This window comes from Xenia sp. Carnegie-2017, unplaced genomic scaffold (assembly GCF_021976095.1).
Source record: "Xenia sp. Carnegie-2017 unplaced genomic scaffold, XeniaSp_v1 HiC_scaffold_1, whole genome shotgun sequence".
Classification (NCBI taxonomy): Eukaryota; Metazoa; Cnidaria; class Anthozoa; order Malacalcyonacea; family Xeniidae; genus Xenia; species Xenia sp. Carnegie-2017.
Window position 1 is genome coordinate 9,279,117 of NW_025813402.1, and position 228,378 is coordinate 9,507,494.

The 228,378-nt window shown below is 37.0% G+C and overlaps 24 protein-coding genes and 3 long non-coding RNA genes across 35 annotated transcripts; 8 read left to right on the top strand and 19 right to left on the bottom strand.

The window, feature by feature from the left end:
- Window positions 1-11,655: 11,655 nt before the first annotated feature.
- Window positions 11,656-13,061, bottom strand: LOC124437295. The gene is made up of 2 exons (XR_006945639.1): window positions 12,338-13,061; window positions 11,656-11,779 (listed from the first exon to the last, which is right to left on the bottom strand). It is a non-coding gene; the product is annotated as an uncharacterized LOC124437295 (long non-coding RNA).
- Window positions 13,062-13,839: 778 nt separating this feature from the next.
- Window positions 13,840-35,832, bottom strand: LOC124435283 (F-box/LRR-repeat protein 20-like). The gene is made up of 16 exons (XM_046985223.1): window positions 35,651-35,832; window positions 33,214-33,290; window positions 30,188-30,242; window positions 29,702-29,776; window positions 29,149-29,243; window positions 26,952-27,020; window positions 25,850-25,945; window positions 24,754-24,880; window positions 21,015-21,089; window positions 20,122-20,252; window positions 18,838-18,898; window positions 18,684-18,728; window positions 17,478-17,534; window positions 16,361-16,497; window positions 14,793-14,868; window positions 13,840-14,070 (listed from the first exon to the last, which is right to left on the bottom strand). The coding sequence occupies exons 1-16, from the start codon at window positions 35,717-35,719 to the stop codon at window positions 13,963-13,965; spliced, it is 1,353 nt and encodes a 450-aa protein (XP_046841179.1). The 5' UTR covers window positions 35,720-35,832; the 3' UTR covers window positions 13,840-13,962.
- A 1,348-nt stretch (window positions 35,833-37,180) lies between these two features.
- Window positions 37,181-51,077, bottom strand: LOC124435272 (tetratricopeptide repeat protein 38-like). The gene is made up of 16 exons (XM_046985212.1): window positions 50,948-51,077; window positions 50,696-50,773; window positions 47,403-47,484; window positions 46,988-47,165; window positions 45,548-45,721; window positions 44,715-44,790; window positions 43,826-43,945; window positions 43,683-43,742; window positions 42,652-42,690; window positions 42,464-42,542; window positions 40,634-40,707; window positions 38,796-38,890; window positions 38,646-38,724; window positions 37,992-38,069; window positions 37,833-37,906; window positions 37,181-37,349 (listed from the first exon to the last, which is right to left on the bottom strand). The coding sequence occupies exons 1-16, from the start codon at window positions 50,984-50,986 to the stop codon at window positions 37,265-37,267; spliced, it is 1,410 nt and encodes a 469-aa protein (XP_046841168.1). The 5' UTR covers window positions 50,987-51,077; the 3' UTR covers window positions 37,181-37,264.
- Window positions 51,078-52,154: 1,077 nt separating this feature from the next.
- Window positions 52,155-72,539, top strand: LOC124438350 (cullin-2-like). Of its 2 annotated transcripts, XM_046988419.1 has the most exons (26): window positions 52,155-52,570; window positions 53,074-53,176; window positions 53,702-53,793; window positions 55,593-55,695; window positions 56,934-57,016; window positions 57,885-57,943; window positions 58,451-58,488; window positions 59,950-60,060; window positions 60,545-60,707; window positions 61,657-61,746; window positions 62,523-62,557; window positions 63,027-63,134; window positions 63,639-63,701; window positions 63,800-63,883; window positions 64,358-64,402; window positions 64,631-64,717; window positions 65,726-65,872; window positions 66,721-66,798; window positions 67,121-67,187; window positions 67,754-67,859; window positions 68,636-68,726; window positions 69,352-69,447; window positions 69,890-69,943; window positions 70,082-70,144; window positions 71,208-71,258; window positions 72,301-72,539. In XM_046988419.1, the coding sequence occupies exons 1-26, from the start codon at window positions 52,452-52,454 to the stop codon at window positions 72,379-72,381; spliced, it is 2,217 nt and encodes a 738-aa protein (XP_046844375.1). In that variant the 5' UTR covers window positions 52,155-52,451; the 3' UTR covers window positions 72,382-72,539. The 2 variants fall into 2 exon arrangements, with proteins under 2 accessions (XP_046844375.1, XP_046844381.1); XM_046988425.1 differs by lacking the exon at window positions 61,657-61,746.
- Window positions 72,540-72,805: 266 nt separating this feature from the next.
- Window positions 72,806-74,951, top strand: LOC124437755 (acyl-CoA-binding protein-like). The gene is made up of 4 exons (XM_046987688.1): window positions 72,806-72,964; window positions 73,601-73,715; window positions 73,869-73,931; window positions 74,742-74,951. The coding sequence occupies exons 1-4, from the start codon at window positions 72,947-72,949 to the stop codon at window positions 74,810-74,812; spliced, it is 267 nt and encodes an 88-aa protein (XP_046843644.1). The 5' UTR covers window positions 72,806-72,946; the 3' UTR covers window positions 74,813-74,951.
- A 633-nt stretch (window positions 74,952-75,584) lies between these two features.
- On the bottom strand, window positions 75,585-80,555 carry LOC124437742 (glycerol-3-phosphate dehydrogenase 1-like protein). Its single transcript, XM_046987677.1, has 10 exons — window positions 80,322-80,555; window positions 79,738-79,918; window positions 79,435-79,503; window positions 79,207-79,278; window positions 78,865-79,003; window positions 78,316-78,428; window positions 77,860-77,900; window positions 76,402-76,591; window positions 75,834-75,940; window positions 75,585-75,756 (listed from the first exon to the last, which is right to left on the bottom strand). The coding sequence occupies exons 1-10, from the start codon at window positions 80,474-80,476 to the stop codon at window positions 75,669-75,671; spliced, it is 1,155 nt and encodes a 384-aa protein (XP_046843633.1). The 5' UTR covers window positions 80,477-80,555; the 3' UTR covers window positions 75,585-75,668.
- Window positions 76,598-77,496, top strand: LOC124437765. Its single transcript, XR_006945838.1, has 3 exons — window positions 76,598-76,676; window positions 77,196-77,232; window positions 77,263-77,496. It is a non-coding gene; the product is annotated as an uncharacterized LOC124437765 (long non-coding RNA).
- A 1,656-nt stretch (window positions 80,556-82,211) lies between the features above and the next one.
- LOC124439827 (26S proteasome non-ATPase regulatory subunit 11A-like) lies at window positions 82,212-90,014 on the bottom strand. The gene is made up of 17 exons (XM_046990088.1): window positions 89,930-90,014; window positions 89,523-89,624; window positions 89,239-89,363; window positions 88,785-88,856; window positions 88,573-88,630; window positions 87,987-88,098; window positions 87,740-87,800; window positions 86,854-86,875; window positions 86,666-86,730; window positions 85,895-85,971; window positions 85,665-85,725; window positions 85,386-85,448; window positions 84,597-84,644; window positions 84,148-84,225; window positions 83,975-84,010; window positions 83,150-83,201; window positions 82,212-82,443 (listed from the first exon to the last, which is right to left on the bottom strand). The coding sequence occupies exons 1-17, from the start codon at window positions 90,006-90,008 to the stop codon at window positions 82,301-82,303; spliced, it is 1,254 nt and encodes a 417-aa protein (XP_046846044.1). The 5' UTR covers window positions 90,009-90,014; the 3' UTR covers window positions 82,212-82,300.
- A 2,889-nt stretch (window positions 90,015-92,903) lies between these two features.
- On the top strand, window positions 92,904-97,252 carry LOC124438664 (phospholipid scramblase 2-like). Its single transcript, XM_046988859.1, has 8 exons — window positions 92,904-93,112; window positions 93,788-93,865; window positions 94,059-94,112; window positions 94,969-95,137; window positions 95,448-95,556; window positions 96,115-96,187; window positions 96,948-97,006; window positions 97,175-97,252. The coding sequence occupies exons 1-8, from the start codon at window positions 92,986-92,988 to the stop codon at window positions 97,250-97,252; spliced, it is 747 nt and encodes a 248-aa protein (XP_046844815.1). The 5' UTR covers window positions 92,904-92,985.
- A 1,304-nt stretch (window positions 97,253-98,556) lies between these two features.
- LOC124440053 (acetylcholinesterase-like) lies at window positions 98,557-105,421 on the bottom strand. Its single transcript, XM_046990381.1, has 8 exons — window positions 105,321-105,421; window positions 104,132-104,220; window positions 102,555-102,707; window positions 101,734-101,867; window positions 101,040-101,190; window positions 100,002-100,858; window positions 99,528-99,628; window positions 98,557-98,888 (listed from the first exon to the last, which is right to left on the bottom strand). Exons 2-8 carry the CDS (start codon window positions 104,208-104,210, stop codon window positions 98,687-98,689), a joined length of 1,677 nt encoding a protein of 558 aa, XP_046846337.1. The 5' UTR covers window positions 104,211-104,220; window positions 105,321-105,421; the 3' UTR covers window positions 98,557-98,686.
- Window positions 105,422-106,130: 709 nt separating this feature from the next.
- On the top strand, window positions 106,131-107,942 carry LOC124435568. The gene is made up of 2 exons (XR_006945054.1): window positions 106,131-107,285; window positions 107,355-107,942. It is a non-coding gene; the product is annotated as an uncharacterized LOC124435568 (long non-coding RNA).
- A 754-nt stretch (window positions 107,943-108,696) lies between these two features.
- Window positions 108,697-115,517, bottom strand: LOC124435553 (cholinesterase-like). Of its 3 annotated transcripts, XM_046985555.1 has the most exons (9): window positions 115,449-115,510; window positions 114,926-115,348; window positions 114,654-114,742; window positions 112,880-113,032; window positions 112,563-112,696; window positions 111,748-111,898; window positions 110,460-111,307; window positions 109,981-110,081; window positions 108,697-109,139 (listed from the first exon to the last, which is right to left on the bottom strand). In XM_046985555.1, exons 3-9 carry the CDS (start codon window positions 114,730-114,732, stop codon window positions 108,869-108,871), a joined length of 1,737 nt encoding a protein of 578 aa, XP_046841511.1. In that variant the 5' UTR covers window positions 114,733-114,742; window positions 114,926-115,348; window positions 115,449-115,510; the 3' UTR covers window positions 108,697-108,868. The 3 variants fall into 3 exon arrangements, with proteins under 3 accessions (XP_046841511.1, XP_046841502.1, XP_046841520.1); XM_046985546.1 differs by lacking the exon at window positions 114,926-115,348 and having other exon boundaries at window positions 115,449-115,517; XM_046985564.1 differs by lacking the exons at window positions 114,654-114,742; window positions 114,926-115,348; window positions 115,449-115,510 and adding an exon at window positions 114,390-114,550.
- A 2,338-nt stretch (window positions 115,518-117,855) lies between these two features.
- LOC124433810 (cytochrome c oxidase subunit 7A-related protein, mitochondrial-like) lies at window positions 117,856-119,894 on the top strand. The gene is made up of 3 exons (XM_046983604.1): window positions 117,856-118,011; window positions 118,955-119,010; window positions 119,649-119,894. The coding sequence occupies exons 1-3, from the start codon at window positions 117,901-117,903 to the stop codon at window positions 119,731-119,733; spliced, it is 252 nt and encodes an 83-aa protein (XP_046839560.1). The 5' UTR covers window positions 117,856-117,900; the 3' UTR covers window positions 119,734-119,894.
- On the bottom strand, window positions 119,741-127,077 carry LOC124433784. Of its 2 annotated transcripts, XM_046983575.1 has the most exons (8): window positions 126,907-127,077; window positions 126,403-126,584; window positions 126,209-126,321; window positions 125,619-125,694; window positions 125,368-125,510; window positions 124,081-124,128; window positions 121,136-121,250; window positions 119,741-120,039 (listed from the first exon to the last, which is right to left on the bottom strand). In XM_046983575.1, exons 1-8 carry the CDS (start codon window positions 126,978-126,980, stop codon window positions 119,903-119,905), a joined length of 888 nt encoding a protein of 295 aa, XP_046839531.1. In that variant the 5' UTR covers window positions 126,981-127,077; the 3' UTR covers window positions 119,741-119,902. The 2 variants fall into 2 exon arrangements, with proteins under 2 accessions (XP_046839531.1, XP_046839538.1); XM_046983582.1 differs by lacking the exon at window positions 126,403-126,584 and having other exon boundaries at window positions 126,907-127,064.
- On the bottom strand, window positions 120,046-121,125 carry LOC124433800. The gene is made up of 2 exons (XM_046983592.1): window positions 120,758-121,125; window positions 120,046-120,676 (listed from the first exon to the last, which is right to left on the bottom strand). The coding sequence occupies exons 1-2, from the start codon at window positions 120,987-120,989 to the stop codon at window positions 120,120-120,122; spliced, it is 789 nt and encodes a 262-aa protein (XP_046839548.1). The 5' UTR covers window positions 120,990-121,125; the 3' UTR covers window positions 120,046-120,119.
- LOC124433767 lies at window positions 126,945-141,688 on the top strand. 3 transcript variants are annotated; one of them, XM_046983549.1, is made up of 12 exons: window positions 126,945-127,034; window positions 127,751-127,867; window positions 128,198-128,277; window positions 128,378-128,432; window positions 129,623-129,732; window positions 133,344-133,447; window positions 133,523-133,619; window positions 134,518-135,299; window positions 136,889-136,977; window positions 138,223-138,995; window positions 139,513-139,785; window positions 140,550-141,688. In XM_046983549.1, exons 1-12 carry the CDS (start codon window positions 127,031-127,033, stop codon window positions 140,610-140,612), a joined length of 2,547 nt encoding a protein of 848 aa, XP_046839505.1. In that variant the 5' UTR covers window positions 126,945-127,030; the 3' UTR covers window positions 140,613-141,688. The 3 variants fall into 3 exon arrangements, with proteins under 3 accessions (XP_046839505.1, XP_046839513.1, XP_046839522.1); XM_046983557.1 differs by lacking the exons at window positions 126,945-127,034; window positions 127,751-127,867 and having other exon boundaries at window positions 128,221-128,277; window positions 128,363-128,432; XM_046983566.1 differs by lacking the exons at window positions 126,945-127,034; window positions 127,751-127,867; window positions 128,198-128,277; window positions 128,378-128,432; window positions 129,623-129,732 and adding an exon at window positions 131,699-131,837.
- A 4,542-nt stretch (window positions 141,689-146,230) lies between these two features.
- LOC124439528 (insulin-like growth factor 2 mRNA-binding protein 2) lies at window positions 146,231-166,154 on the bottom strand. Of its 3 annotated transcripts, XM_046989778.1 has the most exons (20): window positions 166,023-166,154; window positions 165,859-165,894; window positions 165,271-165,316; window positions 164,269-164,314; window positions 163,874-163,937; window positions 158,908-158,965; window positions 158,757-158,805; window positions 157,390-157,514; window positions 156,474-156,560; window positions 155,852-155,891; window positions 154,771-154,877; window positions 154,421-154,488; window positions 152,279-152,342; window positions 151,423-151,594; window positions 151,274-151,354; window positions 151,111-151,197; window positions 149,454-149,633; window positions 148,584-148,718; window positions 147,233-147,343; window positions 146,231-146,562 (listed from the first exon to the last, which is right to left on the bottom strand). In XM_046989778.1, exons 2-20 carry the CDS (start codon window positions 165,872-165,874, stop codon window positions 146,503-146,505), a joined length of 1,596 nt encoding a protein of 531 aa, XP_046845734.1. In that variant the 5' UTR covers window positions 165,875-165,894; window positions 166,023-166,154; the 3' UTR covers window positions 146,231-146,502. The 3 variants fall into 3 exon arrangements, with proteins under 3 accessions (XP_046845734.1, XP_046845726.1, XP_046845743.1); XM_046989770.1 differs by having other exon boundaries at window positions 165,859-166,154; XM_046989787.1 differs by lacking the exons at window positions 165,859-165,894; window positions 166,023-166,154 and adding an exon at window positions 165,636-165,654.
- Window positions 166,155-168,032: 1,878 nt separating this feature from the next.
- On the bottom strand, window positions 168,033-172,813 carry LOC124441805 (protein CDV3 homolog). Its single transcript, XM_046992276.1, has 6 exons — window positions 172,467-172,813; window positions 171,454-171,533; window positions 170,707-170,765; window positions 170,188-170,253; window positions 168,966-169,179; window positions 168,033-168,522 (listed from the first exon to the last, which is right to left on the bottom strand). The coding sequence occupies exons 1-6, from the start codon at window positions 172,656-172,658 to the stop codon at window positions 168,402-168,404; spliced, it is 732 nt and encodes a 243-aa protein (XP_046848232.1). The 5' UTR covers window positions 172,659-172,813; the 3' UTR covers window positions 168,033-168,401.
- An 879-nt stretch (window positions 172,814-173,692) lies between these two features.
- Window positions 173,693-177,795, bottom strand: LOC124435868 (alpha-protein kinase vwkA-like). Its single transcript, XM_046985812.1, has 3 exons — window positions 177,637-177,795; window positions 174,644-176,084; window positions 173,693-174,400 (listed from the first exon to the last, which is right to left on the bottom strand). The coding sequence occupies exons 1-3, from the start codon at window positions 177,641-177,643 to the stop codon at window positions 174,199-174,201; spliced, it is 1,650 nt and encodes a 549-aa protein (XP_046841768.1). The 5' UTR covers window positions 177,644-177,795; the 3' UTR covers window positions 173,693-174,198.
- Window positions 177,796-179,294: 1,499 nt separating this feature from the next.
- LOC124438690 (alpha-protein kinase vwkA-like) lies at window positions 179,295-180,249 on the bottom strand. The gene is made up of 2 exons (XM_046988888.1): window positions 179,876-180,249; window positions 179,295-179,772 (listed from the first exon to the last, which is right to left on the bottom strand). Exons 1-2 carry the CDS (start codon window positions 180,247-180,249, stop codon window positions 179,295-179,297), a joined length of 852 nt encoding a protein of 283 aa, XP_046844844.1.
- A 4,165-nt stretch (window positions 180,250-184,414) lies between these two features.
- Window positions 184,415-186,581, bottom strand: LOC124436169 (leucine-rich repeat-containing protein 45-like). Its single transcript, XM_046986092.1, is given in 4 exon segments — window positions 184,415-184,765; window positions 185,138-185,285; window positions 185,806-185,896; window positions 185,898-186,581. Coding segments are annotated over 4 exon segments (861 nt in total). The 5' UTR covers window positions 186,441-186,581; the 3' UTR covers window positions 184,415-184,686.
- Window positions 186,582-190,231: 3,650 nt separating this feature from the next.
- LOC124438701 (dermonecrotic toxin LiSicTox-betaID1-like) lies at window positions 190,232-191,035 on the bottom strand. Its single transcript, XM_046988898.1, has one exon. It carries the CDS (start codon window positions 191,033-191,035, stop codon window positions 190,232-190,234), a length of 804 nt encoding a protein of 267 aa, XP_046844854.1.
- Window positions 191,036-200,845: 9,810 nt separating this feature from the next.
- On the bottom strand, window positions 200,846-202,146 carry LOC124435666 (dermonecrotic toxin-like). Its single transcript, XM_046985634.1, has one exon. The coding sequence runs from the start codon at window positions 202,031-202,033 to the stop codon at window positions 201,134-201,136; it is 900 nt and encodes a 299-aa protein (XP_046841590.1). The 5' UTR covers window positions 202,034-202,146; the 3' UTR covers window positions 200,846-201,133.
- Window positions 202,147-205,066: 2,920 nt separating this feature from the next.
- Window positions 205,067-205,618, top strand: LOC124438710. Its single transcript, XM_046988911.1, has one exon. The coding sequence runs from the start codon at window positions 205,067-205,069 to the stop codon at window positions 205,616-205,618; it is 552 nt and encodes a 183-aa protein (XP_046844867.1).
- A 4,376-nt stretch (window positions 205,619-209,994) lies between these two features.
- Window positions 209,995-211,234, bottom strand: LOC124439385 (alpha-protein kinase vwkA-like). Its single transcript, XM_046989612.1, has 2 exons — window positions 210,942-211,234; window positions 209,995-210,452 (listed from the first exon to the last, which is right to left on the bottom strand). Exons 1-2 carry the CDS (start codon window positions 211,196-211,198, stop codon window positions 210,197-210,199), a joined length of 513 nt encoding a protein of 170 aa, XP_046845568.1. The 5' UTR covers window positions 211,199-211,234; the 3' UTR covers window positions 209,995-210,196.
- On the bottom strand, window positions 211,204-214,792 carry LOC124438719 (alpha-protein kinase vwkA-like). Its single transcript, XM_046988922.1, has 3 exons — window positions 214,638-214,792; window positions 211,291-212,448; window positions 211,204-211,211 (listed from the first exon to the last, which is right to left on the bottom strand). Exons 1-3 carry the CDS (start codon window positions 214,642-214,644, stop codon window positions 211,204-211,206), a joined length of 1,173 nt encoding a protein of 390 aa, XP_046844878.1. The 5' UTR covers window positions 214,645-214,792.
- Window positions 214,793-215,516: 724 nt separating this feature from the next.
- On the bottom strand, window positions 215,517-217,371 carry LOC124438101. The gene is made up of 2 exons (XM_046988093.1): window positions 217,226-217,371; window positions 215,517-216,782 (listed from the first exon to the last, which is right to left on the bottom strand). The coding sequence occupies exon 2, from the start codon at window positions 216,755-216,757 to the stop codon at window positions 215,807-215,809; it is 951 nt and encodes a 316-aa protein (XP_046844049.1). The 5' UTR covers window positions 216,758-216,782; window positions 217,226-217,371; the 3' UTR covers window positions 215,517-215,806.
- Window positions 217,372-228,378: the final 11,007 nt, after the last annotated feature.

Sequence of the window (228,378 nt, forward strand, 5' to 3'; positions counted from 1 at the left end):
TTTTGAAGATCTAAACTTAAATCAATTCTCATACACTTACCTTTTCTGCTGCTTAACTTCCTCATGAAAATTTCCTTCACGATTGTGTTGAGTTTCTATTTTTTCTTCTTCAATTAAGTTCTGATCCTATGATACATCACCCAACTCCACCCTACCCCACACCCTGTATAATCTACATGCGACATATTTTTGACACGTTCACTGAAAGGCACTCGATCCATTTTTCTAAATATTCTCAAAATCACTTACAGCGTTTGAAAATTTTCTCTTCATTTAATCTTTGCTCACAACTTCATGTTCATCACTGCTTTTCCCCCAAATATTTTTTCTGGTAGTTTTTACATGTTAAGACGCCCTCCCACTTTCACCGACTCTTCTTAAAGTAATTTAAGTTTAGTAGTTTGAGCTTTATTAAACTTTCACACATAATACACTCGTCACTTTCCTTCCTTAAACGTTCTTTCTAGACTTCAGTCATCATTATCAAATTTTCTGAGTTTTATTTTAGCTCCTTCAGTTCTTTCTGCGTTACTCTAACGGTTTTCCACCTACTGTTGTTCTCATTTTCCAACTGCTTTAAAACACGATCTTAACATCTTGGCACTTTTGTTCGTTGTTTTTCCATCTTAGATTCATTAATTCTCTTAAACATTGCTCAAATTTATGACGACTTATCCATTCAAATCTGTTTCCTTGAGTCCGAAGACTTTTTCTATTCATTTTGAATATTTTTTTATTTGGGTTCCTTTTTCTTTGAAAATTCCGAACTCTTCATTTCCTCTTTCATAAACGCCATTATCGTATTGATCCCATGAAGTAAATCAAAATACTTGATTAACTATCGCACAATTATTTGCTTTTTGAACGTTGTTTTTTTCATAGGAAATGTTTTTAGCACGCTTCATTGAAAAATCTCAGTTCGCGACGGTAAAATCGTAGTATAGCTCCTGCCGGACAAGTAGAAGCCTTTGTAAACTCTACGAGAGTTGTGGTAACCAAGGCTCGTGAAGTAGCTACCACTGGCGACAGCTATTCCATTAGAAGTACGAACGTATTTTTTCACCATAAAGTTGATGAGACAATGAATACTACGGTTAATACGATATAGGATAATATAACATAAGAAAGTGGACAAATCTACAGCCATGTGCTTATGTGCAAGAAACTTTTAAACATTTTTCATCACGCGGCGATATAATTGTATCGTTATTTTGTGTTCGAAGATTGAGTATGTATTATTTTATCTTGTCATAGTTTAAATGTTCCACGTTAACGTTTTTGGAATAGTTTGGACATTTTTATTCTTTGCCATCACACTGCCAGACCCCAAAAGTTACTGCCCAGAAGCATATCGAAACGTATTTATGTTCTAGGTTAATGAAGAAAAATATTTGTACGAGAGACGAATATCCAAAACGATAGGTAAATTTATTGCCAAGTTTACAAACACCCTTTTTTACTTTGCCCATACTGAAGCCTTCGCTCACGCTGCTGTGTCGCACACCATTGTGGTACGGATGTACTACCGACTGGCCCCACCCCTAGACGCCACGCCACCCCCACCCCAAGATTTCACCTCTACATCCCACCCCGGACCCCATCCCAACCCAATAACTGTGGTTTTAACCTCACCCTATCTCTTGGACACTGATTTTTTACAGCATAAGCTTGTGCTGGCTCTTGAAATGTCACAAAGTTGTTATTTGTTAAACATATGAACAGGTTATTTGAAGTATCATCATACCTGCACACAGTGATTTGGAATCGATAAAAAAACATGGTGCTTTTGCCCATTTCATGAATGCCAAGATAAACTTCAGAAGATAATACAAAGACCTAGCAAATAGTTTTTGCCCCCTTATGCCTATCATGGCGCTTGCCCGCTATTTCGTGTATGTTTGCATTACCTGTCACGGGAGTCTAACATCACGTATCGTATTCGTCAATGTCGCTGAGTTTATTTTAGTTGTCGAGAAGAGAAAAAGACGAAGTATTCATAGCATATCAAGCTGTGGCAAGAAATTTCTCACTCAACGACAATCATTGGCTGTGATGCAAGCTCGACTTTCTCCGAGTTATCTTTCAAGCAGGTCTGGAAGGATTGTTGCAACACAATCGGAAGGTCAATGTTGTGCAAGAAACTATTGAACATGTATGTAGATGTAGATCGTCCAGGTTAGTAGAGTCCTGAGAAGGACTGTTGGTGTTGATGTTGACTGACGTTGCGACAACCTTAGCGGTTGTCATCTTCAAGAGTCAAACTATTGAACATCGTGTAATTTACGAAATAGAAGACAAGGAATGCAACGCCTAAAATAGGCCAAAAGTGCACCAACACAAACGAAGTGATGTCATAGTAAGTGGAAGTGCATTTTCTAAACACACCAAAATACTGAAGTGATTGCTTAAGAGGACCCTCTCCCTCTTAAATTCCCCCAATTCACCTTTGTTTGGACTCAAATTGAATTTTGAATTTATTGGTGTCGTGGCTTGTGTATATGAGATGTGACATTTCAACCTCATGTACAGGGTGTAACAAGAAAGTGCAAACATGTAATAGCAGCCACTGCAATTGGCATATCATTGTCTGTGCAACGTTATGTATTGTAGAATAAGAATAATCAACGCGTGTGCTGATTAGTCTACAGTTGAGTTTCTCCGTTACCCTGTGCAAGCCAATGTGACCTCAATCAGTTCAATCAAACAGAAAGAACTTGCAAATCAATCATGAGTACATGTTGTAGGAAGAAATTTTAAAAGTTTGTTTTAAATTTATCTCTTTTGTATAATTGTTATTTTATAAAAGAAATAAAAGATGTTTTTCGTGTTTGCACTCGCTTATTATACAAACCAAACCTCTGAGACGTTTGTGAGAACTCTCTACCTTCGTTATCGGGCTTGCACAGATCTGCCCTCGGTTTGCAATAGCCTGTGCAAACGCAGTAAACATATTTTATTTCTTAACTCTTGGGACTTGGGACTACGTTTCAACTCCGTGCTTTGTTTAAGTCATAATAATGAGATGAATATTCCATTACGTAATGTTAACTCAGTGGCGAAGCCCGTCCGAATGTTTTACTACTACAATGCAAATTTTTCATCAAAATTATCATTCATGTCTTGGAAAATTAATTCCATTAATTTTGCTTTACCAGTGAATGAGAAAAAAAATTTGCCCTATGGAAGTGAAAAACGGGCTGGCTTCGCTCTGTATCTGTAACCAGTTCGACTGGTAATAATCTGTTCAATGACCCAACTAACCGCCAAACAATGAATAGTCAAAGTGCTCAATAACGCCAAGTCCTACGGAAGTGAAGAAAAACAGATTGCAGGAAAATATGAATCCCAAGCATGAAATTCTTTTCAAAGGCGTTTACGCCCACTTGAATGTAAATTACTGCTGAATCATGCTAATTCTAAACGTCGCCTAATTTCAAAGGGTTACTGTCTTTTTGATACAACCTCGTGGTAAGCCTTGTCTAAGCATGTACTATGTAGTCATTCTCTCGCTCTGCGACTCCTTGCATGCTATGCATTAACATTACTTCAGTTCAAAGTTTAAGTGTAGCTGTAGCACCCAATAGCGATACAGTCTTCTTCAACAAAAACACGAGCAATTTTAATATAAACTGTGTAATGGATTAATGTGTGAATTTTAACTTTCTTTGAAATGAAACATTTATAGAACTTCTATCATTCCTGTGTGGAAAACTCGCGTACGGACAATCAAACCCGAAAAAGAAAACGCCAGAATGCATCTGCTCGGATTGAAACGTCTCCTTAAACTCTTCCTCGTTGTTCTATTAGCAGTCGCCTGCGCAAGTGTCACACGTATTTGCCGACCACCCGCTTGTCAGGGTAAAAAGATCGTTTCAAGGCACCAAAGAAGTATCCGATTTTTTTCTCGTCTGTACAAGTGACGAAGTTCAAGAATTATGTTACTAATAGTTATTTATGAACTTGTATAGAGCAACCATATGGTAGCAGCTACTTTAGTGTAGATAAACAAAAAGTTTTATGTGTAGAATATGAGCACTGACTTCTGTTATTATTTTCTGTTGCTTGTCAATAAATACAAATAGAGACCATTAGATTTGTTAAAACGCTACATATGTACATATATATCATATAATACGGAATAAAGATTTAAAGCCCATTCTGTGTTTTGATCGGAGAAGCTTGTAAATATATTTTGCTATTAGATGTGCTCTGCAACAAATGTTTGAAAAATTGTTTTAGAATATACCGCTTTTTAAGTTACAGCATGTAATAGCTATCATTGACATGTTGGTGGTCTGACACACAAAGAAATAGTTTGACAATAATATTATCACAGTATAGTGAATATACAGTAGAGCCACTCTATTAAAATTTTTCGTGCCACACATATCTTATTACGCATGTGATTAACATAGTGGCAGCCAGTCAATTGCTTTTTTGACCAATAGGAATGATGAAATGGCTAACAGCAGCCAGTAATCTAATTAAATATACAGTAGCCAAATGCACACGAAGAGGATCTACTGTATATTCACTATACTGTGGTTGTTATGGGCATCAGAAGCCGACACGGGCGAGGGACATTGTTAGGCATATCTCAAGAGATTTATTGCAAGTCAATGATAAAGTAAAAACACAAGCAAGAGCATATGTTTTAAGCTTTTAAACGCGTTTTTATTTGATTTTCACGGTATATAGCTTTCCCAAAGCGTATGATTTCTTTTTATAGTATTTATTAAAACTCCTATCAGAAGAAAAATAAAAAGGTGCCCCAGGAAAAGTGTTCTGTTGTTTTCCTCGATCTCAGGAAGTTTTTATTTTATTTTAGTATCTACCACGTTATATCTTGGGGAGTGGCACTAGTCGTTGCTTGTATTCCGTTTATTGGAAATCATTATGGACCTGCGGGAGTAAGCGAGCGAGCCACATTGCTTGATAATTTGGAGAAGGTTGGTTGCAATCAAACAATACTTTTCATATAAGTAGCTATGAATGAAAATGGAGTAAATCTGGAGGTCTTTGGTACGCCAATGCTTGATGCAACATACTTGATGACTGATGAGCAAGGTGGTGGAAGAACATTAACTTTAACTTTCATCATTCAGAATCGAGAAGAATGCATTCCTTTACAACAAAGCGGTATGTCATGCCTTCAGTAATCTTAATAGTTGACATGTAGTTATAGGAAACTGCAAAGTATATTAAGGCCTTTAATGAAAATAGTCTGTGCTTACCATATAAAAATATTCAACGATATTTACTTATCCTAAACCACCTTTCCACACAGACATGTTGGCCAAGGACGAGACAAATAGATCTTGTTGTTGGCCATATTAACAATGTTTTATTTGCTATGTAGTCAATAAAGATATGCTCAACTCATGATACATGCATTATAATTAAACGGGAGTTAACGGAGATGTGAAAAATTTATGAAATTATGGTTGATTCATATTATAAGTCCAAAAGGCAATGTTTTATGCTTTGCTTTATCCCAGTGGCATAGGCAGCACGTGAGGTTTGGTTCCGCTTTAATAATTTAATTCAGAAATCTATAATTTCTTCTAAAATCTGTTGTCATCACACTGAGTGAACAGAGATCAGAAAAATTTACATAGAAAGGAATAAACCGAGCTTGCTGCCTACGCTAGTGTTCTATCCTTGCAATTATAGTTAAAGATTCTCAGTTATTCTAAAGAACAATTTTGAGACTTCAATAAACATGAAAAGAAATGAAGGGGAGCATGCAGTGAATCCACTTTCAAACATCAAAAAAAATAGTTGCTTGGTGTAAACGGTCAAATAGCAAAGTGTAAGATTGCCTTGAATACAATTGTCGACACATCTGACTCAAACCTTCCCTTTTAAAAACGTGTGGCTTTTAGATTATTATAAAACCTATCTGCCTGAAAGAAATAACGTACTAGAGAACACACAATCAAACATTTTTCAAGGGAACATTCCTTCGAGCCCCAATTTAAGTGTCCCACCTTTGTCTGATGCATTATTGCCCCCCTCAGTTTGAACAACCTGGCAATACCACTGAAGCTTCCATGATTTTATGGAGGAACAGCATATTTGTCTGCAAACACGTGTCTGCTCGTGCTAAAGAAATGCCCAAAACACAGTGCTGCTGTCTATTCTTTGGCAAGATGTCGCTCACTTAAGTAGGGGAGGGGTCGCTTAATTATGGCTTTCAAAGAATCGATATAAAATCATTCATGATTGCTAAAAATATTGGCCAGTATTACCGTTTTATTTTACAAATTATAATAGGGATAATGAATGAATCCATAATAGAATATACAGCCAAAATACTCCCTTCATAAGCGGAAAATGGTTTTGTGTAAATGCCATTTCCTTCTATCGCCATTGTTATCCTAATTGTCACATCTTGCCCTGTGGTAATTGGGGTCTTAGTTTGTTGGTTTGTGATGGCGTGAGTATTTTAATGCATATGGAGCGTTTTATCTTTAATAGTGTTTAAATTGTAGGTGATGGAACAAAGAGAAAATGTTTAATGTCTTCATCAGTCAAGTGTCACGTGATCACTTACACATTATATACAAGTTTCGACGTGTTCAGTCATGCTTGTTTTTTCTATCGTGGTGCGTTCAACGAAACAAAACACCACGTTTTGCAGCTGCTGATATTGCGACATTAATAGTGAATGAACGGTCATTAGGAGGTATGTTAAGATTCTTGTTTGAAATACCTACAGAAGTTACTTTTTCCAATAATTTCTTGAACATATAAAACTCGCACTTTCTCGTCAAACTAAACATGTTTCAATATTCTACACGAGAAATTGCTATTGAGGAACTCTAGATTAGAAATTTTGTTTGATGATCATTCTCCATTGACTCACCCAGAAAGGCTCGCGCCTTTGCTGTTCAAAAGTTTGTCCCCGAAAGTTCATGTATGGCTACGCCACGGGTTCTCTGATAAGAAATGTTATAAAAAATTTTTTATTTTAAAACTATATGCTTGTTGTATATGCAGTTATTCGTTTGCCCACGTGCACCCAGCATTGTTTGTCAGATAAAGCTCGCGTTACTTGACAAATTTTGCTTAGATTTTCATAAGTTTTGTGATGGCTACTGTCAGTTTGTTTATTTTTAAATGTTTTTCTTTAGTAGCGTTGCCAGATTTGAACCAAAATCACAAAATGTGAATTTTGAAAAAATATTAATTTTCGTTTCGCTATTGACTTGGATATGAGTAAATGCAGAAATATTTACACTGCAGTACCCAATATTAATGTAAAATTTAATTGAAATTTCTGTTTACGGTCACACAATAAGCAAGTTGAACATTAATGGGGAGCAGGAAACGGGCAGGCTTACAACTCATTTGAATTTATGAGTTTCTGTGCTTCTACGCCTTCAAACAAATGGATGAATAAAACTAAATTCAAATTTGCTAAGCTGTTTTTATCACTTAACCATTTTAACAAGCAACAATTTTTGTTTCTTTTTTGTACTTAAGTTTTTTCACTGAAACACAGTCGAAATATTATCTATTAATGTCTTCATGTGTCTTACTATAATACCTCTAATTTGATATCTTTTTGTGTTGGAAAAAGTTTCTTCCACATATAACATATATAAAACTTTATGAAACTTTGAAGCTTACAAAGGATTGGCTATGTGTATGAAAATATTGTACTTATGAAAGTTGCTAGCTTTAAAATAGCCCTGCAAGGTTGGGACATTTCAAGTAATAAATCACGTTAACCGTGGATTATAAATAACGAAATAATTTCGGCAGTATATAGAATCACTTTTCTTCCTGTTTTCTCAAATTTTACGCTATATTTCAAACAAAAGCATTTAATTCATCATTACTCAAGTGTTCATTAATATGCTCGACTGCTGATCCTAACTTGAAAACACAGCAAACGTTCTCACAGCAACGCTGTTGAGGCTCAATCATGTCACATGAACGACATAACGAAAGATGACATAAACGACATTTAACAAAGTTGTTATTTCATAAGAGACAACATCAGATTAGGTCGTCATCTACCTTTGTTTCTATCTTTTTGTCTACCTTTTTGTCTACCTTTTTGTTTATCTTTGTGTCTACCTTCAAGTCTACCTCTGTGTGTACCTTTTTGTCCACCTTTTTGTCTACCTTTTTGTCTATCTTCAAGTCTACCTCTGTGTCTACCTTTATGTCTACTTTTATAGATACCTCTATGTTTACCTTTGTGTCTACCTTTCTGCCATTTAATGGTCTAAGTTACGAACATTTAACTAGTCCGGAATGGCAAAAACTATAAACTAATTATGTCTAGATACAACGGCCCTCTTGAAACCCGGGCCTTTTGACTTCAGCATATTTAGCCTAGTGAGTAATCCGCCATTGAGTGAGCGTTTTTTTCTCCAATTTTCCGGAAATTGTCGTACATTTCCGTGCTATTTCACACGAAACCTGACAAACAAAACTTTTGCTCGAAACCTTTTATTGTAAGTCATTTCGTTAAATGATTACAACAGATAAACATGTACGGGACTGATTAATTTACCAAGATGATAGCTTGAACTGACTGAATCTTCCGGTTTGTATGAGAAAGTGGAATGTTTTAGACAAACACTTATCGTACTGGAAAACTATGTTTACAATGAGGTCATTTATATTTTATAGAGCAACAACGATGGGAAAAAACATATCCACTACAAATGAACGATGACAACAACCAAATCCGGCGATCACATTTCAAGCACATCGCTTTTTCCACTTGCCTCTAATGATCACCACCACTTAGTTCTCTTCAATGTGATTATTACAACTATCATTATCCCATGTATCCACCACGTCCATTCTACCTATTTCCAATGCCTTCAAATTGTGGTTTTCCTATCCGTAACTCTCCTAGCACCGAACTAGTTACGCGTGCAAGCGTACTAAAATTCAATAATCAAAGCAGTTACGACATCCATTGAATTGACTAAACCATCACAGGACCGTTCATCCCAAGACAATGGTATATTATGTATACAATACAATCTGGGCAGACTATTTCGATAAATTGAGATATGCCAAACTTTCGTTTGGATTTACGAAATATCTCTGTTAAGGTGTCTTTTTTCAAAATGCTTGTAACTTTTAGGAGTTTCTGTAGTTACAGCCAGAACCATTTGCGATGACGGAAGACAAGATGATAAATGGAAATGAAGGAAAACGACACAAACCTACCTCAAGATTACAAACTTTGCTGCAGGCAAATGACAAAGAGCTAAATAGAAGTAAGATTGACTGTTTTTAAACAAAAGGTAGCCAAAAAAATTGACGCCATGATGACGACCTTTGACCTTCATGTCATATCAAGAAATTACGTGACCAACGAAGATCATCGTAGCCAATAAAGCACGTGACAATTTGGAAATTATAAAGTTTTTTTCACTTTGTGTATTTATCATTATCCAATCATGTACTTCAATTCTCGAGAACTATTATATTCATGAGCATGTTTTCTCTTTTCTCATTGCCTTTATTGTAACATGAAGATTATCTATTGCAAGAATATTCACAAAGAATATTCATATACTCGTCTCTTTCATGAAGAGGTGGAAGACAAGAAAGCTTGGAATGACGATTTTAAGCTATAACATGCATAGGAGTGAAAGGACAACGCTCTTTTTGTCTCGAGATCTTCTAAATGTCTGTAAGGACTAAATGAATAGATCCAATCTTCTCAACTTTTCATAAATTTTAAAGTATATTCTCGTCCATAAAACGCTGGTGATATAAGGCTACTGCTGTATTAATAATCAGAAATACGAATCATTTCTCATCTGGTATATTTCTTTAAAAGCCAACACCCAACCTTTGTTAGAAGTCAGAAAAAACCAAAGACAAAATGTTCATTTTCTTTTGAAGCTAAACACCACATTACACTTTAGTGTTGTGTGGCCAATTGTTATAATTTCAATGCCTAATCATTATGCCTATCCCACGGGTATACTACGGTGCATATTTTGCTGTTACGGCAAGAAATGCATGCAGTGTATAAAAATAGCTGACATTTGCAAAGTGAAAATCATTGTGACGAAAGAAAATTTCAATTACATCAACTAATAAAACATTCATGATTTGCTAAGAACAATAGTGATTGATCAAAAATAAAAACTCAGTCACAAAAAAGAGCCTGTGAGGGATTCATCTGTGTTCGATGCATACATATAAAATGCATGAAAGCTCTTGTCATCTAAACAACCCAACACAAATGTGAGCAGAAAGCAACAACAGCAAGTGAAATGGCAGAGCAACGATGAAATCGAATTCGACAAAATGAGCAATCTTCGACAACAACTTGGCTACATAAATCAATCAACTGCGAAAAGTTTGAATAAAAGACCAAGTGCAATGTTAATCCACGTCAACGGTGATGTTGGAAAGAATTTGCTGATCAATGAAAGGGATTCTCAGCGAGGATTGCACGCAAATTATTAACTAACAAAACAGAATTACAAGAAAGTGAACCACGTCTACCAGGCAAACCATATGTCAGTGGATATACCGGATATTTAAAGTCTAAGCTTTTGATAAGCATACATGCAGTTGCATTGAAGCTATCTGATTGTGTGCCAACGTAACAAAACAGATAAGAGCGCCATCAAGACTATACAGAGTGCTTTTTCACGATATCCAATCCATCCACGCAATATTTAGAGATAATGAGGCTGCTTTCTCAAATGTGCAATGAAGAACCATGTTATCGAAATGCAGGATATGACTCGTGAAATATATACGACATTCGAAAAGACTACATCTCAAAATCTAAACGATGGGAAAATTCATCTCCTACATATATTATAAAAAATATTCTGCTAGAACCATAAGCTTTTGTATAGAAACCATGAAAATATTATGTATGATGATAAAAAGTATGTTGTCTAAGTCTAAACCGAAAAGTTAGAAACTTCCAGCGCTACTAAATTGACTACGAACATGCGCCTTATTGTTCTCATTCACCACATGGCAATGTCTGACATTGTACATATTTTATTGGTCTTCCTCATTTCTTTCAGATTATTTATTGTCCAACAACGATAAAGTTCCACGTCTGCAATGCTCAGTAAGACCCTTTCTTCACCCTGACAATGATGGTGAAGAAAAACAAGTCAAACCACAATATATGTGAGCCTTGCGGTAATGGAAGGAAGTTAATGTTCTTCTCTCAGAAGCCCTTGACAAGATTTAATCCGCTGTCTATGTCTCTCGTCTGGTCGAGTGGTAAAGTTGTTGGTGCCGTGATCACACCAGCCTCGAAAGGTTGTGTCTTGCACTAGACCAGAGAGTTCGTTGGTAGCCATTGAGCAATTTGAGTATCATTCCTACTTCGTAGTTTTTATTGCAAAAAACTTACTTTTAAGGTATCGCAAACTATTATTGCTGAATTTCAAGCAAAAGAATGTAACAAAAGCAAGTAATCACAGTTGTAAAAATATAAAGCATACAAAAAAGTAGTTAGAAAGAATGAAAGCATAGTATGATTATATTTACATACATTTATAATGTCAGTTTGATCATAAATCAGCAATACTTTTATAATTACTTATGTCTTCTTTTGAGATAGAGAGAGAGACAAATATGTCTGAACAATTCTTTGATGAACAGCACGTGAGAGAGAGACTGTCTGAACAATTCTTTGACGAACAGCATTGCTTATGATCAAGCAATGAAGATTTCTTTCAGCGGATATTGTCAAGAATGACACATTTCTACTTTGACGTTGGTCGATCAGGATTTGAAGAGAACGACTTGTTTTCTTCTATAAAATACATATAGGAAATGAATTTTTCTTATCACTAAGATTTTGAGATGCATTCTATTGTATTGTCGTATATATTGCACGAGTCATATCCTGCATTTCAATACCATGGTTTATCATCGCATATTTGACAACGCAGCCACATTATCTCTAAATATTATTGGATATCGTGAGAATCGATTGCTCACTTTGTCGAATTCGATTTCATCGTTCCTCTGCCATTTCACTTGTTGTTTTTGCTTCCTGTTCACAATTAGGTTGGGTTGTTTAAATGACAAGTAGCTACTTTTACGAGCTTTCGTGCTTTTTATGTATGCATCGAACAGAGATGAATCCCCCACAGGTTCTTTCTTTTGACTGAGTGTGTATTTTTAACCAATCACTATTGTTCTAAGGAAATTGTGAATGGCGTATTAAGTGTCGTAGTTGAAATTTTCTTTCGTCACAGTGATTTTCACTTTACAAATGTCAGCTACTTATATACACTACATGCATTTCTCGGCGTAAAAGCAAAATATGCACCATAGTATACCCGTGGGATAGGCATGATTCACTTACATATTGTTTGCCTGATAGACGTCGTTCACTCCCTGTAATTCCGTTATTTTAGTTAATAATTTCCGTACAATATCCGTTAAAAATCCATTCCAGTGACCAGCCTATTCCTCGTTAACATCAATGATTTCTTGATTTTGCTCTCCACGTGATCTTTTATATAAACTTCTTGCTGTTCATCATTTCATAACCTAGTTGTCGACAATCACTTCTTTTGTCAAATAATAAAATTTACCCATTGCTCTGCAATTGCACTCGTTTCCACTTCATACATTTTGATTAGAATTTGAATATTTATACACATTAACCACTATTATATAATGTCTTCAGAAGCGTTCAGAGAAGAGGGCAATGTCTCCTGAAGAAAGCATAACAAAAAAGTTTAGGACTTAAAATGGACGTTATGCTCAACTTTGGTCTATATTTATTTGCCCGCATTTATCTGCAACTTCAAGTAAATCGCTAGGAAATAATCAACATATATAATAATTTCGTATATTAATCCTTAGGATTATATGACTGACGTCAATAACTCAGGTAATGTCTAAAATTCTTGGAAGTTGTACAAAAGCAACTCTGTTCCTTCACGGAAGGCAACCAACTATTATCACAATTGGTTTTAGAAAGAAAAGATCAACGAACTCCCGACTATATGATGAAATTTGTTTATCAGGATCGGTCTAAAACATTTTGAGATGATCATCCAAAATGTCTCAATCAATTGTGACTGTACGGTGTCAAGGGATCTGAACCAGCTTGGTTCAGGGAGTACTCGATTCATAGATCACAATCGATAAAAGTACGGAACATTCGGTCTTTTCAAAGTGATATTTTCATCGGAGTAAGACAGGGATCCATTTCGCATGTGTTCAATTATAATACTAGTTCTTTTAATGAAATGAAGAATTTTGTTGTAAATAGTGATAAAGTGCTGACATGCTGTTCTCCTGCTTTGTCATGAGGATTTTGAAAAAAATTTCTTAAAGGATTGAATGAAGACACGGATCAAAATGCTCGTGGTTAAATCTGAAGAAAGATGAAACAGAAGAAGCAAGGATCTTTAGTACAACCCAACGGCTGAGACGCAAACGAGAAATTCTGTAACACTGCAAAAAACGTTGCTACAGGACATTTTAATGAAGAAGAATTTAAACCTCCTCGTTTCACGTGCAAGAATCCTTGTTGAAGCACAATTATTTTTCTTTCGTTGGATTGCTTGCATTTCTACTTTGATATCTACTTCGAGGACAAAAATAATTAAAAGCAAACAAGGAAAAACAACTCATCCACAAGGAAGAGAAGGGAGAAGAAGGCAGAAGAAGGGAGAAAGGAAAGGGAAGAAGAAGGGGGAGAAGGATAGAAGGAGGGAAGAAGGAAGAAGAAGGGAAGAAAGAAGGAGGGCGAAGGTTGCAGCAGCGGAACGCAATTCTAAATCCGCTTGACAGACGACAAGATTTGAACGAGATCATGTTACCTCAAATTTGTTTTCAACTTCTTGAACCCGATGCCACGTATAATCATGTCGTTATAATTTGACTAAAAATTGAATAAAATTACTTTCTAACTCCATATAGTACAATATTAAAACCATTTGAAAATATACATATACTTGGTGTGAGTACAAACTATCAAACTAACGTACAACAACGGCACACACGACGACGACCACCACCGACACTTGGCGGAGGCGTGACAGGAGCAAAGTAGGCGTGCACTCTTAAATTTGGTAAATGTGTCTGGAATGGAAGAAGAAAGAAAAAGTTTAAGGCATCTGTGCTCTGTGTGAAACGTTTTGTTTATAAGTGCAACTGTGAAGGCAACAGTAAAAAATCTCGAGGCTTGTACAGTCTGGGTATTAAAAGTCGTTCGGCAAGAACATACAATGGGTAGACAAAAAAAAATAGCACCGCTACAAATGTTACAAGATTAAGATTACACGATCGTGAAGAAACTGTTTTGTTATAGCTTGCTCTGCTTATAAGCTTTAGAAATGAAATTTTATACAACGTATTTTATTCTGTGCGTCCCAACATGACAATGAACTCATACACACAAGTGAAATTGTTTCAAAATATCGTAAAAGTAAGAAGGTTCGTGTGACGCAATGGCGAACCAAGTCGCGAGATTTGAACATTACGAAAAACTTATAGGTAGAATTAAATGGCATGAAAAACCATGAAATAATAATGAACTGTTTCAAATGATTGGAAATAGATGGAATGAACAACTAACAAAGCTGGTTGAAAACATATCTAGAAGCATGGCTACATCCTGCTAAATTTTGTTAAGATCCGATTGACTTTCAACTGACGATTTTTTTGTTTAGTTTATTCTTCAACAGCAAATCTACGTTTATTTCTACACATTTCTCCAAATGTGACAAACTGCAAACCACAAATTACGACAATTTTTAAAAGGGGTGGGCTATTTTTTATCCACCCATGGCAAATCCACTCACTTTAAGTCTACGAATGCCAACACGGGTGACCAGCTGACAGTCATATAGCTCGATACGTTTCAGCGACCTACAGTCTCTGCAAAATTAATAGAACTATACGTAAACTCGTAATTCATTAGCTACTCTGTTCACTTTATAAACAAACAACGCATGGTTTTTATTTGACATCGAACTCGATGAAACATTTTCACTGAGGACAGGATAGCTCGAGTTGCGAGACAATGATTGACTCGGTCGCTCTCCTTCAACGGAACTACCTTCCGATAATCTTCATCTCGTTCATGTAATTGTTAAATAATTTCAACATTTCCTCAACAGAAATGACGTTCATCCTTACTTTCATGCAGGGATGAATTTACTAGAGGGGGTGGGGTGGTTTGAGGTGGGGTGCGGAAATGTTTGCAGGAAGGATGTCGATTTCCCTGAGAAACAATAGTACTCCAAAAAATTAAGGCAAAGCATTTGTGATTTTTGTCTAATGGAGCACTCTTGTAAAAAATATCGTCACACCACGACGTGAAAGAAACACAATTTGCAAAAAATGACAGAAATGGCACGGTGACATCCGCAAAGAAACCTATGCAATCACGTACAAACTAAAGCCACCCCCCCACCCCATACAAATCATGCAATTTAATCGATCTCTTATTGCTCGTTCTCAATTTTCTTGACAATGGCTTTCTAGACTATAGCTGTTTATAGAAAACTCTACGATACACGTTTCGGGCAATCTGATTGGCTACGGATTAGCAAGTTTTAATTGTGAGGTACTTCGACGTTGGCTAATTGCACTCACAGAACACAACGTCGGCTCAATAACATTTTCCTGTTCCGCATTCTCATGAGACGACGTAATTAAACTCCCCTTCATACCTCAAATAATTGTACAACGTATTTTTTCTCAACGACAGAGTAGATTCTTTCTAAAAACCCTGTCACAACATGACCATATTTAGATTACCTATCCCTCGGCACAAAGCCTCAGCAATCTGAAGACAAATTCATTTGAGATAAACCAAAATTAGATTCGTTATGCGACACGACCAATTTTATAATTGGTCCTAACCCTAACCCTAACCCTAACCCTAACCCTAACCCTAACCACAACCCTAACCTTATCCAATAGCAAATATGGCCAATATCACGACAAATTGAAGATTGGCTATACCAAACAAAATTATAATGGGCTAATGACATGATCAATTTTATCATTGGTCAAAGCATCGAATTGGTCAACTGGACAGTTAGGACTACAGTGTATGTGTGTGTATACACCGGCATAAGCGGGATATTTACCACACGCTGTTTTCCGGATGGATGTTAAACTAAGAAAAAATGTGACAGGTTGTCTTAGCCTGATTGGTTGGTACATTAATATTTCGTAGGTGAATTCGCACCTCCCTGCACCCCTTCTAGCCAAAGCTTGGGGGCTGCGCATCTCCGCATCGCTCCCCTAAATCCATCCCTGTGCAAACGCTAGTGCTACACGCACCAGTGTGTGACAGGAACTTAAAGCGACGTCTCATTTTCATTACCGTAATCGGAGACAGATAAAAGAAGATACGTACCTTAGATGATGCAATGCGGCGTCCGTAATTGCCGGACAGTTATCTAACTCTAGAACCTCGAGGTATTCCTCAACATTATGACCTCCACTCAATCTGTGGATACCATCGTCGCTGATTAGCTCGCAATGGGACAAACTCTGAACGGTATGAAAATACATTAAGACATGTCACAGTGTTTAGGTCGTGTTTAGTGATGCACCGATATAGGATTTTACCGATGTACCTATGTTAAAATGCCGATATCGTGCCGATACAGATATTTTATGCTATTTTACGAAACTTAAACATTATAAACTATGCCACTTTATGTTCACCAGTGACCGTTCGTTTGACAAAAAAATATAATATTCCAAGTGGTCATTTACACTGCAGGAAAAATACCGATAATTCTATTTTAGAGCCGATATGCCTTAAACCATTAAACTATGGTTCATTTCAATCGTATTTCTATATCAATGAAATGTCTAAATATCGGTATTATGAGCAAAAAAATACCGATAATTCTATTTTAGAGCCGATACGCCGATATCGGGGCATCTGTAGACATGTCACATCATCGTAGATAAGAGCATAGAAAAAAGATGTGAATTAACGCTATCATACTAGCCTACATCACGGACCATAATGCGTAGGGTCTGTGCAATATCCACGGGAACTTTCCCCTTAGTTAAATGAACTACACTACACAAATTTATTCACTTCGCAGTTTCAGAACGGCTGACACAAGGAGTGTGATGTTGAATAAAACGAAATATGAAGTCAGTAATGAGGCTTGCTTGCCGATTTCCGCAAGTTGAAAGGTTGTATGTCTTTTTCATCTCGTTGATAAAATGATCGGGACAACTGTTTGCACTGCTTATTTTGTGGATGAAAACAAAAATTGCAAAATATTGAAGACGGTGTGCACTCGATTGTGTATATACCCGACAAGCAGTTGTCGCAACCAATTTTTCAGAAAGATGAGAAAGCCTTTCGATAGGCAGAAATTAGAAAGCGATCCTCATTTTCGAATAAATTTTGTAAGACGCAGCTAACTAATGCGAAAGCCTACAATAGTGCCAATATTGCATTGAGTCAACGCAGTATGACGTATATATAACGTATGCCACTACCATACCAATTGACGAAGATTTGAACACCAAGTGGAAAGATTCGCAAGTGTTGCATCTGTAATCTGAAAAAAAAAACGAAATCGAAATCACAAATGAAAACCAATAGTCCGTTCCTTCATTAATTTCGTCACTAGAATCGGTTTGCCATCAAACAAAAGCTTCTCGCAAAAGTCGAAATTTGAAAGTACGAATTGAATTTTGATTAAATATGATTGCCTATAAAAAAGCGCAATTGCCATGGTGAAAAGCCAAAAATTATAGGGTCCCCAAGAGTTTTGAAACCTAAGAAAGCAAAGACAAAACCAAGAGTTCTGGAAAGAACTGTTTAATACTGTTCTAATTATAAAACTCTATAACTATTGTCCATTTGCCAAGGCAATTACGCTTTTGAAGGCAATATTTAGATTTGTGATTAAGACAAAGTCTTTGTTTCATAATTAAAAAACTTCATGCTCTATTATCCATCTGAATACCCAACTATCCGTCAGAATGCCCTACTAGCCATCTAAATGCTAGACTATAAATCTGAATACCCCATGCTGATTTTCTCATTCGTGTAGATGTGGACCGTTTTGATAGTACATGGTGTATTAAAAATAAGAGGACGATTTTGAAATGTTGAGTAGACCACGAACTTAGCCAAATATCTAATGTATTAGTACCTAGAATGGGTACTTTAGTATCGTCAGAGTCTAAAATCAACAAAAAAATGAAGCTCGAAAACCGCATTTTAAAAGGCTTGCCCAAGCAGAAATGAGGAGTTAAAGATCAAATTTGATTTTAAGGAATGAAAGTTTTGGTCTCGCTTTACAAACAATGATTTAGAGCCCAATCCTCCAGATGTCAGGTGAGGCCTAAAAGTGAGAACTACCGTAACAAGGTGAGGCCAACAAGGACGCCAACTTGAAAGGTGGCAAAATACAAAACTAAAGATGAAAAGTAAGCTAAAAGTAGATTTGAAAACCCAATCCTATCAAACATTTCAAAAACTAAACCTAGACTATCGACTTACAACTGTATATCAACTCAGAAAAAGCAAATATTAATCGTAAATATCGTCAGTTTTGCCACCTTTCAAGATGGCGGCTTAACTCACTCGTAACCATAGATTTTCGGCGGAGTCAGATATCAAGTAGATTAGGTTCTAGGTCATTGCAACTTTCACATAATGTTAAAAAATCACAAGCACATAACTCTCGACAAGTACACACCAATGAACATTCTTCCAAATCCATTTTCTCTAAATTATGACAGCCCTAAACAAAAGTACAGAAATGATTATTCTCAATTCTCAACAAAGCACTACGCGGCCAAAATGAAGACTGCAAAATCATAAATAAAATCCAACTTTCATTATGTTTATACCTTAGCCAGTTTACTGAATCCAACATCGGTCAACTGAGAACATTGCGCTACTTCTATAGTCCTGCAAAAATGAGGCAAAAATTGAGAACAAACAATCCTACAGAATTCACGAGTTTCGTCTTGGATGTATCAAGTCCCCAGTCACAGAACAGAAGATAATAGGTCGCCGCTCGGGAATGAAAAGTGTTGAAGGAGTATAAGGAGATGGCCGCGTGTTATTGTTGATCAGTTTCTTCGATTCAACATTTCTAAGTGGGGTGCTTCATCGTCCTAGCAAATGTGCCGGGGCCTCGAGCCGGTGTAGATTTATAGGCTTAGTAATCAAAGTGTTATAGCTTTTTAAAAAATTTCTATAAAGTTAATTATGAATCCCAGTTGTGTATCTGTACAGTACTTTACGTTAAATAATCAACAAAGCTTCATAAATTATATATCCAAATATTGCCAACGACGAGTGAAAGAGGAGTACGTACAACAGTTCAAAGCAACAGGCTACTTCACATTTAGTAATTTATTTTGGTTTTGCTAATTCAACGAAAATGCGCAAAGTGATGAATATTAACACAATTGCAAATGGTGATAGTTTAATTATTTAAATGCCTTTCAAATGATAAGTTGCACTTTTTTCTCAGAATTACTGAACAATTTCCCAGCCGCTAATACTATTATAATAGTCTACAGTGCGTAATAACATTTGAGAAGTTTCTTGGGGGTGCTAGAGAATTTAGGGGGCCTGTGTGCGCCCCAGAAAATTCGCCCCAGCGTTGCTAAGGGAAAACTATTTTTGACTAGATTGCAAATATGGACAACACAAGTAATGTAAGAGGAAGTATGTTTTTCGATGTGAAGTCTGGCACATGCAATCAATTAAAAGGATTATAGTGAATCGCAATCAAAGACGTTTTAAATATTGGTCATGCAAGTATAGATAAACCTATGAATTACTATCCTCCCTGGTCATGCTGGTGGACTCCCATAGTCATGCTGGTAAAAAAACCTACGAATTACCATCTCCCATGTCATGCTAGAAGATTATGCTATGTCTGGCCATGGTAGTAAATAAACTAATAAATTGCCATCGGCCTTAGTCACGCGAGTGAATAAAAATATCAGTTACTATCTCCTTGGTCATGCTCGAAGATTAACCTATATCTCTCTTGGTTAAGCTGGTAAAGAAACCAATGAATTACTATCTCTCTAATTCATGCTAGTACACCAACCAATGAATTACGTACTATCTGCCATGGTCATGCTCGTATGATATATGAAAAACGTTGTGCGTACCTAAGATCTGGACAGCCTTCGCCAAGCGCTTGCAGTGAAGCATCGGTGAGATGAATGCAACCGGAAACACACAGAAACTGTAAACTTGAACAGTTTTTACCGACGGCTCTTATTGCCGCGTCCGTAAGAAGCTGCAAAAAAAAATATTCAGTCGCACCATAATTTTGCAAGATAAACGTTCATAAGACGTTAACGTGTGTCATATTTTATTTATATAACCGTTCTTCAAGATACCGGCAAGGCATCGACGTCATCCAATTCAAAAATACGACTAAATTCACAATTAGATTCACAATAGAATTAGCAATTTACAAAGTGTTGTACACTTTTCATCGAAGCACCGACATCCGGGTCAGGAACAGGACTTCTTCGGATGGTAAAATCGATTCTAAGAGCATTTGCAATATATTTGATAAGACAAAACTCTTATTTTTTTTGGCCCAGAAGTAGATGACTTCGCACCGGATGTGACGTTAAAGGGAGAACGTAAGCATTGAAGCTTTCGTTATTCTGAATACAGCTGTTATAGCAAATCTTCTTGAAAGACCGCACTTCCAATTTAGAAGCCGCAGAGTTGTATCGTTCTACGACATCGTTTGAGCGAAAAATCAAAGAAAACGTTGAAAAGTAGAACTGCCCAACTAGGCCCTAAAGATGAAATTTTCGACCTATCAGATATTTAAGAAAAACATCTTATATATATTCATTACATACATAATATTCCTTATACTACTGAAGATGGCATCATAAGATGTTGAAACATGTTTATTTTAAAAAAACTTGTCGTTTTTTTTAAATGCGCAATATCAATAGTGCTTTTACGCAGTTACGGTAATATATATGGGAGTTGAGCATATTTCAGAGGCTTTCTATACACAAGGAAAACCACATACCTCGCAGCTATTGAAATTAAGCGCTTGCAAGCCAATACAGTTCCGTGCCAAATGTTGGACTCCCTCGTCTTGTATCTTAACCACGGAAAAGAAAATATACCATCAGAAAATAAACACTCTGATGCAAAACAATCTTAAATGTATGCCACTTTCACTAAATCCTATGGTACCTCGAGCGTGTGCTATACTTCATAATCCCTATTGTACGTTGGAGATACTATAATATCCACATATGAAAAACACGAAAATGAGCTACTTCCACCTGGGACTTAGGGGCTGATTACATGAGCCCGGGTAGCCGGGATTCAGCGAAGCGATAAACGACTTTGGCAAATGGAAAAAATTCAATACTTATCATCAGATCAATCTTCTTGAGCATTTTCACAATATTCTGACTTTATAAATACGCCAAGCATTTAAAATGAAAACAACTAATTTGGCCTGATTTGAGAATTATAACAGGAAGGACTTGTAGCGCTTAACGAACAGTTGTAATTTTTTCACTTGAAGTTTCGATTCTTTTTAATGCCTCGAAATCCTTTCACGCCTCACTGAATCTCGGTTAGCCGGGGTCATTTAAATACTAGGACGCAGTATTCAAAATTCTTAAAGGGGAACTCCACCCTCACATAATGTTTGTCTTAAAACTTTGTCTGTCCCGTGAAAATATATATGCGGCAATTTTTCTGTTTGTTTGATTCAATATTTTCACAAAAAATGAGTTGAAATGCTGCAGCTAGGGCATCCGGTGCTTAGGAGCAGGAATATGTCAGCGGCTTGTATTTGACATCATATCGTCAATTGCTACTCAAAGCTCTATGTAAAGTCATTGCACAGTCATAACAAACTTGACTCAAAATGCTTCTCCTAATCACAAAATGTTTCTTTTCGAAACGTCAGAATTTTTAATTCTTAGGTATATACACAAGTAACTTTTATAGCCTACATGCAAGTATTGAGCTGGTTATTTGTATTCTGTTTTAATAGAACGGTTTCACATCCATAAAGGCCATCATCGCACAGTTTCCGCACTACATATAGAATTTAAATATCGATTAATATTATTTTTTAAAAAATACGAAGGTTTATTTGTGTGGAAACTGTGCTGTAATGCCGTTTGCTTCGTTTGCTTGTCCTGCGAATTCAACCTTAACAACAGTTTCTACTGATGTGAAACCAGTCTATTGCCACGAATAACATTGAACAATAATAAAACATGGTTGTGTGATTTGGATTCATTATGGTTAAAAAATAATCCTACATAAAACCATTGTAAGATTAGCCTTTCGTGCATAGAATTTAGGTGTAGTTTCCTTGACGTAAAGTATGAACTTATAGTTTCCCAATTATTTGTACATAATTTCCCTTTTTTAAGTCACATTTGAGACAAAAATTGCCAGTGCTATGAAAAACAAACACCCTCATATTGATCACCAATATGATGTGTGGCATTTGTCTAAATCTGTAACAAAAAAACTAACAAAGGCTAACATTAAGGGAAATGATGACTTGACCCATTGGATTAAATCCATTTCTAATCATCTTTGTGGTGCTCTGCAAGTTGTAACAAGAATGCAGAAGAATTGGTGGGAAAATGGAAGTGTATCCTTAACCAACAACAAGCATTTCTGGAGAGGGAACACATATTTTCATCAATGTTGCCACCAACAACAGAAAGAGAAACAAGCAGAAGAAGTGGTTATCTCCTACTTCACAAGCATATATTGCTGCAGAGAAGGTGAATTGTGACAAGAGGCTTCTAAAAGACCTGCAGAAGCTATCTGAGTTTTGTCACACAGAAGAGTTACAGGTTTACAATTCCCTTTTACTGAAATACTGAAATATAGCAACCTTTGCATAAAAATAGAACTTTTAAGACCAATATTATGTGAGGGTGGAGTTCCCCTTTAAAACAAAATAATCTAAATGCAAGGAACATAGCATTGAAACAGTAGCCCACCTTTTAAATGCCAGAGAATTAATAATCAGCATTTGTTCAAAAATATAGTTGGCGAAAAACGTCAGTACAGTGGTGTAGATAGGGTGTAGAGATACAAAAAGTAAACAAATTTCAACGACCATGGATTTAGCCAAATATCTCACAGGTATGTGTACTTTAACATCCGCAGTTCAATCTGACACTAAAAATAAAAAGATAGTTCCACCTCAGAAAATGAGAGAGTGATTTGCAGAAATTGAATTTGGTAGAGCTGGTGCAAGCATGAATGAGGTGTTAAAAATCGATTTTGATTTCATTCTTGCTTGCACAAGCCCTTTAAATGCGGTTTTTGCAAACCGCTCTCCCATTTTTCGCGTTTGAATTGTGTGTTTATTTTTAGTGTCAGAACCGAGGATGCTTAAGTATTCATACTAGAACAAATATATGACATGTTTGGCTAAATTCAGTATACCGAGCCTTTCAACATTGTCTACCTTTTATACCCCTGTAGTACAGCATAGTACAGTATAGTACAGTTTAGTACAGTTAGCACTGTTAAGAGGTTGATCTATTCAGAAAGAACACATTGGCATTTCCTTTTACGCCAACAAAAAATTTGGTACATTTGTTAATCTCAACATAGACAGCCCAATGTCTATGTAATGGACTAAAACATTAAAAAATTAAACAATACTATCATTGCATTGATAAAAAGAATTGGAAGTACTTGTCAAATGCGACAACATTTGAGCATATGATCAAGCAAAAAAATGATATTTTGGTCAAATTCACGAAGGCAATTATCATTTGCTTAATCATCAATAATTTAGTTCCTCACAAGGCCATTAGGCTGTTTACGATTTCCTCCAGTTCGTTGATATGTTGATAACATTTAAAGCCATAAACAGCAAATAAATGACAAAGCACCGTATCTAAGCACTGACGCACTGAACTTTAGAACTACTTATATGGAGAAAATATGCTGTAGCGTATCCAATGTAGGTCAGAATACATTACTACGAATACATTTCCAATTTAATGAAAATACTTTAAAGCTTATCTTATTGGCAATATTTTTGTCCTCACATAAATTTCCAAGCAATGTTTGTTGTACAGAAAGACGAATTTCAAATGAATATCTAGAAGGTATATTTTGACCTACACTGGACAGGGGACAAAATTGGAGACGTTTCTACAGCAGCATAGCACAACTAAAACCTGAGCCAAAACCCCCAACGTTTAAGTTTTAGTCCTTCTACGCAAATTTCACAACACATGCATTATTCATTTCTTTAAAAATCTTTTGTTTTTTGTAGTTGGTGAACAGAGTACGATTTATAGAGTATAGGTCTAAATACAGTTAGGGGCCACGGGCTACGACGCTGCTTTTCTATGCAAGTGCACACTTAACATTTGTATGCTGTTGCTTCCTCCAAAAACGCTACATAGAGGTTGATCGCCATAAATACCGGTCAACATTTTGTTACATTTGACAGAAATACGTAAATGCAGAATTAATAAAATGAACTAAACGCTATGACAATCGAAAACATTCATCCGCACTTCCACTTTCAGCAAGAAATTTCCCTTTCAAGTGAACGAATATCATACAAATGATATCCAAAAATCAAAATCAGAAAAATTTACGCATGAAAAACACGCATATGGCACTTATAATCATGACAAAATGGCGCTTATAATCATGACAAATCTATATTTGTCAGGATTCATAAAAAAAACCCTATGACGGCTAGCAGAACTTAGCTACAGTATCATACGCACGATCGAATTGCTACGTACCAAGGTACATCCTTTTGCGATAAATGTTTTTAAATGCGAACAATTTTCAGATATGGACCTCACACCATTTCTAGAGATTTGTCCGCACCAGGATAGATTGATGTATTCCAGTTTGTTGCATCCGTTACTGCAAAGACAATAGCACGATCTTCAGTCAAAACCCATTCAACGCAACGTGACTGGAATGCTACCACCTGACAAAAATTTGAAGCCAGCATTCCAACTACTGTATTTGCTCTATTAAGCGCCCCCCGGAGGGGTTTATACGACGGGGGAGCTAAAAAGAGGCTGGAGGATGAATAAATTTTCATGCAAAATCGCTAGCACCAAACAGCAACTCGCAACGAATTTCGTTGCACGTGAACGACACTGCGGCCCCAATGACTTAGAACCCAATCTACTAGATAGCTGACTCTGCCAAAAGTCTATAGTAAAGAGTGAGGTAAGCCGCCTTCTTGAAAGGTTTTGAGTTTTTCTATTTGTTACCTTTCAAAATGGCGTCATTGCCTCGGTAGTTAGACATCTAAGGGACTGGGTTCTAGTGCAGCCCACGCTCAATTCATCCAACAAGTACTTCAATATCAATATGGAGTCATTACCCAATCCAGTAAGTGCATAAGTGCATTTTGAAAAAAACCCCTGAACGTATGAACATGAGTTTGTGAACGAGTATACGAATATGAGAAGACTGATCTTTGGCTTCCTACACAACACTCTTCAAGAAAGATCGGGCGTTTTGTAGCAAGATCCTTTGCGCAACCGACGATGAAATGTTACAAATTTACAACAAAGACATCGATTTCTTAAAATTTTTGTGATTTCGGCATAATACTTGACGGATTTTTAAATAGGACAGCTAAAACTGCCTAAATAACCTTCGATGCAATGACTAACTACATTAAAACACAACGAACATATATTGCATTTACTCGACCTCCCCGGAAAATTTAACATCACGTTTGAACGAGACGCCACTCATCACAATACCGCAAAGTTCACATGGAAACTTAGCGCAAAAAGCACGTGGATGACTGATCAATCTTTTACACGGTAACTGGTAACTAGATCGTTATTTCGTCTGATGAGACCGACAAACCTGAACGCAGTACATCCAGTATCCGTTATTTGAGGGCAAGACGATAGGTCCAACACTCTCAGATTTCTGCTGTAGTTTCTTAGATTAGTGCACGTCCTAGAAACAAAACAAAACAAAAAGAAAGCAAAAATGATTTTGCTCACAACGGTATCACTTCGTTGCTGATGTTGTTTTACAAAAACTGATTTGAAAGAGGTAGAAGGAGAAAAGTTCCAGGTGGGCGGGCAGGGGTGGATTAAGGGTAGTGGAATTTTATTCACCTTGCAGGCAGACCAACAGCTTAATCATGTATATTTACTCATCAACAGGAACATGTCAAATAAAAGACGCACGCTTTTCTATCACATAAGAACACTTCAAGTCGGTCCGAAAACTTCAACCCCCCAGTCTTATTTTTTATTTCTTTGCTGTGGGGTGGAGTGGCGTTGTGCACTGTCGGGGTTATTCAAAAAACACAAGGCCGAGCCTTAACAATTAAAATCAGTTTTGACACGTTGCGGTGTTGCGCTTGATCTACATCGCGGTCACTAGCGGATCTAGGGTAGGTCAAAATAAATCATAGGGTCGTGTTAAACTCAAATTACTTCTGTAACAACGTTATGGAGTAGAAATTTCTAAAGTATATTTAAGGCTAAAATATTCCCCAAAGAGGATTAGCTGTGGTAAAAGCTTCAAAAAATTTTGATATACGATAATATATATAAATAGCACTGGAAGTGGAGAACATCCTCAAATCAACAATTAACCATATTTCTGCCAGGGTTGAGATTCATCAACCGACATGAAAAGAACGACTTTTTTACTTCAAAAAATCTTATTTTTGCGCAGCTATGCTGCTATATTGCTCGCTAGAGCAAGGCAAAAGTGCGGTTTGCACAAGTGTCGCACTCTGCGTACGGAATTCACGTCTGAAATATGTTAGTTTATTGCAACAGCCACAATGAGAGATTTTGCGCTGATTTTACTCTTGTAGATGTAGATACAGCAGAAAAGTAAGCTGAATAACAAAAACCTCGCCAAACTGAGCGAAACTTGCACAAGTTATTTGAAACTGTCGTCGCACTGCCTTTCACATTATCAAAAGATTTCTAGGCCTACTTACTTATCTGATATCTTTTTACATCCCTCAAGAATCAACTCTTCGATGTTTCTACATTCATATGAAAATGTCCTATAAAGAAATACAAGGATAAAACACATCGAAGAAATCGCAATTTCACGAAACAAGAAGATGAATACTTGATGAAAGTGATGGAAAAGTGCTTAAGAGACATTGATGGACAATATGCTTAAGAGAGTGTGATAGAAAGTGGTTAAGAAAAAGAAGTGGAAAAAGCAGTTATGTAAAGTAATGCAAGAAGTAATTAAAAGAGCATGATGAAAGAAGTGGTTAAATTTGTCTAGCGCAAATCGTTTAATTTAGAACACCTTCCGGTATGCTAAATGCAACAACATAAACGCACGTAGCACTAATTACTAGTCTTGACTACTTCTTAGGTAGTAAAACTTAATTTTCAAGGACCATTTAAATCAGTACATCAGTAAAATTAGAGGGCTAATACACACGAGTAATATAAGCATGAACGTCAAAACTTTCGTTTTTTTTTGCTCTAAAGCTTTAAAAAGATATAGACATTAGAATTTTGTTCGAATCTTGTTTTGGTCTTCTTTCAGCTTATGCTTGACTTTTTCCCCTATGTGTATGTGCAATCATGAGCCTTATCATATCATATGTTTAGAGGACAATATTCATAAAGAAATATATGCTAATACATCTAAATATGCGGATGATTGCACTCAGGACCAGATTGTTGAAAGAGGTGAATGCAGTTCCATCCAAAATGTAATCCACGAATTACGGAAATGGGCTGATAAAAACAGAATGGTTCTGAATCCGAAAAAAAACAAAGGATAAGTGGATATGATTTAAGGATTCAATACAAGAACCACCCCCCATATTTATTGGTGACGAAGAAATAGAAAGAGTTAATAATTTCAAACTTCTCGGCGTAACATGTCAAAATGATCTTAAATGGAATAAACATGTACACCAAATTACATGCAAGGCAAATATAAGACTATATCATGTTCGACCTTGTAGGAAGTCTCAATTACCTTCAGATGTTGGATCATTAACATATACATCAAAAATAAGACCAGTATTAGAGTATGCATCGGCTGTCTGGGCAGGACTTCCACATTTTTTACAGCAAGTCAATTCAAATACAAACAAGAAGTCTACGAATTTTACAACTAGATAAAAACTACTTGCCATCTTTGAAAAGCAGGCGTGAACTAGCAAATACCCAAGAGATCAAAAGGATTATAGTGGAACCTGATAATCCATACAAATTTTTAGTACCTTATCCCAAAGAAAATTCGCACGAGCTGCGTAATAGTAAAACTTTAGTATTTTATCTCGGATCAAACGCCATAAACAATCTTTTACTGCTAGATCTTGTAAACATATGTAATAAATTTAACATGTAATTCTTAGTATGGTATGATAAATATGAATGTTTTATGCAGTGCGGTGTTTGAAATTAAATGAAGATATGATCTTCGCACTTTCATACATTCATACGACATTCCTTTCACGAGAAAACATCAGCCCAACAATATTGACCTGCTCACCACTGTGTGACTTCATAGCTCAGTTGGTCAGAGCACTGCACCGGCACCGCAGAGGTCATGGGTTCAAATCCCGTTGAGTCACCTGATTTTTTCAGGTCCTGAGACGATTGCTTAAATTGTGCAACAAAGTGCGAAGATCATATCTTCATTTAATTAGTATGATAAATATATAGAAAATCAATGTAAATTCATCGTACTTTTTAATCTGAAGATGGATAATAAACACCTTTCATATTCATAAAAAATATTCATATTCATATGCTTCTTTCATTGTATTGGTTTAACGTGTTGTGTTCGGTTGTGATTATGCCGATTTTACTCGTGTGAACCGGGCTCAAGACAAATGTTATCAAAATGACAATTTAAAGATCGTCCAAAATGTCGCATTAGGTAAAACGCTGCAACGAAGCAACATGCCTCACCCCTTTTTTCAAGGAAGACAACATATCCTACGTCATCACACAAGCAAGGCATTATGCTATACGTCATCACACAAACAAAGGAAACATGTATTACGTCAACACAAAAAGGCAACAAATCAAACGACAAAACACAAACAAGCAACATGCGTTACGTCATCACACAAACAAGGCAACATGTATTACGTCAACACAAATAAGGAAACAAGTCTTATTTCACCACACAAACAAAGCGACATGTCGTACCTCAACGCTCCATCTCCAACGCTTTTGCATCCCTTCAGCGATAACCTCCTCAAAAAACCGCCACAACGCCGAGAGAGATTTTGTACGACAGGTTCCTATGATCGTAATAACGATAAATCACAGATGAACGTCCAACTTAACATGTAACAACTTACATGCATCGTGCATAATCACAATAACTTATTAAAAACCATAAGTGCGCATGCGCATGAAGAGTGCAACGACACACAAAGAAGCTGTATTTGAATTCGAGCAACTTCATGTAAGTTTCACGAATACTTTTGCACGATTTCGAATCGGCATCTCAGTCTTGTTTTTGGCTGGATGAGATTTATTGCTGAAACAGTACATGGATGCATTGAATGCTTGTTCACCGGAAACTCGTTGACCAGATTACATCATCAAATAGCATCGGTCAATGAACGTGTAAACGTTCTCAGTTAAAAAGACAATTGCATTCAGTAGCTACAGAGCTACATCCTCAAGACAATGATCTCAACAGAAAAAAGCTCGGAGAGAGAAGTTAAGGAACTGAGGAGAAATAGACCCTTACGCTTATATCTGTCTGGAATTCTAACAGATCAACTCTCTGCCAATTGCTTCCATCCAAAGCCAAGACGTTCCATAGCTAAAATACAAATGATACGCATTTACAAATTACACATCAAAAACCAAGAGGGCCGACTCATGAATGAAATAGTTACAAGATTTGGAGCTATTTAAAAGGTTTTAAACATGCTTGGTGTAAACTTAACATTATTACGTCAATTTACTTGATATCAAGGGAAAAGATATGGCCTGTTTGGGTATCTGGCATAACACATAAGGCAGCAGCTAGGAAACACCTCTTAAAATAAAGTTATTTAAACAATTGATAAGAGCTCAAATGTAGCTACAGGAATGCTTCGCAATATCCGCGAGTGAAAAAATGAGAAACTGTGAAAGATAATCCACACACACCATCACATGTACTTGGAATTATATAAGCAAAGATGCCATTGTAAGACGGATTCAAAATAATCTAACAAGTCCTACACACCTTTGAAACTTGTGCACAGCGACAAAGGGAAACTACGTCAAGGAACGACAACACTCTACATCAACGAAAAAAACAAAAAAACGAATGAAACTTGCCATCTAAAAAACAAAGACCGCTTTCGACGGATAGCACATTATCGATGTTTTTGAAAACGTTTCCTCCTTAAATTGATTGCAGGATGTAAGCAAGAAAGAGTCTAATGGCGAAGACAGCAAAAGAAATTTTAAATGTAATTGCATATAGCAGTTACAATTATCAAAAAATAAAGTTAAGACCAATGAATTCTTAAAAATGAATGCTCGAGTAAAAATACGCACTTCGCAAGCTTTCACAAAACTGACACGCTCGTCACATAAAAGAGGCTCGAGATCAAATAAAAGATGCACAGAATCGAATTCGATGAATTTTCGAAATTAGCTAGTTACAAAAAGGTAAGTTCTTGTAAACCTCCCTTACTGGTTTTGACAATTCTCGATAAAAACAAGCAAGAGGTTGATTAAAACCTTATTAAAATGCATTTTAGACGTTCACGATCACACTTTTTGTTTGTTTCAGCGGAAAAGACGCTAGCCATGGAAATATTGTCGACCGTTATAGAAAAGTAAATCGTTTTGTTTACGTTGAATTCGGATGAAGGAAATAACGTTTGCATTAAATATCGAACTAAGCAGATCAGCCTTAAGTAGTTACGGCTAAAATTAAAGAAAGCTTGCCGTCAGCTTTTTTTCCTACCTCGTAACTTGATGAATTACAGAAAAGAATATGGAGAATTAAAAATCAAAAATTGAGGTGCACAGTCCTCAATAAATTTATAAATGATTGCAAACCGTTTCCTGTTGTTCTTATAGCTTTTATGCGAGGTAAAATTCCCTATCAAATTACGAGACAGCAAGGAAAGACCATTGGCAACTTTGTCATGTTTCAAGCCGATCTCCTAAATCCGATTTGTGATGCAAACATCAACTCTTTAATCCGAATGAAATGCGATTGTTAGTCGTACTTCATGCATATTCAACGAATACTCGAAATTGATCCCTTATCCGACCTCCAACCAATATCACGAACATAGCCTAATCCAATGAGATTAAGAATTCTAAAGTAAATGGTTTGAACCCGGGAGTATTGTTACATGCTTGTAAATGTAGATCGTCCAGGTTGGACGATCAGGTTGGACAACAAAAACAGACACTACTAACCTGGGCGATCTACATTTACAAACATGTAAGAATTCTAAATTGAATGGTTTGAACGAGGGAGTAATGTTGGATGTTTGTCGATGTAGATCGTCCAGGTTAGTAGTGTCGTGAGAAGGACTGTTGTTGATGTTGGCGTTGACAGACGTTTCGACAACCTTGGCGATAAGTCAACATCAAAACCAACGATCCACATGTATAAACATGTAATTAATAGTGACGGTTAGCGTTAGAAATCAATTTGGCGAAATTGTAGAGCACGGAAATATTACCATGCACACCTCTAAGACGGACATTTTCTGTCAGACTATTTTTCTAGTCAATGAATACAAAAATGTTTGAATGGTATAGGAGTGAAAAACAAACTGGCTTCGCAACTTAATGTCGCTAGAAACATGAACAACAAACAGACAAAGAAGACATTGGTTGAAACAAATTGTTACAACTTGCAATACGTTGTCTGTATTACAAAAAAGCTTCCGACCTTCAGCGATCCAAGTTTTTCGCGAAAAACACAATCTCATAATCTCTTGGGGAACCCCACGACCTATGCCGAAGTTCGTAGTTAAGAGGCACCGACAAAACGCGTGCTGCTCGCTTCACCACGCGATCGTCGCAGGTGGTGAACAATTGATAGATCAATTACCAACGGGAAATTGCGCATTTTAAGACTTTTCTTTGGCACTAATGGGCGCTTGATACTTGAATGATAAGCGAATGCCTATTTTTTCATTAATTTTTTTCGAAATATCAAAAAAAAAACAAACGAGAAGACGACGCGTATGTTGATTGCAGATGTCCCAACATGAACACCGACTTAAGTCATAAGTTTTTTCCACGACAGCTGTTCGTATTTCATTCTGCTATTCGAGCGGCTGTTTTCTGAAAACGTAAACGATACGGCAAAAACGCAAACTTTTGAACGATGTAGAGTTGCTTTAGAACTGCCTTCCCAATGAAGTTACATAGAGCAAAACTCTTTCTTCCTTTTAAGCAAAAATCGCTGCTCACATTGATTGTTAAAGTAACTTAGTGGTATAAAAGGAATATTACAAAGCTGTATAAGACTTAATTTCAAATAGCTACATTGAGTAAACAACTTAAATGAACTTTTTATTTTTTATTGTTGTACATTTCTATTCCACGCGTCACTCGTGGAAATCAGCATAAGTTGACGAGATTGGCGTGTTTGAATAAAATTCATCCATCTTTCCGGCAAAAAAGTCAACATTTAGTGTATAGGTCATAAATTTCACAAAACATTCACGAACTACTTTTCAGTTGAAACAATCTCTTTAAAATATAACAATGCTCTTCAATAATGCCTTTTGTCTATGACTTTTGTGGTCTCGTGGAAGTTAGATTTAGTCAGAGGACCGCACACGCGTGAAACGCTAAGTGACGTGACGGATAACACAAATTCTGGGTATATGTTAATGAGGGGCGCACATTAGGGAACGAACACAACTCATTTTCTTTAAAATGCGTCTAAAAACACCAGAAACTGATAGAGGACCAAAGTGCTATCGAAGATATACACTAAAAAGTCGATCCCAGGTCCCACAACATAGAACACCGCCCAATTTTTTGCAATATTATACCCTCGACTGTTTCCTATCTATATTTATCGTCAACACTTTGAGTGTATTCTATTTTTGGACAAGACAGGTGTCTCAAATTCACATCTGAGCTTCCGTCTTCCAGTTTGACGTAATTTTCATTTGACAGGCATTGTTTATTTTTTGGAAAATTATTGCTCAAATTGCCGCAAATAAACGTATAAAATGTTTGTATAGCATGGGTAGAAGGTGAGTAGCCACTTTTAAATTGTACCTTAGCACCAACTCTCCCGGAAGCTTTCTGTTGATCAGTCCTGTTGAATCATCATCAGGGTTTCGATTTACTTGCAACTAAAAAAAAGATTTCAACAACTTCAATCTTGGCAAAGAGAAGCCTAAATCGATGCCGAATTTGGGAGCTGTAAAAAATACATCTTTATCTGTTTATCAAGTATGCGCAGCTTTTGCAATGATAGTCAAACGTATTTGGAGCATACAATTTCACACAAGAAACACATTTTATAAAAAATCCAATTTGCGTAAAAACCTACATTTTTAACAACTGCTGCGTCTGTATTTATTGCTGATTGTCGATTGATCGACAAAAACGACTCAAAAAAGTTCATAGATGATGTTTGATGAAAAAAAAGCTTGATCGTTTTTGAAATTATCTTAATGGAAACACTTAGTGATATATAGAGTTAAATTTTTGCACGTTGAGTTGAAAATTCAAAAGTTTGACCAAAATTTATTTTAGTGAGATCGGCATGAAATACACCTCACAAGCGATTTTATTCTGTTACAAAACTATCATGAAATGGCGATTTATATTAAAGGCAATTTAAGTACTAATAAATTCTACCCAAATTGTAATTTTTGATGCACCACAATGCCATCTCTTCAGTCTTCACCAAAACATTTATGCTAAACCTTACCCCGAAAGTCCCTAGTACCCCTTAGCATGCTTGCACCTTTGGTGCTTGGCTCAGGTCTTTGGCCCTCGTTTTTAATACTTGATATGTTCATGATGCATTTTTATTAATGACATCCTCAGATAAAATGTTCCCGGCACATCAGTGGTTGTGCCTCCTAACGATTTCTTTTGAAAGCAAATCACTGGAAGAATTAGGCAAATTACTGTCAAAAGAAATCAGTATGGAACAACTGAATATATGAATGAACACACCCCCTCCCCAATTTTTGAGATGGTTCAGCAAGTGTTAGGCTATCTATGACTTTCTCCATCCCTCTCCTTAGCCACGAGCAGTCATGTGCAGTTCGGAGTAAAGAACTACATGAATGAAGGCTTTCCTGACTACCTAAACAGAGCTTTGTCAAACACAAGTTGTTGTCAGTGTGTTATGGGACGACAAATTTGTGAATTTAAATGCAAGCATGGATAATTTTAACAAACCAAAACAAAGCGTAAAGATTGACTAAAGGAACTCATCATGTATTTTACATTATTTATCCTAATGATGTATAGTGACAATAACTCCACTGCAACAAAAACCTGATAACATGAATATCTTGAGTGACTGAAAAACAATTAAATTAGATAGAGGGCAAATACTAAACACCCAAATAATCAATCCATGGGGAACATACACCAGCATTATTAAAAACAATTACAAATTCAGCGTCCATATACTATCCATTGTTCCATCTCCAGCACATGTCACGAAGTGTTATGAAGCACAAACACCTCGACGAAAAATATAATTCGGAAAAAAAACAACTAAAACGCTAGTCACACAAACATAGGATGCTCGGTAAAGAAAGATAAGATTTTACAATCACGATAGGTTTGAAAATCTCTCACTTATTTACAGCAAAGAAATATGTTAATTCAAGTAAACATTATAGTTTCATTATTCGGCATTGCAGCTGTCTGTCTCATGTAACTTTGAATCGTATCGAGAAATACTTAAAACAAACTATAAGTATCACGCAATAACTGCACTTTTCCTAAGGCAACAATGTGCAGCCAAAAATTTTTCAAAAAGCAAACGACACATTAAAAAATATATGAAAAACTGACTGCCAATGTGCTCGGCAGCTGTGAAGTTGTCCTATGTTTTCCACATATAGCGTCGAATACCTGTATTCTTATATGGTCAAATGAATACGTTTTCGTAAGATTCTATTCACTTTTTCTATCACATGGAAGAGAATGTGTTTCCACAAGCGGCATGCATTAAAAAAACAACAAAAGCGATAACGGGCAGACCATAAGTATACAAGTCGACCGTTTAGATATCGCAAAACACAACAAACTGGTAAGCAGACATCTGATAGGAGTATTTGCTATGTAGTATAAAGAACCTTCAGCCTTTAGCGTGTGAATTTCATAACACCCACAGTCAGCAAGTTGTCGCAATTCGTTCGGCATTGCTGAGCATTCGATGAGAAACAATTCTCCCATCAAGCAGGAAACAACTTACACACAATTTAAAAGACACAAGCTTGTTGTTACGGCAATAATCCAGTGCAATATTCGTCATGGTCCAGAGATATCGAGAAATTCTTTATTGGCAAAACTGATCGTCATTTTTACATAGTTGACACGTCTTACGAACGGAGTCGTCGTGTTGTGTGTGTATTGAAATTTAACGATTGTGAAAATGACCAGAGAACACTATTGTATTGACAATAATAGACCATTCGTATTATAGGCACGCACATTCAAGGCAAATCAAAACAATTCTCACCTCGAATCGGCTCCTTGAACTGTTACGACTGTGATTGCTATGTGGCACGCTATTGTGATTCGAAAACATCAATTCCTTTTTGGCCAAATTTTAGAGAACGGGAGTATTTTTCGGACGTTTCCCTGAAGTCATTATCAAAACGCAATATTTTGTTTAGATTCCTCGTACCACGTGATGACCCTCGGTTTTCTCCGGCGTAATCGGCAAACATCGACATGGAAACAAGAATAGAACATCGCCGGTGAGTGGTGCAAGTCAAGCTTTATCGATGCCATTGATCCAGCTTTTAAAACTGTTTGCAGTCCCACAAAAATTCATGTTATCAACAACTACGAGAGATTTCAGTTACTAAATTGAATTACTAAAACGCACCAAAGCATCAAAGCATAAAAGAAATCAAACTTATATAGGTGTCACGGTTTCACCTTTCCAGTCTATAGCAGATGACATAATTTCTTGCGCCAAACTTTGCACGAAAGCGCAATCCAACATCTCATCCAACATCACATACTGCTGGTGTACTTGTTTCATTTCCCGTTTCGCTCTTTTCATAAGAATTAAGTTAATATCTATCGTTACCATACTTACCACATGATTGTTAGGTGCAAGTACGAGCACCCTCGCATACTTTTGGGTTGCTTAGAGTCATGGTGTCGAATAGAATATCTCGCATTCTGGACTGACCACCGCACACTTACATCTTATCACATAGAATACTTTGACGAAAATGTCGAGAAAAAAACTTTTAACGCTCTGCTTTCGAATGTTTTGGACAACGACAAGCTACTTACACATTCTTACCTTACTAGGTTCCAGGCCGCAACTGGTTCCTCTGATACAAACCTTGGTCCTTGGTTACTATGTAACCTCATTTGACAAGAACATTGCAGCGGAATTTTGCCAAAAAATTTTGAACAAAAAAAGAACAAATTGATGCTGACGAAGCAAAGGTTATCTTGATCTAAAGTTAATTAATCTGACCAAAACTTTCATAGAGCAACGTTCGTAAAGCCATAAAAAGCACATGTCGTTGGACTTCTTTTGAAAGCTGTACGTACAGCTAGAGCCCAAAATTCAACAGCTCAGAATTTTACACTAATGCTATTGTTATCCAAAAATTAATCTTAAACTAATCCTAAGCCTAATTTTGCGTAATGTTTTATGGGTAAAATATGGTGATTATGGTGATTGAGCCTGAAAACGGGGAGAGTACGAATATTGACTTGAGAAAATTTTTGCTGGTTCTTAAATAGAGTGTCCGGAGGCTTCGTGACCTATAGCTTTCCTCTAATTCTTTTAAACCAAACTGATATGGACATGGAATTTTTCAATTTGGGGTTTACGGTCAAACATGAACAGACGTTCAAAAAGTAAAACCGTAGCGATAGCTCTGGAAAAAGTTTAATTGCATCAAATTGTAAAGAAAATACGTGTAAAATCCTGCTGTATTGCAAACCTTTCAGCGATGATCAATCAACTACTAGCTACGTTGACCACTGGTCTTTAATAAACAGAAAAAATGACACTACGTTTCAGCGTGAAATTTATTTTATTCGGCTGTTTGTAGCCAGTTAAAAGCTTACATAATTTTTATTAGGCGATGCTTTGAGCAAATCAATGCACTGCAATAGCTTTTGAGATTAGTCGGTCGGTCAAAGGAGAATTACTCTTTAAAGCTTTTCGTTCCGCGAGCAAAGCTCTGAAATAGACATAAAAACTGTCAGTGTCAATATTTTGATAAAAACAATGCAAAACAACAAATTCCATACAGGAAACGGCATCGTGCCAACAGAACTATAAATGATCACCGAAAACTTGTAGTTTCTAACACATTGCAAATTTTTAGATAAAATAACCCGTGTGAAACTATACTTTTATCGAAGTGAATGATTTGAGCATGGGAGTATTGTCACAGGTTTGTAGATGCAGATCGCCCGGACGTGGTCAGCAGTAGTCATCTTCAGAGTGAGAAGATGACAACACACATTTTGGTGAGCTACCCTCCAAGCCCCTAGAAAGTCTTGCGCCTTTGGTGCACACATCGCCACCCCCCACCCCCCAACCCGGGCTAAATCAGAAGAACTTGGAGAAAGCACTGCACGGATCACACGAAATGACGGTTATGATCACCGGTAATGGTTTTTCATTACGTATTTTTAAAGATGTTTGGTCAATAACGTACCTTGCAAAGCACTGGTGAGATTTTCGCGGCGATCGCAAAGCCGAATGAATCAAAAACTGGTTAAAAATGTCTCTCTATACATAACAATTGAAAGCATCGAATGAAAATGAGATCGTCCACGATATACTTCATGGTAATTTTAGAAAGAATTTAACAAACCTGAGCATTACTTCCACCAATTTTCACGATCTTATATCGAAGTGGAGCAAGCAGGTCAGTGGACTTCTCATAATCTTCCTAAGAAAAGAGTTTGGTCAAGATATCACTCAAAGTTACTCGAACGTCATCAGTCAATAATAATAAGGATTGACATGACAGCGCACACCAAGCAAAAATAAAACATAGCTACAAGTCCCTACAACGACGACGGCGCGTTTAGGTAGGTAATCTAAACACGCTCGGCTTTATTGGCAAAATTGAATTCTGTCACTGTCATTTGTACGTGAAATACACGTGGTTCAGACGACCTTTGAACTCGTACTAATCTAACACTCTCTCTACTGTCGAGCTACCAAGCTCACAGGGACTGGAGACGAGTCAAATTTCTTACACGCACATAGACGAGAAATTGTTGTTATCGTCACGACAGCAGCCTTTTGATGGCACCGTTTTGCGACCATACTCCAAAACCAGCATCAGAGAATCAGAAGGAGAATTCATGTTTTTCATGAGCGTAAAACCGTGTCAGAATTCAAATTCTGATGCTGTCATATGATGGCTTTGGAACAAAGTCGAATCTTTATGGTCAAACAAATGTTCATTCCATTTTACCATTAATGCACATTCAACACGACAGCCGTGCAAGAAATTTACCTTATCAAAGTACTCAAAAGCCTCGCACATTTTTAAGCCAACTTCGTCACACACATCGCGATTATTTCCTTCGCGTTCCCTCGAAGAGAAATCGAACAAACATGTTATTTCTTCAACGCAGCGTTGAAAATGATATATTCGTGTTCTTACTGCATGTAGTCTTTCAACGACTGCATAATTTTCTTCGTTTCTTCTTCGTCCTTCGACCTCAACGTGCACATCAGTAAATGCAAGTCATTAAAGACCTGTATATTCAAGCAGTAAAAGAAAAATCAAAATGAAATTCTCTACGAGGTAATTCAATGGATGTGATTTAATGGACGTAATTCGTACTATATTGGTGAAACCACACGATATGTAGCCACAAAGATAAAAGAACACCCTCCTTGTTTCACGATCCTAGACACTGCCAACACTCCATTTAATATCAAACTCAAAGAAGCCATTTATATAAAGAACTTACACCCAACCTTAACAAACAAGCCCAACTACAACTTCCTTCTGTTCCCACTTTCCTACTGCACACATCCCGGGTTCTGTCATTCACTCATTACAATTTGTAAATGATTTATCTATATTCACTAAGTTGTACATCACTTGTGCATCATGCTTTTTTATATTATATATTCCACACTGCAAATAACGTATTCATTCGCAGTGAAGATGTCTTACAGTTGAGTCGAAACACGTAAGCAATTAAAAACTTCAAATATATTGTCATTTATTTCTGTGTAACCTTTACAAAACGTCATCAAGTTCAGAAGCCACATCCACCTTACAGCCGAATGTAACATTCGAAACTATATAATACATACACTGCTTCAGTCTGCATTTTAACGAGAATAACGCTTAATGAACGGCCCACAGACAGACAAATTAAAACAAAGCCAGAACTTCACCAAGATAGATACATAGCCTATAGACTAGCTATAGCTACTCATACACAGCCTGCATCACAACAGGTTCCACACAGCTAGTTGCACTGGAGCTAGTTGCTAAAGGTTCAATGTAAATTGACACACCATTCACCAATGCTAGGATTGGCTTATGTGTCTTTGCGTCATGCCACGTGGTCTATCCTATTAGGAAATTAAAAAGGGCCACTTATTGCATACACACATGTGTAATATCAAATGAAACTAAACTTTAAAAAAATTTTTAAATTCACCTACTTGTGTCACAATTAAAGAATGGTTAAAAGAAACATAATGGTTAAAAGAAACAAGGCTCGGGAATGGGCAAATACTTTTGAACAAAGTCAAAGTAATCAGAAACGGAATAACTTCTCTTTCTTATAACACTTAACTATTTTACTCAGCTAGCAACGGTTCTAAAATCTGAATTTGTTGTGACATGTATAAAGTACTGTTTACGACGATAGAAATCCGTTAATGTTTCATAATACAACAATACAATAAAATCTTTATTAAAAATGCGGGAAATGCATTCAGAGACTAAGAAGACTAAATTTCTAAATTTGGCGAGGATGGTTTTCATGGGCCCCGTGACAGTTGAAATGGCAATTAAAGCCCCTTAATTGGCGCCGCTCTGAGCCTCGCAACTAGCACACCAACAAGCAAGAAATACAGTTAACCATCTATACAGTAGCAGAGAAAGAGGAAAGTCTATCCTATCACGATATGCAAGAGAAAAAAGCAGATGTACAATCTTTACTTTGATAAGCTTTACATACGTACAACCTTCCAATCAACGCTCCTCACCCACATTCAGGTTGTTTATACAGGCTAACATTCACATTCAGGCAATAGTCCAACAATTTTGACTGACATTCAACAAGCTGCACACATATCTGGAGATTACAATCCAGCAAACTGGGCTTGTTACAAACGGGAAAACTGTCGCAACAGAATGACAATAATTGAAAGCATCGTGCCTTGTTCCCATCACGAATTACGCCATTTCTATAAACTATTCATGTCACATCACTGGCTAAAGTTCACATGGATCTTTGAAAGACATACACCTACCAATACATGATCGTCAGCATGCTTGTCACCCCAAAGCTCGCGCATTTCCCGCCACCTGTCCTTAACATTGACACCTGCAAAGAAGAAAGGTATTGCGTACAATGCGCAGCCATATTGAACAGTCCCACTCATAAGATTAATCCGATCGCAATGAATTTTGGAGCGCATTGTATTAATAAACCCTATAAAATATTTCAACGTGAAGATAGAAGCATTCTCTTGCGATAGTATCTCTCAAATGGTGTCACGCAAATTTTGCAATACATCCTTTCTAAATAGTACAACTGCTTCCTACATTTAAGCTAATAAATAGCAGATTTGTCATCGCACCATAAGAAACGCTTCTCGCAATATTTCAAAGCAGAAATTAATATACTTCGTATGTCAACATCGTGAAGTGAAACTGTTCACTAAAGCAGCCTTGCGGCTTCAAATTCAATTTGTGATGCGCGATCCATGTAATATACATATCACTGGGGTAGGTTTCGTTTGGAATAATCAAAGACTGCTATGGGGGTGTCCGGTAGCGGATCCAGGGTAGTTCAAAATACACAACTCAAAACATTTTAAAATACTTTACATCAAATCATATTGGGATGATTTTAGCTCAAAATATTCTTTGAGAATTTCTAACAAACAGCGTTGTAATAAAAGTACTTTCAATTTACAACGAGCTTTTTTAATTTATTTTGACCGACTATAGATCCGCCACTGGATGTGTCAATTTGGAAAACATAAAAGTATTAAATAAAAATATTTGGTTCATCCCATGCCACTTTAAGGAAGTTGGAGATATACACTACATTCAAGCAATGTAAACTACTGATATCAAAAGCTACACGATAAAAACAGCCCGTCGGTATAACAGTCAAGCAAAATGTTTCGTCGCAGGATCTTTCATTTTTTTGGGGGGTGGGAAGCACAAGTCTACTTGCCCAAACTTCTAACATACTCAAAAGTCGGTGAAGTAATTGATAATCACATGCAGGTTTTGAATTTTGAATCAATTTGCCGAGTGAAATAACATCCTTTTATGGCCGTAGCTACCAACTTGGGAGTGGTAAATTTTCTATATTGCAAACGGACAAGGCACGATGTTGCGGATCCTCTACTCTAAGGGATCCGAGGGAAAGGGGCCCGAAAGGGCACTTTTGACATCCTGAACCCGCAAATCACCATTAACCATATCATGAGGACACATTTAAACAAAAAATATGGTAAAAAAAAACCAACCAGTAAAACAGTGAAAATAACCAGTAAAAGACTTTTTCTACGAATTTGAAACAGCCGCGAAAACAAGCTTCCGAATCTCTGTCACTAGCTGAGCAAAAAATAGCCTCTTCGTAAATTTGGAGGGGTGCCCCTCGTGCTTAATCATGCATGGTGGCCTCATCAATCAATCATCACGACGTCAAGAACAACGCACTGTTTGCATGATGTCTTCGCTAAACTTCGGTGTACCAATACAGTTAGAGACTCACATCGTACTTGTATGTCATTTTACAAAAATTTTTGCCTGATTTCCGTGACTATTTCCCGAATTTTTCAAAGTTTTTAAAATTTCGGGAGGCAGTTGCCCTACCGCCCCCCCAGCTCGTACGCGAATGAGCTTGGTGCATAAATGTAAAGTTAGAAGTAAATTATGTTACAGCATATTCGAGTGAAATTATTTTGCAATGTTGCAACTGGAGCTCCTGCTTTTCTTGGTCTACCACCTTATTGTGCAAGGGATGTTTGACGACACAAAATCACGCGAACCATGCAGAAGTCAAGAAAAGCCAACGTGATATCTATATTTGTTCAAGCAGTCACGTGGATACATGAACGTACCTTCGAGTTCCAGTCTGTACAACAACGATGATCCATCGACGAGATCGAGCATTGCTCCTGATTTGCATCGCTTTGATACCTATACAGAAATAAAATTCACTATCTAGTGGACAGCACCATACATGCTTCGGAAAAATGTCCCAGGCTACGTTTTGCATCTTCGTGAGGAAAGGAACAAAAACACTAACCTGCTGGTCGTAAATGTCAATGGCTGTTTCATACTCCTCCTAAATAACAAGCACAAACTTATCCGTTAAAAGACATTCAAAAATTACATGGGCACATGCGACACAGGCACTTGTTTTTGAAGTTTATTTTCGAAAAGAAGCGTGTGATTATTGAAGTGAACGAAGAGTAAGTCGATTGTCCAAAATCAAACCGGTTTGATTAGGGGTGAACCGTATATAGCGCGCTGGAGGCCAGCATAGCTCAAGTTTTCCGAGAAATCGTTCGAGCAACGATCGGCATGATTTTTTTTGGAATACTTCACTCGATTTATTCATTGAAAAATCAGGCGGATTTTGTGACTACGCCTAGCAAGGTTACACTGTTACAAGGTTATACCGTTGCCAACATATCCTGACAAATCCCTTGGTAAAATAGTCTCTATAAATCTTTCAAAATACACCCCACTTCAACCAAGTTGAGCATAATACTGCTGCCAGCCTCCTCTAACAAAACTCCTGATTTGCAAAATGATAATCGTCACTAAATTATTCAAAATACACTCCCACTTCAACCAAGTTTAACAGAATACTGCTGCCTGCCATGCAACCTCTCTTAAAAACCTTGATAAAATAGTGACTAATCTTTCAAAATATGTATTTATGAAATAATAATAACAAAAACGCTTTCGCTGATTGGTCTATAGTCATGTTTTCATTAGCCTTTGCAAACTGCAAAGCGATCTGAGCTCAAGAAATCGAATCAATCAATCAATCAAAGAGAATTTGCCAATCAATTAAGGAGGCATGGTAGAGGTAAAATTAAAACGTTTGCTCTAAATTTGTTTGTTTGAATTATAGTTATTTTATAAAAGAAGCAAATAGAAGATGTTTTTCGTGTTTGCACTGGCTTAGTGCAATGATCAACCTTCGAGTTCTCCCCAAGGTCTCCCCGATTTGGATAAGCAAGTGCAAACAGGGTAAACATCTTAAGTATTATAATATATTTTGATACATTCAATATGTTCAATCATAATGAATCAAAACCTATATACCTTTTCAATGTGGTAAAGAGCCCAATGCCAGTAGTTATGACAGGCGAGCATTTCACCTCTCTAGAAAATACGTAAAAATTCAGGCGGTCGCGACGTCTCCGACGAGCGCACGAAGGTAAAAAGAATGAAAAAGCTTCACTAACTGTCCAATATTCTTCTGTATCGTCCAAAAACTTAATTCCTTCGTCGTTTCTTCCCTCCATCTCTATCACATGGCATAGCGCATGCGTCGACCAGCAGTCGTAAGGATTTATTTGAAGACCCTGTAATTATCACGAGTGAAAAGTTTTCATAATTCTTCGGGCGATGAGTCGCACCCGTTAGGCCGTTATAGTGTTGAGTTCAGGCGATGAGTTACGTGTGTACATCATAGTTTTATTCGACTGACATATGATTCAAGTTGCATTACATGACAATGTGCGGATGGATGCATTTACAGTCTAACCTCTACATAAGGACACCTCCAGTAAGCGGACACTGCCTGCAGGTACTTGCTAACACGTTATTATCTTTTATAACCACACATGAGCAGACACCAGGTCGTGGTCTCGAGGCTGTCCGCTTACGAGAGGTTGGACTGTATAGCTGTTTCTTTCTTAATAAATTACAACATAAAGAAATCAATCATAGCGCAGATTGATTTTTTGAACGAACTCAAACGAATTCTTCAAAAATTATTGTGCAGCCGAAATTCTACTTTATTTCCGCAATGCTTGCTGGGATAGGCACTGTTGACTACTCGATTGAAGATTTGGGTTATTGGTAAACAGTGGCAGATTCGACGTTAGTCAAAACAAATAACAATAGTCAATTTGAATTCAAAGCTTTCAATGATGTTTGAAAGAACATTGGTGTTTGTCGTAAATTTCCAAAGAGTAAAATTTCATCAAAGAATTCATAAATGTAGATATAAAGTCTTAATGTAGATTAATATATCAATTTATATTTTTATCGCTGGATCCGCCGCTGTTCATAAACATCGCTTGCTATTCACAAGCTCTCCATTCCCTCCATTCAATAAAAAAGTCTTACCTTCTTCGCATAAGTTTCCGCCTTGTTGTAAAAATTCGTCTCCACCAATCCGAACGCATACATTCCATTTAAAAATCTACACGGGCATAAACAACACCAATGTTATGATGCACTTAAAATTTTGATTACTCACTTAGATATAAGCCATGAAAATACTATAACTAAACCACGTAAGGATTCTTCTGGGTTTAACGCAAGAAAAAATCATAAACCGTATGTCCTGAAGCGCCTATTTCCTTCTGAAAATTTACAAATGACAACCGACTTTTCCAAAAAAGCGACTTCACCCATACAAAAGTTCTTCAAAAAAGCGCTTCACCAGAAAAACATGTATTACACACCACAAAAAATCAACTTGAATGGCAACCCGTTGTCTTATATATGTTGAAGACAAGTGTCTTAATAAAACAGAAAGATAAAACGCATGCGCCGATTAGCTTATAACTGTGTTTGAATTGGTCTGAGTTAAGCCAATTAAATCAATTCACAAATTAATCATGAATACATGCTAGAGGAATTATTAAAACGTTTGCCTTGTATTTGTCTTTTTCGTATTATTGCTATTTTAAAAAAGAAATAAAAGATGTTTTTTGCGATTGCACTTTGCTAATGCAAACCTCGGAGACGTTTGTGAGAACTCTCGAGCAGGTGCAACCCTCGACCTTCGGTCTCAGGCCTTGCATTGATCTGCTCTCGAGTTCTTCCAAAGATTTGCTCTGTCTGCAAATACAGTAAACATATTTTATTTCATGAATGTGTACCACATTCTCTTGCCTCACCAAAAAAACGAACATGTCGGAAATGATGGGACCAAAAAGAAAAACTTGCTTTACCCGTAAAGGGGCATCGTTTCATTCCAATGGGGCATTACTTTTGCGATAGAATCACGTAATTGTTCCTGATATCCAAGATAAAAGTAAGAATCGTGAGCAAACTTCAAGGCAGTCACGTCAGTCGGATATTCATTCAAGATATCTTCCCAAATATTGCCAGCTTTTTCGACAAAACTGTGTAAGGAAAGCGATAAAACGTTTCACAAAACATCACATTGCTTGTCAATTGTCTATTGACATTTTTTTTCAAATTTGTCAAGTTTTGAGATGTCCTTATTCGTATTTCAAAGAACATACAAAATGACTTTACATTCCTTTCCGTTAATGTGTTATATTTTATTTTTTTCTCGAGATAGCTAATTAAATTTATTCATAATTCAAATAACATGTTATGACATCGCAGTGCATAACATTTCAAACACCATCAACTTTCCACATCGTTAGAACATGCACAAATACAATAGTTAAAATCAATAAATATATGTGCCAAAATTAGATAGCTATTTTAATGCTGACTGTCGAAAAAAAGCTTTCTATTTCCCAATACTAATTATGCAATGTGATGTCATAACGACGTTATTTGCATCGTGAAAAATGTTGAGTGTATCCAAAAAGAAATAAAATAACACAGTTCTATTGAAGAGTTTATCAAGTCATGTTAACTTGCCTTTACGACGCAATCAGAAAACTCTATGGTAAAATTTGGTGTCATAAACACCGAAACGTTTTACCAAATTTCAATTCCAACATAAAGAACGATTCGCTGCTCAAGAGAAAAGCAACAATGTTGATTTTTCATTCGTTGAAATGGGTTACCTGAGCTTTCGAGTCGAATGCTGCGAGGCTGCGCAGACTTCCCACACCTAAAATTACGACTGCTGAAAGTCCAAATTACAAGCAGAGTAACACACAAATTGGAGAAATTTAGCAAACACAAAGAGTGCCGATGTTTGACTCAGTTGTCGAGATTTTAGGTATCAGAAGTTGCGACGGCCTCGCAGCACCCAACTGCAAAACTGCAAATTGTGTCGATGCATTTCTCTGAATTGGAACAAAACACCACTCGACTGCATATCAGATGCCAGTCATTGTTCTTCACTATCAAGAACTAAGCTCTCGTGAGCGCAGCAGAAATGGAGAGATTAAAATGAGTTTGTGGCAAAGCAAATTTGTGCACACTTACTCCCCTATTTTCATGTTGAAACAACGCCCAAGAAGACAAAATAAGAATTTTATATAGTGTACAATGTATAGCGTGATTTGAATTTGGCCTAGCAGGCAAACTTTAATTTTGGATTTGACCAGATAAAAATTGTTGATTGCCTCTGTAATTCATTCCCTCCCGAGCAATACCGTATTTTATAGTAGAACATGTTACATAGCTATTTTGGCAAACAAGCTAACTATTTGAAGAACAAAATTTCAAAAATAGTTACGTACCCTTGCGACCAATTTTGTATGGCAGTCACGTGCTTTCTCTCGCGATCGGTCAAAATCGTTTCTGGCTTTTCCACCAACTTTACCATACGGTCAATGGACTGCCTCAGACCATCGTTCTTCCAAATGTTCGTCCCAGTTCCAATGAGTTCCAGGCCGCTCGACAAAACCTGTCCCATAACTACCAACAAAATAAAACGAGTCAAATGTTATTCAAGCATCACAAATATAAAAACACTTCGATATCTCGTGAATGAAAAATATTTTCCATTCATTTTTCAAGAGAGTCCAGCGTGAATTTAAAAGTTCCATACACGAGTATGAAATCTTAAACAGCCTATTCAAAGATGCATATTCATTTTTCTAACCCATTGAGCCACCCCACGCCTCGTGCATTTTCAGTGTTGAGATGGCTTACCGAAATCGGGATCCCCTTCCATCATCTCTTTAAGCGAAGATTCGAGTCCACCGACATTGGGGTCGTCATACCAGCCGAGATACTGAAATAAAGACAGGTAAGTTTGATTTGCAGCTACGCATCAGACAGCTAAATTGCTAAGTTCGTAACTTGAAAAGTTGCAATTGGAAAAGTTTGAAAACATTTACAGATCATGATGTAGAATATACATTTATACACTAATTCGTGTAAAACCATTTTTAAAACGGTAAGTATAAAACACGGCAAACTTGCGTGTAATCGGCCATGTTTCTAAATAAAATTGCTATTACGCTTCTCAAGAAGAAGAAAATGCAATTTATGGTTTTATCATTCACAATTTTCCAAAAATTGGACCGACAAAGATTATGGCATCTTTGTTTCGGACGTGGGAGTAACTTTTACTGAATAAAATTGTGAAACTCTAAATCTTTAGGGCGCGCTCTTGAATATTGGTTCATCAAACAAAAATCGAGCAACGCCAAAGTTCAAACTTGCCAGCCATATACTTCGAGACAGATCTTATACAAGTGGTATAAAGAGCAGGGTCGTAACCCCAATTGAGGAAATCGGACTTGTTCTGGTGGCTTTATTTTCATCCACGTTAATGCTTCGTACGCTAGCCACATTCGTACGTTAGCTACATTCGTACGCTAGCTACATTCGTACGCTAGCTACATTCGTACGCTAGCTACATTCGTACGCTAGCTACATTCGTACGCTAGCTACATTCGTACGCTAGCTACATTCGTACGCTAGCTACATTCGTACGCTAGCTACATTCGTACGCTAGCTACATTCGTACGCTAGCTACATTCGTACGCTAGCCACATTCGTAGCTACATTCGTACGCTAGCTACATTCGTACGCTAGCTACATTCGTACGCTAGCCACATTCGTACGCTAGCTACATTCGTACGTTAGCTACATTCGTACGCTAGCTACATTCGTATACATTCGTACGTTAGCTACATTCGTACGCTAGCTACATTCGTACGCTAGCTACATTCGTACGCTAGCTACATTCGTACGCTAGCTACATTCGTACGCTAGCTACATTCATTCGCTACATTCATTATTCTTCATTACATTCGTTATAGCTACATTCGTACTTCGTATTCGTTCATTCATTACATTCGCTACATTCGTACGCTAGCTACATTCGTACGCTAGCTACATTCGTACGCTAGCTACATTCGTACGCTAGCTACATTCGTACGCTAGCTACATTCGTACGCTAGCTACATTCGTACGTTAGCTACATTCGTACACTAGCTACATTCGTACGCTAGCCTCTGTTTAACTTGGTAACTACATGCACTTTAAATGAGACTGCAGAGAAACAAACAAGTGGTCGGAGTTCAGTAACATAGGAACCGTTTTTATTTTTCCAAATTCAACCAGACCATTTCAATTATTTTTATAACTTTCTATGTTGAATTTCCAAAAAACGAACTCGTGGTTACACGGGAGAGAGAGAGAGAGGGGGGGGGGTTGCAAGTGCCCCCAGTTCACATTCCCAAGGTTACAGGCCTGAAAAGCGAGAAATGATGCATAATAAAGACAAGCACATCTTAGAAATCGTATGAAGTAAAGACGACGGAAGACTTTTTATACTATGAACATTATGTGAGTATTAGCTACATTTCAGTACTAGGTACTTGATACCGGACGATGATACCATTGTCTTCTTTATTTGAAATTTGGGTGTTAAAAATTGTCATGGCGAACAAATATTTCACTGTGCTTATGTGCAGCACTGTGGAGATAAGATGACTCTTCAACCATCGATAAAAATTTTCCTTCAAATTCCGCAATCAGACTTGTGCAATCAAGACTGCTTCTGAAAAACCTGGGTTGAAGGCAAGTAAGTTGAAAGCGGAATGATAAATGTACCGTGATTTTGGAAAACGGGAAAGTTAGCTACATTCAAAAACTTGTGAAAAACCACTGGACATGAAGATTTCCTGCAACATGAAACAGCAGCAGAGTCATGCCGCGAGTTATAGTCCTTTTATGAAAATTTCAGAGCATTATCATCGTTTATTTTTCAGAAATCTATCGTTTTTGCAGTGAGTGAAAATTCAAGTCCAAAAAGCAGGACAGAAGTTGCGGGCTGGCCTCGCCACCGTCCACCATCGGCCAACCTTCACGAGATGAGTCAAATTTTTTAATTGTAGCTCAACATTGACGGTCACAGAAACTCCATGGATGGAACTACTAAAAGGCTTAAATGTATACAGAGGCGTAACTAGAACGTTAATGGGGTGTGCATGTTCATATATTCCGTTGTGCTCTACTGATTTCTTTTGAAAGTGATTTGAATTTCAAAAGAAATCAGTAGGGCAACTGAATATATGAATATACACACCCCAATTAACGTTCTAGTTTCGCCTCTGCATGTATAAGAGCATGCACTGCCTCGATTCCTTGAACATCACAGGGAACGAATTGGTGCTGCCAGCTGGTACAGTGTGACGATAGCACGTGCTCACGTGCAAAAACAACGAGGATGACACGGCTTGTTCACCTAAGTAATATTGCGTCAACCCGATGGCTGATGCGTTTCTAAGCGTGTAAATCGCGTGTTCCATGACTTCCTTCGAAAAGACCTCTGCATTTGCTCATTTCTCTTATGTAGATCGATGATTTCGATAGATCACGAGCGTGATAGCCACGCATGAAAGGCCAGAGGTCGACTGTCGACAATAATAGTGAAATTACACATTCTATCATCACATAATACTAACATAGTTGAGTTTTTTCCAGTGATTTTTGTGTAAGCGGTACACACAATGGACACACCGTTCGCCAGCACAGGAAATAGAACTGGATGTATGACATTCTATCGCTTATATTACTGGTTCTACAACACGCGAAATTAATTACTAATTCAATCCTTTAGCCCACATCAAATATCGGCCATAGACAAGTGCTATAAGATAAAGGATCAGGGGTAGGGATGAATTTTGTGTACTTGTAGCTAACGAAAATTTAACCAGGGGGAGAGGGATACCTCTGTTTCTTGAACTGGAAATGTGAGAGGCGAACGAATGACGCATGTCGCTTACACCAAAATTATAACACATTTCAAATTTTCAAAAGATAAAGAAATTTTACACAATTTTTAAAGAAGCGAAGCCATAACGACATCGTTTACGTCTAATTTCGATTTTTCCAAGGTGAACATCTGAAACGCCCCAAGTTCGTTGGGTTTGCAGTTTGCCTTGGACATATAATAGTAAATACATAACAGTTTCGACATGACAACGCACCTGAGTCACAGCAGCATCAAAAAGCTTTGCAGATCTATCGCTCGTTGTTGATAACGACAAACCTTCACTTTTCCATGCCTTTGAAAGAAAGAAAGAATAGATGATGAACTTTCGAGTTAGCCGTGAATTGTTACCCTTATTTGTATCATATCCAACGAGAATAGAAATTCAGTGAACATGGCCATTCATTTGCTCTGTAGATGAACTTCATCCCTTCAATACGCAGCTATTGCCTAATAAATCAATACTTGCCGCAAGATCCCGCCATTCTCGATGTTTCGCAGAAGACATTTGCTCCGTTGTTGCACCTCAACACGAAAATTACAAGTTGCATGTACCCGTGTATATTGTGTGACACATTGCGTATTCGGAGAATGCTCAGAGCAAGTCAGAGAGGCCAGGGCCAGAGGTCAACCTTCCGGAAATGAATACTTAATCACGTGTGACGAATGAAATGTTATTCAAATCCAACGCGGACAGAATTTGGAAGGCTGAAGGCCTGAAGCAGCATTAAGCCACGTTGGTCTTTGCGTACTTTTAAATATGAATGCTGATATGGTCACTCGTATGAACACAAAGTTTGCCAACCAGGTAATAATGACGGAAGAGGAGTTGGACGTTTTTATTTCAAGATGAATATTTAATTTGGCTTACACCTCTTAGGGTATACAAAGCACTTAGGAAGCGAGGTAGGGGACAAAAAAGCAAAAGCTGCATGTTTATAATCAGTGGAGACATGGCTGTGGACAATTGGGGGTATGGGGGTTTATGGGGAAGGGCTCATATTCATGATATGCATGTTACAGTAAATGGTTACAGTTCGTCAGAGCAATGGGAAGAATCGTATTCCGAAGAAAATAGATACAAACTTAATTTTTCAGACATACGTCGTTTTTCTTGCAGTTTGTGAAAAATTTTGCGGCAAGCAGAGCCTTTTCTTGACGTCGCAATGATATTTTATACTGCATGGAAAGCTTATGGATACGAGCAATGCAAAAGAGCATCAGTTTTTCCAAGATTAATCCAGCCCAAACAAGTCCAAAACGACGTCTCACCGACAATTTTGAATAATATAGGAAGTAACAAAAAATGGGGAGAAATGGGGTTTTTTTCTTTCAGAAGAAGCTACAATGAGAAAATTTTCGACTGGACATGGTTTTTCGGTACGAAATATCATCTGTAAATGAATACTAGCTCCCATAATTATCGATCTTCACGGCTTGTAAACTAAAATTAAATAACAAAACAAATAAACAATGATCCACCTTGCAGCTTCCGAAACACGTAGTGATGTTGATTCAATATTCTTGTATCGTCGGCGTCTCGCTGTCATACTTTGTTTCTAAAAATTATTTTTACCTTTGTCTTTTGAAAAATACTTTTTGGTGTTTGTTTTTAGTGCTTGGCACACTATAGGCACACTGGTCCGCTGTCAGAAACTGTCTTGGTCAGTGGTCATGCTACATCATTACCTTTTTGGGCGCATGCGCGAAATGATGGGAATGAGTGTTAGTGAACGAAACTAGTCTATTTACAAAATACAATTATAAACACTGTTAAATCATGGATCAACGGTAAAATGTACGGCAGAAGATACGTCAACTTTTTTTGATTTTTTGCCAATATTCAAAAAAAAAATGTGTAAATATCACTTGAGGACGATGAAAGTTTCGGAAAGAGCATTTCGTGTTCGTAATAATTGTCTTGGTAAGGTGAAAGTTACACTATATTAAAGATAAGCTGTGGAAACACGACGATGCCATTCATGAATAGACGTTTGCGTTTCGACGAAACATGGCAAGGGATATCGTCAACGGTCGATGCTGTCCTGGGATTGCGAAAAGTCACGAGAAAAGATTGGAATGAAAGATTTACATATCCTTTTTTCCCCTAAACGGTCATCTGGTAGAGTTCATACTGTCCAAAGTGCAAAGTTATGCCATCAAATATTGCGTTGCATGGAGATAAAATGTTAATACACGCTACAAATGACTTGCTGCTGTATAAATTGATTGAATCAATTTGCATGAGTTGATATATGTATGTATATAAACATTTGTGTTTTTTTATTCCTGGCCTTTTCCTACAAAAAAATGTCATCATTTTATTCGTCCTCTCTTTATTTTGAATTTTTATGTTGATGTTGAAATGTGAGCAATCCTTACTTTCAACAAACTTGATAATGGTACAACATATTTTGTCAAACAATCAATCAGATTTATCCATATTTCAGTCATCGTTGATGTTTGTTTGTTTTGCTATTAAGTATTAATAGGTCAAAGAAATCAAATTCATTATGCAGTATCAATTTCAAAAAATCCATAAAAATGTTTCGTATACAATTTATGCTGTGACAAATTTCTTTGACCGTATCTTAAAGATGTGTACTCTTTGTGTGTTGCCTATCCCGAGCCTATGGTGGAAAAATTGTATGAAGAGATCAAAGCTTTGCTAAAGGCGCATGTCAACAGAATCTATTGTGTAAGTTATATGTATCAAAGCAAAGTTCTAAACAACACTAGAGGTGGTTTCATGCTGGTGTTCTTTGGGGGAGGGAGGCACTCCAGTTCGAGTTCAATGTTGGTGGCCACTTGTTGCAACACCATGTCAGACTTTTTTTCTTAAATTCTTTTACCTTTTTTATTATGATTGACTGAGGGATTTTTGAAAGTGTGCTCCATTAAGCACAAGTCAAAGAATTTTGCTAAAATTTTTTGGTACATAAATTAGTTTTTGAACACACATCCCTCCATGTACCAACGCAAGATTCATCCCTGTACCAGACTGGTATAAGGATGGAACAATATCTGTTGTTATATCCTTAGAACAAGAACAGTTTACAACTATGAACAAATATGCAGCCAGCATTGCTCATGCAACATCGCTCCATTCTCTCACAGTTTGTTGGATGATATCATATTCATAATGCATTATCCCATCTATCAACTTTAATCATCTTATCCTCACATCTGTTTTTTATACTTAATTTCTAATTCATTGAAATAGGAATTATCATCTGGCACATACTATCTTGAATTGTACCACAGTCATTGGTCCCAATATAACCGAAGTTGTGAATACTTGGATTTGCTGTTTCGGTGAGTTTTATAATCAACTTATTACATGCAGGCACTGTATTTATACTGTAACACATTGCATTCATTGTGACCAATGCATTATTTAATTTTCTGGTCAAAATTCGCTTGCCATCTTTTGACTTACTTAATTTATTTTGAACTTACCTTTCTTAATTTCCTAGTGTCTGGATTTGTGCAGGTTTCAATGTCATAATGAACTATTAATTTTAAAGTGTATAGTGTGAACTCATGAGTATCATTAGGTGTTTGTGGTCGTAGATTGTGCAGGTTTGTGCAGTCCAAAGAATGAATGTTGGTGTTGGTACTGGTTTTGGTGTTGATGTTGGTTTTGGTACTGGTGTTGTTGATGTTGGTTTTGGTACTGGTGTTGGCATTGGTGTTGGTGTTGATGATGGTGATGGTGTTGGTGATGGTGGTGGTGTTGACGGATGTTTTGACAAACCTAGTGGTAGTCATCGCTAAATGTCAGCGTCACCGTATTTGTTGCCTTGTTGGTATCTACGCCATAGTATTGTGTATGGAGGAAATATATGTCTATGTTATTATCTTTTTTGTATTGTTGTTGTGGATTAGTTAAAAGTGATATTATCATCATTTTTTTTGTTTCTTTGAGGCTGCGAATTGTTGTGATCGTCTTAGCGGGTTTTGTTGCACAGGGGTGTGTAAGAAAACTGTTTCTCTTTGAAATCACCCATAATTTAGAACTCGCATAATTCAGAATTAAGTGATCCCTTAGAAGGCGTAAACGCAGTTGAATTGAGGTATTGCAGTCTGCTGTAGCCTCAATACACATGCGTATTATTGTATTCAGTTGGGTTTATGGCTGTTTTGGGATCAACTGCTACTGAATCATGCAAATTCTTACTATTGGGCAATTTCAGAGGGAAGCAGTTTTATGTTGGTACTCCAATTTTCTTACGAGTCCCAGTCAATTTTATATCCTGTCGGTGGTGTTCGAAATTGACTGGTTTTGTCTTATGTCTTTGTGGCTTGTATTCGGTGAGTCGTATGTTTGAGTCCCATGCGAGTCTCGTCGATATTGTAGACGTGGCAGTTAGAGAAGTTTTAATTTGTAAACTGCATCCTTCCGCTCGTCTGGTCTCTATCTTTGACGTTCGTCAGTGCTTGTTTTCGTAAGGTGACTCTGAAGATGATTACCTCCAAGTTTATCGAAACGTCGTGCAACACCATCACCAACAGTCCTTTTCCCACCACCAGCAGTTTGTTAGTATCATCTAGGAGCAGTGACCGGCGCTTACTTTGAGGCTTTCACCCGTACAGACAAATATTCCATGCACTGATTCATCTGCATGCAACTTGTGTCGATGTTTTAATTGTGCATGCAAAGGCCACAATTTTCTTCGCTGTGCTGTTTTTATATAGAAAGGATGATTTTGTAGGATGGAGGGGTGCACTTGTTTGGATTAGATTTTCATGTCTACTTTATGGATATCGCCGTGCCAAATCAGCACTTACTTTGTTGGATTCTGTTACCTAGGCCGATATTTTGACTCGTGTCTAAAAAAACACAAATCACCATTGCTTTTGCTGAATTGCTTGGTGTGCTAATATTGTGTAGAGAAATTGCCACCCCTCCTGCAACCTTCTATCCAAAGATAGGAGAAGTGCGCTACCCTCTGCCACTCATCCCCCCGTAAATCCACCCCTGAATAAATCAAGAACGGACGCTGCTCTGTGTAAATTGTTTGATTCCTAGAATGTTATGTTGTAACTCGTGATTTTTTTGTCAATGTTTCACAGCAATGCTCATCAATCCCTCTTCATGTTTTTTTATATAGCCACCTGAATATACACATCAAAAAGGGAGAAGGAAATGGCAATGATATGACAACTTATTCCAGTGTTCTGTCCGATAACGAATGCAAGATTGAAGTGGGCCAGGTACGTATGCATTTACGGCATTTTGTTCATTTTTCTATGCGCTGTATCTACTTCAGCACGCTATTAATAATTGACCATAAGTTTTACATTACTGATTTATGTGTTTGAAAAACAAAAAATCGGTCGATATTTTGCGGAAACTTTTGTTAACAAACAACCAATCTTTCTTTTGATTATCGTCTGCAGTCAAGTCCGTGGGTCAGCGGCTGCTACGTACCCTTAAAGAAAGAACCTCTGCTGACGTCAGCATTTGCTGGACACTTTGATGGCGTGATAAGCGTGTATCCGATATTTTTACCTCGTGTCTTGCCACCACGCCATGCGCACAGTGGGTGAGATCGAGATCCAATCTTTGCCTACAGCAAGTTTATGAATTCTCTTCTTTTTACTGCACTGATTTTTACTGCTGCTAGCACAGCGTGCTTCCCATCATGTCAACATAATACGAAAACTCGCATTGTTGCATCTACACGTAGCCCGCAAGTTTCGGTCCACCCGTGGTTAATTTCAGTACATTACCATCAAACGATTCTTTTGTGGCTGTGGGTGCGCATGGAAATACTTAAAAAACACGACCAAACATGCGGGCTGGCCACCACCCTCCCAGGAAAACCATTCGGAGTATCAAATACTAAGTGATGTGATGTATTATATCATACATCAATTGACGGAAACTTATAGAAGATTAGCTTACACGGCTTCATTACCAGAACGTGCGGATCATCAACGTGATTTCTTTTGAGGTTGCTATTCTCTTGAGTTTCGCGAGCTTCTTTGCTTATCTGTGTGAGATCTGGACATCGTGCAACCATTTACTTTTTCGCTAATTTTCATACAAAGAAATACAAATGGAAATTATTGCTGAAAAAGAAAGAGCTATGGTTTCTTTGCAAGCTTGTCCGATGTCTTTGGCGCTCAGCAGAGGTTCTCACATGATCGCCATTGTGGCTACCTAAGCTACTATAGTGGGGATATGTGCATTAATCTGCCATATGGCTGTTGCAAGTTTGGCGGAAAAAAATTTAACATGTAATACTTTTTCGCTGAAATGTCCTAACTAGAAATTACTGCAACCAACGAAAAGGATTTATAGGCTGCGTTCTATAGTAAATGTCTGAATATAAGTCTCGAGAGTTGCTGCACTCTGTTACCATGTTGCACTTAAAATCTCACCGGAATATTTCTTGAAAATTCAAGACTAACTGACTCAAATTCGAGTGGATCATTTACGTTTGCAGCTAGCCTTACGAATTTGGAAGGAGATTGTTATTCAACGGATAAAAGAAAAACTAATTCCGGAAATTTTGGCTGAAGTGAAAAGGTATTTTGCAAAGTTTTTTTCCCATAGTTTTCTACGACAATACTTCATATATGATACTTCTAAGCCCTGGTCTTGTATAAGCTTGTAAGGGGGGTTGCTATATAAGGGGGGGCTTATACGCGTGTGAGGTTTTTCGTGGAATGAGTTGAGTGTTACGATGGTGATATATTTATTCAGGAGAGGGCTCACACGGGGGGGAGGGGCTTCTAGGTGGAGGTTTACACTATTCTACTATTACGCGAATGAGTCTATTAAGCTATTTTCTTCGACGGGAGAGGCAAATCAATCATGCTTTAGTTTGATGTTTCTTTGGATGTTATAAAATATTCATACTCATGCTGATATACACAAGACTTAAGTTTCTGCGGTCACGAATAACTGCAACCATTTCCTTGTGCCTTTCCCCTTACAGACTCACAAGGAGAATTTGTCCAAGACCTTGGATGGTTGTTTAAAAAGACGGAAAGATTGCACGTTGTCAACAATGCTTTCAGTTCACTCCGCGTGCGTTAAACTTTTCTAGGATTGCTATAAACTAGAGGAAATGCGCAAGGAGGGCGATTGAATTTATTCGCGATTGCGTTAAGTTTTGTCTCGTCACAGGCTTATCTATATAATATTATCTGCTTTATTATTAGTTACAAAATCAACCTGAATCCATCCCTGATTTAATCGCTTCTCCTGTCAAAGAAATAGCTCAACATTCTCATTCGCGTAACAATAGAATACAGTAAACTCCCCCCCCTATATTGTAATAAATACATCGTACAAAATTGACGATGTTCTACAATGGCGTTTGAACAAATAACAACTTCCTGCTGGCTGTGCAATATTTTAATATTCCCTATAAAATATTTTTTCGAAATAGGGACAGAGAGGGTGGAAATGCACAACGAGACGTAATTCAAGGAGCTATCGAGTCTTTGGGTAAGTTGTTGGATTGCTGTTGTGTGAATTATTTTTCATATGTGAAAGTTCTGTGTAAAAAGAGCTGTGACATTGCGTCACATCTTTTTCTCCGCAAGTAAGCCCTGTGTTAGGCAAACTGCCATCAAAAACTGACGAGTAAATTGTGCTCCTTCTACAATTAGACCGCTAGGCATCAAGGGTATTGGGTTATGAAGTATTGATACATGTACTAATTGTCTTCACTTTTCTCATCCGAATATCTTGATTGCGAGATTGTTAACATGAATGATGGTTTGTGGAGAGTACAGCTGATAAGCGAAATAGATGAATTTCCAACGTTGTCTTCATTAACAGAATAACAATTCACGTTTTCTAATCATTCCCTCTGACATCTTATCTTGTCGAACGTATCTTTTACGAAGATTTAGCTAAGTTTATGGATGTTGATGGTCTGGGGTAATGAAATCCCGGAAAGACGTCTAATTGATAACGTTTTCTCTTAGTTGCTGAAATTCGTTTTTTTAGTTATAGTACAGCAATATTTTGAACGTGGAAAACTAGAGGTATTTATCATTTCATGACAATTACATACCTTCAAATATATTGTAGCAAATTTATTGTTTATCTCTTGAGAATGTGGATGAGTTGGCAAGGTAGCAAAGCCAGGAATATTTTTCACTCGTGCTACATGTATATTCATTTGATTTTATAAATGATTTTTATTGAGCTTTCGACTCGGTGCTTCGAGCCTTCTTCAGAATAAGGAAGTTATCTATTTACAGTTGTTTTTAGCTTATAGACGTTTAGAGCGTCTAATTGGATTAGCGGGTGTGAAATGTGTTGCCATGTGTTTTGGTGTATTGTGAATGTAATTGGTGTTAATGTTATTGGAGTGTGTTGTTGTGGTCTTGGTGTTGTTTGTAGTTTTTATGTCCTTTTTCTTTAGTTGTGAGTATATGATGGGTATGTCGATATGTCTGTTTATTGTGTCGTTGTCTTTACTTTACCAAGCCTCTTTTGATTCGCGTGCGTGTTTAGTCTGTGCGCGTCCGAGTACTTCAGTTTCTGTCCAGTCGAATGTGTGATTAGAAAGGCCTTTTCATCTGCCATTGAGTGTGGTTTATTTTTAGTGAAAAATAAAGTTGGACAAATCTCAAAAGTTTCGACTGTGTAAACTTACTACAAACTGCTATATCAACTTATCTTTTAACGTTCGTGGTCACGTCAAACATTTTGTAAATTTAATGGACGTGCGAAAACATGCAAAACATTTTTCGTTTCTTAAATAACATTCCTCGTTTACCGATCAAAAATATATTGTAGAAAACATTGCTCGACTCTGATTGGTTTCCCGCTTTGTCGTTAAGAAGTAACATTTTAAGAAATAATTCTATACTGCGTTTGGCTGGTTTTTGTTTATTTTGCAAACAGCATTGCATCTGTTTCGAAAGAAGTTTTAATAAGAATGGAAATTTCTCTTACAATTTATTTCGCCAGTTGTTGTATGTCGTCTTTTTCATGGCCGTCATAATGAAGATATGACGATAAATGTGCGATCAATATAAATGTGATAAATATCACATTCATATTGATGTGATATTCAGTTTCATGTTTGCACCAGTTTCCTCCAGTGTACTCTTTCAGAAATTTAATTAGTACGTGCTCATAGAAGTGTTCGAGGTTGTGTGATGAATGCGTACATTTGCGTACAGTAGGGAGAGAGGGCTGCTAAACTGCCCTTTCGTGCAATTGACATTTTAGAATCTAATTTTGGTTAACTTTATCTAAGCGCAGCATCAATTGAACGTTTGTTTCAACTTTAAAAACTATCTTATGCCTGAGATCAAAGACTGCAAGATAAGCTATGTAATTTGAAGTACGAAGGAAAAATTTGTGTGCGTATCAAATGGGCGACCCCGTGCATACTTGAGAAAATTTTCTTCCCAAAGTATTTGAAAACATACTTGTTACCTCATAATCATGATGCAATTGTATGTGTCTCTAACTGCTTTGATCTTGTTTAGCTTTACGAAGGTGAATTTGAGAAAAAACTCTTGGTTGAAACAACAGAGTTCTACAAGACCGTGTCTTCCAATCTCGTGTCAGAACTCACGTGCTCAGCTTATTTAGTCAAGGTTTAACCAATATGTAATCTATATACGTATGTATGATAATGCTTGCCATTAAAAGAGTTTCGACAGATATCATTTTTGATTTCATGTACATAAGCTAATAGTATACGACTTATAGTAATATGTTAGATCATGATGCATTAGTGTCAGAGATATACTTATGTGTACAAATAGGTCCATCGATATGACTAAATATCCAGATACAGGTACTTGCTATGAACACATTAGTACATGTTTTTACTGTGTCATATTCACCACTGACTGCAAATGGATTTCATTAAAAAGCTTTCACGAACTTTAAATCCCCGTAAATAGTGGAAATTAGATGAGAATTTGTTTATTTTCACTTACGTACGATGCATACTTTCTCTACGAAAGGGAGTGTTTGCCGTTTAGTATTCATCATGTATCTGAATTGGATTCTCGCCTGGCAAATGTGTCGCAACCAAATTTGAGTCATTTTATTTTGATTGCATTTCCTCTTCAGGCAGATAGTCTTCTTCGCGATGAGAAAGTGCGAACCTCGCAGCTTTTCCATCACTCTTCGACGGAGAAGGTTAACAAGGAATGCGAAAGACAGTTGGTGGAAAGTCACGTGGCTTTACTCGAGTCAGAATGCAGGCAGATGATCAAAGAGGAAAACCTCGAAGGTTTGAACAGTTCTGCTTATCTCGTGGTATCTTACACCAATCATTTTGATCGATCGTCATCTCAGTATTTGCAGATAGAATGAACTTTTTCAAAGTAAAACGAAAATTCTGCTATTTTAATTACATTTTCATTCAAGAGAACTCTTAAAATGACAGTGGACTTTTAAAACAATTTATTCATATTCCTTTCTATCAACGAGGTTTTGAAGTTTTTGCAACTAAGTTTAGTGGTTGAGTAAATCGTCAGTGGCTGTTTAAATCGTCAGTGGTTGTGTAAATCGTCAGTGTTTGTGTAAATCTTCAGTGTTTGTGTAAATCGTCAGTGGTTGTGTAAATCGTCAGTGGTTGTGTAAATCGTCGGGGGGGTTGAGTAAATCATCAGTGGTTGAGTAAATCGTCAGTGGCTGTTTAAATCGTCAGTGGCTCTGTAAATCGTCAGTGGCTCTGTAAAACGTCAGTGGCTGTGTAAATCGTCAGTGACTGTGTAAATCGTCGGTGGTTGAGTAAATCGTCAGTGGTTGTGTAAATCGTCAGTGGCTCTGTAAAACGTCAGTGGCTCTGTAAATCGTCAGTGGTTGAGTAATTCGTCAGTGGCTCTGTAAATCGTCAGTGGTTGTGTAAATCGTGAGTGGTTGTGTAAATCGTCGGTGGCCAGGTAAATCGTCAGTGGTTGTGTAAATCGTCAGTGGCTGTGTAAATCGTCAGTGGTTGAGTAAATCGTCAGTGGTTGTGTAAATCGGACGTCCCAAAACTTCAATGTCTTTAGAATTGAAAGAGATACGCCTGAACTGTTTGAGAAAGTCCACTGTCTTCTAAACACGTTTTAAGAGCTCTTTTTATTGAAAATGTACTTGAAATGAGCAAAATTCTCGTTTTACTGGCCCATCGGGTTACCGTAAGCACAAAGTAAATCACAACATCAGAAAACGCCATTGTCCATCTTCTTTAGATCTTTCACGCATGTACTCTCTTATGAAGTTGAGTGTGCTTGGGTTGCGCGCAATGGTTCAATTGCTGGAAGAACATATCGAAAAAAAAGGTTAACAATAAATTATGTTCTCTGTTGCGAACATTAGGGGTGGGAGAGCTCTATGGATGTCGACACCCTTATCGTTTGGGAATTATAAATAAGAAGTCGGTCCTTATACTGATGAAGAACGAAAAAATTCGCTCCTGCTAAAATTGTTGGCTTTTTCTATTAAATTTGGACACATAAAAAGTCCGTTCCTTGTTCCAGGAATGTAGACCCTCCCACCCTCCCCAATTTTTTGGTTTGTGCGCTCCTGACTATTGGTATTTGACAGTTGATACTTTAGATATCACATCGCGTGTCGATACTCTAATCACTCATGTTGCCTGTTTAACTTGCTATCACTTGGACTTTTACGATCTGCATTGTATTGAAAATGAGATGGAGAAAGTTAGAAAAAAAACATCCGAAGCGCATATTTCCGACGTTGAAAGCTAGGGCGTAGCATTCCTGCGAATTTTATAATGCTGTATAATTTTTTCTGTGTTTTGTCTCTGTAAAAACTGTAGATTTCTATCAAGAAATGATTAATGCTAATTTTCTGAAATGTTTTACGTAGCAGCACAAAGAAGTAGCCATTGCTTGAAGCACTGTGACCTAATCTTCTGTTCACCTCAATTGATAATCGCAAAAGAATCCTGTGAAAGAGTATAGAGTAGTTATACTCTGAAAAATATTATTATAGACGAGTTTCCTAAAGTTTCCCATGCAACAAGTTTCGTATTTTTATGTCTTAGTACCATTTATTCTATCCATGCTTTATCCATTCATTTCTATTTCTACAGGACTTGAGGCGATTTGCTGTATCGACAAGGAAAAAGTACGATTTTTTTTTATTGAGTGTTAAAACGTTAAGTTATTTTTTGCCAGGCTGTTAGTGAGTAAAGATCCGTGCTGTAATTCACCATATTTTTTCTTTTTTAACACCTTCATTCGTCCAATCCATTAACTTGTTCATTGCTGATTTTTCTTTTTTGAAGTTTTTTCTCGACACATTAGTTTGTGGAATTGTGCTTATTTTTTTAATTTCAAATCATTAGTTTATATTAAAAAGGCGTCCTTGCCGCGTCCTGCATCATTTTGCTGCATGCAAATTCTACTTTTTCCGGTGTTTTCGTTGAGTTCAAGCATGCAGTATAGCATTCTTCGCTGCAAGATTATTCAAAACATCACGCCGATTTATCACTTATGAGAGATGACCATGAATGATCGTTATCATAACCAGCTCAATTGCTTCGTGTATGTAAAACATTCTGCATGTGTTGAATCCTTTTTCTGTTGCATTTCAGACACCTGCTAACTTTGTTCGTGCGTTACTTCAAGTACATCGAAAGTATCTCGATTTGATAAATACCACATTCAGCGGAGAAAAAGCCTTTTTGATGGCGTTCAATAAGGTAGGCAATGGCCATAATAAAGTTTGGCCATTGGTCATATTTGTTTCCAACTTTTCATTCACCGATAAATTGCCCATCCTACTTGTTGAAGGAAAGTGCAGTGTGATTAATCTCCAGTTTGCAAATATATTTGTCTTAATTTGTTTCGCCAATTTTCAGAGGGCTGTTTAAGCTTTTTAGCAAGAACTGAACGGGCTGCTGTCTATATTTACTGCTTTTATGTTCCCGAGTACTCGTTAGCTGTGTTTTGTTTTTTTCCGTCTTTTTGAGTACGTTTCAAATATTTCTAACATTAAATTCAAAAACTATATAGCACAATACAAAAAAGTTATCAAGCCGAGGCCTGATCATTCCTCAAAGCATTGTAAAACCGAACTCAACAATTTTTCTTTATTTTTTCCGAAAATTTGGAGAGTATCCAAAATAAGTTTTGGTTTCCTCACATTAAATGCTTGTTCACATTTTTCATATTGCACACTTGACGTTGAAATGTATTGTTGCCAGGCATTCTATGTTGTCGTTAACAGCGATAAATCCGGGCAGAAAAGTTCACAGTCAGCAGAACTGGTAAGTTCAGAATGTAAGTTGCCGTCGAGGCATCGAAATACGAATAGGTTACTCTTCCATCTGAGCGATAACTCAGCATTTTGAACGATTTTTACCAGTTAGCACGATTTGCCGATTCCATCTTGAAGAAAAACCAACGAAATATGAGCGAGAACGAACAAGAAGAAAATATGGCTGACATCGTATGTTAATTGTGTTTCAATAAACTATAGAGTCAGTGGAAAGCAAATTCCTTCTGATATAATGTTGATCAATATGTACTTTGAGCAGGGTTGCCTTGAGCGGGGTGGGGGACAGTAAGGGGTAATTTTCTCTGGGCTCCTGTCTTCCAAGGACCCCAATAGCTAGATAAGAACAACAATATATAGTTTTGGAAATTAGTGCAAATATAATAAGAGTTAACAAGTACATTTCTAAGTATTCCATATTAAGTATGATAATATTGTCTTATCACCATATTATATTATCACCATATTGTATTGTCTTATCGTCTATCACCATAGTGCAATGGTGACTCCTGCACTTAGGACACAGGATGTACGGTCGGTTACACATTGTATCAAAGTGTATAACAATGTGCCCTCCCAGTTATCACCATAGAGCAGTGACATATATATATATTCCTGTGTAAAATACAGTACGATTTTTTTCTATAGATACTCCTTTTTAAATACCTCGATAATAAAGATATTTTTCAAAAGGTGGGTCCACCAAACTTCTTCATCTGGTTCGAACGTACCTAATCATATAAGAGCTTGCGCTTTTGGTACGTGCTTATCTCTGGATAAGTGTATTAACCAACATCAAAACATTGTGGTCGTAGGACTTTGTGGCATGACGCTCCAGCTATTTCTCCCTGGAGATTGTTTATATTTCATGCATTCGTTGCACTGTTAACGGTAGATTTTTTTATAACACGCGTGTTTCAGTTTTATTCGAAAATGTTGGCGAAGCGTCTCATTCACAACACGTCTATCTCAATGGACGCCGAAGAAAACATGATCAACCGACTGAAGGTGAGTGATTCAACGAACCTCGTTTTATTTTTGCGGTGGTTTATGCAGGGATGGATTCTAAGGATGATTTTGTTAGCGCGGTGCTCTAGTTTTAAATTTTAATGTGGTTTTGTACTTTGCGGGTGCGGCGGCGGCATTTTTGGTTGAATTCTTGTGTTAAATTTTTACCACATACAATTATCGAGGGTTTTTTTTTCGAAGTTTTATACACAAATCAAAATTGCTTTTTCTTTATTGATTAGTGTATTGATATTTGGCAAGAAAAAGTAAGACTCCTTCTGTCCTCTAGGTGGGGTGTGTACCCTTCCCCAGTCCCCCCAGTAACTCCCCCCCTTGACTCACGGCAATAAGCAAGTCATCGTTTCCCTCAAAACGTTTTTTGGTTTTAACCATTACTCCGAATGTATAACTGGAAGGCTACATTAGAGAGTATGTAGCTTTCCAGTCGATAGTTTAATCTGTTTTTGTACATGGTAAATGCACTTTTTCATTTTCGAATTTATTATTTCAATCGCGCTGCCTTTTAAACGATTCATTTCGATCAATACGCTGACTGTGCATTTTGTTCCAAGAGTGGGCCTTTCATCTCTAGAGCGGATACAGGATTTTTTTCAGGATCGGGGTAATCATTTGGATGTGTTGAAATACCTTATTTACAAGCTATTTAAATATCCGAGCTTATGGATGGGTGCGTACCTTTTGCCCCATACCTCTGCATTCCACAACAGGGGATATATTTTACTGTACGAATTTTAACCATGCCAATATAGGCAATCTGGTATATGAATCGTCCTCCCCTTTCAACCATTATATCAGTTAGCTCATATTCATGGAACTATTTATTATATTTGAATTTTGTCCTTTTTCTTTTCGTAATCTTATCTCGATTTTATACCGTGTGAATATGTGTCCATAAGTTGTAGTTGGCCTGTCTTGTTTTGGTCTTACATTCCTCGCTAAAGTAGCTACATGTAGTCAGTTGAGTATGTCGACTTCCACTTTTCGCAGCATACCTGTGGTTACGAGTACACAAACAATCTACATCGCATGTTTACGGACATGAGTTTGAGCGAGGATTTAAACAAAAGCTTTTATGAAGACCTGGCTAGAAAAAACAGTTCGCTGGATATCACCGCTTCCTATCTTATATTGCAGGTAATTTGTTCTACGTGTTGTCGCTACTACCCGGCCGTTAATCGATACCTGCCGATTATTTTAAAAAGCATCATGGGAAAAATCGCAAAATGGCCGACAAACAAGATGTATTAATTGTACAAAGAGTTTTATTCGGTTTCCTTTTTTTTTTACAATATACACTATGGTGGATTAAATTCGTACTCAACCTTGCAGTCGAAGTTTAGTTTCAGCTGAAAATTATGACGTAAAATGAGGATATTGCAGCTTAATGTGAAGCTGGTATGCCGCGTTATTCAATATATAAATGCTTCCACATTAACTAAAGAAATGCTTCCACAAATATACATTTACACATGGCGGGCTATAATCCCAGTAAATTGTAAATAACATCATTCTTTTCGGCCAATCAGAGGAAAGCAGGTTATCGTGCTAGCACGACTCAAGACCAGTGTTTATTATGACTTCCTTAAATTTAGTCGTATGTGACAAAAGATTTGCGATGTGCGGCAAGATTGACACGCTTTATGCTCTGTATTTCATCTTGCAGACGATACCTGTGGTTTGAAAAAGTCTTCAGCAGATTATTTGACGATTAGCAAGACGTAATTTTTCGATTACCGATTATTTAAAAAATGGTCGATTAATCGATCGTATCGGCTCATCCCATCGTATCGGCTCATCCCATCGAACCAATTTTTTTTTGAAATTAAAAGATTCGTCGCTTTTTTTATACAATTATCAGTACCAACAATTCTTAGGTTTTCTCTGATGGTGTTTCGTCATACCGCACGATCTCGTTCATTAACCAATCACAAATTTTCTTCTATCCCATTCATTTTCTAAAGGATGTTGATATTTTTTTCTAGTCAGGTGCTTGGCCACTTGCTGTTAACACAGTTTCGTCGTTGACAATACCTCAAGAATTCGTCGACCCGATTACTTGGGTACGTCATGTTATGTTTTATCAGATAGATAGCATTTGGTGTCGGTATCGGTAATGTCCTGGAGATCAAATCAGGAGCTATCTCCACCGCACAATTTGTTCATGAAACGTTCACTAAGCGTTCGCAACACGTTCGTGATACATTCATAACACGCTCATTACGTGTTCACGATACGTTCACAACACGTTCACGAGACGTTCACCGCCATGCTATTCGTAGAAACCGGGCTTTAGGTTACGATGCCGTGTTTCTGTTTGATTTCACGCTGCCAATATAATGTGGCCTTCGTTGTATTTATAACTATGTGCTTCCTTTATCACAGTTTGAACAGTTTTACGGTAAACGATTTCAAGGAAGGAAGTTAACCTGGCTTCATCATCTTTCCAACGGTATGGAATTCATATTTGTGTGCACATCACAAAAAAAGCAACTTTGTCTTCATAGTGTGCAGGCATCGCGACTTGGATTGAACGATTTGCTTGCTCTGTTTAGGGTCTATCGTAACGCTCTCCTTCACTTGGGTAGTCCGACTTAAAATATTTTTAATAATTTTGCACGATATTCACTTCCGCGCACATATCCGCTCGAATGTGCGTCTTGCCCTGAAAATCGTTGTTTATGATAGCTACGAACTTCCTAGTTTCTATTCACCCGATCAGTAGGCTCCGTTTTAGTTACAGATGCTTGTGCAGTGTATATGTTGTTGATCGCGAAATCGTTTTATTGAGTGCTCAAGAGTGGTGCAGATATTTAACTGCATAAAATAGCTAACATAATTAACTTTTTTCACGTTCAGAGTTCAGACATTGCACGGCATGCTTTTTATAAATTTACTGATTGCGTGATTCTGTTTGGTCCATATAGCATTCAAACTGTATGTTTTTCATTGCCATATCATTGCAACTCTATTGAAAAGGTGGAAATTCAGGATACATGTTGTTTTCATTTTTCGCAGGTGAAGTTCGTTTGAATCATTTTCAAAGGCCATACATCGTCACCGCGTCCAGTTACCAGATGGCCGTGATGCTTTTGTTTAATCATTCGGCGAGTTTAAGTTTTGGGTAAGTAGATATACGATAGCTATAATAATGACTGCTGGCAAGAGTCCGGTTAGCTGGGATTCACTGGAACGTGAAATAATTTTGACGCTTAGAAATAAAAACGGCAATCTTTTATACTTAACGTGGAGCAAGCTAGCTGTTCTGAGCGTTTTATATTTAAAAAGTGCGAATTCATTGAAAATTGCTGATATAGATTTCTCAGATAAGAAATGTTTGATTTTTCAATTCGACAAGCCCATATTACGCTTTTCGCTGGATCCCGAGTACCTTTTCTCATATATTCAGCGCCTAAATTTGTCATAGTGGGATATCGGTTGTTCGAAGGTCGGTTTTTGCAATCACTGTTTTCCTGTCTAAGTGGCATTTCAGACCAGACCCCCGAACCAGATCTCGACCATGCAAGTACATGTGAACCGCTCGTTCGTTTCACCTGGCATTAGCAGACCTCTTTTTAGTTTCACTCTGACTTTCATGTAAATTTGTGTATAAATCTCAAATGTTGAAAAACTTTACTTTCCAAATACCCAAGTAGACAAGATCTCTGCTCTTGTTATCAAATAAATTGAAGTAATATCAGTAAATTTGTATTCAGCCCGTTTTAAATATTTTCAACCTGCTCCGAATCTCTTTCATCTCATCAGTTAGTCGGCCTCGATGGGCTCTGATCTATTATTTTATGTCCTGAATACGATCATACAAGTATTCTGAATTCAAGATAGCTAATACAGACAACTGCAATCAGTGCAATGTCTATACATCTGAAATTTTAATTTCAGCGAAATTCTTGCACAAACCGAGATTGCCGAGAAAGAGTTAGAAAGAACATTGAAGTCACTTGTAGATGTTAAACTCCTACTGTCTTTCAAGGTATGATGGACCAATTGCCATTCATATTCAAAAGTTATATCATGGCTTTCGCAACATTCAGTGTATTTTTGTGTGTGGTCCAATCGGGAAGAAATTGTATAATTTCTAGTGCTTTTGCCAATCCGAACTTCTTTCTGCAAAAAATTTGATAAAGTGGCTCGGGGAAGCGATTTTAAGCATAGTAACAATGCGCGGATTAAATTTTTCTTCGCTTGGTCACCATGTCCTTTTTTAACCTCTCTAGTTTTTTCTACTTGATGATCTAGTTTATTTATGGAAAAATAACGGCCGTTCATAAAATGAAAAGAAATTGTTATGTTGAAGGTGTAGCTACGACGCCTCAAAAAACCAACGGACTTCATTATGACGCAATACTCAGATCGGAATTTTGCCTGAATTATGGATCTTTGATGCAATGTAAAAATTTCTGTAAACGATAAAGGATAAATCTTATTAGCAAAGCTGAGTCATAATTTGTTCTATAAAGCTCGTAGCTACACGCAGGTTTCGACAATGACTTCAATATCTTCTTTCGTGATAGCTTAGAAGCATTTCAACCCTTGTTTCAAACTATTGATTTTGTCCATCGTTTATGGTACGAGACATTTTCGTCTTACATTTTCAGGACGCGGGCTCCGCAACATACACGTGCAACCCAGACTTTTCAAACAAAAGAACTAAGTTAAAAATCACCGTCCCTGTTCTACGAGAAACCACTCAGGTAAATACGGAAATATGTGTCAGCGGTTGTTTGTCCGGCAAGAAAAATACTTCCAACAGGTGTGTAGCTGCCTCGTCAATCTGTTTTAATGATTGTCATATCTTGGTAACGTTTTGTAACGAAATTTACTTGGAAAAATTAATAGGTTTACAAAGTGAGCTGAGAGCACTCTTTCGTATTAGTTTTATTGCACATGCACATTTCAACTTTGAAGTGTAGCTAAGTTTTATCATGCAGACTTTTCATGAACAACAAGAGCACTTGCTCGTTCGAAAGCGTTTCTTTGTCCTTCTTACTGTTTATACCATTCGGAATTCATAACATTTCCCGCGAGCATATTTTGTATTTTTTTCGAACGAAAACTGTTGTTTTAGCGAAGTCGAAATGCACTGCGAATTACGTGGGAACTGGTCAACAGCTATTCTTACCGATCGTTTTCTAGGAAGCTAATCGATTTCGCTCGTCAATCGATGAAGACAGAAAATTGTACATTCAGGTTTGGCTCCGTTTTCCCAAGATTATGTCTCCGCTTTCTCAAGATGATGTCTCCGTTTTTACACGATGATGACTCCGTTTTCTCACGATGAAAGAACTGTTTATATTCCTTGACAATGGCTTTGTTTGTGTCTTGTAGGCAAACGTCGTACGCGTGATGAAAGCTCGCAAAGTTCTTAAACATAACACGCTAGTCCAAGAGGTACGTTTGCTCATTTTTATATTGTGCAATCGAAGACTTGTGTCATCAAACCTGTTTCCTCGAGGAAATACTCCAAAACTGCGTGAAATGCATTGTGGTTATTTGAGAACCAATCTCGCCGCGTATTTCGTTTCGGCACGAAGAAAATTGCTCTATGGCGATTATATGATTTGTATTTGAAGCCAGAGGCCGGTAGCAAAAAGCCCAGACAACATAATCCTGTGGATTGCTGCTTTTTCGAGTCTCTTAAAAAGTTGTTTCCTTTTACTGCACAATAATGAAACTTTGATATGTTTGAATCATCGTTTTATGCCGTGGATTGCATAGTTTAAATCGTAACTTTTTTGCCTTCTAAATATCCTCGAACCTTTACGTACGGACTCCACGCTTATAATCTCTCACAAGCGGACACCTTCCGTAAGCGTTGGCCTCAAGGTTGTACGGTATGTACGGTATGTTCGAATTGACAATCGAAACAACCCTATTAAATGGATTTCGCTCTCCAGGCTTTATGCAGCTGGCCGCAGAATTTTTAAAATGATTTCTCTAAGGGAGGGGGGATTTGACAAAATGGTAGACGAACGTTTATTGTCAAATGAACTTTTTTGTGAATACGAGAAAAAATAACATAAATAAACGCGACACAAAAAGAAAGTCCCCCCCCCCACCTTTACGTAAATCGTAAGTGCTACATGAATGAATATCCATCCATACGAATAATCTGGACAGTCTTTCAACTGCTTTACAAGGATAATGTTGCGGAATAGCGAGTGGAACTGATTACATTACTTTTTGATGCTAATTTTGAAATTGGGTATTTTTCAATTCAGGAGACGATACCCCTTCTTTTAAGCACCACTGACCTCATTCTTCACATACCGGATAGCAAATTACATTAAATCTTAGTATTGCCGTATTTGATTATCTGGTATTCATTCATTTAGAATTTATGATAGTATATATATCTTCGAAGGGACTACTTTGTTTTCGTGTGTTGACTGTATTCTAGTACGGCGATGTTGTTCAACTGAAACTTATTCATTCACGACGTTTATTTACGCAGGTGATCAGTCAGTCAAAGACGAGATTCTCTCCAAGCGTATCTATGATAAAGGTAGGTGAGGAATGACTTACTGGGAAAAGCTTTATCACGGACGGAAGATCTTTTGGTCAAATAAAATGGCCGACGTGATTGAAAGCAAAACAATTCTTGCCAATGTTCGGTGATATTTGCCTGTGGCTGATTTCATATGAAGGACGGCAAGCATTGTACGACTTACATTTTTTCCCCAAATTCCAAAACTTTCATCGGTACATGTTTGTAGATGTAAATCATCCAGCTGAGTACGGGCCTGGGAAGGACTATTGGTGTTGACCTACGTTTCAACCACCTTAGCGGTAGACATCTTTTCACATCATTGGCTTTGGAAGCTTTTAAAAGTTGTGGGTGTCAGTTCCAAGCTCGATACATACCGTCACCTACAATAGATGATTTAGAAATGCAACTCTTCGATATTAGTCTGCTTAATTCGCTTTTCATTTTTGACGACCGAGTATTGTGGGTGTCCAGCAATGATTTGAACCCAATCCTCTAGATATCAAACTACCGTGTCAAGGTGAGGCCAACTTCAAAGGTGGCAAAACTCATGATGAAAAATAAGCTAAAAGAAGGTTTAAAAATCCAATCCTATCGAACATTTTAAAAATTAAACCCTGACTGTCAAATTTGCATCTGCGTACGAATTCAGGAAAAGTAGGTATTAGTCATAAATATTGTGAGTTTTGTCATCTTTCAAGATGGCGGTTTGTCTCGCTCTATGTTCTAGGTCATTGGGTTCTTGGGTTCTTAGGACTTGGGTTCTAGGTCATTTTTGTCCAGACACCCACGGCTCTTCAAGCCCCTATGTCTCCCTTTACTCAGAAGGTGGCCGATAAGGCTGTTCTTGGAAGCGTCTGTTACTCATACACCAACACCAGCAGTCACTAACCTGGACGATCCGCGTCTAAAGACATGTAACGATGCTCCCTCTAGTTCATACCATTTCTTGGGTACGAACCTCGAGTGTGAATAATGAAATATCCTTTGGCCATATGCCATGAACCCATGATGTGTACCACGTTCGTGGCTTTTAACGCGTGTATGGTTGCTTGTTTAGAAAGCGATCGAGTCTTTGATTGATAAGCAATATTTGGAACGAAAGAACGGCAGCAAGGACGAGTACACTTACTTGGCGTAGAATGGAAAGTTTAGTGCTCGCCAAGCAATTTTAATTTTATATGTTTTTTCAACATGATGAAACAGCTTCAATAAATTGTGAATTTATTATTCGACATACGTATGTTATTAAGTGGACAAATGCATCATTTTAATAAACGAGATTATTTTTGCGACCAACAAAATTTTCCGTAGTCTTTTCTGCCAATCGTTATGTTTCCCACGTATGGATGTGTGCTAAGTCTACTGTTCAACAACATGACAGAAGAACAGAAAATCACTAGCCTAATTGTAATGACAACAGAAAATAAAACTAATTGTGATGACAAAACCAACAGACCCAGGCTATGTATTGATCTCATATGATAGACCAGGGACCGACCAGACTTGCCCACTCTGCAGGTTTGCAGGCCACTTTGAAATACATCGTTCACGCATGCGTCAGTATCGCTCTCGTGTTATAGTAACCAGACCATTGGTGGTGACAATTTCGTGAACTCTACGGTTTGTTTGTTCTGTTGTGAAGAGTCGTTACCATATTTCTATTTCTTTAATTTTATTGAATTATCGTAGTCAACTTTAAAGACATGTCTCAAGGATCAGAGGTATTTGACCTGGTCTGATTTCAGTACAGAGATCGCCAGACTCCATTCGATTTCCATCGTTGCGTATAATTATAAACGCCTTAGGCCTGTTTCAAACGTCGCATTTCACATGAGCTGAATGTTAAATCAAACATCAGTGCAGCTTGAGCTTTTTGTTTGATTCCATTTTTTCTTTTACGAATGCACGTAATGGACAGAATGTTAATTTAAGGCTCAGCTGACAACATGTGATGATCAGACGATACGATGATCATGTTAACTTCTCCGAGCATGCCTTTATCACATTACTTGTGTCCTGTAATTTTTGCAATATTTGAGTCCTCCAAACCTTGTGCTCTTTATTAAAATTCTTTATGTGCTTTGCATTATTTTATAGTACTTACTCAACACTCCTATTTCCAATTTACAACATCTTTACTGTGCATGTTGTAGTAAGATTGATGATTGGGGGAACTAATATTCATTTATTTATAACATGCCGTATTAATTTCCTTTGAAATCCATTGTTTTTTACTGATTATAACATGCATGTCGATGAATATTACCCATCACTCTAATTATTGATCTTACTACTGCCCTACGTCTTTTCAATAATGCACATGACCCTGCAACAACCTAACTGATCGCAAATTTAAGGAGTTCCAGAAAGCGGCGACAGATGTGAAGAAGTTATCCCAAAAGCCCACAGATCAAGAAATGTTAGATGTGTATGCAAATTACAAGCAAGTGACTGTGGGTGACTGTAATACAGGTCATTGTGATCATCATTGCTAGACAATACTTTTGTCATAATTTGTATTTAAAGTTCAAATTAATTGATCCTCAAGATGGCAACTTTCTACATTATGTTATACACGGACTAAAATTGTAGTTGGATACTTATTTAGATGTTTCAATTTTTTAGCAAGACCGGGGTTTATGGATTTCGCTGGTAAAGCAAAGTGGGATGCATGGAATGCCTTGAAAGGTTGGATGTTACATTTTGATTAGGCATTTGATTTTTTTGTACATCTTATTATCTTCAACCTGCATTTTACCCAAAAGCTATTATATGGAAAGACAACATATTAGTGATGCCCCCATATTGATATTGGTATCGGCTCCAAAATAGAATTATCAGTATTGTTTTGCTCATAATACCGATATTTATACATTTCATTGTTATAGAAATACGATTGAAATGAACATAGTTTAACAATACTAAATAATATTACCTTCACAACTTTTAATACTACTTAAAATTTGTTAGTTCCGCTCGATATTAATTTCCATTGACAATTGTGTTTTTGAAATAAGGCTGCAGTGTAAATAACAATTTTGAATTTATATTTTGTCATCAAATGAACAGTCATTGGTGAGGCACAAAGTGGCATACTTCATGATGTTTAAGTGTCGTTAAATAGAATAAAATATCGGTATCAGCACAATAATGGCATTTTAATATCAGTTACAGTATTATAAGTGAATCATTACACAGATTCTGGCACACTGGATTGACACTGTATGAGTCTAATAAGTGCAATAAGAAAATATGTATATGTTATTCACCAGGTGGGAGGTCCGTACAGAAAAAAATATTTTTTAAGTACTGACCGACCTAAACGGTCCGCTTTTGAGACCTCGTGAAAATTTTTTCCGTACGGCCCTGCCAACCGGTAAATAATATAGTCTAGGGACATTTTGTCTCACTGAGTATGCTAATATATATATATATATTCACCTGGGGTTGCTTGATTGCCATTCCCAAGTGTGATCTTTGTGGGTCAATTTTTTCTAGGCAAAAGTGCAGCAGATGCAGAGAAAGAATACATAGCAAAAGTTGAGGAATTGAAAGGAAAATATCAATAAAAGTAAATTGTTATGACCAGATTTTATATAAGAAGTTTTCGTATAATCCAAAAATGATTCTAGACAATCTATTCACTATATTTACGTAAGACGGACTGCCAAGTGCAATTTTCTGACGAATTAAAATATGTACAAGCAATTTCCAGTACGCAATTGATTTACTATACGTAACATGGAGAATATTTATATTTCCACTTTCGACTGCGTTTGGCTGAATATCAACTAATAACAGAGAATAGCTGTAAGGTTAGAGTAAGGTAAAAATCCTTCCCCGCGTACAGAGCGTTAGTCTTTCGATTCCTAAGCAAATTTTGCTTTTTTGCTGTTCAGTTTTGCAGTTAACCAACTTGCAATATTAATCTTTAAATTGAAAGTGACTGTTCTCGCACTGGAGCCGTACGCAAACAACAATTTTGTCATTCGAACTGGAGCGTAAGTGCCAAAGTTTTCACAGTTGAAGTGCCGATGAAACGATAATTTTGCTATTTCAATGGAAGTTATATTAAACATAACTTTTAAAATGAAAATGGGCTTCCTGATATAATTTCTCCGTATCTCTTTTCACACTCAAAATATCGAGGTTTTTGTTATATTCAATTACACAACTAATGACGTCACTATGCCTGATGAAAATTTGAAATTTCAAGTATGTACGCCGATATGTTACTTCAACCTTGCAAAGTTGCCTTCATTTTTGGATGTATTGATGATACAAAAGGCTGCCTCGTCATTTCAACAAAAAGTTGCCGGGAAATTAAAGAATGTTTAAAACTTTGGGGCGACTCGTTAAGTTTACTGTTCTTTTCAATGAAAACATTATTTGATGACTGCTCGCGTACATTAAATATTTGCGTCCTTAAAAGTGATCTTTCAGCTTGTCGATCAGAGTCGTCGGTGTTTGACCTTCACATACAATTTTTGCCAGCGACGTGAACAACGGAAAACTGGCAAAGGAAAAAAGACGAAAAGATTAATTCGAACGAGCAGAGATTCAACTGCTTCGGCTTGCTAAATATGTTACCTTTGGATCAAATCCTTTTCCTTTATTGTTTTATACACTTGATGAAGTGTGGAAGGTCCCTGAAGTTTCTGACCGTTAAGGATTTCTTTCTCCAGATCTTCAAAACTCTACGGAAACATTTGAACCTTAAATTGTGGAACCCTTAAGGCTACTGCCATTTTATCACCAAAAGTCGAGAGCCGGTTGCACGAAACGCGGATAGCGGTATAAATTTTGCAATGGAGAGAATGACGTGTTTCTTTTAAAATTGCCGAAAACTGATGCACTATCTTGGCTACGAGGAGCCGACCTCTGGTGTCTTGGCGTTAATTGAACGTAAATTGTGGGGGGGGGGGCATATTCATTTATTCAGCAATGACAGGCTGATTTCTTTTGAAAGTGAAATGAAAACGTCCATTAATCCCCTCGTCGAACTAACGCGCGATTGAAGCCAGTGGTTGCGCGCGTGCTAAATTTGCTTATTGCTCTCGTTAAAATCGTTCTTTTTTGTGACGAGTACGTATATTGCGCGTAAAATGTTACCCCAAATTACGTTAAACGTAGATAGTAGATAAGTAATTAAATAGACCTTTCCTGTCCTGGCGAAGAGTTCAGCGCATCGTCGATTTCTTCCACCATAGCATGAGGCAATGAGATCGGCGAATCCACACGACTCGAAAAATATCTCCTTGTTCACCTCGCCATAAAATGTCTTGATGAACAATAATATTTCGACCATACCAAGACGTATAACAGCTGCCTTTGTGTTTTCCCCACATCTAGTAGAAAGATGACGCGAATGTACAAAAATGAATGACGGTATGGACTTTCGGTAAGAATGCCGATTCAGGGGCTGATCTAAAGGTAGGGTGCGCGGGGAGAGGGTGAAAAGCCCATCCTGAGCTAGGATGTTTCAATAGCTTGTTAAATTTTGCTATTTGAGTAATACTTCTATTCAAGAGATATTTTAAAACGACAATGGACATTCTAAACCAGTTTATGCATAACACTTTTAATTCTTGAGATATTGAGGTTCTTGCTTTGTCCGATAAATCTAGCTTGTGACGTCACATTGCACAACGAGAACTAAAATTATTAGGTGTATTTACCGATACTTTAATTCACAAGGATGAAATTCCCTTCATTGTGACGTGTTCAATGGTATAAAATGCTGCCTACTAGTATCAATCTAAAGTTTTCAGTCATTTCAAACGTTAAGTTTCAAAATTTTAGTTTCATAGGCTCTTTAATGAAAATATTATGGTCACAGTATAAGGGATATTCCGAAGAGCCACTCCGTTGAAATTTTTTGTGCCACGCTTATCTTATTACGCATGTGATTACCATTGTGGCAGCCTGTCAATTGTCGTTTTCCACCAAGAGGAACAAATCCGAAAGATGAGATGGCTAACCACAAAAAGTTGCACTGCGAAGCGGTCCTTCCGTACAGCGTGCATGACGAAAGAATTCCTATAGAAAGTGATGTATTTTTGATAGTTTCAATGCTTAGCCCATGTGTGCATAAAGTATTGCCAGTTATGTGCAAAATAAAATATTACGTACATATCTGTTCATAGCTAAACGTTTTCTGCACCAGTAGAATTAGCTTAGTGAGCAGGCATTGAAATTTTTACTAGGGATTGATGCCAAAGTCCTCTTTTTAATAAACCCTGTATATTCTTTACTCTGTTATGGTACACCCTGAACAAGACACCGCGTCCGCTCTTGTGATTCCCATACCCAGACACAGTTATTTTAACTTTATTATGGTCAATTCTATGCCGGCAAAAAGTCATAAAAATTGCAGTTGTTCCATCAGACCGTTTCTATTGTTTGTATTTAACCATTATTCAGTTTATTCTCTCTCAACGACACTCATAATTTGAAAAAAGATGGACCAAAGAAAATGTCAAAGTCAAGACAGAGATTTTTGTCACAGTGCACCATCTAAAATTCAGGAACCATTCACGAAATACAGCATTCAAAAATGGACACCATGCTATGTGTGGCTGACAAGGTTGAAAATTTAATCATTAAAATAACTTACTCCAAACCATCGATTATTCCTGCTCCAATGGCAACAACGTTCTACATAATTCACACAATCATAAGGTTAGTAACTTTGATATCTTAGTAATCATAGACAAAAGTCAAAAAACTCGATGACGACAAGTAAAAAGGCACGGTTTGTTTTGTTTGTTTTTACTTGGTACACTTCTCTTTGCTTATTGTTCGAAAGGGCTGGCCTAAGTAGCCGTAAGCATTCTTTTCTTTGAAATTTGAAACTTCATGTGAGCGCTAAAAATTAGCAGCAACATTGAAAACAGTTCATCTGCAAAGCCTTCGGTCCAATCTTCGGTGCAACCCGTTGGTTAATCGATATCAGTTTATGTAAACCAATTCCATTAATATCGTTAAAAAGTGTTCAACATTACATTTACGATCCAATGCAACCAATGAAAACTTCGCTTTTCAACTGTACGTAATTACGATTGTAACTCACCTTTATTGCACCACAGAGCTCCACGGTGACAGCATCGGTGACTGTGTTCACCTTGAAATATCGACAGTGAAAAAGATCTTTCAAAATAGGCGCATGTTCGGTGACCGTGCATCCTAAAAAAAGTATTTGTATGAGGTCGTCACAGCTTTGTTAAGCACAATTAATAACTGCATTCACTGGTTAGCATGTGCGTCATATGTCTTCCCAAAGCAGCAACAAAAAAGTGCCTCAGTCATCACGTCAATAATGCATGAACGTTGTCCTTTGCATTTACCACAGCAGTATTTTGACAACTTGAGTTGCAAACATTGAACTAAAATACATGGAACGCTACCTGCAGCAAATAATTCAAGCCAAATCTTACACCCAGACACGCGTGTGTAGTGTTTTGAGATTCTTAAAATTGATTGACTACACACGCGTGTCTGGGTGTAAAATTTGGCTTCAAGAGTTTATTAGGCTTTTCTATTACAGGTAGCGTTTCATGTATATTAATTCAATGGTTGCAAATGTTTACATTGCTCTCATGCATAAAGCAAACTCTCGAACCTATTGTTGCCTCGACAAACATCTCTTGTGCCACCTCTCCAGCAAGATTAGCACCCATAAGAACATGACAAGGCATCGATAGCTCCTCCTCAATCACTTTTGATACCAATGAAACACCTTCACTGGACGAGTCAAGTCCCTAGCAATAAAACATAACTATCCTTGCATACCTATATGGCATAAAAAATTAGCCATTCGTTCATGACTGTTACTCCACCCATTGTAAATGGTAATAAGAACCAGTCTATGCATAAGATGTAGGACTTTCAACACAAGGTACTCTTCCTGAGTGTACACAGATAATATAATCTCACTGACTTCAATAAATTTGGAAATACTAACCTTAATAAGGGAAATTCCAATGGCATCACTCTTGATGTTGCCTTTAAGTGACTGACAAATCCTACGAATGAACTGAAACAAAATGTATGTAGTCATTAGAAATCGCTTTCAATTATTTCCAGAAGAAATGAAAGCAGAGCTGGCATGAGCAGCATGTGACTTTATGCAGTCAATATTAGGTCATTAGTATGACTAGAATGTGCTAAAAATACATTAAAAAATACTTACAACATGAGGTACTACAAAAACTAGAACATCTGCATCACGTGCAGCCTCGACAACATCTGGAATAGCCACCTATGTATGTGAAAATACCAAGTTAGTCTACTAACATCTTCATGTATAGCAGTAGGAACAGAAGTAGGTTCAAATCATGCCAGGACCAACACTTAAAGTCATAATTCATCAAGGACCAAATTTTGTTAGTCTGCCTTCAAATCTCGTAGGGATACTTTAAGCCTAATATTGGCAACAAATATTCATGGCGTAAAGTTATTGATCTTGCCCATGTATAAGGCATTACTTGCATACCACATTTTCTGGCAATTTGATTCCGGGCATATATTTAGGATTTACGTGATCTGTGTTTATTATCTCAGACAACTTGCGGCCATCAACAACCTCCTCATAGACGTACATCATTATTGGAGAGATAAATCTTTTGGGCTTTTGAATAGCATTTTCTCCAGCCACTTTTGCAATTGCTGAACCCCTAAACACATATATCATCAGCATTAGAAAAGATTACCATTGTATAAAGGCCAAACTTTAATTACAATGATGTAAACATAAAATACGCCTAGAGTTCTCTCTTTCATCCGGAAATGCCCATGGTACATCCCACTCCCCTCAATCAAAAGTGTGCTCTGTGGCCTATGTAACAGAACAAAATGATCCCGAGGTGCATTCAATGCAGAATGCAGACAATACGCCAATGTTAATTAAAAACATATCAAGTACTTAAACTGCACACCGAAAATCTGGCTTATACTACAAGTAAGGTAGCCAGGGTTGGTAGCCTGAACTCGTTTCCCATTTCTCAACTGAAAAAACACAACCATATCGATGTTCATATTCTTGTGCTATGCCGATCAGCTATAGGATAACAACATTACCAATTTCCTGAACCAACGAGACATATCCTTCTCGCCCTGTCAGACATCGCACCGTTGCTTGCCTGACGCGTTTGCTTCGAAAATTCTCGGCAAAGTTTTAAACATTTGTCGAAACACAACCGGCGTGTATGCTTGCGAATAAATAATGCATTCATAACAAACAATACCGCGGACGTTGGGTGCTCACTAATAAATGCTCATTCCAGGAAGTCTGTTTTTGTGCTTAGCCTGCCTTGCGGGCTATTATTCCATCGTATTAACTTTTATATTGATATTTGATAAAATTTGTCGTTACGACGTTTCTGGTTATCACCGACGAACGAGTTAGTCCAAACTGTATATCTCCAAATACGAGACGAGGTAAAGAGGCATTAACTACGAAGTTATTAAACAAATTTTGACCTTTTCCCTGACCTATCGCAGGGAAGAAAGTGCCTTGGCCTGTTGGCCAAATGATCCATTTATTCTGCTAACAAATTGCCATATTTATTCTTAATTTTCAAACTGCGCAGTTTTTTGTAAAAGTTTTAGGTCATGTCTGGTACTCATCCTGATTTTCTCATCTTTTACCGAGTTGTGTACAAAATATATTTTGTCATGACTTCAGTCAATAGTATACCTTTGGTAACGTATTCATTTTGACATTCTTCGAGAGTAGAAACTGCACGAGCAATAAAGATACCTTAAGGTTACGGTAAACAACCCTAAACTGGAACTGTGTACATATATGCAAGAATTATATAAAAATATTTTTCTTGTTTATACTACATTAGCTGGCAAGTAATCAGTTCTTGGCATTTACTTCAGCAACAACTGAATTGGAGAAATTTTATATTTTACTTTGCGACATCCGACTATGACGTAAAACAGCATGCCATTAACTTGCCTAATCCACCCGCTCTCCCTTCTCCCCTTCGAATCCTTCCTAGAATCTTCGTTCTCTTTGTATTATACGTCCTCTCATCAACTGACCTTGTATCCCATTTTGTCCTTTTGTTCCAACAGATGACAAGATAAGAGTGTAATCGAACTCACCTTTCAGCCAAGTTTCATTTTGATACTAGCATAAACTATTCATACTAAGCTTTCACTCATGATATTTACACTCTTTGCAAGCGGTAATTTTTATGTTTATGTTTTTTTTTTGTTTCAGTGTTGCATTATATTTTGTTCACTAAACATTTTTCTGTCTGGAAGACCTTTAAAGATCAATTTCATTGAATCAATAACTGTAGAACAGGAATATTGCATTGAATTTTCCGTAGTTCTCCAACACACTCTCTGGTCGAGTGTGAAGACGCCGGTTTTTCCAGGCTGAGGTATGGGGTTCGTATCCTTCGAGAGTCAGTTGTGTTTTGAGTTGGGAGTGTTGTGCACTGGGAGACCCGAATGTCAGGATGTTGAGATAAACAAGGAAGGCAAAAAAAAATGGTGCGCAGAACGTGTGCAAATGCGATAATTCTCTTGTCGAGTTTTTAGAGAATGGAATGCGACACAGCATAATTACAGAAAAAAAGGAAGAACAAAGGAAATAAAAAGTGAGCGGTGTCTTGCACAAATTTTCGCCTTAAAAAAACTAAGTCATTTGATCGAATTTTTCTATGACTCCCTACGGCTGTTGGGTGTCAAATTTTTTTAGTCAGGAAATTTGAGGGCAAATAGATCCCCCCTTACAACCCCTCCTAACCAACACCTTGCACGCAATCCTTAATTTACAACCCCACACCGAGAGCGACACCGGGACGAACCAAGGACTTCGTGCATTGGAGGTCAGTCACAGCCAGTTGAGATATGCGCTCAACATCGTATGCTTCCTGTTTTTTGGAGTATTTACGCGGATTGGATAGGCACACATTTCTACACATCGGGAAAGAAAAATATTTCTAGACCTTTAAATGCGAAAGTTCTTTCATTCAGGACACGATAAACAACGATTGATCTATTTATCAACTTTAAAAACGTTTAAAGTGTTTAGATGTTCACGACAACTTCTTGCTCTTGTGGTACAAAGCATCCATGACTTTGCTCATGCTTTGAATAATCTCCAAACTATTTTCGTATGTGTTGTCGATGGGCGATTCATCGAAGATGATTAACACGCCAGAACCTTGGTCTAGAATACCTGAAAAGATGCGCAAATTGTTCAAAGATCACGCAAGACAGCTAAAATCTCTGGGAATTGGGCGGGGAGTTGGCAAGATTGCAGCACGTTTTAGGGAACAAATAGAAGTCCTACTCCATTGAGAATTTTTGTCTGAAGCATATCTAATTACGTTTAGTAATGCACGCGACTAGCAAAACGTCTTCCACTGAATTTCATTTTAGAGCAATGATTTAGAACCTACTCCCCTAGATATCCAACTACGCTGCCGAGGTGAAGCAAGGACGCCATCTTAAAGAGTGACAAAAAACGACTCTCTCCTTAAAAAATAATTCAAAAGAAAGTTTGAAACCAATCCTATCAAGCATTTTACAGAACCAAACGTAGACTATCATCTCTGCAACTGAGTATATCCACATCTTCAGTTTTGCCATCTTTCAAAATGCGGCTTGCCTCGCTCAAAACTGAATAATTTCGGTGGAGTTACGTATTTACAAATTTGCGTTGTTGGTCATTTTTTCCCACTAAAAACGCTGACGTGTCTAACCGCAGCCAGTAAGCATATTAAATAAAACAGCACCAAAATACATAGCAAAGTGTTACTGCACCGTTCATTCCACCTACCGGAACAGCACGAGAACATACGCAAATCGAAAAATGTTACAAATCCCTATCTCGCAGTTCATGATCAACATGATTAGATCAATCAACTATTCTATGAAATTACCGTTAAGTTTCTTGTCCAAAATCATTTGCGACAGTTTCTTTTCGACAACATTCTGGAGAAAAAATGAGCAAGATCGATAAGCGGCGATGCATATTAAAGAATTCTCCGTACAGAGTAGGCCCATTACTTATTATAGACATGGTAAAATTATTGCAGTATGATTCGTTAAGAGAAGCGAAGATTTCATTTATTGCACTGTTCGTGAATGCAACGACGATGACCTTGTAAAAGGAATTTTTACGACATTTAGTCAAAAACGCCGAAAGTTTGAAGTACGACTTTCAAAACAAGATCGTGGGCGACTTTGAAACCACAAGTCATTCAGGAATCAAGACTCAAAAAAGAACGTAATAAATCATTATCTTCCGGACAGCTCGAGTGCTAAATAAAACTCTCGATCAGAAAACATATGAATCGCTCTCAAGTTTCGCAAGGTCGCTATCCGTCCCTCGTTAGACGTATGACTATTGTATATCTTGTGTATTTTATACGTGTGCATGCTCTGGTTCATTATTATTTATTTCTAAATACTTCAAAGTTGTTTTACACGGCGATTGTGGAAACCAGCAAAAACTGACAATGTTAGTGTGGTCGAATAAAATTTATCGTCATCATCAATCAACACTCATTTAAGCCCCGTGCAAACACTCTCAACACATTGATTCGACACGCGCTCAACATTGTAGACTTAACATGTTGAGAGCATAGGCACGCCCGGTTGAGTGGCATTGAACGGCGTTAGGCTGTGTCGAATGCGTGAACTTGCTCACACTATCCACTTCAACAATTTATTTTTTGAAATACATGTGTCAATCGTGGACTGACCTTTTCCAACTTTATAAGATGGGACACGTGATCAACCTAAAACGATGAAGTAAAACAATAAACACTTGCAGAATTTTACGCAAAGTGTAAAATGCCTTTCTTCAAATCTTATCAAGGTAATGCCAAATATCCAATAGAGTGATATGTATAGTGTACATAACATGAAATAGTACCTCAACTTTTGAAAACGGCTCTACAATTCGGCAAAGATTCTGTTCGAGAAGGTTGTCGTACAACGTATCAAGATGCGCCTGGAAAAGAAGAAGATTTTTATTATAACGTGATATTTTTTAATAATTAGTAAACATTGTGTGAGGACTATGTCACAGAATAATGATTATACAGAAGGGTCACTCAGGTGTACAACGCGTCCTCATGTCGGCCATTATTCCAGCCAATTGATTAGGATTTCTCACTTGTTTCCAACCATTAAAATTACATGACGTCAATACGTAATAATGAATTCATTTTAAAGATTTGGAAAAAGTCTAAAACCCTAATCATCTGGCTGGAATAATGGCGGCCACCATGCGCGAGGACAAAAACATCAAAGGTACCGACACGAGTGACTCTTCTGTATATTCTTATTCTGTGACCATGTACGCTAGCAGTGTTTACTTACTTGGATGATCGGGTCGCCTTGCAGTTCATTCTCATAAGTCGCTAAGATCTGCGATAATAAATAGAAACCAGTGATTTCTAATAGAAAGATAGCTGCCGCGTGGAGTAGCTACGTTCAGTTTTGATTAAAAATAAATCGTTGAAGTATAAAGTTTATAACGTTACATATAAGACATAATTGTCAAAACCACCAGGGGCTATCGAAAGATCAATGATTGAGGAGGGGGGGAGAGTTAATATTCACATACGCACGTTTACCTTATTAGTTTCTACTAAAAATAACTGTGATTAGCGATTATAACATATTAATATATGAATATGAGCCCTTTCCAACTATAAATCTTCCGACATCCCTGACTACCATAGTAAACGCAAAGGATTGCAAAGGTGCAAACACACGTTTTTGGTTTTGTACAAACGTACTATTCATAATACTATAAAGTACGTCAGCACTACCGCTCTCGAATATATAGCAGGCTCAAAAGTTCATCACGAAAAAAAATTCAAATCGACTGTACCTACGTCTATAAGTCCTGGGCTTACATGAGTTCGTGCGCTAATATATGGAAAGCCTTATATACGGGGGGGTTGGCTTAGGTTTACACACGAGTCAATATATTTCAACGTCCTTTCTAGCTGAAACTAATGTCTAACATAGCCGAAGGAAAACCATGTGTGGGTAAGGATTTAAATGGATGAAATCAAGCTAAGATACGTATCAATACGTAAGGTTGAACTATTTACACCAACGAAAATATAATGACGAATGAGAGCTGTGTGATGATTATACCTTTTTGAATTCTAATAGGGAACGCTGATGGCTGGCATCTGCAATTTTCTTCATTGCCTGCAACTGAATAATCATTCCGAAACCGTTATATTTCAGGATAGCCCTACCAGTGGGGACCATTCAAAAGCTTTTCGACACAACTCTTTTAAAATTGAAAAGTAACCACATGAATTAAGCTTTGGAAACAGAAACAAATATTTTCACATTTGGCTACAGCAACACGACCGAGGACAACAAACAACGCAAAGCCACTGTCTATAGTATTATATTAAAACTTACTGGTGGACCCGAATACTTCAAACCAAGTTTTCCACTGATTATTGATTGAACATCTTCAGGGCTGTATTGAAAAAAAATCTTCATAAAACTTCACGAAACTTGAGAGGACAAATTTTTCATAAAAAATAAGGCCGTTTTCAAGTACACAGTTTGCGTTATACTCAAGTATCACGCAATCTGAACTCGATCGTGGAGTGGTTTTTGTCGACTCAGCATGTATTTAGCGTTACCTATTCAACATGATTTTGCAGAGCAGCATGTATTTTAAAGCAGACGGCGCTTTGGAATTCTCCAACGAATCGTATCCCTACAAAATAGAAATGACATGGAAAAGTTGTCAATGTTAAATCTATATTCACAATGCACAGGTTCAAGATATATTCTCACTCACAAGCTATGGAAAAGTTGACAATGTTAGGTCTATATTTACAATGCACAGGTTCAAGATATGTGCTCACTCACAAGATATGGAAAAGTTGTCAATGTTAGATCTATATTTACAATGCACAGGTTCAAGATATGTGCTCACAAGCTATGGAAAAGTTGACAATGTTAGTTGTTTATTTACAATGCACAGGTTCAAGATATATTCTCACAAGCTCCAGACAACCAATGTGATTTCGTTGAAAAAGGCAACGATACGAATAATAAAAACATCAGCTTCACTTCAAGCCTATCAACATGAGCTTCCCCACAAAGCTTGTCTCCAAGTTTTCATTTAAAATTACCCTTCAAAATAACTTATTGAATATATCGGTAGAGAGTTACAGAGATTGGTCATTGCAACGATAAACAAGCAGTCACAAGGCCTACGTAATTAAGCCCGTCAGGGCGAAAAGTGATTTTAACATATGCACTTGACAAAGCTTTTCGAAAGAAAATCTTTCGAAATGAACAAAAGCAAAATCATAACCATCGTGGATAGGTAATTTTATCTCAAGCATATACGTAAAAAATGGACTTAATTGGCATAAAAAGTGGAAATACGTCAGGAATCTGACCTCGAAAGCCTCGAAAAAGTAGGAATATGCTGTTTTGAAATCTTTCTCTTCTGCATGAAGTATTCCTATAATTCAGATATATTTCAGTTAGTAGCTATGAATCTCGAAACTGTGCGGCGTAAAGGAGTTCAACTTCAAAAAGAAAATGCGTTGAACTCAAAAGCGCACATCAAAAATTACAGACCCACCTGATTGCATATCCAATGATGCCTACAGGTATAATAAAAAAATCAACAGTATAAAACAGTTTCGCTGTATTGGTTATTGTGCAGAAAAAGACGAGGAAACCAGGAAAAACACGAAGCAAAACATGAAAAACTTATCGTCAACAAATCCAAAGTTTTTAGGTAAATTTTTGCACAGGCATCTCAAGTCAAATGCAGTGAGCTACACGTAAGCAAGGATCTGTTCACATGAGCCCGGTTATCGAGACATCCCGCTGAGCGAGCCAAATATTACCTTTCATATGATAAATACAATCCTGCCTGCCGAGACAAAAAAAAACAACATATTCCGAAGTGCCGCATTGACCGTAATTCTTTATATTGTACGGGTTTATCCCTGTCAATATCTGTGTTTTTTAAAACTGATACCAGTTTTATATTCAACTAATGAAGTAAACTTTAAATTATGCCATCATCCCGGCGTAATTGTTTTCTTTTTGATTTGAAATTTCGGCTTCATTCCATTGGTGGCCATGTCGTTAATATCATAATTTCATCTCGGAAAGCGGCTAGCGAGCTCATATAGAAAATTTTTCATCCCACCTATCTGTGATGTCGTCTCCAACAGCGGAGACCTTGGCAATTGGACCAGCCGCTATCTCGTACGAATACAAAGTAGCTATTGAAAACTGATAGCAAAGTTAGAGCTTAAATGTGTTGATGACCGGGCTCATGTCAATCTGGTGTCCGATTTCCCATTGAATCATTAAGCGACTTGCATCGCAATTTATTCTCTTTACTTTTAAGGAAAAAATCCCAGCTGAAAAATCCTGAGATACGGCCGGAGATATCAAGAAATTCTGACTGCCAAACTAATTATTCGTTTTGTATGGAAAATTGCCAGGTGTACCTGTAACTTCGGCGGGCAGTATATGGCGTTGGCCGTCGTCCTGGCCGAGGTGAGAGCTGCTCTAAAGAAGTAAAGAAAATTATTTCAGAATAGCAGAAACGGGATTGAACGAGACGAGTCCATGACTTTATATTTTAGTGTTTTCTGCGATTTCATAACAAAAGTCGTTCTGATGGTAGTTCTTATGCAGCACGAACGCGCAAAAACATTCAGGAAGGTTTGAAGCATCCTGCTATCGACTACTCACCTTGACTTAGGTATATTCTTTAACGTATGGTATATTTTGCTTTCCAGAAGTTGGACTTCGACCAGTAACATTTTATCATCGAGCTTCTTCAATTCTTTCAGTAGTTTCGATCCTAAATAATCATTCATGAACTTAATTATCAGGGAGGCGAATTGTTTCAATTTCAAAATTGATTCCTTTTTTCATTAAAGTCGAGCACTTGCTCCTGCAATCAAAAATAAATCGCCACTGTCACACGCTTGATTTTGGAGGACGCCCCCAAACGTATGTGTTTGGTTGCGTACGCACATCTCAACAAAAGCAACGTATTGTTTCATGTCTTTGCTAAACTTAAGTGTAATAAAGTAGTTAGAAACTCAAATTCAAAACTGCAGCATTTTTTACGAAGTGAAACTAAAGATCACGAGCACACCAACATCGCATATCACAAAAAACATTTTGTGGTTTTATAATACGTCTACACCCCTAGCTCGTACGTACGCCTATGGTAATTGTGAACTTTTGGCAAAGCTATCGTGATTTGACTTGTAATTCATTTTACACAACTGTGGCTAAAAAAGGACAACCACATTGAGACTCAACTTACCGAGAGACAATGCTTTTGGGTAATCCTTTACGCCATAATACAAACCAACAAGTCTTGACTGAAAATTTAAAAGGGCAACTTCAGATAACAACAAGGAATACTTCATTTTTCAACATCAATGATGCAAAGAAAGCACATCATCTCACAGAAAGCCAAAAGCTGTACCCTTAAATATATGCGAAAACTATCCCAAAATATCATCAAATACCTACCTCCAATGCCTGCCGCAAGAATACTCTTTTTTCACTTCTCGCCCACTCAATACATTCCATGCATAGTTGAACCTGTTAAATCAGTGGAAAAATCAGTCAGTGCACATTTTATTGAATTTCTGTTGGATATGCGATAGAAGAGAAACGGTTCGTGAAATCATAAAACAATTTCTGGTAAAATTCTCGAAAGTTCTCAGGACTGGCATAACTATGCACATCGCCTTACACAGTTTAAAAACAAAAGTTTCTATTTGCAAAACATTCATTGAACACACAATAAGATAAATCAGGGATGGATTTGAAGGAAGGGAATTTTCCTTACAAAATAACTTATGTACCAAACAAAGCATATTAATGTTGCTCAATGCCATAAATATCCCCATTGTTAGAAAAAGTTAACAGAATTGCAATTGGCTAATGATGCTGTTAATTTATAATTTTATCAGTAAATTACCTCAGTGCCGGTCGATACCTCCATATCAAGAAATAGATCCAAAAGTTCACGGACCATTTTTGCAGCTTTTGCTTTCGAAATGAGAAGCATGAAGGGCTGGATAAATTTTACAAGTCCTTCCAGTTCTGAAAATACGAATAAACAGAGTAGTTTTAAACAAAGGCCTGACCAATTTATTGCAGGCAATTGAAGCAAACACTGTCACATGTATTAATTACAGTTTTAAGGAACATTCTTGGATAAATTGGTTTGAACTTCGAAAGTATTAAAAATAAATTGCATACCAGCTGCACGACCACTCTTTGCCAGAAGACCACCAAGTTGTAAAATAGCCTGCTCTTTAGTTTTCAAATCATCCTCGTCACTGGGATCGACATCTCTTTTAACTGTGAGTGAATGACAAAAAATATTCTTTTATTTTAGTCTCAGACTTCAAGTTATTAAGCGCACAGTAATGGCTGCATAAGATACTCCAGCTCATCTTGCATTATTCTGGATAGTCAATATACTGAGATACGTTTATGGCTGAGTAAAATAGCACGTGGAAGACTTCATCAGTCAATGGTAATCAATTCAATAAATATCGACTTTTTTGATAGAAAACTCTGTTTGAGTTTTTACTAATTTATACAGATTTTATTCGCATTCAACCTCAACATATTTTAGGGAACAAATCGTCAGTAACACACACCTATAGATGATAAAAGTTCCATTGCCCGCTCGGGATCTTTGTGTGAAAGGTGTTCGGCTTTCTTCAACTCGTCCTCCATCTTGAATTTTTGTTGCGTTGTTGATGAAGGAGATTGGGGACAAGCTATGAAAAACTTTGCATTTTTGTTTTCTTACTAGGATAATAAATCTGTGGCCGTGGTTTCATTAATCAGAAATCTCATTTAAATTAAGGTAATTTTTGATCATCGACAGCTATGCATGCATGTATATACATGCACATATATGCATAACTGTCTCCTAGTGAGACGTTCACCGTTTTCGCGCTCTGCAAAGCTCACCCCTATAGTTTTGAGCACTGTGGTGACTTTACAAACAATCCATACAATGTGTAGCCGTACATCCTATGTCCCAAGTTCAAAGTGCAGGAGTCACCATTGCACTATGGTGATAGCCGGGAGAGCACATTGTTATACACTTTGTATATATATGCGAAGTATATAGTCGGCGAATCGATGTATATAGTCAGCGAATAATATGTAATCTGTCAGTTGCCTGAAGATCGCCCTACGGCGTGAAACACCGAGTAGCGACAGCAAACACTTGTCCATTTTATTTCATTTTATCTTACGCTCTTCTAGTATATAGGATATTGAGCGCTCTTTTATCCAAGAATACTCTCCATTAATATACGTACTTATATATATTAGATAATCATCAATATTATATTATTATATTTGCATATGAATAGAAATGTTCAATTACTGTTTATGAATAGACCTGTTCTCAATGCCCGCTCACTACGTAGTTACTACTTTCAAAACCATTCAGTTCTCTTGCTCTAAGCCTTTATGACCCAACAAGACCTATTCTCCAAAAAAACTCTCCTTCTTTCTTCTCTCTTCGTTTCGTTAAACTCATTCTTTGTCTCTTTCACTTGTAGTTTTCCCCAACAACTTTTCCGACCATTCTTCACTTCTTTCAGTGGCGGATTTAGACAGGCCGGTTTAACAAGTTTGCATAAACCTGCCAGATTTTCAGTGAAAAGTAGAAATGAAGTTACTATTTACAATTTATAGTATTCCCGTTAATGACTAATGATATCAGTTATTTATCCATAGCTGCGACGCATACACAAGCTTACAACTTTTAGCAGAAAGTAATACGTGCGTGTGATGTAAGGTTCTTAAGACGCAATATTGGACTGAATGATATTCGTTTTTTAATTTAAATTGTCTTAATAAGTCGCCTGTCGCCGGCAATTTTCAGTAAACCGGTTAGTATGGTAAGGTCGAACTAATATGTAAACCGGTTAAAACGCGTTGAACGTTATCAATGAGTCAATGACAAAGATAGCTGTAATGTAAATTTTAATTATATGTATTTTTGTCATACGACTATTGAAATTTATGCGCAACAAAACGGTGAAATAAAAATTATATGTCTAAAATTTCTGAGCACCTGATTGGATATATCATTTTCTTCACTAGTGAAAAACGTCATATCTGCATTCTAATTGGATATACCATTTTTTTCAGTAGTGACAAAATGCATACCAAGTTTTACCAATCAGTTTTGATTTCATTTATCAATGGCTTTGCAATTTGGCTAGACACTATCCGTAAGCAAATTCAATATAAATGTGAGAAAACAGCAGGGCATTGGATTTCTTCAATAATTTTCATCGTCGAAGCAACTTAATAAATATCGAAGCAAGTTTATTACGTTTCATTTTGAAAGAGAAAAAAAACGTAATACGATTTTTATTATGCACTTGTTGAGAAGGGTTGAAAACGTGCATAAAAATCGTACGCACTCACCAACCATGCAGTAATCTAATAATCACCCAGAACTGTTAGGTGTAGCATAAAACGTTTGATACGAAGCTATTGTGAGAAAATAACACTAAGGGAAATTTGAAAATAGCAGAAAGGGAAGGAAAGCTAGCCTGAAGTTAGTGAGCGGGCCATTTGAGTTGATGGTGTTTCGCATCGATCTATGTACTTGGACAATATCAAGCTTAGTATCCATAGCCTAGCGTAAGCTGGCAAAGGATTGAATTTGTCTTTTGCTCTTGAGGTTTGTACCGTTTTGAATGTTGTACTTGTAAAACATGTATCATCCCCAAAATAGATTACTGCGAACCTTTCAACAAAATCCTAAATCCGCCTTTGTCTTCTGACATACTGAAACAAGCCCAGCTTATCTTTCGCTCATGCAATCTTAAATACTAATCACCTGCCAAGCAGACAATTTTTGAAAATATTGGATGAAACATTCTCCGACGAACAAAGACATCTTGCAAACTCAAGATATGACTTACATAAAGCTTTAAACGACACGCAATTATTCAACTAGTGATATTTGTTTGGACTTTGAAGGTTCATAGATAAATATCTCCAGTTGAACAGCTGCGTTTTGTTTTTTCATGTAACTCATGGATATACAGTAGAACCTGTATTAAGCGGTCACCCATGGGGATTTCTCGTGTGACCGTTTAATACAGGTTGACCGCTTAATAAAGGTAGTACTGTACTAAGTTTACAAGATGTCTTTGTGTGTCGGAATATGTCTCATCCTAAACTTCGCGACATGAAAAATAGTTCTTCAATTCTTGTATTTCAAGATTGGGTTAATCTAACGTCTCTAACATCTGAGAATATTCAATGACGGCTATTCTATAAAACAAATCGAACGATCTCTCTGAATCTTCCACAAAATTTCTGGACTAATTTACGAACATGAAAGAATCGTTTGTTTGACCGACTTTCCCACTTAGAGCCTGAGGGTGATTTCCCCCATAACGTTTCATGCTAAAGATACTTATAATTATACCCCTGGCTTCAGCTTAATTGTGTAAATACTTTTTGTTCTTTCCCTTGGTGACGATGTCTTGGGAGGAAAGGGAAGCAGCGAAAAAAACCTCTTTGTTTCTGAAAATTATTAAACGGGTTCGTATGTGGCTGAAGCTTTTGCAATATTTGCATTTTGCATTCCACAGAGATAACTAAACAGTTGTCGGTGTCCTTGACTTAGAACAAAATTCGAACATCGATCGATCGAAGTAACTCCTTTAATATGGATGCGAATAATGATGCACCGAAAGGCATTCCATCTCCTGGTATTTCGTTCGTTGGAAATCAGCCGCTTCCACCAAAAGAAATAGCTTACCCATCATATTCTGCTCAAGTACAACAACCGAGGGGTATTGTTCATTCTTGAAAATATGCATGCAACAATCATTATAAAAAATGTTTCGTAAACACATCAGTTTAATATTAAAATTACCTGTCTTATTTTTAATTGAGAAGAATATATTGTCCATTTGCTCAGTGCGATTGAAACTGTAAACGTTCAATCCTTGAAGAGATCTAGATTAGTTTAATCTGTGATGAGGTTGAAAAAAAATAAAATGAGATCGGTAATCAGCTTTACCCAGACAGTGGCTTTTACGTTATGAAAACGTCGAGTTAATTGTCATTCGCATAAGTTGATTATTGGCTAAAATCCTATAAATGTTTTGGCTTGATAAAAACCTTAAAGTCCAACCCATTACACAGCTATAATAACTTTAATTTAATACCGAGACTTTGTCGTGGTGACAAATCTGAAAATAGTTCTAAAGATAGCAAATACCATTCGAATTAGAATTTCGAATATTTCGTTTAATTTAGAACTATCGGGTTAGTGCTCTTTACTTAAAACAGTTCTTTTAAGAACTATCAACTTATTATATTATTTTTACCATTCACTATGGTCTTTGCTATCTTTAGAACTAACTCTAATTTAGTTCATGTTTGAAGATCGATCTTACTAAATGAAGATCGATTACCGTTCAGTCTTTTTTTTACCGCCCTGTTTTTTGATTAATTTCATACAGGAAATCATGCTGCTCTTCGAATTGGCTTAGGATCTTTGGCACAAGCTGATCAATTGTTGTTAAAACAACGAAATTTTTGTATGTTATTTGATTGCTATAATTTGAAGTTAATAGGCAACAGGGACAGTTAATTAAAGAGTACGCAGGACGGGTCACTCTTGTCGAATAAATCTTTTATGTTTTTACACATGCGCTCTCTGGCTCAATGGCTGAAATAATATTTAATAACTTTGATCTATACCACATTGATACAAATTACTTTTTGTTTAAGCGTGGTTCAAAATACAAAATTCCATTGGACAACAAATTTACTATGCTACAAGAGGTAAATAACTATGAAACGCTGCATGCATCATGCATGAAGGGTAAAGATTCCTGTTTCATTTTTGTTATGAACTGTTTGGATTCCATCTAGTTAAAAAAACGACCCAGCAAGGGTTGGTGAAATTGATATATGGCCTCGAACTCGGCCTGGACCGAGCATTTGAGTATGCAGCCCCATCAGTTTGAAATAAACTAACATACAGAGTTACAGTCGTAGAGATTTAGAAGCAGTAAATCACTCGCTAATTTTAGTAAACTCGTTTATTTCAGTGAAAACAGAACGTTATTTTAAATCTTTATTATGAACATTTGTTTACATTAAATCTTTACTTGCCCTCTGCGCATGGATCATCACGTTGTAGTCGTGCAGGGGCTTAAGTACTTCACTGAAGGAAAACTAAGAAAGATCCAAACTCGGTCTCCGAACTTCGATGTCGAACTCTCGGAACCACACCTCCAAACTCTGCTGGCTTGATGAGACACAAGCTGGCTTGATGAGACACACATGGAGGTGTGACTACCATACGAAACTACTACTACTTTGCTTACCCTAATGTATTTCTTGATTTTGAATTGCATACATATTGTAATTAGCTCTTGATCATCTCTTTATGGCTATTTAAGACAATCTGCCCAAAAAGTATACGTATGTATCTTAATTTTTGTGAAGTGCTTTTAAATATTTTTATAATGTAAGCGCTATAAAGATTATAGATTCTTATTCATTTTATTATTATTACATCTACCCTGCATGAACTTGATGTGCACAAGAAGTAATATAGCTGTTATGTGATTTTTCTACCCATATCTCTAACATACCATATCTCTCATACCCTGTTTTCTCATATCGCTAACAGGTAGAGATTGTTTTGGTCCGTTTGTCGTAAACATTCTTGACAATACGAGTCGCGTAGTGATTAGTCTCACTCATTCATCAGCCAAATGCTCATCTTGCTGTTCATGTTGCTTGCAAGAAATGGAAGTCCAGTCACCCCCCGGTAACGTCATCGGTTACGTTGTCCAAATGTACGTAATCATTTTTCTACCATAATAATTAAAATGTTCGCCTGGTTTAGTGTTACGCATACAGCATTGCGGGCATTAAGAAAAGAAATTTTTACGCTGACACATTTTAAGCCTCTAATTTTTTTTAAAAATGATCCTTGATACGTTTCATCCAAGGAATCGCTCCATTTCAGTGCTATTATGTGAATTTATTTACGAGGGAGACTGATTTACAAGGATACAAAGTAGTGTGTCAAAAACACCCTTATTTTAATACCTGATGCACTGACAAATATTTTGCACAGAAATACGTTCTCATATTTGTTTACAGGTACTCGCTTTGCTCTCCGTGGTTTGAAATCATTTCTGCATCTCGTGAAACACTATTCTTGATTGAACGTCCATTCTGCATTGCTACATGTAGTGATGTTGAATTCAAGGTTTGTTTCTAAACTTCACATTTTAACATCAACTACATTATTGCCGCTATGTAGTTTTAACAGCCGTAAGCCAGATGTAAATTTATCTACCCACAACAATGCGGCAACGTGAAATGGACAAACGAAAGTATAGCCTGCTCGTTGCCCGAATTTCTTTACTTATTAACTAAGAAAATTCAGTCTGTGAGCAGGCTAACGAAGGTAGCCCACACATAAAATTATCGTAAGGTTTGAGTTTTTCGGAAGGCGTTTAATTCTGCCTACATGGTTTCCATCAAGTTCAAATCTGGTGACTTCGAGTTGGCAATTGGATCACATAAACCTTTTTATTCGTAAGATATTTCAAAGCAATTCCATTTGTGTATTTGGGGTCATTGACATGTTGGAACACTGATCTCACACAATCAAATATATTGCATAAACTTTGAGACTTTTCTCACCATCAATTGATGTATTAATGTTTTTAAGCAACCATGTAATTTTTTTAGGCGAAGGGCATTTTTGTTCAACCGCTGAATACAAAGAGAGGGAAATATTCTCAATTTATGTTTTTGACAGGTCCTTTCAGCTGATGGAGCCAATCTGGTAGGGACGATCTCAAAACAAGGAGCTAGATTTGCCATTACTTGGTGTGAGTTAAGCTTCATTCCCTGTTATGATTTATCGTAAAAAGTAATAGGAATAGATAATTTTTCCGCTCCCAAGCTTTTGCAATGTATTGACTCATCACATCATCATACCATATTCCTTCTAAAACACACTGGGGACGTTTAATAAATTTCGAAGAAACTTAATGAAGCGTGTATAGGAGGGAGGCGAGTAAAAGAGAGAGGCGAGTAAAAGAGGGAGGCGAGTAAAGTAGAGAGGCGTTTATTTTCGAATCAAACTCTCGCGTTCTCTTTAAAGGCTTGACATTTTAAAGCTGGAGAAATATAAAATGACTTTTGCTTGCATTAAGAATCAAATTCTCACTACAAGGACATCGCAAAGTCACCATATTTTAATACAATCGAAAAGAATACAAATCGTGTTTTTCCCGCTATTATTCTAATAAAACACTGTTTTCATAATAAAAAGGCGCTTACTAGAATGTGGCGTTTATCGTAAATTTCAAGCACATAGACCCGGTGACCATTACAGGGAGGTGCATGTGTATCAATTTAAGCGAAACATGTACTAAAAGAATTGTGGTGTATAAACTTGGGGGGAACTAGGCGTACGTTCATAGTTCAGTGCATGTTGAATACGTGAAGTCTTCATGCTAACTACCATTTCCCAACGTTAAACGACATGGAAACTGAACTGAAAGAACTATTCCCCTTCCCTTGAGTACTTATTTTATGCAGTGCTTGAGATGCTTTTTTAAAGTAAAAAAAACATTGATCGTATAGTTTCATTCGATCTTGACGTGGACGCCAAAGCAACAATGCTGGGAGCTGCTTTTCTTATGGTAAGCATCAATTGCTTATAAGTTACTGGCTGCACACGCATTCATATTACGACATGCACTCAAAGGAATGAATGAAAATTGTAGAATCTAGTTTCTGCTAAATGTTGCTTTCTTCCTTTTCTAAGCAACCCGTAAGCTGATAAGCTGCTTTTTATTATGTTCATGTAGGATTACATGTTTTTCCAAAGTAATGGAGGTGGAGGTGGTGGTGTTGTTGTTGGTGTTAGTGGTGGTGGTGGCTGTTAACTATTGGCTAATAACTCGTAAGACATGACACAACCAGTGACGAAGAGAAGCAGTTCTAGAAGACCTACATTTGACATGTTTATCCATATATGTAATTGTTTGTACTCATATTAATAACTGGTGTATATTTCATAAGATTTTATTCACGACAACGTTTTTCCTATAACAAGCAATGCTTTCTACACTCATCTTAAAGTGCCTGTATCAGAGTCTGGAATATTATCTATGTAGATAGAGTTGACGATTTTAAGAATGTTTGTAATATATTTTATAAGACGAAATTTGACCTTCCTGCGCAGGAAGGAGCCTTAAAAAGCCGCGTGTTCTCCAATGTACGTCACATCCGGTGAACTAGACCTAGTCACAGCACCTCACGGTCAAACACGAAAAAAGCCAACTATAAGACCCAAAAATCAAATTTCGTCTTAAAAAATTAATACATTGCAAATATTCCTAAAATGAACAGCTCTATCTAAGTACATTATTTGCCTGAGAGTGACATACGCACTAAGTTCAATTTGTATAATATTTTCGACGTTATATGCTCGGTATGTGTATCGTAATTCGTAAACGAATAAAAATATTTGGTAGTTACTGCATTACTATAATAAGTAAAGTCTGATTCTCAAGTAGTCATCCGAGTCGTCTCAGTCGTTACTAGAACGCACTCCGTGAAGGACAGGCTTAAGTGCTTCAGCTGATGTTAAGTGTAAACTAATACAGTCCAATGACCAGCGAACTTCATAAGGGTATACTTCATGTATATATAGCATATTCGATATATTGTAAATTTCTTCTTAACAACATGTCCTTTTTGTGAACGGTGTGTGTGATCATCCCTAAAGAATCTTAAGCAATCCTCCATTTATTTACATATGGCGACCTCAACAGCTGATACATTACATGAAAACTAGCCTTAGTAAGACATTTGTTGTTCTTCCTGTGGAGTATCTTGCCCATATCTGATTAATTAGTGATTATGCAAAATCCGAATCCCAACAATGGTTGTTGATATACACGAATGAATCTTGTGTAAGCCAGTTGCAGTGAGTATGAAGGGGCAGATGAGGGGGCAGATTATAAACTTCATCACCATCAATGTCAAGTAACAGGGACAGAAAAGCATCTTTTTTTATAAAGGGAGTGAAGCGATTGACTGCTGGGATTGGGTGCAACTAAAGCTATCGGGGACAATTTTCAAAAACTAAAAGTTATTGAGGCTACAGTCCCCGAAGTCCATTTACTTCTACGTGTATATGAAAGTATTGCCTCAGAGTTTGATAAACCATTTGAAATCCCTATAATTTAACCACTAAAAAGAAAATCAATCTCCTTTATTTATTTGCTAACTATATATTACTTTATCAGCTTAACGCTATGAAGATCGCTACACACGTGATGGCAGGCAATGAAATAATTTGTTTATTTATTTGCCTAGGACCTTGCTGTAAGGAATGCTTTTGGATCTTTAAGGAATTCACAATGTTTGTCTCGCAGTTTTGTTCCAACATTCATTTTTGAATAGCTTCCCATGTCGAGATATTCTTGTTTTTGTATGCTGTACTTCGGCCATTTTGGTAAACTGTCGATATTGTTCAACACAATTGGTAGTTTAGTTCTGCCCAAATTTGGATTTCTAGTAAAAAATGAGATTTTAGTAATTGTTTAGTTTTGTGCAAATGACAGGCTTGAAGTATTTTTTGGTAATCTTTATTTAAGTTGGTCGAAGGGCTGTCACAGCTCGTAAGCAAAGCATCTCATTTTTCTAATCATGGTAATTCAGCCAAAAAATAAAGTGACAAGATGGCGTTCTCTGCTTTGCAAATGAGTGTAAAGGCCTATCTGGGAACAAAAATTGGACATCAACGTGATAAAACTGTACCGAAGTCATAAAAGAAGCTAAAAAACTTGCCATGTTTCCATAGTGTTCAAGCGTAACTTTATTTAAAAATTATTTTTATTGGCATAGAGTCTTCAAGTCCTTAGCGTGTAGCTTCATGAAGTTTCTAACACACACTCTTACAAACTTCTATTAAAAGTTAAGAGTTGAAAAAATTGCAAATCATTAAATCTCGTCGAACAGGACGAGTAATACGATCGAACTAACTGAAAATTAGCGAGTAGATTCATGAAGTTTCAAACACACAGTCTTTAATGCTTCTATTAAAACTTAGGAATTGAAAAATTGCATATCATTAAATCTTGTCGAACAAAAAGAGCAATACAATGAACAAAATGCCACGTCACGAAAAAAATGTCTCTAAAAAGAACTCACCCTGTTCTGGCAAAATTTGTCCAGTATAAAACCATTCTCATTGCCAATGTCTGATCATCGATTAGAAACTGTTTATTATTGACAGGCCAACCAAATACTGACTAAAATATAACGTGTTCATTTTAAGAGTTACTAGAAAGAGAGTTTTTTGCACTTAGAACACTGGGCGCGCTTGTTTAATGCAACATATTTTACATGAATGCATTAAATTTTTCCCCATGTAGTGTGAAACACAAAAAGGAAACTTCAGTTTTCCGAGCTATGTTTATAAACCAACATTCTTATTCACAGGTTACAGACAATATGAACAAGCTACAAAGCCAATATAAAACAGAATGAGTTGGTTAAATTAGAATTTAGGAAAGAAAACCTTTTGGAAATCGGAGCTCGTGTAAAAAGCAGGCCCTAAAGCAATTGTTTTTTTACCTTCACGAGTTCACGAAGAGCGAACTATCAGAAAAAGAGGAAACTTACATAAACATCCAAACCATGAGTTGAAAACTCGAATATTCCATAAGGATACAGGGAGGTTTCATATGTTACCAACGGTACATGTGAGTACAGATAAAGGTACAAGTTGCTGCCGTTCATCATGTTTGATGAGATGTTTGATCTCAGCTTGGTTTCTTCCACGCTACTACAAATAAACATTACGTCGGACTCAAACGCTATACTCGGTTTCATTGCTTCCAAGAATGAAGGAATGCAAGCGGGTTTGTAAAACTCTCTCGCCTTGTCGTAGACGACTTTTGATGTGTTTTTGCCGAAATACGCCTCTAACTGCTTTTCAAAATAATTGAGATAGATACTTATATTTCGTGAGTGCGAAAGCAAATACTGCACGGACAAATACATTTCATCCTTGGTGACTCCAATTATGATATCTTTTTGTGGCACCTTTTTTTCTTTCCACAGTTTCTGCGGATGCTCAATGAAAAATCCTCCGTCGACGTAGGGCGCAGTTACAATTTCTAGTATATTTCTATAGTTCTTCCTGTTAGTGACTTGCTTCCATTTGACTTCGCTTACATTTTTCATACACTCCAGTAGAACCTCGTTATCTGGACACTTCACTTCACTCAGAAACCATTTCAAGGAGTCGTTCAATTGTTTGTCTGTCGCAGTTGCCCAGGGCTTAAGCATGTTTCCACTTTGAGCTATGGCTCTTTTGAAATACTTCGAACTTTCTTTTGATATTGTGTGCGCGGAAACGCTTGCACCACCTGCACTCTGCCCAAATATGGTGATTAATTCAGGATCCCCGCCGAAATTTTTGATGTTTTCTTTTACCCATTTTAAAGCCAAACGTTGATCAAAGAGACCAAGGTTAGCTAAAAATTGGAAAGGATTTGTGCAAAGATACAAGCATCCAGCTAGCTTTTGTCCTTACAACGTTACTTTTTTATAGTAGCTAACATTCTATGCGAATAGTGAGTGCAAAGGTTTCATGTATTGCTATTCTTTCAATTGAGATCGAGTGTATCAAAATATAACTAAACAATAGAATGTTACCTTTAATCTTTTTGTCGGGTGTTGTGAGAAAACCAAGAGCACCCAGTCTGTAATTGATTGTAACAAGAATAACGTCACCCAGGACGACAAAATTTGCTCCATCGTATTGACCCGAGGCGCCAAAACGAAATCCTCCACCGTGTATCCAAACCTGTTATGAGAAATAAAGAAGAATTTTGAGAATTTCAAGATTTATTATGTGAGCATTACATCGTGAAGTATTGCCTGTGGTATATAGACATTGATGACTAAGAAAAAGGTGATAACATTCATGTTCAATGCTAAAATTAATTAAATTAATTTCCTGTGAAATAAATTTCTAATAGGAACCTAAAGCTTTTCTCTGGCTACACCCATCTTGCTATACTGAGATTGCTATAGTCTTTTCACTATTGTTCTTTAATGATTACACATAGTAATTCGTCTGCACCGAAAGTATACTATTGGCTTACTTTAATGCACTACCTTTATGAGTAGGTTTATGTACTGTAGATTATGGTATTTTGAACATAAACTGAATTTAAATTTTTTAGGGGGGTGGGGAGGGTTGTGCTATAAGTTTTGGGAGGGTGTGTTGATTAAGAACTCATGTAAGCTAGACAAGGTGTCAGGCCATACTCTTGCCCCATAAAATCTGCCGGTGTTTTACCACAATTGTAAATAGTCATTTTGTACATGAATTGATGCTTCTTACCATGACAGCCAGTGATTTGTTACGTCGTGGATATGGTGTCCACACGTTCAAAACTAAACAATCCTCAGTTATTCTGAACCCGGGTTGCTGAGGTTGAAGACAAGCGATAACATCTTCAGTTAAATTCATCGTACCTTAAAATGTACGTTAGATCGTTAAGTTTTTAGTTTAGTAAGCTTTCCTTTGTAAATTTCAGAACTTCACAGTTACTCATTTCTTCAGTAATACATTGTTTTCCCAGCGAGTGAAAACAGAAAGATTTGCACAGTATAAGACTAAATAATGTTAATTATATTCATTTGCAACCAAAAGCAGTTTTTAGTGATAACTTGAGCAAGTAAAAAATTGAAATGGCCTAAATGACAAAAATAGACAAACGAAGAAGAAAAATGACTTCAGCTATTCAACAACAACTGTAAGTTTTCTTCAATGTGAAATTAAAAAACTCTATGAATATTTTGTGCTTGACATATTTTTGTACCACAAATATTTAGTGGATGAAAATTTTGGCTGAAGTGCATGCTTGGTCGTTCTTCGCATGACAAGTCTTAGGTATTTCTTTTAAAAGAATAGCTTATTAGCTGTAGCTAGTTCATGACAAAAATGAAAAAATGGTCTGCCATTGCAATCAGAATTACACCATGTTTTATTCTCGTATCAGATATTCCCAATCTGGTGTGTTTTATTTCATACCTCAAAACGATAGATGATTTTCGACAATTTTTGACTAGATGACCTTTTTAAAATAGTTTGCAACAGTATGTGACAAAATCGAATTTTTTATCATTTTTAGGCTATTGATGAACGAAACAAGTTCTTACCATTCCATGCCAACTTAGGTCTTGGTTTTTCAAATCTAAATTGACCAACTGGAGGCTCAGCATACGGTATGTTGGGAAATTTTAGAACTTCCCTCTCGTTTATATTCGTTTTCTTGACGATTCCTCGAACATAACCATAGTTGGTCTTGATCACTACATGCAAAATAGAAACCGATGCAAATCGAAATTTTATCTTGATTAATTTAAATATCATTTAAGCACCATTTTTCTTTTAATATAATTTTGTGTGTAGTCACAGTATGTATAGCTAGTCCTTTTAGCCAGTCAACACGTAGTCTTTTGAATTTTACACAGTTTAACGGCAGTTTTGCATTTATAAAGTTGTCAAACTTTATTCTTAAATTATATCGTAGTTAAATTTGGTTCACATTGTAAATAAGTAAATAGGCTATTAATTAAATGTGGAATCAGAAGATGATTCAAGATTGATGAAAATTTGTACTGTAAATAAAGCTTTTTATCCATGCCATTTTTTTTTCTTCGCAAATTATTGTTATGCTATTACTATAAACATAATGATGAACAGTTAACTAGCTCATTTACTGAGCTAAATAAAAACCAAACGGGTTTCTAGTGCATCTCTATAACACTTTATCATTAGACATGATTTGTGATTGTACTGAAGCTGTACATAGGGAAATTAAAATATTGATGCAAATTAAAGATAAAAATTATACAACATCAAATTTCTCTATTACCAATTTTGATGTCTTTTAACTTGTATTTTCTCTTCTTAAACTAGCTATACAATACAGCGTCGAGCTAAACGAGCGTTTAATACTCATAGCTAAAAGCTTATAAGCAGATTAGCACAACTGCTATGTATATATGTCAAATATACAGATTGACCGAGCTGCAAGAAATTTTCTAACAGACAGATAAAGAAGGGATGACTTTAACAACAGCCCATCAATTACGAGTTGGACTTTCTTATAAATTTGGAATGCCATCCAGACAAAAATGTATTATGCTAGTCAAGGATGAATAAACCCCACTCCCTCTGTGTGTATGTAATGATATTAATTCATGTATAGACTTGCCAATTCAAAATAACTACATGGCAACTTCCCAATACATGCAGAAAACATTTGGCATCGCGTTGATTGAAATGCCTTATAACCAGAATATAATCTTTTTAGAGCCAATTATCCCAACTAAAACAAAAAGATTAAAATTGTTTTGTTTAGTATAATCTTACTGATATACTGAAATGAAAGATATGCTGTTTATAGAATGTTAGTTTTTGTAACGTTCTGCATGTGCATTCTCTTATAATGGTCAAAAAAATATTGAATTATAGTTTATTCTTAAAGCTATGTAAAGGAAAAGATATGATTTGATGTTTTCTGGAATCTCGTTCCATAGAGAGACTGCGCGGTAGTAAAAAGTGCGTTTTCCAGCAGCGCTTCTAAACAGGGAATGCTCAAAGAGGTTGAATTTCTAATGGAACGTTGACTGACATTACTGATCTTTTTACAAATTGTTGAGATAAACATTTGGCTGCTGTACGACATCATTATACCCAAGATTTTAAATTAAAATCAGCACTTCTTTACCTTCTGCTTTATCGTCCGTAGCTGTACCCAGAAAAACCAATAATCCCAAAATAAAATTGAATCCTGTAGATCTCCACATTTCCTGAGTTCTAGAGATAATTGGAAATCAAACGTGGTTTTGTTTAGGCATTGTGCGTTATCAGATTTATCTGTTGAGAAACTATACGTCACACGTGCAAAGTTTGAAAACAAAGTTCATAAAAAGGCACGCAAAGGCAGAAGTCAGGGGCGAAGTGGCTTCTTCACATGATTCACAGGGAAAAATTTATAAAGGAGCGCTTTTCATAGACAGTAGGTATTTGTAGGGGTGGGGTGGTTGAAAGTACGTGTGCTGCTGTGTCGAGTGTAAATTATTCACAGCCGCCAAGTTACAGTGAAAAACCACAAAATAAACCAGATAAATACTCGAAAGACAAATAAGATTCTCTGTTCCCAGCACGAGACTACTGCATATAACTTCCTCATACCTTACGCTTTTGCATAAGATATAACGTACTAGAAGTGGCAAAAACGCTCATTAGCTACTATAAATAGTTAACTAACATTGACGTCTCAAAAGGAGCCAAACTATTTACTTTTGTCTTATGGACCAACTTGTTTCAATTCGATTATTGTCAAAAGTTCAGCTAATTGAAACTCAAACCTATCAATTCACTTATTCTTCAATAATATGCATACGCGCTGGCTTGAACAAGTCCATCACAACTTAAAAAATAAGATGATAGGCTCGCAAATTGCTTTTGAATTTTATCATTGCAGTAATATTATCAAGTCTCTGTTTTACTTCTACAAGTTTACTAGTCTTTCCTTTATTAATTTTTTGAAAAGGGGGCGCAAAAGAAGAGAAAGGCGCATTGAGAAATTTCTTGATGGTCTTATAGGTCACTAAGGTGAGTCCGTCTGGCTGAAGTGTCTTTCTAGGCTCAAGCAGATTTCTGATGTTTAACTTCTAAGTAAGGACCGTCATAATATCGATTTTTAAATGGGAAAATTCATGGCAGCGACACACAGCGAAATCTGTTGTTATCTTTTTCTAGTCAACTAACCAAACAATAGCGATTGAGCGTGCACAGAATGCAAACAGCAAACAAACTACAAAATTACAAATACATGGATATAAATCGTTTGCATATTATAAAAAGCCATTTGATTGATGTTAGAATATTGAACTTGATATAAAACAACTCACCTCAAATGTTCAGGCTCAAAAACGTCTGCTTAACTTAACTAAAAGACTGTACAGTTTCAATTTTGAAAGATGTGCGACATTTGACACTCTGATGCAGCTCTGACAAATAGTAGTTACGCATTGCGTGTATGTCAGTGGGAAGCCTGTGGATTTTATGGCCCAAAAATGATGTAGATCAATGAAACTGTTTCAAACAATATTGCATATTTCACATTATTTACACCAAACTTGTTTGAAATTTAGAAATGTGCTTTGTGCTCACTAGGCCGTATTCTGTATCAAGAAAATGTGCTAAAAAATGATTTCTTAATGCCGAAATTCATGACTACATAAAAATCACAGAAAACTACTTATTTTTAATGACTGAATATGATTTAAGTTGTTTGCATCTCTTGAAATTGCAATCTTTGGAGTTTCAGTACTCCAAAGTTTCATAATATTCGTCTTTACCTGTCGCCATCTTGTTTTATTTGTGAAACTGATGACAATATAGCAAAAATTGCGGGTGCACTGTTACATGATATAGCAACTACTATCATGTAATATCATTTATAAACTACTATTATATTATATTATATTACTAAGCATTCCATATTTTTATATTTTAACTTTAAAATCCATTTTGCAATGTCATTACTAATTAGGACATAATCTAGAAGCTTGCTTGCATGCGCTAGAAGCTTGCTTACATGCGTAAACATATTTTGAAACCGCAACCGCATTTATTGTTATTGTGGTTAACTATTTAGTGCTGTAACATACTGTATTGCGTATGGGATGTAGGTCACAAAACCACAATACTTCCCATTAGATATTATTTATATATGAGTAGTTTACACCACTGAGTACAACCTACGAGAACAACCTACGAGCACAAGCTACGAGGAGATAAACTTAGGAGGCATAGACTACCGAAGTAGTTTGACAAGCTACAATCTACCAGACAACTATCTTGGCATTTATGCCATAACTATCTTTTGGCTTTTGTGCCTTTAATCTATTTGGAAAACTGTTGTGAGTGATTGTTGGACTCACGAACGCTCAAGAATAAAGACTCACGGTTGTACTCAGACAGAGGAGATAAGTTTTATTCATACTTATTGATATTATAATTAAGACACTTATCCACTTTAATATTTACGCGTTGGTTAATAAATTGTTTGAGAAATATAACTGGTTCACACTATCTTTGTTGCGTGTGGAAATAGAACCAAAATTAATAGTTATTCTTTCGGGACCACAAACGTAACATGCACAATGACCAAAACAACAAAAAGGCGAGCTTGCGGGGATGTGTAATCCATTTTAAAGGTCAAAATGGGCCGTTGACTGATTTTACCGAGACATCTTTGAAAAAAGTTTTACATTGTCACAAGCTTTGGTTACTATACAATGGTGAGCAAAAAGACATCGCTGAAAAGAACAAAAATTTGATGAAAAAAATTCAGTCCATGAAATGTCCTTTGGCTGAGTACCGTGGAGAGTTAAAGTACCATAGAAATTGCCAGGCAAAGTTCACCAATGTCTGCCTGATTAGACGGGCTGAAAAAAGAATGAGCAAAAAGTTTGAAACTTCAGCAGCCACTGTCAATGAAAACTATATACAAGAAAATAAGTCGACAGATGTAAATGAGCCTCACACGAAACTGCTACAATCATCCTCGTTTTGTCATGACAGTTCTAAACCTCCGATAAGAACTATAGCAGTTTTTCCATCAATATGCATAATATGCAAGCAAGAAAAGTCCTTCGTCACTCAATCGGTAAATAATGTAACAAATAAACCAATATGTTACAGGTATTCCAATACCTGTTTTGTAACAGCGTAATGTTCTGTACTTAATCTACCTACAATATGATTTTACTTTTGTTGTCTTACTGATGGTGAGGAATGTCCAATTTTTCTACAATTTGGTAAAGATCTTTATTTATTGACAAGAGTTCAGCGATAGTTAATGCTTCAAGGTAAATACAAAATACATTTTTGCTACTATTGTCTTTTTTGCATTTGCTTTGTATTTCTTTCGGCACTAGGTACACTCTCTTTGCATCTGGCAAGTGTTCGGACGAATGCCTTCCCCCGAATGCAGATAGCATGCTTTTGCACATTAAGAGAGCCAACTACCAAGCAGCCATCTGGAAGAATAGTTTGCAATCGCACATTAATGTTCAACATCCTGTGAGCCATGGATGGCACATGAAAAATGGTCAGTTAGAGATTCTTTGGATTACTGGACCATCTGCTCCAGATACACTTATTGAGTGCGTGACATGCAAGTGTAAAGCTGGTTGCAAGAATCTTCGATGCTCGTGCGTAAAGTCTGGTTTGCAATGTACTGACATTTGCGGTTGTTCTGACTGCAGTAACTACGCCTCTGAAGATGACGGCTCAATGACAGAGCCGGATGAGTGCGATGATAGCGATTACGATGATGCCGACGATACACATGAAAACTTCATAAACGATTTCAATGAAATGTTCTATTAAGAATGCACTGCTCAGCAGTGTGTACAGCAGGAACTAGATGGCGACCAAAGGATTCTGAGTACGCAATCTCATGTGCCAATTTATTATCGTTATATTATTTACACAAAAAGATGAAGGACTCCTTCGCAATTCAATTTCAAGAATTGTTTTTTCATTTTTTAGTCTTTTTGTCCATCAAGCAGCTATGGAAGATTAATAGCTAAACATATCATTTCAAATTAACTTAGAAAGATTAACCCTTAATCATTATTTAGCACCGTTCTTTTGAATATGAGCCAGCAAATTTAGCGAATTTCACACAAAACAATATGGCGGATATAGAAAATAAATGTCGAATTTTTGATGGCTCTAGCTCTCTTGATTGCAAGTTTTCGGGATGTAAACAGGCAGATTTATGTTAAGTGAGTACATATCAGTACATCTATGTCGTTTTTACTTAGTCATGAATTTCTGCATCTCAACCTGAACAATAATCCACCATAGAATACGGCCTACACTGTTTGATGAAATGACCCAGTCATGGTCAATGCTTTATGCATTTACCCAACGACCTTTCCTAATTCGTTCACAAAAAATAAAAATTGATAAATTATCAATATGTGGAATGGAAATTCTGTACTGGGTGATATGTGATCCTGTACTATAAATTAATCAAAGCCTTCGAATTAATGGTATATTGTTTACACTTGATTCTTCCCATGTGATTGTCATTCTCTTTTTGTTTTGTTACCAAAGAAAATAAGCAAAGCTGAGATTTATCAACACTTGGGAGCGAATCATGTAAAATTCCACATATTGCGATCGTTTTCATGAATCCGAATAAATGCTTAATGCGTTGCACGTCTAGTGAGTCCTTTGCCGCCATTTAACAATCTGCAATTTTATGGATTTGAAGAACAAATACTAGCAAACTTTAATTTTAAACATGGCAATTTCTGAAATCCAACTGGCACAGAAACATTTAAAAACTTGTTGTACAATGTGTTCTGATATATCTAGTAAAAAAGGTAAAAGATGACTGTATAGTTTTATTGGATCTTGATGAAGTATGTTACATAAACTATGTTAGTTTATTTACAGAGATTGCTACACAAAATATGACAAGCAATGAAATCATTCGTTTATTTGCCGAGGACCTTGCTGTGAGAAATGCTTTTGGATCCTTGAGGAATTCACAATGTTTGTCTCGCAGTTTTGTTCCAACACTCATTTTTGAATAACTTCCCATGTCGAGATATTCTTGTTTTTGACTGCTGTACTTCGGCCATTTTGGTAAACTGTCGATATTGTTCAACACAATTGGTAGTTTAGTTCTGCCCAAATTTGGATTTCTAGTAAAAAAATGAGATTTTAGTTATTGTTTTGTGCAAATGACAGACTTGAAGTATTTTTTGGTAATCGTTATATTTAAGTTGGTTGTAGGGCTGTCACAACTCGTAATCAAGGCATCTCGTTGTTCTAATCATGGTAATTCAGCCAACGAGTAAAATGACAAGGTGGCATTCTCTGCTTGTACAAATGAGGGTAAAGGCACAGAATAGATATCTTAACAGAAGGTCCACTCGTGTCGGAACCTTTGATGTCCGTGTCCCCCACTTTCTGAAGCAAATTCTAAGGAGACACGCTTCCAGCAAGATACTTCTGCTAGATCGTAATGGAAAATATAGATGTTTTTACAAATATATTGTTTTGAACTACAAAAGCTTGGAACCTTATCGTCTTTGGAAGATGATAACATTTTATAAAAATATTTCGGCAAACTTTTGCTTTAAACGTGAATTATCAGTAAAATAGCATTCTTGTGCCATACTATTCTATATTGATTTTTTGAAAGTATCTTGCTGGGAAGTCACGCATGCGTATTGAAAAAATACGCACGATTTTAGCCGAGTGGGCCTTCTGTTAGATGTCTATTCAGTGGTCATAGTGTTCAAGGGTATAACTTTATTTTCATTTCCATATAGAGTCTTCAAGTCCTTTGAGAAGAACTTTTTTAAAAATTAACTGAAAATTAGCGAGTAGATTCATGAAGTTTCAAACACACAGTCTTTAATGCTTCTATTAAAACTTAGGAATTGAAAAATTGCATATCATTAAATCTTGTCGAGCAAAAAGAGTACTACAATGGACGAAATGCCGCGTCACGAAAAAATGTCTCTAAAAAGAACTCACCCTGTTCTGGCAAAATTTGTCCAGTATAAAACCATTCTCATTGCCAATGTCTGATCATCGATTAAAAACTGTGTATTATTGATTGGCCAACCAAATACTGACTAAAATATAACATGTTCATTTTAACAGTTACTAGAAAGAGAGTTTTTTTGAACTTAGACCACTGGGCGCGCTTGTTTAATGGCAACATATTTTACATAAATGCGTTAAATTTTTCCCCATGCGGCGTGAAAGAACCCAAAAAGGAAACTTCAGTTTTCCGAGCTATGTTTATAAACCAACATTCTTATTCACAGGTTACAGACAATATGAACAAGCTACAAAGCCAATATAAAACAGAATGAGTTGGTTAAATTAGAATTTAGGAAAGAAAACCTTTTGGAAATCGGAGCTCGTGTAAAAAGCAGGCCCTAAAGCAATTGTTTTTTTACCTTCACGAGTTCATGAAGAACGAACTATCAGAAAAAGAAGAAACTTACATAAACATCCAAACCATGAGTTGAAAACTCGAATATTCCATAGGGATACAGGGAGGTTTCATATGTTACCAACGGTACATGTGAGTACAGATAAAGGTACAAGTTGCTGCCGTTCATCATGTTTGATGAGATGTTTGATCTCAGCTTGGCTTCTTCCACGCTGCTACAAATAAACATTACGTCGGACTCAAACGCTATACTCGGTTTCATTGCTTCCAAGAATGAAGGAATGCAAGCGGGTTTGTAAAACTCTCTCGCCTTGTCGTAGACGGCTTTTGATGTGTTTTTTCCGAAATACGCCTCCAAACGCTTCTCGAAATAACTGAGATAAATACTTATATTTCGTGAGTGCGAAAGCAAATACTGCACGGACAAATACATTTCATCCTTGGTTACTCCAATTATGATATCTTTTTGTGGCACCTTTTTTTCTTGCCACAGTTTTTGCGGATGGTCAATAAAAAATTCTCCGTCGACATAGGGCAACATTACTATGTTCATATAGTTCTTCCTGTTAGTGACTTGCTTCCATTTGACTTCGCTCACATTTTTCATACACTCCAGTAAAACCCCGTTATCTGGACACTCCACTTCACCCAAAAACCATTTCAGGGAGTCACTCAATTGCTTGTCTGTCGCGATCGCCCAGGGCATAAGCATGTTTCCACTTTGAATTATGGCTCTTTCGTAATATTTCAAACTTTCTTTCGATATCGTGTGCGCTGAAACGCTCGCACCGCCTGCACTCTCCCCAAATAAGGTGATTGACTGAGAATTCCCGCCGAAATTTTTGATGTTTTCTTTTACCCATTTTAAAGCCAAACGTTGATCAAAGAGACCAAGGTTAGCTGAAAATTTGCAAAGATTTGTGTTATGACGCAGGCATGCAAACAGCTCTGTCCTTAATTCAATGATGGTTACTTTTTTATCGTAGCCAACATTCTATGCGAACAGCGAGAGTAAAGGTGTGAGTCAAACTTCACGCCCCTCAATACTGATTTACTTCTGATGGCCTTGTACATTACAATTGCATTTTAGCTTTATCCTGTAAAACTATTTCGGTTGCGATGCATTATATATAAAGACAAATATGTACGACCACGTGACAACTATTTATACAGGTCGTGACGCAGACGCACTAGGCAAGTCATATTTAAATGAAATGGAAACTAAGTTTTTTTAAACCAGTATAAGGTTGTTGAAGATACTATCCCTACCGAAAGCTTCCGCTATAGTTTCTTTGAAATAATCTATATCGAATGGCTACAAAATCAAACTGGAATGTTACCTTTCATCCTTTTGTCGGGTGTTGTGAGAAAACCAAGAGCACCAAGTCTGTAATTGATTGTAACAAGAATAACGTCACTCAGGGCGACAAAATTTGCTCCATCGTATTGGCCCGAGGCGCCAATACGAAATGCTCCACCGTGTAGCCAAACCTGAAAGTTGAAATGAAGAAGACAGTTGAGAAGCTGAAAGTTGAATAAATTTTAAACGTTACTCGGGCGAAAACGTGGCAGAACGTTTATTGTGAATTGGGAAAATATTTACGGCACCCCCCAGAAAGGATAGCTCCCGTACGTCTATGTTGTCTTTGGTACTTGAACATGGATGACTAACAAAAAGGTGATAACTCCTACAAAATTGATTCTTAGTATGTTCAATGCTAAATTGTTAAATTGATTTTTTACAAAATGAAACAGTCTATAGATTTCACCTTCATTTTCTTGCTTACCCTTAGGTCATTGCTTAACTAGAGTTTGTCGCTCTGTTGTTTGTACGGTGAGTGAATACCGAAACACTTGTACATACACATAGCACGACCAAACTTGCGGGCTGTATGCGTCTCTATTGCTACCTACTGCCAATGACTTAAGCCAATTCACTATTGGAGTCTGCGTTTTCTCATTAAAATTAACAACTGGTTTGCACCGAAAGTTTATCATTGACTTATCTTTACGAGTGGTGCATGCATAAGCTTCACTCTCCCGAATCAGAAGACAATGCTTCAGACCACCCCCGTGCACTTCGCTCACAAAAGTCTGTGGCAATTTAGCACAACTGTATAGCAGCCATTTTGTACATAGATTATGCATTTCTCACCATGACAGTCAGTGAATTGCGAGGTTGTGGATATGGTGTCCACACGTTCAAAACTAAACAATCTTCAGTTATTGTGAATCCAGGTTGCTGAGGTTGAAGACAAGCGATAACATCTTCAGTTAAATTCATTGTACCTTAAAATGTACGTTAGATCGTTAAGTTCTGAGATTTATAAGTTCTGGCGGAAAGTGCAGTATTTCTTTGAAAAAGAAAAGTCGATGAATATTTCGAGGGCCTTCAGAAGAGTCGCCAGTGCGTCGAAACAACGAAATTGCTTTTGTATTTTCAGGCAATTAATAATCAACATAAGTTCTTACCATTCCATGCCAACTTAGGTCTTGGTTTCTCAAATCTAAATTGACCAACTGGAGGTTCAGCATACGGTATGTTGGGAAATTTTAGAACTTCCCTCTTATTTAGATTCGTTTTCTTGACAATTCCTCGAACATAACCATAGTTGGTCTTGATCACTATACTCAAAATGAAATTTATGAAATATAAGTATAATATCAGTCACCGGCTGAACCGAAATATCATCATCTACGTAGGTAACTATGAAATATCATCATCGACGTTGATAACTATGACATATCATCATCTACGTAACGAACTACGAATAATGAGTAAGCATTTCAAAATGTCTCTATAAAATGTCTCTAAATAAAAGATATTTTGCATGATTTGCAGAAAAAAATATTAATGATTATTTTAACATGCTTTTATATTGTAGTGAATCTTTGTCTTATTTTATACAGTATGTTAAAACACAGTCTTATATTTTTGAAATATAGTTAACGGCAATCTTAAATTTATTAAATAATAGAATTGTATACTTGTATTTGGTGGTTAAATGTAATTCACATTGTACATTAATTATACTGTGATATGTTACTATTTTGGGCCCATTGTCGTCTGTCGGCCATATTTATCAAGGCTCCTGGCTTGAAGTAATGTTACTCTTCTTATGGCGTCCAGGCTACACGTCTTATGTTAGCAGTAATTTCCCGAAAGGATACAACTTTTTAAGGGAACTGTTTTGATTGACGCGAAACATTTTTGCGCTAACCTTACAACTATGGCAATTGGCAAGTATACAGGTTGACTGACATGATGTAATTTTAAACGAGCTGCATAGATTTTTTAAATGCACGGACAACCCTTCAATGGTGCAACGGTTGACGTTTTGAAAGCTTATGACTGCATCCACATTATACCAAATTTATTGATTAGCACGCTGAGATTGCAGAGAAATTCATTTTAAAACAACTGGAAGCACTTTGCTCATTCTTCCACAATGACTTGCTTCCGAAAGAGACACATCATGGGGTACAAAAATCTACGCGCGTTGGTCAAAACACATCCTTTGTGGACAGTAAAGCTGCTCTAAATGATGCTGAAGATCTTTTATTGTTTTTAAAGGCGCAAATCTTGACAGGCCAGTTTGCAATCATTGCAACCTTGCTCTAACTGGCAATAACAATTCCTGTCTAGTAAAGGCATAAAAGAGCCTTTTGATTGTTGAAAACATATTTGTGCAGTCAGTGACGGTAAAACCACTTTCAAATCTTGCTTCTATTTCAATCAACTGTGAAATTATTTCGAAAAGCTCGATTGAAGAACTTCAAGCGCCGTTTCAGAACGACAAAACAGTAGAATTTATAAATTAGTTTTGAATCATTATTTCTTCACAAATCGCTTACAGGGAAATATACCTCGCTATCTATTACATTGTAAATATATGGAAAGCATTTCTTTACAATTTTATCTGTTCACAGTTTTAAAACTCATATTTTTAAAAATTTTGTGGCCACACCCACGTGGCCTCACCTTGTTGTCCAGAATGGGTCTGCCCCTCTTTAGCAACTTCTTATAGCTACGCCACTGATTGGGCATCAACTCAAATGTGTATCATCACTGTATCATGTTCATCAAAAATGAAAATCCCATAATCTCCACGCGTATGTTTTTCTAATGGCGACTCAAAATACCTATGGCAACCCTCACAATATTAAACGCCTTTGGCATGAACCACGATATGAAGTCGATATCCTGCATTTTATCAATGTTCTTTTAAATGTAAATTGTTTTTACCTTTTGCATTGTTGTCCGTAGAAGTACCCAGCAAAATAAACAAATTCAAAATCAAACCAAGTCCTGTAATGCTCCACATTTCCTCAATTCTATATGAAAGGAAATCAAACGATAGGATGCACTACTTCGTTTTGTTTACAACATTGCACGTTTTACATACAAAATACAAGCGACTTAATAAAGTACGAATAATGAAACAAGCACCAATAAGATGATAAAAGGTTAAAGGGTTAAAGTAAAGCAATAATTTATGAAGCAACTATCCCCTTTACCACAAAATCGCACTCTGTGAGACTTTCTCTATAGCTCTCACCAATCAAAGACAAACTTATTTCTCATCAATGGCGAGATATCTGCTGAAATATTTCAAATCAAGCAATCAGCTTAGCGAAAATATCGTTTTGGAAGGTTTTGTGATGATATTTAGGTCCACTCCCTGAGTGTGAATGCAAGGAGCTTTTAGAACACAAACGTGCGTTGACGAATGTGCAGCGTTTGCAAATAAGGTTGAAGCACAGTTGTAATGTCGCTCGGTCGGCTGCTCGACATGCAAGTCTTGTGACAATTTACTTGTGGAATGTAACAGGTCCGTTTCAATATCAATTTTGTAATAGGAAAATTCACGACAGCGTCACAGCGTGAGCGAGCGTCTTTGGTGGTATATGTTTTAAATGCGTGTACAGAATGGAAGCAAGCTACAAATATAATTAGTATATTGATGAAACAAATGTCGCATATAATTGGAAAGCTATCCGATTGATGCTAGAATATCGAAATTGACATAAAACAACTCACCTCACAATGTCAGCTTTAAGACTTAATCAAGCCTATACGGCAGTACTGAACTACAGTTTGGAATAGGAAATGCGCGTGAGCTACACCTAGATATACGCATAATTATCATGTACGTCATAGTTTTTGTAATGCAAGCTTTGAGTAATTTAGAGTATAACCGGAATTTCGTCCGTAATTGCCATTATTTTACTCCCTTGTTATAAAAGGCCACCAAAGAACGTTTTACACAATTAAGTACTGACGTCTGGAAGAAAAAACATAAGTTAATGTAGAAAAGAGTGAAGACTATCTGTCTATCGTCTTTTTAATCGTCCCGCAAACCGAGGAAGGTTTAGTAAAAATCTGAGCAGCCCGAGGGACTTTTACTAAACCTCTCGAGGCACAAGCGAGCATTCAATCACTAATATCCCTGAACTGAAAGCACACTTTTACTCTGTAATAACATATGGTTGCGGAGGGAGAAATCAATGGATTAGACTCTTCCGTTTGACTATAATTTTATCAAATTTTTAGTTCACAGATTTGAATATTGACAACCAATGATGGTGCTCAAATGGTCAGCGATGGATTATAAAAATTCATCAAGATATATAATTTGAATTCTGTTTTTGAATTGGTTCTGTGAACCTGTTACTGTGTATAAATTTGCTTTGCAAATACGTATGGTAGTTCAATTATTATTGAAGTTATTGATGGGTCATCGCTAGTTTTCATAAGTTAGTGACAAGAAATTTCTTGACATAAGGGAAAGACGATTTCTGTGACCAGTGACCACTCAACGAAATAAATATTGAAGCAGAAATGAGCTAAGTCTTATAATGACGAGTTTGGCGATTTTCAACAATAGTGCGAAGGATTTACTCGTGTCTGATGAAGAATCGACGATGTAACATTCGAACAAGAGGACTTTCGACTTTGTAACCTTGCCTTCGAAATAGTATGGTTTCAAAAGACCTGGCTATGACATCATGCTATTGAAGTGGCTATATTACTCTCATAGCGGGGCGAGTGGCTGAATGGTTAATGGCGTGAGCTGTTAGCCAGACGGCGTGGGTTCAATCCCGGCTCGTGGCACATTTGGCAATGTGTCTGTAAACCTAGCCCGGGTTGACCAAAGCCATGTGAGGGAAATTTGGTAGAGGAAACTGTGTCCTCGGATGAACTGTACCTGCATCTGTAATGTTGCAGCCTTGTCACACTGTGTCACGCTGATATCAGCGTTGTAGTTGCGTGAAGGGTACGAGTGATTGTAGTCTGGTCAGCTGCCTTCACTATAATTTCAGTAACCAGGATGTTCCACTTCGTGGAACCCTCATACGTCGAAATCGACGGAGTCCATTATTATTATTATTATTACTCTCATGGAAATAATCTATTAAAAAAGAGTTGACCATTTTAAAAACGTTTGCAATATGTATTACAACACAAATTGAAAAATTTGATATTCCTTCACGTTTTTGGGCCTCCAAGTTTTGACCGTGAGGTGCTGTGACTGGGTCTAGTTCACCGGACGTGTCGCACATTGGAAAAAACGCTGTTTTTTAACGCTGCAGTTTATAGTAAAATTTGTAGCAAAGTAAAGAAATTAATTTTTATTAAACTTGTGTTATATTGTGCACTTTGTTGTTGAATCACACTGTAATTCTACAGCGTTAATAAGCAGCGTGCTCTCCAATGTATGCAGGTCACGTCGGTGAACTAGACCCAGTCACAGCACCTCCCGGTCAATTACGAAAGCCAACTTTGACGCCCAAAAAGTCAAGGAAGATCATATTTTCGTCTTATAAAATATATTGCAAATGTTCTTAAAACACTCAACTTTATCTAAATGGATAATTTCCCGGAGGATAATTGCGCTTTAAAAGACGTAGGGAAACTTCCCAGAGATTTTTGTCGGTCACACACGTGACATAGCATATTTGCGACGTTTGCTTTTGAATCTCTCAGAAACAGAGAGAAACTACAGCATATTTTTTCCACATAAATTTACTGAAATACAATTATATCCTATACTTTGTAAGGAGTATCGTGCAAATTATTGCCAACTCTTGAGGCCAGGAAAACGACAAATGACAGTTGTGCAACATCAGACAAGTTATTGGAGAATGGCTGAATCGTCCAATTCCGAGTGCTTATCACAACTCCTTACATGTAGAAAGTATTCTTCATGCCTTGGAAATAAAATTAAGCATCGAGAACTGAGAACTCTACCGGCGTACATTATGCTCCAATACACTTTATTATAAACTTTGCACTGGTGTCCCCCCTCAATTATAAAGTAGTCGCCACGCTCGAGGAAGTCATTCAAGACCATTTCAAAGACAATTTGTAAATGATTATTGTGTTCAGTTCCGCAAATAGGATGAACATACCGTCAAGTAATCATGATCATACCATATATGGTATGTCACGTGCAAACGCAAAAGTGGAATCTTCCTTTTCAAAAGTCAAAATGGACGCTGTCAGGCGACTTTATAAACGTCGTATTGAACAAGATGTTAACTCAGTTGGATTGTCGGTAGATCGGCCAAACAGGGTATCATACTATCAATCGTTCTTTCAGGTATCTATTCTATTCATATGACGTTTATTAACTTTATATTTCAAGGGAATCAGTACGAAACAAGTCGACTTTCAATTCATATTCAATTCATACGGTTCATATGCGTAATAGAAGTTTGAGAAAGTTCCTGTACACATCTTATCGTCACTATAAAAAATTTCGATATTTAGAATCTTTATTTTGCTTATTTTTAAGGTCTAAACGCGATAGTACATTTTTTCTAAGTATTGCATGTGGCATTAAGGCTTTTTAGAACAAACATAAATAGTTTACATTTAATGTAGGAGAACAAACAGGTTTGGATATTCCGTGTTTTACATTAGGTAAATTAATGTTTGAGTTTGAATTTGCTGTGAATATTTTAAAATCATAACATAGTGTGCCTCCAATTTACCCAGACTGTTTCGCCCTTTGGCTATGTGGGTATTATTTTGTAAAATATTGGATTGAAGGACCCATCAATGACGTAGATGGTCTTGTCTTAAGCTCGTATTCTTGAAATTGAAAGTATCTGCATTTAAGTGTTTTGTGTAAGCTACTTTTATAGCACTGTAGGGTATGATTACTTTGTCATGGTTTGTAAAAATATGTAATGCACCTTTGAAACAGTTGGATTTGGTGTATGTATGTGTATTTATGTTTGTCAATTGACCTGCAACCCTCTTCCCTTATGTATGTACATCTAATACATGCCCTTTCTCGAGGACTATGTTTATATTGGACTGCTCACAGATGGACTGCTATTGTAAATGAGCAACTTGTTTATCTTAACTTTTCTACATGTTTCTTTAATTGCAAAGAAACAAGGAAAATGTTTTCTATGCTGTAAAAAATTTCTTTCCATAAAAACATCATGCATAGCCAATATGCCAGATCTAAATGTGTGTGTCACATTCATAATATCACATCATGTTAATTTGTTGATTGCATATGGTTTTTTCAGAGATCCTCTGGTTTGCCAGTATATTTGAAAGGCCCAAATGACCAACTTATATACAGGTGATTTACTTAATTGCTTAGCTCCCTTTCCTTACGTATGTTAAGATATGTTGGTACTAAGTAGTACTTGTTTATAGCATGTCTTGTAAGTTCATTAAACTTTGGGTTTCAAACACAATACAAATGCACTTGGCTTTCTTAACATTTATGTGAAATACTTGCCGACAATCTTCATGGTTCTTACAATCCTCATAAAATAGTTTAACAGCAATCACTAGAATGATAAAAGTGCTTGTTGAAAAACTATGCATTGATACTAAACAATGCCAGCATAACACATCGTGAAATTTGGACTTAAAGTTTGTTTGGGTACAATTGATACATAAAGACCATGCACTCTAATGTTCAAACTTTGGAAAGTTCTCAAACAAAGATTCAATTTTATATTATATTATTTGCAGTTATTAACTCACCTCACTTTTTCATATAGTTTCAATACAATGAAAAATTAAGTTTGGGACCTTCGAAAAGTTGACCATGTTTGCTTTAGTAGAGGTGACTGTGGTCACTTAAATAGTATTTATTTTATGAAATTTTTGGAACATTGCCGCATGACCACTTAACAAAGGGTGAGAGCCTAATACTGTGCCACCTAACACAGGTGAGTGGTCTATACAAGCAATCTCTTCTACATTAAGGTCATGCATGATTGCTTCCGCTGCTGGTATTGGCATCTGCCTTGCTTCTATATACTTAATGGCAACTGGTTTGAAGAAAAAATGAACACAAGTTTGTTGACTCTAGTTATATCATTGCTGGAAATATTTCCTTTCACCTATTGACTGTAATAGTGTAAATAATTGAAACAGACTTAGGTCTGAAGTGTTATGATGGCTTTTTTGTCGACTATAAATTCTTTAATATACAATGTCAAGTTTGGCGAATGTTGCCTTCATTGTTCCCCCGGTTTGTTGTTCTCTCCACTCTGTTCATCGTTAATGAAAAAACTTTGCAACCGTCGGTACCACGATAGTTGCCCAGAGCTAGTGCTTGGTTCTGAGCAATCCTGTTTTAACTTGCCCAGCTTTCCTATAACGTAGATTTCCTTGCATTTAACTCGTAGCATACATGTACATTATCTTCACGATGTATGCTAACTTAACATGTCTCTAGAGATGTGTGGTGGCTCTGTGTCTCAAGAGACATGTGGTGATGTTTCGTCTCAAGAGACATGTGCTGACCTGCTGTCTCAAGAGACATGAGGTGACCTTCTGTTTCAAGAGACATGTGGTGACCTTCTGTTTCAAGAGACATGTGGCGACGTTTCGTCTCAAGAGACATGTGCTGACCTGCTGTCTCAAGAGACATGAGTTGACCTTCTGTTTCAAGAGATATGTGGTGACCTTTCGTCTCAAGAGACATGTGGTGACCTTCTGTGTCAAGAGACATGTGGCGACCTTCTGTCTCAAGAGACATGGGTTGAACTTTCGTCTCAAGAGACATGTGGTGACCTTCTGTGTCAAGAGACATGTGGTGACCTTCTGTCTCAAGAGACATGTGGTGACTTTCTGTCTCAAGAGACATGTGGTGACCTTTCGTCTCAAGAGACATGTGGTGTCCTTTTGTGTCAAGAGACATGTGGTGACCTTCTGTCTCAAGAGACATGGGTGACCTTTCGTCTCAAGAGACATGTGGTGACCTTTCGTCTCAAGAGACATGTGGTGACCTTCTGTGTCAAGAGACATGTGGTGACCTTCTGTCTCAAGAGACATGGGGTGACCTTTCGTCTCAAGAGACATGTGGTGACCTTCTGTCTTAAGAGACATGTGGTGACCGTGTGTATCGTGAGAATCGTGGTGAGCCTGTGTATCAAGAGACATGTGGTGACCTTTCGTCTCAAGAGACATGGGGTGAACTTTCGTCTCAAGAGACATGTGGTGACCTGTATCAAGAGACATGTGGTGACCTTCTGTCTCAAGAGACATGTGGTGACTGTGTGTCTCGTGAGAATCGTGGTGAGCCTGTGTATCAAGAGACATGTAGAGGGCCTTCTGTTTAATAAAACGTGTGGTAATCCCGTGTCTGGAGAGGCATGTGGTGACCGTCTGTATATGTGGTGACCAAGAGACACGATGTGTTCATATTAAAAGTTGCAAGACGCGTCGAATGTTCCAATATTTCATACCTGAACCTGCCGAACTGAGATCGATGACATTTTCTTGAGTTGAAATGTTTCCTTGCTCGTCTGTTACACGAGTTATCGTGTGTTCTTTGCCATCACTTCGTCTCGTTATTGTAACCTTCACGTGCACAAAAACACAAAATCATTTTGGAGTTAGGTATCAGCTGTTAGAAAATCAGCAGTCAAACCAGAATAAACCCGTTCCCCTCGGGGGTAGGGTAGGGTGGTAAGTGACAATCGGATTATAGCATTATAAAACTTAGGCATCCTTCGTTAAACGTGCGGTATAAGTTAAGAAATAAAAAAGGCAACATAAGCACCACACAGAAAGTTCTACCCTACAAATAATATTATAAATTCTCAGTAAATGAATAGTTAGATAATTAAAGACAGGGGCCGGTTGTATAAAAACGTAGTTAACTTTAACTATAGTTAGCGCTAACTACCGTAGTTAACTCCTTAACTGTAGTAACTTAACTGCTCGACTTAACTGCGTTGCACAAAACGTAGTTAGTCGGATAGTTAAGTAACTGCGTAGTTAACTTGCGTGGAAATTGCGTGGAGTGTTGTTTACATAAAATGACATAAAGTTTAATCAATTTATGCTTTGTAATGGCGGGCAAGTGAACTATAAAATGACTTTAAAATCATGAAAAATCTCTTGGCTTATGTAAAAATCTTAAAATATGGCAAACTATTGTCGTTTTTACGGATGTTGATGAAGCGAAAAGAAAATTTAATAAAAGATTCACGATGACATGGTAACCGGATTAAATTGTAGCATATACTTTGGACTTTTCTCAAGAAAATCGATCCTTACCTTCTGTGTAATACAGTACGATGTTGACGAATGATATGAGTCTCGGCAAGGACTGCTTTCTTTCATGTACCAATTATATAAAACAGACTTGGGCAAACGAAACAATGAACTCTTCTCAAATTGATTCATATTGTGTTCTATGTGCAAGGATTTAAATAATTGAATGGCCTCGCTTTTACAGAATTTAAAACTGAGAGATTGAGGGTAACAAAGGAAAAGGGTCGTTTCGTTTCTCTTTATAACAGCTGAGTAAAATGCTTGAAAGAAATGTGTTTGTACAGACATAAGTCACACATATTTCTAAAAGATGACAGTGATGGACTTTTTTATTATTAGAAAACATTTCTTTGAGTTGTCATAGTTAGTAGCCATGTAATCCAGCAACTTTCTTTTATCGGCTTGTGACATGTTATATTCACAGCTATACACAAAATACTTATTTGTTCTTAATTCTACCTTTCAAAAACTGAGTTATAAAAACTATTGGGTATATTTGTTAATGAGCCTTAGCTATGGAACTTTTATTCATGCCTTTGTGATTTATTAGCCTATCTTTGTCTAAAGCTTGGGAGTTTTATTCATTTTTTTCTACTTTTTAAGTCATCAAACAGTAGCTAGATCTTTATTGGCAGGCAAGATTGTATGTACATTGAAAATAAAAATTTTTACATAGGAAATACTTGATGAAATATCAATAAAACCCACTAATTGACTGTCATGTATATTTTCTTCTTGTATAATAAACAATATGCAATGGATAATGTATATATATCAAGCAACATGGACCTTCAACATGCATGCTGATGAAATGTTTTATGTATTTAAGAAACTAAAATCATTGTACCTCATGCAGCTGATACACAAAAGAGTAGTCATGAATAAAAACTGTTGTAAAGGTCATGTATCTATATGTATTATCATTGGTATACTTAGAACAACATTTATACTGTAGTACCTATTAGTTTTAACATAATCTAGCTTATTTTCCATAGAGCAAAGAGTTTATATGATGCATATGATATTCAATCAAGCAAAATGCATAGGGAAAAACCCGCAATTTGAATATTCGATACATCCAAGGCTATAGGATTCATTGCTCGAATAACATTCTTTGTTTTTCTTGTCATTGAATGAATTGTACGTATTTGTAAGACAATGTCAGCGAGTTATGTGCACTAATCTTAAAGAAGTGGCTCTATCTCAATTGAGAGTCTCGCTTATGAGTTGCAAAGAGCTACCGGACGCAAGAAAGATAATACAAAATGCAATTGCTCTTGTGTAAAAAAGGATTTGTTACGTGGATAAATTGTTTGCTGTTTTTTGTCAGCAAAACTTGGGATGTTTTACAGCACTGACGAATGTAGTACATTGTCCATAAAGCTCTTATTCTAAAAGCCTTTGCCATGGAAGATACATATGTGACTAAAAACTCAAGGTAAAACCTTGTTGATCAACAACATCTCGCCCATAATTGTCTTTGAGAAGGTAAGCCGCCATATTTAACTGTGTTTTGAAAAGTTAACTATGCTCCATAGCATAGTTAACTTTAACTACCTTTTAACTGCATTTAGCGCTAACTACTTTTTTATACAACCGACTTAACCGCGTGGTTAAATTTAACTACTTTTTAACTGCAAAAAGTGTAGTTAAAAAGTAGTTAAGAGCTTTATACAACCGGCCCCAGATAATTAAAGACAGCACCAATATCAAAGACAGTAATTTGCTAACTGCCAAATAAAGAATGAGGTCACTCGTTCTTTAAAAAAGAAGGTATTGTTTCTTGAATTCAAAAATACCCAATGTGAAAATTGGCATTAAAAGTACAGTATCATCAGTTTCATTCACTATTCAGCAAATGTATACGTTGATAACCTTCATCGTGTGATGTAGTTCGAAGAATGCTCAAATTATCGTGTGAAAACGGGGCAACCACAGTAAAAGGGAAGTATGCTCTCTATCCAAAATGTTTAGAGAGCTTGACTTATTGGCTGAATGTGTTTTGAAATATTGTTCACCTTCATATTCTGAAAGAGGAAAAAGCCTAGCCTATAACGTTGCGACAGATGCGTCTATTCTTTTTTCACTGTACGTCAATGTCCACTATTGTACCAATACCTCAAAAGATTACCTGCTCGTTTCCCCTCGAATCCCTGACAGTTTTCTCACTTTTCACAACCTACGTTGAAAAAGGGTACAACCAATCAAGAGAATCGATAGAAGCATGCCATTTGTATTCAATATCGGTGATATCTTTTCGAGCGAGAGTATATAAAGTAAAAGAAAGAGCAACCCCCAAATAAAATAAATTTTGTTAATATGAACGACGAACTTAACTGGATAAGATTTATTTATGATTTTGGTGCATTCTTTTGAAGATTGCACTGAAATATGATTTTTCAACAATCACAGCACGCAACATGTCATTTTAATTTCATGATCGTTGCTTATGATTTTGTTGTTGCCTATTTCACTCAGCCCAATTCCCATACCTGAACACCCCACCATATCCATGAGAAACGTGCCTATACATTCCTAACGAAATGATTCGTTAGCTAAACGCTGGTATTTGGGAAACTAACATTTCATTCTTTTAAATCGGTAAGATCGAAAAATCGATATCGGCAATTCATTTGGCTGAACATTTAAGACGAGAAAAAAGGGCAACGAAGGGTATTTGCGCCTGCTCACCATCTCATAGTCTTAGCGTGGATTGTTGCAGCTATAAAAGTCAGAGACGCGAGAAGACAGAGACTGCTTTCAGATCAGCAGTTGGTTTTTTTTTGAATTCTCGTACCGACAAAGTTAACGATTTATCGACAGAGTAACGATCTATCATAATACATACATACGTAAATTGGTGAGTCTGACTGTGAAAAACCGAATGGGCGAAATGCATTTCTCGATAGCAAAAATTTAAACATACTGACAGCTTTTGTTGAAAGAAAAAGTGACCATCTATCTTGAGCAAAAATCTACCATCCATTTTGCAAAACCGGGGTGTCGCCCTCGCCCCGCTCGGTACGCCACTGAGAAAAGCACACTTGACGTGGTTATGAGCAATTTTGCGACATACGCAGTAGTGGTTCGATCCAACAAATATTTTCAATACCAATAGTGCAATTGGGTATCGTGGTAGCGGCTAGCGTGCTTGACAGTGTATGGGCCAGTCATGCTTTGTAAATTTAAAAACAGTCAGTGATCACCGACATTTTTACATACATATGTATGACCGAACTTACGGGCTGACTATGTCACTGTTGCTCAAAATGTACATACACATAACAGTTAAGTGGTTCTCTGAAATAAACACACTATCTGTTGATGCTACAATTATCCAGGCCACTAGCTAAATGCCCTCTTCCTCCTTATAATGATAACGTTTCAATAAGCTTGAAAATATTTACACTCCACCTACCCCATTACTGTTATGTACGACCACAGAAGAAGAAAACGAGCCAAAGGGAAAACTTGGAATAAAGGAGTGGTTGTGAACAATATCACTAGGAGGTAGAATTTCGTCAAGAGTTTTATCTCCAGTTTTGACTTCTTCGTCGAGATCTGCCTCAAAAAGAATTGAAAATGCAATGATAGCAAAGGAAATTGCTGAAATAAAAATGCAGTAGAAAAACAATCATGAAGCAACATGTTTTAAAATCATGCATCAACCTCGATCTTCCTTAGTCGAGCCAGGCTCAATGAGCCTTCTGTAAGGTCTATGAAAACCACGATCTTTGAAGGTAAGCTAGGTAACAAAAAAGAGTTTGACTTAGAAATATTAATGACATGGTCCTATGGATCACCCAATATAAATGTTGTCAGGATTATTTGTTCGGAATACTCAGACTGATACACAGATTGAAATTGTTCAATTATGGAAATGAAAATTGCCACATAATGTTTGTGTGTGAACACAAAAATCAAGCCATATCACGAGAAAAGATAGTTTGGTAATATGTAGCAATCAGGCCTATTCATACATAGTACCACTTTACATTAGCAAAATTATGAAAAATACACAAAAAATTTGCATTGTTTATGAATGCTAGCCAATACTAGCCATGGTGAGTTTTGAGAAACATCAACCCTGGTAGTGACAGATCTAGTGTTAATCAGAATAAAAGATAGAAATGTGACCATATTCAAGAAGGACCTGCTGTAATTGATCTTGACATAGATCTGCCACTGAATTCTGATGAAATTAAACGTGCAAAGAAATGACACTATTATGTAGGTCAGGTTTGACCAAGATACCCTACCTGAGGTGCAACATCATTTGATTTATCTTGCTTCTTATCATTCAACATTCTTTCTTGCAATGTAGACTCATTGCCATGAACTTCCTGATGTGGAATGTTCTGCATTTCATGATCTGCGAGGAAATATGGATTTTGCTACATAACCGCAAAACTATTTGTTTATGAGGGTAAATTAAAGCATGGTGTTTGATTACCATGGTGTTGCGGAAAAGACATCATTGGAAATCCTTTGAAAAAATTATTGAACATTTCCTCAAACTCTGACATAAAGTCTTGTGGACTGTCAAAGAGGGAACCATCATGACTAGGGCAACGTTTGTCATAATTTGCACCCCATTTATATGGTAACTCATTATATAGATCATCCACAATGTCTCTAGTAAAAGCAGAAATTATGAAAACTTTCAACATCGTAGTTTGGTTATTTTCGGGAACATAAATTTAAGGCAAATTTCACAAACAATGCTACAGTAACACAGCTGTATTGTGTTGACTCCTGATAAAGCTGTCATCCTCTCATAATGCAAAAAAATTAGTTCATACTGAAATAATTGAATAAAATTTTAACAGAGAGTATTAATATATCTTTTGATGGAGTTTAGTTAAGTCGACTAAAACTTTTAAAATAGCATTACGTCATCTTTTATAAACGTCAACAAATTCACGTACACAGATGCCAGTTCGTAGGAAGAACTTACTGCGGTAAATCCTTGTCATGAAGATGCTCGGAATTCTTTCGAAACTTTTCAAAAAAATCACTGAAAAAATTCATCTTTTTACTTGTTGGATGGAAGAATAACCTCTCACGAAAGAGGATGACGGATGAGTGAGTTGCACTTGTTTATATATTATGTGACCTTATTTCGCTGAATGACATACGTCAATCGGCGAGAGTCGGCTGCTTTTAGCTCCCCGCGAAATCCAATAGAAAGCTGGAAAGACGAAATAATTTATTTGTATGAACAACAACTTCCGAAACAACTTTTTAATGAAAAATCTTTACGTTCAATGACTTGGTAAAAAGGAACAAGAAAAAAGGCATGCTTATTAACAAAAAATTTTGATCAATAAACATTGAAATGAACTTTGGCAACGCAATGTTAAAAGTTAAAGGACATGCCAAAATATGAAAAAAATTCTTTATCATTCGTATCACGCAGTCGTAAAAGGTCACCAGACGTAACTTGAAAACTAAATCGTGGGCCGACTGTACCTAGCTCGCAATTTTTGCAGACAAGGGGAGGACGGAGCAGCCCTTCTCCTTGTGATAGCAACTTCTGCTTCGTAAATGTTTAATTCTCACTCCTTGATGTATGTAAAATAGTATTTATGCATGCCATGCTCCGCCATCTACGCTTTCGCTTCGTTTGTTGGTGTTATTTGGAGCGTTTTCATAAAATTTATCAATATTTTCTATTTTGCCGCATGGAATGGGATATTTTTGCAAAGCCCGTGGAAATTTCGTTGATTGTACCTGTATAATAAGCTTACAGTGGGCGTAAAACTGAAGACTGTGTCCATTTCGTTTTAAATAAAATACAGTAATCATGGTGAAGGAAATGGTTGGCGGCTGTTGTGTTTGCTCGGATGAGCGAGGATGGGATGAAAATCCGCTTGTGTACTGCGACGGACATGGATGTAGCGTAGCTGTTCATCAAGGTAGCTATAATTTCATTTTGCATTGCGAACATTTGGGTTTTTTTTATCAAATACAATGCAGTCAAGTGAGTGCACCATAGCAATGTCAAAAAGCGGACATTGCCAGTAGCATTTGACTTGTACAAGGCAATTTTCAAGCTTATGTAAGACAATGTAAGTTTTTGGGCATTAGAGCTAAAATTATATAAGGACATTGATTTTACAGCATGCAAGTTGATGACCAATGACAATTATTAGTGACAATTACACACAACAATTAAGACCTTGAAGACCTCTCATAGCAAGTGTTGAAAAGATTCTTCATAATGAATTGATATTTTCTTTTTGAAGCTTGTTACGGCATTGTTCAAGTACCAAAGGGGCCTTGGTTTTGCCGTAAATGTGAATCCCAAGAGCGAATAGCAAGAGTGGTGGGTTGAAATGCTATAATGCAACATTGTGATAAGCTGAAAGAAGTTATTTCATTATGTATGCGTTTGATTTCTTGTTTTGAAGTATTTGCTCTTTTAGAAATGTGAGCTCTGCCCAATGAAGGAGGGGGCACTGAAACGAACAGATACTGGTGGTTAGTAGTTAACTCATTGATTTATTTAGTGATTTGTTTATTCTTTGCTTGATTCACTAAAAGGCTTCACCAATTATGAAGCTGCAATGTTCACTGTTAATGCAAAAGTTTTCGTAAAGCCCTGGTGTTCGGCTTCATGTAGTTATGCAAACGAAGTGTTATTATGTAGCTTTTAAGAATTTTTTTATAAACTTAAGTAAATTAGAAATCCTAGTTGCAAAGCTGTACAGTACTACGTCGAAGTGCATCTTTCAGCAAAAATTTTCACTTGCCATGTTAAATTTAAGTGTGATTTGAACGAATCAATACAAAAAAGTTTTAAAGTTTGTCAAATTGTTCCAGTTATATGGCTGTTTAAAGTTGACAAAAATGCTCCTTTTAATGGACCTTGTCAGTCATTTGAAAAGTCCGAAACGACTTACTTTGGGACGTCATGCAAGGAATTTCTCAATACAAGAAACATACGTTGGTATGTCAGAATTTGGCTTTACCTAGACTTCATGTCACGACGGAGAAGGTCCGTTGAAAAGTAACTTTAAACCTCCATAACAAGAAGACGATTTGACCAAATTAAAAAATTTTTTCATCCATACGTCAGACATTACACCTAGTTTTAATATCGCAAATAAAGGATTTTGCTGATGAGGGCGCTTTAAATAATCAGCAAAGCTTCATAAATTATACATCCAAATATTGCCAACGACGTGTCAAAAATCAAACATGACTACAGCAGTTGCTTTCACACATGACGAACCAGGAAGAGGGAAATAAAAGGCAAACGGGAACGAAATGACTGAAGATAGCTTATTTCGTGTTGAGTCATTTATTTCAATTTTATTATTTCATTGAAAACGTGCGTGATGGTTACTTAATCGGAAATGGTGATAGTATAAAATATGTAATTGCCTTAGAAATGATAAGCTCCTATTTACTCAGTATTACTACACAATTTCCTAGCATTTAAAAGTATTATAATAATAGTCTGTGTAATACCATGTTAAAGTTTTTTCTCGTGTGGATGCCATAGAATTTAGTGGGAGGACCGTGCTCCTCCTTGCACCACTCCCAGAAAATCTACCCCTGATAACTGAGTCTTCACCTAACTGGCCATTGTTGAAATGCTCGAACGTCACTCTCTTAAGCACGCCGTTCGTCATATATGTGAATAATTCTGGATTTTTTTGTCATAGGATGGGCACACGTCATCTGCGCTTTGTACATACCGGAAGTGAGATTTGGTAACGTGAGCACAATGGAGCCCATAATATTGTCCTCTGTACCTCACGAAAAGTTTCAGAAGGTTAGTCATATGTACAAGCATGGATAAAGTCTACAAGTCCACATTTTACATGTTTCAATGACCTTCTGCAATGAACAGAAGGTCATTGAAACATGAGCAGAAATATGTTTTTATTGACAAGTAGTCGAACGCATTTCAAGTTTTTGTGTGGATGCATATGCGTGGCTAACCTCTGTGACAATCGTAAATTGTGCGCGAGGATCATGCAACTAGCGTGACGTCATAATGCTGTGAAGCAAATTTAAAATGTACAGTCGCATCACGCTTTATTGACTACAATGTGGAAAGCACTACGAAAGCAGTTAGCACGCTTTTGAAACTCTGCAAAGCTTGTGTATCTTGAAAAGTCCGCCACATGGCAGCCTAATTCTAGGAAATTTTTTGACCTCGACGGAAATGTTTCAAAAAAAAAATTCAGTCGGTGGACAAAAAAGTAGCCCCTTGCATGGAAATTTCATGTTTATTCAAAGACAACGAATAGATATGTGTGACCGGATGAAAAAACTCGCTTATTTTAGTCTTCGCTAAACTAATAGAAAATTCAGTCTTTATGGTGGAGTTCTCTCGAAGACCCGCTGAAATATATATTTGACTACATGTTTGTGCTCGTTGCAAAGCTGTTATAAAATTTAAGGGCCTGCCAACAAAGATGTGAAATTTCTTTTATTAGCCGTACTTGAACCGACAGTAGAAGGATACGTGCATGAAAACGATTGTGGCTATTTTTCCTTTTTTCCAGCGCATATGTGATTGATAACCTTGCAAAACAATATTAGCACGATGCCTGCCGTTTCGTAAATTTTCTTTTCCTTTTAATCATGTGATTAAAGTTTGTAGTTGGCGATTGTCAAACTTACATTTTTGTTTCATTTTTATTCGACAGTAGGACTTCATTAGCTACAATAACATATCTCCAAGAATGACGAGCTATAAACCTACGTATAACGATGATTTTTTGTCCACCCCTTGTAGCTTCAAAGGAATTAATTAATTTGTCAAATAAAATAATACACTATATAACTTCTCCAAAATGAAATTGCAATGTCACTACTACAGAACGATACGGCTTTCACGTACTTAAATTATAGCTGTCTCAGCAAGTAACAAGTTCAAGCTAATGACCTAGAACCTACTCTACTACTTATAGATACGTATCTTTGCCAAAATTTTATAGTTACGAGAAGTGAACTCTGATCACCAGTTACGAGTGAGGCAAGATTGCTTTTCATGATATCCAATTGCAGAGTTGTTAGTCTAGGTTTGGTTTTTAAATGCTTGATGGGATTGGTTTTTTAGACTTTCTTTTAACTCAAATAAATTTTGAGTTTTGTGTTTTGTCACCGCTCAGATTGGCTTTTAAATCATTGGTTTAAGCACATGCAACAGTATGTTACCCAAAAGAGCTCGCAAAACTTGTTACTGACTATTGTGCAATATTTCAGTAACCTTATAATTTTGCCTGAAATTGTTTGCATTTATACCTGCTGCCAGGAAGAAAAATATAGTTTTTATTGGCATTCGCTAGGAAGACAGTTTATTTGGTGTACATTTATTACAACGGTAGTGTTCGTAAGTCATAATCAAGTCATACGCTATGAAGCTAGTTCATGCGCTATTCATGCGCTACTCATGCGCTACAAGGCCATGCAGTGTTCACAAGTCTGCAATATTATTATATTATTAGAAACGAAATGCAAGGTATCGAATGATTTTACAAAGGTATTTGTCGATCTGAAAGTTGTTGGTTGTTCGTTGCCGTTCAGTTTCCACATGAAATCATTGAACATGTATCTAAATTAAATTTTATTCGAATGTTGAGCTCAACAATGTTTCGTGTATGCAGTTCGAGGTTTTGCATGGGTTTCTTGCACATGATGAATCGAAACTACGTGAGGTGTATCCAATTTCGTGCTTCGTAATAAGAGCTTGTTGAAACTTGAAGGCAGTTTACTGATGTTGCCATATTGCCCAATTGTGAGGGCGCAATGTTGAGTATCTTTTTGGATTGGAGTGTTATCGGATGCTGCCGACGTTGTAATGTTTAGTTTATCACCAGTATGAAAATGCAAATCATAAAACGAACGTACGTACATTCCCTGCATGAGGTACGTAACAACTTTCTAAATGCTGCGTTGAGTGAAGAAATCTTTCATTGCTGTAGTAGCTACGGTATAAATTTGTTGTATGCAAATAGTACTAGATATATATTTATATATATGTTATAAGTGATATAGTACTAGTTTTATGTAAACTTATATTGCTTAGGTAACTTGCCGCATGTATTCAATGAAAAATCATATAGCACTCATAATACAATTGTTTGCATTAAAAATATCGATTCTTTCAGGCAACTGCTGAGTTGTTAGAAAAACTCAGAGTTGCTAAAACTTCACGACTTCCATTACACTATTCCTTATAAACTTGCCTATTTTATATGTTGCGCGTTACAAATTTTACTCTGATCTAACATTTTACCTTAAAATGTTTGTAGGTGTAGATCGTCCAGGTTAGTAGAGTCCTGAGTCCTCGATGTTGATAGTCAAGTGAAGAGTAAACGTGAGGTTTGCATGCATGCATCAGAGAACAAATACGGCAAGCTTCACGTTTACTCCTTACTTGATTCTGAAAATGATTACCGCTGAGATTGTCGAAACGTCAGTCAACATCAACACCAACAATCCTTCCCAGGACTTTCCTAAACTGTACGATCTATACATCTACAAACATGTAACGATACTCCCGAGTTCAAATCACTCGCTTTACTATTCTTACAGTTACCTAAATTTACAAGACAAAACTTCACAGGATCGAGTCATTCAGTCGTAGTGTAAACTTTCCCGGGGGTGTCGGACAATACCTCTTATTATGTTTAAAAATTTCGTAAAGATCCATTTATCAAACAACGTCGCAGTTATGTTTAATTTACATTTGAAATGACAAGTTTTCCGACTTTCACTGTATCATTTCCACGAGGTATCATATTTGTGTGTGAGTTAACGGCTGTTGTGTGTTAATTAACGGCTGTTGTGTGTGACTTAATGGCTGTTTTGTGTGAATTAATGGCTGTTGTGTGTGAATTAATGGCTGTTGTGTGTGAATGGCTGTTGTCTGTGAATTAATGGCTGTTGTGTGTGAATTAATGGCTGTTGTCTGTGAATTAATGGCTGTTGTGTGTGTTGTGTGTGAATTAATGGTTGATGTGTGTGAATTAATGACTGATGTGTGTGAATTAATGGCTGCGTGTGAATTCTTACTTCCTCTGGAAAATCCCCATTCATCACCCACCATCACCATAGCCATGTATTTTGTGTTTGGAAAGTCATTATAAAAATATCATGAGTGGCTGCTACGAAGCCGACGGAAACTTTTCTTATGACAAAACACATTGTAGGATTTAATTTTTAAATACAACATGTTGATGTATTGAATTATTAGTCAGTGGTTGCGCGAAACTTTGCACTGTCCTATGATCCCTGCTATTGTCGAAGAGAACCGAACCATTGTTTAACGGTCTTTTTTTGCAACAATAACCAGGACAATGGTGAAAGCAATGGTTTCGTGCTGCATAATATGCGTCTGATTGGATAAACGTCTTTGTCATTTTCTTCTAGACATGTTATTTGTGCGAAGAACATGGTCGAGAAAGCAAGACATCTGCTGGAGCTTGTATGCAATGTAATAAAGTTGGTTGTAGACAAGCATTTCACGTTACATGGTGAGTTTTGTTTACGAAAGACCTTATTAAAAGAATGTGTACGGTAGCTATATTCTTATCTCCTTCCTCCTCTAGTGCCCAGGCCGCCAAGCTTCTCTGTGAAGAGCAGCAAGGTGTATCGGCGAACACTGTAAAATATGTTGGATATTGTTCATATCATTGGAACAAGAAGGTATAAATGATTAAATTTTAGGTTCTTGTTGGTCTTTGTTCTTGTCTCAAATAATTTTTGACCTGTATTTTAACAAGAGCGTTTGAAATTTAGCTTGAATTTACATATAAGGACTACAAGTTGCACGTGCTAGCTGCTGCCTACGTCACTGAGTGACAATATGGATGATTATGTTGGTTTATAGTTATGCTGCATGTACTTGTGCTCGAAAGCCTCGAATTGTTTGAAGACATTTTCTCTTGCACCAAACTCTAGTGTTTGCAATGATACATTTCTGTGGCGTTCCATTGTAAATGTTTTTTTTTGGAGCAGTCAAAAAATTTCACTGTTAGCCTAGTGTTGTCGTAGTGCCAACTATAGCTGCGCGAATTTTTTGTTCTTAGCTATTCAAAACCCATTGCTCAAAAACTCTTGTCGGAAAGTACATGGGAGAAATTTCAATTTTAAAGTTTCCTAAGTGCGCATAATTTATTTTGCACATGGTTTGCAGTTAGTTTAGGCACTTGCACTTGCCGGAAGTAAAATTGCCTAGCTTTCGCCATATTTCGAAAAAGCAAGCAAATATATAGCTTTAAATGGTGGAAAGACAAATTTTCTGTTGTGTTTTCTTATTCATCCAAACCTTTCCACGCATGACCAAAAGAAAGTTCATCGGGACATTGAACGACGATATGTCCAGACTCGTGCCAGCTTGCATACAAGGACCATCATGTCTACCCCAAGGTCGCCTTCCAGTTATATATTCAGTTCAGTTTGTACAGTTCAGTTCGATCTTTGCATTATACAGGGGTGCATTTTTGAACTGCCCGTCTTGAATATGCTGTATTGTTGAGATTTGAGTTGTGTACTCAAAATAACACGACTGTAAAATAAAGTTTCTTTTCAAATTCCTTTCAAGGGAAAAGGCGATATCGTTCCTAGACCGAACGAAAAGGCCAGGTCAAAGGCGGAAGGGAGAAACCAACCAGTTCAAAAACCAGACATCACCAAACGTCCTTCGGTTATCGGCACGATGAAATCCAGTGAAACACCTCAGCAGGCGAGTTCGGCCAAACCGAAAAATCGAAAACCTTCGACGAAAGCATCAGATGGCTTCGTAGAAAACTCATCGGGAAACGAAGGCGCAAGCTTCTCAGATCCCCATCATTACATGAAAACACATAAGATCACGTCGCCTTTGAACACGCCGTCCTCCCGAGATCACGTGATCGGTTTTCCCGGCATGGTGCCTAACCACTTTCCTTTCCCGCATGGTCATTCCAAGACGGAGAGTACAGGGCATACAGTTAACACGATGGGGATTTTCCCACCCAAAGGCGATGCGTTAGCCGAAAACAAAATGCACAATGATGGCTGGCGTGCGCATCCAAATCCGCCGTCTGTCGTCGCTGTTAAGAAAACAGACAAACATCAAGAGACGACAGTGAATGGAGGAAAGAATTCGACACACGGTGAAACGAAGAACGGCAGCAAAGGTAGCACTGCCGGAACTATCAGCAAGAAACGCAAGAGCGCTAAATCGAGCGGTACTGACGAGGAGGGAAAGAAGAAAACGAAGACTAGCGCAAATCACGAAAGGAAAAATTCCTCCAATTCGTTCGGCTCCGTCGGCAAAGGAAAGATGCCCGTCTTACCTCCGTCTCCTTTCGTTTCCAAGTCGATTCCCATCGTTCGCGATGTGTAAGTAAAACATGTTTTTTCCGTAGTGACGTCATTTCCTGTCTGTAATTTATTTCTCCGTGTCTTTGATCGTACAAGTAGAATATGTAATTAGAATACTAATACGTACTATTATTCCCCGTTCTTGATAAATTATTATGAGCAGTGGCGGATCCAAGCATTCGTCAAAACAAATTATAGCTGCTCAGTTTTGAATTCAAAATTCTTTCAAAAATCTAAGATGCTTGGAAATGTAAATCTATTCCAAAATGTGCTGCGGTAATTTTTTGAAGTACTGTAGATCTTCCACTGAATATTAGTGCTAAATGAATCAATCCCAGCCAATTTCTAAAAGCCCAACAGCGATTGCCATGTTATGATTTGGTTATCTTGGCGATCTTCAACTGCTTTATACGATGACTTTTACCAACCTATAAAGTTGCAGAATAGTAGTGACACTGATGATATTACTTTTATTATATGACAAGCGTCACTACACTCAAATTGGCTTGCTTTGATTGGCTCAGAAACATTTTTGCTGGTGCATTATTTTCCTTAATGGACCACGATCCAAAACGCGTAATTTTACAGTCAAATGTAAACAAACTTCGTACGTGCGAATGTGAGTCAAAAGAAAAACACTCGGAAAACAGTTAAACTATCCAGACGATAAAATTTGAAACGATTTACTTTTTACTGACAAAAACTAGAAAGCCAACCAGTACCAAACAGCAAGGACGAGAAAGAAAACAAGCTTTGCTTCAGGTCAAATAATGCCGTTTATTAGCCTAGCTCGCGCGGTCATTACTGAGAAATATCGGCCTCTGTTTTTTTGTACAATAAAGTTCGGTGTGATATTTCTCCGTAAAGTCTAGAGGTCGGTTAATAAGGGCTTAATAATCCTAATTTTGAAATTGATAGATAATTTTAGATAACTTTATCAGTAATGTAATGTACTAATAGTTTTCAATCCTTGTTTAAACAAAGTCAAAATGATAACTCATGACCGAAAAAAACTTCATCAAGACAGTGAACGATGATGAAGGACTTCGCCTCCAGACTTGTCCAAACAAAAAAAGCTGCAAATTTCATTTTTCAGCACATTTATTTGCCTCTAATGCATCGTGTTAAAGTTGTTCGACTCTGTCCCAGTTGAGATGTAACTCGGAGTGAATGAGTTACATTTAGACCTGTATAATTTTTGCTGAAGCATTACGTGTATCAAGTGATTTGGACTAGCTGGGAACGACGTGCGTTCTCAAAAAACCGTTCTCAAAAATTAGTCCTCCTCTCAATAATTTATACCCAGAACGCTTATAAATTATAGCAGCACAAAAACTTTGATCCCCCCCCTTTTTACAAATAGGTACTTGCCAATGATTTAGAACCCAATCCTCTAGATGTCTAACTACCAAGTCAAGGTGAGGAAAGGACGCCATCTTGAAAGGTGGAAAAAAGCAAAATGAAGAATAAGATAAAAGAAAGTTTAAAAAACCAATCCCATCAAACATTTTAAAAATCAAACCTTGGCCATCAACTTTACAACTGTATTCAGATATTGAATATTTTATGGAATACTGGTGTCAAAATCGAACAAATTTTTATTTCAGAGAAATCCCAACAAAGTTAGAAGATTTCCTCGAGTTTCAATGGAAACAAGGCGTGGAATTTCTCAGCCATCAGCCGGGATACTTGGACGGTAAGTTGCATTGCGGATGGCTACATCATTAAAAATATGACGCAATCTCCATGCGCGTATTTTATATTACCGCCATACTAGTATAAGGATATGACATATTTACAATTTACGTCAATGACTAAGTTAACTTGATCCATATGCGATGGACGACTGCTGACCATAAGTTAGTTTGCCTTGTTGGCTCAAGCTTTTGCCAGCGTTTTGTGATGTCGATGTAGTTTCGTTAATTTCTTCGAAGAGATTTGTTTGCTTTGACCAGTAACGTTACAGTTTCGTATACCGATCAGTTAATTAGAAACTGTATCCTTAGAACAATCGCACGCAATTCCGACATCGACTCATGTACCACTGAGGGAAAATGAATTTTTTTTTGTATCTCGATTTTTGAGGACAGCGCATGAAAATTTTCTCTGTCGAAGAATTTTGACGGCTGACAGAAGAAAAGCTGTTTTAGATCGGTATTAGGTAGCGTTATATTGAGATCCTTAACTTTTTTGATATGTGCGTTCACCCTCTTATTTTTTAATCTTATCCCTAATTTGTTGGTCAATAAAGCTCGCCCTTCCATAGCTTGATTAGATCATGCTGATTGGAGGTGGAAGCAATGTCACTTTCTTGACCAGACTGCGATGGTTTGAAGACCACCATCTATTTTTAAAGAACGGGCTGTGCCACTTAGCCAGCCCGTTGTTTAAATTACAAACGTCGCCGTAAATTTCCTTGGCCATCAATATACATCTGCACTGCCTGGCCGTTCCTAATTACCGGCACTAGCTTAATTTTTTTTTGTAATATTCCAAGAAAGGTTTGTTGAATAGTGTTATATTAAGTGAGACACTTTTATCTATGCGAATTTAAGTAGTCAAAAGAGTTGGTCTGCTTGAGCTGATAACGGTCGAAGGAACCACAGAGCAATAATTATACAATTGTGTTTGCAATGCTTATGCAGACCGAGGAGACCTTTAGTTGAACTCGAGAGCAGATCTGTGCAAGCCCGAGACCGAAGATCGAGAGCTCTTTCAAACGTCTCCGAGGTTTGCATTAGCCTGTGGAAACACCAGAAAATGTCTTCTGTTTCTTTGATAAAAAAACTCTAATCCAAAACAGATAAATTTAAATAAATATTTTAGTTGTTCCTCTAACATCTATTCGTCACTAATTTGCAAATTGGCTTTCATTGATTTAATTGATTTAGCTCAGATTTGTTGACTCATGTAACTGTTTGTTATATTTTTATAATTGTAGTTGCTTCGCTTTTATCTTGTCTTCATCAATTAAAACACGACAACGTGAAATTAGAAGCACGACTTGCCGAACTCGTGAAGCGTCGAGATCATTTGCTCTTGGTCAACTCTCGGCTCTCGAAGCCTTTCGATCAAACGTCGACGACCTCTGGCTCAAAAAATTCAAAAAATAACGAGGCAAATGTGGCCAACAACTTCAAAAGTCCATTTTTGGCAAGAACAAACCAAAGTGGCCTTGTCGGAAAATCTACGGAAAACGCCGTATCTGCTGTTGACGTATCTAAAGCAGACAAGCACGACGAGTTTTCGAAGCAACCGGATCCTTCTGTTGCGCAAAAGCAAAACGAGGTTGGTGCTGCAAAGAAAGAGCACCAACGACAAAAACAATTCTCGGAAAATTCCTCCTCGATAAAGGAAAATCATCAACAACATCAACAAGCACCACAGCAAGTCGAAAAGAGAAGTCCTGTGAAGTTGGATACGCCAGCGTTGAGCGTCGATGAGAGAATATCGAGCCCTTCCCGGGCAGGTAAAGGCTCGGGCGAAGGAAAAAATGCCGCAGCTTCCAACTCAAGTGGTGCCGGAGAAAATCCACCGAGCAGGCAGTCGCCAAAAAGTCGAAAATCACCGCAAAGCGGTGGGGGTGGCAAAAAGTCAAAAGTACAGGAGCAGTTGTATCAGCAAGAACATCAGAAATTGTTGCAACAACAACAACATCACATAAAACAACAACAGCTTAACAGACAAAAATTTCAGCCAGCTCATTTGTTGCCGGTAAGTGGTGTAAAGCATCTCTATTTCGTATTCTGTTGTGCCATGGTGTTGTTTAGATGTTCTGTTTTTCCATGGTCTTATTTGTATATTCTACTGTTCCGTGGTGTTGTTTGGATATTCTGTTGTAGCATGGTGTCATTAGGATGTTATATTATTGCATTGTGTTGTTTGGATGTTCAGTTGTGCCATAGTGTTGTTTGGATGTTCTGTTGCGGAATTGTATTATTTTTGCAAATTTGGTGCAAAACTATGAATAAATCCACTTAAAATCGGTGTTTTTTCATTGTCGTACGATTTATATACACATTGGCTCGAATTTATACTCCTGCTGTTCGTTTTTTTTACAAAAAACTGTTGTGATGATGAACACAAAAATATTTCTGCTGTGTGTATTTCGTCAAAAATGGTTGGGTTGTTCACAAAAATAGTTCACTTTGTCGTTGGCTTTGTTTGAATTTCGAATGGAGATAGCTAATAGCCCACATGAACTCATTTCATTTACATCTTTGATTGGCAGCTCAAGCAAGCTAACCAACAGTTCGGACAGCATTTTGCGCATCAGAATTCCCAACTAGCATTCTTCAAGTTGCCCGGTTACAATGGGTCCGAGCAACACGCAATGCACCAGTCCAAACCCGGTCAGATTACCAGCAGTCCCCAGCAGTTCAATGGGCAGCCTCTCCCGAGACAGTTTCCTAACTTTGTTCCGTATATTGAACCGGCTGGCATACACAACGTACGTATGCAGGGATACATGCCTCTCTATCCAGTAGAGAACCCACTAAACAAGGTTTGTTCTTATGGCCATTGTTTTTATTTTTTTCCAAAAAATCGATGTACTGCCCTGTGAGGAAGTGGCAAATATAGCTTAAGGCAAAATAATGAAGTAATATTGTGATGCCACATCGCAGTAGAGGAGCAGCTATATTCGATCACCGGCCAAAGAGCTTCAATAAAATCATGGACGCAGCAAGATCAATAGTTGTGGGAGAGGGTGACATTCTTATATGCGCGAAATGTCGAGAAAGTTTATTTAAAATTCACTGTATTCTACTGATTATAACCTGCATATTTGGATACCCCCTCCACAACTTTCGATTCTCTCTACGTCCATGATTAGAATTATGATTATCTTCTATTGATACACCGACATGGTGGCTTTGACGTCAATGCAATGACTTGTTTATGATATTCTAAAGAAGAAAAGCTTACAAATCAATTTGCTTCTAAGGTTTGTTTCCAAATGCAAAGTCGGGGGGTGAGGGGTATATTTTTTGTTACTTTTCAAGCGGGGGAGACTGTTAAAGTTAAAGGGCAAAAAAAGAGGCCCGGGACTTAAAAAAAGAAATGCGGTAAATGTTCAGTTTAAAATCTGTTGTCTAAAACTGGATGCACGAGTTAGTAATGGATAGCAAATGAACATTGTCCTTTCAATGAAATTCATAATTCTAGAAGTTGTTTACATATGACGTACGGAGATGGCGTGTGTGCATTGATTTCCCGTTTAAAAAGTGTCCATAAATTTTGCTAGAATTCGATTTTCGTCTCTTTTAGGCAGTAGAAGAAAAAATTGAAAGTTCTGGAGCGGCTATGGAAAAAACAGACAGAAGAAATTGAACCAAGGCCCGGGAACATTGATAATTGGGGGGCTATTGTTCATATATGCATGTTTTACTTTATCAGTTTCTATTGAAATCAATAGACACTTAGTAGTCATGCACGTGAAAACATTGCAATATGGCCACTAGCAAAAGTGAGTTTACTGCTGTTCTTAGTCACGTTTCTGAGTCAAGAAATTCGACTGAAGGCCATAATTCTTTTGAGAACTCTAGCCCGGGTCTTCTAGCTCAGAAAGTCACGGCAAATCTGCGCCAGACGATTCGATATTTGTTATTTAAAACGATTGCCAACTATTGTTCCGAAAGCCACAAAACCTTCTCAAACTAAACCTCGTCCAACTGAAAAAGGAAGAAGTTGGACGCCTTTTGTTGGAATTACAAAATGCTTGAAACCACGCAGATTGTTTTCTCAAGTAAACTCTCAATGCAATTGCAATGTTTTCATGCGCATTACCACTATAAGACTATAATGCAAGTTGTCTATTGTGTTTACAGATTATAACATATGAATATATGAATATAGCCCCCAATTACCAATGTTCCGCCGCCCTTGAATTAAACATAGCTCGTGAATCCTATGGGAGTGGAGCCCTTGTATCGCGCATCCTCTGACTATTTTGCTGCTCATTAATGCGGATTCTGCATTCTGTGGTATCTGCGTTACGATCTACTGTAGCTAGCCTGCAGACGTAGGTGCTCAACCTAAATTTCAAATCGTTTATTTGTTTTGAAACTGATTGTCAGAACAGTCAATGAACACCAAAAATCCTGCATGGCCAGAAAAAACGTTTCGCCGGCCACTCTTTTGAAGATGGTTATTCAATGGCCAATCATTAGCAGTTTGCTTGGAAAGGGGTAGCTTAATTAGTTTTGTTGTCCATGCGATGAAATGACGACTTTGTCATATAAAACCCGTCGCTTACGTCTTCATCACATGAAATGTTGATTTTTAACACCAACTTCTTATATTTTATGCATGATGATTTAATACGAATGTGTGATTGTGACTGTGTCTGGGAGTGTTAACATTGCTTGCAGTAAATGTTCCAATAAACGCCTCTTATCTAATAAGCACCTTCCTTCGAAAGCGAGTTTTTATTACACGCCTCTCTCTACTAATTGCTCCGTCTGTAATGGACACACCCACCACATTGCTATTAAATCAATATAATAGTGGGTTGTGGATTCTGCTCAAAAAACCGTATTATTAGTCTTAGTTTTGTTTGTTTTGTTCACACCAAATTGATAGAAATGATATGAACGCCACTCTGTATTAAACGCTTTGTATTCATTTGACTCCCCCCCCCTTCGAACTGTTTAAATTTAATAAACGCCCTGGTCGTTTTTAGATCATGTACGTCATCTCCCTCGTTAGTAAATATCTGCTTCCTAAACTTTTTAATGGCATTCCTTGCTGAAATGTCGGAAATTTTTCGGTTCTTTCCATTAATCCATGCATTTTATAATGGACGTTCATCAATATCACTAATACCATTTAGTCAATAAATTTTTCCATACTTTAACATTTGTCAATCGTAGCCTCGCTCAATCTTCAAATCCGAAAGACAAAAGTCCTTTGATCATGATCCGACCATCTCAGCGATTGTTAAAGAAAAAGTGGAGAAAGGGAAAAGAAAAATGGAGCAGACGATTGAACGAGAAAGCAAATGAGGCAATAGTTCATTCTCCTTTGTTTTCTCCTGCATGTATCTCCTGTCTTACACTACTTAACTTTAATACTGAATTCTAATTTCATTTAAAATTTCGAGATTACGGCATGTCGAAAAAGCCCAGCCTAGTGAAAAATTTACTGAAGTCATAATCTTTTTCAGGAACGAATCTATTTTGTTGTACTTCCCTTTGTTGTTTGACGACAAATAATTACGTTTTAAAATGAGTAAACCTGTTCAGGTTCACCACAACCAAGAGAGCCCTATGCCACTGTGTACAATAACGACTTTTTCATATTTCGTTTCCTATATGAATGACGACGTTTTGAAAGATAGAAAAAGTAGATAAACGTAGATCGAAAAGTTGATACAAAAGTAGAAGCAAAGGTAGAGAAATTGGTAAACACAAAGGTAGAAAAGAAGGCATATCAAAAGGTATACAAAACTTAAAGACAAAGATAGACAAAAAGGTATCGAAAAGAAAATAGACAAAACGGTAGACACCAAATTATGACAAAAAAGTAGACAAAAAAAAGAGACGCACCACACGGGTTGTCAAAAAGATATTTCAAAAAACGAAGACATGGAGGTAGATAAACAGGTACACCAAAAGGTAAACACAAAGGTAGATAAAAAGGTAAACTCAAAGATATGTAGGTAGTCAAAAGGTAAATTTAAATGTAGACAAAAGTTAAAGAAAAAGGTTGACAAAATGGTGGATAAAACAATAGACAATAAGACATGAAGGTAGACACAAGGTTGGAAAGAATATAAACAAAAAATAATCATAAAGTGGACAAAAAGATAGACAATTATGTAGGGGTGTGTGTATTCATACAATCAAAAGTCAGACCCGGTTCAGTTAAGTTTTTTTGAAAGTGAACTGGCTTTTAAGTCTTACTTACTGCCCTACTGTTGGTGTGAATGTGTATTTAGGTAATTGGTTCTGTAGTGATGTGTACTGTATTTGCATGTCATTTATGTACATTATATTTAAAATAATTTGCGCAACAGGAAGAACATATTCCCAACAGCGCAACTCGAGCACAATGGTGCTGCATGGCAGGGACTTTCAAAAGATGATGAACCTACTATATTTTCAGTTAAATGACAATCAATGGACCGAAAGAAAAATAAATTACATCAACTTATAAATTAAATAATTCTTTTACAACAACCAAGCAATAAATAAAAAAAACACTCAGTTGCGAGAGAAAACATTATCATAAAACATACAAATAAGGTCCTGTAGGATTCATTTGTGTTTCGTTATACTAAAGCATATAAAAGTGCAACTATAAAACAACCCATGCAGATCAAATGGGAACTGAAATCAACAACAAAAAATGCAATGGCAGAGCAATAGAGAAATTGAATTTGACCAAGGAGCGATTGAGGACTTGGGTACAAACTGGTTAACAGCAAGAAGTGTAGATAACATACCCACGTGGAGAGAAAACCAAGTTGATGTTAATGAAGAATAAAGTAGTGACTGGAAGGGTGCTCGACGAGAATGACACGCAAATTATAAACTGTACACGCGAAATTACATCAACATTCAAAAGAGAAAAAGCTAACATTGGATAAAACTTATCAAATCAAAGCATTTGATAGCCATGCTGTTTAGATAGAAAATATCACATCGAGTGCCAGTGTAATGTAACAGACAAAATATTGTAGAACGCCGTCCCAATATACACAGTGGTTTCTTACAACTGATTTACTGTCTTTATAGAGATGAATTTGGATATAACATTTGGACATTGAGGAGCTATGGCCGCGTTTAGGAAATAATAGCTACCGTGAAATATGTGGTAGAGAAAAGAAAATTTAATTATATGGTTGATCATTTCACCAGTTCTAGGAGTCGCACCATATTAATCAAATGGCAATAGCAAGATTTAACATTGGAACGATGGCAAATTGTATTACCTATTATATCAAAGATCATTTGCTCATAGAGGAGCAAGCAAATAGAACTCGTAACATCATGCAAAGACGCTATTTACAGCCAATTCCTGGAATGTTTCAACAAGATATATGGCTGCTTCAAAGCTTGATCCACAGGGATCAAGCCAGCAATGTGTCATCCTTATATTCAACTACGACATACGACATTTTAAGTATATTCAAACTAGCTTTGACAACAGCCGCTAAAAGAAGATAACTATGATTGTATATCTACCTATAGCTAGTAACTACAAGTGTATTTTTATTGTGTGAACAGATTTATATTAACATTTATACTAAGCTGTCAATCTTTATACCTATACTCTTCTACTCCTTATTTTAACCTTTATGTTTTTTTTTATATTTTCCTCTCTAAACATTCTACAATCCTGGTCAAGCTATTAATGGCCATTTTATTGCATGAATTTGTTCATATCAGAAATATATACATTAAATTTTCCAACGACCTTCAACGCACTCTGTGGTTGAGTGGTGTAGTAGCAGGTTTTTCAGGCAGAGGTGTTAGGTTCGTATATCCTTCGGGGGTCAGTTGTATGTTGAGCATTCGACTTGCAACAATCGGGTGTGCATACTTGAGCGTCAGGATAGTAAAATAAACAGGTACAGCGAAGATAATGATGCGCATGAAGTGTTCAAATGGTAATCTCTTGCTGAGTTTTTAGAGAATGGAATGCGACACTGAGTATATTTTCAGAATAATTCGCTCCCCTAAGGGAGAGTGAAGCAAATAAAAAAAGAAAAAGGTCTGTTGCACAAATTTTTGCCTAAAAAAACTAAGCCTTTTGATCAAATTTTTCTATGACTCCCTACGAGTAGAGTGTCAAATTTTTTATAGTCAGGAATTTTGAGGGCAAACAGATCGCGCATACATCTCCTCCTAACCTCCCACCTGCACACAATCCTCAATCTACAACCCCATACCGTGAGCGACATCGGGACGAACCAAGGACCTCATGCATCGGAGGTCAGTGGTGGCCAGTCGAGCTATGCGCTCAACATCGAATGCTATCTGTTTTTTGGAGTATTTTCTAATTTTCTTAACTTTGGATAACATTTTTCCCGGACTTGGAGCAAGAATAATAAGATGGATAGGATTGTAATTTTACCCGGATTTACGTCACATTTTTCGCACCAGACTCCATAGGCGACTACTTCGTCATGAGCCAAGATTGCGGCAATTTTACGCAATTTTGTGGAATGATTCACAAGGCCTAACGTCAACATTTCATGGCCAATTCAAACAATGCTTTCACAACAATTAATCCAAGTTTAAAATTTATCGAAAAATATTTGTTCAAAAAAAATAAAGGTCAGGTGCACTACAAAGAAAGTATGTCTGCGATGGAGTCTGTTGCATGGTTCATTGCTATTGAATATTTGTTCGCAAAATTTCCAGAATGGCACTTGGGCTTTTCCATGTAGCATGTAGGTCATTCAAACGATATTGAATATAAGAGAACAGGAACTAACGCCTTAAGGCAGGCACAGCTGTTCACTACTTTACAAGCAATATTAAGTAACACTGGAAATGTTTCAGCATATCTTTCTTTACGACATTCCATAGACTGAGATAAATTTTTCAACAGCACGCATTTCCATCCTAAATTCGCTTAAATTCTTGGTGGTAAATTTTAAGCTTGTACATTATAACGATTATGCTTAAACCGCGGGACCCCTCTTGACCGCCCGAAACGCTCCGCCCTCCCCAATCCGCTCCTGTGCGCATGCACAGAGGTACTGAATGCTGAAGTAAATTTGCGTGCTTGCTACCAAAGATTGACAAAGTTACCCGCCTTTTAAGACGCACATTAACTTTTTATCTTGTAACACGTTCCTCATAAAATTGTTCTTTCACAATTCGTTACATGGTAGAACACGATGCCACCTATAGCAACCAAACGGTTTCCGACAACGCACGAAAATATGCACGAGCTACGGTCACCACCCCCTTAAGAAAATACGCAAATCAAAGACGATCTTTTGTACATTATATTACATGCACAATGTTACAAAGAATTCAGTTTTCTGTGTAAGAGATTACAGATTAATATGGGATATATAAGGTAAACACGTCGATAAAGCTGTAGAAATAAACAATTTTACCAAAGTTGATTTGTTAAAATTACAACAACAAAAAGAGTAAAAGGTAAGAAAATACAACCGGTTATATTCACGAAATAAGATGGGGGTAGCAAAAGCAAGATAAAGAAAAAATGATCAGAAATGAAGACGTCGAGGTGAGCCAAGTTATTTCCTCTGCTGGGCTTCGACTTGGGCAACGATTTCGCGAATTTCTGTCTGTACTCCCTGAAAAATGATTTTTCAATAAATCTTTTTACATTTTCTTAAGAAAAAAGAGAAGATTCGTATCAGAATCTACACGACAATCTCAGGGCGCACATTCAGGAGTGTTGTGTGGGTGGAGGAGGAAGCGTAACACCCCCTAACTTCTCTGAAATATGAGTAAAAGTAGGTCGAGAAAACCGATAAAGGCAGCATGACGAGACTTGGTAATTTATACTACCAGATCCGCTCTGATGTGCTTGGACATTCCTAAGGACTAAGCCATGCATTATCGAACTAAACAAGTGAATTGAATTCTGTATGTAGAACTTTTCTCGGGTACTTTTAAACTGAAGACAACTGTACAGTACAGTTCAAGAAGCGGTTCTTGATGATAAAACAAATAGTTTGAGGATAGTTGCCAAAATTTTGGGGTGGTAAAACAAGTAGTTTGAGCATGAAAAGCAAATCAGTTTCATACATTGAAAAGCCATTGTCTCCAATGAAAATACGGCCTGTCAATGCTTGAAACCAATTTCAACTTCATTAAAATACTGTTTAATTTACGTATGGAGCAAACTAATTCAATATGTATGCGCAACTCTGTGCGTTCCGGTTTTTTTTAGGCACACTGTACACTATTACAGTTGCGGGGCACTCTACAAATACACTCCAGCAAGTGGTCGATATTCACCTGACTACCAAGATAATCCGAGACCACGCGGACGATGACCTCAGTTTCCTCGGGATCAATAGTACGCGGGACTTCAACGAGAGCCCTGTGTCGTCCTTGCAATGATCTTACCTATAATTACAGAGACATAATACTCTCTCCTTATTTCTCCGCAGATTATCTATTCAGAATACTTGGTTCATGGTTGTTAGCACGAATCTACATCAATCCGTAACTGCAAACGACGCAAACAGTTTTCTCTTCGATACGAATGTGTTAAAGGGCAAACACAAAATCAAGCCATTTTCTCTACTCCCAAAAGAAAACCTTTCGTCGATGTCAAGAACGCCTGGCTAGGGCTTAGGTGGAAAATATTGCCAAGATGGCATGGCGACTCGCAAAGTACAAGCAGTCAAACGTAAATTTGCTGAATTTGTTTGCTAAAAGTAACACGACCAAATCTTTTACAGCATGCTGTCAGCGCTCAGGGGATCCCGGCAACAGACCCGTTGGAAGCTCGATAAATGTGGGGGAGGGGAAGGGGGGTTCATATTCATACATGCACGTTGAGTCACGAGCAAACAATTGACTTTACAAACAACTGAATCGGGCAATAGCGGCATATCATGCATATATGAATTTGAATACCCATCCCACCCTCAATTATCGATTTTGTTATAGCCCTGGGGCCGGTTGCACGAAGCCTGGATAGCGTTAACCATTGGATAGCAAGTTTTTAAAACTTTTATAAAGCCTTTTAAAAAGAAGAAAAAATGTAAGATTCGAACTGAGCAATCACTGAAATAAAATATTGTTTCGAAGATTACGAAATTTCTTTGTCGTAAGACAAATAGAAACACCTTTTTTACAAATTTGAAAATTTGTGCTATCGAATATACAGAAGGTGACTCGTATCGGATCCTTTGATGTTGTTGTCCTCGCGCATGCTGTGCCGCGCATAGTGGACGCCATTATTTCAGCAAGTTGGTTCGATGAAGGTTTTTCACTTGTTCCCAATCACTAAAATGACCCAACGTCGTTTCTTATATTGAAATACTTTTGATTTCACGACGAGTATATGACGTCATGTAATTGCAGTGGTCGGAAACAAGTGAAAAACCTTAAGTATCTTTTTGGAATAATGGCAGCCATGAGGAAGCGGTGCACATCTGAGTGACCCTTCTGTATAATTATCATTCTGTGCGTGCTGTGTAAATTTCAATTCATTAGCATAGTGCATCTCTTTAGAAATTTATTGTTTTTCTCAGTGAGAGAACACCAAAATATTTACATAGCAAGACGAAACTTGCGGGCTGGCTACGTCACTGCCTGTAGGTTTGGAAATGCCATGATCATCGTACGTCAAATTTACCTTAGATCCTCGTTTACCGATTATTCGACCTACAGCCTCGGGTGGAATTTTGATTTCAGTACGAAGTTGGACAGTTTGATTGGGATGACCAGCAAATCCTTGTTCCTGTATCTTTTGAAAAATAGCTCCTTCGGCCTACAACAACAGTCGTAAATATTGATTTACTTTATGATCGTATTGACTTACGGAGCATTCAAAATTTCTCTTAAAAAAAAGTATTGATGAAAAAGAGGCAGAAGACAAAATACTCAATTTACAACATTATAAAGTAGGCTGGAGAGGGTCATGGAAAAAATCGAAAACAGCGGAGAGAAAAAAACAACTTGGAAAACCAATTTTTATCTCAAATTGGGAAAGCTTTTGTTCTGACAAAACGGGGTCCTGGCATTGGCTATGGGATCCTAATGGGGTCCACATGCAGCGCCAATTTCCCTTAAAATACTAATATAAAAAACAATTAAGAAAACGCAATTGTGATTAGAGTTAATAAAGAAAAATTCCAAAAATCTTGCAATCATAATAAGATTTCAGGTCTGACTTGCTACGTATAGAAGAAGCCACCGTAATCTCATCCAAACTAGAGCCCCCCCCTCCCGCAAACCATCGCTGATCCATCCCCACCCACAAAGCAATAGATATAATACATGGTGCCATTGCAAGCGGTGCTTGCATTTAAAACAAAGATGGACCACTAAGTTTAAGTGTTGGTCCAAACTCCTCTTTTTATGTTAAAAATTATTTTCGATCAACTAAAGAGAAAGCAGATTGTTTTTAATTCTTAAATTACCGATTCTTGTTTTCGAGGAAATGGAAACGATGTGTTTATGGTACTGTACAATTGTTCATGGAATAAACTTATTTTTTACTCACCATGGATAACTGATATGGATAGCCGCGGAGCTCTACAAGGGTTTCCATGGCATCTTCGTCACTATTCAAGACTTGAACTGAAGCACCAGACGACTGTCTTATACCGTTCACGACGGAGCCTTCGCGACCAATAATAGCACCGACAGAATTCTTTGGAACGGCTATGTGTATTTTTTCAATCTACAAATAAACAACAGACACTCATCGAGGTGCACAGTCGTGCAGATTTCCTTTGACCACCAGGATCGGATTAACCAATGGGTAAGACTGGGCAGCTGCCCAGGGGCCTTCACAAATAAGGGCCTCCACATTATTCAAAGGACAATTAAACATTGTTGCTTTACAGAACAAGGAAAAATATTTTGCTTATTCGTTAGATCGATTTTAGTTTATGAAGATATAGTTTATAGTTTTAAGTTTATAGTGATATTTGTAGCAAAGTCGAGGAATGTATTTCATTATCTTTTGTTGTATTGTGCACTTTATTATTGAATCAAACTATAATTCTACAGCCTTAAAAAGCAGCGTGTTCTCCAATGTACGTTACACGTTAGGTGAACTAGACACAGTCACAGCACCTTACGGTCAAACACGATAAATGAGAACTGTGAGGCCCAAAAAGTCAAGGAAGATCAAATTTTTGCCTTATAAAATATATCACAAATGTTCTTAAATTATAAACTCTACCCAAATAGATTATTTCCCAGAGGGTGATATAGGCACTTTAACTTTGACGAACTTATCAAAGACTGCCGGAATCAAATCCCATTAAGTACTCTATCCCAAGTAGCATTCAATCATCGAATGCAAATGCTTTACACGCTATCTTCCAAGTTTATACTTTTATCAGATGTTTTACGAAATTTATATTTAAATTTTGCTGTTGGAAAAATTGGCAGCCCATGGCCTTTAGAGTAAGGGAAATGGGGCCTTTACGTATTTTTGATGCCACGGGCCTCCACACATCTTAATCCGGCCGTGTGCCTTTGACTGTTTGTTGTCGTTTTTCTGGTCTGAAATAAGTTTCATTTCAGCTTCATGCCTGTTTAAAAAAGATCATCAGCTATTCCTGCGCACGCACATTCGGCCGCTTAGCGTCCTTCCATAGAGAGGTTGTTCTCAGCTTGGTCCAGTTTTCCGGAAAAAAGGACAAGACTACAAAAAATACTAAACTAACCAATCCTTTAGTATTATGTGATTCCACGTATGACCATTAAAGGAGTTGGGCACGTATGATTTCAGAACATATAATGGTCTAACGTTATCACAAAATATCCACCTTCTTGTTATAATTTATCGTATTCACGCGCCCTGGGTTTTAGTAAATTTCCAATCATTAATTTATTCACAGCAGTGTAATGTACGAGAATTTGTGAACACAATTCTATTGTAGAAGTCATTAAGTCATTTTAAATGGACTTTACAATGCAATCAAAAACACTGTGGTAAAATTTCGTATCATAAAAACTTCAAATGAAATATGATTTGGTCTGACTGTAGCCACCAAAATATCATCCAAACTAGAGCACCCCCCTCCCCCTCCCACCTTACAGTACCATTGTAGATGATCGCCTTGACGAGCGCATGACAATTGCAAAGGACTTCAATTTTCATCTCTTGATGGCAATCATATCGGCCGAAAAAATACAGCACGAACCTTTTGACTTGATGTGTGGTGAGTATTTGAAGGAAGACCACCCATAAAATTACCAGGATTCATACCATTGGCCATATAAGCTGGAGGCTAGGGCGAAAAAAATGTAGCTACATCAAATATATTCAAATGGCTTTAGCTTTAGTAATAAAACCAAGATAAGTACCATTCCATTGAAACCACGTCCTCCGGTCAGTTGAGCGATCATTGCCATTAGATAAGGATTAGAAAAAGGTCCCATTACACTCTATAGCAAACATGAAACGTTATACAAGTAAAAGACCATATTAACATTTCAGTTGATGCAAGAACTACCTGTCCCATGCGACCATTCATGTTGGCCATGTTGTTCAAGTCGTCTTGATAACTCTTTCGAAGAATTCTACTGATCTCTTCTTCCGCGTTGCTACATTTTTCTACGGGATTCTCTAAACTGGGATCCTCGATCGTTATAATTCTTTCGTTGAATACGGGCGTCACGGGATCTCTAAATGAAAAATAATGGGGGCGGATGAAGTAAATTGAATTGGATTTCTGGTTTTACGCCAAACACGCCACTGTGTGAAGTGTTTTGCATGAAATCCGAACTTTTATAAACCTATATCAAAACATCTTTGTAGAAGCAGATCGTCCATGTTAGGAGAGTCCTGATACTCCCGGGTTCGAACCATTCACTTCATATATAAAAAATTAAAATTTAACATTCTAAACACCACACAAAAAGAAAGTCCCACCCTCATAACAAATTATTATAAGTCAGTCTCTAAAAGTCCAAATGCGATTGTAATATTTTGATATGGTAATCCGGGCAATCTTTAATCTGCTCTACACGATGACGATTACCAACGAATGTTTTCGAACGGTTAATGAAACTGACGACACTACTTTTTTGTGCTAATTTTGTTAGAAATTGGGTGGTTTTGAATTCAAGAGACGATACCGTTTTTAAACACCAGAGACCTCATTCCCCAAGGTAGTGAGCAAGTTATCTTAAGTTTAAGTAGCGCTGTGTTTAATCATTTGGGATTTATTCATTTAGAATTAAAAATATATCTGGGAGGGAGGAGAGTTTCCTTTTGTGTGGTGCTTATAATGCATCCAAAAAATTCAGCGGGGACAGCATTTCCTTTCGTCAATTCATGACTCTTTCCTCATTGTCGTAGCCGCCTACCTGGTTGCATCTATTTTGGTACTGGTCTTTACTTTAATTTCTTTTAAATTTTTGCCACCTTTGCCTGTGAAATTTAAATTAATGAGCAACGACATTCAATAAAAAACGTCGTTATTTTACAGAATAGAATAAAATAAAATAGAAGGGAATGGACGATAATGGATGCAATAGAATAAATGGAATGGAACGGTACAGAATAAAGCAGAATTGAATAGAATAGAATGGATTGGATTATAACGGAATGAAACAGAATGGATGGAATACAACAGAATAGAATAGAGTAGAATGGATTGGATTAGAATGGAATGAAGTAGAATGTAATATAATGGAGTACAGTGGAATAGAATAGAATGGAATATTACGGAAAGGAATGAATTGTGGAATAGAAAAGAAATGAATTGGAGCAGAAAAGAATAGATTGGAATGGAAAGAAACATAATGAAATGGAATAGAATGAAATATAATAGAATATAAGACAATGGAGTAGATTGCAATAAAATGAAATAGAATGAAATGGAAAAGAAAAGAAAAGATTGGAATGGAAAGGAATACAATGGAATAGAATACAACAATGAGGAGTGCAAAATAAATTTACAAAGTATTATTTTGCAGGTATGCACAGAAATTACAAGAATGCAATCTAAGTATTCGCAACGAACGAAACGATATTAATAAAACATCTGTTTACGAGTACCTAGGTGTTCACATGCATGTACACATTTCAATCTACATTTTAACTGTCAAATGTCAATTGCAGGTAGCGATCTTTTTTTGAAAAGAGTTTAGTGACGTGCACCCCAGAATTTCGTAATTCTTTTGGAATTGAAATGCAAAGGAATGCACCGCCACACATAAAACATTTCTACAAATGTACGTGTTTATGATAAATGAGACTAATTGAAAGGTTATAGACTGCAAGTTCACTAAGAGAAGAACGGAGTGAGTGAATTTGGACTAAGATTATGTAAAAGCTTATACATCCTTTTTACTTTGCCCTGCCCCCCATGTCAGTTTACCGAGAGAAGGTCTTTCTTTCCATTTCAGAAAGATGCTGCTTAATTATAACTCTTACGCTTTCTCAATTTCTAATTAGTGAAAGGGTTTGTAGTCAATTTTGATTTTTAAATCTGAGTCTGGTGTGTTTCCGATCATCGGTTTTGAGTCAAGTAGTATGAACTCTGTCTTAGCTACATCTACGTGGTTTCGAGTCAAGTAGTATGAACTCTGTCTTAGCTACATCTACGTGGTTTCGCGCCAAGTAGTATGAACTCTGTCTTAGCTACAATCTACGTGGTTTCGAGCCAAGTAGTATGAAGTCTGTCTTAGCTACATCTACGTGGTTTCGAACCAAGTAGTATGAACTCTGTCTTAGCTACATCTACGTGGTTTCGAGCCAAGTAGTATGAACTCTGTCTTAGCTATATCTACGTAAGCTGAGTTTGTTAGATGTTAGCCTCTTTTTTAAGGTTTTCTAAACCGAAGTTCACTGCATCAACAAGTTTTGTCGTGGACTAATTTGCACTTAATATATTTGTATCATTTGCAAATAGTCGAGCCTTAGTTTTGCTATGACACTGTACAAGGAAAAATAGTGCCCATAGGATAGAGCTTCGAGGTACCCTAACATGATTCTCCCGTCACGTGCACGGCATTTACACGACAATTCTACAGTTATTCTTGGCTCTGAGCATGGACCATAATTACGACCTTACAAAGTATATATTTATTGCGCCCAAGGGGTGCTTTATTTGAAAACATAGGCCGTTAAAGTTTCACTATTCTCGGAAATAAAAAGGCAAACATGTTACGTCACGTGTGTGACCAGGCCTTTTCGACTTGTGCCAGACTTGGTGAACATTGATGTGGCAAAGTAATGAAAAATACTTTTGAAAAACGATTGGAAAAACGCATCTTAAACTCGGGCTTATTTTCGGTATCCCGAGTAAAAAGGTACGTCATTTTATTGCGCAAGTATAACAGCATAAAATAGCACACGCATGCTGGTGAAGATTTTCAACATTTTTGACCTCAAACAGATGATGCAACTCAAAACTAATTAAAATTATCATTATCAATATGATTAAGCTGCAAACATAGTTATAACCAAAACAATTAAAATTCATAAAAATCAGAAAAACTTACCAATCACACGTCCCATGAGCAAATCCGGCGCAAGCATTCGCATGGGTACACTAATCTGTTCTTCGTTACTTTGAAAAATGAAAAATACGAAACGCACATTAATGCAGTACGGTCTTAAAGTCGTTTATACAGAAGACGATAAGTTTTTTGCAAACATGCGACAGTGAACAAATACGTATGAGGAAATATTTCGTTTTACAACTCCACGTTCGAACGATTTCTTTCCGAAATCAGAATAGAGAGCCGAAAAAACGACTAAAGTTCGGTCACTGAACGTGGTTCGCATGAAAAGAAGTCTGACTTCGCGTGAAGGCAACTACTGCTTTCATAGACTAACACAACCATCATACCCATCCAATTTTTTCTTCGTTTCTTCGATGATCTTCTGGTGAATTTCTCTAAATGCAGCACTGCAATTTTCCCCAGGTCTTTCGGACTGACCGGTTATAGTAACAGGCTTGGAAAACAAAAACAGGAAATGAATAAACCAAACGTGCAAAGTTTCCAGCAAAGGATTTTTCAATCGGGCAAGCGTACACTGCTTCAAAATAGGAAGCCTCAAATCGACTGTTTTGAAAAAGATCGTTTTTCTACGCATTTAAAATGTTTTTACTCATTTTCTCCGAGGCTATAGCTATATTACTTCGGATGTAATATGCAAGCCTACAATTAAATAATAACAAGATTAACTCTTTGTCTGATTTCTCTGATTCCAGCCATTTTACGAACATTTCTTGAAACATGTACTTTTACAAAACAATCGTGTCGTACTAACAAAAAAAGACATGCATGGTCGAAAACGAATAATTCATAGTTCATCCAACAATGTTCATTGGCAGTAACACAATTTTATATGAAAAGTAGCAACATTCCATCAGCTTCTGAATAAACAATTTTGAATAGAATCTAGATGCTCATAAAAATGCAATGAATTGACGAAAACCTACAGCATTGTAATCGGTGGCGAACACTAGGGGTAGAGTAGGGATAGGGGCGAAGCTTGAGCCCACCTCCCAATAGTTTTGAAAGATTAAAAATATTACGCCAAATCCCTCATATCACAACTGCATAACATAACCGTGATGTTAGATAATGACTACTTGATACACTTCTGTACTTTTCACGTACCAGCAGATGCATTCTTGTGAGTGTAGGAATATGTGCACAGGCAAACCTTGTGAGCGTATGATTATGTGTACGTAGGAATCCTTAAGTTAAATTTCCGAAGATCAAATGTTAAAAATATACCTATAAGGCATGTCCCAGGATCTTCCTAGAAATCTCAGGCTTGGAGGACCCTCCCCCCCCTCAATTAAAAAATCGTCCGCCACTGTTTGTCATCACGCTGCTTGAAAGGTTTGAAAAGCTGGCAAGTCACGATCATATAAGTGATATCTCAGGTAAACTGTGACGTTATGTTTAATGACCAACCTTGAAGCCGTTTATATTAACAGTTCTATGTACATCAATTCTGCAAGCAAAACAAAGAAAAAATCACTAATAAACTTCAAAACTGAGAGTTGCTTCAGATGGACGAAATACAATAGCATTCAGTTATTCAATAAAGATATTTATCATATCGAAGCATTTTTTTCTGGGTGCGTTGCAAAACAAGTTAATTGCACAAACATTTACACTTTGTGTATAGAGCAACAGTTAACCAAAGCTTTGTGCTCTCCAATACGATTCGCAAAAAGAGTTCAAAAATCACAATGCGCAATCTTTTCTATAAACTTCGGCATATTTCTAGCAGCCTTAAGGAAAACCGCAAGAAGCTTTGTTACAATAAATTCAACTGAACAATTAATCCGCGTAAGTTTCTGGGACATAAGTACAACGGCACGCAGGGATGGCTTTAGGGGAGGTGTGGAAAGAGGCACCAATTTCACCACAAAAATCTTCCCATCAAAATACAAAGGAACATAACAAAAAAGATTGACGTGGCACGGCAACACGTACAAGCAACCAAAATCTCATCCAAACTTAAATAAACTCTCCCACCCCAAAACGACCATACAGGAGTTGAAACAATTTACGTGAATGAAAGACGTACCTAGCATTCGTGTTGCTTGACATTTTACGGACGGCTTCTCCGCCTTTTCCAATCACAGCTCCGACCATGTCAGCAGGAATCAAAATTCTGTAACATCAGATTGAATGTCATGGCGATTGTGTTTGCATGTCAATTCGAAACTAGTCACTTTTTCTTTTTAGTAAATCCTGCTTGATGTTCACTTTTAGTATACAAAATCTTTAATCCAACACTAAACTGCTTCCAATTTGTAGTTCCGTACAGTAAATGAAAGAATGCACTTTAGAATTCACTTTGCAGGAAAATACGGGCATTCAAAAAGTCTATTAGCTTGTTTTTCAACGCTAATCGTGCTTAGTTGAGTCGACGACTAAAACGATTCTACTTTACAACGCAGTCACAAGTCATGAATTTAAATGTCATGTGTTAAGGCTAGGCGAGAGTGGTACAAAATTGGTTATCACGCGGGCGTAGAAAGTCAAACTTCGTTTGACGGCACTAAAATGAGAAGTTAATATGATATTTTCTTCGCGAATGATGTAATCGTACAACTGCAACGTGTTTTGTCCAGCATGTGTAATTACACTTTCTCGTCGTCCACTATAACATCTCGTCATCCCATCGGGGCACATCCAAAAGAACTGGGGTACTACGCTCTGTGTCCAATTTTTGTAAAGTACTTAATAGAAAGATAGCCATTATTTCTGCTGGACCAACTTTTTCTTCCTCTGTCATTTCTGAACCGACTTTTTATAGATAATTCATAAAAGCTGGGATAGTTCAACCGCCTACACCCACCCCCGGATTCACAACAAGGTTCATATAACACATGGCTACAAGATGTAAATACATATCTCATACACATATATTTTCCATTCATCGGCAACGGGTGTGAAAATGATGACCATTTAATCATCGAGTCTCAAAAAACACTAACCTCAAAGGCATGTTGGCATGACTGTTTTGACGATTATACCGCGGTCTGTTCCTCCCACCGGCACGAAGTCGCTGCTTCGCCATGTCATCGTAAGCGGGCTTACTCTCTTCCTCGAAGTAAGCTAACTATGAAAGGATGATCAGAAGTGAATTACGTGGTCAAAAACACTCGCATTTTTTAAGTGCAAGTATGCAATTGATCATCTACGAGATATAAATTCCAAAATTGATATAAAAGCCATGTAAATTGTTCAAGGAGAAAGCAAAATGCATTCAGATGGTAGTTATCATAGCGAGAGTGAATTTTACAATCCAGAAAGAGTGAACTTCAGTGGAGAACAATCTAATTTCAGTCTCAACAAGCCACATCGACCATTTTGCAACGTGAATTGCTTCATTATAAAAATAACAAATCTCAGTTTAGCAATCGTGGTCAGTTCAAGACGATGGACACTTTTGTTAACGTAGCAGGTTATGCAGATACTAAGCAGAAAGCAAACTTTTAAGTCAGTAGTTAGAAAAAAATACAAATAAGCAAGGCAGGATACAAAAGCATAAGAAAGGCAAAGAAGAGAGCTCATTCAGAGGCGGACTCTAGGGGCGACGAAGGGGCGGTTTTCTGTAAACGTACCAGGAGACGCATTAAAACTTGTGTGTGCAGGATTATGGGTACGTAGAATCCTTAAATTAAATTTCCGGAGATCAAATTTTAACAGTATACCAAAAGGTATCCCAGGGACCTTCCTAGAAATTTCATAGGTGCTCACTCACTAGCAAAAAAATAAATTTCAAAAACAATTAAGAGCGATCCAAAGGTACATAGCAGTACCAAAACCTGACTTATATTGTCACAAACTTTGCAGCTTTTTCAATTGCATAATTATTCAATCCTTTTCTGCATTCACACAATCATCGGAGTCAATCTTACGTTAATTGGAGGGGGGGGGGTCGAGCATATTGATATATTCTGTTATGCCAAGCTCAATTGGAAGTCGTTATTTTGTTCACTTTTACAAGCGCAACTAAAACTAAAAAGTAGCGATGAAACGTTGCACAATTTTGGCTACGACAAAATACACGGACAACCAACAATCGTTAACAATCCATGCTAAATGAAGTATACTTACTGAACAAGTACAATTAGAAGAACACTACGTGATTTCAAGCTTGTTCAAACACCGATGGAAAGTTTCAAATCTATCATTTTTTTCGTCATCGTATAACAAAAATTCGTAAATAGTTACTCCAGTAATTATGTCCGTAATGATATTAAGGACAGTTACTTGATTTTGCAGGCAGTGTATCTGTTCTTTTTGGGCAATAGTAGAGAGTGCTTTTCCCCAGGTTTCTAATATCACATCCACTCACCTCTAATCTGCTTCCATCAAAATCGATACCGTTCAAATCATCAGCAGCTCTGAACAACAATAACGGCGAGGTTAGCAAGTTTGCACTTTTTGATAAAGATAACGTGATGAATTTGGCCGGAACAAACATATGTTACGACTTCTCAAGATACCTTTTTGCGCAACTTGGGTCAGCAAATTCAACAAAACATGTCAACAAGGATTGGTCATCTAGAAAGCGGTAATAAAGAAAATAGAGAATTGCTGGCAGTAGAAAAAGAAGATACACATTAATCACAACGTAGTGACAAAACAACACAAGGAAAACTCCTTCTCCGCATTTCAGAATTTTATTCAAGCTGAATGAATGGAATGAATAAATGGATAAAAGAATGAATGAATGAATCAAAGAATAAATAAATGAAAGAATGAACGAACAAATGACTGTCTGAACGAATAAAGGAATGGATGGATGGATGAATGAATGAACAGCAGTTTATTTAAACACGCTTACAACGTCGACGAAAGCTGGTTTCCACGATGGGCGCGAACATGCAAAAAAATATACATTGATAATGTCGAAGTAAAAAGACAAAATGAAAAACAAACCAACTATACTACGTGTGAGAATGTTTACATTTGCTCGTTATGAAAAGCGATTTTTCTTTCAAATCGTGTGGCCGATTTACTTTTTCTGACATTAAATAGTACGGAATTCCATGCAAGAACACCACTGTGACTGAAGCTCTTTTTCAACATATTTGTACGAGGGATAGGCATAGGTAGGCAGACAGTGAAAGACAGTAGCAGATCCAAGACAGGTCACAATACATTACTGAAAATCAACTGTCATTTTAAAACACTTTATTCGGATTACTTTAGTTGTGTAAATATTCTTTAGAATTCGATAATTTATTATAGTACGGTAGATCCACCACTGGTGCCAGAAACATTTCAAAGATCGTAGTCTGGTGTTTGAATGCTTTTAGGAGCAAATAGATTTGAAGAGCATTTTAGACCTCGGTCGTTTAAACACAAGATCCGATTTGTCGGATCCTAAAGAACAGATCGTGTGAACAAATATGAAGTGAGCTTCGGCTAGTCGGATCCGTCAAACTGAAAAATCGGATGAAAATTGAACTTGCTCTCAAAGAAAGCCGACTAGTCCCGAGCCTCTCACTCTCAATACTTTCCAAGATTTGGTGCAAAACATTACATGTGAAAAAGACTTGGAAATAATAAAAATACGCAAAATATATTGATATATGTACTGGATAACATAATGTCTGCTCCCACGACTTTAAATATCTGAACGAATATAGATATCAACAAAATTATCAGACCGTCTGAACAAGCAACTAAAAGTCGGAACCGAAACAGTCGGATTGAACAAATCCGATCGTGTGAACGGGCCTTAAGACTTCATTTCTCTTTTTCGTTGTTATATTCAAGTGTTTGCCATCCCATTTTTATGAAAATATTTCCAAATACGTATATCCCAAATTTTACAGCAATAGTTAAAGAATGCTGTACAAAAGCGTTGTATACTGCAAGAAGTTAATCTTTGTCAATTTTTCTACACATTTTTAGTCGTCTAATAGCTCCGATACCTGAAATTTTCTCGCATTTTTCAATAGTCTTTCCCAGGAATGATTTCAATCATTATCTAAATCTAATGCTTTGCATTCAGAAACCTTTCTGATATTCCCATCACATACGTATTGCAATGTTTCTTTGAGAGGTCGACTAGAGACTAGTTCCATAAAGCTCAGATTTTGGGTACGTAGTTCCATAAGCCTACACTTCAAAGACTAGTTCCACAAAGGCGAGGAGGAAGTGCCTTACTCAAACAAAGAAAGTAAAACTATGTTTAATTTTCTAGCATTTAGACAATTCCTGTAGGAGTGAAGCCAGATTCAGATGTAACACACATGCTATCCCTGCATTGGCGTAGCTATCCTGCAGTTGTGAGATGTAACACACATGCTATCCTTGAGGAAGGTAGACAGACTGACAATTTAACACAAATCCTATCTCAACATTGGTGTAGCCAGCTTGCAGTTGTGAGATGTAACACTCATGCTATCCTTGAGAATGTAGACAGACTGATAATTTAACACAAATGCTATCTCAGCATTGGTGTAGCCAGCCTGCAGTTGTGAGATGTAACACTCATGCTATCCTTGAGGAATGTAGACAGACTGACAATTTAACACAAATGCTATCTCTGCATTGGTGTAGCCAGCCTGCAGTTGTGAGATGTAACAATCATGCTATCCTTGAAGAATGTAGACAGACTGATAATTTAACACAAATGCTATCTCTGCATTGGTGTAGCTATCCTGCAGTTGTGAGATGTAACACTCATGCTATCCTTGAGGAATGTAGACAGACTGATAATTTAACACAAATGCTATCTCTGCATTGGTGTAGCCAGCCTGCAGTTGTGAGATGTAACACTCATGCTATCCTTGAAGAATGTAGGCAGATTGACAATTTAACACAAATGCTATCTCTGCATTGGTGTAGCCAGCCTGCAGTTGTGAGATGTAACACTCATGCTATCCTTGAGGAATGTAGACAGACTGACAATTTAACACAAATGCTATCTCTGCATTGGTGTAGCTATCCTGCAGTTGTGAGATGTAACACTCATGCTATCCTTGAGGAATGTAGACAGACTGATAATTTAACACAAATGCTATCTCTGCATTGGTGTAGCCAGCCTGCAGTTGTGAGTAACACTCATGCTATCCTTGAAGAATGTAGGCAGATTGACAATTTAACACAAATGCTATCTCTGCATTGGTGTAGCCAGCCTGCAGTTGCGAGATGTAACACTCATGCTACCCTTGAAGAATGTAGACAGACTGACAATTTAACACAAATGCTATCTCAACATTGGTGTAGCCAGCCTGCAGTTGTGACATGTAACAATCATGCTATCTTTGAAGAATGTAGGCAGATTGACAATTTAACACAAATGCTATCTCTGCATTGGTGTAGCTATCCTGCAGTTGTGAGATGTAACACTCATGCTATCCTTGAGGAATGTAGACAGACTGATAATTTAACACAAATGCTATCTCTGCATTGGTGTAGCCAGCCTGCAGTTGTGAGAAGTAACACTCATGCTATCCTTGAAGAATGTAGGCAGATTGACAATTTAACACAAATGCTATCTCTGCATTGGTGTAGCCAGCCTGCAGTTGAGATGTAACACTCATGCTACCCTTGAAGAATGTAGACAGACTGACAATTTAACACAAATGCTATCTCAACATTGGTGTAGCCAGCCTGCAGTTGTGACATGTAACAATCATGCTATCTTTGAAGAATGTAGGCAGATTGACAATTTAACACAAATGCTATCTCTGCATTGGTGTAGCCAGCCTGCAGTTGTGAGATGTAACACTCATGCTATCCTTGAGGAATGTAGGCAGACTGACAATTTAACACAAATGCTATCTCAGCATTGGTGTAGCCAGCCTGCAGTTGTGAAATGTAACACTCATGCTATCTTTGAAGAATGTAGACAGACTGATAATTTAACACAAATGCTATCTCAGCATTGGTGTAGCCAGCCTGCAGTTGTGAGATGTAACACTCATGCTATCCTTGAGGAATGTAGACAGACTGACAATTTAACACAAATGCTATCTCTGCATTGGTGTAGCCAGCCTGCAGTTGTGAGATGTAACACTCATGCTATCCTTGAAGAATGTAGACAGACTGATAATTTAACACAAATGCTATCTCTGCATTGGTGTAGCTATCCTGCAGTTGTGAGATGTAACACTCATGCTATCCTTGAGGAATGTAGACAGACTGATAATTTAACACAAATGCTATCTCTGCATTGGTGTAGCCAGCCTGCAGTTGTGAGATGTAACACTCATGCTATCCTTGAAGAATGTAGGCAGATTGACAATTTAACACAAATGCTATCTCTGCATTGGTGTAGCCAGCCTGCAGTTGTGAGATGTAACACTCATGCTATCCTTGAGGAATGTAGACAGACTGACAATTTAACACAAATGCTATCTCTGCATTGGTGTAGCTATCCTGCAGTTGTGAGATGTAACACTCATGCTATCCTTGAGGAATGTAGACAGACTGATAATTTAACACAAATGCTATCTCTGCATTGGTGTAGCCAGCCTGCAGTTGTGAGAAGTAACACTCATGCTATCCTTGAAGAATGTAGGCAGATTGACAATTTAACACAAATGCTATCTCTGCATTGGTGTAGCCAGCCTGCAGTTGCGAGATGTAACACTCATGCTACCCTTGAAGAATGTAGACAGACTGACAATTTAACACAAATGCTATCTCAACATTGGTGTAGCCAGCCTGCAGTTGTGACATGTAACAATCATGCTATCTTTGAAGAATGTAGGCAGATTGACAATTTAACACAAATGCTATCTCTGCATTGGTGTAGCCAGCCTGCAGTTGTGAGATGTAACACTCATGCTATCCTTGAGGAATGTAGGCAGACTGACAATTTAACACAAATGCTATCTCAGCATTGGTGTAGCCAGCCTGCAGTTGTGAAATGTAACACTCATGCTATCTTTGAAGAATGTAGGCAGATTGACAATTTAACACAAATGCTATCTCTGCATTGGCGTAGCCAGCCTGCAGTTGTGACATGTAACACTCATGCTATCCTTGAGGAATGTAGACAGACTGACAATTTAACACAAATGCTATCTCAGCATTGGCGTAGCCAGCCTGCAGTTGTGAGATGTAACACTCATGCTACCCTTGAGGAATGTAGACAGACTGACAATTTAACACAAATGCTATCTCTGCATTGGTGTAGCCAGCCTGCAGTTTTGAGATGTAACACTCATGCTATCCTTGAGGAATTTAGACAGACTGACAATTTAACACAAATGCTATCTCTGCATTGGTGTAGCCAGCCTGCAGTTGTGCGTTGTAACACTCATACTACCCTTGAAGAATGTAGACAGACTGACAATTTAACACAAATGCTATCTCTGCATCGGTGTAGCCAGCCTGCAGTTGTATATAATTGTATTGGTACAGAAGCATGGAAATCAGCTTCGATTGACTAGGCCAGCATGTCAAAATAAATTCATTTATTCATTAGTTCAAATATGACATACATACCGTCATCCGTCTGAGATGATGTTTTCAAGATCTGGCCATAGGAATCCAAATGAGTTTGAAATGCCTGGGAAATTAAGTAATCATAGTGAACACTTGATATCAAATAGCAAATGAATATTGTGTAAGCCAAACTCTAATTTTTAGTATGACTGGATGATTAATCAATTGGTTTTTGAACGTTTTCAACCAAATTATTTGTTAATTTTATCATCATCATATCTCAAGTCAGTAAAACACTACACATCCTCAGCAATTTATGATAGTAAATTTTTCTTCCCTTTATTGCTTCTTACTCCTATTCACTTTGGGTGATTATTAATCATAATAAACAACAGATGATAAACATTTTTTGAAAGTTACCCCGAAATCAACAAGATTCCCAAGCTAATAAATACCTGCCAATTGAAACTGGGACCAACTTTTGAAACCTGAAGCCTTCCCCTGAAAAATAACATGCATTTCTTCATTAGTTTGTTCTTGCTTACCTCATTTACCACATTTATCAAGGGAATATACTTTTAACAAACCAAAAGTTGCACATCAAAATAAAAAAATTTAAACATATTGCAATGCATAGAGAATTTACTGCAATAGCAAACATATGAAGTTTACTTTGCATTACATTACAAGATAAATTCAATATTTAGTAATATAACAATAATTCACTTCAAGGGCAATGCTAGTGCAATACAAAAGAAAACTTTCAAAAAGAATGGCAGATACTTCTAATGAACAGAATACAAATCATATCAAACAAAAAACTTAATAGAGATTTGCTGGATAAATTTTGCATTCCTAATGTCGGTGAGTTTCTAGTTGACTTGTCTCATTAGATTGCCCAACAAGGTTTTAGCCAGCAGCCAAGGTTTGGCAATACATCTTGACCCCACATGTCCCTCATCCACCACAGTTACAATCAAGTTACTCAAGCGTGACCAGACTTGGTAATTTTTAATAAAAAATTTTTATTACCAGATGTGCTTGGACACTCATCTAACATTTCAAACGAGGAAGGAGCAATGTGACCAGATCAATGCAGGTTTGGTAATAAATAATGCATGAATGGTCACACTTCTCTACTCCTTCCTTGTTCATCCTGGTAGGAGTGAAAACTTCTTGACTTTTGACCTCTCCACCAAAGGGCCAGGCTGAATTGGGAAGTGTCATAGTTTATCAAACGTTTTTTAAAAATATCGCCTTTTCCGGTAGGCCATCATGGAAGCGCCAACACAAGCTCAAATATAAAGGGAAATATTTACATCCGAAAACAGCGCTAGGAGGCAATACAACGTCTTTTCAACATACAACGTCAATTCAACGTTTTTTAAGAACGATTTCCTAATTATCAAGATTACAAATCGATTTCGGATGCTCGAATTGAGTTTGTACATTAATACCTTAAAGGTAAAGAATTCTGGCCGGATGAACCCATGAACTCCTGACCTAAAAAAGAAAACATTTAGTATAAATCGACATAAAAGCGGTTAAAATGTTTCGAGCGAAGTCACGCCAACACACAACAAGTTGTAGAAGAAACGCCAGCCATACAAACAGCAATAATTTCACGAATATATCAAAATCTCCTTTAATACTGTCACAGTTATATATAATTCTAAGTAAAAATAAGTAATTCCGGATAGTTGTTTACAAGTACAAGAGGCAGTCCAACGGCAAAAAGTTAAAAACTGGCCTCTAGGCACACGTGTACGATCTCTCTCTTGCATATAACTTTTGGTAAACAAAAACGTCGACAATTCCTTACCCATCGTTCAAATTGCATAGGCATCAACTCATTTTTCGCATGAGGATTCTTTCGTATTTTTAACGGGCTAAAACGACAAACCGCCTTATGAAATACTGAGATGGCACGGCATCGATTCGTTTGTATTGAATGAAATCTGTTGCGCCTGACGCGAGCACACTCGTCAAATTCGCCGTGACGAAAATCCTATGGTTATCGCTCGTAAAGTACATGCAAAACCTACCATTTAAATCCCCCATTGATTATTCGCGAAAAGGCGCTGGAAAAACGTAATAAAACACCAAATGAGACAATGAAAATTCGAGCGTGACAAACGGTAAATTTCAACACAAAGCTCCGTGTCAATCGAGGTTAAAAATGGCCTTCGAAGTAACTTCTCATAAAAACCTGGAAAGGATCCGTGCGATAATTTCACGCCATACAGTTTAAAATAATATAAAACGATGAAACCCAGCAGCAAACGTAGAAATCATAGTAAATTCCACACACACGAGGACAAAAATTACAACGACCCACGTGCCCAGGTAAAGCAACACTAATCACGTGATTACGGGTAGCTGTGCTTGTACAGTGGAGTACATTGTAGAGTACAATTCGATGTGAAAAAATTTGCACATTTGCACGACTTTTTCATAACAAGTACACGTGAGCATATAAATCGTCTGACGTTTTACACACATCAAAAGGCACGCATTTCGTAAATTTATGATATTGATGAAATTTATGAAAGCATATTTTCATGCAATAATGACGAATAAATTGCTCACAGGTTTTAATAAAAATCATGTTGCGAAACGGTCGAAAGTCAATGTCAGTCAGTCCCTTTCGCTACCTTCTCTCCGCCCGATGAAAAGCAGCGAAGCTTGCGGAGTGATTGTCTTGTGAAACATTGCATTGCGCAAATGGAAAACAAAAGTTCGCATTGTAAAATTGCAAAACTTTCAACATTCATGTTATTGGACGAGGCAGAAATGCCAATAAGTGTCGACACCTTTATTCATCAGGCGGAACGGAATGCTTGATGCTTGTCATATGCTCGCAAGATCTCAAAATGATCTCAATTTTCAGACAGCGTTTGTTTGATCCAGGCACTTTTCCCGGGCATTTTTTCTAAACAAGACACAGAGTAATTAGTCACATACAGATCTAGCATGTTTGTGCTGGCCTATGTTGGCGAGAATATCGTGCGTAACTGTGTCGTGTGTGTAATAAATATGACATTCGAACGTGCGCATTGTGAAAATGAGCTCTTCTAGATTCACGACTGGAATTGTTGTCGATTGTCTGTTTTCTCAAGTTGGGCGAAACACAAATTTACCGTTCAGCACATTGGGATGGTTAACACTACATTAAATGAATAAAAACCAACACATACACACACGGCGAATTGTACACAACATGATAAATCACGATCACACTCACCTTTGGACAAAAGCCTTTCCAGTCTTTCGAAATCCATTACATATTGATTACTTTTAAAGGTATTTAAAATTCATGGCAGACAAGAATACAAAAACCAGTTGTAGCAAGTACACCTAGACAGTTCATCGTGAAGAGTGTTAAGATAGCTAAGCAGTGCGTTTCCAACACATCCCTCAACTTTTCATCGCGTACAGTGCAGTTTTTCATTGTCAAACATTTTTATATTTGCACGACAAGGGTGAACATTTAAATGGATGATGACGATACCAAATGACTTAAAAAACCAAGTCCGCAATACTTCGAAAAAAGACATCTAGTAAACCGAAAATAAAGTCATGGCCACGATAATCTACATAGCAATATTTCGGGCTTTATTTCAAAATCATTATCAGACAGATGAAATAAAACCGAATTACTACAGTTTGAATCGCCTTGTGTTTTTTTTAACTTAAATTTGAGTTTATACAAGATGTCTTTTTTTCGGATGATGTATTATTTTATATTTTATGAAATTGTGGCCAACAAAAGATGTGATTGTTGAAAGTCGAATTCTCGAGCACCTTACCAAAGTAGCGCTGTTGCTGATAGAGCTTAAGCATGGGTGCTGGTTGCCAGAAGCCTGTATAGTGTTTTCCATTGGATAGTAAAATTCTCATGCATGTAAAAAAATTCTCTGTTCTTTCCTCTCGACGAAGAAATTTTGTACTCTTAGAAGAAATATTTTAATTCAGTGATTGCTCACAGTTCGAATCGTATATTTTCCCCCTTCAAACAACTTTTTAGTGTTAAAAAAGGCTATCCAGTGGATAGCGCATTCGGCCTTCGAGCAACCTTCCCTAGATTTTCAGAAGAGAAATTAAAACGAGATACGCATTACCGAAGATTCACCGTTGCTTAACAGGGCTCCATAGAGAGACAATGCGAAATCTTTTACACGCTCGCGGACGATTTCGAGCAAATTGTTTCGACAAATGATAAGGATGTACATTTCACTCTTTATTAATCAGCTATCATCTAGACCACGGCGTGTATGGGTGTAACATATAAAAGTTTAGCTAAAACTATAAATTTCAGAAAATGTCTATAAGAGGAAACTGACTTTCACGAAACACGAAACGCGGTGATGTAAATTAAAAATAAAGTTTGCGCGCGAACAAACCATTCTTCAGTTCCCAGGCGATATTCTTCCGTTTCAAAATAATGCGACATTGAATGAGCATGATGATACCTTTGCCAACAACAATCACCAAATTTCCACAGTTTTATTCCAATACACGAGGCACGATCACTTATAGCAACGTACCAATGGAAATTTCGAGAGAAAAATGTTCATGTTTCAGCTTTTTATTTGCTCAAGGCGCTAAATTTGTTGTCCACAACAATGTCGGTTCGACGATTTAAGGATTGCTCCGTCGTCACTCGTCCTCCATGTTTCACGTCTTGAAAGTTCGTAGATGACGCTTCGCTGTGGGGAAAAGAACGAGATTTTATGAATTAACTGTCTTAAAGCAATTCAAAGATTTTTATTGCTTTATAAACATGTGACGTCATACAACCCATGGAGCTTTTTCTGTAATCATCTGATCGTAATATTCCTCAATGTCGGTTGCACAAAGACCGGATAGCGCTATTCACTGCATAGCAATATTTTTGAAGGCTTCAAAAATCTCTGGAAAGGGAACAATGAACGATTTGAACTGGACAATCAATGAAATACGATATTGGTTCTACAATGGCAAAGTTTCATCATCGTAAAGACAATATAACCATGTATTTTTTTCACAATTTTGAAAATGTTACTATCCAATGGATAACGCTATGCAGGCTTCGTTCAACCGGACCCTGATCGTAATATTTCTCAAAGAGGTAGATTTTAAAAACAATATCTGCTGTAACTTTATCACTTACCTTATGCCGGAGGTAGCAGACGCTTGAAGCGTAGGGAACGCAATTTCGCTGCCGATTTCAGGAGGCCTACGCGCGTCCCTTTCTCTCCCGCTTCTGTATTTCCACGACTGATCGTTGGCAGGTACCTCTTTCGCCATGGCTTGCCTTCTTGAAGGAGGAACGTACGCTCCTTTCGTGATCTCCTTCTTCACTTCTTCTTTCACCTCGACAGGAGCTGAAATTATCGACGCACGACATTCGTTTTGATCTTAAACTTTCGCTCGTATTCTAAAAGCTCGCCCACACTTGCAGTGACTGGATGCGACAGAAAACTCACACTCTTTCTAATAAATGACAAAGTCAGTGGTCCATCGAGATCGATGGCGAGATTTGCTCTAAACTGAACATTTCATATCAAGCAATGAGTTGAGCGAAAATTACGTCTTCGAATAATTGAGGTTATTTTTAATGCCTCGCTTCGTGAGTGAGAGTGAGCTTTTAAAATATGGCGTTTTGTATCAAAAGGTTTTGAAACTCGAGCCCCGAGAAGGCAGGTGCGGATGAATGTTCATTCGACCGGAGGGGTGCAGATTTTCCAAGAGGAATGCATCGTTATCCTAGCTAAAGTTACACGAGCCTCGGGCTGTTGTAGATTTTTGGGCTTACAGATGATTGAATCTTGCGTGATGAAAGTGTTATGACATTTTTAAAACAATTTTATATACTTTTTTTTAATGTAATTTTATATGTTTTTCGTTCATGAATGCGCAATTAGTAATTCATTTCAATTTGAATACTTCAATAAAAACGCGCATGGTTATACTCGATTGTAAATGTTGGTAGTAGAAAATGTGTAATTGCCTTTGAAATGCGTTCTATCTTTACTTAGTCTTACAGCAAAATTTCATAATCCCTAATACTGTTATATTAATCGTCTACAGTACGTACGTAATACCATTTTAGTGTTTTTCTTGGGGGGGGGGCTAGAAAAATTATAGGGGGTGCGTACACCCCTCCCCCAGAAAATCCACCTCAGCAAAAAAGATCAGTGCATGCAGTTAGGCAGGTTACATATGAATTAGTGCACTTAAATGCTTAACTTATGAATAAGAGAGAGCTTTAGCAAGTGCAACACAAGGTATCGTGATTGTATTTTTGATTTAAAAAGCAGAAAACTTAAACCTAAACATATACAACCAGTCGGAAAAGATTATGAACTGACAAGAAAAACAATTATACGAACCTGATGGAGGTGGTGGGGTAGCTACTTGCCAGACATTGGACAACTTATCTTTCCTCTCGCTATTGTCTAAAAAATACATTTAAACCTCTTCTTTTGATATCTTGCACTACAAATTGAACAATGAGATACTCCCATTTACAAGATGACAAACAGAAAAACAAAAAAATTTTCAAAGAAACGATTAGATCTCATTTCTGCTTTCTCCACACGTCTCATTCTCCTGCTATTCAGCAATTTAGTTTTCTTATCTAAACTAAAAATTTTTGTCTCTTTATTATAGTTCATCAAGAACTAAGGAAAAGTAATTGGATTTGTTACTCTACACTCAAGTGTGGAATCCACAGTGGATTTAAAGCCTAATTCACACTTGTCCTAGCTCCTCAGAAATGGGTAGTCCATCATCATTGTACTTTGTTGTTTGAAATAAAAAAGCAAAGGTTTATGTCAGGCTCATGGTTTTGAAACAGATTGTTTCTGCTCAAAACTATATTTTGTGCATAAGATATTACTTGTTCATACCTTCATCACATTCATCAAAATTCTCTGTTCTTTCTTCATCATTTTCATCCGTCTTTTCCCTAAGAAAAGCATAGAAAACTTTTTTTTCTGAATACGATAAATGCATCAATCAATACAATTCATCTATTCTTATTCAATACAAATAATAATTTAAAAAGCATACGAATTTCAAGTAAAAATTAAGTCTGAAATTCCTCAACTAAGAGTTGAAGTGATGTCCACCAAGAGCACCATCAAGTGCATCATATCGAATAAAAATATAGACAATTCAGACAAGAAAAATTTATGGTTTGTGTACACAATTTGACTATTAAATATGAAAATTATGTATATAATTACGTTGGGTTGGGTTGCTTTTGTTTAGCTCAGTGTGCAAATTAACAGTGTGCAATGTGCAATTTGCACATCGTTTTAGCTAAAATGAAAACAATTGCACATCACTTTTTCAAATGATGTGCAAAAATCAGCAGTTTTAACAAAAAACACTGTCGTAAATCATACGGATTTGTTTCTATAAAGAAACACTTTTGTCAAAAAAATTGCACATCGTTTTTTCTGAACTAATTCGCACACTGAATTAGCTGAATAAAAATGATGAGAAATTTCTGGGAGAAAGCATAGAAATACTTGGTTCAAAACTGGATATTATAATCATGGCTTCTAGTATTAACTGATCATATTTCTATAAATTCATTCCAATATGAGTTATGCAGCTCATTCAACATATACGTAAAAAACTTTACATACATCGTTTGGAAAGACTGAACTTTCAGTCCTGAGTAGTCTTTTTCTTTTGGTTCATTGAAGTCTTCCCATTCATCTTCATTCTGGTAAAAACATCAAAAAATTTGTTAATCATATTGAAACAATCTTCCCGACAATCGATTATCATCTAAAAATTTCAAGAAACCAGCACTTTAATATTATTGCCCGCATCAAACAATATCATGATTTACACAACAACACTGACTTCAAAAGGGCTAATCAGGTTAATACTCTTGCAATTATGCTGTTTGAGCAATACAGGTTGCAATAAAACCTCTCAAACTGAAAGCAACGTAAAAACAAAAGTTCAATGAAAGATGTCACATATTCGACTGTGTCTTTATCACATCATTATATCATTTGTAAATCTGCTCAGAACAAAACATTTACCATCCATGTGCTTCTTTAGAAAACATGGTTAGAAAACATAGAAAAATTAGCTCAAAATGCATAACAAGAATTCATGTTCAAAACATTATTGACAAAATATTATTTCAAGTACAGCCAGGTAATGTGTAAACAAGAAATGCTACTTTCAATGTTATGTTGGAGAATTTTTTTTTTGATGTGAATTTGTGTCTTATAACAATTATATAGCTTCAGATTAAATTATCAGTAAGCAATTCATAATTCCTGAAAGTCCACAATGAATATTAGCAAATTTATGAAAGCATACTAATAATTCAATGACATCATTTCTTAAATACAAAATTCTTGGTTTTATTTCGACTTGACAGAAAGATAAAAACAGAAATAAACCGTGAATATTTAGACCATTAATAGACGTAAGAAACGTTTTCATGTCATTTTTGATAGTTGAAAAACAAGTAACGACCTATTCACACATCCCTCGGGCGATAATGCTTTTTATGTTACATTAGGGGATAAAAGCTAAATTTTCATGATAATTGCCACATGTTTAGCTTTATTGGAACAAGCGAATTACAAAGACAAACTTTCGTACGAAAAATCAGTATTGACCACTTCAAATTCACCTGAATATTTGCAAGCTGATTCGCTGTAGGTCTCTGTTCTTTTGCTTGTTCATTTGCTGGTTTTTGAGCCTTGTCAACTTGCTTGGTCATTGCCGAAGATGTCGTAAACTTTCCCTTGCCTTTCGACTTTCCCTTCTTTCCTTTATCTTTCTTCGCGAAAAAATCATCTAAAGACTTGTCGTCATCACCCATTTCTTCTATCAAAGACGATGGAAAGGCCGAAAAGGCCACAAGGGAAAATAAAACTTTGATTTACTGATCGCGGTGCACAACAAGAGAAACAATGAAATTAAAATTGAATTCGTTGATTGTTCATTCGGCTGACCATGTGGCCATGAATGCTCCAGCTTGACAAGATTGATCCCACATCATACCTTGTTATCCAAATTATTCATTGCCTTTCATTATAGATAAAAATGGGTACGCAGTGCGTAAAAAATAAATAATGCTCAAAAAATAGTCCTCTGAAAATGAAATTTACATGAGGAAGGCAAAAATATACGAAACATCATTAGTGAAGTGCAAAGATCATTTCTTTGATAACGAATATCCGTTCAAATATTAGCAACGCTAACAATAAATTTGTATCAAAATACTACAAAAGGAAAAAAATAAAGTATTCTCCCTTCTTTTTTGTCACTTTCCTTTCGCGCAAACAGGTGCTCTGAGCTAACGGTTTATTCATTATTTCCTGGACGCTTTCACTTAATTTGCCTTCCAACTATTTCCCTCTTGCAAAATGAGCTTGCCACACAAACAAAATAACAACGATGTCTTCATCCTCGCAAAGTCTCGACAATTTTTATGACAAATGTCGTAAATGAAGGTAAAGTGAACCAAGTAGGATAATGCGCTGTATGTTTCTCTTTGGATTGTTTGGAGGAAAAAGGGAATGTGTGTACGTCTTCGTTTTCTCCATTGCAAAAAGAAATGGAAATCATACTGAACCATCATAGGCATACGAAATTCCCTTGTATCTAGTCATTTTCTAGTCTTATTGTTCTAGCTCTCTAGAAGTTGTCGCCTCAACTCTTCAGATATAAATCATATTTGATCGAAAGACGAAATGTAGATGCCACTTTTTATAAAACATTAAATTTTGTTTGTCTTGATACTGTTTACAGCAACCAACACGCGTGACCCTGAAAATACTGAATTTTCAAATTTACTGATATTTAAGCATTAAAGTGTACTTACAAGAGAGCTATGCACTAGTAGTCAAGTAGTTTGTGTATTTGATAGGTTTTATTTGCAACTGTCATTGTAAAGATGATTATTAAATATTGTGTCTCGTGCCAAAGCGATGTTTTCACTTTTCAATTTTATACATTTAACAAGTGCTATGAATAACTGTCATTGTAAAGATTAGAAGATACTATATCTTGTGCAAAAATTATGTTTTTAATTGTATGCCAGCTGAAGAGTATGTAGCTCAAAGTTCATGGCCACTTTCAGACCAAAATATGATTTAACGTTGCAATAGTAGTTCACTTATTTTAAAGGTTTTATGTGTAACCAAGGGAAGATTTAGCTATAGGCAAAATAAATTACCACAGCACATTGATCGGTTATATTTCATTCTTTTGAAATTCACAAGCAATGGCCTACAGAAGTAGTATTTCAAATTTAAAATTACCGGCTAAAATTTATACCCTTTATATACCGTAAGTAACTGCCATTGTCAAGAATAGAAAATGTTGCCAATCTTGTAAAAGAGATGATGTAAATTGTATCATGGCTGAAGTTCGTGTGACTTGAGGTTCATCGCTTCACAAATGAAGTTGCAAAAGTGGGTACGGAAAAATTTATCCATTCCTTTCTTTCCAAGATTATTCTTACCAAACCTCATGACGTCGTCGCAATGGACTGTGGGATCCGTTAAGACGTACTGCGTATCGTCTTTCACGCCTTGAAGGTCCACAACCATCAGATATCTATCGCAAAGGAAAGACTTGTCGATAAAAAATGAGATAAACGTGTCATACCTTAATTTAATTCAACATGCAATACAACATGGCAATAGCCGCCGCATATTCACTAGTGATTTTATGACGTAAGTGCCACACCGTTTAATGATCTTATGCAGTGCATAAAGCTACAATTCATCTTATTGACATTCTCTATGTGCAAATTCCTCTTGTGAAACAACGTTAAAATGAAGTAAAGCATTATCATACCCATCCGTAACACAATACGTCCAGTGACTAAATGCACTCAGGGTAGCTGTGTACACATTTTCATTGACAAAACCAGCACTGTTGTTGAATTTAACGTATTTTCCAGGAATGTAACGTTCCATCGTATAATGAATCTTTCTTGCATATTCAGTAACCGTAGCAACAGATAATTGATCAAAGCTAAGTTTAACTTTGCCAACTGACTTTGGATTGATAGCATTGAATTTATTCGCTAAAGCTACTGCAACACAACGAATTTCCATCTTCTCTACATAACTCGTTATTTGACTCTTGCTTAAGTCTTTAAACTGCTTTAGGACCAACAAAGGTTTGCCGTAGTCCTGTTCATATTTACCATAAAAAGCGATGCATGACCTTCCTTGAGCGAAAGGATTAGGAGCAATCTTTATGTTACTTTCTACGTCTGTGCTACGTTTCAACTCTTTTTGCAAGTTGTTTGAATCGTCGGGAATTTCGAACTTCGATACCAAAACCTTTTTTGCAGTAATTGAGAACCAATTGGGAATTCTTTCTTCTATTTTGAACTCTCTATCTTCGACAACTGGAAGGGATGGGTTGGGAACATTTTTTTCCATGATTTCAACGGACACTGATATTGAGCCCACTACAGTTTTAGCGAGATTATCGGCGGAAGACAAATCGATTTCATCGATGCTCATGAGGCTTTGAAAAACTTCTATCATTTCATTAGTTATGTCGCCAATTTTAGCAAACCAATACAGAATGTTCATCTTCTGCAATTTAGATAGCAAATCTTCTACTTTTAAGCCATGTGGATCACCCTCAGGATAATTATCCTGGACGCTCATTGTGTGAAAACGGTTTCCATGGCAAGGAGCGTCGGCTATATGCAACATAATTCGTGTGTGTTTGCTCCAAGATAGTTTGGTAACCTGTTCAATGCCCCCAAAAACATCTTCTGCCCTATCACCACCACCCCCCTTAGCAACGATAGCTTTCACGAACGTTTCAAACTCTGATATTGACTCTCTAAAGTCCAAAAACACAATTCTATCATCACCATCGCCGTGATCACGATAACCAACGAATGCAACAGAAAACTCAAAACCAGGGAACATGTTTTTACATTTGTTCACCGCTTCCTGAATCTTTTCTTTAACACCTTTGATGTACGATGACATGCTTCCTGTGCAATCAACAAGAAAACACAAATTCATTGACTGTGCTTTTTGAGTTACTTCAAGCTGGCGATCTATTTCTTGTTCTCTTTTTAGGCGTCTCGGTTCTAATTTGTCCACTGCTTTCATTTCTAAGGCAGCCGATTGATTAGCTCTCTTAAGCTTTAACTCTTTAAATGTTTTTGCGATATCGCCAATTTTTCTGCCCATGTCTGCACTTACGTCAGTTGTATCCATGCTGTTGACTCTACCGTACGAACTGAAAGTGTTTGACCTCTTACCTAAAAGTAAATGACGAGCAAGGCACATGAGTTTATCATTGCAAAAAAGGAGCAAAAAGTTGGAAATTTTGAGTGCAAAACCGGGCGGTGAAATTTCGAGAAAGGTAAAACGGAAATCGAAAGTCAATTTTGATTTTGACATTGAAAATGCAGTAAAAATATACTCCAAAGAAGTGATACATCCAATTTGTGCGAATCACTGTAATTGCTGAAATTGCTATAACGATTAAAAAAGGATTCGTATTTCTTTCAGGAACTTTGACTTCATCTGATCCCAGCCATGTAGTGAACCAGCATGGAACAAGACGCGTAAATGGCGGAGTAGCGACTATGCACTAGTTTAGAGTAAAGTTTGTTACAAATTGAAATTGTTTGTGCTGACAAGATTTTGAGGGTAAGAAGTAAGTTAAAGATATTCGAGAACCAGATCTATACAAAGCATTGTTCCACTTCGCTATTCATCGGTTCATTTTTCTAAAAACCTATGCTTTAAAGAATTGACCGTTCTGATGTGATACCTGCAAAAGGTTTTTGATGGAAATATCAAAGAGTATTGCCTTGATAGTGCAATTTTAACCCCTGTCTTCATTTACACATTCTTAAGAAAATTTTCACCATATGCAACATTTCTTAACATTATTCGGTCTTGCAATTTAAGAGCATGAATGCGTGAAATTGCTTCACACGTTAACATGCACTTGATAAATTCATGTTTCGCAATTTGTACTTTGGAAACATTTCGGTTATTCGCAAAGTTTAACGATTAATCCTTCCTTAAAACATTCACAGAAATTTTAAGATTTCTGATTCTGAAAGAGATCGTTTGCGCATACTTATTTCCAACGTCACTATACAAAGTATACAAATATCCTTCTTCGAACAATCCACTACTGCATAAATTATTTAGAAGTCGGAATGCACAATAAGGAATGTGCTGGAAAAAAGTGAAACTTGTGAAACGCCAAAGCTGATATGAAAACCATAATTTATGTCACTACGCTATTTGCTCTTCGAACAAACTGAGAAATTATATCTTTCATAAGATTTAAAAATAACAGCTTGCATTCACACAAAGCAAGCTAAGATATTTAAATTAAATACATACTCACTCAACCCCATAAAATGTCTGAGTGTCGAATAAAACAATCCATATAAACTACATATGAAACTTTATCAGCTACGGTTATCGTGTCAAAACTAAGCATAATGTACTAAATACATAGCTATATGTAATACTATAAATAAGGCTGTCAAAAATGAAAACGCTAAAAGTGAAACTTGAAAGTGAAAGTGAAAGAAAAGTATGTAAGATAAATAAAGAAATAAATAAAATACTTACATAAAGCAAAGCAAATGTTTTTTGTCGTGCTAAGCATATATAATAGAGCCTTATTATATTCTTCGTATTTGTTAATTCATAATTGAGAGAGGAAATCATTTGTAGTTATATCTTAACCGACCTACTGCGTCGATAGTAATTTATCAATGGTTTTATGTTTACTATGCAACGCTTCTAAGATAGAAAGTCTACTTAGCCACCTCTGCCACTTACCTTCCATTTTCCCTATTTGTATGTTTTTTCAAAGAGCCTTTCAAAAAAATTCAATCACTTATATCCACTTTCGCTTTGATTTCAACTCCGCTACACGTTTGAATGCACTTTTTCTTTCTTTTGCAATTATCTGACACATACTAAAGGTTCAATTTCACAAGACAATGTGGAATTTCACGTAGCCAATCATGTGCACAAAAATTCGAACCTGAAATAGCTATATATTCTTCAGTCACAATTAAATGTTTTTATCCAAGACAACGAGTATTTCGTCTCCAAGACAACGATAATTTCGTCTTTTAAATGCATTAACAAAACAGTGACGAAAAAAAGATGTTGCTGAAGCCTTAAATACTTATTTTACTGAGATTGGCGAAAACCTTCCGAACAATCTTAGACAAAGTAACAAACAGTTTGTTGTGTACATTCCTCCGATTAAGGAACATATTAAATTTGATGCCACTATAACGACTTAGAGACAGTTTTGATGTTTTTAACAAATGGAAATTTGCTAATGAAGCCTGCCATGACAAAATGTCGGCCAAATTACTAAAAGATACATCCGATATTATTGCACCATATTTAGCGGATGTTTTTAATTCCTCTATGTTTTCGGGTTATTCTGTTAAACAATTTAGTTAAAAACTCAACCCATCCTTCTCCTAAGCACTTCACATGTATATCATCGTTCACTTCAAGACACTGCTAACGTCATCTTTACTAAACTCATATTTTTAGCCATAATATGCCTATTATTTAGGCTTTTCCACTCCTACTTTAATCATATGACGTGCCTTTCTGAACTTCTGTTTCCTCTGTTTTCTACCTTCGGTCCTCTTCTTATTCCATTTCTTCTTCACTAATCGTTTTCTCTGTATACACTAGCTCCTGCACTTTTTCATTCCATAACAAAGCCTCCGTATCTACCGAGGACAAATCGAGACTCAAATAGAGTTTGTCAACGTTTTCACGAAGGATACTGTTCCAGACGTAACCCTCAGCATTTCTTCGGACCAACACAAAAGGGATACTCTTGAAGCTGCACTCCTAAAATTATTCCAATAAAGGAAAATGTTTAACTTTGGCAATCCTCGATACATTTTAACGGATCCCGCGATTCATTGTCATGACACACGAGAGTTGGTAGGACAAACCTAATGGACTCCGTCGATTTCCATTAGGTTTGTCCTACCAACTCTCGTGTGTCATGACAATGAATCGCGGGATCCGTTAAAATGTATCGAGGATTGCCAAAGTTTTCATCTTTCACGCCTTGAAGATCTACAACCATCATATATCTACAATGAATGATAGAGAAGGATTAATTCGCCGTGTAACATGATAGACGCAGCAGCGTCATCGATGACGTTAATGCGTAGCAAACGACACACGGATAAAATAGATTTACGTAGATAAGATGCAATATTGTCAACAAAGTTTCGTCTGTTCTATGAGTTTATTGTTTGAAATTGAATTCAGTAAAGGTAAAACAAAGGTAAAACTTATCAAAATCATACCGTACCTGCCAGAAGCTAGGTAAGTCCAGTGACTAAATGCATTCAGCGTAGCAGTGTATGCATCGTCACTACAACAAAACCTAGGTTGTTGTTGAATTTGGTATTATTCGCAGAAATGTTAGTTTCCATCAAGTAACGAATCTAATTCTCATCATCGTTGACTGTAACAACAGACACGTCAGCAAAGTGAACAACATCTCTTACTCCCTTCGGTTTGATGTCATTGAATTTTCTCGCCAAAGTTATTGCAACACGTTGAGTTTCCATTTCCTCAACACAGCTCACCTTTTGCCTTTTACTTAAGTGCTTGAATTGCTTCAGGACCAACGAACAAACTCCTTTATCTGTTCTAAGTTGACAATAAAAAGCAATGCGTAAAGTTCCCTCCGCGAAAGGATTGGGCGCAATCTTTATTCTCCGTTCAGACTCCTCGTAAACAACATACTTTGGTTTCAATTTGTTCAAATTATCAGGAATTTTGGCCTTCGACACAATAACTTTCTGCGCAAAAATTTCCATCCAATTAGGTGTTTTTTCATCTATTTTGTACCTCGTCTCCAATTGAATGGAAAGAGACGGGTGTCCTTTTCCAAGTACGACATAGAAGTATTCATTGAAGCTAAACAAGGTCATTGCTGGATTTCAGAATGATTTCGTTGACACCCTTGATACTATTAAAAACTTTTATCATTTTATCAGTGGCATTGCCAAATTTAGGAAACCAGTACAAAATATTCATCTCCCGCAACTTCAACAGCAAGTCTTCTATTTTAAGGCCTCGCGGATCACCGTCAGGATACTTGTCGCCCACGTTTGGATTATGAAAACGGTTTCCATGGCAAGGACGGTCGGCCATATGAAACATGATTCGCGGATATGTTTCCAAACAGTTTTGTGACGAATGTTCCAAACTTGATATCGACTCTGTGAAATCCAAAACAGCAATTCTGTCTTCACCATCTCTGTGATTACCATAACCAACAAATGAAAATGAAAATTTAGATTTGGGAAACAGTTTTTGACATTCGTTCACTGCACCCTCATTTTTTTTTCTTGACACCATCAATGTACGATGACATGCATTTCCATTATGCATGTTCATGAAAAAAAAATGTATTACGTCGTTCGATTTCTGTTTGAGACTGTTGATTTTGCTGTTTTTTGTACGAACTGGACGTGCTACGACCTATAAACGAATGACATATAACTTAAAAACTCAAACAAGAGACTGAAAGCCAAAGATATTGATCCTGACTTTTCAATCAGGTCTTCTTACTAGCATCTATGCTTCATAACATCAGCAGAAAATTAGACTTTCATCATTGTCGGCTGTCGTTTTGTATGACGCTAAATGAACAATAACTAAGGACACATAGTCTGACACCTGGATTCAGAATTAGTCGTATTACTCTCGCAATTACTGTATCGCAAAACATTTCATCTGCAAAAATAACAAATTTCAACTCGTTGAAAACAGCTTGCCACCAGAAAAACCTAAACATAACACAGCTATGTATAAAATTAGGAGCGAAAACAAAACATTTTGCTATACGCACATTTCGATTAAAAAGACATAAAAAGTACACGTTGAGCAAGGTTTACAAAATACAAGCGAAGATATTCCTATTTAGCATATCAAGCGCATTGAAAAATCATTTACAGGTACATTTACATCGTTTAAAAACTTTATCGTATTTAAATTGTGTACTGTAGAACATACTTGTTTGTCATGTGTTAAGAAACAATAAAAAGGAATGCATTTCAAAAACGTTAGTGTTGAAAGCCAATAAAAGTAAAAATGAAATCGAAAGTATTTAGAATGAGCAAAGAGCGCATGTCTGTTTTGTGGAGTACATTTTCTAGGTCGCATGCAATGTATTTAATGTGCTTATCGATAATCTAGTACATGAATACAGGTATGCACTTCAACCCACCGGCTTCCTGTAACGCTGATATGCTCACAATTAATCAAAGTATATAATCCATCCCTAAACCCTTCAAAAGTAATTAGTCAGTTTTACCATGCACTTACTTGCCATGTTTCAAAGTTAAATTCAGTTTCTCGAAAGCACCTCTGACCTTTTCGTGCAGAAAACATCTGCTGCACAACACTAAACGAGATTTCAAAATTCTTATGTCACTCGTTGATCGGAATGCATTGCCATTTCTTAACTATCTTGCTGATCACTTGTACTTAAACCAAACAAATGTAGATTTTGTCGTGACAAATCAAGCGCGAGATTTTGTGCTGCGAACAAACGAAGAATATTTCTGATTTTCCTTTTAAGTTTTCAGCTAAATGCTTTTGTAAAATGATCGTTATTTTATTTTTATCGAAGGAATTTTCAAAATGTAAATTACCTCTTTAAAATTACCTCTTTAAAAATCGTAGGGATGGAAGATTACCCATATTCCCTTTCTTTACCCTACGCTTGTTAAGCCTTGTACCTCGAATTCAAATCACTGAAAGGATAACGTCAATAGATTGAAGCTTTTGCTTCAAGTATACACATAATAATACTATTTTTACAAACCTTTTTATAAAGTAATTAAGTAAATAGTTTGAACCCGGAAGTATCGTTACATGTTTGTAGATGTAGATCGTCCAGGTTAGTATAGTCCTGAGAAGGACTGCTTTTGTTGTTGTTGACTGACGTTTTGACAACCTTAGCGGTAGTCATCTTCAGAGTCATATATTATATAAGTCAACGCTGGATAGTAAGCTCTCATTTTCGAGACCAAAGTACATCAAAATAAAGTGTTTGTTTATAAGGGATAGGTTATAACCTCGCTTTTAGCGTCGAGCTATTTCGAAAAAACTACACGGAAAAATTTTTGTAATGAAGGAAAATTTGCAGTTTGAAGGAAAAAAAATTTGAAGGAAGAAAATTTGAAGGAAAATTTGAATGAAAAAAATTTGAAGGAAGAAAATCTGAAGGAAAAAACAGTTTTCTTATAGTTGGCTATACGTAAATAGTTTTTACAGTTTTATTGGTATTTTGACCCTTCAGTACATGCTTAGGGCAAAATATCAGTTCAAAAACATGTCTGAAGCGTTTCTTTGTATCTCATGGTCACAGTAAGATATCTACTAACATAAGTAGATAAAATTTTTCGGATGTTTAAAATCTTTCCATGAAGAAGATGGTATCTCACGTTATGACGTCACTCGTTGGACATGACGACATCACACAGGCGTGGTACCAATCAAAGGCTGGGAATTCTTTTAAATATATAACTTTGATGTGTCGTAGATAGATAAAATGTTTCAGTATAATTGAAAATCACGCCACTGATTACGCTACAAGAACGCTACAAGATAAAATGAACGATTTAGAGAAGACGTAGCTGCGCAGCTACAAGGTATATCACAGTGTTCTTTTATCTCGTTTATGATTTGCAGAAAAAGAGTCGGATGATTTTCGATATTCTCGTCATTTCACATGCCTCGATATCAGTATAAGAGAGCTATTAAATATTGTCTATTTAAAAGAATTCACAACCTTTGATTGGCTTGTACGACTGCGTGATATCCTCATGTCCAACGAGTGACGTCATAAATTGGACTGACTTTCCTCAAGCACGCTATTGGTCATATTGTGCACGGTCGACGCACGACGTCGAACGATTGGCAAGACAGTAGCCAATGATTTATAACCAAATGGACGCCATCTTGAATGGAGGCATAAAGCAAGATTATCGATTGAAAATAAGAATGTTTTTATGCAGTGCGGTGTTTGAAATTAAATGAGATATGATCTTCGCATAGCTGGACAATTTAAGCAATCGTCTCAGGACCTGAAAAAGGAGGCAATGAGTCACCTGATTTTTCAGGTCCTGAGACGATTGCTAAATTGTCCAGCTAAGTGCGAAGATCATAACCGATTGAAAATAAGTTAAAAATAAATTTAAAAACAATCCTATCGAACATTTAATAAAACAAAGCCTAGACTATCATCTCTACAACTACATATATATTAACGAGAAAGAAGCAAATCTTAGTCGCACATAGGGTCAGTTCTGCCACTTTTCAAGAAGGTGCCTTGGCTCAGACTCGCACATAAAAATCGAACAGTGTATAAAACGAGTCGGATATCTAGAAGAATGGGTTCTACAGTAAGTCATTGACAATAACACAATCTCAAGTGAATGGTTTGCCAACTATGAAGAACAATTCACATTGTCGGTTGCTTTGTACAAGGACAGCGAAAGAGTGATAATCGTGGGGTGGGGGAGCTTCATACATACATGGGGTATAATCCGTAACTAGAAAAGATATAGCCCATCACGAATATATAGATATTAGCCCTCCAATTATCAATCTTTCGCCGCCCTTGAAAATTGTGCTTTGCTGCATGCTAAAAGTTCAAGACGTCACTTGGCACATACCAGAATTTACAACAATGCACCTTTAATATTTGAGACTGATCCAGCATTCCCACCAGTATGTAACTGTTACCCACTTATTTCGAGGGGGAAGTAAATGTCGACGACCTTGTACTGCTGACGTATGTGCTGATGGCGGATTGCAAAGTTCTGCTCTCCTCATTTCGTCTTCGCGCTGTCTCTTCAGATCCGTTTCTCTTGCCAAAACCTTTTGTTCCAAAGACTCGATTTCACGAGCTTTTCTGCAAGCATATCTTTCTGTTGTCTTTCGCGGTTCTTCCTGTCCACTTCTACATTCATAATCCTTTCTTCTAGATCATTTTTCATTCGCTTTTCAGACTCCAACTCCACTCTCAAGCGAGATACTTCCGCCACATTCTTGTTTTCTTTCTGCCGCCATTCATTCTCTGCGGCATCCCGTTCTGCTTTCAAGTCAAAGGTCCTTTCTCAATTGCCCTACTTCCTTCTGTAACTCGGAAATTTGAGCGAGATACTTATTTGCTTGAGAATGAAGTTCATCACGCGAGTTTTGCAACGTATTTAAACGATCTTCGTATTGTTTCGAAGACAAGCGTTGTTCGTGCTTAAGCTGTGTCGTCGTGCTCAACATTTCTTCCTTGTGTTTCAGTCCGTTTGATACCAACTCGGATTTCAGTAGACTGACCTGTTCTTGGGCTTCAATTTTCTCCTTCTCAACACATTCAATTCTACCTTTCAGTTTGGCATCTAACTCCTCGTAATTCACACGCAAATGCTCCACTTCTTTTGCGTTTTGTCCACGAGTTCAACCAGAGCCCGTTCGTGGCTCGCTTTCAGATCTGTCATCGCATTCTTATGCTCCGCAATCGCCTTAGCGATGTCACTTTCAATTTCAAAATTGAATCTTTAGAAGCGAGTTTGTGTTCCTTCAGTTCGGCAAGTGTAATATCAAGCTTTGACTTTTCTTCCTTTAATCTTTGAAAATCGCTTTCTATGGCCGTGCGCTGAGCCTTCTCCGAAGAAAGCTCGTTTCTAACATCAATCAATGATTTTTCCAAGGTTGATATCTTGTTGTCTTTGATCGCTGTTTCATTCTTCAAAGACTCCACCTGCGCTGAAATCTCATTAAAAGATGCTTCACTTTCTTTCAAAGATTTCTTCAATAGATTTATTCTGTCGCTACTTGATTTCGACAGCTCTTCGTTTTCTTTTCCTTGTGCGTCAAGTTTTTTTTGCAACATGGAAACCTGCAACAAGACGACGCCAATCTCAAATCTACAGTGAAGTTCTCAAAATTTACAGCTGGCATAGTTTGAAAATGTTTAGTTATACTTCTACGCCGACTAACAATAATAAAAACGAGGGCATGAAAGGCTGCTTTATTTATTTAACTGCATTCCCACTGTGTCCCAATTTAGTTAGCCAGGTCAACTACATGGTAACAGGCATATGCGCTTATCCAGAACACACTTATAAGCTAATTACCAGTTAACACAAAGATATCATTTTCCTACTGGTAGTCACTAAGAAGCAATATGAGGGATAAGAGCCTAAAATTCAGTTTTCCAAAACCCTTCGGAAAACAGTATTTGATAGCTATGACAATTTAAAATGCAAACCTGCATTGTATTTTCAAATTCAATTTTTCAATGGTTTTCATCATCTTGTCCGTCCTCATTGCCTCCTCGTTTCTTGCACTTTCCCTCTCAGCATTCAAATTTAATGCAACAGTGATGGCCTTTACAATATCTTGAGGCACATTGTTTCCTAGAACAGTAATGACACTCGATATATATACCTCATGGCAGACCAAAAAATAAGCACAAAATCTTAAATCTCAATCTTAAAGCAATTTCTTTCCATGTATTGCAAACAACAATTCAGAGTTTCAATTTGTTTAATCGAGACTGAAAGTCTGTCAAAAATGATGGAAAAGTATATAAAAAAGTCTTAACTAATGAATAGATACAATTCTAACTTGTGTAAATTCTCAATTTTTGATGAGGATTTATCCTTAAAAAGAGGCATGAAAAGTCCCTCATTGATTAAGGGAATCAACAGGGATGTGAAGCAGGGGAGTGAATGGGGTAGGGGCCTGACTACCAATAATTTTCCACCATTTTGGAATATCCCCCTGGATCCCTACTTGCACTTCAACTTCTGCTGTGGATCCCCAATAAATAATATGCTGTTCCCAATCTCTGATATAGTCCTTCAATAAACTTGTTTCACATACCATCAAAGCACACTCTACCATAAAACTTGCAGCCCTAAAACCAGGCTCTACCTTGCAATTCCAAGGTGGTCAACGACTTGTTATACTGCAAAGCTGATAGGAAAGCACGAGCACCAAGGAGACCAGCATTATTCCACCGCAAAGTCAAGTGCCTTTAATGTTGAATTGCTTTTGAGTGCCAAAGCCAATTCCTTCGCACCATGATGAGATATTTGATTATTCCTCAGATCCAGCACGAGCAACGTTTCATTTATAACCAAACCCTCTGCCAACTTGCCAAGTCCACTACCCCAAAGTCCCAAAGAGTTCCAATCCAAACGCAAGCATCGAACCGACGTATTTTTGGTGAGAAACAGGCCAACGATTTCTGCACCAGAGCTTCGTAAATTATTCCCCTTGAGGTCCAAGTTTTTTAAGGATTTTGTGTGGAAGAAGCCACACAAGAGTATCTTAGACGAATCCTCGTTCAACAGGCAGTCGGTGAAACGCACATCTTTGAAGAACGTATCGAGCGCAAATGTTTTTGCTAGTGCAAAACAATCTTCCGGAGAAAGGCTACAAGATGACAAATCGAGAATTCTCTCGCCATCCTTGTTGTGAAGCTGCATTTGAGAATCAACACATTCCAAAGGACTGACGTTGCATTCTTTGCAAGCACGGAGATAGCGATTATAGAATTCTTCCATGCCTATTGCCTAATACATTTTAAAGCTACAATAGAATTATAGGAAAAATAAGAGAGCCAAATTCACAAAACAACGCATTTGATATTGGTGAATTTACATTGCCATAACTTTTTGAATGCGATAAATTCATAGAACAGTGATTTGTAAACACTCGTATTGTTTGTATATCTTTACTAGAGGTTACTACAATAGAATATGCTGCCTAAGAATTGCTATGGCAAAAGTTTCACTTCAGAACTGCTGTATTTGTATGTATGTATTATTACTAATATGATATAATAAAGCTATCTCTTTCAGTTTCAATTAGGTCATTTGAAGGAAGTATTTCATGTATTTTTCATTACTTTTCAATATCAAAGCTCACAGAGAGTGAGTTTAGTTAAAAGGAGTTTAATAGCAAACGTCAATTTTTCTGGTCACACACGTGACGTAGCACGTTTGACAAGCTTGACTGTTTTCCCGTATCGACATTTAAAGCTTTAAATTCACCGTTTGTAATTATAATATCGCCATGTAAACTTAATCACCCTAAGCATGAACCGAGCAGAACTAACTCTGTCGTCTTCTCGGATTCGATGCAAGCTAAACCGAAGAATATAAATACTTATAGGTCTTGCAGTTGTATTCGAAATAATGGGACACTCTTTGGTTACGCAACATTTAACATACATCACGCTGAATGACTTGAAGGACGACTACAACAATGTCATCCTGAAATCAATAGAGGCAAAGGACTTGTTATCTTGAATAAAGACGACTACACAAGGAAGATGGACGTTATACTATCAGGCATACCTTAAAGTGGTTATATCACAGAATTTTAGCCCCTTTTTATTAGCTAAATTGAAAGACCTTGTTTCAGTGATTTTAAATCTGCAATTATAATTGAAATTGGATTGGTGAAAGTGATTTTACGGACGTTCAAAGTCACGATTTTCAGCATTTTTTTTGCGAACTTTTTGATCGGTATGCAAATGACTTGTGACGTAGAAAGTTGAACCATATATCAACATGGCGTATTCTACTAGTAATCTTAATAAGAAACGCGGAGGAAAACGCTGTGTTGCTGGCGAACCTAATCAAATTAGTTGCGCCAATGATTCAAAAACAGAAGGAATGTCGATGCATCTGTTTCCTAAAAAAGAAACAGAGCCGCAAAGACATAGAAAATGGATAAATTTTGTGCGTAAATATAGACCGGGTTTTGAGGCTTCCTCTACCTCGTGTCTGTGTTCTGCGCATTTTGAAGATTCTTGTTTTGACCTTAATTTGGCGTGCAAGTCAAGCTCAAAGGTTGAAGAAGATGCTATCCCAACCAATGACGTGGCTGGGATTCCTGAACCATACAGGACGAAATAACCGATCGAAAGCGAAGACAAGTAAGTTTACGCTTGTTTATGTTAATTTTCTTTTGTCATATGTAAATTCGATATAAGTTTTGTAGATTATAAATTATTCGACATACTCTCCATAAGCCATCGCTGAAGGAAACATGTTCTCTCAATGAGGAAATTACCATCTACTAGTGATGAAGCTGAGCATGTTTGGTATGCACTGGGGAAATAAACGATTCGCCATTTTGAACGGCTTGCTATTTTCCATTTTACATTTATGTTATGATTTAATTCCATATATTTTTCTTTTGTCTTTTTCCCAGACTGACATTGAAGAAAGATATTCTTTCATTTAATTCTTTCAGCAACCTCTCAGTAGTTGCACCAATTTGTTTTATTGTTTACTCTTGTTTCAAACCATTAAACTGCATGTCAACTTATATAGTGCATCCATGTATCTCCTATTTGGTTTTCATCTAGGCATATTTCCTGACCATTCCAAACTCAGCAAAGAAGGTCAACAGTCTCTACAGTGCACAAGTTAAAAGACTATTCCATCATCGCCCTCTGATGGTATGTAACCTGTTGTGTTACCACTTGGATATGCTTTCCGAATAAAGTGGTAGTACACAAGCAGGTAAACCGATATTCTCCCATCCCATAGACCCACAAAACCATGCATCAACCATCTGTATGCCACAGCTCTCAAGTACCTGAAGTAAATAAAAAGGTTGGACTAATTATTGTTGATGAAACAATGTTGATGATAACATTGTTTCTCATACAATTTACAATCTTACATTCTTAATGATTGTGATGCTTGGCGGCGATAAGCATGTCCATTCCTATCTCTCAATAGTGGCCCGACGTTTTCAAGGACAGCCTCATGAACTAAAGGCCCAAATTTGGCATGCTGTGTTATGCATGATATTTTCTCAATGCTGCCATCGAATATCATTTTCTGCAAAGCTGGTCCTATTTCCTTACAGCATCTGTACTCTAATGCGCCTTCTAACAAATCGGTATGACAGCATTGACAACTACACCTGAAACGTAGGAGCATTGTGGTTTATAAAGTAACTTTATGTATATTACAAACAGGAGAAAACAACAACTTACCATTCACGAGTGGAATTACGCCATCACTTCGTTGTTCTAAGGTCGCAGGGAGAATTCCATCGGGATCATCTGGAGTATGCACTTCATCACCATCTCCTGCAAGCGGTTCATCGTCATATGCGAAGTCGTTTAAATGCTCGACATAACCCACGGATTCCGAGCTCGAATCAGATACGCATTCAGACATCGAATTCGAATTATCTGAGCACTGATTTGAGGCCATACTTTCCGGACAACTTGTTTTTTAATATTTTATTGAAAATACTGTCATTATTTGTTTTTAAAACAAGAAAAACGACAACAAAATCACCTTCCATAATATAATATTTTATTGACGGAAACAGACGTGTTCAACTATCTACGTCACAAGTATCAATATGGCGTCGTAAAAAATTCGCAAATAGTACCCGACTTTGGAGGCAAAATTAAGCAACTTATATTTATCTGTTTAAGTCCAGCGACATGTCATAGTTCTTCAAATAATCCAAATTTTCAATTAAGCTCATAAAAAAGGGGGGCTAAAATTCGTGATATAACCACTTTAAAATTAAATTAATGTGTTTGACTATCATGTTCACAAATTCTCATTGAAAGTTCCTGATCTCTTGCAGACAGGTGTGACTAAAATATTAATCCGGGTGTATTCCAAATCACATTCAAAAGAAATAAGTTGGGCGCAATTGAATACATAAATAACCCCCCCCCCCTCCTAATTAACGTTCTACTGTTAAGCTCCGGATCTCTCGATACGATTTCACACAAAAATTTAATATCATAAGTACACGATGGATAAAATTTGTTCGCCGTGGTTTGTTGTGCCTCATTAATGTTTGTAAAATTTGTTTACCAGCGAGGAAAGCAACATACAATTGCCAACTCAATATTATGGAAGTTGATTTTAATGACTACTTGCTGTCGCATATTTGCAGGCATCTCGTATTCCTGTCATCTTGCAGTTCAGTTCTTAACCCCTCCCCATCAACAAAAGGTGCAAGTTCTGCCCCTGCAAACGCTTCAGATACTTTCACCATTAATTGTGCGACATTATCATAAAACATAATCAACTTCCTGTTTCAGTGGGCGATGTTCCATTTTTTCATGCAAAACAGTTAAATCAATACGAGCAATTTGCAAATCTAGTGCAGTCGACGCTGCAAACAACAGTCCTTTTTTTGGGAGACGGAATTCAAATACTTCAAACATGTGACTTCAGACTAATTGATTATATTATTAATTAAGAAAAAAATAAGCATGTTGGCTGTTTGACTTCTGTCTTTAACTAAACTCCTAAGGTCAACAAAGTAAAGATAATGATTACGAAAATAATCCCGAGATCTTTCAGTACTTTTTAAATGGATCATCAGACAAAGTTGCCAGTCTTACTTTGTCAGAGTGTTTGTTGAATCTATTCATTGCTTCATTTATATTTTCCGGATCGTTGGTTATCATTCCATCTAAATCAATTTCGAGATATTTTTCAGCGGTGGACACTCGGTTAACCGACCACGTGTAAACTTTGCTAAAATAGCCTTTTTCTTCTCTGTATTTGACTTGCTCCTTCAATTCCTTTAGATGAAGTTTTGTAAAGAACCAGTTTGTCGCTCCGATGCTGAGCCATGCATGACCTGACGGGACGCCAACTTCACGGAAAATCTTTTCCTTTTCTGCCGAGCTCCTATCGTCCTCGCTAACATCAAAGCCAACACTTTTTATCGTACCGACATCGTTCAACCACAGTTTCGTTAAGACGCCTTTTACGAAATCCTTTTGATCTAAATGTGGAAAGCTCACGACCACTTTCATGTTTGTCGTGTTGTTTTTGTACAACGGCATCAAAATTGTACTGGCAAACTTCTCTCCAGCTGATTTGAAAACGTTGGGCTTCAATTTCTTCAACTTCACGTCGAACATGACCAGTACCAAGTTCTTATTGAATTTTCCACTTGAAGGGATCGTTCTTTCTCGAAGTGCATCGATGTAATTTCCAACGAGCGACGAGCGACTGCAAAGTCTGCCGAAATCACATGGCCATCCATGATAAAATTTTTTAGGTGTTCCATCCTCATCAAATTGAACATCTACTTCAAGTGCATTCGCTCCATATTTCAGCCATGTGTCAATTTGGCTCACTGCATTGACCATGTGACCTATGTTGTAAATAGGGCGAGCACACTTCAAAACTGAAACAAGTGACACGACAATGATGGCTGCAATACGAGCGAACGTGCAAAGACTTCGACATGATTCTTCAGAAATCCAACTTTTTTATTCTCGGTACTGTTGTCAAAATTCAAACAAACCAACCTCTTGCATTAAATAACGACAACAACGTCGGTTCGTTACAGGCCCGCCTTCTTGTGTACTGTGTGCTTACGAGACAATGATTTCCACAATTTATATGCAATGTGACGCTGTTACATTTCCGAATGAGAACAATGCTGATCTTTGTTGTAAGGCCAATTAAAATTTTATATATTGTATGTCTGTCACTGTAGTGTGTTATGTTTACAACAAAACCTAATGCAAAAGGAGCAACGATAAAAGCAAAATAGCCAAAATATAACTTGTTCATGCACATTGAGAATGATACCATCCATTTTTTGCGTTCACATTCCTAATAAAAACAAGTAAGATGAACAACAAAACAAAGAACCATTTCAAAAAGTACAAAAAAATGATTCCTACAAAATTACCCAAGCAAATTCCTAGCCACGGAGTTTTGAAGACAAGGGTTATGTTTGTGTTTAGCAATTACATAGTAGCCAAAGACTTTGCTCACTATTACTTCTTGTTATTTTTTATGAGAACTAGGCTTAAGCAGCACTTAAGATGGCAAAGTTGCGGAGTCGTTGAAGAGCGCATATCAAAAGGACGTAATCAACTCACACCGCGAAGTTGTGAATGAAAAAAACAGCTAATGCAACCGAAAGGTATGTAGAATAATCATAAAGAACTAAGCCAATGAAACGAGGCTGGGAAAAATCTATGCTGATACAAAATACAATATCATGTGGAAGATGAAGTCTTTCATTGATCATGGAACGGATGGTTGATTTCACAGAGAGTGCAGCTATTTTGAAAGATCTGATAATATCCCACAAAAAAAAAGCAATTAAAAGAGATTCGAATCAGAAATCTGTAGGCTGAGGACAACGTGGCCAAATGGCAAACATAGATGACTTAATTATTTGAATATAGACTATGAACGAAAGCGGTAGTCAGAGTTGGAACTTGGAAGTGTCTTTGACCGTTTAATAACGTACCAATGTCATCTCTCTTGCACCAATCAAGCGAGTCACCTGTTCGCATTGCATGCTATTCGGCATTGCATGCTATTCATTAACGTTTAATTTTACTTGCTCTAACCTGTAACTCTCTGTACAGTATTGTAAAAATCGTCATCTTTACAAAGCTTATTATGACAAAGACTTCAAAATTTCGTAGTATTCCACGCATGAGATTAAACTAATTATAGTTATAATATAATTATTCAAGTCATTTAAAATGTCGTGCATTACTTGTTATTGTAAGAGACACACATGAATCTTTTTTGCATGCTTTCAGAACTTTGAATCAAGCGTGTCACTTTATCATATTTGTCAAGAGTTAACGCATGCATTCTGTTGAAGTATGACATAATTAAATTTCTTAGAGGGGCTGTTTGTATTAGCCCTACAGGCTCATGAGTTAATGTTGGCAAATAAGAGCTTGCCCTGCGAGGCAACAAAAATTGATGCATATTGATAAAAGATCGTTTACATAGAAAGCAGTGGAGTAATGGCTGGAGGAAGGTGTGCGCCAGAACAAAGATAGGAAGGGGGGAGCTCAAAACTCATCTGTGCAGACTCACCCTCTGAATTTATATTTTGAAACAAAATTTAAACCAATAAAATTCAACGTAGAATGTGTGCGTTTCCGCCAGTTAATAAATGCATTAACCATTGGCAATATGTTTAACAGCCGATTTTGGACTGTTAATGATTTAACAGTGCACAATAACATACTAACATTGAGTATTAAAAATGAAATGAATATATATATGCTTGAGGTGGTCTGTGCATTCAGTCTACTACACAACCAACAATAAAAAAAAAATATTCATGCATCGACTTGCATTGGCTTAAACTGTCAAAAGCTCTTCTTTAACGACATTAAGTCACTATCTGTGTTGTGTTGTCGAATAGTTAAACCACAAAATAGATATTTAAGAAAACGTCCACTCGTGTCGCAAGCAAATTCTAAAGCGGATACGCCTTCCAACAAGATACTTCCGCTAGATCGCAATGGAAAATATAGTTGTTTTTACGAATATATCGTTTTACACTACAAAAGCTTAGAACCTTATCTTCTTAGCAAGATGATAACACTCTGTAAAAATTGTGGCAAACGTTTTCTTTAAACGAGAATTATTAGTAAAATAGCATTCTCGTGCAATACTATTCCATAGTGATTTTGTGAAAGTATCTTGCTGGGAAGTCAAGCATGCGTAGTAAAAAAATACGCCACGATTTTAGTCGAGTGGGCCTTCTGTTAGATGTCTATTCTGTGATTAAACTAACTGAATATGAACTATATTTCATGAATCAAAACACATGTTCTTCATACGGGGGAGGAAGGAAAAAGTAACCACCATTACGAAATTTTTGCTATTGGGCTCGTAGCTCGTCATTCTTTGGGAAATGTTATCTAAATGAGTCTTACTTTTCAAGAATAAAAGAAAGAAAAAAGTAATGGGTTGACTATCGTCAACTGTAACTTCAATCACCCAATTAAAGGAAAAAGAAAATTTAAGAAATAGCTGGGATATTGTTGACGTCTGTGACGGAAGATGAAGTCTTTCATTGACCATGGAACGGATGGTTGATTTCACAGAGAGTGCAGCTATTTTGAAAGATCTGATAATATCCCACAAAAAAAAAGCAATTAAAAGAGATTCGAATCAGAAATCTGTAGGCTGAGGACAACGTGGCCAAATGGCAAACATAGATGACTTAATTATTTGAATATAGACTATGAACGAAAGCGGTAGTCAGAGTTGGACGTTTGACCGTTTAATAACGTACCAATGTCATCTCTCTTGCACCAATCAAGCGAGTCACCTGTTCGCATTGCATGCTATTCGGCATTGCATGCTATTCGGCATTGCATGCTATTCGGCATTGCATGCTATTCGGCATTGCATGCTATTCATTAACGTTTCATTCTTAATTATTTGAATATAGACTATGAACGAAAGCGGTAGTCAGAATTGGAACTTGGAAGTGTCTTTGACCGTTTAATAACGTACCAATGTCATCTCTCTTGCACCAATCAAGCGAGTCACCTGTTCGCATTGCATGCTATTCGGCATTGCATGCTATTCGGCATTGCATGCTATTCATTAACGTTTAATTTTACTTGCTCTAACCTGTAACTCTCTGTACAGTATTGTAAAAATCGTCATCTTTACAAAGCTTATTATGACAAAGACTTCAAAATTTCGTAGTATTCCACGCATGAGATTAAACTAATTATAGTTATAATATAATTATTCAAGTCATTTAAAATGTCGTGTGCATTACTTGTTATTGTAAGAGACACACATGAATCTTTTTTGCATGCTTTCAGAACTTTGAATCAAGCGTGTCACTTTATCATATTTGTCAAGAGTTAACGCATGCATTCTGTTGAAGTATGACATAATTAAATTTCTTAGAGGGGCTGTTTGTATTAGCCCTACAGGCTCATGAGTTAATGTTGGCAAATAAGAGCTTGCCCTGCGAGGCAACAAAAATTGATGCATATTGATAAAAGATCGTTTACATAGAAAGCAGTGGAGTAATGGCTGGAGGAAGGTGTGCGCCAGAACAAAGATAGGGAGGGGGGAGCTCAAAACTCATCTGTGCAGACTCACCCTCTGAATTTATATTTTGAAACAAAATTTAAACCAATAAAATTCAACGTAGAATGTGTGCGTTTCCGCCAGTTAATAAATGCATTAACCATTGGCAATATGTTTAACAGCCGATTTTGGACTGTTAATGATTTAACAGTGCACAATAACATACTAACATTGAGTATTAAAAATGAAATGAATATATATATGCTTGAGGTGGTCTGTGCATTCGGTCTACTGCACAACCAACAATAAAAAAAAAATATTCATGGATCGACTTGCATTGACTTAAACTGTCAAAAGCTCTTCTTTGACGACATTAAGTCACTATCTGTGTTGTGTTGTCGAATAGTTAAACCACAAAATAGATATTTAACAGAAGGTCCACTCGTGTCGCAAGCAACTTCTAAAGCGGATACGCCTTCCAGCAAGATACTTCCGCTAGATCGCAATGGAAAATATCGTTGTTTTTACGAATATATCGTTTTACACTACAAAAGCTTAGAACCTTATCTTCTTAGCAAGATGATAACACTCTGTAAAAATTGTGGCAAACGTTTTCTTTAAACGAGAATTATTAGTAAAATAGCATTCTCGTGCAATACTATTCCATAGTGATTTTGTGAAAGTATCTTGCTGGGAAGTCAAGCATGCGTAGTAAAAAAATACGCCACGATTTTAGTCGAGTGGGCCTTCTGTTAGATGTCTATTCTGTGATTAAACTAACTGAATATGAACTATATTTCATGAATCAAAACACATGTTCTTCATACGGGGGAGGAAGGAAAAAGTAACCACCATTACGAAATTTTTGCTATTGGGCTCGTAGCTCGTCATTCTTTGGGAAATGTTATCTAAATGAGTCTTACTTTTCAAGAATAAAAGAAAGAAAAAAGTAATGGGTTGACTATCGTCAACTGTAACTTCAATCACCCAATTAAAGGAAAAAGAAAATTTAAGAAATAGCTGGGATATTGTTGACGTCTGTGGCGGAAGATGAAGTCTTTCATTGACCATGGAACGGATGGTTGATTTCACAGAGAGTGCAGCTATTTTGAAAGATCTGATAATATCCCACAAAAAAAAGCAATTAAAAGAGATTCGAATCAGAAATCTGTAGGCTGAGGACAACGTGGCCAAATGGCAAACATAGATGACTTAATTATTTGAATATAGACTATGATCGAAAGCGGTAGTCAGAGTTGGACGTTTGACCGTTTAATAACGTACCAATGTCATCTCTCTTGCACCAATCAAGCGAGTCACCTGTTCGCATTGCATGCTATTCGGCATTGCATGCTATTCATTAACGTTTCATTCTTAATTATTTGAATATAGACTATGAACGAAAGCGGTAGTCAGAGTTGGAACTTGGAAGTGTCTTTGACCGTTTAATAACGTACCAATGTCATCTCTCTTGCACCAATCAAGTCACCTGTTCGCATTGCATGCTATTCGGCATTGCATGCTATTCGGCATTGCATGCTATTCATTAACGTTTAATTTTACTTGCTCTAACCTGTAACTCTCTGTACAGTATTGTAAAAATCGTCATCTTTACAAAGCTTATTATGACAAAGACTTCAAAATTTCGTAGTATTCCACGCATGAGATTAAACTAATTATAGTTATAATATAATTATTCAAGTCATTTAAAATGTCGTGTGCATTACTTGTTATTGTAAGAGACACACATGAATCTTTTTTGCATGCTTTCAGAACTTTAAATCAAGCGTGTCACTTTATCATATTTGTCAAGAGTTAACGCATGCATTCTGTTGAAGTATGACATAATTAAATTTCTTAGAGGGGCTGTTTGTATTAGCCCTACAGGCTCATGAGTTAACGTTGGCAAATAAGAGCTTGCCCTGCGAGGCAACAAAAATTGATGCATATTGATAAAAGATCGTTTACATAGAAAGCAGTGGAGTAATGGCTGGAGGAAGGTGTGCGCCAGAACGAAGATAGGGAGGGGGGAGCTCAAAACTCATCTGTGCAGACTCACCCTCTGAATTTATATTTTGAAACAAAATTTAAACCAATAAAATTCAACGTAGAATGTGTGCGTTTCCGCCAGTTAATAAATGCATTAACCATTGGCAATATGTTTAACAGCCGATTTTGGACTGTTAATGATTTAACAGTGCACAATAACATACTAACATTGAGTATTAAAAATGAAATGAATATATATATGCTTGAGGTGGTCTGTGCATTCGGTCTACTACACAACCAACAATAAAAAAAAATATTCATGGATCGACTTGCATTGACTTAAACTGTCAAAAGCTCTTCTTTGACGACATTAAGTCACTATCTGTGTTGTGTTGTCGAATAGTTAAACCACAAAATAGATATTTAACAGAAGGTCCACTCGTGTCGCAAGCAAATTCTAAAGCGGATACGCCTTCCAGCAAGATACTTCCGCTAGATCGCAATGGAAAATATAGTTGTTTTTACGAATATATCGTTTTACACTACAAAAGCTTAGAACCTTATCTTCTTAGCAAGATGATAACACTCTGTAAAAATTGTGGCAAACGTTTTCTTTAAACGAGAATTATTAGTAAAATAGCATTCTCGTGCAATACTATTCCATAGTGATTTTGTGAAAGTATCTTGCTGGGAAGTCAAGCATGCGTAGTAAAAAAATACGCCACGATTTTAGTCGAGTGGGCCTTCTGTTAGATGTCTATTCTGTGGTTAAACTAACTGAATATGAACTATATTTCATGAATCAAAACACATGTTCTTCATACGGGGGAGGAAGGAAAAAGTAACCACCATTACGAAATTTTTGCTATTGGGCTCGTAGCTCGTCATTCTTTGGGAAATGTTATCTAAATGAGTCTTACTTTTCAAGAATAAAAGAAAGAAAAAAGTAATGGGTTGACTATCGTCAACTGTAACTTCAATCACCCAATTAAAGGAAAAAGAAAATTTAAGAAATAGCTGGGATATTGTTGACGTCTGTGGCGGAAGATGAAGTCTTTCATTGACCATGGAACGGATGGTTGATTTCACAGAAAGTGCAGCTATTTTGAAAGATCTGATAATATCCCACAAAAAAAAAGCAATGTTCATGTTTTTTTTTGTCAGTATTTTAGTAAGAAAGTGTTTTCTCTGCAAGAGGTTTCAATTCTAAGATTATGTGAGGACTAAAATAAATTAGATTTTCAAAACCGTCAAGTGAATCCATTGATCATTTATGTATTTGTCCACCTTTATTATTTATAGCACTGTAGGGTAGTTTGAAGAAGTGTCGGGCTGCATAGGAGAGGGCTCGTCTCTAGTGTTTGTGTCGTTTGCGTTTTTGTCAAAGTAATACGATTTGATGATTTTGTGTATAAAAGGTGAGGAAGGAAAGATTTTGTTCAAGATAGTTAAAAGGGAAGTATAAGTCATGATAATATTGAGTTGAGTAGTTATTGATTTTCTGTATGCGATCAATAAGAGTTTTAATCATTTGGGTCTTGAAGTTTTGCGAGGTACAACTATAAGTGTTAAGTATAAGTCCGTTGTCACTTAAGTAATGAGTATGTCTAAAAATGGTAACACAATGTCCGATGTTTCTTTTCCATAGTAAAATTAATCTGTTAGTGTCCTTGTGATGAATGTTTAAGTTATTAAAGAAGGACAGAGCACCATCCTCCTTGTTAGAAATACAAAATATGTCATCTACCGTCTGTGGCGTCTGCAAGTATAAAAAAATACGTTAGGTCCGTCATAGTTCTTGATCTAATTCTGCTCATGGTATCTTATGAAAAGATTGGCAAGAAATTGTGCTATAGTGTTGAGCCCATTGCGACTGCATCAATTTGGTTCATGTCCGTTAAATAAAAAAATGTGCTTTTAATGTGGCGACAGGTCATGATTTTTAATAGTAAGGCTAGGCTGGTGTGAATATAATGCAATGTCTATGGTTGCAGATAAATTAGGAAGATCGATAATAGGGCTTTGAACGTCAAAAGAAACGAAGAATGGTTGCTGTTGTGGTTTAGATTGTGGAGTTCGTAAACAAAGGTAAAGGAGTCTGATGTGGCGTATTCTTTGGGTATAATAGGATTAAGTAGAGTGCATAGGTACTTAGAGAGGCCGTAGTTATAAGATTTAATGGATAAGATAAGTCGAACGGGAGAGTATGTCATATTGTTTTCTTTATTTTTATGAAGTTTAGTGGGACCATAAGAGCGAACAGCATGATTGTGAGCCTCTAGGAAAAATTGAAGGGTTCATATTGTTGTCGATGGAGCCCTGTTTCTCAACATCTCACGGTAAGCGTTGTAATCTGTCTTCTTTGAGTAATGTGGGGTCGTTATTTAATGGTTTGAGCATGAATTTATCATAAATTATATCTAAGCATGCATTAATATTCTCAAACTGCTTCATGTCATTTGCAAAAATATGTTCTTTTAATTTCTAATGCTCTTTAAGATACAGTATTTTTCGATGGTGAAGGATGATGAAGAAATCGAGCTTTGTGGATTGTGTATGAGTTCGTTCTTTATGTGAATATAATTGTTTTTTGGCTTGTTTATAATGGTGTAGTGAATTCGTGGAGAGGATGTCAGCGTTTTTAAAAGTTTTGGAGGTTTCATAGAGAAACAGAGTCCATTCTTTAGCAAATCAAGATCCTCAACTCTGAGTGTGGGAAATGAAAAGATTGGTAATGGCTTCTTTATGTGCATGGGGAGAAAATTTTTTTCTGGTGAGGTTTCACAGTTTCTTGTGGTTATATGTAGAGGGTTGTTGATTTTCTAGTCGACGTTTTTAGTTAAAGTTTTGTTCAGGATATAAAAGTCAATGGGACTTGAGATTTCTCTATTTTATTCATTATCGTTTATACTATATTGTCCTGTATCTATGTAAATTTTGTAGGCACTTTGCACTGAAGACGGCATAAAGTATATGCCAAAACATGCTCGCTGATAAAAAATTGTCGTTCATATGAAATGTCAAACGACATCCTGCGTTTTTGTATCTCTAACACACATTCGTCATACACGATGCTTTGCAGTATAAAGGATATTACATTTTACCACAACAAATAAATGAATCGCGCGAGTCACGTACAATTTAGCTGGCCACAAATGTCACAATAGCAAAAGATTTGGAAACCTCGGTGGACACGCCCAACAGCGATTCATCTTAGGACTCGGTGCACTAGCCTGGACGATAAAATTCAAAATCTTAGAGTATGATTGAGTTGAGAAATCGCTTTTTGGGAATGGCCACAAGGAAAGACATCAACGTGGCAAGGGCACATTGCCTCATATAAAGGGCAAAAAGTGAAAACAGCTAGTAAACCCTTAGATATTGAGTACACTCTCCCTTTTCAAAACAGATTTACGCCCTTGAACGGGAGCTTACACGCAGGAAGAAACACTAAGATTACAAAGAGCAACAATTGTTTTGATTTTTTTCTTACTTCCATTGTGTATTTAGCGCAAAAGTATGTCGTGAAAGCCCAGCTCAAAACAAAAGAGAAGTGCTAAAGCAGCCCTGCAGGAAGACTAGTCTTTTTCGGAAAGTTCATTTAAACAGCCCTTTAGTACTTTAGGTGAGCTACTGTAGCGGCCCAAGGATCGGCAAAATGAACTATACATATAGGCGCTAATCAGTCTAAACTCAAAACATCTTCGTATAAAACTGCTATTTGGTTTGACTTTTTCAAAGAATGAAATCTCACCTATAGATTGGCTATTGTGATTTATTTTGCATAACGCTGGATTCGCTCCTGGTGATCGGGTTACTGCAAGTAAAAAGCATGCAGCGTTTGGCAAAAACTATTTTTTGAGAGCTTAGTTGACTTCAAAATGCTTTTGTTGAGGACTGCATTCACTGCATGAAACTGGGACGCGTCGTATTCCAAGGTTTTTGTCTTGGTGAGTGAATATCGTCATATAAGAACTCATTTCCTGTGTCCGAAAATAATTGTTTCGGTCACGTCTGTAGGTCAGAAACAGTTACTCTCAATAAAAAATATTTTATTTCGGATTTTATCTTGATGAACTTTGCATGTATATATAATTCAACTAGGGATGTTTTGCAAATTTTGGAAGTGGGGGAACGCTTTATAAGGTCTGGTGGCATTTCAAGTTGCTTTTATTAGAAAATTTCAATCGAAGCACAGTATCATGTGGTTGTATAACAAGCAAATTCAGATAAATTATCTTGTATAGAATATGGGTTTAATATATAATATATATTTGCTAGCCACAGTATGACATTACGTGGGCTGGGGAACGCCGTTCCTCCGCGTTAAATCCCCTGCAAAAAAAAGCACTGAATTCAACTCGCTGACCATTGTAAACTAAGCTTTTAAAATGAACAAAGACAAAAAGAAAGAAATAGTCTATAGGCTTTTAGTACTTTGCAAAAGGATCATCGCACAAGTTTGCCAATCTCACTTTGACTTTGCCTTTGTTAACTTTCTCCATTGCTTTCATTACTCTTCCCGGATAGTTAGAAACCATTCCATCTAAATCAATTTCCAGATACTTTTTAGCAACTGATGTAAAGTCTACAGACCGCACGATAACTTTGCTAAAATAGCCAGTCTCTTCTGAGTATTGAACTTGCTTTTTCAATTTCCTCAAATAAAAGAAAGGAAACCAGTTGATTCCTCCGGTGCTAAGCCAAGCGTGACCCGAAGGAACACCCAGTTGACGTAAAACCCTTTCTTTTGCTGCCGAGCTCCGGCCATCCCAGCTAATATCGAAGCCGATTTTTTTTATAATATCCTGATTATCAGTCTTCAGTTGCTTTAAAAGTCCACTTATGAAATTCTTCTTACCTAAGTTCGGAACACTTACAACGACTTTCATGTCTGTGGGATTGTTTTTATATAACGGTATCAAAATTCTACTGACGAACTTCTTCCCGGCTGATGTTAACGTTTTCCCTTTCAATTTCTTCAACTTTACGTCGAACATGACCAGCACCAAGTTTTTATTGAACTTGCCACTCGAAGGGATCGTTCGCTGACGAAGTGCGTTGATGTAATTTCTCACGTACGACCATCGATGACAAAACCTGCCTACATCGCATGGCCATCCTTGATAGAAATATTGAGGTGTCCCATTCCACTTGAATCTAACATCAACTTCAAGTGCATTCGCTCCATATCCCAGCCATGTATCTATTTGCTTCACGGAATTCACCATGTTAGCTATGTTGTAAATAGGACGATCGCAATCTACGTCTGAAGCAATTGACAAGATAATGATGGCCATATGAGCGAATGTAAGTAAACATTTCGACATGATCCGACTTTTTCGATTCGGCACCGCTCTCACAATTCAAATACCCGAAATACGTAACTTGATAATGTACGACAATTTTAGCCTGCTTGTTTGTTTCTTGACAACTAAGAAAGAATAATTTGTGTAATTTACATGCGATTTTTTTTGCATTTCCGAATCATGACATTGCTATCTGATAACCAATTAAATTTCGACATGTTCAAAATTTGGTAAGTCACAATAGTTGTTCTTAGTTATTTTGCTTGCAAGTGTGCAGAAAACGGATAACTTACCAGTTCAGTTTTAAAAAAAAATTATATAAAAATGGCGATGATCAATATCCAAAAATATGTCAGAATAAAAGCCTGCGCAACAATCAGCGTTAAGACTTCTCATAAAAGTAAAATGTTTTATCTAATTACAAGTAAGGGTTTTAAAAATTTTGTCACAAAATACTACCTCAGAAATTCCCTGATATCCTAGTTAGCAAGAGAGCAGTATTTATCGTGTATCGCTTTCCTTTTATAAAATGGCATCGTAATTGATAAAGCCTTTGCTATTTAGTGGGTCTGGCACGGAATCTGCATGAATAAGAAAGCTATTTAATCATGTATTCTATGGATCAAACAATGAATAATAAGCAGATAGCACTTACGAATGAGCTGTGAAGGGAGAAGCAACTATTTCAAAAGACAGGGTGTACTAAATTAAAGATTTAAGGGACAATTAATCAGGACGAAACGAAGCAAAAGCAGACGAAGCTGGCAAAGATATAGTTTTCTATTGACTTCCACCGATGTACGTAATACGAAGATCAGAAGAAGCTTTGTTTATTGTGTTTCATGCACAAAATGAGTTTTTCTGCCACGCAATATGAATATCAAAAGTCTTTGTCATTTGGTGTTTTATTTGGAAGACGAAGTTTATTTGCTACGTAATCAGTGATTGAGTTTTTCTTGATGATGAATCAATTGACTCGTTACGAACCCAATATTGCGATTGATAGATCTGACAAAATTTCACAGAATAAGCGACCAAATAGCGATTTATACGCTGGAGCTAACGAAGGGCACAGATGGCTTAAATGAAGACTTTATATGAGTCATATGGTGGAAATCACAATTAAGGTCTTCGATGATTAGTTGAGCCACAATAGAGCATCATCCGGTTTTTTCATGCATGTCAGGTATTTCCATCACGTACAAACTTTTTATACATTTGATATTCAAGTCAATCATACGAGTCACGTGTTTTGCAAGAATTTTGCAAGCTATCTATGTAAGAGTTTTGTTCGCTCTAAGTTTAACTTATCGGTAACTGTAAGTATTTTAGAAATCGTCACAATAACTTTACCCAAGCTTATACTTACAAATGATTCGAAATTTGGCAGCATTTCGCAAATGCCATACATTAATTATATTAACTAATAAGTCCGATGAATTCTGTATGGCCAAATTACACTGTCCATTTCTATTGCATTGTATGAGAAAGAAACTTTTTAAATACTTTCCTCATGTTAAATTAAACGTGATATCAACATGTCACATTTGATAAGCTTTGCTTCATAGCCGTAAGATCTTGCTAAACACATTCTGTTGAAGTATGACCTGGCATAATAGAGGATACCTAAACATCGAGCTAAGGACTCGAGCTCAGACTCAAGCTTGAACTCAACTTTGGACTCAAGCTATGATTTGACCTTAGACTCTCAAGTATGGACTTGATTTTAGACTCTAACTCGGTCTTCAAGTCTTCAACTAAATTAACGTAGTGCGTTGCGATCGAAAGTTAACAGCAAAAATATAGCTCTGCCTTATAAGATCACAATGAGAACTAACGAATCCGAATTTATGCATAAAGACAACGAAACACTTGCATGATTTCCTTTGCGAGACAATTATAAGAAAACGTCAGAAAACGCTTTTGAAAGATAATCAAGATGATATAATGAAGTATTTTAAATCAAAAATGGTTTGTTGTGAAAACGATTGTGATTTGTCGTAGAAGTTCGTGAGAAACCTAACCGACTTACTCCGAATAGAACTGACTTTTAGTCCGAAGTTGACTCCTAGCTCGAGTCCTAGCTCGAGTCCTAGCTTGAGTCTGAGCTCGATTCCGAGCTCGAGTCCTAGCTCGAGTCTGAGCTCGAGTCCTAGCTCGAATCCGAGTTCGAGTCCTAGCTCGAGTCCTAGGCCGCGTTCAGACTGAGTGCCGGAGAACGATACCCGGGTTCGGGCACAGATCTGCAGGCTGTTCACACTACGAAGTACTTACTAGTTTCGTCTATGTTTATTTTGATTTCTTCCATAGTTAACAAGTTTTAAAACCATGTGCAATACGTGCCTCTGCGTACATTTCACTCTGGTTATGGTATGTTTGATGGCGGCCGTATCTATTGTAATGTTTCACCATAATAAAGCAGAGTCCAGCAGAAGATTGCAGGGTCATCGTGCTTTAGTTTTACATGTGACAAAAGTATTTTGCAAGACAAGATCTTTAATTCATAATATTATTGAATCAAAACATCATAATCGTTGTGGACGTGTATGGGCCTTTCCTCGCATGAAAAACATTTTGGACAGTGAATTCACTGGCTTGAGCGAAAAAAGATGGCTGGAGAGTTATCGTTTACCAAAGCGCCTAATTCTGCAACTAGTAAATTCGATGCGTTTACTTGGTCGACAATCCACAAGGCTGCGACCTGCTATACCAGTTAACATCATTGTAGCAATGATGTTAAAAGGCTAGGAAAGGGTCTTGATTATCGAGAAATCGGAGACAAATTCGGAGTAGGAGCGTCAACAGCTTGTACAAAAGTCAACGAAGCTCTGAGATTTTTGATACGTACAAAAAAATATATGTTGAATCGTTTACAAGAGCGTAGAAATTTAAAAGAAATAGTAGATGGCTTTGCCAAAAAGTGGAATATCCCCCAGTGTTTAGGCGCAGTAGATGGCACCCACATCCCTATTAGGGCTCCTGTAATGCATCATGCTGATTACTTCAACAGAAAATTTTTCATTCTGTAATTTTGCAAGCTGTTTGTGACAGTGAATGCCACTTTACAGACATTTTGTTGGCTGGCCTGGCAAATCCCATGACGCACGTGTTTTCAGCTGTTCAAACATTGGACAAAGAACCATTAATGGGAATTTAATCGAGGGTGGTACTTTAACCAAACAAATTAATGGAAAAAACATTGAACCGTTCCTTATCGGCGATCCTGCTTATCCTTTACTGAAACACCTAATGAAAAACTATGCTGGTGCTAATTTGGGACATGAGAAGGAATATTTCAATTATAGGTTAAACCGTGCACGCATTAAAATTGAGAGAGCATTTGGCCTTTTGAAAGGTCGGTGGCGATGCCTTCTACATCCTTTAGAATGTGACATTGAGAAGGTTTCACTCCATGTTACTGCCGCCTGCATTTTGCACAATATATGTCAGGAAGGTAATGCTGAGTATCGTCAAGAATGGGATGACAGGAATAATGATGATTTGGATTACCATTCAGAATCAAATTCAACAAGAGAGGAAAATGAAACTGTTGAAAATGCTGAAGATATTAGAAAAGTACTAACTCATTATGTCTCTCATTATTGATGGCAACAGCTAAAATGAAAATTCAATCAAGTACTTTGAAATTTTTGATGCTTAAAGATAGCCAAGAAGTGTTTTTATTGCAGACTTTCACAAATAAACATTCTTGTTGAAGAAAAACAGTAAATTGGAGAAAAATCAACCAGAGTGACTGACTGGATGTTGGACTACCTGTTGTAGTTCCATTTAAGCAGCATTTAAGCAGCATAGTTTAGCAAATTGAAAAATTTACCTACTTGGCTCACAAAAGACAAAAAAGAAACCTGCAACTTTATTAAAATATAGACAGATTATACATGTACAAGCTAAGCATTTTACTTTATCAAAGAGTTGTTCCTGTTTAAATTCATCATGTTACCTGGTTTCTTATGTGTAGGGACAAAACAATCAATAACACTTGTCATTCTTGCTCACACTCCAGTCCATAACAGCCTAGTTTAATGCCCTTATCTTTATACCCACATATCTATTGAGAATTTGGAAGGCTCTTCAATAGAAAAATAAATACTGAACAAAAGAATACATTGTTAGTTGAGTCAAGGAATCATCAAATTAAGCAGAGTTCATTAAAGATGAGGAAGAGACTGCAAAGATTTGAAAGAACAGCTTATTTATTTCTCAACCTCTCAATTGAATGCATGAAGCAAAAAGTACACTTAAGAAAAAGACATGGTCAGTCATTTTATTTTTTACATTTCTGATAAAATGTCTATAATTGCACAATAATTGAACAATAACACTATTAAGGCTAACTAAGCTTTTTTCAACATAAAAAATGAATTACCATCACTTGTATTTAGAAACAAAACTGTTTACCATTGCACCTTTTAATTAATATGCAAAGCATTCAAGAATCCAATCAATGCAACAGTTGATCACTTAACTTAAACTTAACAATCTATATAGTCTGACCTTCACATTATATGCTGACATGTAAAGTATGTTATCCTCGTGAGAATTTTAGTCATGCTGTGCAAATTGATCTAAATCAATATCTTCACATGATGAAGTGTAAGGTGATGGTGTCGCTCTATCCGAAGGACTGCTACTATATGGCGATGAGCTTCTTGATAAAACATGAGGTTGAAAACCATGGGTCATGTGATGAGAAAATTGAGTATTTTGTGGGTATATTGGATTGCCGAAAGGTACGTGCTGTGACGCACCATGACAGGCCTGTGTCAACATTTGAGTCATTCCAACCATTGTGTTACAGAGATTAGAAAATATTTCCTTAAAAAATTCTCTGTCTTCTTGACGTTCAACCTCGCGCATTTCTGGAGTTAAAACACTGTTTGACAATGTCTTCTGTAATTCTTCAAATTGATCATTAGAACTCTTGACCACATCAACTAGTCTAGCTCTTTTATTGGATCGTCTTTGAATTGATTTTCCAGCTCTTTTCTTGTATTTTGTACAGCAGCATCGTGACCAGCAGCATCATGATCAGCAACATCGAGATCAGCAGCATGATGATTAGTAGCATGTACACCAGTGACCAATTGACCAGTACAATCCTGTCCAGAGTCTTCTGTCTGTACCACACTTTCACTTTGAAACAACTGATCCTCAGGAGGATCATTAACCGGCCTAGTACCTTCATATTTAATCAATAATTATGTTTACATCAATTGTTTTCAGTATTTTCAAAACAACATATAACTGGTAGAAAACAAAGATTTTAGGTAGAGCTGTGATAATGCTATCTTACCGAGAATTCCATCCAGCAAGTCCCAGTGCTTTAAAGCCAATTTTTCCAAGTTGCTAAGAGCGCTTGAGAAGTATGGGTGTTCGGATCCAGATGTTTTCATTCTGTCCTTCAATTTTACATATCCACTTCGCAGCTTCTTCAGCTTTGTCTTAATTTGATCTACAGTCCTTTCTGTATGCGGCTCTTCTTTCATGGTTCTTTGTATATTGTTAAACAATTCTTTATTTGAGCTCATACTATCAATGTTTTTTTGCACAGTTTCCGAGTTATAAGCGTTCAAAAGAGCAACTGTTTCCTCGTTCGTCCATTTAGCACCCGCCATCTCTGTTGTGACGCCGTTCTTTGCGTTCACATTGGTGCCCGTGCCTGAGCACCGTACTCGGGTACTACCTAATTTGGGGGTGCCCAAACCCGGGCACTTTGACTCAGGCACCATCAAAATGTTGTGTTCACATTGGTGCCCGTGCCTGAGCACCGTACCGGAGCACTCAGTCTGAACGCGTTGCTAGCTCGAGTCCTAGCTCGAGTCCTAGCTCGAGTCCGAGTTCGAGTCCTAGCTCGAGTTCTAGCTCGAGTCCTCGGCTCGGTAAATAGTATATCTCGGCATAATAATTCTATAGACGGTTTGATTGAGTTACTATACAAGGTACAAAAAATTGGTAATCATTGCGTATACGTAAATAACTACACAATTTGATAGTGAGAAAAAGAAAAATTGTGAAAACTGAAGATTCTTTCTTTCATATCAGTCGCTTTTCTCTTTTCAAAGTCGCGATTCGACAGAATTCGAGATTACATGCTTAGTATAGTTTCCCACCCATATTTTCTATGAAAACATCACATGATACGAAAAAGAACACTTAACTCACCCTAATCATGCAGTATTTGAAAGAGATTGACATTGTTTTGTTGACATACGACCACTATATTTCTCCTACCTTCTCCCCAAAAAACATATTTTCCGCCATATCGTGCCGTCTTGTATGCTTTTCTTGTTGAGTTTTGCAAGCATTTGTTGATTTATGTACATTTCAATAATAACTGATGACAAGATAACATTTTATGTACTTTTGTCACGTTTCTATGAAGTGCAGTGTCCTTTATCTTAGAAATTTTGCACACCAACATTGTGTCGAATTTGTCGCCATTATGAAGTATCGTCCCTTCTCTGCATGATAAATCACGCTTCTCAGACTTCATATGTATTTTAATTGTAATAACGCTGAGCAAATCATATTGTAGTTAAATGTTAATTGAATGAATTGAAAAGATTAGAGCCTTTAGAGGTACCTGTAACGGAAAAACCTCCCATAACACAATTAGGAATTAGGATCCCGTTCAAACACTTAAGTAAAATATGTGTCACGAATGATGGTGAACAACTTTACACAGGGGAACATTTTAATAAGCGTTTGCTTTCATGCCAATCACTGTGCCAATGTAAATCAAAGCAATTGTTATGTTTATCATCATAAGTTTATCACTCACAAAAACTAAAATGGATGTGGAGCTAAACAATCGACGTTTCAAGAAAAGAGTATTTCACACGATTTTACACCGATAAACGATTGTAATGTGATAATTTTTTGTGCTGACTGCCAAGAGAACAAACCTTTTGTGAATTAAAAGTTCCCCTGTCAAGTTTTTTACGCGAGTATTTCTCGAAGATCACGCGTAACGTACATGTTATTTTAAATGATTAAATTGCTGTGTTTTAAAATTCGATCCTAAATATGCTACGGGAGGTTTTTCCGTTACTGGTACGTCTAATCTTTTCAATTTTTCTATTGGGACTTAACTAATATGTATTGCTCAGCGCTACTTTAATCAAAATACTGTAAATACATACAAAGTCCGAGAAGCGTGATTTATCGAACAGAAAAGCGAGGAGAATTTGCAATGGCAGCAAAATTGACACAATGTCTGTTTGGGATGTCGGTGTGCAAAATAAAAAGACGAAACTCGCACAAAATGTTGTTTTCTCACTACTAATCATGAAAATGTACAAGAATCAACGAATGCTTGAAGGACTCGACAAAAAAAGCATGCGGGACGGCAAAATATGGCTGAAAACGTGTTTTGGAGAAAGGTAGGCGAAATATAGTTCATCGTATGTCAACAAAACAGAGTCAATCGCTTTCAAATAATGCATAATTAGAGTGAGTTAAGGTTAAGTATGCTTTTTCGCCTCATGTGGATTTTTGTGAAGGTATGAAAATTCAATCTCTGCCAAGAATATTTGTTGCAAAATTGAAATTTGACCAGGGATATGTGGGCATGGTAATTTTCTCAGTAAATATTGATCTTATGCAATTTTTCCTCCCATGACCACCCTTAAAAGTGGACCTTCTGAACACGTAAAGCACTTCAAAGAGGTTATTTATAGTTGTTTTTTAAAGTTAGAGATGTATTGGCACTGCCATTTCAGATGGAATTGAAACTTATGCAATGTGGTTCACCATGGTCATTTTACCTAAAGCAGGTTTAGGTTACTTTCGGGATATGAATTGCGTAAAAACTCTTATACAGGTCCTTCACTAAAACCAATGTAAACAAATTTCGTAAAGCAAACAGCAAAAGTTTTGAAAACGCAGCATGAAAACAAACAAACCATGCACAAATGTGTGACGAAGAAAGAACACTCGAAGATTGAGTTTCACTATCCAGATGACACAATTTCAAACGATTTATTGTATACTCACATAAACCAAAGGAGTGAAAGCTAATCGTCAGGTCAAATAACGCAAAATAATAAATGTTTTATTAACCTTGCTTACTCGCTCTTAACCGAGAAATATCCGACCTCGGTCTGATAGTCTAAAACTGTCTTCATACAACTTCAAATTTTTCAATATGAAGCCCAACATGAACTACGATGCAACAGTTGCTCCTGCAAAATTAGTGTAAACAGCCGTTGGCTGACAGCGATGAAACTTGAGCCCCATCGCTTTGCAAATGCTGTTGCAATAGTGAGTGCGGAAAAAATTATACATGCCTTCTCTTCCAAGATTTGTCTTACCGAATCTCGTGACCTTGCCACAATGTACAGCAGGGTCGGTAAGAACGTATCGTACTTCACCAGAGCTTTCGTCTTTCACGCCTTGAAGGTCCACAACCATGAGATATCTACGTTGAAATGTATAAGTGTTAAAGATATCTGTACTTCTCAATGGCGTGCTCTAAAGTGTACATGTAATACAATTTTTGTTGAGCCATGCAATGGTACGTCATGCAGAAAACTTGGTAATATGAGCGTAGCACAACTGTATAAGCATAGACAGAAATGAAACTCCTCAAGAATGATGAAAGAATTTTCTCAATTTTACAGTAGACTTAACACACTTAAATGGCTGCCAAAATTATTAATCATTTCAGGTGAATGAGGTGATCGTCAGTTTAAAATGGACTTTCTCTTAAACAAGTACCCGGTTTCTTCCCTCAAGTCAAGTAAAATCTTTGTTCTTACATAATAATGGGAAGACCATGTAAATCGTGGCAAATCGAACTCTTTGATTTTTTATTAAATGTATTTGAAATAAATCCCTTTACACTTTTTTATGTATGTCCCCGACTGAAAGATTTCAATCAAAGTTAAACATGACTACACTAGATTACCTATTTGAAGCCCAGTATGTCCAGTGACTAAACGCGTTCAGCGTGGCGGTGTACGAAAACTCATTGACAAAACCCGAATTGTTGTTGAATTTGATGTATTTTCCAGGAATGTAATTTTCCATTGCATAATGAACCTCCTGAGTGCCTTCGGTAGCCGTAACAACAGACACGTCAGCAAAATGAACGTCTCTGGTTCCTTTCGGCTTGATGGCATTGAATTTCCTGGACAAAGCAACTGCAACACATTGAATTTCCATCTGTTCTACATACCTGTCCAATTGGTTCTCGCTCGTAAATTTAAACTGCTTGAGCACCAGCGGTGGCTTGCCATCATCATTTTTATCTTTACCATGAAAGGCAATACGTAACTTCCCTTCGGCAAATGGGTTGTTTGCAATTATGATGCTCCGGTCGTCGTCATTATAAATTTTGAATTCCCTTCTCAGGTTTTTGACATCATCAGGGATTACAATCTTTCGAACGGAAACTTTCTTGGCGGTGATCGACTCCCAATGTGGAAGCTCTTTCACAATTTGGAATTTCACCTCTCCCGTAACCCCTTCTCGGACGACCTCATCACCGGCATTCTTTTCCATGATCTCGACGGAAACCGATATCGAGCCGACCACAGCTTGAACAAGATCATCAGCGGACGCCAAATCGATTTCATTGATGCTCATCAGACTTTGGAACTCTTTTATCATTTGATCGGTTGTGTTGCCAAGTTTAGCAAACCAATACAGAATATTCATCTCCTGCAACTTTGCCAGTAAATCTTCTATTTTAAGGCCGCGAGGATCCCCATTAGGATAATCATCGCTAACGCTTGGATCGTGAAAACGGTTTCCATGGCAAGGACTGTCGGCTATGTGGAACAAAATTCGTGTGTGTTTACTCCAAGATAGTTTGGTAACTTCTTCAATGCCACCAAAGACATCTTCTGGCGCGTCTCCACCACCTGTTGCGGTGACTGCTGTCATGTGGCTTTGAAACTGGATTATCGACTCTGTGAAATCCAAGATGACGATTCTCGCATTACCATCGCAGTGATCTCTATAGCCAACAAACGCGACCGAAAAATCAAAATTAGCAAACATTTTCTTCGATATGTTAACTATGTGTTGAATCTTTTCCTTGACACCATTGATGTAGGACGCCATGCTCCCTGTGCAGTCCAGAAGAAAACACAGGTTTACAGACTGCGCCCCGGCCATTAACTTTAATACACGATCGATTTCTCTTTTTCTTTCTTCCTCGGCCAGAACTTCCGTTTCCAATTCGTCGATCCTTGTCCTCGTCACACATCTGCTCGCTGTATCCTCCATGTTAGCCTTTTGCTGCAGAAATTTCTCATAAAGCTTCTTCTCCTCGTCCTCCGTCAACAGATCTGACTGCGAACGCAACATCTCTTGGAATCTCTTTTCCATGCCGGCAAAAAAACTGGAGAACATACCCCCTCTAGGAGCCTCAACGGTCTTTTTCTCTTCACTGTCGCCAGAGTTCATATCTATATATGACAAACATTGAGTTGTAAGAAAGTACGTAAGGATATGAGCTACGAGCATTCATTGCGTATATTGAATGCAAATAGAACCTCTTAAAGTGAAAAGGATGATTTTGATCTATGACACCGTGTGATCCTTGAAAGTCAATAAGTATACAATACCTCCCTCCCCCCCCTCACACAAACACTTAATATTCCAGTTGCGACCTTTACCATGCAGGGATCACAGGAGTAATAGTAAATTAAATAACCAAAGTGGCAACTACTATAACATTCCACAAGAATGACTTTCAGCAGAAATCAGTCGGGCACAACTGAACGTATGAATGTTAACCGGCCCTGACCTCGGTGTTCTCAAGTATTTCATTCAGGAAGAGAATAAACTAAATTAAGAGAAAGGACAGGAAAACCAAAGTCGATGAACGTCAAAAAAAGCTGCATTGATTTTTCCAATATAGTTCTGAAAGACATGAACTGGAGCATTGTTTCAATGGACTCGTTTATTTGGAAATGAGTTCGAGTCGTTTGAGTTTAAATGGATTGTGTTAAACATTAAAACCTGTCTACTAGACCTCTCCCATCCTGTATCTTTACTCCACCTGAATTATTGTATTTCCCTTAAGATTATTCTAAACACAAAATGTCAATTAGACTAATCTATAATTTTTTTCACCATCATCTTTTATTCCGTTAATATGACCGAACCTTCTTTGTATCATGCCAATACTGAACAATTGAAACATATTGTTGAATAATTGAATCAAGCAAGAAGCACGACCTAACTCTCGGACACAAAATGTATGACATAGACACACAAGAGCTTCTCTTTTTGAGGAGAGGGGAGAAGGAGGCTGTAGCTTACTTTCCCATGTTTTTAACGTAATGTAAAGCTGTTCCATGAATTGACTCATAGCCGCAAACTGGTTTTGTGTTTTGAATGAATTGGCGCAAACTGATGTCTATTTTGTATAGGAAATTTGACAGTGCTATCCCAACCCTCCTCAAATCTTTTTCATTTGCCTATGCCCTAAAAGTCTCTCTTCAAATTTGAGTGAAGGAGATTCGAACCCACCCTCCCTTGCTCGTGTGACAACCGTGAGAACGTGTGTGAATTTCAAAAAATCCCTTGAAAAGCTTATTTGGCATGATGAATCGCAGCTATAGCCTAGGAGGCTGTCAAAGAACTTTTAAAATACAAACAAAAGATAAACAAAATGACTTAATAATCGTAAAAGTCAAAAAGTGTCCGTTCGGTAGTTTCAAAAGACAATGTTATTAAGCGATTGTCGACATTAGACTTGAAGGTTCTTACAATCCATTTGTTGTATTAGTTCAAGCCGACGTTGAGAACCATTAATTGTGCTACATGCAAAAGTTTAAATACAAAACTGACAAGTTTATTGGTCCAAGTCTTTGCGGTCGTGCATTAATTTGAAACGCACTTCTTCATTTTAATACACGTGAATAATATTTCTTGAGATTAGTTTTGTTAAGGTTAGGTGAAATAAATTTTGATTTTCACGAACAAAACATATGGCAAAGAACGAGAACAAGGTGTTGATAAAGACCTTTCCATCCAACTACTTGTTCGTTTTAGTTTCGTTTCAGCAAACCAAAAGAGTAAGTTCAACGACACGAATGACTAGTTGACGTTAAGTTAAACATCGCATGTTGCACAGGTTTTAAATTGTTGGGAAGGATTTTAGTCTAAGAGTTGCTTACAAAATACGAACTCAATACGAAGGCTCGTGCTTTAAGTACCGGATGGGAAATATGAGAAAAGAAATATCAATAAGAAATGAAAGAAATCCAACTTTACAATGGTTTATCGATACATTGCGCTTTAATGTAGGATATTCATAAGTTTGCGACAAAGATAATTGTGAAAGGTTGAAAAAATGAAAAATTATTAAAGTTAAATTTATTTTAACCCGTAATAAACAGATAACGAAAGCAAAACCCGAAAAGCAGAACAGACTTTAGTTGAAGCTCAAATTGTTTTTCTTGCGTAGTTATTTTCTGTGGACAGAAAAAACTTCATACACATTAATCAACACATGTACCTTATAGAACGTTTTGATAATCGATGATAAAAAAGCGGTGCATTGATTTCACCGACAAAATATTCAATGTCTCTGCATGTAAAGTTCAATGAGCTAATATTAATTGAATCAAGATAGCTTCAAACATACCGGCCATGATTCAAAATCCAATGGAGTATAGTTTATTACTGAATGCCCTCTCTAATTCTCTTCAACATTCATTTGCTTTTCCTGTGATTACTGTCATGCCCGTGGTTCGGTTAGAGCAAGGAAACAGTCACAATTCAGCATAAAACTTATTCTTCTTGGAACAACTCCGGATATACGTCATACATGCATAAGTTTAGTGTCACACCAAGCACCTGTGATATATTAATCCTAACACAGTTTTATATGCACATAAAAAAATGTGATTTCGACGAAATTTCATGTGCTATAAGACCATGTTAGGATTAATATATTATATATATTTTCTGATGATGGCTTTGAAATAAAGTCGAAACACTGTGCCATCCAGTAAACTGCTATAGTGGCGAGAATCTCTCGTCCATACGCAGTTTAAAAGAGATTTGACTTGTCTCCAATCCCTGTGGGCTTGGTAGCTCAACAGGTAGAGCGGCGGACAAGTGTCCCGAAGGTGCGATTTCAAATCTCGTCCAAGTCGCATGTTTTTCATATGCATATTAAAAACCGTGAGGGTGGGCATCCTCTTCACTTTTTAAATCTGACTTGCAATTTATTGGGAAAAAGTCCTGGTTCCACCCACCTCTCTCACTCTATTTCAAGCTACTAAAAACCCGTAAGAAATGGCGGAATTGAAAAAGAAATTTACTTATATATGCGGCGCATAAAATAATGCCATTACCGCCCGTGCTAAAGAGCTATATTTGCCCAGCGGTGTAGAGTTGATGTAGTTGTCGACGTCGTCAACGCACAAGTTAGTATTGACAAAAAGATAAACAGAAAAAAACTTCGAACGCGATATTGACCAATTGATCAATTCTATAGTCGTTAAACAGTACCATGCAAGATGTTAAAGTAATTTTTGTATTCAAATGAAAGATATGCCTATTCACCATATATCGAAATTCTAACTCTAGTCAGTGTAGGCTCAATTTTCGTATCACGAAAAAGTCACGAAAACAAACCACATAATCCGCAATAAATCGTTATATAGCTACCGCCTAGTCGGCGTGTCGTTTTATTCGGTTCAGTTGGAGTAGTGTAAATATATCAAGTGGCAATCCACATTCGAGAGAAACTAGCCAAATAATCTATAAAAAACTATGCTATTGCTATGGTCATGGTCAAAAACGTTGTCACACGTTCGTTTCATTCAGCGACTGCTTCTCCAGATATACGATTTGTCTGCTTTGCTTCGGTGCTACTGAAATTGGAATGTTGTATTCCAAAGGCATCGACAACAGGATTAGAACAAGGTTCATGCCGGAACCGGTGAGAAAGAATACGTTTGCAATAGACCACGCGTACAGTTTGTCAAACTTGACGCTCGTATGCACGCTCAACGTAAAGTAGACAATGTTGGGAGTGTAGCTAATCCAGCACGACAGAATTTGCAGGATTAGCAGCGCGGTCATTTTTCGATTACCGAGCTTCAAGATTTGCATGCAATAGGTGTTATTTCGAGCGATCTTAATGACAACGTAGCCATGGGCTATTGTAGAAGACAGGATGGGAACGACCATGATAACGATTACGATCGACAGGAAAAGGACCTTGAACGTTTCGTCTTTAAAAACCGCTTCGCAGAAACCTTGCGAATGAAGCTTGAATATGAAAAACGTGGGTACGGTGAAGATGCAGAAACAAATGACCCACAGACCAGTTAAAAGTGCGAGGCAAATCCGTCTAGAGCACAGTTTCGTCGGGCTGAACTTCACCTGATAGGCGCGAAAAATGGCAAGCAAGGAGATGCTAAAAAGTGTAGCTCCCTGGAACGTCTCCTGCATTTGTACGACATACTTACACGTAAACTCGGTGAGTTTCAGTGGTTTAACAGTGTTCTCGTAAATTTCGATAGGTATGGTCACTGTGCATACACCCAAGCAGGCAAAAGCAAAACTTAGTGCGAAGTAGTTGCTATTGTGCCAGGTGACGTGTCGTCGTCTGAAAGAGCCGGAAAAAATTCCCAAGTTCGCGAAAAAGCCGACGGCCATGACGATGCTGTAGGGAACCAATTGCACCTTTTTGAAATGCTCCGCGTAATCAAATATGTATTTTGTGTCGTTTGGCTTAGTTTCGTTCAACATGTTGTCCTCTTGGTGATACTTAAGCCTTGAAAGAAAAAAAATCAAATCAATATCATTCGCGAAGGCATTACGCAATGGCATGAATGGAAAATGAAAATCATTGCTGGAAAAGCAGATATCCGCAAATTTTCCTTTCCAAGCAAAATTTTCGTAAGTGGAAAAGGGCCTTAACTCTGAAATTTCATTCTAACATCCCAACAAAAACCAGCAGATGTGAAGCAGACAACTGAAATAAAATAGCGTACTTGTGTGTTAATACAGTATAAATAAACAGCGTTCAGTTGTCCCAGTCTAACGCAAACATGCTCTTTTTACAGTAGTATCAAATTCGTTGCTGGACAAAAGCCTCTTGAATGGAAAAACGAGTTTTCGATACTTGTAGACTACTAGAAATGCTTCATAGCTACGTATTCCAACTACGAACGAATTGCATCAATTCATGAAGAAAATGTGTATTTTCTTACTTACTTTTGGGTCGCAATTTTCTTTCCAATAGTAACCCTACAAGATGTCGAAAGATGACTCTTATGAAGAAAAAAAATAGTTTCGCTGAGAGCATTTACTTCGCTTCAATGCATTCAAAGTGTGCTAACAGAAGTGTGGTCAAAGTCTCAAAGCACAATTGTGATTGATAACATAGACATCTAGGATTACGCTTTTATAAGTGCTCAATGATATCTCAAGACATGCCAATGTGAAAAATTATTTGAAAATTAGTGCTCTGGCGCCTGGCCACTTGAGTATGAAGTTGATTGGAGACATCTGGCCAGACAAGAGTAAGTTCGTAACCCTGCACCAGGCTGCAAACTTTTCACTCGAGTGCTTGATGTGTTATTTCACAGTCCACCGGGGAGAGAGAGGGGGGGGGGTTATGCTCAGGTGACATAGGGTAAAATCATAAGATGACTATGACTTTCAACAAGTGGCGGATTACTCAATAAGTTATACAGGCTGAAGCCAACAGGTCCGGACTACAGACTAAAGACCCCGTAATTAGTAATCTGTCATTGCTGTCAACATTGCATGAGGGGCCAAGTCTGAAATGATAAGATCCCCGCAAAAAATTGTAGTGCCGATGTTGCTCCAAGTGTTTAACTTCCAGGAAAAATAGTAATGATAATGAAGCTGGAGTAGTCTAAAATCTTTTAAATACTCCATTTTACGGGTGTGTTGGAAAAAATTGTAATAATCATGGAGAATTTAGAAAGAAAATGACGATTTATTAGAGTTAGCGGGAAAGGTGCTACATGCATTCACAAAATCATTCGAAAACCTGCATTACCATCTATTGGCCAAGTCAAGAGCCATGTCTATGACATCTAAATCCTATAGAAAAGCCACCACGAGAGGTGACAAAACTGCTGCGCAGATACCGAAGAGTAGACGAGAATTCTGTAATTGAATAAAAATCGTTTGTCTTCTCGACAATGATAACGACAACGAGTGCCCTTATCAATTTAATCTTACTAAGACTTGAAGAAATAAACATTCCTTTGTTGCCATAGACCATGTGAATTACACAATAAAAATAATACCTGTAACTTGTAACGTAGATCATAAACAAATAAAAAGTCCTCGTATTTTCAGATGGATATTAAGTTTCAATTTCACAGTCTCTGTTACACCTACCTATCTACCTCCAAGACACAGCTTTTGTGTGATTATTTTGTCCTGTTGTCAGTTGATTGTTGAGTCTTGCAGAATGGTGAAAGCACTTGTGAATTCTTGAACATCGATTCTTGCAAGCGAATAGGATTTCAACCAAATCCTATGCATAGATAGTTGACACTCAAAAATGTCGCAGCTTATCTCACAGATAAATCCCGCGTCGTGATTGCGGTCGATCTTCGACTAAGACATTATACCTAAGTACCAATCGAAAATTTTAAAACAATAACTTAACTTGTTTGGGAAAAAATCGTTCAGTACACGTTTAGGATAGGAATCCAAAGCATATAAAAATAGGCACGAGTGCGTACTTGAGCTTATAGCTTACCCTAGGGTGTTGCGCGGTTTTTGACCTCGTTTACACTCTACCGGATTGCTTTTCTATCGGATTGATTTCCTATCGGATAGTAATTTTATGTGTGTTCACACTATATTGCCGCTTGGCTCTTTCGAAGTTTCTATTGTCATGGTAACAGATAGTCTTTCGCCTAAATTGCACAACATGTCTTCGAAAGCAAAGGAATTGAAAACTTGAAAGCCATCGAAAGACTATGAGATACTTTTCGAAGTATTTAAAAAATGTGCATTGCAGAAGCTTGAAAAATAGATCGACTGGGAAGACTGTGGGGACAATAGATGAAAAAATTACAAAAACATATCATACGGATAATACCCTAATATCGAAAACAGCAAGCATAAGAAAGACTACCCGTTCATATCACATGAGATGAACCATTGTAAATTTTCGGGCGTAACAAATATCAAATGTTGCGCCAAATTGAAGTTTCTATCAGATTGCACTCTTTACACTACGCCGCCGACACGTATCGCATTGCTTATCGTGTCACTTTCAAAGCGGAGCGATTTTCGCTACGCAAGACATAGCGAATTTATCCGACCCAGTGTAGACAACAGTCCAATCAAATACAAAAATCACGGCACGACGATGCAATCTGGTATAGTGTAAACAGGAATTTATATTATTCAATCAAATGAATTCCAGAGAACAGGACTTTATATTATTCAAAAACCTGTTTCTAGAATGAGTTGACCTTACGATTTTGAACGACAGAATCAGAACGAAATTTTTGTTTTGGTGCTGTAAGAGATGAAATTTATCCTTGAAATTTAAACAATGTTGATCTTACCTTTTAGCTTTGCATTTAATCGCATTAATATAATCTTGTGCACTCATGAAATGCCTGCAACTATTGGCAAACAAAAAACTATTTTCTACTGTCAGATATTGTCTTTGCTAAAACACGTTGGTTTCAAAAGTATATTTCTGGAATGGTGCAAGAAATTCCATGCGCAATATCTGTTATAATACCGACGTGACCACATCGCATATTCAAATCCAAGAACTTCCGTTAGAAAACTTGCTCTATAATTTCATGATCGGCTATTACACCAAACTATGACATTTTTGTAAGATAAATGATAAATCTGTGTGTAACTTTTAGAATTTATTGAGAGATTGGATTCAACGTTAAACCATACTTTTGAAGCAATTGAAATTCGCCAACCTTGATTAATAAAGGATGTCATCTAAAATTCTAAAATGAAATCTAATAACTAAAACGCAATTTAGTACATTACCCTCGATCAATTATTGCATGAGTTAAATCATCATAAAATAATTTAGCTGCCAAATAGTTTAAAACTTTTGAATCAGTGACGGATCTAGGGTACGTCAAAATAAATTACTGCTGCACATTTTGGCATATATTTACATTTATAAGCACCTAAGAGGAAAAAAATAGGTTTTTTGAGGAAAGAAACCATTTTTTATATCTGAAAGTACTTTGAATTTAAAAATTGAGGAGCTATAATTTATTTTGACGATTGCTTGATCTGCTGCTGTTTAGAACCATAATTACTATTTGTTTTTGAAAGTTACACAACTGTGCTGACACTTCTGCTTCTGACGATTTCGATTTCAAAGGCTGGAACTCCGAAAGTTGTCGTATTTGACTAAAAAAATATAATTTTTTGAGGCTTGCTTGGGCTATAAAAAGTGCTTTTTGTGTTTCTTTACTAACGTTTCAAGGAAAAGTGCTATCTCAGAGCTGCCGAAAGGCAACCACTCTGAACCTTTTGCTGTAGAAAAGAGGGCTATGATTTGTTGTTAGGTTTTCCTTTTGTCCATCATTTCGCAGCTCGCATCTAATTTTATTACGTATAGTTTGTAGCGTAATTCCTCCCACAAGCAGGTAGTCAGAAAGAACTTACTAACTTCTCGTCTTCGTATCATATTGTAATCACCTACCTGTTACGCTGAGATTCAAATTTCTCCATTCACAAAGCAACAAAAATTTATTTTCAACGAACAAACAGTAAAAAAGTGTAAAAAAATTTTGTACAAAAAACATGAACAAGCTCAAATGGTGTGAGGGTCTTCGGGGTGCACTACTATGAAATGGCGAATCTTTTCAAATTTTAATCAAATATGAACGCATTGCAAGTTGGAAGAAAACGTTGAAAAGTTGATAGCTTGATTCATCAGATTCCTCATACGTTACTTAGTAGTACCATCACGGCGATTTTCGACTAAATAACATTTCAATATTGAGTATTTACCGCAGTTGGCCCTAACTTTTCGCAGTGGTCGACTATGATTACCTAATATAGTGTCTCTTATCGTCACTGTGAATGGTTGATTTCGATCATTAGTTGTAAAATATGAGTGTAAAAAATGGTTCGAAAAAAATATAGCTAGCTGTATCACAGGTTAATTAAAAATCTCTCCTCTTATCAAAATTCCTTAAACCGAGAACCAGAAAATTCCCTGGACCTAGCTCACTGCTATTATCCTCACTTAATTGGACCTAGCTCACTAAGATATGAAACGTAAGTGGTAGTTTGTATTCGGCAATTTTTGATAATATTTGTCTTCACTTTATCCCCAGGATCTTATTTTGGACAGGAGTGCGCTTGTGCAGTTTTATGTGATTTGCTAAAAATAACGATGGTTGAAATCGTAAAAACTACGACAGTTGAATGACCAAAAACAAAAACGTTGTGCACGTCAAATGAGTCGAACTTTTTTTTAACATGAACTGGTGACGACATCCATCACGTGTCAAGATCTCTCCAATAGCGTTGGGCTTACACAGGCTTACATTCTAGCATACATGTCTGATTCACAATAATATTTAAGTCACAAAATAGTCAAAGGGACATCACATGACATTCCTTGAGAAAAATTTCAATACACAACTTGTTAAACTTGTTTCCGGGAATTTTATGCTCATGAAAAATACTTTCAGATCATAGACTTTCCCAAAATTTAATGAAAAATTTATAAAATTTAGTATCCGATGCATTTAGTGCTCTTGTATCGGTGCAAGACAAATGATCGGATTTTCTTGCTTTGTTGACGGAAGAGAATCGGAAGAAGAGGAACATGGGCGCATGGCGGCAGACTCTAACACGCCTTCGCGCGTATTGTTGGGCGGTTGTTCCATGAAAGCTTTGCAAGGATGAATGGGTTCACGTTGCCTTCGCACGAAGTGAATGGAGAAGCCGTATTCCGTTGGCATCGTCAACAGGATGAGAACGGGGTTTACAGCGGATCCGCCATAGAAAAATGTGCTCGCCGTAGACCACGCGTAAAGAGAATTGAAATCGACCATCGTATGCAAACGGATCAAAATTAAGAAAACTACATTGGGAGTGTAGCTTACCCAACACGAGAGAATGAGCAAGATGAGCAGAATGGTCATCTTTCGGTTACGATGCGTCGAGGCGTTCTGGCAACCGGGGGTGATCGTGTGTCTGATCTTCACGATGATGTAAACGTAGGCTATGGTAGCGAACAGAATGGGTATTATCATCATGGAGATGATGACCGTCACGAATACGTCCCTAAATGTTTCGTTCTTGTATACCGGTTCGCAGAAGCCGTTCGGTGTAGTCTCGTATATGAAGAATGTTGGGACGGTGAAAATGCAGAAACACGTGATCCACAAACCGGAAATCAACGCGACACAAAGCGTTCTCGAGAATTGCCTCGTCGGAAAGAATTTTATCTGGCAGAGTCGCGTAACGGCCAGTAGAGTGACGCTGAAAATGGTCGCTCCCTGGAACGTCTGTGGGATTTGCATGACGTATGTGCACGTGAAATGTGTGTGCTTGAGCGGTTTGACCATCTCCTCGTAGATTTCAATTGGTATCGTCACTGCACACACTCCCAAGTCGGCAAACGCCAAACTCAATACGAAATGGAAGCTGTAATGTCTTATTGCGTGTCGACGTCGAATGCCGTTGACGATTATGATGGAATTGCCCAAAAAGCCGACGATCATTATGATGCAGTAAGGGATTAGCTGTGTCTTTTTGAAATGTTCCTGGTAGTTATAGACGCCATAGCTGTTGTTCGTGTCAGTTTCGTTCTTCATCCTAACACAAAGCGGAAGGAATGAAACATATTTTTTGATGTAATGTAGCTTGCAAGACGGAGGGTTCAATATCATTGGTTAATTTACGCTAACGTTTTAAGATAATCCAGCCGGAGATTTTACTGCCAATGTTTAGAATATGGGATGATGCATCCATTTACTTATTTACTGTTAGTGTTGAGTTCGTACCATACCTGTGTTCAAAAAGTCATTTCGTCCGCAATCCTAAAGTTAGTTTATGGCCTTTTACGGCCATCATCAATCATTATATTTATAGTGTGGCATTTCATGTCAATATATTTATGACGTTTGTCAAACTTGCAGGCTTTGCATTTGTCGGTGATTGACTGAATAGCTTATATCATTTGACTTTTGTTAATCAATACCAAAACAATTGATGTCGCTCCTTGCTACTATCAAATCACTTTTTGGGGGAGTTTGTGTTTCATGCCAAGCATCTGCACACCTGGAAACGAAGCCGAGAATGGAGATAGCTACTATTTTTATTATTTTAGGTTTCTAAGCTTCCTTGTGATGTTAAAAGCAGAAAACCTAGTAATTTTTGATATTTTGTATACACGCGATTATGCCGCCACTTTATGAAGCTGACACCAAGTATACCCAAAATTAGTGCTGTGACAGAACTGTCAAGTTTTAACTGCACAAAGCCAAGTGTAGGAAACATATTTCGTCTGTTCATGTGATTGTTTTAGACAGTTCTTTTTTGAATGTTGTCACCGTAGGTCGATGGTAAGTGTTGTCAGTACTTCTACGTATGTCTGACTTCAAAATTCATGGCCATGCCATCGCAAATCTGACATTGATGTCTTTATGCAAAATTGCTCATTTGAGTGAGACTGTATACATGTAGTATACATATCAATGCAAATTCCAACGAGAGTCTCTCTTGTAATTATTTTTGGTAATATGTCTTATTGTGATTACGCGAAAGTTACCTCCTGGCTTTCTCTTCGTTATGCCCTTCAGTTAATTTGCTATGATAACATTATGATGACGTAAGGGAATTTTTGCGTCAATAAACATTGGTCGTTCATTCCGGACATGGACATTTGTTTCAGTATAGCGCTGTGTGTGTTTCAATAGCTTTAAACTTTCAAAACGTTACAAACGAAACTTTAGGGAAAAAGCCACTGCCATCCGACCCTTGATTTTATTTTGTTGACATAAAATGTCCGCTCACTTGCTGCGACTAAGAATTCGCTCATCACCGAAGACGACTAATTAATTTCCGAAAGATAAAAAAATTTCCGGAAGAAATACGCAAAACGCCACTTTTCGGAGAAGTTTTGTCTTTTTCGGGCTGAACAGCATGCAAGTTCGAAGGTTGTTCATGTAATTACTTAATCACATCTATTGAAGTATGCAGTGTCAACCTTTGCAGATTGACACTATACTTGTGTTCTTCTTATATTGAGCGACAACTCCCCTGTTTTGAAAGCAACGTATCGCTCAGTGAATGTATCCTCCATGTATAAAGCAAAAACAGAGGTTTCTTATAAACTCATAGTTGAATACGTGAAATGTTGTGTCCGACTGAAAATCGAAAACCCTTTGACCATCGTCAAGCAGTATTTTTCCATCGAATCCAATCATGTGAAGAGTTTCCAGGCTCTCTTCCCCTATCCTCTGAGTTCCTTGGTGAAAACAAACTTGTTTCCCGTGCAATCCGATGATTGTTTTTGTTATGGTTACCTAATTTTAGGATATTTTCAATATTTCAGAGGTCATGTCTCACAGATACGAGGACAATGTTCTACTTATTTTGGTCAATTTTTCCGAACATTTTCGAGGTATGAAAATCGTAATATTTTTGTACAAAGACAATAGTTTACCATTTAGCAGACTGCGGTTCTAGCCTCAACAATTTTAACTCATCTGAGCGTTCTTTTCCCTCGCGCTGTCGGTATTGTATCACAAAAAATATTATTTTCTGCACAAAGTCATACCAAACTAACCATCGCACTGTGAAAATTTGCGACAGTTTCGGAACATTTATGAGTTGGTTTGGCCAGCTCGTCAATGTTATCACAAGACGAAGTGTTTCAACAATATGTGATTAGGGAATACTTGCAGTGTTTATTAACAGTTAAATCGCTGCTATCAAATTTTAATTGAACATAAACATGAATACCTTGATTTGCAGTGTATAGTTCGCAGTAATTTTGTTGTATAGCTATCCAATAAAACGAGTCAAGTCGTGTCAGAAGATGGAAGACCTTCAACGTGATGAAATTAAACTTCCAAGAACTCCTTCTTCTCGGGCTGTTAAACCTTTTCTGACGGAAAATTATCATGACATGGCATATCAATAAAAAATTGCTCTTTCAATTTTGGAGTGTGCGCAATGCAATGACATGCATGCACGTGATTGCTATCTGGCGGAGCGGTCAAGGCTGCATGGTAAATGACGCTTCCTGGAAAGACCGGGTTCATATGAGAAACATCATAGATCGTTAATCACGATAAGCTACAAAAGTGGGTCTATTGACTATTCAAGGAAATGACGGAGATCATGCAGTTTATAGTAATTTGGTAGAGGAAGAAAATCAGGTTAGCAGCGAAAAAATGTTTTGAATGTTAGCAATGAAAATTATTCCCCCAAACAGGGGCATCGAAAGGAGAATATAAAAGTGTATGTGTGGGGAGGCATATTTTTAGAAATTATGAGTACCAATCTACGTATTATGTTACTAAGAACGCCATTTTGAATTTTAGAAACGCCGGTCGCCCAATCGCGCTTGTCATAAACTAATGAAATAAAAGAATTTGCAAAAGGTTTCTGCGTGATTCTTTAGAAGTCCGCTCAGCAGCAGTGTAGATACGTATGTTTTATATAGTCAAAAGAGACTATTAGTTAAACACTCTCTTTCATAGTAATTTTGCGATTTTAATGCCCCTGCTCCCAAAAAAACTCAAGACTTACATATATACGGCAAAATAAATGATGATCTAATGAATGTAAAAAGCATTCATTTGAACACTAAAGTTAGCCTACAGTTAATAAAGTTGCCCCGAACTACAGTCTGCTAAAAAAGTGAGTCGCTAAATTATATCTCAAACATTGCATGTGACGAGTTTACTGAGACATTCCAGTAATCATTGAACGTCGTTATATCGGCATAAGGTGTAGATCAGCAAAAGTACAATTACGATATGAAGAAGGTAGATGACCTACGTTAAACAGTGAAAATGTTTTTATTGTTCTTCATTCATAAATTGCCTATCTCTTATGCTCAAACCATGCTTATACGCAATAATTTCGTCGTAAGTTTTCAAATTTTCCAACGGTCAGCATGATCCCGACATGCTATGTAAATTTAAGGAAATCGTCACTACTCTTTTCTTTAGAAACCTTTTTTTCATTGAGCAAAGAAAAACACAGAAAATTTATAGCTTCTACGCAAAGATTTGTGTTCACACGTTGTGAAAACAAGGTTCCTCAAGACATGCATTCATCGAAAACAGCTACAAAAGATTATTTCATCTAGTGTGGAGTTATAATTTATCTTTTGATCAAATTCTTGTGTTTATTTTGCTAAGCGGTTATTTTATTCATATTCAGACTAGTGTTTTGGGCAACTAACGCTTCATAAAATTCAAACACAACTAGATTTGACGATTTTATTGTGGTCTTGGAGACTTTCTAGGAAATTTGGCGAATTTTCTCTTTTTTACAACAATTTAGATTTTGATCAAAATTTCGATCTCTCTCCGCATAAGATGGCTTAGAAATTTGTAGCAAAACAATATAGACCTATATCCTCCATGTCAGGAAAATATTTTTGCTAATATTTCCCTCAATGACATAATCAATTCAATGATTTATACCTGTGGCGTAGCCAAAAGGGGAGCCAGAGGGCCTGCTCAGCAGTTACAGCTGCTCAACTTCTTCCGTCTTTACAATTTGACAAAATGTAGTCAATTTTAAGGATCAAAGCATAGACTATTTGTTTATCCGTCGACTCTCGAATGATATAGGAAATATTTAGCAAAAGAAAATATCGGCGTTGTTGGTTTTGTAAAGCCAGATATTGAATTTCGATGAACAGAGAGTTAAAAAGAGCTTCTACAAACATTTACGACAGTCTTAAAGCTTTTGTTTCAAAATCTTATTCTTGATTCCAGCGAGAGACCTGCTTACGGGAAATGGAACCCTTACTACAAATATTATCGTCTATGCAGCATAAGGCTTTTGATAGAGCCGTAAAAGTAGAGAAAAGTAGAACAATACACCGACACATTATGAGATGATGTTTCATTCTTACTTAATTTAGAAAGTCTTTTGTAAAATTACGATACATTTTCCTGCTATACGTATTCAAAATGTTGTCTTAAACATTCAAAAGCATGAACTTGCAAGTTTCTGCTTGTGTGCTCGCCCAGCAAAAGTTTGAGAGAGATTGACATATGTCAGCATCTCGTTATGCGAAATGTCAACCGAGAGTTTTACAACCGATTGAAGGGATCTCAAGGAACTCTGTCAAAGCATTGAAGAGCGAATTATTGCAACGTGAAGCGATGATTAATACTCAAGAAACACCTGATCGAATTCAAAATTAATATAGTCTTCCTGATTCGCCCATGTAGAACTATCGTGGTCATAAATCTAGCTATATTCTTTGGTAGAGTCATATGCTTCAGTTCAATATTTTAATACTTTGCAAAATTTGCCTGCAGATGAATATTTATACTCTGTATTAGGAATGCCAAACTTTCCTATTGAATTAAATGTACTTGTTATGCACTGACAGGGTATTTGCCCCGATCCGCAGACTCCATGAGTTTATGGCAATAACTCATCTTAGTTTGTATTGAGTGAACATAAAAACAAGGAAAGGAGTAGAATAAACATATTTCCTTGGTTGGAAGATCCACTTTTACATCATGACAAGACTTGAAAACTTCAGTAGCGTTAGCACATTCCTTGTAAGTTATATTAGCGTAATCACATGTTGCTTAGGAATATAATTTTGCTGTAAAAGCCCCAGCAAATGTTTTGTGCATAATAGCACTTGGTCTTAAGCTCTGTTTTTCTCTTCCTCAACTGGGAAAACCTACTTATGATTGCTTGAGATGCGCATATCCAAAATAGGGCGCGTTCTTGTTATAACTCGATTAATAAAGTGTAAATGGCTACAAATTAGAAACTGACAAATAGCCAAGAAACATTATTGTATGAACATCTAGATTATAAGTCCCATACTACTTTTCCTTGACAACTATTTAGCATGCAATGTACTCCAGAGAAATAACTAAAGTAAGATATTTTGTTAAAAATAGCACGTTTTCATATCTGTTTTCGGGAAAAGCCGAATCACGTGAACGATCATTAGGTACACCATTATGAAATTTTTGGTGTTATGTCTTAAACGTACTCGTATTGATAATGAAACATCGATCTGACAAGTATGAGAAGCAGGTTGTGATGGCCTCGTGCTGTGACATCCTTTTCGGTGTGCATGTTTGCCATCATAATTCTTCCTTCTTAGAAACCTAAGACGAACTTTCACGTTTCGTGCATTATCAAGCATA

Excerpts from the sequence above, each read along its gene's own strand:
- LOC124435283 (XM_046985223.1), bottom strand. The coding sequence starts at position 35,719 with ATGTTTTCGAATCACAATAGCGTGCCACATAGCAATCACAGTCGTAAC. Across the intron at positions 24,881-25,849 it reads ACTGGATGTACTGCGTTCAG|TAACGGATGCAACAAACTGG; the intron begins GTTTGTCGGTCT and ends TTGTCTTTGCAG. Across the intron at positions 14,869-16,360 it reads GCCGCATTGCATCATCTAAG|AGACTGTAGGTCGCTGAAAC; the intron begins GTACGTATCTTC and ends TTAATTTTGCAG.
- LOC124435272 (XM_046985212.1), bottom strand. The coding sequence starts at position 50,986 with ATGTCTTCTGCGAAACATCGAGAATGGCGGGATCTTGCG. Across the intron at positions 50,774-50,947 it reads GAGAATGGCGGGATCTTGCG|GCATGGAAAAGTGAAGGTTT; the intron begins GCAAGTATTGAT and ends TTTCTTTCAAAG. Across the intron at positions 44,791-45,547 it reads GAAACGATGCCCCTTTACGG|ATTTTTAAATGGAATGTATG; the intron begins GTAAAGCAAGTT and ends ATGCCCGTGTAG.
- LOC124438350 (XM_046988419.1), top strand. The coding sequence starts at position 52,452 with ATGCCATTCATGAATAGACGTTTGCGTTTCGACGAAACATGGCAAGGG. Across the intron at positions 53,794-55,592 it reads TACTTGGATTTGCTGTTTCG|CCACCTGAATATACACATCA; the intron begins GTGAGTTTTATA and ends TTTTTTATATAG. Across the intron at positions 63,135-63,638 it reads TTTTGATGGCGTTCAATAAG|GCATTCTATGTTGTCGTTAA; the intron begins GTAGGCAATGGC and ends TATTGTTGCCAG.
- LOC124437755 (XM_046987688.1), top strand. Across the intron at positions 73,716-73,868 it reads TGTGGGTGACTGTAATACAG|CAAGACCGGGGTTTATGGAT; the intron begins GTCATTGTGATC and ends TCAATTTTTTAG. Across the intron at positions 73,932-74,741 it reads TGCATGGAATGCCTTGAAAG|GCAAAAGTGCAGCAGATGCA; the intron begins GTTGGATGTTAC and ends AATTTTTTCTAG.
- LOC124437742 (XM_046987677.1), bottom strand. The coding sequence starts at position 80,476 with ATGAATGCATTATTTATTCGCAAGCATACACGCCGGTTGTGTTTCGAC. Across the intron at positions 79,279-79,434 it reads TTTTTGTAGTACCTCATGTT|TTCATTCGTAGGATTTGTCA; the intron begins GTAAGTATTTTT and ends ATTTTGTTTCAG. Across the intron at positions 77,901-78,315 it reads AGCTCTGTGGTGCAATAAAG|AACGTTGTTGCCATTGGAGC; the intron begins GTGAGTTACAAT and ends TGAATTATGTAG.
- LOC124439827 (XM_046990088.1), bottom strand. The coding sequence starts at position 90,008 with ATGGAGGACGAGTTGAAGAAAGCCGAACACCTTTCACACAAAGATCCC. Across the intron at positions 89,625-89,929 it reads GGAACTTTTATCATCTATAG|TTAAAAGAGATGTCGATCCC; the intron begins GTGTGTGTTACT and ends ATTCACTCACAG. Across the intron at positions 88,099-88,572 it reads CCCAAAAGCATTGTCTCTCG|GATCGAAACTACTGAAAGAA; the intron begins GTAAGTTGAGTC and ends ATGATTATTTAG.
- LOC124438664 (XM_046988859.1), top strand. The coding sequence starts at position 92,986 with ATGGATGCGAATAATGATGCACCGAAAGGCATTCCATCTCCTGGTATT. Across the intron at positions 93,866-94,058 it reads GTTAAAACAACGAAATTTTT|CGTGGTTCAAAATACAAAAT; the intron begins GTATGTTATTTG and ends TTTTTGTTTAAG. Across the intron at positions 97,007-97,174 it reads TGGGAGCTGCTTTTCTTATG|GATTACATGTTTTTCCAAAG; the intron begins GTAAGCATCAAT and ends ATGTTCATGTAG.
- LOC124440053 (XM_046990381.1), bottom strand. The coding sequence starts at position 104,210 with ATGTGGAGATCTACAGGATTCAATTTTATTTTGGGATTATTGGTTTTT. Across the intron at positions 102,708-104,131 it reads TACGGACGATAAAGCAGAAG|TGATCAAGACCAACTATGGT; the intron begins GTAAAGAAGTGC and ends TTTTGCATGTAG. Across the intron at positions 99,629-100,001 it reads CTCATGGTTTGGATGTTTAT|TCAGTATTTGGTTGGCCTGT; the intron begins GTAAGTTTCCTC and ends GTTATATTTTAG.
- LOC124435553 (XM_046985546.1), bottom strand. The coding sequence starts at position 114,732 with ATGTGGAGCATTACAGGACTTGGTTTGATTTTGAATTTGTTTATTTTG. Across the intron at positions 112,697-112,879 it reads ACCTAAGTTGGCATGGAATG|GTACAATGAATTTAACTGAA; the intron begins GTAAGAACTTAT and ends GTACATTTTAAG. Across the intron at positions 111,308-111,747 it reads ACCCGACAAAAGGATGAAAG|CTAACCTTGGTCTCTTTGAT; the intron begins GTAACATTCCAG and ends GCAAATTTTCAG.
- LOC124433810 (XM_046983604.1), top strand. The coding sequence starts at position 117,901 with ATGGACGCTGTCAGGCGACTTTATAAACGTCGTATTGAACAAGATGTT. Across the intron at positions 118,012-118,954 it reads ACTATCAATCGTTCTTTCAG|AGATCCTCTGGTTTGCCAGT; the intron begins GTATCTATTCTA and ends TGGTTTTTTCAG. Across the intron at positions 119,011-119,648 it reads AATGACCAACTTATATACAG|GTCATGCATGATTGCTTCCG; the intron begins GTGATTTACTTA and ends TTCTACATTAAG.
- LOC124433800 (XM_046983592.1), bottom strand. The coding sequence starts at position 120,989 with ATGTCTCTTGATACACAGGCTCACCACGATTCTCACGAGACACACAGT. Across the intron at positions 120,677-120,757 it reads CATGTCTCTTAAGACAGAAG|GTCACCACATGTCTCTTGAG; the intron begins GTCACCACATGT and ends TTGACACAGAAG.
- LOC124433784 (XM_046983575.1), bottom strand. The coding sequence starts at position 126,980 with ATGAATTTTTTCAGTGATTTTTTTGAAAAGTTTCGAAAGAATTCCGAG. Across the intron at positions 125,511-125,618 it reads CTCGACTAAGGAAGATCGAG|ATCTCGACGAAGAAGTCAAA; the intron begins GTTGATGCATGA and ends TTTTTGAGGCAG. Across the intron at positions 120,040-121,135 it reads TCTCAGTTCGGCAGGTTCAG|GAAAGCTGGGCAAGTTAAAA; the intron begins GTATGAAATATT and ends TCTACGTTATAG.
- LOC124433767 (XM_046983549.1), top strand. Across the intron at positions 128,278-128,377 it reads AAGAGCGAATAGCAAGAGTG|AAATGTGAGCTCTGCCCAAT; the intron begins GTGGGTTGAAAT and ends TTGCTCTTTTAG. Across the intron at positions 128,433-129,622 it reads GAAACGAACAGATACTGGTG|GATGGGCACACGTCATCTGC; the intron begins GTTAGTAGTTAA and ends TTTTTGTCATAG.
- LOC124439528 (XM_046989778.1), bottom strand. Across the intron at positions 158,966-163,873 it reads ATCATCTCAGACGGATGACG|ATGACCAATCCTTGTTGACA; the intron begins GTATGTATGTCA and ends ACCGCTTTCTAG. Across the intron at positions 158,806-158,907 it reads GACCCAAGTTGCGCAAAAAG|AGCTGCTGATGATTTGAACG; the intron begins GTATCTTGAGAA and ends ATTGTTGTTCAG.
- LOC124441805 (XM_046992276.1), bottom strand. The coding sequence starts at position 172,658 with ATGGGTGATGACGACAAGTCTTTAGATGATTTTTTCGCGAAGAAAGAT. Across the intron at positions 169,180-170,187 it reads TACCCCACCACCTCCATCAG|CTCCTGTCGAGGTGAAAGAA; the intron begins GTTCGTATAATT and ends CGATAATTTCAG. Across the intron at positions 168,523-168,965 it reads TCTGCTACCTCCGGCATAAG|CGAAGCGTCATCTACGAACT; the intron begins GTAAGTGATAAA and ends TTTTCCCCACAG.
- LOC124435868 (XM_046985812.1), bottom strand. Across the intron at positions 174,401-174,643 it reads ACGTATTGTGTTACGGATGG|ATATCTGATGGTTGTGGACC; the intron begins GTATGATAATGC and ends CCTTTGCGATAG.
- LOC124438690 (XM_046988888.1), bottom strand. The coding sequence starts at position 180,249 with ATGCATAATGGAAATGCATGTCATCGTACATTGATGGTGTCAAGAAAA. Across the intron at positions 179,773-179,875 it reads GAGATGAATATTTTGTACTG|CTTCAATGAATACTTCTATG; the intron begins GTTTCCTAAATT and ends GACCTTGTTTAG.
- LOC124438701 (XM_046988898.1), bottom strand. The coding sequence starts at position 191,035 with ATGGTCAATGCAGTGAGCCAAATTGACACATGGCTGAAATATGGAGCG.
- LOC124435666 (XM_046985634.1), bottom strand. The coding sequence starts at position 202,033 with ATGTCGAAATGTTTACTTACATTCGCTCATATGGCCATCATTATCTTG.
- LOC124438710 (XM_046988911.1), top strand. The coding sequence starts at position 205,067 with ATGCCACTTTACAGACATTTTGTTGGCTGGCCTGGCAAATCCCATGAC.
- LOC124439385 (XM_046989612.1), bottom strand. The coding sequence starts at position 211,198 with ATGGAAATTCAATGTGTTGCAGTTGCTTTGTCCAGGAAATTCAATGCC. Across the intron at positions 210,453-210,941 it reads ACATACTGGGCTTCAAATAG|ATATCTCATGGTTGTGGACC; the intron begins GTAATCTAGTGT and ends ATTTCAACGTAG.
- LOC124438101 (XM_046988093.1), bottom strand. The coding sequence starts at position 216,757 with ATGTTGAACGAAACTAAGCCAAACGACACAAAATACATATTTGATTAC.